This window comes from Mesoplodon mirus (genome assembly GCF_964341445.2).
Source record: "Mesoplodon mirus genome assembly, chromosome: 13".
NCBI classification, from domain to species: domain Eukaryota; kingdom Metazoa; phylum Chordata; class Mammalia; order Artiodactyla; family Ziphiidae; genus Mesoplodon; species Mesoplodon mirus.
This window is the reverse complement of record NC_138989.1, coordinates 26,397,773-26,637,792: the sequence shown is the minus strand read 5'-3', so window position 1 is coordinate 26,637,792 and position 240,020 is coordinate 26,397,773. Positions and strand designations below refer to the sequence as shown.

At 53.2% G+C, this 240,020-nt stretch overlaps 7 protein-coding genes and 1 pseudogene across 10 annotated transcripts; 2 read left to right on the top strand and 6 right to left on the bottom strand.

Annotated features, from left to right (window-relative positions):
• Positions 1-15,329: 15,329 nt before the first annotated feature.
• Positions 15,330-28,947, bottom strand: SNAP29 (synaptosome associated protein 29). Its single transcript, XM_082641533.1, has 5 exons — positions 28,566-28,947; positions 23,864-24,060; positions 22,615-22,700; positions 21,078-21,176; positions 15,330-18,041 (listed from the first exon to the last, which is right to left on the bottom strand). Exons 1-5 carry the CDS (start codon positions 28,800-28,802, stop codon positions 17,884-17,886), a joined length of 777 nt encoding a protein of 258 aa, XP_082497659.1. The 5' UTR covers positions 28,803-28,947; the 3' UTR covers positions 15,330-17,883.
• A 200-nt stretch (positions 28,948-29,147) lies between these two features.
• On the top strand, positions 29,148-124,239 carry PI4KA (phosphatidylinositol 4-kinase alpha). 2 transcript variants are annotated; one of them, XM_082641532.1, is made up of 55 exons: positions 29,150-29,346; positions 52,125-52,241; positions 55,099-55,192; positions 57,756-57,844; positions 60,096-60,168; positions 60,704-60,963; positions 61,431-61,497; positions 64,130-64,278; positions 65,809-65,874; positions 67,923-68,019; positions 69,350-69,541; positions 69,890-69,990; positions 70,773-70,902; positions 71,633-71,765; positions 72,746-72,841; positions 73,202-73,385; positions 74,023-74,126; positions 75,941-76,109; positions 77,525-77,575; positions 92,173-92,281; positions 92,610-92,746; positions 92,920-93,053; positions 95,316-95,398; positions 98,956-99,026; positions 99,102-99,226; positions 100,297-100,378; positions 100,531-100,614; positions 100,711-100,800; positions 101,285-101,404; positions 103,236-103,328; positions 103,762-103,918; positions 104,143-104,270; positions 109,089-109,247; positions 109,523-109,674; positions 110,586-110,693; positions 110,861-110,988; positions 111,898-112,017; positions 112,109-112,188; positions 112,278-112,471; positions 113,231-113,321; positions 113,630-113,797; positions 114,001-114,054; positions 115,583-115,703; positions 117,214-117,343; positions 118,156-118,226; positions 119,301-119,373; positions 119,452-119,522; positions 120,107-120,216; positions 120,621-120,725; positions 120,815-120,940; positions 121,277-121,397; positions 121,572-121,731; positions 122,341-122,430; positions 122,889-122,972; positions 123,872-124,239. In XM_082641532.1, the coding sequence occupies exons 1-55, from the start codon at positions 29,200-29,202 to the stop codon at positions 123,921-123,923; spliced, it is 6,300 nt and encodes a 2,099-aa protein (XP_082497658.1). In that variant the 5' UTR covers positions 29,150-29,199; the 3' UTR covers positions 123,924-124,239. The 2 variants fall into 2 exon arrangements, 1 of the variants encoding a protein (XP_082497658.1); XR_014295791.1 differs by lacking the exons at positions 121,572-121,731; positions 122,341-122,430; positions 122,889-122,972; positions 123,872-124,239 and having other exon boundaries at positions 29,148-29,346; positions 120,562-120,725; positions 121,277-121,288.
• Positions 39,001-40,675, bottom strand: LOC309814765 (WW domain binding protein 1-like; annotated as a pseudogene). The gene has a single exon. The product of its transcript is annotated as a WW domain binding protein 1-like (transcript).
• SERPIND1 (serpin family D member 1) lies at positions 81,447-90,819 on the bottom strand. The gene is made up of 5 exons (XM_082639909.1): positions 90,732-90,819; positions 87,142-88,037; positions 84,169-84,442; positions 82,592-82,736; positions 81,447-82,185 (listed from the first exon to the last, which is right to left on the bottom strand). The coding sequence occupies exons 2-5, from the start codon at positions 88,019-88,021 to the stop codon at positions 81,994-81,996; spliced, it is 1,491 nt and encodes a 496-aa protein (XP_082496035.1). The 5' UTR covers positions 88,022-88,037; positions 90,732-90,819; the 3' UTR covers positions 81,447-81,993.
• An 8,258-nt stretch (positions 124,240-132,497) lies between the features above and the next one.
• Positions 132,498-135,018, bottom strand: TMEM191C (transmembrane protein 191C; the record flags this gene model as incomplete). Its single annotated transcript, XM_082641010.1, has 9 exons — positions 132,498-132,928; positions 133,237-133,309; positions 133,391-133,455; positions 133,583-133,642; positions 133,768-133,824; positions 134,010-134,087; positions 134,228-134,278; positions 134,584-134,707; positions 134,864-135,018. The coding sequence occupies 9 exons, from the start codon at positions 135,016-135,018 to the stop codon at positions 132,620-132,622; spliced, it is 972 nt and encodes a 323-aa protein (XP_082497136.1). The 3' UTR covers positions 132,498-132,619.
• A 7,390-nt stretch (positions 135,019-142,408) lies between these two features.
• On the bottom strand, positions 142,409-167,290 carry HIC2 (HIC ZBTB transcriptional repressor 2). The gene is made up of 3 exons (XM_082641287.1): positions 167,198-167,290; positions 150,379-150,476; positions 142,409-148,769 (listed from the first exon to the last, which is right to left on the bottom strand). Exons 2-3 carry the CDS (start codon positions 150,402-150,404, stop codon positions 146,954-146,956), a joined length of 1,842 nt encoding a protein of 613 aa, XP_082497413.1. The 5' UTR covers positions 150,405-150,476; positions 167,198-167,290; the 3' UTR covers positions 142,409-146,953.
• Positions 167,291-181,261: 13,971 nt separating this feature from the next.
• On the bottom strand, positions 181,262-186,330 carry LOC309814432 (RIMS-binding protein 3C-like; the record flags this gene model as incomplete). Its single annotated transcript, XM_082640286.1, has 1 exon — positions 181,262-186,330. The coding sequence occupies exon 1, from the start codon at positions 186,161-186,163 to the stop codon at positions 181,262-181,264; it is 4,902 nt and encodes a 1,633-aa protein (XP_082496412.1). The 5' UTR covers positions 186,164-186,330.
• An 8,982-nt stretch (positions 186,331-195,312) lies between these two features.
• On the top strand, positions 195,313-238,161 carry UBE2L3 (ubiquitin conjugating enzyme E2 L3). Of its 2 annotated transcripts, XM_082640288.1 has the most exons (5): positions 195,397-195,411; positions 203,761-203,938; positions 209,247-209,342; positions 233,171-233,357; positions 237,802-238,161. In XM_082640288.1, the coding sequence occupies exons 3-5, from the start codon at positions 209,274-209,276 to the stop codon at positions 237,954-237,956; spliced, it is 411 nt and encodes a 136-aa protein (XP_082496414.1). In that variant the 5' UTR covers positions 195,397-195,411; positions 203,761-203,938; positions 209,247-209,273; the 3' UTR covers positions 237,957-238,161. The 2 variants fall into 2 exon arrangements, with proteins under 2 accessions (XP_082496413.1, XP_082496414.1); XM_082640287.1 differs by lacking the exon at positions 203,761-203,938 and having other exon boundaries at positions 195,313-195,411.
• The last annotated feature ends 1,859 nt before the right edge of the window (positions 238,162-240,020 follow it).

Here is a 240,020-nt window from a genome sequence, read left to right as displayed (position 1 = left end):
ACGAGCCCATTCTTAGACCCCTGGTCATCGGACTCTCATTGTGGCGCTTCGCACCCCGGGGTTGAGCCTGGCCTACATTGTAGGGTGATGGGTGATGTCTGTTCCGGTGTAAACTCCGGGGGAAGTGTCACGGTCTAGTGCTTTTTGTGACTCAGCAAAGCAGGTTTTCAGCTTCCCCCCCAAAGTTTCGTGTTGTATTAGTTTCGAGCACAATTTGAATAGCTCAGAATTTGGAGGTGAAGGCTTGGGTTGCAATCCTAGCTCAACTGACTAGCTGACTGAATCGTTCCATGTCTTATATATATATTTTTCATTTTCTAATGTATTTCATTTATCTTCCGGTTTCATAGAGACATAATTGACATACAGCACTGTTTATGGTGTACAGCATAATGATTTGATTTATGTACGTCATAAAATAATTATAACAAGTTTACATATAGATACAAAATTTAGAAATAGAAAAAATATTTAGTGAGCATCTCATAGATCCAAAATTAAACCTCAGAGAGGTTAAGTGGCTTGCTTACATAAGTTATTGTAAGTTACATAATTTGCAAGAGGCACAGCTGGCACTTTTAAAATTTTTATTTATTTATTTATTTTTGGCTGTGTTGGGTCTTTGTTGCTGTGCACAGGCTTTCTCTAGTTGCAGTGAGCTGGGCTACTCTTTGTTGCGGTGCACGGGCTTCTCATTGTGGTGGTGTCTCTTGTTGTGGAGCAGGGGCTCTAGGCCTGCGGGCTTCAGGAGTTGTGGCATGCAGGCTCAGTAGTTCCGGCTCGTGGGCTCTAGAGTGCGGGCTCAGTAGTTGTGGCGCACGGGCTTAGTTGCTCCACAGCATGTGGGATCTTCCCTGACCAGGGCTTGAACCCATGTACCCTGCACTGGCAGGCAGATTCTTAACCACTGTGCCACTAGGGAAGTCCCACAGCTGGCACTCTTAATCCAGGTCTTTTGACTCAAAGTCAAGGGCTCATTTCACTGTTACACAGTTATTGCCTATAATTTAGTCCATTTTCCTTGTTTTGCTTATAGGGAAACTGAGGCCCTCTAAAGTAAATTCTAGCACCAGATAGGAATGTCAATCTTGGAGTAGGGTGGAGGGGTTGGATTTCAGATACCGCCACCATTCTGCTGCCAGAGTGCCACGCTCCCCTCTTTAAAAATTCCTCCTGGGACTTCCCTGGTGGTGCAGTGGTTGAGAATCCGCCTGCCAATGCAGGGGACACGGGTTCGAGCCCTGGTCTGGGAAGATCCCACATGCTGCGGAGCAACTAAGCCCGTGCGCCACAACTACTGAGCCCGCGCTCTAGAGCCCGTGAGACACAACTACTGAAGCCCACATGCCTAGAGCCTGTGTTCCGCAACAAAGAGAAGCCACCGCAATGAGAAGCCCACACACCGCAATAAAGAGTAGACACCGCTCGCCGCAACTAGAGAAAGCCCACGCACAGCAACAAAGACCCAAAGTAGCCAAAAGTAAATAAATAAATTTATATTAAAAAAAAAGAATCCGCCTACCAATGCAGGGGACACTGATTCAAGCCCTGGTCTGGGAAGATCCCACATTCTGCGGAGCAACTAAGCCCATGTGCCACAACTACTGATCCTGCACTCTAGGGCCCACGGGCCACAACTACTGAAGCCTGCGTGCCTAGAGGCTGTGCTCCACAAGAGAAGCTACCGCAATGAGAAGACCGCATACCGCAATGCTGTAGTTGTAGCCCCTGCTCGCCGCAACTAGAGAAAGCCCGCGCGCAGCAACGAAGACCCAACGCAGCCAAAAAAAAAAAAAAGTCCAGTGGGGAATAGGGTGTGGATTGGATAAAGGTGAAACAAGAGTGGCTTTTTTCTTTTTTTGGCTGCACCCCCTGGCATGTGGGATCTTAGTTCCCCGACCAAGGATCTAACCCATGCCCCCCACAATGGAAGTGCGGAGTTGTAACCCCTGGGCCACCAGGGAAGTCCCAAGAATGGCCTTGTTGATAATTGTTGAAGTTGGAGACCTGATGTGCTTGTGTGTGTGTGTGGGGGGAGGGTTTGTGTTAATTATATTATTCTACTTTCCTTTATGTTTGGAATTTTTCACAGTAAAAAAATTAAGTACTTTAATTTTCCTTAGCACACCTGAGACAAGCTTAAAATTTTTTTTCCAGAAAACGTTCTAGATGCTAAGAGAGAACAAAATGGAAATGAATGGACAATCAACAAGGAAGCATTAAAAAAAAGGTCTAGAACATAAAGATTTGTGATTCTGCCTTAGCTTGCTCATTCCCAGGGTTTCCAGATGGCATTATACTTACACTTGTATTCTAAGATATTTACGGTTTAGATTCAAAGGACTGACAAGGCTTTTTGAGCAACTTGCCAGGATTCCTGACTTCCTATCCCCGAGGCCGCCTCTGAACTGAGGACACAACCTTGGGACCCGCCACTGACTTTTTATTCTCTCCTATCTGTGCAGGTCCAACCCTTCGGGTGATGGTTAAGGCCAGGCCGACTTCCTAGATTACTGCCTTACTGAGGACCCAGAAGAACAAGCATCTGTCCATCTCTTCTGCCCTGGGTTCTTTCCTAGCAATGATACTGAGGGTAGAAGAGGTGTGACTGTGTAGGGGGAGAAGCAGGAAGTGTGTTTACCACACTGACTTGATCAGGTCAGCGGTTCTCAGGTGCGCTCTCCACGAGGACTGGTTGACCTGTTTCCGCTGCGTTAATTAGACTTGTCCTTGGAGACCTTTCCCTCCGTGCAGTAAACTTTCCCTCTGGCTCTGCAGTTCTCAGTCACTACTTCCCCATGTTTCATGTATATTTCCAAGTTTATCTCCCTAAAACAAAAAAGGAGCTTATTGATTATTTTCTTTTTCTTCCCCTCCTATTAGTTTGCTTCTGCAATGCTAATAAAATAATGTTCACATCCCCATTATAATTTTCCATGCCACACTATTTATTTATTTTTATTTATTTATTTGGCTGTGCCGGGTCTTAGTTGCGGCACGTGGGATCTTCGTTGTGGCGTGCGGGATCTAGTTCCCCGACCAGGGATCAAACCCAGGCTCCCTGTATTGGGAGCACGGAGTCTTAACCATTGGACCACCAGGGAAGTCCCATGCTGTACTATTTAAAATATCAACTTACTAATCACTTCTTTCCGAGGGTGACATCTCTGAATGAGGCTTGGCTGCCATATGCGGAAGCTCTATGGACCCCTCTAGAAAACACTGGCCAAATTTACTCCAGTGTTTTAAAGTGTGGTCATGGTCCCCCTGGCATTTTCTAATTTAGTTTTAATTGCTCTGTCACCTCTTTTATAAAATGTCCACTATCTTGTCACTTGAGCTAGAAGGCAGGCTTTCTTGTTTCCTCTGGATTTCAGAGCATTCTGGAGTGCCTTTAGTGAAATTCACCCAGAGGAACACTGATTCCCCTTTCACACTTATCTCGAAGAAGTCAGTTCTGTGCAACCCTTTAGCCCCGGGGGGGTCACCAAATTTTTCTGTAAAGGTCCAGATAGTAAATATTTTAGGCTTTACAGGACAAGAGGAAAATCAAGAAATATTATGTAATCCTGCTCCAGTCTCCTGCTTCTCCTCACTGGCTCCTATAGAAAGTCCTCTAAAACAGGAGCATCTTAATACCTCAGAATATTTGCACCACCTGTTTTACCTATCTGGAATGTTCTCTTGTCTGATGACAAAAAATTTTTTGGAAAATGAAATTCAAAATATCATAGTAATTGAGTGTAACTTTTTTATAATCCAGGTATACTGATGAGAATAATGGAATTCTTTTGAGATAATATTTTGCTTAATTGGGTTTCAAAATCCGTGACCCTGTCATCAAATATTGAGCTGTCAATGCTGAGCTGTAATGAGACTTTGTATATTTCATCTTTGAAAATACCTCTCAGCCAGATGGTACTGCCAATGCTGCATGATTTTAATTGAGCATATTCATTGTGGGATGGCATGTATAGAATTCTCTTAGATTCTTCTCTGGATATTTGCCTTTTAGCTTGTTTTTACATTGCTGATTAATCCTCTTCAGTTGAAGGCTGGGTGGAAACTCCTCAATTGCCCAATTAAATAGATTTTGAAATATGGAAATTTCCATTGCACTTGGCATCAAGTTCTGAAAAATTCTGCTGGAACTGTAGTTGGAGCTCAGAAAATATATCTGCTGCAAAATTGTGTGGGAATGAGATCTTGCCTCTTGTTTTAACTTTTGACAGCACAGGAAGTGTATAAAGCAGCTTAACATTCCTTGTGATTCAAAACAACATTAGTTATTGTCAAAATGACTGCCGCGGTATACATTTCACATATAAGCACTGTTTTTCCCTGTCATTTTATTTTACTTTTTGTTTTTTGGCCTCACTACATGGCTTATGGGATTTCCTGAACCAGGGATTGTGAGCCTTGGCCCTCAGCAGTGAGAGTGCAGAGTCCTAACCACGGGACTGCCAGGGAATTCCCATGCTCTGTCATTTTAGGTTGAATTCACAGAGAAACATTATCAAGTCTGTAGCAAAAGCTAATTTCCAAGGCCATTAATTATTCAGTGATAATGGTTTAGAATGGTGCTCTGTTGTGAAAAATTTCAGCCTTGGCTCTGAACTGAAAAAAACTGCAATAAAACTTGACCACTGCTAAGCCATCAAACTGCTATGTGGTGGGGCAATTCAGGCTATTCAGCTTCTAATTCTAACAAAAATTCACACATCTGATGATGGATTAAAAACAATAGCAAAGGAAGTTTGCTGTGGGTAACTCTAGTTCAATAACACATGATAGATTCAAATATTTTCTGCAAATTAGCTCCTGATGAGTAATTTGAGTACAATGAATAACCATAGGCTCTAAACGCCTTACATTTTCTAGAGCTTTATAAATTTGTCCAAGTAGGCCTCCTTCTGCTTCACACATTTTTATCTCCAGCAAACATAACACATCTTAGCAGATTCCCCTTCAGGTTGTGTCTAATTAGTGATTTCTCATCTTTTCTGAAAATATTCTTGCCACTAGTTGTTCCATGCAGACTCTTCAAAGAGACTTATTCTTTTTCTTTTTTAAAGATTTTTCTTGATGTGGACCATTTTTTTAAAAGTCTTTATTGAATTTGTTACAATACTGCTTTTGTTTTTTTATGTTTTGGTTTTTGGGCTGCGAGGCATGTGGGATCTCAGTTCCCTAACCAGGGATCAAATCCGCACCCCCTGAATTGGAAGGTGAAGTCTTAACCACTGGGCCACCAGGGAAGTCCCAAAGAGGCTTATTCTTTGGTGACATCAAACTCAGCAGTGACACCTCAAATAAAAGCAACTGGACAGTATTGGTGACATCTATCAACTCATTGATAATCAAGGAAAATCACTCACGATAATTTGTCCTGTTTTTTGTTTTTGTTTTTGTTTTGCTTTGTTTGCACCAAGCAGCTTGTGGGACCTTAATTCCCCGACCAGGGATCGGGCCCACAGCAGTGAAAGAGCCAAGTCCTAACCACTGGACCACCAAGGAATTCCCTATCCTGTTCTCTAATTGACCATTGATGGTGTTCCCAATATCCTCAAGTCTTTGAGCAACTTTCTCACTGAATGTCTAAAGCAAGTTTATTTTATCTGGATACCTTTCTTTGGCTTCTAAAATCAACACAATTCAATTAACTTAGCATCAGTAAGTGGCTCTCTCTGGCTAACAAATCAGACACTTGGAAACCCACTTTGGTGGCAACCTCATTTTCATTTTTTATTTTTGTGAAGAAATTCCAATGAGATATTCCATCTGAAATTTTCTATTTTTTTCTAACTGTTGGTTTCCTCTGAGTTGGGAATACAATGATGACTGCGTTAGTCTAAGTTGATGTATATTGCATTCTTTTAGCACAGATGGAGTGTCATTGCATCAACCCAATGTTTTGCTGTCGACTTCAATAACAAAATAATCTACACGCCACTTTACCTTAAAATTGTGATATTCAAAGTCTGATTTTCCTCTTTTGACCATGGATGTGCACTGGCAATAAAAAAATAAGATGCTGTGAGACAGTGATAACGTGGCATTCAAAACGCTGTTGAATCATCACTGCAGAGGATGAGAGCAGCTCACCCGGCCTCTCACACTGCTCAGATCTGCCATTGCAGTGCAAAAGCAGCCACAGACAACATGTGGCTTTATTCCAATGGATGTGAGTGTAGCTTTTTTTTTTTTCTGGAAATTTTATTTTATTTAAAAATTTTTATTGGAATATAGTCGATTTACAATGTTGTGTTAGTTTCAGCTGTACGGCAAAGTGAATCTGTTATATGTGTACATATATCCACTGTTTTTTAGATTCTTTTCCCATATAGGTCATTACAGAGTATTGAGTAGAGTTCCCTGTGCTATACTGCTATACAGTAGGTCCTTGTTGTTTGTCTGTTTTATATATAGTAGTGTGTATATGCCAATCCCCATCTCCCAACTTATCCCTCCCCCCCTTACCCCCTGGTAACCAAAAGTTTGTTTTCTACATCTGTGACTCTACTTCTGTTTTGTAAATAATTTCATTTGTACCCTTTTTTTTAGATTCCTCATATAAGCGATATCATATTTGTCTTTGTCTGACTTACTTCACTTGGTATGATAATCTCTAGGTCCATCCATGTTGCTGCAAATGGCATTTTTTTATGACTAATATTCCATTGTATATATGTACCACATCTTTCTCCATTTTTTATGACTAATATTCCATTGTATATATGTACCACATCTTTATCCATTTATCTGTCGATGGACATTTAGGTTGCTTCCATGTCCTGGCTATTGTAAATAGTGCTGCAATGAACATTGGGGTGCATGTATCTTTTCAAATTATGGTTTTCTCCAGGTATGTGCCTAGGAGTGGCATTGCTGGGTCATATGGTAGTTCTTTTTTTTTTCAGTTCTTTTTTTTCTTTTTTCTTTTTTTTTTTGGCTGCACAGTACGGCATGTGGGATCTTAGTTCCCTGACCAGGGGATTGAACCTTTGCCCTCTGCAGTGGAAGCACAGAGTCTTAACCACTGGACCACCAGGGAAGTCCCTGTTTGTAGATTTTTTTTTTTGATGATGATCATTCTAACTGGTATGAGGTGATACCTCATTGTAGTTTTGATTTGCCTTTCTCAATTAGTGGTGTTGATCATCTTTTCATGTGCTTTTTGGCCATCTGTAAGTGTAGCTTTGTCCACGAAAACTTTATTTATGGGCCCTGAAATTTGAACTTCACATACTTTTGTTGTGTCATGAAATAGCCTTCTTTTGATTTTTCTTCTCCAACCATGTAAAGATGTAAAACTATTCTTTGCTCACAAGCCACACAAAAACAGTCAGTGGGCTGGATTTGGCCCATGGATTTGCCATCTTTAGATCAAAAATCTTCCATATTGAATGTGTGCCTTTTGTCCTGCTCCCAGTATGACCCAGAATTTCTAATAGATATTCTCTTCCCTGAAACAGACCCCTGGTTACAACCACACACCCCTGATAAATACATTCAGTACTGGTTTGCTTCTTACTCCATCTCTATGTCTGGTCAGTTCTCTGTTTCACAGTATTTATCCCCAGACAGCCTGGCACATGATTCCTTGTTACAGCCACAGCACCATCAACACTCATCCCAGGTGGAGCTCCCTCATCCAGGTATAGGATTACATCCACAAGGACTGACTTGAGCTACCAGAGTTAGGTTCTAGAATACAGAGCATGGGCCAAATATTACCCACACCTGCAACATAAAACTACTTCTCTAATCCCTTGTTTCATCTGAGACTGAGGCAAAAAAACGCTATTCTTAACTCTTGCTAACATTTCATCACCTGGGTGGCATAAAATGAAAAGCTCAGGCCTCAACTCAAGAGACTAATTTAATTGAATTGACATGGGGAGACCTGAGTACTGTATTTTAAAAAATATGTAATGCATTCATATGGTTCAAATACAAAAATGATACAAATGATATTCATTGAGAAGTCTTATTCCCACCCCATCTATCTTGGAGGTCCCTGTGTTTTACCATTTAAAAAAAATTTACTTATTAAGGCCAGCCCAGGTCTTAGTTGTGGCACGCAGTATCTTCATTTTGGCATGTGGGATCTTTAGTTGTGGCATGCGGACTTAGTTGTGGCACACATGTGGGATCTAGTTCCCTGACCAGGGATTAAACCAGGGCCCCCTGCACTGGGAGCATGGAATCTTACCCACTGGACCACTAGGGAAGTCCCTGTTTACCATTTTTATTTGCCTCTTGTGTATTCTCCAAGTGTTTCTTTATGCAAATAAAAAGAAGAATATTTTTATTTTCCCCCATTCTTACACTAAAGGAAACATTTTATCCACTCTTCTGGATCTGACTTTTAAAAAAATCTAATGAGATATCCTGGAAATATTTCCGTATCAGTATGTAGAGAACTTTTTTTCTGTTTGGTTTTACATTTGCATGCTATTCCATTGTGAACATATACCATAGTTTATGTAACCAGCCTCCATAGACAGATATTCAAATTATTTCCAAACTTTTGTTGTTATAAACAATGTCACTATGTATAACTGTATTTGTATGCCTGTAATTTCACATGTATACAGGTGTCTTAATCTGTTTGGGCTGTTAAACTACCGTAGACTGGGTGGCTTATAAACAGAAATTCAGTTCTCACAGTTCTGGAAGCTGGGAAGTCAAGGATCAAGGTGCTGGCAGATTTTGGTGTCCGGTGAGGGCCCACTTCCTGGTTCCTGTGTCCTCACATGGTGCAAGGGGCAAGGGAGCTCTCTGGGGTCTCTTTGGTAAGGGCACTAATTCCATTCATGAGGGCTCCACCCTCATGACCTAATCACCTCCCAAAGACCCCACTTCCAAATACCATCATCATATTGGGGATTAGGTTTCAACTTATGCATTTTGGGGGGACACAAACATTCAGTCTGTAAGAGCAGGTCTTTCTGCGAATGAATTCCCAGAAATGGGACTGCAGGTTAAAGGATATATGCACATCCACAGATATGGTCAAATTGCCCTCTGTAACATACTATTTTGTCCTTCAGCAGTAACAGAAGAGAACACCTGTTTCCCCACAGCTTCATCAACAGTGTGTGTCAGACCAGGCTGGGTGTATGCAACAGTGGCTTAAGACAAGAAAGGTTTATTTCTGACTTAGTCATAGACAGGGCATGTTCCTCTGAGCATTGACTCAGCAGTCCACGCTGGTGGAAGCACCACGGTCCTGAGGCTACACCAAGCACGACACTTGAACTTCTCACTATTGTTGAATTGGGGAGCAGAACTGGAGAGTCTCTTTAGCTGAATAGCACCAGCTATTAAATGTTTCATCCCAGAGGAAGTAGGTTAATTCTGCTTGCATTTTACAGATGAGGATGAGTCAAATGACAAGCCTAAGTGAAGAGAGAGCAGGAATTGCATTCTCTCCATATTCTCAGAAGTAGAGGAGAACCGGATATTGGTGTAATTATATGTCCAACTTTCAGATTCTTGCAACCTGATAGGTGGAAAAAATTTTCAGAGTAGTTTAATTTTGCATTTCTCTTATTAGGAGTGAGGTTGAGAATCTTTTCATATGTCAGTATTTTCTGAAGCCCCTAGCTAATTCTAATGTGCAGCCTGACTTGTACTTCCTGGAGATTTCCTGCTCAGTTTTGACTTTCCATCTGAGAGAAATATCTTTTCCCTTCCACAATGAGTAGGACAATGGTGATTGACTTGTCCCGCAGCTGAAACCCTGCCTTTTAAGTAATAATAATAGTTTGATTCTCATTCTAAGATAACTTTCAATCCACAATATAGCATTTATGCCATACTTAGGTCCCATTACGGGAGGCAGGGTGGCCATTCTGTAATAGAACCAGAACTAGAGATTTTTGCCTGAAAAAAACTAGGACTCTGGCTTACCTGCTGCGAGAGTCTTGCATCACATCCTGGGATTACCACCTCTACTTGAGGGACAAAGTTTCTTAAAATAGCTTTTCCTTGTGCTCTCATCTCTATACGGGAACATCCTTTTATTTTTTAATTTTATTTGAAGTTTTTTTTAATTATTATTTGTTTGGCCGCACCTCGAGGCTTGTATGTGGGATTTTAGTTCCCCAACCAGGGATTGAACCTGGGCCCTTGGCAGTGAGAGTGCAGAGTCCTAACCACTGGACTGCCAGGGAATTCCCAGAGAACATCCTTTTAATGATGTAGGCGGTGGACAGAAAACTTCAATCCCTTTCCTCACACAAAATGAAACCTTCAAAAGCTAGCCTGAAAGCATGAACACTTTTTTTTCCTACTCAGGTCCCTCTTTACACATTTCAGTTTCCTACCCATCATAATAGCAGTTCCCGTGAACATCTTGGCTTCTGAAAATGAAGACTTCATTTTTGTTTAACCCCCCAGATCACCTAGGATCCTCTTAATTCCCAGTGCAAATCCTATTAAAAAGCATTGATGACTCAGCTTGGGGTTCAACCCTCCTGCAATTAGGCAATCAGATGGCTCCATTCCTGCAGCTCTAGAATGACTCAGTGACCTTAGGAGAATTTACTCACCATGGACTCATGATATAACCATCTTTCCTAGGCCAGCTTTCTGCTGTGATGATTAGAAACTCTAATTTAAAATAGTCAAAGCAGTAAGGGTATCTGTCATTCCCCATAACACAAAGGCTGTAGTCAGGCAGCTCAAGAACTAGGATGTCCAGACCCTGGGTCTGCTTCTCTGATTTTCTTTCTTCTTTTTTTAAAATAAATTTATTTATTTTATTTATCTATTTTTGACTGTGTTGGGTCTTCATTGCTGCACGCGGGCTTTCTCTGGTTGCAGCGAGTGGGGGCTACTCTTCGTTGCAGTGCACGGGCTTCTCATTGCGGTGGCTTCTTATTGCGGAGCATGGGCTCTAGGTGCAGCAGGCTTCAGTAGTTGTGGCACATGGGCTCAGTAGTTGTGGCTCACGGGCTTAGTTGCTCTGCAGCATGTGGGATCTTCCTGGACCAGGGCTCGAACCCGTGTCCTCTGCATTGGCAGGTGGATTCTTAACCACTGTGCCACCAGGGAAGTCCTCCTCTGATTTTCTTGGTCTAAATACCTTCAGATTTTGGCTTCATCCTCTGGCTGGTGGCTAGGTGGCTGCAATTACCCCAGGCCTCACCCAATCCAGTCATGGCAAGGCCCAGTGGAGGAAGGACTGTTGTTCCTTTGTATCCCTTTTTAAGGGCAAAGAGCACTTCCTCTGGAAACCTCCAGAGAGATTCCCCTTCCCATCCCTGACCCATGACCCATTGGGTCACATTCTTATTCTTAAAGCGACCGGGCAAGAGTGGGCCACCCTTGCCTGACTTGCACTGAACAAGACTGGGGCTTTGGCATCAGGAAGAAGAAAAATGACTTCTGGGTAGATATTCAAGAAAACCAGACTAAAACTGCCCCTTACCGGAATTCAGGAAAGAAGCCCTTTCTAAGATCCTGAGATAATGGACTTCTAGGGGGTGAATACACTTGGCCCATGTGTGCTGAGCATCTTCTGGGAGCCGGTGGGGTGCAAAGGTGAAAACCACACAGCCCTGCCTGGTGGTGCTCAGTCTACAGAGGACTAAGCACCAAGAGATCTTCTGATTTTAACCTGGCTTCTCCAATAGCTTTCCCACAGGGAGGGAATGGGCTTTGCAGTGTTAGTGAGAATTTCACTCCCCCTCCCCAGTTTAATTGAGGCATAATTGACACATAACCTTGTAATAGTTTCAGGTGTACAACATGTTTCAATATATGTATATATAGTGAAATGATCACCGTGGTAAATTTTTAAAATTTATTTTTACTTATTTATTTTTATTGGCATGTAATTGCTTTACAATGTTGTACAATGAAGTGAATCAGCTATATGTACACCTATATCCCCTCCCTCCTGGACCTCCCTCCACCTGCCCCATCCCACCCATCTAGGTCCTCACAGAGCACTGAGCTGACTCCCTTCATCATGATAAATTTGGTTAACAGACATCACCTCATATAAGTTTCAATTTTCTAATTTTTTTTATCCCCTACTCCCAATTATCCCTCTCCCCCATTTTATTTATACTCTCAGCAAATTTCAAGTATGCAGCATACAAATACACAATCCAGTGTTGTTAAGTACAGTTGCCATGCTGCCCATTACATCCCTAGAACTTATTTATAACTGGAAGTTTGTGCCTTATGACCACCTTCACCCATTTCACCCACCTCCATTCCCCACCTCTGGCAGCCACCACTCTGCTCTCTGTTTTTATTTTATTTTGTTATTTATTTATTTGTTTTGGCTCCACCACGTGACTTGCAGGGTCTTAGTTCCCTGACGAGGGATCGACTGTGCCCCGTGCAGTGGAAGCACCGAGTTCTAAACACTGGACCGCCAGGGAAGAACCTGTTTTTTTTTTTTTTAGATTCCACATATAAATGAGATCATACAGTATTTGTCTTTCTGTGTCTGACTTATTTTACTTAGCATAATGCCTTCAAGTTCCATCCATTTTATTGTAAATGGCAGGGTTTCCTTCTTTTTTATGGCTGAATAATATTTGGGTGCATGTGTATCTCATATCTTCTTTTTCCATTCATCTGTCGATGGATACTTAGGTTGCTTCCACATCTTGGCTATTGTAGATAGTGCTGCAGTGAACATTGGGGTTCAGATACATTTTCAAGATAGTGATTTCGTTTCCTTTGGATAAATACCCAGAAGTGGAATTGCTGGATCATATGATAGTTCTATTTTTAACTTTTTGAGGAAACTCCACACTGTTTTCCACAGTGGCTGCACCAGTTCACATTCCCACCAACTGCGCACAGGGGTCTCCCCTTTTCTCCACATCCTCACCAACACTTTTTATTTGTTGTCTTTTTGATGACAGCCTTTCTGACGGCTATGAGGTGATATCTCACTGTGGTTTTTATTAATTTATTTAATTTATTTATTTTTGGCTGCACTGGGTCTTCCTTGCTGTGCGCAGGCTTTCTCTAGCTGCGTTGAGCAGGGGCTACTCTTCGTTGCGGTGCGCGGGCTTCCCACTGCGCTGGTTTCTCTTGCTGTGGAGCATGGGCCTTAGGCACATGGTCTTCAGTAGTTGTGGCATGTGGTCTTAGTTGCTCTGTGGCATGTGGGATCTTCCCGGACCAGGGATCGAACCTGTGTCCCCTGCATTGGCAGGTGGATTCTTAACCACTGTGCCACCAGGGAAGCCCCTCACCAGCACTTTTTATTTGTTATCTTTTTGATGACAGCCTTTCTGACAGGTGTGAGGTGATAGCTCATTGTGGTTTTGACTTGCATTTCCCTGATGACTAGTGATGTTGAGCACATTTTCATGTGCCCACTGGACAAGAATTTCACTGCCCTCTGGCCTTTGTTTTTTTTAAGCCATTCATTTACAGAAACCTGCTGAGTGTTTGCCCTTCACTGGGCACAAGCTCCAGAGTCCCATCGACTTTGCAGCTTACACTCCAGCTTAAATTGTTTGACAATTATATTTCTTGTTGTAAATGAGTAATTATGGCCTTCTAGCTCATTTTAAAAGTCGTTGTTGGGAATTCCCTGGTGGCCCAGTGGTTAGGACTCGGTGTTTTCACTGCTGGGGCCCGGGTTCAATCCCTGGTCGGGGAACTAAGATCCCGCAAGCCGCGGGGTGCAGCCAAAAATAAATAAATAATCATAAATAAAATAAAATAGTCACTGTTACTTTGGTGAGTCTCTGTAAGAAACTGGCCCGCTCTGGCCTGTGGGCCTGGAACCCCTACTCGGGGCTGTGGAAGTGGTATCATGTGCTATGGCTCCCCTAAAAGCACTGTTGTTGTAACCACGGTGGGAGCCAGAGCAGGGTTTTTTTGCTTTTGTTTTTGTTTTTTTTTTGAGGTACACGGGCCTCTCACTTCTGTGGCCTCTCCCGCTGCGGAGCACAGGCTCCAGACGCGCAGGCTCAGCGGCCATGGCTCACGGGCCCAGCTGCTCCGCGGCATGTGGGATCCTCCCGGACCGGGGCACGAACCCGTGTCTCCTGCATTGGCAGGCGGACTCTCAACCACTGCGCCACCAGGGAAGCCCCAGAGCAGGTTTTTAAGTGGTGGGGTGGCATGATTAGCACCAGCCTGTCTCCAAGAACTGAAACTTCAAAGTAAAATGTTTAAAAAAAAGTCAATCAAACCCTAGCAGAACTTGATTTTGACTTAACTTCTAAATGGCCTGGAGGTGCCCCTGGTTTGAGGTTTGTCTCTGGCCTCTGTGGGTCCAAAGCCCTACCTAAAAGCCGCCTCTGTGGGGGAAGCAGTGTTGTGCACGTTCATGGGACTTGCTTCACTCCTGGCTCTTGGCCTACTTTCAAGTCGGGTCCTGCCTAGACTTCGGGAGAATTCTTCTGGGAGAATCTGAGACACTAAAGTGCAAAGATCCGTGTCAGTCATCCTCTGCTCCAACCAAGTGCCAGGGCCAGCGCCCACACTTCAGCCTGGTGATCCGATCAAGGAGCCAGACCCTCTCCCGAGGCCTCAGGCCAGAGCTCTGGCTTCTCACTCGCCTTCATCGGCTCTGCTGGCTGCCCCAGGCAGGAGGCCTACTCTTGAACTCCAGCCACAAAAGCACCTGGTGACTCCAGGGCTGGAAACCCCACTATTTAAAAAAGTCTATAAAAGGTGTTAATTACTAGGGTCCTTCTGAGTCCACATCTCAGTTGGGCCTTTGACAGCCCTTCCCTGATGATCCACCTCTACTGTCCTCTTTGTTCCCACCAAGAAGATAAAGGCTGTCAGATGTCAGGTCCCTGCCACCCCCCTCCACATTAATATGTTGAAGCCCCAAACCCCCAGAACCTCAGAACGTGACATTTGGAGACAGGGTCTTTACAGAGGTAATTAACTTAAAGTGAGGTCATTAGGGATGGACACAGGGAAGACAATGTGAAGATACTGTTTGGCCTGTGAGCCTAAAACATCCAATCTCTGGCCCTTGAGGGTGTGCCAAGCCCTGAGCTAGACAGCGTTGCAGAGGCACCGGGAGGCAGGACAGATAGGTTGACAGGCTTTCAAGAAGCACGAGACGTGGCAGCCAGGACCAAACACCTGAGGGCTCAACAAGGAGGGTTCCCCCACACCGCCACCAGCTCTTTGAAAAGGACCTCACAGGAGGCAAAGTTTGATTAAAAAACAACTTCACATTTTATTTTAAGGAATATGGTCATTTGCTGAGTTGAAGGCATGAAGTACAAGAGCTGCTCTGACACACACTCTGAGCAGAAGCCCCTCCTCCCGTGTGCACTTTTAACGACTAGCTCATCGTTTTGTACACATTTCACCCATCAGAGCTGAAGATGCTTAACGACATTGGTGACTTTAAAAATTCTGCAGAAAAGCCCTATGTAGGCAAAGTGTAAGATTTTTACTAAATTGGTGTGGTGTACTCTTAAAATCACATATTCACAAAAAGAAGTTAAAGAGAAATTAAAATGCACTTATGTACTTCCATTCTTGCCACCTGAGGTAAATTCAGATCTCCTTTCCTATACAACGCAAAAAAGACATCCACGAGGCAACCTGCCACTGTTAACTACAGATCACTATGTTAGAAAGTTCCTCCGAAGGAGAACGCGCTTATTGTTAAGTTAGGAGCACACTTAACATGTAACCAACCTTGAGTTAGAAAAGCCACTCTTTGGAAGGCACAGTTTGTTTCCAGGTCGACCGTGGAATTCCAGATCTGTCTTCTGGACCCCATGCGGCAAGAAGGACAACCCCGGCCGGGCACCCCCGTGTCTCCCTGACACGTGTGTCCAGAGGGCAGAGTTTTCCTCTGCTCACAGTCACCACACGCAGGTCCTGGAGGCTCCTCTGGTCCTGCTTTGTTCTCTGAGAGTGTGAGTGGCTCTGCTGTGTGAGGCAGCAGCCACTGGCCCTCAGTGGGTGCGGGAACAGGTGGGGACCCGGCAGAGATGCTGCCCAGCACAAGGATGAGACAGGCCCTTGGCCCAGGCCTTAGAATGAGGAATGTGAACAAGAACAGAACCAAATATACGGGGAGACATGTGCGAGGAAAGCGTTTCTAGAAGAGTGAGGGCAACCCTCCCTCCACAGTTTGGGGTAAAAAAGGGGGTGGTGGTGATCGGCTTCATCAATCCAACAAAAGACACAAAATAAGGTGCTACTTTGCTTCAAATTGGTTAAATCACTAACCCCATTATGTGAGAGGAGGGCTGCAGTGTTTGGCAGTGGCCTTTGTCTGTATTTATTTGAATGGAGAGGCTCAGGTCTAGGTGTGCTGACTAATCTCCACATGTCTGTGCCTGAGGGCAAGGAGCAGGAACAGTTATGACACCCGTTGAGGAAGGCATCAGGGAGGAAAACCTGGGAACGATGCTGGGTAGACAGGCACCCCCAGGCTGCCCTGCATCCTGGTGTCACGCTTTGGAGCAGCCTTTTTGCTGGAGGCCCTGTGAACTCGTTCAGTGTGGGCCAGGTGGACATGTAAAATTCTTCCTTTTTCCAGTTACCAGGAGAACAACCATGATGGGCTCGTGATAAGCAGATGTGGGTCTGAATACCTTCCACGGCATCCGCATGCCCTGTGACATTCCCAGTGATGTGGGTCAGACTCGCAGGGCGGCTAGAACATGACAGAAAGATGTGTCTGCCCACGGAGGCTGTCAGTGATTTTAGGAAAGTCAGGCATTATGGGATGGAACTTTTATATTTGAATTGCTACATAAACGCTGCTGCATTGCTGCTGCCCCTTAAAGACGTTCCTTTGCTTTAAGGGACTTTGTTTATATTCTACTGAACCAAAGTGGTGAAGGTCACTGTGCTGGGGCCAGGTTTCAGGGTGAAAGGCACTGTGATTTTAAGGTTTCCAACCTAATCTGTCTTATTAAAATCAGTCCCTTTCACCATCTTCAAAATATTTTAATTTATTTGCTTTTAAAAAGACCAGGACCTCGTGGCTTCACTTATTTTGTTGGAGGTACCAACGTAAAGAAATTCCTTTAAGTACAGAAATCAATTTTAATTAGTACTTTTAAATGATTCTCTTTTTTTGTAAAATAAAGAGAGAACAAGCTAGGCCAGGTAGAATGATAACATCTGGGCTTTTTTTAAAGCCATATCCTTCTGTGCACAGACAGCGTCATTAGTGGAGCTCCAGTCCTAAAACTGGGGCCAGAGAATCAAGTGATGGGTCAAGGCATGTTGCCAGCAGCGCAGAAGAGTGGGTGGGAATGCTGGATGGGCCAGAGGACCCCAGGCACCAAGTAAACATGTTTGGATGGGGGGCCTGGTCCAGGTAACCTGAGGGCAGAGAGCTTGGTGGAGCACGTCTGTGTGATGCTCCTCTCTCACGCTCTGCAGGCCTCAGCCAGCTGGCCAGGGAGCCTCCAGCCAGGGCAGAACGTGTTCCTGACCCCACGCAGGGGCAGCGGGGCTCACCCAGCTCCCTATGTGCTTCCAGGAGTCACAGTGAGCAGGGCTGGTCTGAACCCCCTCCTACTAAAATCAAATGCCTGCCAAGGGGCTCAGAGCATCACAATGTGCTCGTGGGGGTGGAGGGGAGAAGGATGCCCACAAACACGGGTCACATGGCCCTCAGCGCTCTACCTCGCGGAGGCCTGGGGACGAGAAGCACAGCAGACGGAAGCAGAGGCCGGCATGACCACCACTCTGCCCGCACACCTCCAGTCAGGGCCCTCAGAGAAGTGGGGCACACGCTTTCTCTACAATAAAACCTCTTTTGAGACCCACTCTGTTACAACATTTGCAAACACATGTGAAATCACATTCTAAAGTAATAACTGAAATTTCTTGGGCGTTTAAAAGAAGACCTTTCAAATCTTTTCATCGCGATGGAGTGGAAATCCACCTCCATCTTCAAAGCTGCCGAACTTTCCTCTCTGTGCTCTTGATGTTGACGTCTAACTTGTCCACTTTGGTTGTGAGGCGGTCAAGAATGTCGTCCTGCTCCTCAATCTCCGTCTGCATCCCCAGGGCGATGTCCTTCAGCCGGCCCAGGCCCACGGACAGCTCATCTGCGGGACAGGAGAGCACACACGGGCCTGAGCCAAGTCATAGCATCGGGACCTGCATCCCCAGATGCTCCCCCCATGGGCTCAGCAGCACTGCAGTCACTGACCCCTCCTCCCTGGAAGACAGGCCAGATGCCAGGGCGTTGGTTACATGCTCCAAAACATGTGCAAGTGAAGAGAAAGCAGTAGCGCTTAACGGGAAAGCCACTCCTCCCTGCCGCCCACCAGGACACCCACTGTTAGCACACGGTGTTTATTTTAGAAATTCATATAGAGCCACATATCTTTCAGCTGTCTTTGAACCTTACATCCCCAGCTCCCTAAAGCTGGGTCAAGCACAGGTCCAGAGTGGCAAAGAAGAAGATCCCCATTTGGAAACACATCTGAGATACACCTCAGGCTTTTCCAGTCTTTGTAATAAGTATTTCCCTTCTTTTACAAAAAGTTGTAAAAATCAATCCCAATTCATTTTTAAGAGGAATAAAGTCTATAAGGACATGGTCAGCCTCGAGTATGTGAAGGGCTTCCTTAGCACAGTGACAAAGAAAGAACTGACCATGAGTGGGGAGGAGACCAGCCGAGGGGCCCGGGGTCCCCTGATGGGGCTGTGCAGACTGCAGAGGGGAGTCGTGATGTGACTGACTCTGTCCAGATGAATATAAAGCCCCTTCCCTGTGTGTGTGTGTGTGTGCACGTGTGTGCCCTGAATGTGTGTGTGCATGTGCACAGGGTGTGGGGATGGGGTCACACCCAGAGCTGCTTTCTGCCCTTTTACTAGTTAAGAGCTGGGGGAAAACAGAAGAGGTGGTGCTTTGCAAGCCTTTTCACTAAGTTAAAGATAAACGTTAAGTGAAAAAGGTCAAAATACACAAATAGTTGGCAATGGCACCATAAATCTAAGCAGAATCTGATTTTTTAGAAGTGGTCTTCCTGGGACTTCCCTAGTGGCGCAGTGGTTAAGAATCCACCTGCCAATGCAGGGGACATGGGTTCAATTCCTGGTCCAGGAAGATCTCACATGCCACACAGCAACTAAGCCCATGTGCCACAACTACTAAGCCCGCGTGCCACAACTACTGAAGCCTGCATGCCTAGAGCCCGTGCTCCACAACAAGAGGAACCACCGCAATGAGAAGCCTGTGCACCGCAACAAAGAGTAGCCCCCGCTTGCCGCAACTAGAGAAAGCCGGCGTGCAGCAACAAAGACCCAACGCAACAAAAACAACAAAAAGAAAAGAAAAGAAAGCCTGTGCCCGTGTCCCATGGACACCGACAGTTGTAAGGCTGCCCAGGTCTCAAGGAGCTGCAGGCAGCTGGGACGGCTTGGGACCCGCAAGGAGCTGCATTGGGGTGAGAAGCTGGATCAGGGAGGGCCACCTGGCAAGGGACCGCCAGCAGGGCCGGGCATCCAGGAGGCAGAGGGACCTGCCCGGGGCAGTGGTGTGGCCCCATCAGCAGGGCCCGTGGACGGGCCTGCTCTGTGTCCCGCTCACCCTGCTGTCCGAATGCATACTCTCAGCCTCTGGGGTGGGCTGTCCTTGGTCTTCTTCCTGCTGCACTCCCTGCATTCCTGAATCTCGCCCCCTGCATAGGTCTTCCCCCCAGCAGGCACCAGTGCCAGCCTTTCTTGGTGGGGAAACCTTTGGTGGGAAGGATGGGGGGCCCGCCAGTCCCTGTGTTTCTCTGGAGCCAGGCCTGGCAGATGCACCCTCTGCCTGATGCCTTCGGCTCCAGGGCCGAGTCCAGAGGACAAGCAAGCAGTGACCTCCGGGGTACCCCTGGGCTCCGAGGGCAGAGAGCAGTTGGGGTTCAGGGTGGAGAAACAGAAGGAATGACACCAAAGCAGCTGTCACTGCTGGACGGTGGAATTTGGGTGTTGGTTTCCTTAGGGCACTTGCCTAACTTCACAGTTTTCTACAATGTGTCTATGTGCTGAGAAACAAAGGTTAAATGAAGGTTAAACAAAGGATGTGGGTCTGCCTCACGTGCTGTCTGTACCAGTGGCCCAGGCTGCTGGAGTGGGCACTGCCCTGGGAGAGTTGGGGGCCCGTGTCCCCTGGGAGGAGAGAGCAGGGGAAGCATTCCTTTCTGTCTCACCCTCTTTGCCATCCCCTAAGGGAGAGGAGGGTTGACAAGTGACCTGGGTGGCCATGGGGGAGGTTCACACGCAGGGAGCAAAGGTCAGAGGGGGCTGCTGAGGGGCCAGCTTCTCCACCCGACTGCAAATAACCCCCTCCTCTCTCCATTCTTGCCTTCTGGGCCCTGGGTGTAAAGTAGGGACAAAACTGAACTTCTCCTGTGTTTCTGGAGACTGGTTAGGGAGACACCAGAGAAGCCAGCAGGTATGTGGTTACAACAGGGCACCCTGGGGCCCGAGGCCCAGGAAGCAGGGCGCCTGGTCACGTGGCCAAGGTGCTGCTGGCCCTATGTATGCCTGACCTGCTGGGCCGCCTCCCGCGAGCCTTCCAGTTTTGCTCACCCGACCCTCCCTGAGCCCAGGGCACACGGAGGAAGCAGGGTGGCATGGCCGCATGGTGAGGGGGGTGGGCAGAGCCCAGGCTGCACGGGGTAGTCCCCAGACCCTGACCCTGTCGCTGTCACCTCCCAGACAAGAGGTGGGCAAAAAAAAAAAAAAAAAAAAAAAAAAAAAGGGGCCTCCCTGGTGGCGCAGTGGTTGAGAGTCCGCCTGCCGATGCAGGGGATACGGGTTCGTGCCCCGGTCTGGGAGGATCCCATATGCCGCGGAGCGGCTGGGCCCGTGAGCCATGGCCGCTGGGCCTGCGCGTCCGGAGCCTGTGCTCCGCAACGGGGGAGGCCACAACAGTGAGAGGCCCGCATACCGCAAAAAAAAAAAAAAAAAAAAAAAAAAAAAAAAAAAAAAAAGAGGTGGGGATGGAGACAAGCGGGCAGACCCCAGAGAGGGTGAGGGGCTGGGATGTTGCACACGCGCGTGCGTGTGTGTGTGTGTGTGCAGGGGTGGACAATGGGGGGCCCCGGTGCACACAAGCCGTGGTGCTGGTGGCAGTGCTCTGGTCTTACCGAGGTTGCTGTCGATCCTCTGGTGACAGGTGCGCAGGTGCGGGTTCCTTGGGTAAGCCTCGGAGCTCATGGCAGAATCGGCCCCTCCAGGGATGGAGTCTGAGTTGACAAAGAAACACCGGGAGGACGGTTAACTGACACACTTGAAATGCCGCTTCACAAAACTCATCTTAATCTGGAAAACGGGTGGAAGGACTAAGGCTGTTGGTTCTGAGGCCACCGAGAGAGGCAGGCGGGGGGATGGGGAAGGGGCGGGAAGGAGGCGCTTCCTGAGGGCAGCCCCTTGGAGATCAAAGAACCCCAGCCTATGGGTCACCTGGTCAGACACGGACCCTCGAGCTCAGGAAAGAGATTCATGCACGTAATGGTATGACAGTTGGAGCAGCCACCACGCAAACCCACACAGGCTCCGGAAAAAGAAACGTTAAATGATGCACATTTGCCCCCAGAAATCTTCTCTGAACCTCAGTTTCCAAATGCACACAGAAAAGCCCTGTCGCCCAGGTTATGTCTTCTGGGGACCATCTCTTTCTAGACTTGGGGTCTCTCCTTCAGCATGGCCTACGGAAGCCCCTCAGCACACAGTCTTCTCCCACTTCCTCCGCGGCTTTTGCCTTCCCAGATGAACCTCCGGGCCCTCCTCCGCCAGGCCTCCCCTTGGCTGTGCCCGCAGGCGGCACAGGAAGCATCTGTTTACTTCCAATGTGCCTGGCTCTCTAGGGGTTGACAGAGCCCCCAGGAGGCCTTGATTCCTTTCCAGATGAGGGATGTTTCTGGGCCCATCATTTGATATTAACGGGACGATCTGACACAAAACACCTCCTATCTCACGCTCCTTGTCCACACAGCCACTTCTGCGCCCACTGGGGCTCGGGGGCTACATTAGCCTCCTTCTGTCGCTGCAACAAAATACCACAAACCATCCTTCGGTTCTGGAGGTCAGACGTCTAACCTGGGTCTCCCTGGCCTCAGACCCAGGTGTCAGTGGGGTTGGCTCCCCTAGAGGCACTTAGGGAGAATCTGATTCCCGGCCCCTTCCAGCCCCTGGAGGTCAATCCTTAGCAGCGGCCCCTCCTCCACCTGAGAGCCAGCTGCCAGGCACCTTCAAACCTCTCACTCCATCACTCTCTCCTCTGCCTCCTCCCCACTTGCAAAGGACCTTTGCGATTTCACTGGGTCCAACCAGAAAACCCAGGATAATCTCCCCACTTCAAGTCAGCCGATCAGCAACTGTACTTCCCTCTGCGACCACGATTCCCCTTTTGCCACGTGACCTGACATATTCCTGGGGCCTGGGGATTAGGCCGTGGATGTCCGGGGGGTCATATCCTACTCAGCATAGGTGTTTCCCCGCCTGAAGATCTCAGAGCTATACAGGCCGGGCTCCCACTTCCTTATTCCTCCCTCCACAGGGGAGCAGGGCTGAACCCGCCATAACGCACACCCCCAGCTCCTTGAGAGAGGCACTGGGGCCCCCGACGCCCCTACCCAGTGCAAGGTGTCCCCGCAGAACCCGGGTGTGGGCGGGAGCACTGACCTGAGTCATTGAGCTTCCTGAGGTTTGGGTGGCTGGCCTGGTACTGTGCCTCCTGGTCTTTGCTTGTACTTATGGCTTCTTTCAACCTTTGGATAAAAGTTACGAGAAAAAGAAAACTTTTAGAAAGGAAACCCACCTGTGACAGTGCAGTCTTTTCTAACAGTGCCCACGTGAGAAAATCAAATGCCTCTTCTGACCAAGATACAAAGCCAAATGAATATTCTAACTGCAATTATGAAAACACTGAATAAGGGGAGCAACCTACATTCTTTGTGTTATGGTAGATAAGGTGTAGATTTTCTGTAATATGGTGATATTGTCTTTATAATAAAAGACAGATACAATGATCTGACATACGAGCAACCATCATGTTTTATTTATTTTTTTTTATTTTTTATTTTTTTATAATTTTATTTATTTTATTTATTTATTATTTTTGGCTGCGTTGGGTCTCCGCTGCTGCGCACGGGCCTTCCCTAGTTGTGGCGAGCAGGGGCCACCCCTCCTGCGGAGCACAGGCTCTAGGTGCACAGGCCTCAGTGGTTGTGGCACAGGGGCTCCAGTCGTTGTGGCTCAAGGGCTCAGCAGCTGTGGCTCACAGGCTCCAGAGCGCAGGCTCAGTAGTTGTGGCGCACGGACTTAGCTGCTCCGCGGCATGTGGGATCTTCCCAGACCAGGGCTCGAACCCGTGTCCCCCACATGGCAGGCGGACTCTCAACCACTGCACCACCAGGGAAGCCCAACCATCATGTTTTAGCAAAAACTGAATTATTTTACATTTGAACACACGACATTTATATGCCAGCCAAAATTGCAGTATGATTTTATTATACCTCTAGCCAAAAATTTTGAGGAAAATAATCTCTGATTTTAAAATGATAATCAATGGGCAACTTGAATTAGATATGGGGAAGTTGGACACGAAGACTTTTTAAAGCAAAAATTCTGTGAAGTGAGTCACATCTATACTGATTAGAGTGAACATTCTCTCTTTCAAATTACCAGGAGCAGTAATTTACAGAGACCCAATTCACGCAGAGTTTGCAGACTGAACAGCGGTCACATCCACACAATCAAGAGCAGTGGAGAACGCTTCTTGTTTCAAAATGTCTGAAGACAAATCCCTCCCAGTGAGTAACTTTCAGGGTCCTTTGGTCCCTTTAAGGCATGAAAAGTGTCCTGAAAGGCTCGGCCACCCGCACTAAACCCCCCTCTGCTGCTTTGCTCTGGCCAGACGGGCACCACTCACCTGCTGCTGGGCTGGGGGGCGAGGGTGCCATTCTGCGCAGGTGGGGTCTCTGAGGGTTTGGATCTGAAGTAATTGACGAGCCCTCCGAACACACTCTTGATGCTGTTGATGTGCTTCTGGCTGGTCTTCAGATCCTGCTCCATCTTGTCTACCATCTTCTCCGTGCGCTCCAAGGCCCCTCGCTGGCGCACGAGCTCCTAGGGAGGATGAGACGTGATGGCATTGCACCTTCTGTAGCTCCCCGTCACCCGCAGAGGTAGGCTCTCTGTAAATCCTCAGCCAGCACTTGGGGATGGCACAGCCCCCACCCCAACCTGAGTCTCGCCTGAGCTCTGGAGGGGAAGGTGCCAGCACTAAGTGTCTCGATCTGATTGCGATTAAACTCTGGTTTTGAACAACCAGCAGGCAGAGGTTGATCTGGAGTCGATACGCTGAATCTAGAAACTTGAGATTTACCCCCATCAATGTCGCTCCCCTTCCCAGGGAGCATGACACACATACGCACCAGCAGGGACGCAGGAGCTGGCGGTGAACATGCTCGAATACGGGGCTCCGTCTCGGCAGGAGTGGCAGTGTAGAGTGGTCTTAGGCGGCAAGAGAACCACCAAGGGCAAAGGCTGGTGCCCCTCGCTGCATATGCAGGCTGCCCGGGGCCGCTCACGCCGTGTGTTCCCGAGAAAGGCCTTGTCTGGCTCCTTGCCCTCGTATTAGCCTGAAGAGTGACTTTGCTTCCCTGAGTCCTCAGGTCAGCCTGACAGTCTGCATCAGCAATGTGGTTTACAGGGTGGGGGGCCTTGAGCCACACAGCGTGACCTTTGGGAGGGGCTGGAGATTCCAGTCAGCCAGGCGAGCAGCCGTACCTCCTGGATGTCACACGTCACAGTGGGGGGAGTGCAGGCTACGCACACAACTCCACAGAGAGGGGACAACGGGAAGCTGTGCTTGCTCTCCTGGACTCTGCCCACCAGCCTGTCTCCCTTGAGGATTTTAAGCTGCATCCTTTTGCTGTAACAAACCACAACCGTGAGTATAACAGCTCTATTAATTCTGAGTCCTTCTAGGGAATCGTTAAACCTGAGGGTGCCCCTGGGGACCCCCACAACACCTCTAAACAGCACTTCTCACTCTCAGAGGCAGAAGGCTGCAGAGCAGACAGCCCCTGGGCTTCCCCAGCACAACTCCTGGTCAGCAAAGCAAGGTCTCCCAGACACCATGGCGGCCACGGGTGGACATTTTAGGAAGCAGCAGCAGACACGGCCAGATGCCACGGCGCTGGTGTGGGATGTATGACCTGCCTGGATGGTAAAGACCCGGCCTCACAAGGTGCCTCATCACAGCTAAGGAGCCAGCAAGTTTGATCCTAGAACTTCTCAACAGTCAAATTCAATCACTGATACTTTATAAAATCTACTGGGAATTACTTAACCGAGCAGCTGTTCATCTCCCTCTATCAGCTTCTGCTTCAGGATAGGGTTGTGCTAAGAACTCTGGCTGCATCAGAACCAGCCCAGGCTGTCTTGGAGGGGAGGCTCTGGTCAGTACAGCCCCCCATCTGGAGAGGGGAAGGGTCTGCCCAGAGGATGAGGGCACCACCCCAACTCACAGGGACACCCAGAACAGAGGGCTGCGATGGCCTCCGTTCCCAGGCTGGAGAGGTGTCCGTCCCCTTGTGGCCCACCTCTCTGAACCGAAGGCCCAGCAGGGTTTGGCAACTGTCAAGTGCTGGAAAGACTCAATGAGGTGAGGGGGCCCCGCACGAGACTGTGTGTAGGATGTGCTGGCCGGGCTGCTGAGAGCATCCTGGCCCGACTCCCTTTCTGCTGATGCTAACCAAGCTGGCCACTCAGGCCCTCATCCAAGGTTTGTTGCTGGACTCCCTGAACTGAGACCCTGGGCCCCACAAAACATCACTGGCGTGTGCTCAGCAGCTAGAGGGGGCAGGACGTCTCCTTGGCCAGGGTGGTGAAAGGGCACATGAAGACTGCGTCCACGTGGGACACAAACAGGCAAACGCCCAGTGGTTAGGACTCTGCGCTTCCACTGCTGGGCTGGGCTCAATCCCTGGTTGGGGAACTAGGATCCCACAAGCCACTCGGTGCGGCCAAAAAAAAAAAGAGCAGCACATCACGTGTTGCTATGGAATGCCCTCCACCTTGTCAAGCAACGTGCAGTGTGGCATATACAGAACACTTCTGCTTAAGTTAAAATTATAAAAAAAAGGAAAAAGATAAGTATAAGAATGTTTTTATACACAGAATATCTCCACAGGGACACTGCAGGAACAGAAGGTGAGTGGCTGGGGGTAGGGGGGCAGCAGGTGGGAGGAGCCTTCACAGCCTTCTGTATCATCTCAATTTTGAACCCTGTGACTGGATTATCACTTCACAAAAATTATACCTTAGGGAAAGAAAAGAAGAAACAAATCATGCCTGAGAAGTGGAAAAGCCATGTGGCCTACAAGTCTCTATGGTTCTGCACTGTGCTCCCCAGGCCGGCCCACCTCTCCTCTATCCTGTGGGGTCAGGACCTGAGGCGAGAGCCTTCCAGAGAGGTGAACCCTACAGGTTTTTCAGGAGAAGGGCAGCTCTCCTTCACTAGAGGTGACCTGACTAAGTAACTTTCCCACTGCTGCCACGCTGGGCCTAAAAAAGTCAAGTCCTCACAGTCTAAAACATGTGTCCTGTTTCGGCACCTCTCAGCTGGGTATGTGATGGGCACCTGTCTAAGTTAGGAGGTTAGTTTAGTGGTGATTTGGGTCTGCTGGGACAGAGCTCACCACCAACCCCCCCATCCCCCATGGGAATGAAAGAGTGATGAAAGGGATTCAAAGACAGTAAGACAATTTGGTGATTATGGGGTGGGGTGGAGATGGGGTTGCTGACCATTCCTGCCTCCCAGGGCCTCCAATAATTGAGAACTGATTCAATCCTGGAAATATTCCATGTGTAATCGCACTGATGACAGAGCCTGTCACCTGCTCAGTCATGATCATCTGTACCTCTCACAGCAACACCTGGCTTGGCCATGCCAAGCCTCACGGCCTGAGGTGCCACTCTGCCTTTGCTCTCATAGTCCCCATTATAGGAAAGAAGGAACTTTGGGGGCAGCATGGGGTTTGTCACCACAATCCTTATGAAACAACGTCATCCTCTGTGTTTTTGGCACTCCTGACCTGCCCTCTGACTGTACCAGGTCCTAAGCTCCTCCTCCAGGCCCTTTCCTGGAAGGCTTCCTGGGCGACGCTTTCCTGCTCAGGAGCTGCGGCGCTGGGCCAGTGCCTTTGCGTGACTCTTCTCTTCCTTGGGAACGTCCCTCCTCCTCCTCCTATCTACACCTTAGCCTTAGAAGCCAGATTCCAGGGTATCCTCTGCCACAGTATTCTACTTTCTGTCACTCTGATTTCCTACTTCACCCGTTCTCAGTTGCCAAAGATGTCTTTTTTTTTTTGGCTGTGCTGCTTGGCATGTGGGATCTTAGTTCCCTGACCAGCGATCGAACCTGCGTCCCCTGCATTGGAAGTACAGTCTTAACTACTGGACCACCAGGAAAGTCCCCAAAGATGGCTTTTTAAACAGTTCTTAGTTGGCTTCCTTGGGCCTGGGACCCTTAATCAAGTGACCCCTCCACCTGGGCCCTAAGACCTCAGGCAATCCTCCCAAATTTAAGTCAACATTTTCCATTTAGACTGTAATGTAGGAATCCAGTAGACACAAACAAAGCTTCCTCAATGAGGCTAAAGACAGGTAGGTGGGCCACTGAGGGATCTGGTGATAAGGAGAAGTGGGGAAGGGAGATAACCCAAGGCAGTGGTAACGGGAGAATGATGGGACAGACCTCAAAACTGTCCAAGACTCTAAGTGACCAGGTCAGAGGGAACTTTCCCAGAGAAAAGAATTACGAAGAGACCCAGGGAAGAACATGATGCTTTAGCTTCCACAACTACAAATGCTTAAGATGAATTACTTTTAGCTGATATAGCAATCACAGGTTATTACATTTTTTAAAACTTTCTAAAGAAATGCCCAACACAACTGTTTCATTAGTACACTGTGGTGCCTAAGAAAGAACAGCTCTTACCCAAGGTCCTACTCTCTGAAACCACCTATGGACGTTAAGAATTACTGCAGAAGCTGAGCTGGGACGGCAGACTGTCACAGACCGCCCCTGTCTCTCTAGGACATCTTCGTCGGGATCGGGAAGGAAACGTAAGGCCCTAGACTCGGGCTCCGGCGCACTCAGCAGTGTCTAGGCAGACAAGACCTTCATCCCCCTCCTAGCGAGGCGGAGGAGCGCTCAGTGCCGGGAAGAACCCAAGGTCCATCTCCTCGGACGCTTGACACCAGCAGGCACAGTCCTCGCTGGGTCACTCCAGGGGGAAGGGCTGAAGCCACGGGCCAGGCTTCTGTCCAGGAAATGTGTAAAAGGAACAGACCCTCCACGTCCCTAACCCGGGGTCTGCTGTCTAGAATCCCTACTTACCTGGACCGGACAGCGTGGAAATGACCCCTGAAGAGGCGTAGAAAAACAACAACCCTGTGGACTAAGTTCAGGAGATCGCCAGGGGCAAACTGCCCCTTTCGGGTGTGAAAACGCGCGTCTCTACGTAGCTAACAGATGGTTACCGACCGTCCGGTCACCAAAGTACAAGACCCGTCCTGGCTGACCGGTCGAGCCCCCAGGAGCCCGGCGACCGCGGACTCACCTCGGAGGAGGCGACCCCGATCCTCTCGGACTCGTACATTAGGGACAGGGACCTGCCGGTGCTGGCGGCCGTGGCCTCGGCCCGGAGCAGCACCTCCTGCCGCAGGGCCTGCTGTCGGTCGGCGGGAGCGCCGGGCCAGTCCGCGAGGTCGCGGTTGTCCGTCCACGGCGCCGGCCGGACGCCCTCGTCCTCCGCGTCGTCGTCGAACGGGTTGTAGCTTCGGGGATAGGCCGACATGGCGCCAGCGCTCGGCCTGGGGCAGGCGGGAGGAGCCGGGCGCGGCCGAGGCGAGGGGCGCTCTCTGACCAAAGAGCAGCGGCCGTAGCGCAGAGAACCTACAGAAACTCCCGTACGCCTGTAGCCGGCGCCGCGCAAACTCCTTCCGCCAGCCGCTCGAGGAGGCCCCGCCTCGGAGCCGACCATCGTGCCTCGCACCGGGGGTGGGGCCACGCCCGGAGCTCGGCCGCACGGCTCCCGGCCCCCCCGAGCGGTGGATCTGCCCGAGGCCACGCCCCGCTGGCGTCGGCAACAGAGAGGTCACGTGGCGGGGAGGCCGGATGGAGCCGCGCCTGCGCCGTGAGCTTCGGCAGTCGAGATCCCGGTGAGGGAAGCCGGCGGGCGGTGCCGCGGGGCGATGATGGCGGCGGCCGCGGCCCGGGGAGGCGGTTGCGGCGGCTCCGGCTCGGGCTCCAGCGCCGGCGCGTCACGGGGTTTCTACTTCAACACAGTCCTGTCGCTGGCCCGCTCCCTGGCCGTGCAGAGACCGGCATCCCTGGAGAAGGTAGCTCGGCGGCTGGGCGCGGGCTGACAGGAGGAGGGGCCCGGGGCGCGGGAGGCGGGGCGGGGGTTTGAGGGAGGCCGAGGGGGCCCCGGCTGCCGGGGGCGCGGGGTGCTCTTGAGAGAGGAGCTGGCGCGGCTAGGTGCCGAGGGCTGGGGAGCTGGCAGGTGGGGGTCTGGGGCCCGTGTGGCGGGCGGGCGGGCGGGGCCGTGAGCTCGGGCGGGCTGAGCCACGGGGCCGCCTGGTGACACCGCCGGGCGGGGGCGGCGGCGAGGGGCGCGGGCAGAGCCGAGGGCCGGGGTCGAGCCTGGGGTCGGCTCCCCACTCGTCCTGCCTTGTGTTTCGTGACTCTGGGGCGATGCCGTCCTCGGGGAAGGGGCGCTTTTCCGCGCTTTGCCCTCAGTGGTGAAGGGCGGGTGAAACAGCGTGTCTGGAAGCGATTTCTGAGACGCACATTTGCTGCGCATTGTTTGTCTCTGAGACTAGAGGGGGCGTTAGACCGGCTGAGAGAGGGTGTTTGAAGAAAAGAACTCAGGCCGCGGGGATTCCTTATCTTGGGAGAAAGGTGAAAGGCAGCCCCAAGAGTACCTGGGACGGTGGGGAAAAACGCAGCTTTTAGAGTCGGAACGTCCCTGCACCGTCACTGTATGTCGTCTTGGACGTTCCTTCAACCCTCAGAGCTTCTGTGTCCTTATCTGTGAAATGAAGTGGTTCTTGAGCATTAAATGAGTTCAGGCAGAAAGTGCCTGGCCCAGAGTTAGGCTCAGAGTAGGTGGACAGTAAAGGGCAGCTTTCCTCCCCCACCAGGGCGTGATGATGAATGAGCACCGAAGGGATGGGATTATTCTTCTCCACAGCTTCCTGGCGGATGGAAAGAACGTTGTCTGACAGCAGAAGAGCGCTTGGGAGTGGTTTTATGGCTCTGGTGAGGGAGGTGAAGCTAAAAGGCTGATGCAGGCACCTTGGCAGAGTGACCTGGTTCTTCCTTGGCTTTGTAGGTTCTCAGACTTGCACAGTGAGCAGGTCTTGGGAGACTGATGCCAGCCTGACTTCTAGTCAAAGGAGGAGTACAATAGAATGGAAAGACTATGGGTTGTAGCCATAAGATCACCTGAATTTAAATCCTGTGTCATTCACTTACATTCGTGTGAGTCTGGGCAGGTCAGTTCACCAGTCTGATCCTCTGCTTTCCCCTGAAAAATACAAGGGCCATACTTGATAAAAGTGTTGCGAAGATCGACAGAATGACATGAATAAAGGGAGGCAGGTGGGTGCCTAATGAATGATCACTGTTATTGCATGAGCCTGAGTGATGGACCACAGTGCTGCTTTATGGAATCAAATCCATGCCAGCTAGTCAGCACATTCTCTTCTTAGGAGGAGGACCAAAAGTTGTATCAGAAGTTTGCTTGCTGGACTTGGAGAAGAGGGTGCAGGGAATTGGATGATCTTGAAGAAGAGGGTCCTGCGGCTCTAGCAGTGGCGGCACCCTTCCTCACGCAGTAACTGAAAAATGCACCTTCAGCTCAGCTCGCCTTCTTCAGTCTTCTTCACTAGTCACAAGAACATTCTGTAACTGCAGCATAGTTTTGTATCTTATGGTAATCCTTGGGTAGTCAAGATTACACAATGTTTTACAATTAATTAATGCAGCTTTTAGGTTGGGCTCCCTAATACCATTCAGTTTCATCAGCTCATTTACAAACCACAGCAGGAAAGAGTTAACAGAGCCCGGGCTGCTGTTTTTTTTAAAAATTAAAACTAGGCGGGCTTCCCTGGTGGTGCAGTGGTTGAGAGTCCGCCTGCTGATGCAGGGGACACGGGTTCGTGCCCCGGTCTGGGAAGATCCCACATGCCGCGGAGCAGCTGGGCCCTGTGAGCCATGGCCGCTGAGCCTGCGCGTCCGGAGCCTGTGCTCCGCAACGGGAGAGGCCACAACAGTGAGAGGCCCGCGTACCACACAAAAAAAAACAACCCAAAAAACCTAGGCTATTATTACCAGTTTCTTTCTTTCTTTTTTCTTTTTTTAAAATTAATTAAGTAATTAATTTCTTTTTGGCTGCGTTGGGTCTTCGTTGGTGCCCGCAGGCTTTCTCTGGTTGTGGCGAGTGGGGGCTACTCTTTGTTGCAGTGCACGGGCTTCTCATTGTGGTGGCTTCTCTTGTTGTGGAGCATGGGCTCTAGGCGCATGGGCTTCAGTAGTTCTGGCGCGTGGGCTCAGTAGTTGTGGCACACGGGCTCAGTAGTTGTGCCGCACGGGCTCAGTAGTTGTGGTGCATGGGCTCTAGAGCACAGGTTCAGAAGTTGTGGCACGTGGGCTTAGTTGCTCCACGACATGTGGGATCTTCCTGGACCAGGGATCAAACCCGTGTCCCCTGTATTGGCAGGTGGATTCTTAACCACTGCGCCACCAGGGAATTCCCCGGAGCTGCTGTCTTCAAAAGGGCTTGCTCACAAGGTTGGCCCTTGGCTGGCATCGGGAACTTTGTGCTTGAACTGTTCCTTCCATTCTCTAACTGATCAGGATGGTTCACTGTGTCTGACTCTGTGTAAGCAGCATGGTTTACGTGAGCACCTGCTTTCCTTCTGGGAATCTGGAATTTTGATGGTTGCTAGGCAGGCAGTGCCTAAATGACCAGCCCCCAGTAAAAATCTTGGCACAGACATCACTCTCATGTTACTGCGTTGCTTGCTGCTGTAAGGGGTGTGTGCTTGGAGTGCACCCTCACAGGGGGGAGAGACAAGAGGAAGCCCTTGCACAGCTTTCTCCAGACTCTACCTGTGTCTGTTTCTCTGGCTCAGATCCTTTCACTGTAATGAAATTTATCTGCGAGGATGACTATGTCTGTGTGTGTGGTCCTGAGGACCCAAAACTACTTTCTCAAGAGGAGGTTTCTGTAGGTGGCTGATTGCATCGGAAATATGTGAATTCCTCTTGTCCTCATCTACGATTCTGAGACTTGATTATACTTGGGATCACTGTTACTATTTAGTCCTATACTGTATGTCTGCTTGCTGCAGTCCCCTACTTTAAAACAGTTGATGAGAAGCCATTAGCATTCCTAAGGGAAAGATTCTTGAGGTTCTTAAGAGTAAGAGTTTCTGGGTACCCACCTTGGATAAGAAAGCTGGAGACTTAAGTGGGGAGATGAGTGTTGAAACCCCCCACCCATTTCTTTGTTTTCATTTCTCTTTCTCCTCCTTTTTTCCAGAGAAGACAGAGTACTGAGTGGGGCCTGATGCAGATAGGGTTGACCCGAGGAAGGCTGTTTTCTGAACTAGACCTGACACCTCAGCTCAGACATGGGAGCTCAGGCAGCCTGACATGCTTTCAGTGGCACTGGGGCACATTAATGACACAACTTACCCTATCTTTGTCCCTCTGGCATGCCACAGTGGGGTTGACTTACTCCATTCACCCACCCTAACCCCAGGCCATGAAGCCAAGCCTGTCACTACTGAGTGCATTTTACTTGTCCTTAATTCCTTAATTTTTCTCTTTCATCCAGAAAGCATTTATTGAGCACCTATTGTTAATTGGTATGCATTAGGCCAGGTAAATAAGAAACTCCTAATTTGGTTGCTCAGGTGGCCAGCAACAAGTCAGTTTTGTTGCAAGTCCCCCATGTGCTCTTGTGCTCCAGGTCTGGTGACCACACTCCTGCCGTGTTCAGGTAGCCAGACCCAAGGGCCCTGGGCATCAATTCTAGGATCCTTATCTGAGCTTTGACCTTTTCCTGTTAGGCTGCCTCTAAGACTGGAGTCCCAGCCCACCCCTGGGATTGCAGCCCACCTCTGAGGACACCCTCCGTGAGGCCCACTCAGGCCTCAGCCCTCTCCCTCTGGGGGAAAGAGGAGAGGAGAAAAATTGAGAAGAGAGAGAGTCCTGCCTACACTGAATCCATCTCTGATTTCCATCTGCCTGCCCATCTTTTGCTCTGCTTTCCTGGATCTTGCCTGTCTTGAGAATGTTGCTGAGCCGCCCCTGCTGAGCCTCCTCCTGGCTCTGCCTGGTCATACTCCTCTGTACCCTGGAAGTCAGGGTACCTGTTCCTGCCTCTTCTCGCCTGGCCTGTGCCGTACTAATGGACCCTGAGCCCAGGACGTGGAGAGTTCTAGGCAGAGCTGCAAAGCAGGCAGCATTCCATGCCCTCCTGCTCCCCTTCCCACCCTCAAGAGGCTTTGATCAGACTCCTTCCCCATTTCTGAAAATACTCTCTCTCTTCTTCAGTTAGGGTGCCAGAATCTTGAGGTGTTTAGCTAACTATTGACCTGATGTTTAAAGGGCACTGTGGTGTTAGGGATGGGCTGGACCCTCCCTGGTGGACAGGTGTGCTTCAGGAGATGTGCTGGGTAACTCATAAGTAACTGGAGGAATGTGTGGCCAGGTGCTTAGGGCAGTGGGCTTTCTGGAGTTCATGTTTATCCAGTCCTTTAGAGTGGTCTGCTGTGGAGTGAAAATCCTGGTATTGGCAGTTTTTCAGCATCACGAAGCTGAAAATTTCCCATCCTGCTCCCATTCCTTTGTGAGGCCATGTTAAAAAAACAAAACAAAAACATGGAGAGGAGAGAGAATAAGCTTCAGCAGAGGATATTCATGTTGTTAGAACCAGTGTTATTAAATGAACTCTAAAATATTTTAGGAAGAAATTGGAAGAAGAAAAATATGTTACCTGTAATCAAGCCACATTAACTGTATTAGTTTTCTGGGGCTGCCATAACAAAGGGCCACCGTGGCTTAAACAACAGAAATGAAGTTTCTCACAATTCTGAGGCTGGAAGGCCATGATGAAGGTGTCAGCAGGGCAGGTTTCTGTACAAGCCTCTCTCTCTTTGGCATGTAGATGGCCGTCTTCTCCCCGTGTCTTCACATGGTCTCCCTCTGTGTCTGTCTGTGTTCTAATCTCCTCTTCTTAGAAGGACACCAGTCAGATTGGTAGGACTGGCCCTCCCTCATCACCTGATTTTAACTTAATTACCTCTTTCATGACCTTATGTCCAAATACAGTCACATTCTGAGGTACCTAGGCATTAGGACTTCAATATATGAATTTGATGGAGGACACGATTCAGCCCATGACATTAACCCATCAGCACTGTCATTTCTTAAAGCTCTGTTTTAGTTTTTTTTTTTTCTTTTTGCGGTATGCGGGCCTCTCACTGTTGTGGCCTCTCCCGTTGCGGAGCACAGGCTCCGGACGCGCAGGCCCAGCGGCCATGGCTCACGGGCCCAGCCGCTCCGCGGCATATGGGATCCTCCCAGACCGGGACACGAACCCGTATCCCCTGCATCGGCAGGCGGACTCTCAACCACTGCGCCACCAGGGAGGCCCTCTGTTTTAGTTTTTAACCATATATAGCTATGTTCACTTTATTGCTTTTTGCAAAAGTAGCCCATATTTATTATTTTGATGGTGGCATGTCATTTTTTGCGTTGATAGACCATACTTAAGCATTTCTCTGTTTAGACTTTCTAGTTTTTCCATGTAAAACAGCATGTTTGTACACCTAGCATGTTGTCTTCTTCTGAATTACATCCTTGTGTTAAATCACTGATGGGTCTTGATGTTTACTGCCCACCTGTTTCCAAAGGATTGTACTTAGTTGTGATAGCATTAGCAAGACACCTTGTGCATGTTTATCTATAGCTTCACAAGGTTGGATTTTCCTGTATTTTTTCCTGCCAACTCAGTCAGCCTAAAAGGGTACCTTATTCTTTTGAGCCCAAGATAATGATATTGACCATGGTTGGCTATTTATATTGTGAATTAAGCAAACAGCTCCCAAGGCAGAATTGCTAGGATCGTGTGATGTTGCCATGTTTTTGTTTTCCGTTATGTGGAAACTTGAATGTTCTGTGTTCTCTTCATGCTTGCAGTCCTGCTGCTTGAGCACTGACTCCTGGCTGTGCCCACTCTGGGTCTGCTAGGTGTGCACACAATCCTGACCCTCAACTAACTTACAAATTAGTAGCAGCAGTATTAGGTGCAGGGCTGGCCAGTGTCTGTCCAGAAAGGAGCTGGTGGTGAACTGTGTAGCTTTTCAATAAAAATACCCTGGGAGGATATTTAGCTGTTTTGTACTTTGCTGGGGTGGGAGTGGGAGGTGCAGATAATTTCTAATTTGGGCCCCAAACCTTTTCTCCATGGCTCTTAATAGGTTTGTGAAGAATGTAATAGAAGGTAAAAAAGTGAAAAGTGCTCCGAGAAAGCAAAAGTGTTGGGAGGTTACCCTCAGTTGAGATTTTACTTAGGGATGGCTTGGAAGCCATGAGGATGGGCATTTGCAAGTACTAAGCGCATTGGCGAGGGAGGGTCATTTTAGATGGAGAGAACAGAGGGCACAGCACAGAGGAGAATGAGAAACAGCAGGTGATAGTGTTTAGCGGAACAGTATGTGTTTAAAGAGAAGAGTGGAGATGAGGCTGGAGAAGAAAGCAGATGACCTTGTTTATGTTCCTAGACTCAGAGTCTGCATCTAATTGGTGAGACAAGGAAGAACCCGTGGATATTTCAGGGCCTGAGGCTGGTGTGCGTTAGGAAGCTGATTATGGCTGCTGCGTTGTTTATGTCAGTGCCCTAGGGAGAATCAGGAGTGATGTGTCACTAGCCGTCTGCTCCCCCAGAGGGCAAAGATGTTCTATTTGTGACTCCTCACTGTGGATTCTCTTTTTTGCTGTCAGTGTTTGCAGTTTGCATCCAGTGAAAATGTGGTTGCCTCGAGTCCCTTCCACCAGCAGCTGTTCCCATCATGGATTTTAGTTGCTGAAATGTTTCTGTGTACTTATTTTCCTGGTTTCTTATTTATATATTTTTGTATTGCTTCTCTCATGAAAAAAGCTTGGCCTTTTGTGAACATTGCCAAGCCAGCCAGAGCCCTACTTTCATTTGTGTGAAAACCTGATGCGTAAATACAGGTTTGAGGCAAAACCCCTCAGGTCCCCCTTGCATTTATTCGTTGAGTCTGAGAGGCTCTATCTTTGCTGTGGAAGCCATTCTCTTCTGAATGTTTCCATTTAGAGCTGGTCTGGAAGCCGGGATTCAGGACAGCCAAGGGTACACCATTATGAAAGCAAAAGATGGTGACCTCGTCCACCCATTCATTCATGCACTAAGTCTTTGAGTGCCTGCTGATTGCCAGGCACTGTGATGGGCCCTGGACGGGCGCCTTGGAGGGACAAATAAATAGACATGATCTTGTTGTCATGGCGTTTACCATGGAGAGAGACAAACAGCCTTAAACAAAGAACTACAAGTAACTATGATTTAAAATGGTAACAAGTGCCATGAAGCAAAAGTAAATGGTATAAATGGTATCATTTTTTTTTTCGGGGATCGACTTTATTTGGGCTTCTCACAGTGGTTAGAGCCACTCTGTCTTCAGAACAGTCACAGGACAGGAAATACGTCACCAAGGCTGCCCAGAAAAGTCTGACCAGCTGAATCTTATTGCTTAAAATACACATATTCACAATAACTGATAAAGGGTGATGTGCCTCACACGGGAATGTGTATTTGCAAATCTTCTGAATGTAGCACCAAACCCTCGACCAACCCCTTTCTTCTTGTTCACCTGGAACATCAGACTCCCTCAAATCTCCCTGGCTCCCTCACAAGTCCTTCAGCTCCCTACTTCCATCTTTCATCATGCAGGGCAGCCTCATGTAGCAGGGGCCAGACTGTGACGCTGGACTCGAGCCCAGCTCCACCCACTGTGTTTTCTTCTTCTCGTGCCTTTCGGGTTGGATGCTGCAGTGAACCCAGCCTTAAACACATGGACCAGTTCCCCACTCTGACTGGAGAAGGAATACTGAGAGGGCCAGAATCCATCCCTTCGACCAGTTAACTCAAGCAGGATTCATTTTGGTAAAACTTGATCTTGAGACACTTCAGTGAGTTGTTTGGGATAAAAACAAAAAGCAAAACAAAAAAAGGTGGCAGAAAAAGCATCTGAGGGCCGCTGGCACACTCCTGCCCACTCTCGCCACACACTAGCTATGTGCTGGACCTCAGTAGAGGGAGGTAAGCCCTACAGCACTGTGGTGGCCACCAAACCCTCCTGGCAGTTCTGCGCAAGGCTGACGTCTGGGCCACAGCCAGTCCGAGCTTGACACTGAAGATCTAGTCCAGCTTCTGTCTGAGGTTCCACCTTGACCTTCTGTCCCGAGCGGTTGTGGACACCCCCAGGGGCTGACGCTGAGGGCCAGGAGCAGCTGAGGGAGGCAGACAGGCTCAGAGCACGCTTCCGTTTACAGGGAGCAGAACACAGGCCTCTGAGTGTCCGTGGAGCAATGTGCAAATTGCAGTGATGGGTAGAGTAAAACCTCTACTTGGAGCACAGCATCTCTGGCAAATGCGGGGACTGCCGCCGACAGCACTGCTGAGTACACCCAAGTGCACAGACATTTGCTCAGTAAACAGTAAATGCGTAAAATAAGTTACCTTGAGAGGGCTGCGCCTGCTTCAAACGTGTGGGTAATGTGAGCAGAGTCGCTGCTGTTCAAAGTGTATTCACAGGAAAGCAGGGCTGGGGGCTCACACACAATGGACAGACACACACAGGTTATCCAGAAAGTCACTGTATATGGACTGCACTTTGTTCAACATGGATTTTGGTTTTGTGGACTCCAAACTCAGACACTCGTTCACCTCACAGCCTTGGATTTGTCTGTTTTGTGTGCATGTGTGTGTGCGTGTATATATATACATATATATATATATATATATATACACACATACACATATATACATGTGTGTTCATATATATACTTTCATTTCTTACCATAACATCAATGTCTACTCTGAATGTCATCGTTCAAGAGTGGGGGAAGAACCAAACTCTTCATATGAACAGAGCTGGATAGGGAATGTTAGTTTCAGCAGTTTGCTTTTTCCATTCAGATTATTCCTGTGAGAGCTCAACTGGTTTCTGAAGCCAAACTACAGTGATAAGGATCCTGTGGTCCTTCGGGATGGCTGCCTTCACCCTCCTACCTGGGCCACTTAGACACTTGACATAGGCTACAAAAATTAGTTACCCCATTCAAGGCGGGGCGGAGCAGGGAAAGGGCAAGAAAACCACAGATAACCAAGGCATTTTTTCCAAATGGTCAGTTTGAAAAAACAAACAAATAAACAAAACAACTTATTCAGAATCAAGAGAAAATACTGTGTGAGTCAGGCTGCGGGACTGCCCTTTCTCAGGACCCACAGCCCCCTCATTTGTTCGTAGAGAACAGTGAGACGGGAAGGCCAGCAGATGTGTGCTTGGGGTGGGGGAGGGTACTGATCACCTGTGGGCACAGATCAAAGGGCAGAGATGCGGAAAGCTGCACCTCTATCTGCTGCCACAGTGCAGGGCCTCCTGCTCACCCACAGAAGTTCCAGAGATAGCCCCCACCCAAGCCTGCACACAAAACATCTCCTTCTGGCTCAACTGTAGCCAGGACTTTTTGAAGGCCAAGTTGGGAAAAAGCCACAAATTTTCCTTTTCCAAAACAGAATTCTTGCCTGCCCATTGGTCAAGTTCTTATTTTCAGCTCGCTTTTGTTTTTGTTTTTTTTTTTAAAAGAGAAAAACCAAAGAGAAGGCAGGTGTAATATTCCACACTTGAATCAGTCCGCGGCCAGCCAGAACCTGCTGGGAAGGGACCCCTCCAGGATGCATCGTGCCACCTTGATCTCGTCACCTGGAATTTGAGAGCACAAGCCCTTTACCAACCCACCATGCAACCGCCGGTCAGCTCTTATCCTCCCATAGGAGGAGCCCAGTTCCTGCTCCGGAGACACTGGCAGCAAGGGGCGACAATCCCCGGACCTCTGGGGGCTTCACCCAGGGCTGAGACCTGCCCCCTCTCTTGGACTGAGATGCGGCAAGGTTCTCGTAAACTCACACCAGAACATGAATCCACTCCATCACCAAGAGTCACCTCAGGACACAGTCTCATCCCCTCCTTGGGGGCTTCTGAAACACACATCTCTCTGACCCAAGCAGGTAGTGAGACATGATGTAAAGGGGGACAGGGTGGGGTATGAGGAATGAGTCACAGGACAACTTCTTGGCCCTCCACGACACTGTGTTTCTATGGGGGGCAAGGCACCCACACCCCAAACTGTACCTGGAGATGCAGGAAAATGCAGGAGCAGAGGGGGAAAAAAAAAATAAGGAACAGTCACTTAATGCTTCTCTCATGGTTCTCCCCTACCCTGGTTGTGTCACCAAGTTCTCGGGTGTAGGCAGGGCCTGCTCTAGCTGGGGGAGCTGCTGCTCTGGGAGTTTGGGGAGTCCTGCTCGTTGATGGTGTTCAGCAGCAGGCAGGCAGGCAGCCGCGGCAGGTGGGGGTGCCCGGCTGGGCCTGCTCCTCAGAGGGCTGGCAGAGCCCTTCTCGTTGCCAGGGGGCGGCACGTGGCAGCTGTCGCAGAAGTCCAGGGGCCTGTCCAGAGCATCGTCGATGAGCACGTTGAACTCTTTGAGGTTGTCATCATGGTGGCCCCAGTTGCACACACACACTTCGATGCCCGAGTCACCTGTGAAGCCGTGATGTCTGCCGGGTGTCTTGTCTTTGCTGTCAGGGAGGGCGCTGCCCTGCTCGGAGCTATATTCTTTCAGCAGCTCCTCCTTACATTCGGAATCCTTGTCCAGGAAGGTCCCAGGGTCTACCTCCCCCAGGCCGGCCACAGAGCCGCTGGACTCCATCCCAGGGGCTTTGATGGCTGCTGGGTCTGCTGGCATGTTGGAGGGCTCAGGGTCAGCAATGCTCGGGGGTCGCATGCTGCTTCTGCTGGGCCTGACAAGGGGCTGCTCTGAGCCTCCTGGGAGCCCCTGGTGGGATTGGCGCCTGGGGGGCTGCCGCCTGTAGGGCCACACTGTGCAGGCAGCTGCTGCTGCTGGAGCTGGAAGGCACTATGGTGGGGGAGGAGTTGGAGGTCGGTTCACCACTTCCTCATAAGGAGGTAGTAAATAGTTTGGCAAAAACCTGAAATAAAATGGCAGCGCTGAGTAATTGTGGGCTTCCGGTAGGCTTTCAGGTTGATTTCAGGTTGCTGCTGTTGGGCCTGAAGGCAGTGCTTGGCTCGGCGGTGGTGACACACGCAGCAGCAGCTCAGGATGAATGATGGTCCACACGAGCCAGAACCACCGGAGTTCACAGTAGTAGTTGCAGCACTGAGACTGTTCACAGCAGCGTCCTGTGTCACAGGTGTAGCTAGCTTTGATTGTTAGTACCCACGCAGGTTTCCTTATCCTGCAGGGGTTCAGCCCTGGCTGACAGGGGGCTGGGCAGCACCTGGAGGAGCAGGTGCGCCATGCCACCCAGGAGCCTTCTCCTCTCCATCCCCCTCCCGCTCCTCCTCCAGCACCACGCTGCCACCTCCCTCCTCCTCCCTCTCCTTCTCTTCCCTCTAAATGGTATAATTGATTTACAGTGTACACCTGAAACATTGTAAATCAATTATACTTCAATTAAAAAAGTAAATGATGGGGGCTTCCCTGGTGGCGCAGTGGTTGGGAGTCCGCCTGCCCATGCAGGGGACGCGGGTTTGTGCCCCGGTCCGGGAGGATCCCACATGCCACAGAGCGGCTGGGCCCGTGAGCCATGGCCGCTGAGCCTGCGCGTCCAGAGCCTGTGCTCCGCAGCTGGAGAGGCCACAGCAGTGAGAGGCCCGCATACACACACACACACACACACACACACACACACAAAAAGTAAATGATGTTGGTGAATTTTATCTCAATTTAAAGAAAAGGTAAGTGGTATGAGGAGAGATAAAATGGGCTCCCAATTTATAGGGGGACCAGGGAAGACTTTATTTTTTTATTTTTAAAAAATATTTACTTATTTTATTTGTTTATTTTTGGCTGCATCCGGTCCTAGTTGTGGCACATGGGCTCTTCATTGTGGCACACTGACTTCTCTATCTCTAGTTGTGGTGTGCAGGTTTTCTCTAGTTGAGGCGCTCAGGCTTAGTTACCCCTCGGCATGTGGGATCTTAGTTCGCCAACCAGGGATTGAACGCACGTCCCCTGCACTGGAAGGCGGATTCTTTACCACTGGACCACCAGGGAAGTCCCTCAAGGAAGATTTTAAACAGAGCTGAAGGAGGTAGCTGATGAAGTGTGTACAAAGGAATTCTCCTAGCAGAGGATACAGCTTGTGCAAAGGCCGAGAGGTAGGAACATTTTTGACTCATTTGATGACGTTAGAGTAGGCTATAGTGGTTATAGCTTGGGGGTAGGGGTGGGCAGGACATGAGGACCCAGGACAGGTAGTGGAAATGATGGTGGACTTTATTTTAAGAGCAGTTTAACAGTTTAATAGCCTTTAGGGGATTGGTGAAGAATTTAAAATACTAGTAATAAGTAAAATAAAATGTCACGATTAGCTTGTAGATGGGAATATTTGAGACCAGTTTAAATAGATTTGTGAAAATTACATTTAGTATGAATATTAAATATTGGGTTTTTTTGTTTGTTTGTTTTTTGCGGTACGCGGGCCTCTCACTGTTGTGTCCTCTCCCGTTGTGGAGCACGGGCTCCGGATGCGCAGGCTCAGTGGCCATGGCTCATGGGCCTAGCTGCTCCGCGGCACGTGGGATCTTCCCAGACTGGGGCACGAACCCGTGTCCCCTGCATTGGTAGGCAGACTCTCAACCACTGCGCCACCAGGGAAGCCCTAAATATTGTTTTTTTAGATGTCTTTTCTCACTTAGGAAAATTGTCTGTTAGATCTTTTGGGGGGACTTATATAACTATGGGATCATAGAATATTGGACCTTTTTTCTTTTCTGTTGATAATATAAGCCTTTAAAGATGTAAATTTCCCTCTAAGTGCTGCTTTAACAACATTCCACAAATTTTAATATGTTGTGTTTTCTTTTTCATTATGTTCAAAATATTTTCTGATTTCCCATAGGATTTCTTCTTTGACTCAGAGGTATTTAGAAGTATGTTGTTTAATTTCCAAAACATGGGGGAGTTTTATAGATGTTTTTCTGATATTGATTTCTAAGTTAATTCTGTTGCAGTCAGAAAACATACTTCGTTTGATTTCAGTTCTTTTAAATTCATTGACTTGCTTTAAGAATCAGCATAAGTAAGATACATCTTCGTGAATTTTCCAATTGTACAAGAAAAGAATGTGTATTCTTCTTTTGTTGGGTGGAGTCTCCTGTAAATATCCATAAGGTCAAGTAGGTTTTTTAAGTCTTCAGTATCTTTACTGATTTTCTGTTTGTTCTATCAATTACTGAGAGAGGATTGTTGAGGTCTCCAACCATAATTGTGGATCTGTCGATTTCTCCTTTGAGTTTTGTTAGTTTTTGCTTCATGTATTTTGAAACTTGATTCTTGGGCTCATACACATTTATGATTGTTATATCCTTGTCATCAATTGACCTCTTTATAATCATGAATAGTAATATTCCTTGTTCTGAAATCTACTTTGTTATTAATATAGCCACTCCAGCTTTCTTGTTAGTGGTGTTTGCATAGTATATCTTTTTCCATCCTTTTACTTTTAGCTTCTGCCTTTACATTTAAAGTGATTTTCCTGTTGACAGCATGTAGCGTGCTTTTCCAGTCTGAAAATCTCTTCCTTGTAGTTGGAGTTCTTAGACCATTTACATTTAATGTAATTATTAATATGGTTGGATTTAAATCTACCATCTTGATATTTGTTTTCTATCTGTCTCATCTGGTTTTTGTTCTCTTTTTCTTTTCTTGCCTTCCTTTGGATTAATTCAGCATTTTTTGGTATTCCATTTTATCTCCACTTTTTTTTTTTTTTTTTTTGCTGTACGTGGGCCTCTCACTGTTGTGGCCTCTCCCGTTGCGGAGCACAGGCTCCAGGTGCGCAGGCTCAGCGGCCATGGCTCACGGGCCTAGCCACTCCGTGGCACGTGGGATCTTCCTGGACCAGGGCACGAACCCGTGTCCCCTGCATCAGCAGGCGGACTCTCATCCACTGCACCACCAGGGAAGCCCTATCTCCACTTTTGGCTTATTAACTACAGGTCTCTCTTTTTAAGTGGTTGTTCTAGGATTGAAATATGCATCTCTTTAATTTATCATAGTCTACCTTCAAATAACATTATACCACTTCACTTATAGTGTAATAACCTTATAATTGTAATTTGATCTGACCCCATTTTTTTGTGATTGCTGTCATAGATTTTTACTTCTATGTTATAAACTCCACAGTACATTATTATAATTTCTTTAAATCATCATAAAATATGAAAAATATGCATATTCATATATACAGTATTTTCAGTTCTCTTCATTTCTTTATGTAGATTGATGTTTACACTTTATGGATTTTTTTGGGTGGGGGACACACCATGAGGCATGTGGGATCTTACTTACCCGGCCAGGGATTGAAGCCGCACCCCCTGCAGTGGAAGCGTGAAGTCTTAACTACTGGACCACCAGGAAGTTCCCCTTACTTTATTGGTTTTAACATTTCTTATAGTACAGGTCTGCTAGTGTGATTAATTCTCTCAGCTTTGTCCTATTTGAAAAAGTTTTTTTTTCAGCTTCATTTCTGCTGACTATAGAATTCTAGGGTGGCAGCTGTTTTTATTTTAGCATTGGTCTATATATCTGTTCTTACCCTAGCACACTGTCTTGATTACTGTCACTTTGTAGTAAGTTTTGAAATTGGGACGAGTGAGTCCCCAAACTTTGCTCTTCCTTTTCAAGATAGCCTTGTTTGTTGTGGGTCTCTTGAATTTCCCTGTGAATTTTAGGATCAGCTTATCAATTTCTGCAAAGAAGTCACCTGGGGTTATAATAGGGATTGTGTTGAATCTGTAGGTCAATTTAGAGTATAATTGCCCTCTTAATATTAATTCTTATCATCCATGATCATGGGATATCTTTCCATTTATTTAGGTCTTTACTTTCAGTGAGGTTTTGTAGTTTCTAGAATGTAAGTTTTGTACTTCAAGGCTTTGTTAAATTTATGCCTAAGTATTTTGTTCTTTTGATGTATTGTAAATGGAATTAATTCACGACGTAAAAGTCACCATGGAATAATTTCTTAATATCATCTTCAGTCTGTTCATTGGTACTGTATAGAAATGCAGTTGATTTTTCCCTTTTTCCTTTTTTGTGGTAAAATATACATAATTTAAAATTTGCCATCTTAATCACTTTTAAGTGTACAGATCAGTGATATTAAATACATTCATAGGGACTTCCCTGGTGGCGCAGTGGTTAAGAATCCACTTGCCAGTGCAGGGGACACAGGTTCAATCCCTGCTCCGGGAAGATCCCACATGCCATGGAGCAACTAAGCCCCTGTGCCACAACTACTGAAGCCCGCATGCCTAGAGCCCATGCTCGCAATAAGAGAAGCCACTGCAATGAGAAGCCCGTGCATCACAACGAAGAGTAGCCCCTGCTCTCCACAACTAGAGAAAGCCCCCGCACAGCAACAAAGACCCAACGCAGCCATAAATAAATATAAATACATTTATTTTAAAATAAATACATTCGTAATGTTTTACTACAATCACCACGATCCATCTCTAGAACTCTTTTCATCTTGTAAAACTGAAAGTCTGATTACAGTTGATTCTTCTATATTGATCTTGTATCCTGCAACTTTGCTGAACTTATTTATTAGGTCTAATTTTTTTTTAGTGGATTCTTTAGATCAGCGGTCCCCAGCTTTTTGGCATCAGGAACCAGTTTCTTGGAAGACAATTTTTCCACAGACTGGTGTGGGGGAAAGGTATGGTTTCCAGATGATTCAAGTGCATTATGTTTATTGTGCATTTTATTTCTGTTATTATTACATTGTAATATATAGTGAAATAATTATACAACTCACCATAATGCAGAATCAGTGGGAGCCCTGAGCTTGTTTTCACTTGCCACTCACTGATAGGGTCTTGATATGAATTTTTGAGCAATTAATTTATTATGGTCTCTGTGCAGTGAAACCTCTCTGCTAATGATAACCTGTATTTGCAGCCGCTCCCCAGCACTAGCATCACCGCCTCAGCTCCACCTCAGATCATCAGGCATTAGATTCTCGTAAGGAGCGTGCAAGCTAGATCCCTCGCATGCACAGTTCACAGTGAGGTTTGTGCTCCTGTGAGAATCTAATGCTGCCACTGATCTGATAGGAGGCGGTGCTCAGGTGGTAATGCAAGTGATGGGGAGCGGCTGTAAATACAGAGGAAGCTTCGCTCGCTCCCCTGCCACTCACCTGCTGTTGTGTCACCCGGTTCTGAACTGGCCACGAACTGGTACCGGTCCATGGCCTGGGGGTGGGGTACCTCTCCTTTAGCTCATGTCATCTGCAAATAGAGATAGTTTTTCTTTTTTCTTTCCAGTCTGGATGGCTTTTATTTCATTCTCTTGTCTAATTGCCCTGACCAGACCCTCCAGCACAACACTGGGTAGAAGTGTTGAGAGTGAACATCCTTATCTTGTTCCTGATCTTGGGGGGGTAAGCTTTCCATCTTTTACTATGTACAATGTTGGCTGTGGGTTTTTCATAGATAATCTTTATCAGGTTGAGGAAGTTCCTAGTTTGTTGAGTGTTTTTTTTTTTTTTTTTTTTTTTTTTGGCCACACGGGGAGCATACAGGATCTTAGTTCCCCAACCAAGGATCGAACCTGTGCCCCCTGCCATGGAAGTGCGGAGTCTTAACCACTGGACCACCAGGGAAGTCCCTGTTGAGTGTTTTTATCATGAAGGGTGTTGAATTTTTTCACATGCTTTTTCTGCGTCTATTTCAGAGCTGGTTTTTAAACTTTGTTAGGGCAGGTCTGAAATAGCTTTTGCGACGGGTAGTTTAGCCCCACTGCTGAGGTGTGGCCCTTCAAGTTCTCCACTGAATGCTTTGTGGGTTTTTCGCTCTGGCTGGGAGTAACTCAGACTCCTCTCAGCTCTGTGAGAACCCAGGAACCATTTATCTCACAGTTCCTTGGTTGTTTTTTGCCCAACATTGTGGAGTATTACCCTACCCTGGTCTGTCTTAGTATATTCATCAAAGACTCAGGGGAACTCTTGCAGATTTGTGGAGCTTTTTTTCTGTTGAGCTCTCTCTTCTCCAGAATTCCCAGCTGCTTTTAGACTTCCAGTACTCCCATTTCTGTCTCCTCAGCTTAGTGAGACCAGCATGATCTGCTTGGGATGCGCTTCCCTTTTTGTGGTCCAGGATGCATCTTCTGGCAGAAAATCAGGGCAGCTGTAGGGCTCACCTTGTTTCCTCTCTAAGCATTTCAGTCCTGTGCTGCTTTTCCAGGGTATGAAACCAGTGGTTTCATGTATTTGTCCATCTTTCTGTTGTTTTTTGGCAGGAAGGTAAATCCAGATCCTGCTGTTCTCTCATGGCTGCAGGTGGAAGTTCTTGGCTCACCGGATTTTATTGCTAGAGCAGACATTGCAAAAATCTATCTGTTCATCCTTTTATACCTGGGAAAGCTGAGGCTTGAGGGAGATGATCTGTCAGTGTGCCAAAATTGGCATAGTTTTAAGACACAAGCATCATGTCACAATCACCTTTGTCTATCATGCTCGCTCTGAGTCACTTAGAAAATGTTGACTTATGTTCAGTGTTCTCTAAGGGGGCAGGACGTAGGAGAATGACAATTAAAAAACAGATTTAACAACAACAAAATACCACTAATACTTAAAGCATAATCTTCAGTTCTCAGGGACTTTTGTTTCTCCAGGAAGACTATTCCCAGAGGTTTCAGATAACAAAAGTTGCATACTTAAAAGTTTAATTGGCCAGCTTGTAACGCTATTATTGTAGCTTTATTTTGACCTACATACCTGACCTACACCCACTCTCATGTTGAGTTCTCATCTGTGGTGTTCTGCCCACTCATCCAGACTTGTGAGGGCATCTTATTTTCTCTAACTTGGTTCGGCATTTCCTTACTTTGGCAGTAAATTCACCTCAAGGCATCTCTCTTAACAGCCTTGGGTTATAGTACTGTCAGGGCTTCTCAAAGTCTGAGGAAGTTATCTCTGTTGCCTCCTGTGGTCTGTTCCTTACTGGCCTCCTCAGAGTGGCATGCAGAGCCAACCCCTCTGGATCCTTTTCATAAATGGGAGCGACCCTGGCCGTCTCTTTCAGATTTTGAGCTTAGTGACCTTTTATAATGACAGGCTCTTCCCCCCCCTCACCCCAAAGAAACCAAACTACTTGTTAATTTGTTGTAAACTTCTGAAGAAAATCATTCAATGTTATTTTTTCATTTTTTCTTCATTATAGCGTTCAAGCTTTATTCTGCATTAGAACTTTGACCTCTCTGTGCCTCACTTTTGTAAGCTGTAGAATGGGGATAGTTAATGGGGATGTGGTGGGCACGTGACCAGGGGGACACAGTCCCGTCTGCAGGGGACGGAAGGTAAGTACACAGGGGCTCCAAGGTAAGACATGAGAAGGGCAGGCATCTCAGCCCAGGGTTCTTGGTGGGCTCCTGAGAGGTGTGAGGGGATAGACCTGATGTCCAGCCAGAGCAGCTTGACAAGCAGGAGAGGGGGAGCTGCGTCTTAGAACGATGGGAGGGTTTTGTGGGGAGACGAGACAGGTTGAGAAATGTTGCAGACAGTGGAGACCCTGGAAGTGGCCTGGCAGAGGTCCAGGCTGGGTGTCGGTATGTGGGAGGACCTCCCTTGCCAGGCTGCACATGTGCATGGAGTTTGTGTCGGAGTTGGGGGCCAGTGGGGGTGCATGAGCGGGGCCAGTGGGGGTGCATGAGTCGGGGGACAGAAGTCAGGGGGTCTAGGGAAGTGCCTGCTGCCTGAGATCATACTTAACCCATCAGGGCCAAGTTGCCCAACCTGTGAAGCAGGATGGCACATCATCTCCTGAAAGTGGACGCTTGGCAGCCGAGGCTGCGCCCTCCCCCGGCCTCTGCCTGGGACCCTGCCTGTGACTGGGGGTCGTCAGTGGCCCTCAGGCCTGGGGCCGAGCGTCCTCTCAGTGTGGGGGTTGGGCCTGTGTGTGCTGCGTGTTTCCTTAGAGAAATTTTACCAAGGAAAGCTCAATGTCACAATCCAGTATTTCCGTGATTTTTTTGCTAATGAAGTAATTTAATCAATTTGGTTTTCGTTTACACAGAGCTGTGGAGCATTTTCAAGGCTGGTTTGTGAGGTTGAGCTTGATGTGCCTGGGCTTCCTGTCCCAGGTGGCACCGGCCTAGGTCCCCACCCAGCCACCCCCTCTCTGCAGCCACGCACCTGCATCAGGGCCAGATAGCTGCATCACCTGCTTTTTAAAAACCTTCCTACTTAGATTGAAACTCTTGGGGAAGTTATAGTTAAGTAGCAGTTGTTTTGCTGACATTAAGATGTTAGAATTAAAGAAGTTGTAGTAGGACTGCTGTATGTAAAAAACATCTACTTTGTTCAGTTGACCTAGATTTTCTTTCGGTTTTATGTTACTTTTTTGTTCTTGGATTACCCAGATTCTATCCATTGAAATATTATACACTCTTCTCTTATTTTCTGAGCTCTAAGAGTATAAGTATTATTGTCATTTTAGAAATAAGATTTGCATTAGTGGCAAAATTGTTTCTACTATTTAAAATTTTTTTCTGATTCTGCAGTTAACAGTATTCCTTACAGAAAATACAGAAAAGAGTAAAGAAGGAAATAAATATTGCCTGTAACCTGATTAATTTTTTTTTTCCTGATTAATTTTTATATCTTTCTTGATAGGCAGTCCAGGTTTTGAGTTTTGTTTACAACTCTGTGACCAACTGTATTAGTTTCCTATTGCTGTTGTAACAAATGCCCACAACCTTAGTGGCTTAGAACAGCGCAAATTTATTGTTTTATAGTTGTTTAGAAGTCTCACTGGGCTAAAATCAAATAAGAGGACTTGTCAGCACCATTTGTCACACTTAGTTCATGCTAACTACCTGGTAACTGGAGTGATGGACTGTGTTAGCTGATTGGCTTCATCCTCCCACCTTTATGACAGGAGGTGGTTTTGCAACTTGGAGCCTGAAGCCCATGGAAGTTAGGCTCCTGTCCTCCCCAGAGATGGGGAGATGGGTGCTGTCTCCCTCGATGTGTACATTCCAAAGAGATGCTCTCCAGGTCCTCGAGAAAGACATTCCTAAGTCATAAAGCTCGCAAAGTGCCAATCTAGTCTTCAAAAGAATTTATGCACAGTTCCAAGAAAGGAGGAAATCCTTCCTTTGGCAAGTTTTCTAGTGTGAGTTCTCAAAGAAAGAGAAGGAGAGGGACAGCTCTTCCCTTAACTTTCAACCGGGAGAATTAACGCCTCTTACACGACCTCATCTCTGGTCCTCACCCAGGTTGTCTGTCCCCCTCTGGAACGAGGGTAGGGCCTGGTCCGAGGTTCACTCCGCATCCACAGCGCCCAGGGCAGCGCCTCCCGCAAGTAGTGCCCAGTGAATAGTGAGTGAATGAGTTACAGGCATCCTGCTTCTGTCGACCCTCATAGGAGCCATTGAAAGGCCCTTACTGATGCACAGTGCCGTGGACTATGCCCACCACTTGCCGTGGAGCGAGTCCTGAGCCCAGGTGAGGGCTGTGCCTCCGTACCTGGCCCCACAGGGACGCTGTATAGATGGGAAGCTGAGGCTCGACGTGTCGCCTGGTGACTCTGGGTCTAACTCCAAAGTCCAAGTGCATTTCACTTCTACAGAAAAATACAGCATGATCCTTACCCTGCCCCCCCCAAAGCCTCCAGGGACAGAGGACAGGACTGAGAGCACGAGCATATAAAATCTTAGGCTTGTCTGTGTTGACATGTGGGACTGTTGAAGGGTCATCTTTTCTGTACAGTTACAGCTTTTCCATATTTAGTAATGAGGTTGGGCCAGTCCTGCCTCGTTTCTGAGTCTCACTTTGTCCTCCAGCCTTGGGGTCCCCCCCAGGTCTGTGTTGCCGGGGGTGGGGCCTGTGGGAGGGCTTCCGCAGGCCTCGGGTCAGTGCCGGCTCAAGGGTCAGCTCTGGATCTCAATGGCTCCTTCTGATATAATCCACCTTGTGGTGGATTTCTTATTTGCAAGCGTGTTTCTTGAGAGCCTTGACTGTCTGTTATGTGAGTGTGAGTCTCTGCAATGATCACTTTACCATGCTTGGTCTGCAGCTCCTTCGTGTTTTATTTCCCCCGATCATGAAGCATGTTCTCCCAGTGATGAGGGGGAAGTTCGACTTCCGTTCCTCACTTGCCCGTTGCTGTGTGCTCTTTTGCCTAAGCATTTAATCACACAAGCATGGATTCCCCCTCATGTGTATGTATTTTTATTTTAACCTACTGGATGTTTTTTCTGATTACACAAGAAATATTTTCCTTTAGAACATATTTTGGCAAATATAAAAAAGCATGAAGAAGAAATGTCTCACCTCTGGTCATCCTATCTGTCAAAACTATTAACACTTTGACCACACACACACACACACACACACACACACACACACACACACACACACACACACACACACACGTATATTTTGGGCTGCGCCTCATGGCTTGCGGGATCTTAGTTCCGCGACCAGGGATTGAACCCGGGCCACGACAGTGAAAGCGCTGAGTCCTAACCACTGGACCGCCAGGGAACTCCCTGATGTATTTTCTTCCAGCATTTTTTCTGTATGTAATTCAGATCATTCCTTTCGTGAACTTATAGAACATTTAGAACATTGTTCTGTGTCACTGCTTAGTCATAGAAAAATGCCATTTTTAATGTCTGTAACATTAGGTTAAACTTTACAGAAGCATTGTTTTTGTAGGTCAGAAATGGTTGAATATCAGCAGTTAGGGTTTAACCTAATATTTGATCAAGTGGTTCATCATGATTATTTTCCTAATGTTAAATATTTAGCTTGTTTCAGAGTTTCAATTAGTATACACAACACTGGGGTGAAAGTATTTTACATAATCTTTGCCAGTTTCAGTTTGTCCTCTTGTATTTGCCCTTTTAAAATCTGAAGGGAACAACAGCAAATTACTTTCTGTAAAAAAATTACAGTGGTAATTGACTGATTCATTTTCAGGGCAAATGGCAATCACTGGCTTCCATTTCCTTTGCTATTAGAACATCCCACCAGACCACGTAAATGTCAGTGAGAGACTTCTCATTGGGTCCATGGGACAGCAAGGTTAGGGCCTCCTGGTGTATCTTAAAGCTCTGTTCAGAGCTTGCTCTGGCAGAGATTTTCAAGATTGGCATCACTTGATTTCCTTTTCATAATAAATCCTGATTTTTAGTTCTTTTATGACAGACATTTACTGTTGGTGTGTTCTGACGATAATCCTAGTGTTTCTATTTATTCAGGAAATTGCTGACTGCCTGCCTGCTGCCCTCTGCCTGCCACCATGCCATGTCCAGTAACAATATATATTGTTTATTGAGCACGTACTGTGTACCCCTCACAGTTCTGAGTGCTTTACACACATTTAATGTTTAAAGAGCCCTAAGGGGAGGCCTTTTGACTATAGGTAGCTTACCTGTAGGTTTTCATAACCTGCTCACGGGCACCACTGGGAGGTGGGGACCCTGGACTGCCCTGACACCGAAGGGCAGACGTTAGCCATCGTGCTTTACCACCTCCGTGGACACAGCCTTTCAGCTCTTGGTCCAGGTTCCTTGGAGGGGTGTGTATACCATCATTTCAGAGGCTGGAGGTGTCCTTTTTATGACCTTTTGGTTGGAAAAAAATGACTTATTTGTTCTATATATTCACTGGGCTTTTTGGTACTGGTTTATCTGAGTGTGGGTTTATATTTTTTTAAGCTATGGGCTTTTTTTGTTTGTTCGTGTGGTCTCATCTTCTAGGTCCAGAAGCTGCTGTGTATGTGCCCAGTCGATTTCCACGGCATCTTCCAGTTGGATGACAGGCGGAGAGACGCGGTGATTGCATTGGGCATTTTTCTCATTGAATCTGATCTACAGGTAGGACTTGGCTAAATTAAAAGTGTTTCTGCATGCAAAAGAGGTTGCAGTTAGGGTTTAAGTTTGTGCCTACTTTATACTCCTAAATCAGGCCTAGAGGAGTGCTCGCGAACCTACCCGGTGGAAGTGGTCAGCTGAGGGCGAGTGATGGGGAGGGGGCAGAACTGGTGGGAATGAGACCTCTGTGGACACGTCCTCAGGAAGGTGTGGTTTTTGTTTTCTCCAGAAAGTTAGAGTGCTTTGTGAAGTAACCATGTACCCTCCAGAGTAGACTTGATTTTAAACCTCAGGCAAAGGAGCCAGACTCAGAGTAACCACTTCTTTTCCTTCCATAAGGACAGTGTTCTTTGAGATAATTGTGATATAACAGTCTTTTTCAAAACTATGATAGATATAAATTGTTTTAGAGTACATGTTAATGTGCCTCTTAAAGGTGATTTACAAACCAGTGTTGTCACTACAACAGAAGATGGCCATTTTTAGTATTTACCAAGGCTAATTGAAGCAAATGCTCAGTCACTGGATACAGAATCTTTTATCTGTTTATTTTTATCATTGCCGAAAATTATTTTTTAAAATTCCAAGTTTAATCTTCCTATGTTAAAAAAATAAAGATGTCAGCTATTTGAACTTTTATTCATCTAAAAAAGTTAGCTTGCATGTCCTGGAAATTTTACTTCAATAAGAATTAATATTTTTGACAGAGTATTTATACATTTGAAAAAAAATAAGCATTTTAATTTTAGAGAAATATTTTAAAAATTAAATAGGTTATCTGATCAAGGCCACACAAAAAACCAAGATTAGATGCATAAGCTGCATTTTAATTCTTCTTATTATTATTTATTTATAAATGTGAAAATAAAGACAATCATTTTCTATTTGCCAGGTCCTATTTAAATTTAAATATAAAAATAAAGGGAGGAAATCCTGTATAAGAAACTATTGCTATTCGAATGAGTATTACTTGAACTATCTTTGGCAAACACATCACTTGCTGGATTTACCTGTGAGCCCCTAATACCTGTATCGGGTTTTTTCAGGTGGCAGGGAAGAGACGAGTACAAGTTACTTTTGGTGTGGTTTGGGTTCCGGGTCAGTGGTTGGCAGGGGTGGCAGCGGCTGTCCCATGGGGCTCACAGTTGGCCTGAGCTTCCCAGGAAGCCGGAGGCCTCACCCACACCAAGAGAGGAGCCTGGTGTCTGCTGGCCCCTGCGCCTAGGGACCAGCTTTCTCATGATCCACCTGGAGTTTGTGTTCCTTTCCTCCATCCCGAGTGGGCGCTGGCACTGGCCTCCTTCGTGCCCAGTTAGTGGGCTGCCCTGGCAGCAGCCGTGGCCAGAGTAGCAGTGGTGGTGACACCATTGCAGGGTGTGTGGGGAAGAGCCCGGGCCGCTCCCTCTCTGCAGGGCCTTGGTGTGCAGCCCCTTTGGGGTCTTGTGTGTGTTAGTACACCAGTTCCCTGGGCAATTGTTGTACAGGAAAAATGGTTTTGTTTTCACTAAAGAAAGTTCTCTATTTATTTTGGTTACCTGCTGTGGCATAAAAATTACCCCAAAGTTGGTGGTTTAATTACCCCAAAGTTAATTGGTTTTGTTTGGCAGAGGTTTTTGCTCATGAATCTGCAATTTAGCCAGTGCTCAGAAGAGCCCAGTCTCTGCTCCATTTGGTGTCATCTGGGGTGGCTCAAAGGCTGGCCCTGGAGTCACCTGAAGGCCCCTCCCCCACATGTGTGGGGTTGATCGTGGCCGCTGGCTGGACCTTCTCTGGGGCTCTTGGCCAGGGCCCCTCCATGTGCATGGCCTCCCCGTGTGGCCTGGGCTGTGTCACTTTGTCACAGCGTAGTGTCTGGGTTGCAAGAGTGCGTGTCCTGCGAAAGAGCCGGGGGAAGTGGCTCTGCCATCTCTGAGCTAGCCTGGGAAGTCAGGCTCGTTCATTCTACTTTCTACACGGAGCTATCCCTCGGCATCTTCGGGAGATTGGCTCCGGGACCCCTTGCAGGTACCACAGTCCAAGGATGCTCCAGTCTTCCGTACGAAATGGTATAGTACTGTCGGCTCCTTGTATCCATGGATGTGGAACCCTCAGATGTGGAGGTCTTGACTATACACTAGAAGCAAGTCACCAAGGCAGCCTTGTTTTCAGGGGATGCGAATTTGACTCTGCCTTTTGGTGAAAGGAGTGTGGCAGAATTTGCAACCATGTTTTCAAAGCCACATGTTTTTTCAGTGTTTCAGAACATCAGATAGTGTCCCCTTCTGTGGAGGACACTTGTCCTTCATGGGGGCAGCCGCATGTAGGGAGACAGCCAGGAGAGCTAGTGGTGGAAGGTTATGAACTCTATGCTGATTGGCTAGTTTGGAAACTAGACGAAAGTAATTTTTCCATTGGCTAACGTTGGGTATAAAGTCTAATGCTGAGTTTGAGAGGAGCAAAAGGAAACATGAAGCCGAAAATTTATGAAAGGAAGGGAAGAGCACAAAGGCCATGAACAACAGAAAGAAGCATCACCAAGTTTGTAAGCTGCTCTCCAGTCTGGAGGATGTGGTCCTGAGGTTTGGGTTTGGGGACTTTAAACACCTGGCAGGAGGCAGTTCTGAGTGTGTGCACACGTGTCTTCTTCTGGAGGCCAGAGCCAGGTTGGACACTGAGCAGCAGAGGGCAGGTGTTGGCCTTCCTGTTGGCCGGAGGGACGCTGCCCACCATGTGCAGCAGGAAGGGTGCGACACTGTGCAAACGCCCTTCTCTGAGATGATCAGGATGTGGATGTGCTTTGTTTTGGGCTCAGTCTGTGCTAAAAAGCTATCAGTCGTGTACTTAATTAAATGTAATTTTTTTTTTTTTTTTTTTTTTTTAGCACAAAGATTCTGTGGTTCCTTACCTTCTTCGACTTCTTAAAGGTCTTCCGAAAGTGTATTGGGTAGAAGAAAGCACAGCTCGGAAAGGCAGAGGTAGTTTTGCTTAAAGTTTCCCTGAATGCAAGGAAGCATCTGTGTGTTCCCCGTCTGTGAGGATTGAATGTTTAATCACACTAACGTGGCAGCTAGGATGCTTCTAGCTGGTTCCACTCCTGTGCCTGCAGCACTGGCGCTTTCTCACGTTACCCAGAGCCCTGGGCGGGATGAGCAGAGCTGAGCAGGACCACGGGGACCCTCAGGAACCTTTGCTCATGTCCCATTGGCTGCCCTGGGTCCCCTGCTGTCCCTGAGCTGGTCTGTTGCCTCAGATGGAGAGGCTTACCCTGCAATAAGGTCAGTTCTCCAGATGGCCTGGTGGCTGCCCATTAAGGAGGGCTAAGATGGGAGCTTGGGACTCAACCACCATGTCCACTGTCAGTAGTTTTATCGCTTTGTCGGTGTTGCTAAATTTCCACTGAACTTTGCATCTTTGCAAATGGAATAAATTCATGTGTATTCCTTTTTAACTTGTATTTGATACTGATCTCTCTTTAAGGTCAAAGAGAAAGTTAGATAATCTTTTCTCTCTTCCCCTCCACTGCCCTCCCCTTCCTTCCTCCCTCCTTGCCTTCTTCCTCCCGTCCCTCCCAAAGTATTTACATAGGTCCCCTACATGCCAGGCATTGTGCTAAACGCTTATAGCACTCATGATCTTGTAAACGGATTTCCCGACTCCAAAATCAGCTTGGAAGATCTCCAACATTTCAGAGTTCATGACCCATGAGACTGAAGTTTCCTTGTAATCTCTCTCTCTGAGGTCCAAGGCACCAACCCCACGGGGGGTTGGTGCCTGCAAAGAAGGCCCTTGTCCTTTCTGTTGGTGGCATGCCCTGAATTTGTCAGGTGGGCTCAGTCTGCTGGAGACTGTGCTGTCCTCATGAACATCTGCTTGTGCCTGCTCGTGTTCCTCTTGCCCTTTGGGTTTTCAGCATTTCTGGTGACTTACTGTACCTAAAGCTGACAGACCCCAAATTATGCAGGTGTCCTGGAATTGGAAAGACTACAAATTAAATAGAGCATTGCTGAAAAGTGAAACATCTGTTTCTACCATTGTTATCTAATTTGGGGAGAAGTAGAATACTAGAAAGTGTTGATCCTATTTTATTTTATTTCAAAACAAATATCACTTCTGTATACTTGGACTCATTCGAATGAATTTTTTAGCATTATTTAAACACTGTTAGGGACTTACCTGGTGGCGCAGTGGTGAAATATCTGCCTGCTAATGCAGGGGACACAGGTTCAAGCCCTGGTCTGGGAAGATCCCACATGTTGCGGAGCAACTGGGCCCGTGCACCACAGCTACTGAGCCTGCGCTCTAGAGCCCGTGAGCCACAATTACTGAAGCCTGCATGCCTAGAGCCCATGCTTCGCAACAAGAGAAGCCACCACAGTGAGAAGCCCACGCACCACAACAAAGAGTAGCCCCCGCTCACCGCGAGTAGAGAAAGCCTGCACACAGCAATGAAGACCCAACGCAGCCAAAAATAAATAAATAAATAATAGATAAATTTTTTTTAAAAAAATAAACATTGTTAGAGATATATAAATTTCCAATTATTGGGTAATATTTCAGTCTCCTAGTTTCTATTAAGGCAATATCACTTATGCTTTGATAAACCCCATAGCAGTAGTTCTTAAAGGGCCATCACTGGACCAGCAGCATCAACAACCCTGGGAACTTGTCAGAAGGGAGATTCTCAGACCCCACATTGGAGCTGCTGAGTTAGGAACTCTGGGCCCAGGAGTCAGGCAGACTGCGTTTCAACAAGCCCTCCCGGTGGTTCCGGCCACACTCAAGCTTAAGAAGGACCTAGAGCTGCGTCTCAGAATCACATGTGCGGAAGTAGACACGCAGCAGTCGTCTCCTGTGTGTGTGTGTGTGTCTTTGAGTCAGTGCTCAACGTTCAAAATTGGTTAAATGTTTAATAGTGATCGGACCTCCTCGGCAGCAGGTCTAACCTTCCCAAAGTGCACTTGACAGAAGTGGTGCTTCACTTGTGGTCTTTTGGGTGTAGTGCTCCCTTCTTGACCTTGAGGCCCTGCTCCTGAGAATCTCTGGACTGGCAGGCTCGGTCAGGGAAGGGCTTAGAAACCTCCGAGGAGCAGAGCACATCTCTGGGTGCTCTTCTGAGGACTTTCTCCACCTGTCAGAAGAAAAAAGGAGAAAAACCATTAATTCAGTTGAAAGTGATAGTAATTGGTATTGGACAGTTAGCCTCCATGAAACATCTCCCATAGTCTTACCAAGATTGATTTCCCAATTTTATTTAGGTCGGGAATAAAACATGGAATCTGTCATGTTGAGAGGCTCTGTAATCTCAGACTATAAATTGGCTCAGCAAACATTTCAATTTCTTGAACCAAAACATTTTATTACAAGGAAGGCAGGGGTGTTTCTCAGCGAACAAGTTGGGCCCATATCTGTTCTCTGGAGGCTCATCCTGACGAGGGCGGCCTCCACTGTAAGCAGGTCCTTGGCAGCCGTGTGAGAGGGAACAGCCAGATGGGGTGGCCGGTCGGTGTGATGATCCGATTCCTGTCTTTCTTTCTCCAGGCACCCTCCCGGTGGCCGAGAGCTTCAGCTTCTGCTTGGTCACTTTGCTGTCTGACGTGGCTTATAGGGACCCTTCCCTCAGGGCTGAGGTAAGTGTGTGGTGACTCAGTGTCTGTTGCTGTAAGATCCAAGAGTCCCAAAGTGATGATAGGACAGAAAAAAAAAAAGTTGATTGGATTGTTTATGTTGATTTATTTCATACTGTTAGTAACACACATGAGAAATGTTAAATCCTGCTTGCAGTGCTTAGTCTTCCACTGACCTCCTGAGTCTTATCTCGTTCAGCTTTCCCAATTGCCCTGTGAGGTGGGCAGCAAAAGGTCACGCATCCTCCTGCCTCCATGCTGGGGACTGACATTCATAGGAGAAGATTTGCTGGAAAGCTGGAGCTGTTCCTTCAAGTGCTCCAGTTTTTTTAGTTTTAGTTTATTTTGTTGGAAATGTTACTTAAATGTATTTCATATTTCTCTCCTTTTATTTATTTATTTATTTATTTATGGCTGCATTGGGTCTTCATCACTGCGAGAGGGCTTTCTCTAGTTGCAGCGAGAGGGGGCTACTCTTCATTGTGGTGCGCAGGCTTTTCATTGTGGTGGCTTCTCCTGTTTTGGAGCACGGGCTCTAGGCGCACGGGCTTCAGTAGTTGCAGCACGCGGGCTCAGTAGTTGTGGCTCGTGGACTCTAGAGCGTGGACTTAGTAGTTGTGGCACACGGGCCTAGTTGCTCCACAGCATGTGGGATCTTCCCGGACCAGGGCTCAAACCCGTGTCCCCTGCTTTGGCAGGCGGATTCTTAACCACTGTGCCACCAGGGAAGCCCCCTGTATCTTTTACTCTTTTTTTTTTTTTTTTTTTTTGCGGTACGCGGGCCTCTCACTGTTATGGCCTCTCCCGTTGTGGAGCACAGGCTCCGGACGTGCAGGCCCAGCGACCATGGCTCACGGACCCAGCCACTCCACAGCATGTCAGATCTTCCCAGAATGGGGCACGAACCCGTGTCCCCTGCATTGGCAGGCGAGCTCTCAACCACTGCACCACCAGGGAAGCCCCCCGTATCTTTTTTAATTTTTAAAATGTCTTTCCTTACTATCACACTGTAAATTGTGTCCCTATTTCTGCCATTATGTTGGTCTCCACCCTTCGTTCTTAGTTTAGGTTCTTTATTTACTTGTGGGTTGGCTAAAGAGGTAACTAGATACGTTAGAATCACATATTATTTAAAAAGCTAACAGGGCTTTTCTATCAGTAACACCTATTGAAATAGGTCACCACAGAAGATGGTGGCATAACTTGAATACGTGAAATGGATGAAACATTGCTTTCCAGGTCCTCACTGTTCCGCATCATTTGACACTAGCAAAACGTGAGCAGTTTGGTGATGAACAAGTCACCTCAGACCAACTTCATTTTTCTGCCTGGATTCCCCAAGACTGGAAGTGGGGGAAGTGAGAGGGACTCGGTCTGGGTGCTCTTCATCAGGGCCTGAACCACGCCTCTCCTGACATCCTGGGTCAGCAGTGTAGCCGAGGGCAGGGTTTGCAGAGCCACCTGAGGACCACCCCAGGGGCACCGGGCAGGAGTCTGGTCGCCTGCCCCCTGTGGTGGAAGCTGAACAGCTAGGACCAGCCAGGACCGGGGATGAAAATCCTGAAAGCAAGTCAGTCTCGTCTGTAGACGATTCGGATGCCAAGCTGGGAATCGAGGACCCTCGCGGTGAACTGAAGCTTATGCCCTGAGCTTTTCTGGGGCTCAGTGACGGGCAAAAAAATACCAGCCCTGCGGGTGGAGGGGCACAGCTGGAGTCAGCATGTATGAGAGACACTTAAGGATTTCCTTTCTCTGTGAGTTCATGGAGCCAGCAGTGTGAAGGGCTGCTGGAAAGCCAGTGTCACATCCACAGACGTCTGGGGTCCGTGCTGAGTCTGGTGATTACTCGGGGAGATCCCCAGCATCGCTGGAATAGTAGTGTGTTTTGTCTGAACACTTCAGTTGGAGATGGTTTCTTACACACTGAGCTATAGTGAAGTCAGGCAGGCCATCAGCAAGGACTTGAATCATAAGGAACGGATGGAAAAAAACAGGGGTGTTGAGCTGTGAAGAGAGATTGGGGGCCTGTCACCTGTTTCCAGAGTTAGGAGGCCTGTGGACCAGCCAGAGAGGGAGGGTTCTGTCTGCAGAAGGTCTGTTGCCTGACCCCTCGGCAGAGCTTCCATGCAGGGGGTTATGGATCAGGTATGAGGTTGGACAAGAGAATGTCTAAAGCTCCCTCTAGTTCTGAATTAATTTTGTGATATTTATCTGATTTTGTTTATAAGTTTGTATGTTTCCTTGGCTATTCCAGATTTTAGAGGCGCTTTTGCAGGTTTTGCATGTCCTTTTGGGAATGTGCCAGGCCTTGGAGGTTCAAGAGAAAGGTATGTTTTTCTTTTTATTGTTTGTGATTATCCTTCCCCTTGCTTTTCCCAGTCTTCAGACTTTCTGTTCTTTGCAACCAGTGTATCTGGTGGACGTGACCTTTGCTGCATGTTAGCTGAGAGCCCGCGTGGCGTCGTGAGCACAGCTCTGCTGCCTGAATGCTGGGCCACTTCCACCTCTGGGGCTCAGCTTCTTCACCTGTAACATGTCTGAAGGTCATTTTTCCTCTGGTGTGAGGCTACCAATCTGCTCCCAGAAGGACTAAATGCACTGATTAAGTCCCGTGAGGGAGACTGCTCAGGTGACGTGGCTGAGGGACTGATTTGGAGGTGCTGCGTGTGGTTAAGACCTCCCACCCATGGGCCGTGTCTGCAGCCGTGGTTGAGGATGGATGGAAAATACCGCCGGTCAGCGCCTGGGCTTGGCCCTGTTGCCATGGCTAGTTCTGGCCCTTGGACTTGCTGGTGGGGGGCCCTGAGATGGGTGGTCCCAGGTACCCGGGTGGTGCAGCCACGGCTTCCCTCTGCCTTCCAGAATACCTCTGCAAGTACGCGGTCCCATGCCTCATAGGAATCTCCCGCGCATTTGGGCGTTACAGCAACACGGAAGAGTCTCTCCTGTCCAGGCTCTTCCCCAGAGTCCCTCCTCATTCCCTCCACGTCCCTGAGGAGCTGGAAGGTGTGCGGAGGCGGTCCTTCAACGACTTTCGCTCCATCCTCCCCAGCAACCTGCTGGCAGTGTGTCAGGAGGGCACCCTGAAGAGGAAGGCCAGCAGTGTGTCCAGCATCTCACAGGTGGGGCCGTGCGCCCAGACGGATAGGGGACGGGGGCTTGTTAGGTGCCCACTCGCGTGTAGTTTGAGGGAACTTGGGGAACGTGAAAGATTCTCATTAGAGTTCTCTTTAGTACAAAGGTTGCCTTGTCCTTTTTAAGATTTATAAATGAGTCATCTCCTGGGAGGTGAAGTGTTTGGGCATCAGCTCTTTTCTGAGTGCAAGACAGTTGGTGCCTATAGAGAATATGTAATTCACTCATGGAGAAAGACAGGGACACAAAACACTGAGAATAATCTGGCTCAGTCATCAGGTGTAGAATATATGGCTAGACACAAGAATTTAGAATTACAGTAGAGAACCTGTAGCTTCAGCAAGGAGGTGGGGCTGAACCAGGGCTCTGGCCAGCAGAGGGAGCCTTGTCTGAGACGGATCTGACTGAGGTCTGACTGGCCTTTCTTATCTGTGCCTGTGGTTGTGTGTTTCAGGTCAGCCCTGAACGAGGGGTGCCCCCTCCCAGCTCCCCTGGAGGATCCACCTTTCACTACTTCGAAGGTGGGCTTCGTCTTTCTGCTGACCGAGCCCCCAGGGGCGAGGTCCACAGGGCCTTCCTGTGCTGTGAGGATGCTAACACAGACACTGCTGTTGTGCATCTTGAGTGTCAAGCTTTTAGAAAGTATTTATTTTCTGTTTTTGATTAAACTTCTTAAACTTGAATCTAAAAATATTTCAAACATAGAAAAAAGTGCAGACAATAATATACAGGACCCCAAATGCCTGCCATCTGAATCTTAGTACATTAACCTGTGAAAGCACTGCTTTTCAGGTGGAAATACTAGCGGTGGGTCCTTCTTTTGTTTCTTGTTGTTTAAGGTCATTAAGCGCGTGGATAATATTAAAGAACAGTAATGAGACTGCGTGTAATACCTTATGTTTAATGAGTAATACTTTCTGTAGAGCTTTGCTGTTCACAAAGGACTTTCAGGTAATTTACTGAATTTGATTCGTGTGACAGCTCTGTGCAGTGTCAGACACTTGTTACAATAGCCTTCACCTTCTCCTCGAGGGAAGTAAGATGCAGATTGTGGGGAGGAAGTGGGGAAACAAGATCTCCACGCCTCATGGCGCCGTCCGTTCCATTGTCAGTGACACCCCTGCATAAATCCCAAATCTTACACCTGTGGTCCCTGCAGCTCTGCCTTTTGCCTCCTTTTGTGTCCACACGCGCTGGGTCAGCCACGCAGGACGTCATCTGCATGTCGTGGTGTGTGTCCGGGACACAGACTTCTTGCCTTCTTTTATGACTATCATTATTTTTTACAATAAACTGGTATGTCCTTAAGGTGAACGACATGATGGTTTGATATACATAAATGTGGTAAGGTGGTTACTGCAGTCAAGCCATTAACTATACACCTCCTCACATAGTCACCATTGTGTGTGTGCGTGTGTGGTTAGAGCACTTCCTCTCTCAGCGCATTCCTAGCATCCAGCACGGTGTAATTAGCTCTCTGGACTCAGCCCGCATAACCGTCATCTCCCCATTTCCCCACCTCCCGCCCCTGGTCACCGCACTCTCTGCTCCCATGTCTTTGAGTTTTTTAGATTCCACATATAAGTGAGATTGTGCAGTTTTTTTCTTTCTGTAACTGGCTTACTTCACTCAGCATAATGCCCTCCAGGAATATTATTCAGCCTTAGGAAAGGAGGTCCTGCCATTTGTGACAACGTGGATGAACCTGGATGTGATGCTGAGTGAGATAAGCTGGTCACACGGGTGCATATATAAGGAAAATACATGGAGCATGTGTGTTCGTGCACACTGTATATATACATGTTTTATGTAGTTTTCACACACATTTCATGCGCACACACACACTCCCTTCCCACCTTCTTCCCACCTGCTCCCTTTAATCTGGCCTCACCGCCCCTGCCCTGTCCAGCCCCCTCTGTGGCTTCACCGTGTTGGCTTCCAGCGTCTCAGCTCCTCTCAGTATTGTTGCCCCACCTCTGTTGTAAGCTGCCTCCTGCTGTCATGGCTCTTAACCTGTAGAAAGGTGTAATTCTTTTTTTGTTGTTGTTCTCACATGTCTGGGTGGAAAATATTAGGACATCATTCTACCTAAGCTTTGACCTGAAACACCCCAGTGAGAGGCAACCCTCCCCAAGGATTTGCAGTCCAGCTTTTACTTCTTTTTTTAATTGAAATATAGTTGATTTATAATGTTGTATTAGTTTCTGATACATAGCACAGTGATTCAGTTATACATATATATTATATTCTTCAGATTCTTTTCCATTATGGTTTATTACAGGATATTGACTGTAGTTCCCTGTGTTATTCAGTAGGACCTTGTTGTTTACCTATTTTATATAGAGTAATTTATATCTGCTACTCCCAAATTCCTAATTTATCCCTCCCCCACCCCCTTTCCCCTTTAGTAACTGTAAGCTTGTTTTCTGTCTGTGAGTCTGTTTCTGTTTTGTGAATAAGTTCATTTGTGTCATTTTTTTTTAGATTCCACATATAAGTGGTATCGTAACGATATTTGTCTTTCTCTGACTTACTTAGTAACTTAGTATGATGATCTCTAGGTCCATCCATGTTGCTGCAAATGGCATTTTATTTTCATTCTTTTTTATGGCTGAGTAGTATTCCATTGTATGTATACATACCACATCTTTTTTTTTTTTTTTTTTTTTTGTGGTACGCGGGCCTCTCACTGTTGTGGCCTCTACTGTTGCGGAGCACAGGCTCCGGACGTGCAGGCTCAGCAGCCATGGCTCACGGGCCTAGCCACTCTGCGGCATGTGGGATCTTTCCGGACCGGGGCACGAACCCGTGTCCCCTGCATCGGCAGGCGGACTCTCAACCACTGCGCCACCCGGGAAGCCCCCACATCTTCTTTATCCATTCATCTGTCAATGGACATTTAGGTTGTTTCCATGTCCTGGCTATTGTGAATAGTGCTGCTATGAACGTTGGGGTGCATGTATCTTTTTGTATTAGAATTTCCTCTGGATATATGCCCAGGAGTGGGATTGCTGAATCATATCAGCCTTTACTTCTTAATTAAAACATGGAATTTTAGTATAAACAAAAGCAAAATCGATACCGTTGTTGGTTCTTGAGGGAGTATCTGGGTCTCATGCTCCCGCGACTGACTTTCTGGTTTTGCCCCATCAGCCTCTTACTTGCCTGATGGGAGTGCCCTGGAGCCCGACTACTACTTCTCCACCATCAGCTCCAGCTTCTCCGTTTCTCCTCTTTTCAATGGCATCACTTACAAGGAGTTCAGTATTCCCCTGGAGATGCTCCGGGAACTCGTAAACCTGGTAAGCATAGCCTTGATGGATAGATGGACCACGGGTATATCAACCAGTGGAATTACTAGTTGTGTCAGCCTACATTTCACAGCACAGCTTGGTAGTCACAGTTTTCAGATTAAAGAGGGAAGGAGGGTCACATCCTCGGAGTTGCTGTGCGGCACGTTCTCATTTGTCTCTGCAGCCGCCACGTGGGGCGCGGCCACACGTCCCCTTGTTAGAGGTGAGGAAGTTGGTGTCAAGTACCTTAAGGGCTAAGGGCAGGGCCCAGGCTCAGGCAGTGGTCCGACCCCAAGCCCACTTGTTCTTGCACTTGACCCAACTCAGGGGCTGCTCTGTTTGGATTAATACAAAGCTAATGTTTCCTGTCTGGGGGCCTTTGTGTGACCTTTGCAGTCGCATCAGAGTTGCCATTGTCTGAGTCCTGCAGTGGCTGGGCCTGTGACCCACCCCTGAAGTTGCCATGCTTGTACCGGGGTTCTGCATGGTGGGTTTGGGTGGGCCAGGACAGACTCCAAAGACAGGGCTTTCTGCTTTGGAACGAATGAGAGAGAAGAAGAAGGTCAGGGTGAGGCGGGGGCCGGGGGCCTGGCGCTTGCCTGTGAGGAGTGTGAACAGAAATGGCCCAGAGGTGGTGGCTATGGGTGGAGAAACAAGAAGATAGCCCAGTGTCGGTGGGCAGGGTGGAGCCAGGGTGAGCTGCTCAGTAGCCGGCTGTCCTGAGACCCCCCCAGCTGGCCATGCTGTCGGTGTCCCGACGAGACAGCAGCTCTTTAGGGTCATGTCAAGAGATTCCAGTTGAAGGCTGGATGTCTTGGGTCATTCAGGGGAATTTGTTTTTCAGTATATTTTAACTTTCAAGGTTAGGTTTTCTTCTAAACCATTTTTAAGTTTCTTCTCCTGGCATGTCGTTTATCATTATCCATATGTTTTAAAAATAACCTTAAAGCACTGTAATGTGGTGGCAGTTTTCTCAGGCGGTTCTCGGTCGGCAGAACAGTTCTTCCTGTCCTGAGCACTGGTACAGAGTGGGACCGGGGTGGGGGTGGCCAGTGCACCTGTGAGGAATTCGCAGTGTGTGCTGCAGCGCCCGGAAGAGCCAGCGCCCTGGCCCGGGGAGGGGGCGTTGTTGGCGCCTGGGGACCGGCTGTGACGGGGGTCTACCATGTCTGGGAGGGGCCTCGGGGGGGGGGAAGTCAGTCTTGCCTGGAGTCTCAGCGCTCTCGCTTCCAGGAAATGGAAACCTCATGTCCCCAGATTTGAGGGAGTTGGTTCCTTTTCTGTTTTTATTTCATTCCCATCTATGGTAAGAAAGAAGTTCTAGGTGATGGCAGGATTAGGGACATTTTGTGTGTGTATTGGAGCCTTGGTGCTCCAGTGATGTGCTCATTGTTGGCCTCTTACTTCCATCCATTTTTCACCATGAGCTTGTGATGTGGTTTCATACATCAGCACGATTTGTTCTTCAGTGGAATGAGCTGGCACTCCTGTCTCCCCCTGTGTGTGCCAGGTGCTCACGAGGTCTCGTTTCCCTTGCAGGTGAAGAAGATTGTTGAGGAGCCTGTTCTCAAGTCCCTGGACACAGTCGTAGCCAGTGTGATGGAGGTACATCCCTCTGAGGGCATCACGTCGAGATCACCTGCCGGGCACACCTGTGTGGGGGGAGTGGTGAGGGTTTGCAGTGGGTGGGGTGGGGCCACTGGAGTGAGTGAGAGGCTCTCCGAGACTTGAGCATACGTTCCAGTGACGACAGCACACCTGCCGCCCAAGAGCTTGCCCTGTGCCTGGCTCCTTTAGATGTGTCCCCTACCGGTGCCCCGTCCTGGCCCCTGAGCAGTGGTCAGGGTCTCTACTTCACAGGTGAAAGCAGAGGTTCGGGGAGGACTAACTGGTGCCCGTGTCCCATGGTCAGCATGGGAGCTGGATTGCGGCCTGGGCCCCGACTCTGCTCCATTGTGGTCCTTGCCCCCACGGTGCCTGCAGAGCCACTGCCAAGGCTCGGTACACACCCCTCATCAGTCCAGGCACTGCAGGCCCTGGCTTGTGAGTGTGAGGGGTGTGTACTCAGGCATCTTCTGTCCTTAGCATGTTTGGAACCAAGGCCCACAGCTTTATTTATAAAATCATTAAATGTCGCTGCTGGGAGGCCTCAAAGTCCCTGGGAACATTTGAGTCAGCCCCCTTTTGTCAGGGTCCAGAGAGATCACCGATTTCCAGGCTGATGACTGCTGTGGCTGCGTGCTGGGCTCAGATTCCTTGTTAAGCCTGGTGTTCTTTCTATCATCCGATTATAAGACATGCAGCACCTGGCACCACCGGGCTCAGTTATGAAGCGGGAAGGGAACCAGCAGGGACCTCCCTGTGCTGCAGGTCTCAGCTCCTGCCCTGCATGCGCTCCACCCCGCTGTCTGCGGGCATTAGGTGTGTGGCCAGTCACTTGCCAGCTGGTCCGCAGCCCTCCTGCTCATGGGCCTGAGCTCTCACTGTGCTTGCTCTCAGAGGTGTCCTGGTGTCCTTTGTCGGTGTGGGGTCGTGTGACCCTGGGCAGACCAGGAGGCCAGGGTCGGAGCTGGGCTGGCAGGCACAGCAGCGACGTGTTGGGCCCGAGTGCCGTCCGTGGTGAAGAGCTGGCTTGGGTCCTGAGGGGAGAGGACTGCCAGGAACATGGGGCTCTGGGGCCCTTCTCCTCGTGGAACAGAGCAGTTTCTCATATTTTGTTTCATATTTTGGACTTTAGTGTAAATGTCCATTTGAAGAAATGGTTTTGTGGCTGAAAAAAAGCTCAAACCCGAGTCACTGCAGGATAATCCTCCTCCTCATCCACCTTCACGGGCAGTGACTGTGCTTATTATGTGCTAGATGTGACTCCCTCTCCTTGAACCCATGGCACACCCGCTCTGAGCCGGGGAGACAGAGGCTATCAGAGCCTTCATCACACAGCTCTGGGGCCCTGGGGCTGGGCTGCACCGCCCGGGTTCCTCCCTCCTGGCTCTGGGTTGGGACCCCTGGTCACCTTAACCTCAGCCAGTGTCACATCTGCCCTGCAGGGAGTCATGAAAACTGTGCCTGTAGGGCCATTCGCGCAGCGCCCTCTGATGGCACCGATGCCCATGGGACACGGCCTCCACCAGCCTCGCCCCGCAGGCCCCTTACCGCTGTGGATTTGCCTCCACTTCCGCCTTCCCCGCGCTTACCTGTGTCAGAACTTTTCTAAATCGTGCCTTTCCATTGCACTAGACTTGAGTGTGCAGAATAATTAACAGCATCTTATTCAACTCACTAGACCTCGGATGAATTTTTTTCCCCAGAAGAAAACTAGCATCACACTTTAGATGAGATTTCTAAAGAAAATTTAAAGTGAATTTTAGTTACGAAACGTAGGCTGAATCCGAAGATGCCCCAGCTGTCATGTCTATCACTGAGGGGGACAGGGTGCAATGTGGTCTTGTGGCCCTGTGGCTCCTGCACCTCCACTCTCCTTGTTCAAAGATGCCCGGAGAGGGTGAGCCCTCAGTGAGAGGAGGTGGTCCATCCTCCAGGAGCCTGGGGCTGCTCCCCACAGGTGTCTCTGGGCAGTGTGAGTGTAGGAGGGAGGAGGGAGTCACCGCAGTGACCGGCGGTGTCAGTTACGCGTCCCATGCCTCTACCCACAGGCCAACCCCAGCGCCGACCTCTACTACAGCGCGTTCAGCGACCCCCTCTATGTGGCCACATTCAAGATGCTACGGGACACTCTGTACTACATGAAAGGTGAGGGTGGGGTCCTGCCCTTATGCCAGGGCCGCTTCACAGCATCTGCAAGGAACGTGGACATGTTCCCGGGAGAAGCAGGCGATGAGGGACATGCACCTGTCGTTCTGCCCCCGGTGCTGCCAGCAGCGCAGCCTCTTTGGTGGGTGTGTCTTCTCGGCTGATGTCTGACACGGACATGTGGGGTCATCCTGATCCCCTGGTCAGGCATACAGTCTAATGTGTCTGCCTTACATGTTTCAAAACATTAAAAAATGAGAAAACGAGGCAGTCGTGATCTTACAACTCAGAATAATTTGTCAGTAGCGGAGCTCACATATGGAGTTAGCAGTTCCTTCCAGGCTCTCTTGTGTGTTTTTTGTTTTGTTTTTTTTGTTTGTTTGTTTTTTTTTGCGGTACACGGGCCTCTCACTGCTGTGGCCTCTGCCGTTGCGGAGCACAGGCTCCGGACGCGCAAGCCCAGCGGCCATGGCTCATGGGCCCAGCCGCTCCGCGTCATGTGGGATCTTCCTGTACTGGGGCACAAACCCATGTCCCCTACATCAGCAGGCAGACTCCCAACCACTGCGCCACCAGGGAAGACCTCTTGTGTGTTTTAAACACAGTTTTCCTAGGCTCTTCCCTTAAGTTGCTGAATGTGCTTCATAAACAAAAGCTTTGATGACCACATGGTGTCCTGTGGGTGTCCCATAATCTCCTTAGCTGTTTTCCTGATCTGATTCCAAGCGCTGCTGGGGCCTGAGCCTTTTTGGGGCCACCATGAGGGCTAGGTTCCCGAAAAGCGGCAGGTGCTGGCTGCTCGGCCTGACCCCGGAGCCTGCGGCCTCCCCTAGCCAGTCTGCTGCTGGCTTTCTTGGCCAGTCTGCCCTGTGCCTGTGCCGTCTCTCGGGTCTCCTGCACTGTCCAGGCCTGAGGACGAGAGCTGGGAGAGGCTGCAGACTGGGTGCCTTCCTGTGCAGGGGGCGGTCCTCGTGCTGCATCCAGCTTTCCCACATCTGATAACTGACGCCCTTTTTAGAAAGTATCACAGGAGTACTTTTTGTTAGGACCAGTTCTGGTGATGGCACTCCCCAGGTTGTGTCTCGTGTTCAGGTTTGAGTGTATTGACAGCTTAAAACAAAGCATGGCTCGCATTTCGCTGGAAGGTGACCATTCCGAGTGTCTGGTAGCATGTGTGCAGGGCTGGCACGCGAGCCCGTTCCGGCTCGCCCCAGCCGGCCTTCCTGGAAGCATGGTAGCCAGCAGCAGCGCCCTCTCCCTGGGAGTCTGTCGCAAGGGAAAGACCACGGCTGCTCACAGCCTGAATCTGTGCCCACTCTCTCTCCTGCAGACCTGCCCACCTCCTTTGTGAAGGAGGTCCATGACTTCGTGCTGGAGCAGTTCAACACCAGCCAGGGGGAGCTCCAGAAGATCCTGCACGACGTGGACCGGACCCACAGCGAGCTGAGCCCCCTGAAGCTGCGCTGCCAGGCCAGTGCCGCCTGTGTGGACCTCATGGTGTGGGCTGTGAAGGACGAGCAGGGTGGGTTCCCCGTGCCACCGCCTGGCGAGTCCTCCGCTTACGAGGAGAGGAGGGATCTCAGGGCGGAAGATTGTGCTGGTCCAGGAAGGTGGGGGCTCGGGGGGAGCCACGCTCAGGACACGGGACAGGGTGGGGGCTGGCAGCAGAGGGATAGCCCACCCTGCAGGATGGTGTCGTCATAGCAGCAGGAAAGGAGTAGGGACGCGCGCCTCTGACACTTTGTGGTGGAGCCGCTTCTCAGAGTTAGTGAGCCCGGGGTTTAGTCACGTTCTATTTTGACTGGTGAAGGAGTCTTTGTGACCATTGGCCTTTGCTAAAGGTCCGTACCCTCCTCTGTTCTGAACTTAGGTGCAGAGAATCTGTGCATCAAGCTGTCTGAGAAGCTGCAGTCCAAGACATCCAGCAAGGTCATCATTGCTCACCTGCCCTTGCTCATCTGCTGTCTTCAGGTCAGTCTCATGGGCCCTGGTGGGGGTGGTTGGGAGCGCGGTGCTGACACCCGTCAGCAGGGCCTTCTTTTTTTTTTTTTTTTTTGCGGTATGCGGGCCTCCCACTGTTGCGGCCTCTCCCGTTGCGGAGCACAGGCTCCAGATGCGCAGTCTCAGCGGCCATGGCTCACGGGCCCAGCCGCTCTGCAGCACATGGGATCCTCCCGGACCGAGGCACGAACCCGTGTCCCCTGCATCGGCAGGCGGACTCCCAACCACCGCGCCACCAGGGAAGCCCCAGCAGGGCCTTCTTGCTGTGGCCAGGCTGTGGCAGGCACCAGCAGCGAGGTCTGAGCTGCTGCCTCTAGGAACTTGAACTAGAGTCTGCTGTGGACAAGTTCAGTGCTGGGAGGCCGCTGCTGACGGCCAGCAGGCTTTCTGCGAGTGGGGTCCAGGCACAGCCAAGTCCTGCATTGTGGAGGCTGCCCTGCATCTGCCGGGCGTTCCCAAGGCCTCGGACGCCAGCCTGCTGTGCGGAGACTCTGACCTTGTCCCAACCCCACTGACTTCATGTCTGCCGTTGTGTAAAAGTAATGCTTGGTGCCTTTTCTCCCCTAAGTTTCTTCCAAAAGAGATGGACGCACTTTAACAGTGAATCTCGCCTTTGGGTGGAGAGAGTCCCGACCACCCCCTTTCTGTCTTTGTGCCCCATGGCTGGGTGGCCCTTAGAAGTCTGATTGACTTGGTGTCTGAAGGGGTGGGCACCTCCCCCGCAGCCCCTGATGGCCTGCTGTGCGTTGCAGGGCCTGGGCCGCCTGTGCGAGAGGTTCCCGGTAGTGGTGCACTCGGTGACGCCATCCCTGCGGGACTTCCTGGTGGTCCCGTCCCCCGTGCTGGTGAAGCTGTACAAGTGCCACAGTCAGTACCACACAGGTAACTGGCCGAGAGGCCGCCATCCCTGGGCTGCTCCTCCACCTTTTCCTCCCAAATCTTCCCCTGCACAACCCCCTGGGGTGCCAGGCCTCCCTCCCGCTGCCACTGCCCCAGGCCCCGCTCCAGGCCTGCTCTTTTTGGCACCTGCCCTCTCTGGGGCATCCTGCAGTGTGCGTCCCATGTCTCAACGCCGGGCCTGGAGCTCTGTCCCCTCCACTGCCACAGGCCCAGAGCACGTCTGGTGACCGATGTTAATTAAGTACCCTGCTGCGCACTCAGGCGCTGAAGTGGTATCACCATGCTGCCCCCAGTCCCACCAAGGTGGACGTTTTGTCCTCTCCCTTCAGGTGGAGAGACTCTGAGGGCCCTGCTCTCACGCTTGCCCACCCTTCCCGCCTTCCTGTGCATTAGCTGGATGCCCTCAGGCCATGCCCTTGCCTTTCTGCTGGGGCTGAGCTCTTAGGGGCCAGGACTTCTGAATCATTTCTTAAGACGTTGCTGTTTTATGTATTCATTGCTTTGTAACTTAAGTGTGCTTCCTTGATTTAAACTTTTGTTTCATCCTTTCTGTTCTCTGACACTTCGGATTCTGAAATGCTTGGTGAAGTCTTTGTAAAGTGATTGCTTTTGTAGCTAAAGATGATTACATTTGATTTTGGTTTTGAATTTCAAACACAGATATGGAAAGTGACAGGCATAACCAGATAGATATTTGAATTTTTACTTCCAGTTGCCGGCAATGATATAAAAATCAGCGTAACCAATGAGCATTCCGAGTCGACCCTGAACGTGGCGTCGGGGAAGAAGAGCCAGCCGTCCATGTACGAGCAGCTGCGGGACATTGCCATCGACAACGTCTGCAGGTGGGTGGCCTCGTGGGGTGAGGGGGATAGGGGCGGTGTGTCAGGCAGAGCCAGAGACGTTATTGTTCAGGGAAGCTTCTAAACCTGCGCTGGATCCGAAAAGGGAGATTGCTACATGTTAAAGAAAAAACAAAAATTTCCTGCCTTTCTTTTCCTGATCATAAACGTAATAAAAAACAGAGAAAACCTGTGATTTATAGAAAAGTAGACAGAAAAGAATTATCCCTTAGCCCATCATCCAGAGTGATGACATGTGGTCCTGTTTCATCTTGTTTTCCGTGCGATTTTTGGTATAAATGAGAGGTTTTATGTGCCCGAGTGTCCCTTCAGCACCACCTCCATCTGTGTGAACTCTTGCTGTCCACACTTGGGGACCAGATACATTCTGATTTGAAGGAGTCGTACCTCTCCTTGTCTGAGTCTTGGCGCCTCGCTCTCGGGGCCATCGGGCTGGAGCCCAACTACTCTGTCAGACTGTCTTCTCTGACTTTGTGGCCTGGGAGCCAAATGTGTGGGGAGCGAGAGATGCTTGTAAGATTTCATGCTCCTCAGGGCTGTTAGATTTCCCCTTCTCTAGAGCATAAGCATTTCTCCATACTATTAAAACCTCTATATGTAATTTTAACATTCCCTCAGCCACCGTGGGACCATCTGTCTTTCGAATCAGCTATTGTGACTTCTGTTGAGAAACGGAATCTTAAATTGGAATTGGCATGAGTATGACACCCTGGAGGAGACTGTTCTGGGCAAGATAATGAAGTTACTATTTTCAACTGAGATACTTGTCAAAGGGTGAAATCTACAGCTGTTCTTTGAATTCATTCTGTGTAATGATCATTCAGATTTCTGGGGAAAGAGTATTCAGAGCGGGTCTTTAAACCTTGCAGACCCCAGACAGGAAAAACTCAACCAAAATCAAACACAAAATGCTCATCTGGTTATTCTGATGCCTCATTCTGCTTGGCCTCCTCCTTGCTCAGGTGCCTGAAGGCTGGCTTGACTGTGGATGCAGTGATCGTGGAGGCCTTCCTGGCCAGCCTCTCCAACCGGCTCTATATCTCCCAGGAGAGTGACAAGTACGTCCTGTCCTGTCCCAGGAGGTGGGGGCGGGGGCAGATGGTCCTGTGCAGGCTCATGGGGCTGCTGGCATTCACGCGTCTGTGCCGCTTTCTGGCACAGAATGGCGTCAGGCATTGAGTCTGTCCCACGATGTCTGCTGAAGCCCACCTTGGAATGTCCACCCTGGACACTGGGGGAAAAGACCTCTGTCTTCCCGCCTGGTGCTGGTGATTGCAGATCCCAGGCTGTCACTTTCAGATGGACGCTTCCTCTGAGAGACTGATGACCCTGGGGTCCAGGTCCTGGCTTCCGGCTTCTTTTCCCTGCTGCGTGCTGGAGCACCATTCCCAGGGCATGTCTGTCCTTCCCTCCTGTAGGGATGCTCACCTGATTCCGGACCACACCATCCGAGCCTTGGGCCACATCGCAGTGGCCCTGAGGGACACCCCAAAAGTCATGGAGCCGATCCTGCAGATCCTACAGCAGAAGTTCTGCCAGCCCCCCTCCCCCCTTGACGTGCTCATCATCGACCAGCTTGGCTGCCTGGTCATCACCGGAAACGTAAGCACGGCCAGGAACCCACTCTCCCTGGGCAAGCTTTGGGAATCTCCTTGATTCCCAGGAATGTAAAAATACAGATTAAACTTACCCTGCGGAAGAGTTAAATGCTCCCAACTTTGTTTTTTTTTTTTTTTTTTTGCGGTACGCGGGCCTCTCACTGTTGTGGCCTCTCCCGTCGCGGAGCACAGGCTCCGGACGCGCAGGCTCAGCGGCCATGGCTCACGGGCCCAGCCGCTCGGCGGCATGTGGGATCTTCCCAGACCAGGGCACGAACCCGTGTCCCCTGCATCGACAGGTGGACTCTCAACCACTGCGCCACCAGGGAAGCCCGCTCACAACTTTCTTAACACCGAATGGTGAGATTTTTTTCCAAGGAAAGGAGAATAGTGTAATGGTTCCAAGAGTGCCGGAGAAAGAGGTTTAAACTATTTTCTTGCCGATGTTAATAGAATAGAATGGAAGTGGAACCTATTCCACTCTAGGTGTTTAAGTTGAGGTTTGCATAAACCTTTAGGAAGGGCTGGCCTTGATGCTATTTCAGGCCCCACTGTCCCTGGTCCCCAGTGTGTCCCCTCTGGGTGTCCATGGAGGGTGCTCCCAGAGGAGATGTGGTCACGTGTCCCTCACTCTTTTCCAGCAATACATTTACCAGGAGGTGTGGAATCTCTTCCAGCAGATCAGCGTGAAGGCCAGCTCTGTTGTGTACTCTGCCACCAAAGATTACAAGGACCATGGCTACAGGTAAGTCTTCCCAACCTCGTTGTTGCTCTCGATCCTTTGAAAATGTGAGATGTGGGGACTTGTCTCTTAAATAAACATCTCTTCTTACAAAAGCACTACATGTTAGAAATACATGTACCCAGGCGGGAATGACCCGCACAGGGCCGCCCCCGAGCTAGCATCTCTGAGCTCCTCACCCAGTGGGCACAGCGCCCCCGGGTGACCGTGTTCTCACAGAGCAGCACCGGCCTTCCTGCCCGTCGTCACCTTAGATGTCAGCATGGTGTCCATCAGGTGGCAGCACCGCAATCTGTCTGGCCAGCCCTAGGCCGCACATTAGGTAATTTTCCAGTGTTTCTGCTGGTCGATGCTGCATACCTGTGTCTCAGATGCTCGCCTCAGGGTGGATTCAGAGGGCAAGGGAGGAGACGTTGACAGCCTTGGGTGTATGATGTTTGCAAGAGTCCTCGCCCTCCCCAGGGATGCCCCAAGGATGAGACGTATCCTCCTGTGTTTGGAGGATCTCATGGACTTGGTCAGATGAAGTCAGGAGGGTGGTGGGCAGGGTGGAGGTTCTCCTCTCCCCTCCTGGCCACTCCACCCAGGGGAGGGGGTGGGAGTGCGGCTGTGTGACCTCAGGACATGCTCACCTTCTCTGTGCCTTAACTTCCTCACCAGCTGTGTGGGTGTATGAGGCCGTGTGTATGCATGTGACAGCTCTCAGCACAATGGCTGCTTCTCTGCCTTCTCACTGCCGCTCCCACGGGAGCCCCGGCCACTGGAACACAGGAGTGGCCTTGGGGGGCCGCCAGCTCACCTCCCTCTCCTGTCTGTCCGTTCTGGTCTCCGCAGTGACACCGACACACAGACCAAAACCTCTTCCCCTCGCATCTTGCTCCCAGAGCGGCTCCTGCACCTCCTCGCCCCTCCCCTCCCTGTCTTTCCTTCTGACCTCTGACCCCGCCTCTGCCTCGCTGCTCGGCCCGTGCCATGTACGGGACTTACCAGTTCCTCATCTTCTGCCACATTTCCTTCCTAAAGCACTTTCTGACAGTGCCACCCACAGTGACTGGTCTCCCGCCGGAGGAGGCATCCACTGCCATCCGTTCCCCCCGCCAGAGATTTGTCTGGGAAGGGGTGCCTTTTGTCCCGGCTGCCATTGCTCTGTGATTTCGGGGGCAGACAATGTGCTACGTGCTTCACAGGGACTGTTTGATTCCCCCACGCCCTGCGAGGAGGGAATTATTATCCTTGTTTACTCAGGAAGAAACTGGGCCTTAAAGACCTGAGCTACTTGGCACAGCCCGGCTGCGGCAGCATCCAGCTGACCCGGCACTCAGAGCCCAGCCGCCCCGCTGGTGTGCAGTGTCAGCTTCCTATTCAGGGTTTACATGGGGTGACGGGGTCGGGGCAGGTCGTCGGGACCACTGAGCACTTCCTGAGTGTCTGATGTGAGCTGACCCTAACCTCAGCCCCAGGTGGAGGAGGAAGTGTCGTCAGAGTTTCCGGGGTGGTGGTGATGAAGGGAGACTGTAACTGGAGGGGAAGTGGGTCCCCTGGAAGTGCTGGGGAGTGACATGCCTGTTCTCAGCTGCATGGCTGCCCTGGCACTTGGAGGAAGTGTCCCGAGACCGTCAACACGCCCCAACGCGCAGGCTCCTGGAAGCTGAACAGCCCCTGGGCCCCCAACTTGTCTCGGGGGAGGTTGGGGTCTCTTCGCAGCAGCTGACTTTCCTTCAGGGCTGGTATCCTCTGGTGGCATGTCCCTCGCCTTGAGGGTCTTCGTTCACTGTACTGCGGGCCCACACTGTGGCCGCGCCACTTCTCTCCCACAGGCACTGCTCGCTGGCTGTGATCAATGCCCTGGCCAACATCGCGGCCAACATCCAGGACGAGCACCTGGTGGACGAGCTGCTCATGAACCTGCTGGAGCTGTTTGTGCAGCTGGGGCTGGAGGGCAAGCGGGCCAGTGAGAGGGCCAGCGAGAAGGGGCCCGCCCTGAAGGTAGGGCTCAGCCCCGGGCACCGCCTTGAAACCCGTGCTTTCTCCCTTTACCTGGTGACGTCAGGAACGGGGGACTGGTTCCTTCCCGGGGTGCTGGTGGGAGTGAACAGACAGACAAGGGGCTGCCCCTGCAGGCTTAGCGGGACAGGCATGGGAACAAAACGGGCATCGGGTGGTCTCAAGGCCTCTCTGAGGTGGAAGCGAGTGAGCAGCAGCCTTGAGTGAAAGTCTTACCTAGGAGGAAGGGGCTGGTGCAAACAGGGCCTGAGACCCTTTGCCCCGCTCAGCCCTGCCTTGCTCCCCGCCACAGCAGGCTGGGCCACTGTTCCTCTTGTCTCCTGAGTGGGGCCCAGCTCCCCGTGCACAAGAGACGGGGGCTCGAGGGTGTTGGGGAGGCACCTGGAGCCCAAGGAGGCCGAGGCTGTACCCTGTTGAGGGCTCCAGGGCCCAGCTCCCCCCACCCCCGTCCCCACCACTCTCACTGCATCTCCCGGGCTCAACACTCAGGTGTCCTGCTTCATTCCTCGGCTGGGGTAGGGGCTCCTTGGGTGCCGAGCTGAGCTTGTCCATGCACCCACCCGCCACTGCAGTGACAGGCCAGGTGTCTGTGGGGCAGCAGTGGGGGGTGGGGTGGGGTGGGAACTGGCCAACACACTGACCACCAGGAGCTGAGGACAGAAATCAAGAGCTGGGGGGACACCAGCTTAGGACTCTGTCCCCACCCCTGCGCGGCCAACAGGGCCTCGGCAAGCTGTCTCAACCCTGTTCATCCCTGAAGATGGAGCAGCCCTGCTGCGGTGGGCAGTCGATGCCCTCATGGTCAACTGAGCAGCTGGGCTTCCCAAGCCGGGCTGCTCCTCATGTATCTGGCCAGGTGGCTGACTTTTTACTTAGTTATTTTTAAGTAACCCCCAAGTTTCCCCAGATTTGGAAAGAATGTGTATTCATTATAGAAAAGATACAGAAACCTATAAAGAGTAGAGTAAAAATTTCTCTCCTCAGATACAATGGTCGTTAACCTTTTGACAGACTTTCTCCTAGGTGTTTTATGCAAATCTATTTATTTTACATAGTTGGCACTGTGTGAGAACATACTTTCTTACATTTAACGTTTGATCTGGGCACTTTTTAAGGTGACAGTGCTTTTCAGAGTGCTGTCTCTGTAACAGCTTGTGATATTTGTGCAGAGTTGTCACGGTTTATGTAATCCTTTTCCTGTTTGACATTCAAATTGTTTCCCTCTTTTGCTGTTAAGATTATGCATCTTTATACATGTTTCTCTGTATATCTTTTTCATTGTTTCATGTAGATTAAGGAATTTCAGTTTTCATGACACTGTGTTAGGTCTTTTTTTTTTTTCCTTTTCAATGAAAGAAGCGTGGGCTCATCAGTGACTCAGTTCTGTTCTCCTCCAGGCCTCCAGCAGCGCGGGGAACCTGGGCGTCCTCATCCCTGTGATCGCTGTGGTGAGTACCCGCCCATTGGTGTCTCGGACTCAGGTGCGGTGCTCGTACTGAGTGCTGCCCAGAGACCTGCCGCGAGTTCCCTGAAAGGTGCTGTTTTGAGGCTGCAGGGATCCTGCAGCTGTGGCTGTGTTTCGGAGCTTCCGCGACTGCCCCGTGGGCGTGTGCCTGCTGTTGCCTTGCTGCCTCGCTCCCTTTCTCCATGCTCGGCTGAACCCCTGGCCAGCTGACCAGGACCCTACTGCCTGTTCCTCGGGTGTGGGGGTCTGACTTAGGTTTTCCCTGAGCTCCCGCCCTGCTCAGGTGCCTCTGACTGTGGCCTGCAGGGGCTGCTTCCAACCCCTCCCCCCACCCCCCACCCCCCATGGTGAGCCTGGGGCGCCTCTGGTTGGTGCCTGGGCCTTGGGGCTGCAGCCCTTGGTGCCCTGTCAGGGATGGCTCAGGCCTGTCTCTGCCGCAGCACTGCCGCAGTCAAGGGCCGGTGTCCGTCTTGTCCTGTCTCAGCCTGTGGCCACTTCTTCCCAAGTGACCCTTACAGATGTCACTTTTCCCGGCCCAGGCGTTCCCAGCTGCCAGACCTGAGCCAGGCCCGCGTCCAGCTTTGTTTCATTGGTGATTCTTGAGCTCCCACTTAGCCTGCCTTCTGCTTAAGCCCCTGCTTCCGCCTCCAGTTCTCCCTCTTCGTTCGAGCCTCGAGCATTTATGTGGGTGTCCCCACAGGTGGGAGAGGTTGACCTCCGGCTGCGTGGTGACCCAGGGGCTTCGAGGCCCAGTGGGCGGTTGGTGAGCCCTCTCCTATCTCTGCAAAGTGGTTTCAGTCCCTGCTTCTGTGGGCATTCGTCATTTGAGTCTGGGGACTATTGGGGGTCCGGTGTCAGCCAGCCAAGGAGGATGGGAACCGGCAGCTAACTGGCTTATCGTTCCTGGCTCTGATAGTGAGGCTGATAGTCGCGGGCTATGTCCAGGGTGGGGGTGGGGGGTTCCGCCTCAGGCCACCCCCACCCTCTGCCTGTCCCCTCCTCCCTCCCCCGAAGGTGGCTGACTCAGCCGGGCTCCAGGGCAGCATCTCTCCCCAAGCGTGCTGCAGGGTTGGAGCTTGGGCTTGCCTCATGCCTCCCACTTTCCCTGGGAGCCCTCCCGCCTCTCCCTGCAGTCAGGGCCCCCACAGCCCCTCGAGGGCCTGTGGGTTGCTGGGACCCTGACGGTTTACACCAGCACCCACGGGTCGGTTTCTAAAGGTGTCATGGTTGATGTCGACTCGCGCACAGTGCGTTGAGAAGCGCCACAAGGACACTTTGTTGGCCTGGAGGGAAGGGCGAGGGGCATGAAGTCCTTGGCCCGTGAAGGGCTCCATGGAGAGCAGGTTTGGTAGACAGGGAGCACGCCCGGGGGGCCTCTCAAGTTAACGAGTTCTGGGATATTTGAGCCCCACAGTTCTCTGACCCGTCTGTATGCCTGTGAGCTTGTAAGTGTGCTTGGCGGTTGTTGTTTATAGTTTAATAAATGCACGGAAGAAATCTATAGAGGACACTCTGCGCACTTTTGGGGAGCGATGACTTGTAGGTTTGGGGGCACACCAGTTTTAGGGTCACTGGGACCGGGGTTGGACTCCTGGCCCTGCATGTGGGGTCCTGGGAGAGTGTCCCAGTCTCTCCGCACCTGCTCTGCCAGCAGAGAGTCTCAAAAAGATGGGGTGACCTTCTGCGGGGCTGGCGCGTCACGGCGGGAAGATATGTTAGCAGTGATAGGCTGGCACACGCTCACCTGAAACACCCATGTCTCCTCCAATACGGTGACCTTTACATGAACGGAATAAGTATCGTTGTGTCAACAAGTTAATGGTTATATTGTGGAGGAGGAAACAAATATTTGATTCTGTTGCTCAACACAGAGCCCAGATGCCATGGTTCTTGCCTCTGCTCTCTGGTTCTAGCCCTCACCCTAACCCTGGACCTTCTGGGAGAAACTAACTTCCATAGTTTTTCTGTTTGTTTGCTTGAATGTTTTATACTTCTTTTTAAAAAATTTTTATTTTAAAGAAAAAGATACTCTGTTTTGGATTTTTCGATGACACTGTGTCTTCAGTGACTTAGTTGAGTGGATGTGCCAGTGGCTCTGGGCAGGAAGCATGGGTTTCTGCCCTAATGCAGCTGTTCCCTTATCAGTGATCTTGGGAGCCTGGGGTGGGGGCGCCAGCTCACATGGCCTCCAAGGCTCCTTCCTGCCTGCGTTTGGTAGTCTTTGTCCTGTGAATCTGTGATGCTCTTCAGAAATGTCACTGATTCCATTGCTTGAACCTACAGCTGGAGACATAGTTGCCCCGCTGTCACAAAGCGTGGAAAATGTCCATGCATTCCACTCGGCTGGGCACCCGGGCCACTTGCAGCTTGTGTGGCCTTGGACAGGTTATTCTTTTGGTGCCTGTAAAAGAATGTTTGGGGACTAACACTTTCAATTCATAGACCTGTGTGAAAGCTGCTCCCTCTTCCTCATGGAGGTGGCGTCTGTCCTCAAGGGTTTGCACTTCACCTCAGGAAGGGAAGGGGGAGGGGCCCAGGTGGGCCCCCAGTTAGGGACCCCTGGGCTGGAAGTGGTAACCCAGGCACTGACCTGAACCCCTTCGAGACAGTAACCCACTTCATCCTCACAATAGCCTGCAAGATAGGGACTGTGTTATCCCCGTTGCACAGACGGGAGACTGAGGCACAGAACTTGCCTCAAAGTGCCAGAGCCGGGAGTGGAACCCAGGCAGCCTGGCGCAGGCCTGTGCTCTGGGTTCATATCTGCTGCATGGAGGCACCTCGTTTCTGAAGGGGGCCCAAGGGCATTCTGAGCAGATTGAGGGGCTGGAGCTCTCTGACCCCTGGGGGTTGAAGAGGAGCCCGGGCCACGTGTCTTCATGCGTTCTGGGTGGGGGATGTGGGGAAGGGCTGAAGGTGGAATCTTGAGATGCGCATGGGGGTGTGGGGGAGGAGCCAGAGGAAAGAGCAGCAAGACCAGAAGTGTCAGACAAGCCCAGGAGAGGACAGTGTTGACTCAGAATAGAGGAGGACTTGGAGAGGGTGGTCAGCAAGCCCAGGTTCCCTGAGAGGGCAAGAGGGATGACAAGGAAAGGCCCCCCTGCCCTGGGTGTCAGACACTGGACGGGCCCTGGCTCAGGCAGTGGGGAGGGGGCAGGGGGAGAGGGTGAGGGGTGAAAGCAGGGCCAGGGTGGGACTCAGGCCTGCGGCTGAGCACGCCCCCTCTGTAACAGTGGAAGCCCCAGGTTGGTGTGAGGACAGGGATAACCCAGCCTCCACATCAGGGAGCACTCGTGCACCCCTTTGCTGCCTGTGACTGTGTCAGTCTCGCTGGGTCAGAAGCTCTCTGTGGAGTCAGGCCAACCAGGCTTCGACCCCAGCCCACTGCCTACTGCAGGCCCGTGGGGTCCCAGTCTGACGGCCACACACGTGGCAGTTTTGAACCCCCCGGCGCTGTACCCCGCCCCACACTGCGGAGGCCTTGCGCTCTTCTTTCTGAGCAGCCTGTGTGGATTCCACTGGTCTTGCCCCAGAATCAAGGGTCCAGAAATATAGTCCTTGGACGTCGCCCGTTTTCTCGAACCAGACCCACACCGCAGGCACGTCTGAGGGTCTCCCTGTGCCTGGGGATGGAAGCTGAAGCATGTGCCACACATACAGACTGGTGTTTCCGGAGCCCCCACACAGCTCCATCCATGCCCCCCCGCCCCCAGGATGCAGCAGCACTGCCACATCCGAGCCTGAGGATGTGCCTGCTCTGGGTCACTGTTGGGCACTCAGGTCACTCTGTCAATGTCTAGCACTGCTGGGGTGTCACCTATTTTGAATGTGGCCTTTTTTAGTTATCTGACGTTATAAAAGTAGAATTATACCCAGTAAAAGTGGCGATATTTATTTATCTTTAGGGTGGAAAGCATGGCTACGGGTACATGCCGTCCTCTGGGCAGCCATGAGATGAAAGCAGGTGCAGAGACATTTAACCTCAATTCAGGAGGTTGGGCCTTGAGAGGACTGAGCCTGAGGCCAGGGCACCCCAGGCCTTGGGGAGGGGGCAGCTCCTGCCCATGTTCCCTGTCAGGTGGGAAGCCCTGGCGGGGAAAGGCTTTGGGTGACAGAGTGGAGGAGGGGGGCTGCTGGGCCCGGGGAGGGGTTTGCTGTGAGGTGGAGGGAGCCAGTCTGTCTGGCGCCGACACCCTCTAGGAGACAGCCGCCGTGCTGCAGCTGCGGTGACCTCTGGGCTGTGCAGCCCTGATGGTGGCAAGCATCGCGGTCCTTCGTCCATGTCTCCCAGAAAGGTGGCCTGAGCCACGGGGTCACCGCCCCAGCGCCTCGTGGTCGTTGTTGGAAGGGAAATGGAATTGCGGATGCCCCAGAGCACTCGAGACGCCCCGGCCTCCACCGCTAAGACCTGGTGGGGTTGGCGACCCGGCCTAGGAAGAGCAGGCAGCCCGTGCGGTGCTCATAGACAAGGAACAGGAAGGGCCGGTCGACGCTGAAGCGGACCTGGGTGGACAATGGCATGAACCCCACGGTGGTCACGGCTGCGGCCTGCGTACCCTCCTCGTCCACCATGATGGTGCCTTGGTGCTTGAACTGCGTCAGGACAAAAGGGAAGCTGTCGGATAGTGGTGGTCACTCACAGACGGGCAAGGGGGTGGGTAGTCTCGTGTTCTTCAGGGAAGGGACCAAGCAACCGCAGGGGAGGCATGGACGTGACTGGGCAGGATGGCCCTTGGGACTCGGTCCTCATGCATCAGCTGAGTGTGGTGTGAACGGTGTCACCTTTGCACTGTGCACCATGGCCACTCAGGGCTGCCCACAGCACTCTGCGGGCGGGACCGTGTCCCCAGAACTCCCTGCTCACGCTCTGGGCCCTCTGCCATAGTAGGCCTGCTGGGCCGGGGTGCTCCCGGGCACCTGCCTTCTCTCTGGTATCAGCAGGGGCTCCAAGGGGGGCAGACCTGGGGTGGGATGGGGACAGGCAGAGGATGGGCATTACCAGGTCGATGACGATCCTCTGGTCCGAGATCCCCGTCATATTGCTGTTCCTGTCGAACAGCGCTGTGACCCCCAGGGACCGCAGGGCCTCCACCAGGTTGTAGTCCTTTTCTAGCTTGAACTTGGGCAGGAGTACTTCCCGTGTCCTGGTCAGGGAAGAGAAGGGCTGGTTCTACTAACTGCAAGTTGCAGAGGAATCACGTTTCCCCTTAAACGTCCATAAACACACACACCCGCCTCCAGTCTGTGTACCACAGAATTGACACAACACTTCTTAAAATGCATATCCTCGTCCTGCCAGTGGAGGATTTTGGAAAGACCATCCCATTGTAATCCCAGCACTCAGAATTGAGGCATGGTTACTGCTATGCGGTCATGTCCTCGGTACTGTATGGTTTGTGTCCTACCAGCCAGGCGGCAGAGCTGTTACTGGCTCATGGCTCAGGCATCTGACATCATTCTCTCACTTGGGTCCCTGCTTTCAGGCATTTGGTATTTTACTGTTTAAGGAGCTGAAGTGCAGCTCAGTGCACTTAAAAAAAGAGTGCTTTCTGTACTAGCCAGCGCTAGCGTTCTCCATCCTTGACGGCGCTGTGGGGCTAAGACGCCAGACGCACCCCCTTCTCAGGAGCTTCCTTCCCTCTTGGTGCGCCAGGACCCCATACGTGAAGCAGCAAAGTGTAAAGACCACCTGTTAGCGTCCGAGTGACGAGAACAGGCCTAACCACTGGGCCATCCTGGAGGAGGGGGGACAAGATCTGGGGGCCCTGAGCAGGGCCTGCTGGAGGGAGCGCAGGACTCCGGGCAGGAGGACAGGGGAGAGCAGAGCAGTGTGTGGGCCAGGCTGGGCAGCAAGCGGGCTGCATCCTGTGGGTGGGAGTCCACAGAGAGTTCGCAGGAAGAGGCAGGTGGGGACGCTGCCTGGTGGCTCGTGGCAGGTAGACGGAGCATGGGACGGCAGACTGGTCAGGCCCCCACTGGCTCAGGGCGAAGGTCGTGGGCAGTGCGGTTAGGAAGGAGGCGGGTACAGAACAGGTTTTAAGGAGAAAGTGACAGGGCTTGCTGCCTGCCCAGCTACCTGGGTAGACCTGCCCCTAAGAGCCTGCCTATCCCTCAGTTGCATTTCCTTGTATCCTGGTCCTGAAAGGAGGCCCAGACCAGGTTCAGTTGTTAACTCGGGCCTGGCGGGATCCAGGAAGACAGGGAGGTGACCTGTGCATCCTTCCTGCGCTGATCCAGCAGCGCAACCTATGGTCCTGACTGTGAGATGGTGAGTGACGCCCTGAGGGGATTTGGAGGACCTCGGGGCTTCTCATACTGGGCTGGGGGCTCGTCTTGGTTCTAGGCCCACAGCAAGCGACCCCAGGGGGTCAGGGCAAGTGTGTGGCAGAGCCAGGTCGCTCCTGCCCCCACATCACAGAGTACCGGTGCATTTCTCATCAACGTTTTCTGGTCTCCTTTCACCGAGCGTAAAGTTTGGGCTGAAGTCACAGCGGCCCAGGGGGCACATGCCCCTTTCCCTAAAGTGACTACAGCCCCAGCCTCCTTGGGTCCCCAGTCCCCTGGCCCCAGAGGCACCTGTTTGTCATGCTCTTCTGCCATCTCTCCACCACCTGGGGTTTCAGCTGGGCCTCGAGGGTCTTCATCCCGGACAGCTTGTGCGGGACCACCACCAGCATGCTGATGCCCCCCATGTACTCCAGCCGCAGGACATCGCAGTCCAGCTCCTGGTCGCTTGCCGCCAGGAAGGCCCCCTTGGTCTGCATCATGGGGACCTTGACCACCTCTCGCTCGTTCAGCCGGAAGTTGTGGTTGTGTGTCATTTCCGCTGGGAATTTGTTCACCCAGGACCCTGTGAGGTCAGCAGGAACAGGCTTTTGTTTAAATACTCTCTTAGAGGGTTTGTTCAAACAGGCTGCATGACCCACCCCCACCATATGAACCCACAGGTCTGGTTTGGGCCAGGGGTTTAAGTTTCTCACCGGTTCCCAGGCGATACTGATGCTGCTGGTCTGGGGACCACACTGAGACCAGTGTGCTGGTCTGGCCCGCCCGCCACACTGAGAACCACTGTTTTAGAGGCTTCTCGTAGGAATCGGATGAGGGCAGATGGGGTGAATAGACCAGGTGAATGCTGGGTTAGATCCTGACATTAAATAGCACATCACCTGCCTTGCCTGGGCCTCTGCATGTCTCTCTGTAAGATGAGGGCCCTGAGCTGCCATCAGCTCTATGGGGACTGGCTGGATGCCTGGGGAGGCAGCACTGCCATTGCCACCTTCACTTTGGATTTCGGGGCAGCTTCGTGTGCCTGAGTGGGAACGTGTTTGTGTGGCTCTAAGATGCTAGTAACTGGAAGTGAGGGCCGCCCGCCCACTGGTGAGACTGGCCATGTGCCAGGCCTCCTCCAGCCCCTTCCTGTGCTACATCGACTCCTAGCAACCGTGAGGGGCGGGGCTTTCACCACCCCCATCTCACAGATGAGCAAGCAGAGGGGAGAAGCCAAGTAACCTGTTCAAGGTTTCCAGCTGGTGGGTGGGGCAGGGTGTCCGAAAAGCAGGAGGCTCCTGGGGGAGGCATAACAGCAGTGCCCACCCGCCTCTGATCTGGGTCCTTCTCCGGAGCCGGCCTCCGCCCAGGGCTGCTCAGCCCTGTGAGTCAGGCATCTAGGCAGCTCTCTGCGGGGGGCCACCCTGTGCATGGTGGGTGTGAGCGGTGTCCCTGGTCTCTCCCCGCCCCAGATTGTGCCATTTGCCCTGGGGGAGACCCCCTTTCCCCTGGGCTCCAGCCACGGCTTTCCCAGCTTTGCTGCAGCTGCCCCGCCTCTCCCAGGTTCTCTCCTTCCTTTACTCCTGAGGCCCAGCCTCTGTTTTCACTGTGTTTTACAGAGTGCTCGTAACATTTGAAATTAAAATCAAAGTAGTGACAGAGATTTGGGAGCTAGAGCTAAGAGTTACACATCCAGACTGTTGTGATATGCACCCATGAGAGCTGGTGCTACTGGCGTTTCATCTCTCTGACTCCCAGCCCTGATCCAGCAAGCCTTCCGGTGTGTGGGCAAGGATTCATGTGCCCTGCCGCCACGTTTGCCGTCTGCGTGACCCTGGTTCCCATGTTGGGACGTGTCCCTGCCTGCTCTGAATACTGACTGCGCTGAGGCAGAGGCTCTGGAAGTTGGGGTGCCCACAGGCTGGCAGGGCTGAGGGCCTCAGTGCCACCCAGGGGTCTCCCACTCACTGTCAAAGTCACCCCTGAACACAGGAAATTACTCTCAAGTGTCACTGGCAACATCAGACCCACTGAGCATGTAACAGTGGGATTTGCGAGGCCACGTGGTTAGGGGAGTGAGACCAGGGCTGACCTCCAGTTTTCATTCCCAAACCTGTCCCGCCAGCCAGGGATGAAAGAACATGTGTGTGTTCACTGAGTATGTCCCATGTGCCTGTCACGGGCCTGTTGGAGCCTCAGCCTGGACCCGCCCACCGCAAGGCTGGCGTTGTGCCTGGCGTCGGGGGAGCCAGGGGTCTGGCTCAGCCTCTGAACCCTTCCTCCTGTCTTGGCTCCCTCCCCCTGCTTTGCCCTTTGGCAGCATTCCGCACAGCCGCGGGGGGGCCTCGGCTTGGGCACGGAGCAGGTGTCCCGGCTGGTGGGTACTCTGGCCCCACTGCCCCTCAGCCACTTTCAGGAGAGGGGCTCCCTGGACCTCCGTAAACTGTGCTGGAGCTGACCAACCAGGGAACGTGGCCTCCCAGGACTGACCTGGCTGGTGCCCACTAGTCCTTGGTGGCAGAGGGGAGAGTGGTTGCATGTCACCGCACTAGTGTGCAGTGACCCCGCTCTTCATGTGTGCCCTCGGCTCGCTGGGCAGGTGGAGGGCAGTAGAGGTTTCTCCTGGCTCAGGTCTCATCAGGGCATTTTAAAAGCGAGGCCTGGTATTTACAGACCCGTGCCTGTTTATCTCTAGAGTCCTGGGGCTCTGTGTGTTTGTGTGTGCGCAGGTGTGGGTGGTTGGCTGGGGGTGGGAGGGCCTCCTTAGGAAGTGCCTCGGTGCTTGGTGTTGGCCCGGAACAGTTGCTCTAGACATAAGGGTTGATTTCCCCGCCCCCACCTGCCTGGAAAGGAGTGGGGGTGTGAATGTCAGTTACTTAGGGTGAACCTTTTGTCAGCATTTTGTCTGTTGGGAAAGGAAACGAAAAAGCTCAGATCCAGGTTGACCTGATGCTGGAAAGGTTTTTGCGTTATTCTGATCTAACAGAGGCTGGAGCTTGGCTCTGCCCCTTACCGCCATCTCTCCGGAGCAGCGTTTTAATTCTCTGTCTGTAAGATGGAGACACTCATAACAGTGGCCGTCTCTCAAGGCTGTGGCGAGGCGTAAAGCGCAGGATTTCTAAGTGTCAGCTGCCCTGTCACCTCATCAGGACCTTCCCTGTCCCTGCGAGCTGACCCCGTGTCTGGGTTTCCCAGAGGAATGGAAGTAGAGTCTGCAGTTCGGCCCACCTGTGAGCTGAGAGCGCCCGCGCGTCTGCCCTGAGAAATGTCGCCACCTCTTACCTTTAAAGTAGATGCAGTTCAGGAGCATCATCTGAGTCGCGGGGTCCATATCCTCCAGTACGTCTCTTATGAGGCCCTTGGTGAGCCGCGAGATGTGCTGGTTGGTTTGGGAGATGAAGGCGGGATCAGAGAAGTCAGCCGCCCGGACCTCGGCGAAGTAGTACTGTCGGACCTTGGCTCTGAAGTCGTCCAGGACTGGAACTTGCTTCTGAATGTACAGGTCACTGACGGACCGCAGCGTGTACCCGAAATTCCTCCGGAAGAGGCGGTGGGTCAGCTTCCGGAACAGGTTGTGGACGGTGCCCAGCTCGTATGTGGTGCTGGCGTTGACAAAGTCGGTGAAACGCAGGGCAGCGTGTACCTGCTTGTGGGTGTCCCCCCGCAGGCCCAGGGAGAGCATGGCCATGGCTGTGGACACACCTACGGGCGCCAGGAAGACATTGTCCGAGGCACCGACACGCTCCTTCAGCGCCCGGTAGAGGTCTAAGGCGAACTTGGCGTTGAGGAGGTTGAGCCGCTGGATGCGGCTCTTGCCCGGGAAGAGCTGGAGCACGCTGCCGGCGCCAGTCCCAGGGTCCACGGGCGAGACCGCGTCCACGACGTCAATGTAGTCGTCATCCTCCCCAAAGATTTTCTCCAGGTCCAGGTAGTCGTCGTCCTCTTCCCCGTCCACGATCCACTCGTTGGTGACTGTGTTCTCCTTGTGGAAGTCGGCAGGCAGGAGGGGTCTGCTCAGGTTTCCACTCTTCAGCTGCCCCCACCGGGGGTCCTCAGACTCGAGGTCTCCCCCTCCGCTATCAAGCTGACCCCGAGGGCTGAGGTTCCCACACGTGGATGCCAGGAGGAGGGACACCACGAGAGGGTGCAGCAGGCGCTGCATTCTGGCGGAGATGGAGCTGGAGGGAGAGCAGGACGTGGTGAGGGCAGCCTGGCAGACTGCCCCCTCCCCGCCCCACACACTCACACACACACCTCTGCAGGCCCCCGGCCACGACCCAGGAAGGGCCCCAGGGGTGCCAGTGTCTAACCATTTTAGGATCTGCTGAAGATAAAACAGACGCCTGACATTTTGTGTGGCTTCATGAACCTGCCTGGAGGACCACTGGGCCCAGATCAGAACCCCTTGTTGAAAGTGTGCAAAACCATAGGGCTCAGGGGCCCCAGGGAGTTTCCTTTTCATTCATTCACTGAACTTTGTGTCCCTTCCTCAAGTGACATATTGGGTGGGCCCTGGAGGCACACAGGTCCCCCAGCTGGATGGGGGCCCATGTGCAGTAAAGCACAGCTCACAAGGACACTGCCAGGTGGTGGTGGTGGGCGCCAGGCAGGCTGAGGCTCCACCTCCTGTGCTAGCAGTTATTTGGGGTGGTTTAATCTGTGTGATTTGGACTGTGTCTGCAGTGCAGGGATCACCTGGGGGCCCAGTGGACATGGTGGGTGCCGGTCTTCCTGCAGCCATGGGGGATGAGGGTACACCTCGCTGCAGGTGTACGTTTTCTCCTTGTATCTGTCAGTCAGCTCCCACTGCTTTCAGGAGGGACCAGAGCTCTCCCACAGAAGTGTTTCTGGCTGGGGTTACAAATAGTCTCACCAGGTGTATAGGGTCTGGGTGAGGGTGCTGTCAGAAAGCTCTTACTGAAGGCCTGAGGGGCGCTCCCTCTATTTAAGTAAACAAAGCACGTTTTTAACAGATACTGTGGGATGAGCCGTCTGTCTCCCATCCCTCCACCTGTCACATCAGTTTGGCTGCCAGACGGCTTTGTCCTTCTCTTGCTTCCTTCCTGGTTGTGAATTGCATCCTGGGAAATGAGCTATTATTCGATGCTTCTGTGTCTCCAGGACAGTGACAGCAGGTGTTTATACTGCTGCTCAGTCATGCAGGATCCCAGCATCCCTTCTAATCACCTCAGAAAGAGGAGAGTGTCTTGTCAGGTTTGTCAGGTGGGTGACCATCTGGTACGTTTTTGAGGAACAGAATGTCTGCTTCCCCTCCAGGCCAGGTAAGAATCACTGGCTCCTGTTAGGTAAATATCGGGACTTGTTAGGCCTGAAGATGGTGTGCTGGCGATGGCAGTGACTCTCGGCGGAGCCTCTTCTGGGCGCCGGTGCTGGACCAGGGGCTTTGGTGACTCAGCTCCCCGCGCAGAGCATTGTGCATATCGGGGGTGCTGAGCCTGCCTGAATGTGCCAGTGGCTAGATTAGACCCAGGTTAGTGGAGCCCCTTCCCTGTGTCTAGGGCTCTGCCCGTTTGGCCTGGAGTGCCAGCACCGTTGTCCCTGCCCCAGTCCCCACCTCGGCTCTTCTCTGCAGCACTGTTAACACAGTCAGCTTGCACACTCCTCTAATCACGACATTTTGGAGAAGAAAGTCACATGGTTTCTGACTTAGAACTGTCTGTTGTCTTTTCCTGTCCCCTTCCCTCCCCCCAGCCCGTAGCCGAGGCTGCCACACACGTTGCCTGCACTCAGGACACAGTGTCTAATGTGTGTGCCTGCCGGTGGAACCGGGCCCAGGTTCTAGGTAGAATTGGGCATGGGTATTAATGGCAAGACACTGAAAAAGTGAGAAAAGAAGAGGTCTTCTTGCTAGGCTACACTTGAAAGTATCCTTCTCAGGTTAAAATAAGCTTTAAAAAACCCAACTTGAATAAACAAGAGTTCAGGAAAAGGAATCTGAGACCAGACAGGGAGGCAGAGGTTGAAAACATTCGTGTCTTTTTGCTCCTGTATTCAGATAGTACGTGTGGAAGCTTCTTGTACTTGCTTCTTCCTATTCCTGTATTATACGATGAAAAGCCCAAAACACTTTGCATTATGCTCCCATCAGAGGAAGCAGAAGGTATCTCAATTATCTCATGTGGTAAAAAATTAGGTACCTGAAAGGTAAATCTTCCTGTTGTTTTGCCATTTAGTATCACAAGAGTTAAAGAAGATACTTTAAAATTATCACTAGGTTGTGTTTAAATCCAGATTACTATCTTTGAAGAGAAGCAGTATTTTTTAAAGGGAAATCATTCAAAAGTTTGTTTTTATGCGCATTTCCTGTGGCGCCTTCTCAGGCTGGCTGCGTGGAGCGGGGCTGGGCTTTGTGGTCCCTCGTCCCTCCTGGCTGCTGTCTCCCAGCCCAGACGGAGTGGGGGTAATGGAGCTGTAGACACCCTTCAGGTTGAAATAACTTCAGACTCACAAACGAGTTGAAAGCACGGCACAGAGAACACCCACCCTGTACCTGCGTCTCCAGACTCGCCAGGTCTCTCTACATACGTACGTGTGTGTGCGCGTGTGTGACACACGTCATTTTTCTGAACCATTTGCGATGCCCCAGAACTAGGGTGCCCGCCCACAGCCCCCAGCACCATTCCCAGTTCAGGTCCTTAACCTAGCGCAGTCCCTCCTCCCCGGTTGGCTGATAGTCCACTAGCGTAACTGACAGAATGTTATCATGGGCAGCTTAACAAAACCTCTTACCCTTTCTAAGATGGTGTAGAGAGCGTTTGAATGTAGTTGGATAGGGAAGCAAACCAGTTACCCATTTCTAACTACCTCAAATAAGAATTCATAATCGGCAGAAACGTTAGAAACCTACTTACCTCTGTGCTGCTGAGAACTGGCTTTGCAGGGACAGAATCGGCCAAAGTCACCAGCAGGCTTCAGTGTGACCTTTGGTGTTGGACTGCTGTCGTGTTTTCCAAAGTAAATACATCCCAGATCAAACACTGCTCAACCAGCTTTGTCAGCACAAAGCCCTCGTTGTGTCTTTGGTCACCACTGAGTGGCTTGTGACTCCCAGTGATTGGAGGCCTGACCGTCTCTGTGTGGATGAGCTTACAGGAGCAGCCAGGACGCTCTGCGGCCCAGGGCTTTGCATCGGGGGTGACGGCTCTGATGCTCCCCTGGACATGGGAGGGCCCCTCTCGCATCTTCCAGCTCCGCGTTCTTCCTCTAAGTGATCGCAGCTCCTGACCTCATCCTGGGCTCTGGGGTGACGTGCCTGCTAGGCAAGGTGTCCCCACCCTCCTGTGAGCTGTTCCTCCATGGACAGTGGAGGGGAGGGTGCAGGTAGAGACTCAGAGCACAAGGAGACCCTGGCCCGGACCTGTCTGCCATCTGCAGGACATGCAGCCCCGCTCTGCTGTCCGTTGTGGGATAGCCAGGGCCGTACTTTGGTGCTTCCCATGCTCACATCCACTCAGGTGTTCGCAGGGGGCCGTGGCTCCGTGATCATTTCTATTTTTAGTTTGTGGTGGGTTTTATTGTTTTTGTTTTTTTGTCACGCCGCACTATTTGCAGGATCTTAGTTCCCTAACCAGGGATCGAACCCGGGCCCCAGCAGGAGGCGAATCCTCGCCAGCACCTAGCCCATACTTGGTACTCATAGATCATAAGCATTTGGACCACTGAGCCCCCCTCGCTGCAGGTTGGTTAGCGCTGTGTGGGGGCTTGACCTCTGCTGGGGACTCTGGAGGGTCCACCTGCCCACCAGGCATTGTGCACACATGTAACTGTTTTCCATACCTGAGGCGCCTTCCCCTGCCACACACTGGGTGGGACACCATGGGGACAGGGACGCAGGGACTCCAGCCTCACCCCTGCCCCCGAGCACTCTGCTTTTACCTGCTTCACACCCTGGGGTTCTGCCCAAGGTCACTGCCCCGCCCGCCATGGTTCTGGCCCTTGGGCCTGGTGCTCCTGTGGCCAGGCGGCTACTCCCTGTTCCCTGCCCGCCTGTGAACACCAAGCGCCCCATCCCTGGGTCCCCAGGAGCTCTGGGATGCTGCTTGCCTGCCTCCCAACGAGGCCGAAGGGCTTTTCCCTCCCAGTGCAGAGCCCGCCCCGCATACAAGAGGCTCAGGAGCGTTTCTGGGCGAGCTCTGTGAGGGCTGCTGGTTACTGTGCCCTGTGCCTTCTCCTGCCCAGTCTGACTGACCTATTCTCTGAGAAGAAGCCTGGAGAATGGGTCTCGAGCTTACGCCTGTAGGTGTCAGGTTCATATGCAGGTAACCACCTCTCCCTCTCTCCTCGGCCCATCAGCTCACCCGGCGGTTGCCGCCCATCAAAGAAGCGAAGCCCCGGTTGCAGAAGCTCTTCCGGGATTTCTGGCTCTATTCCGTGCTGATGGGATTCGCCGTGGAGGGGTCAGGTAGGGGACGTTTGCTGCCCCAGGGAGGACAGTGCAGCGTAAGGACCAAGGTGAGAAAGGGCCCGACCTAATGGTGCCTGTGCCCACGCACAAGACAGGCCCAGTGCGGCTGCCACCTCCTCAGGGAACACTTCCCGAAGTCGTTTAGGGTTCTTGGAACACCACATACCTTAGGGAAACCTGCCCCCATTAGGAAACAGACTCGTTTTTGTGCCACATTTTTGGGACAGTGGCTCAACCAGAGGACCCACGACTCCAGAAGCTCAGCATGGGCCTTGCCGGAGCTCTTCTCAAGCCAGGAGGCACCTCAGCCCACGCTCTCTTGCAGGACTCTGGCCGGAAGAGTGGTACGAGGGCGTCTGTGAAATAGCCACCAAGTCCCCCCTGCTCACCTTTCCCAGCAAAGAGCCCCTGCGGTCTGTCCTCCAATACAACTCAGCCATGAAGAACGACACAGTCACCCCCGTAAGGATGCCCGCCTGCTAAAGATGGGTGGTACCGGGCAGGGTTTCGGGAAGCCCTCTGGGACAGTGAGAGCCAGTCCTGCGTGTCTGGTTCACGGGCACGGCCCCGGGGTTTGCATCTGGGGGAGCAGCCACGCCCACCCGTGCCCAAGCAGTCCTGGCATTCGTCCCCAGGCCGAGCTGAGCGAGCTCCGTAGCACCATCATCAACCTGCTGGACCCGGCCCCCGAGGTGTCCGCCCTCATCAACAAGCTGGACTTCGCCATGTCCACCTACCTTCTGTCCGTTTACCGGCTGGAGTACATGAGGTACATGAGCTTTGCCACCTGTACCCCCGATTGAGCTGGTTTTATGTTTGTGTTCCTTCCAGGCTTGGGCTTTTCTCAGTTCCTCCTAACAAGTAAGCTGTCTTAGAAAAACCACCCCGAACCCCTTCTGCTCTTCTCCTGTGCTTGTCCTTCCTCATCACTGGATGCCACATGTAGTAACACACCAGGGGTCTGACGCCGGTGCCACCTCCCCGAGGGAACAGGTTCTGAGCTGTCACCAGAGCTGCCACCAACTCAGTGCAGTTGACGGGTCAGAGCCTCTGCCAGGAACCAGCCCTCTCTGAGACGCTCTAGGGCACCCCCGGGCTGGTTCCAGGACCACATTGGAGCACAGACAGCAAACGGGAAGTGGGGGGCTGCTCCAAACAGTCCTCCGGGGCACCTGACACTTGGGACGCCTCTGCAACCACAGGGAGCTGACAGCTAGAAGCACTAACATGGATGGAGCGCCGGCCCCACAGGAGCTGCACGAGCTCCGTGCGCTGACAGGCCCCCCAGCAAGCCCACAAGGTGGGCACTGTACACCCCACTTCACAGGAGGGAACCACGGCCCAGGCGCTCAAAGAAGCTGCCCAAGGTCACGGTCCCTGATTTGGCCTGAGACCCACATGGTCTCCAGGGCAGTGCCTGCTGCCTCCCTGTAAAGGGAGACTGGAAGCAGCAGCAGGATGTCCAGAGCCCAGCCGCCCACCCTGTGGACCCGCTGTGGGGGGCTGCAGGAGGACATTTGCTTAGGTCACAAGACAGGTGCAGTTAGATATAGAATAAGGTCTTTCTCAAACCGCTTAAAATGGAAAGTATTGCTTCTTAAAGCAAGGGATATTTGGACAACGCCACTATTTTAATCTTTATTTGGTGCCACGAGACCCTCCAGTAGATTGGATCTTGCTTGGAAGCTTGACATATAAACCAGATGGAAGCTGTTTTGGGTGAGTGGGAGTGAGTCCTCCCCCCCTTAGTCCCCTCCTCCCGGCAGTCCCAGAGTCCCCACAGCCAAGGGAACTTTGACTTTTCTTTTTTCATTACACATTTTTTTTCAGTTGTATAAGTAATAGGAGAACATTATACAAAACCGTAGAAATAGTTGAGGGAAGAAACCCACTCTGCTCACCAGCACCATCTGTAGTGGTTAGTATCGTTCCTTCTGGTCTTTTTTTACAAAATATATTTTCAAAGAAAAACCAAGCCAAAGAAAAACCAAGCCAAACCAAAACAGCAAAAGCCTGGGTCTAATCCTGGCACGTGTAGCTCCAGGAGAGGTCTCTGGGCCCGCTTGGCCTCCAGCACCTGCAGGCAGGGCTGTGGGCTGTGTCCACTCCCCGGTGTGCCCCACAGTGACCCAGGGCTCTCGGGCGGGCTCTCTAGTTGGCGGGCGGCTCTGAGAGCCCAGCTCTCACCGGGGGCTGCCTGCCAGATCCCCTGGACTCCTGTCAGCACCGAGAAGCAGCCCTGAAGCCTTTACTCCAGAGCCTGGCTTAGATCCCAGCCGCCAATTATCAGGAGAGCTTTCAGACAACAGCACACCTCGCCATGTGCACGAGGGCGCTGGAGAGTGTCTGCGCTTGAGCCCCCGGCTCCCGTGGAGCCTTAATCTGAGAGGGTGGGTGCGGACGTCATCCACGCGCACTGCTGAGCACGCGCCTGGCTGTCTCAGTGGAGCCCCAGATGCCAGGCACCCTGCACCGGGGCCCTGGTTCAAGCACATGCCTTCCTTTCCTTTCTCTTCCTTTTTCCCTCAAGGGTAGGGATATTGTTTTACTTGTAAAAATGTCCATGGTGTGTAAAACAGAGAAGAAGAGAATTGGATGGTAGAAAAGACGCTAAGGAGGAGAAATGCACGTCTCCGTTTGCTGGTCCTGAGTCCAGAGAGGCCCCCTGTTGCCATCTCTTAGCTTTCCCTTCTAGAAATCAGCCATGTGCTCATGCGTGTATCCCACCCGCACACAGCGGGATGTGGGATCATACCTGTTCACACCTGTCCCGCTGCACCTCGCCCTTTCCTCCCAGCCGAAAGTCTCGAATATTCTGTAACAGCACAGAGAGCTGCCTCTCATTTTGGTGGCTGTCTGTTGCGCCGTTGGCTGATGGACATGCAGCTGGTGCCGTTAGGACCTTGTGCATGTGACCCTTAAAACCCCTGGCTCGCAGGGGGCGGCTGCCCTCGAAGCCTCATCCGCCTGGGCAACATTCCATCTGCCAGGGGGCCAGAGCTTCAGACTCACTCTGAGCTGTTCCCTCTAGGGTCCTGCGCTCGACAGATCCTGACCGCTTCCAGGTAATGTTCTGCTACTTTGAGGATAAAGCTATTCAGAAAGACAAGTCTGGTAAGTTGACTTCTGCGGGCTTCTCATAATGAACTGAGATTTAATAGTGTAAAGAATACTGCATCCTGTTTTCTGTCTGTGTTGAGGAAATAGTTTCATGAGGCTATGTACTACATTGGAAAGATCAGTATAAAACATTTGATCCTAAAGCATATACATCTTTCTGGCTCTGCCTCTGCTGCCAGGGGCCCGAGAGCAGAAGCACTGATGCTCAGATGTGCTCCAGCCCCCAGGTTTCAGTCCCAGACACTGTCCTCTGCTGAGGGACCCTGGACTCCTCGGACGGTCTGGATGGACCTGGGGCATCTTGTGGCCAAGGAGCAGTAGTTCTTCTCAGGCGCCTGAGGCAGGCTGAGAGGACTGAGAATCAGGCTGCAGGGGCTCCCAGCTAACAGATATCAGAATTCGAGCATGGATACAGTGTTTCTATTATCTTGCTTAAGAGAAGGGCAAATATACTAGGATGTATATATCCAAATACATTAGGAGATTACATATATATTATATATGATTATATATACGATATTATAATTTTGTTTTTTCCACTAAAGTGTTTGTGAAGTAGGGACGTGTAGTTGTTTTTCTCATGCAATCAGGAAAGAGGGAGCAGCAAGAAAGAGCCGCATGGTCCAGGGAGAGGCGGGGCAGCTGTGTAAGGTCACACCTGGTCTCAGAGTGACCAGCTAGGAAGGGCGCCCAGCAGGTGATGGGCAGAGACGTCCCACGAGCAGCCTGTTAGAGACGCTCATTAGCGGAGAGCAGAGAGCTCGCTGGGGGGTATCCCGCTCCTTGCCGTGGGGGCTCCACGCCTCAGCAGGCCTGCTGCCCACAAGGAGACCCCACTCGCTACCACATATTTCCAGCAGGCCAGGACCTGTGGGCCACATCTGATTTAAGACTGCATCCTTCTTTTCCGGGAAAGTTTCAGGATACAAAAGTCTGTGTGAAACATGAGGACTCACAAGTCCCAGGATGCAGTGTCCTCAGACCCTGGGCTCACAGGGCCTCCGTGTGACCAGTCCCAACAGGACGACACTCCCAGGGAGACAGAAACAGAATTAACCTCTCTAGGGTATCAAAATGTCCCATCACCAGAACCTTACTGAGGTGAACCTAAGATAAGAATAGGAATTAAAACATGAAGACATATTAAAATTGAAGTAGCAAAGAAAAAAAATTAAATGCATGGTACTGGCACTGTTTACCAGTTTTAGTATAAGGACACTGATAAATTGTAGCATCATTGTGTTGGTCTATGTGCTGATTTATAAGGTATTTAAAAATTGAAGGGACTGAAATATTAGACCTATGCTTTAATTAAATGCTTAGAAGAATATGATGAAGTTTATAAATGTGTTTAAATAGTTGATGAAAATTTAGTATGCCCAATCCACAAATTTTTTAATGTTTCTCATGTAATAACGCATTTATTCAGTAAATGGTATTAGCAATCATTTCAAGTATTCTCAGAAAAGTTTTTAAGAAACTAAACTAGTTCCTAAAATGTTAGGAAGAAATTATTCATGAAGTTATGTTACAGAATCTTTTTAAACAAATATTGTTTTTATTGATTGATTGCAAAAAGAATTAGCTTTTCAGATTCAATGAACAGTGTTTTACTATTCTTAAAGGCATTTTTTTGAATCATGCTTTCTGAAATTTGCTGGAGTCAATGGACACATACCTGCAGATATTCCCCAGTCTGAACAGATTATTCAATGGATTTACTCTTTTTTACACATTCTCCTAATTTACTCTCCAAGTGCTCTTGGATGCATGATTTTTTTTTTTTTACAAGCATCCTTGATTTGCTAGATCCACAAAGGTCTGGTTGATTAACAGTGTGGGAAAATGTTTTGAGGAATGCTGAGTGATGATTCTAAGGTTAATAAATTTGGCATTGATACAGTTAGTAGTGAGAAGTCTTGGGACTTCCCTGGTGGCACAGTGGATAGGACTCCGAGCTCCCAGGGGGGAGGGGTTCGATGCAGGGGGCCCGGGTTCGACCCCTGGTCAGGGAACTAGATCCTGCATGCATGCCGCAACTAAGAGTTTGCATGGCGCAACTAAGGAGCCTGCCTGCCACAACTAAGGAGCCTGTGAGCCACAACTAAGGAGCCAGTGAGCCGCAACTAAGGAGCTCAACTGCTGCAACTAAGACCTGGCGCAACCAAATAAATAAATAAAAATGAATAAATTAAAAAAAAAAAACAAGTAGTGAGGAGTCCTTCCCACGCCAGCGCCATCAGCACACTGACGACTCGAGCAGCTTGTTCTTGCCAGTGGAGAACTAACTCCCAGGTGTCTTGGGTACCATTTTTTTCTTCTGTTGAAAAATCAGTCCTTGGAGAAATCTTTTGAGAAATCACCCCAGGGACTGTGAGGTGCTGCTCCATGTGACCCTGCACAACATTCCAGAGGTTGGTTTGACTCCTGTGGGGCTGGCAAGGAAGGACAGTGGGGGGCCCGGAAGCCCCCTCCGCTGGCAGCACAGGGATGGCCACCAACCGTCCTAGCTACACAGGGTGTGTCGTGGAGGACGCATTGGTGTTTTCTCACAGTTCTCTCGCCAACACTGCGGTTCTCCCACTGTTGTTTTTAAAACTCTGCTCTACCCCATCAGCACTGAGCACACCCAGTGCCCAGATCTTGGTCTCAGAACACTGTTCTCCAGTAAAAGGAACCCGGGCTCTGTGGAGGAATGGTGACTCTAGGGAGAGCTGGGGCAGGGAGAGTATAGGCTGAGCCTAGGGTGCCTTGCAGGGCCAGAAAGCAAGGTCACGCTGAAACAAGAGGAAAAAGAGAGAAGGAGAAGGTGGGGAGGTGTGTCGCAGGGCCCAGGAGCCGACCAGAGGGAGCAGCCACACAAATGATGAGCGTCAGTGAGTCCCTACTGACTAGATGGTTGAATAAATAAAACACGGGGAGGGACATGCCTTCAGGTGGAATTCCAGTTGCTAAAAGGAGAAAGAATGCGGAAGATAGAAAATGTCGACAAGAACCAGAGGGACAGCTGCCGCAGAACACACTGATAGATGGTTTCCAGGAGAAGTGGGGGACTCTGCACAGCTTGACGTGTACAGGTTCTCGGGAGCCGCTGCCCCCCCCGCCGGCCCCAGAGTGAGGGCTGGACCTGGGGACTCGCATCTGAGGGTAGAGGGAGCATTCAGGGCCAGCCCACCAGTGATGGGGGCACCAACTTCACCCTCCCCCCATAAGATGCGACCAGGAGGGCATTTCACCTAAAATCCCACGAGCTTGGTCCAAGCATGAGCGAGCATCACACACACCTTGATTGAGGGACACCTTACAAGATGCCTGTGCCCTTCAGAAGTGGGGAGGACAGAAAGACTGGAACAGCCCAAGGAATCAGCACAGACTACTGGGCTCAGAGCCGTTCTGAGCGGATGCCAAGGGGTGCCCTGGACTGGGTCCCGGGACAGAAAGTGGGCCATGGGGGGAAATGCAAGTAAAGCCGAGAGTTTGGGGGACAGTGTTGTATCAGCAACAGATGAGACGGTGGTCCCCTCCGCTGATGCCCTGCCCTCCTGTTGCAGGGATGATGCAGTGCGTGATCGCCGTTGCCGACAAGGTGTTTGACGCCTTCCTGAACATGATGGCGGATAAAGTAAGCCTTGTTGGAGCGCCAGCGCACGCCTGCCGGGGCCATGCGGGGCCTGCAACCTGTCTCTTCTGAATCCAGGCCAAGACCAAGGAGAACGAGGAGGAGCTGGAGCGCCATGCGCAGTTCTTGCTGGTGAACTTCAACCACATCCACAAGCGCATCCGGAGGGTGGCCGACAAGTACCTGTCTGGGCTGGTGGACAAGTGAGCTCGGTTTCCTTCTGGTGCTGTGTGTGTGTTCACGTGTGTGCACATGTTTGCATTGTGTGTGCATGTTTGTGTGCATATGTTTGTGTGCACACATCTAGATTTGGGATGCAGGGAAGGGTCGACCCTGCATCATCAGTACAGAGAAAAGTGGACTCAGAGTCACAGCTCTCAAAGGACGGGGCAGCCCCCACAGGACGTTGGCAAGTGAGGAGTCAGTGGCCTAACCCTCCCCTGTTCAGAGTGGTCGGTGCTACTTAGAGCACATCTCTTGACCTGGTGTCACGTCCCTGTTCTCCGGATCCCACCCTCCCTGCTGCAGGGCTCTGGGCTTGCTCTGGGACGCTCACGGCCATCATAAGTGCTGTCTCCCAGCCCAGGGCCCGGCCAGAGGACCTGGTGGAATTAGTTTCTCCCAGGCCCTTAGGAGGAGGAGCGCTCACCCTGAGCTGGTTCCACCCTGGGCTTTCCTTGCTGTGTTGGGAGGCACGGCAGGCTCATGGAACGGGCCCTCCCAGGTAAGGGCCCTCACAGTGGGCTGGGCCAGCCTCAGTGCACTGCCATGCCGGGCCTGCCTGCAGCTCCCGCAGGCATCCCCGGAGCCTGCAGCAGACACCATGTGCCCATCCAGGTAGGGCCAGAGGGCGTGTCTGAGCCAGGCCACCGAGCCTGCAGCCTGCTCCCCTTGGCCCAGGGCCACCCGCTTTGAGCAGCGGGGGGTTTTCAGTGGTAAACGCTGCAGTGCTACACAAGCCACGGTTGTGGAACTGCGGAAACGGCGGGCCGGCTATGTTACACACAGATTTTCTATTGTGTGGAGGGTCGGCATCCCCAGCCCCCCATTGTTCGAGGGTCACCTGTCCTGCCATGTTCCACGTGAGGGTACGGGCCCTGGTTGAAAACAGGGAGGATCCCTGTGGGGAGCAGGGAGTGGTCTGGCCTGCGCATAACCAAGATGATGGGGCTGGGGTGGCCGGGGCTGGGCAGCAGGAGGGGGGAGGGGCCTTAAGGAGCACAGCTCCTTGGACAGGTGGCTTCTGGGCCCTGAGAGGTGGCTCTGGGTGCAGGTTCCCCCACTTGCTCTGGAGCGGGACAGTACTGAAGACCATGCTGGACATCCTGCAGACCCTGTCGCTGTCGCTGAGCGCCGTGAGTACCCCGCCCACCCTCCTGAGCCTAGCTCATGCCACAAGCGGTGAATGGGGGGTTGGGGGGCTCCCATCACAGATGGGAGGGGTGGGGGAAGGGAGGGAGGTGCTGCGCAGGGACCTGCTTTGGAAGAGGGACCTGTGTGCTTTCAGGATATTCACAAGGACCAGCCTTACTACGACATTCCGGACACCCCCTATCGCATTACCGTTCCTGACACCTGCGAAGCGCGAGAGGTGGGCCGGGGGTTTGAACTTCAGCACAAGGCTCTGGGGGACATGGTCCAGCCCTGTGCTCACTAAGCTCTGACAGCCCGGCGCACCCTCTTCCAGAACATCGTCAAGGACTTCGCTGCACGCTGTGCGATGATCCTGCAGGAGGCCATGAAGTGGGCGCCCACGGTCACCAAGTCTCACCTACAGGTACTTTCTTGAAATCATCAAAAAGCATCCTGGGGAGCTCCTTCCCAGCCGTGCAGAGAGCTGTACCCAGACAGCATGCTGGAAATACCGACAGCACTGGTGTGAACTAGCAGACCAGGGACACTGGTCCAGGCCCAGGGTAATGGGACACCCTGTGGGGTGAGCATGCTGGTCAGGGGCCAGGAGGGCAGGTGCGGTGGGACTGGGGGGCGGGCCCAGGGGAGCCGACCGCTTATGGTAGGTAGGACTAGGGGTGCATGCCGGCTGGGCGAGGGTGGCATGGCCAGGGGCCCGGCAGGCCAGCAGGAACAGTGGCTGGCTCTGGCTCTGGTCCCAAGGGAGTGGCAGCCCGAGTGGAGCCATCTCTTCAGTGGATCAGGGCGGGTGACGCCAGCCTTAGAGCCAGGGTTCTCTCCCCCACCTCACACATGCTGCACAAGGCTTGCTTTTACCTTTAAAATAACACGGCGCTTCCCCCTCTCAGGAATACCTGAACAAACACCAGAACTGGGTGTCGGGGCTGTCACAGCACACGGGGCTGGCCATGGCCACCGAGAGCATCCTTCAGTTTGCCAGCTACAACAAGCAGAACACCACCCTTGGGGTACGTGTGCCTCTGGGGAGCGGGGTCTCCATCAGCCGTGGGAGCCCTGCCCCAACGTGGGGAGCTTGCGGTGTCTGCGGCAGACCCCAGGCTCGGGGGAGCTGCTCACCGTGTTTCTGACGGAGCTCTAAGGTTGATCCTTTATCAGGATCAGGTCCACAATGGACGAAGTGTCCTGCTGGACACGGTCAGCACGTTTTATGGTCATGCTGCCCTGGCCGTCCATTGGACCGAGCCGCACCCCACGTCCTTGGCTTCATCTCGTTCTGCTTGAGGTTCTTTTAGGGGCAGCACGTGCGCTGAGGGGTTCCCTCTGAACCAGATCAGAGACTTGCCTCAAAGCTGGTGGTTGGGGCTTCCCTGGTGGTGCAGTGGTTGAGAGTCTGCCTGCCGATGCAGGGGACACGGGTTCGTGCCCTGGTCCGGGAAGATCCCACATGCCGCGGAGCGGCTGGACCCGTGAGCCATGGCCTCTCAGCCTGCGCGTCCGGAGCGGAGAGGCCACAACAGTGAGAGGCCCGCATACCGCAAAAAAAAAAAAAAAAAAAACTGGTGGTTGGCAGCAGTGGCCTGTCCGGCAGTGGTGCGATTTGGCGTCTCCCAACCCTGGGGCCCAGTGCAGGGCCTCTGCGGTCCGTGGGAGCCCAGGTGGCCACATGCACCTCTGTGCTGACCGCTCTGGGGTCAGGGGAGGCCAGGCGCCCAGGTGGGAAGGGAGCCGCCCCGTAGGCAGGCTGAGAACGCAGGCAGAGGCCAGCGGGGCTCGGTCCTGGTCTGAGGTGATGTTGCCTAAAAGATTTCGGGATTTTTCCACAGAAAAGTAGATTTAGGTTAGGTTTTTCCCTTTCCTGTTGCTCAGGAGGGAAGGACCGTTTTTACCTTGTGTTTTGATCTCTGGTTGTTGGGAGACCCCGGCCCTAGAGCCCCTGCCCTGCAGAAGGTGCAGCCTGTGGCCTGGCTGACCTCTCCGCCCAGAGGGGAGTGGGCTGGGGACTGATTCGGGGCACAGGAGCGGGGTCAGAGAGATGCAAGGGAGGGTCTGGCAGCTCTGGGTCCCTCAGGACTGTGCTCAGCCTGGTGAGAGGACCCTGTGTCCCCACTTCCTGGGGAGCAGGCCGAGGTCAGGGACAGTGAGTGGCAGAGCCAGTTTCCCACACACGCCTGCTCCAGGCCACTGTCTCCAAAAAATGTAATGCACTCTCAGGTCACCTTTTTAAAAATGAACCAGCTTAAAATTTTTATGAGAAAACCGCGTATTTTTTGTTTGTGGTTCAGTTTTACTCAGTTTATATCTTTTCCCCTGACCTTCTTTCCCCCCACTCCTACCACCCCAAAATAAAAAGTTGCCCAAAACCGCAGCACCTCAGGATTGGTTGTCTCCAGTAGTGTCCGTGTATGACGACTGGCTGTGCTGGTGTGTAGGCAACGGAGCTGAAGGGACAGTATGAGGTGGCCCTGGGGACACTGGGCAGGTCCAGCTGGAGGAGGGGCCTGGAGGGGTGGGCAGACTAGAGAGGCGAGGCCAAGGCAGGGGAAGTGGGGGCCGTGTGAGCCGAGGTCCCTTCCCAGTGTGGGCAGCCACACCATTGGGGGTGAAGTAGCTGGTCATGGAGCAAAGCTGTAGTCCCAGCTGCCTTCCAGAGATGTTTCAGAGTAAAATGTTTAAAACTGTTTTCCATGTGACCTGGCAGACCCCAGAGCATGTTTAGAGGTGTTTCATTTTATTCACTTGCCATCGCTGGAGATTTTAATAACCCGGGTCTGAGCATGACAGCCTCACTGCACTGGGCTTTGGCCACGAGGGTGTGCAGTCACTGTTCTGTCTCTGCAGGCGACTCAGCTCACGGAGCGGCCAGCCTGCGTGAAGAAGGACTACTCCAACTTCATGGCATCCCTCAACCTGCGCAACCGCTACGCAGGCGAGGTAGCTGCCCGCCGGATCGGGGCCCTCGAGCGTCCTCTCCTTCCTGGTGGGGGCGGGAGGTCTGTCCTGGGGGGAAGGTTTGGTTCTTGGAAGGAGTGGGAGCTCCTCTCTAGTCAAGTCTTATGAATAAGAGAGCAACACCTTTCTTGGGAAAAAAAGTAGTGTCCGACTCAAGAAGCGCACGGCTGATCTTGTTCAGCCCACGTGCAGGCAGCTCTGCTGTAGCTCAGTGTTGGATTCAGACGTCAGGGCCGGGTCCCCGCCCTCGGGGACTGTCCAGAATGGTGGGAGCAGCACTTGTTTGTGGAGGAGGAGTTCCGGGGCACCGTGCGCGGTGGTGGCAGCACCCAGACGAGCCTGTCACTCCGCGTGGGCAACGAAGCCCCATGGTCAGGGTGGCCAGGCCACATGAGCCTCCGCTGACCTTCCACAGGTGTACGGGATGATCCGCTTCTCAGATGCCACAGGCCAGACGTCTGACCTGAACAAGATGATGGTCCAGGAGCTGAAGGCAGCGTTGGGCGTGGGTGACCCTCAGCACTACACAGAGGCCATGTTCAAGCTGACGGCCATGCTCATCAGCAGCAAAGGTACCGCCCAGGCCTGGGCCACCTTGCTGTCCCAGGGAGCGAGTCTTGGCCACGCAGAGAGCGTGCGCTCCCCCGGGAGATCCCTGCGGCATCATGCACAGGACTGGGTTGGGGCTGTAAATAAAAGGCCAGCACTGTTCCGGCCGGTGCCAACAGTCCTGCTGACCCAGGGAGGCTGTGGGTCGACCCGTTGGGGCCTCTGAACAGCATGCATTTGGTTCCAGACTGTGACCCGCAGCTCCTCCATCACCTGTGCTGGGGTCCCCTCCAGATGTTCAACGAGCACGGCATGGAGACGGCCCTGGCCTGCTGGGAGTGGCTGCTGGCCGGCAAGAACGGAGTGGAAGTGCCGGTAAGACGCCGGCTGCAGGCAGCTGCGGGGTGAGAGGTGGAGAGCCAGTCCTGGCCCCTTGGATGACAAGCATGGAGACCCCGGGAAAGCCCCTCACCCTCCAGGGCCTCATATGTAAGCAAGACTGTGATATTAAAGCCTGCCCACAGGACTGTCACTGGGACCAGAGGGAGTGTGTTAAAGGACCCAGTGGTGCTTGAAGCTGCTATTTTTCCAAAGCTCGGCAGGGGGAGCCATTTCTCCGGGAGTGGACGCTTGTGTTTATCCACAGTGACCCGCGTCCTATCTGCCGACTCTGGGACAGCAGCCCTCCTGCTGGAGGGGGCCCACGGGGAGGGTCTACACACCCTTTCAGCTGATGGGATGAACACCTAAGAACAGATTTATTTTTCAAAGATCCCATTAATTTTCACGGTAATGGGATTTGACATGTTTTTTCTGAGTTTCTTAAGATAATGAGATAAGTGGTCAGAAGGAGTGTTCTGTGTTTTTTGCCCCTGAGGGTCAGCTGGATAACTTCCAAGGATGGAACTGGAGTGTTCCAGGCGTGGAGGTGGCCGTAGTCGTACCTCCTCACGGAGTTTGTGTCCAGCTCACAGTGGTGGGCGTCTGTGGAGGGGCCAAATTGGGTGTGTGGGGGAGCAGAGGCACTGGCCCCTGCCCCCCAGCAGGGAAGTCGGTTGGGTCTGGACTCTCACCCAGCTGGCTGTGCTGTCCTCAGGGTTCCAGGGCAGGTCCCAGCCTGTGTGTCGAGGGTGACGGCAAGGGGTCTGCGCAGAGTCTTTGTGAAGATGAGCCGACCTGGCCCACCTCACGGCGGCTGTTGTCACTGCAGGGCAGGGGCTCCTCAGTCGCAGCTACGTCCCGCCCTGTCAGGACCCTGTATTGTCTTCATCTGTGTTCCCTGCTGTGTGTGATCCACGCCTTGTAACAGTGCCGTTTGTGTTGTCAGATGCTTTTCCTAAGCCTTATGGGTTCCCAGGCCGTTTCGCATCCTCACGGACCTCTGTAAGCCTGGGTCTGTAGTTCTCAGCACTTCCTGGGCTGCAGGTGGCGGGAGTGAACTTGCAACCTCGTTCACCTTCATCTCGTGCTTTGGCTGTTCTTCCTGGGTCTGTGGTCCTAAGTTGCCTTTGGCATGTTACACACATCTATCATCTGTTGGCTTGCATTGTTCCTGGGAAGAAATCCACAAATTATCATCCTTTCTCAGTATGTGCTGTTGTTTGTTTGTTTTTCCTTTTAGCTATTCTTAGGTTTTTTTAATCTTCGATTTTTAATAGTTTGACTCTGTTGTGCTTGGGTGTGGTTTTCTGTGTATTTTATGTTGGGATTCCTTGAACTTCCTAAATTTAGAGATGTCAGGTTTTTCATCAGACTTGGAAAGTTTCAGGCCAGTATTTCATTAAATATGTTTTTTACCTGGTTCGCCCCTTCTCACTTGGGCTCCAGGGACGCCTGTGGTGCAGACGTTGTGACGATGGCAGTGTCCGAGGGTTGTCAGCATTCCCTTGGGTGGTTTTCATTCTTTCTCTCGCTTTGGCCCATTTTCATTGGCCTCCCTCCAGTTCCCTGGTACTTCCTCCTGCCTTATTCATTCTGTTCTTAAACCTTTTTTTATTTTTTTTGCGGTACGCGGGCCTCTCACTGTTGTGGCCTCTCCCATTGCGGAGCACAGGCTCCAGACGCGCAGGCTCAGCAGCCATGGCTCACGGGCCTAACCGCTCCGCAGCATGTGGGATCTTCCCGGACCGGGGCACGAACCCGTGTCCCCTGCATCGGCAGGAGGACTCTCAACCACTGCGCCACCAGGGAAGGCCGTTAAACCATTTTTAATGTATTTTATTTCAGATATCGTAATTCTCAGATCTAGGATTTCAGTTTCTTTTTTGTACTTTGTATTTCTTTCCTGAGAATCTCTGTATCTTCACCTTTTTTTTCTATTTTTTCTGGTAAATCTCTAAACATATTTATGATAATTACTTGAAAATCCTTATCTGGTCGGTTAGTTCTAGCATCAGGGTCATCTGTGTTCAAGTTTGTGACCGTGGACCTGACACTGTGTTTAGAAAAACAGTGGAGACTGAGGGGCCCTGCTGCTTTATCTTCTCCTTGTGCCTGGTGGCTGAAGTGAAGGCCGCACCCCCGAGGGGCTCATCTTGGCGAGAAGGATAGGTTCTTCCTGCTTTACATCACACCTTCACATCTTTCTTTTTTTTTTTTTCTTTTTTTTTGTTTTTGGCTGCGTTTGGGCTTTGTTGCTGCGCGCAGGCTTTTCTCTAGTTGCGGTGAACAGAGGCTACTCTTTGTTGAAGTGCATGGGCTTCTCATTGCGGTGGCTTGTCTTGTGGAGCACGGGCTCTAGGTGCGCGGGCTTCAGTAGTTGTGGCGTGCAGGTTCAGTAGTTGTGGCTCACGGGCTCTAAAGCGCAGGCTCAGTAGTTGTGGTGCACAGGCTTAGTTGCTCCGCAGCATGTGGGATGTTCCCAGACCAGGGATCGAACCTGTGTCCCCTGCATTGGCAGGTAGATTCTTAACCACTGAGCCACCAGGGAAGTCCCCAAGGAGGGGGTTTTATGCCAAGCAAATTGCTACGTCATTTGGGGTCTGTCAGACTCCAGTCTGTCCGCTGCCTCTGCCATCATCAGTAGCTCGGCTGGCTTGAGGTTTTGGCCTTGGCAGGTCCGTCCACCACTCATGCCAGACCTAGTGCTGGCCCTGGGCTGTTGGGCTTATCCTTCCCAGGGAAATGTGATCTCTCTCTGGAAAGCAGCTCTTGGCAGCTCTTCACCTGCCCTCCTCAACAGCCCGACAGCTATGTGTGGGTTTGGCGTCACCAAGCTCTTGCTGTTGGCTCAGGGCTGAAGGCTGTCTGTCTCCCTGCTCCTGGCCTCTGCAAGGACCTGCTGTCCAGGCCCAGCTATGCCCCACACCCCAAAGTGGGGGCCGTTCCCCTATATTTCTATGTCTTTAGTATCATTGCATCCTGGTCTTTTGTTTTTTCTATTATCTGCTAATGTTTGCTGGTTATGGAGCAGTTGGAAGGTATGAGCACAAAGAAGAAAACAAAAATCATCTGTAGCCCCAACTCAGAGGCAGGTGCTGCTGGAGTCTTTTGCATTCGTGGGGAGATAAAGCGTGAGCAATCTTATTGGTCTCGTATAGCACGGGGGTCTGGGCCTTCGTTTCACTGAGACAGGAAGGAGTTCTGGTCCCCTGGTTCTCTAACTCGTAACAAGTGCACAGGCCCAGACTGTCCCCCACCGTCCCGCAGTCTGTAAACGCCCAGACAAAATCCTCATGGCCCTCTCTGCCCACTGACACTCCACGGCGAGCCTTAGCAAATCCTGTCAGGTCTACCTTTTATCTTTAAAGCATCTTCAGAATCTGACCACCTCCCAGCAGCCTGGCCCAGCCTCCCGTCTCTCCCCTGCACTTGGAGACAACCCAGCCCCTGCTTTCCCCCCGGGCCCCTCCACCTTCTCTACACAGAGAAGCCAGGAAAATGGGTCAGATCAGGACCCTCCCGCGCCCGGACCTGTCTATGCTGCTTGTGCTCACGCAGAGCAGAGGCGGACGGTGTCTGACCAGCAAGGCCCCTCTGCCCCCTGTTGATGCCACAGGCACCCTGCGATCCTTGCTGTCCCGGCCCCAGTGGGCTCCTGCTTTAGACTGTGGGTGCCGGTCCCTCCCCGGCAGCGCTGTCCCCAGACAGGTTTTCTCCAGGGCTGGTCTGAGCTGTGCCCTCCGCCTGGGGTCTCCGCAGCCGCCCTGCCTGAAACGCCGCCACGCTGTCCCCGCTTCCCTTCACGGCTGTTTGCCCCCAGCAGAGAGCGCCGTGTAGTCTGTAGGCTGCTTCTACTCGGCCTGGACCTGAGTTGTGTTTGTTCACACTCGTGCCCCGAGCCTGGAAGGCAGGCCCTGGCCAAGGTGGCGACCAAGACGGGGGGACAAATGGTGGGTAGGCAACCTGGCAGGCTGCTTCCTTACTCTCCACCCTGCAACACGTTTGGCTGCAGGGGCGACCGCCGGGCGACCATCCTTGTGTCGTGGACGGGCTCCTGTCTGTGCTGGACTCTGTCCTCACCTCATGGCCTCCAGATGGCTTCTATGCCTGCAGGCAGGGAGGAGGGCAGAGGCGAGCGTCACCTCCCTGCCTTCTTCCTCAGGGCTGCCCTGACTCCCACTGCTCACTGCTGCTAACGAGTGGGCGAGGGGACCTGAGACTGGCCGCCTGGCACCCTGAGCAGCCGTGGAATGGGAGGAGGGGTGGGGTCCACGCGTCCCCGCAGGGGCTCTGGATGCCCTGGAAGGAGCCGCTGGCTGTTGTCAGGCCACAGAGGCTGCGCCCCTGCGAACCCCTCGCCCAGGCTGGTGGGGTCACAGGCTCCACTTGGCCCCCACAGTTCTTCCCTGAGCCTGGTTAGCGGCATAAAGGTGTCGTGCAGGGTCCCTGGGGGTGGAGAGGAGGAACTGGGTTCTGGAGCCTGCCACCCCCCTGCCACTGCCAGCCCAGAGGCCCTGAGCAGGCAGCCTCCCCTGGGTTGTTTCCAGGCAGTGCTGTCACGGGTGGGCTGCACCACAAAGCAGGACACACTCCTGGCTGTGGTCCAGGAGGGGCTTCTGGTGAAAAAAGGCTGGAAAGTGGGATCATGGGGAGATCTTAGTGATTTTTTTTGTCTTCTTACCTTCCTCGGTTTTCTAAATTTTGTTCAATGAGCATATATTCCTTTTATGATTAAAAAAACAAAACAAAACAAAAAAAACAGCAAGCCTCTTTCTGCGCCCCACAGAGGGGCTAACGCCTGCATTCTTGCAGTTCATGCGGGAGATGGCGGGGGCCTGGCAGATGACAGTGGAGCAGAAGTTCGGCCTGTTTTCTGCGGAGATAAAGGAAGCAGACCCCCTGGCTGCGTCGGAAGCCAGTCAGCCCAAACCCTGTGCCCCTGAGGTTACCCCTCACTGCATCTGGATCGATGTACGTGCCCCCCTGGCTCCCCTATGCTCCACCCGCTCTTCCCCAGGGTCGGGGGCTGCCCTGGGACTCGAGGTTGAAGACTGCCCCACCTGGGGGGTAGCTGGCCCATCTCTCTCCCCAGGCCCCGCCGGTCTCTTCCCGCTGCCCCACAGACCCCACCTGCCCTCCTGTGGGCCTGAGCCCCTCCTTGGCAGGCAGTGGTGGCTCCAGGGTGGGCGGCCACCTGGCCCCGCCAGCAGCATGGCCCTGCCAGCAGCATATCCCTTTCTGTCCAGTTCCTGGTGCAGCGGTTCGAGATTGCCAAATACTGCAGCTCTGACCAGGTGGAGATCTTCTCCAGCCTTCTGCAGCGGTCCATGTCTTTGAGCATCGGGGGCACTGCGGGGAGCATGAACCGGCATGTGGCGGCCATTGGGCCCCGCTTCAAGTGAGAGCTCACCCCAGGGCCTGCTCCCCCGGGTTTCCTGTGGTTGGTCACTTGTTCACCAGAAACTGACCGAGCCCCCAGTACATGCAGGGCCCCTGGGAAAGGCATCCGCACATGATGGCCGGGGCCACCACGCCCTCTCGGGGCTGGGGACATGGGCCAGCGTGCTGTCCACGGCAGGGAAGTGTGCAGGAGACGCTTCACATGGGGACCCGGCCAGCCAAACGCTGGGGGTGGGCAGCAGCAAAAGGATTCTGGTGACACATTGGAGAGGGAAAAACGGCCAGCTGTGTGGCAGAGCCTGGTGTAACAGCTCAGGCCCATTACCCTCTGAGGCCAGTTATGCCAATTGCACACCAAGCCCTGTGCAAAACCAGCCACACCAGGGGAGGGCACACACCCCCATAGGCAGCATGTGGCCCACTGGGCCTCAAACCAGGTGTGGTGGTCAGGGGCGCTGTGGACACAGCAGGAGGGCCTGGCCTGGCATGGGGAGGGCTCTTGACTGGGCCTGCAGATACCTGGGGGGTCAGATGGAAGGAGAGTGAGGGTCCCCTGCAGGTGGGCACCACTCCCCCTACCTGTTCCCCTCCCTGAGCTCTTGACTCATGTTCCTGCAGCCCACTGGGCACCCCCTCGGCCCGTGCTTCTCAAACCAGTACCCAAGGGCTAGTTCTCTTTTTCCCTAATTTCCAGTCTGTCATGGACCTATACTTTTACAAATTGCAATGAGAATGGGTTAGTAGGAGAGGATCCATGCTGGACCATCCCAGCCATGGGAAGTGGCCATGGAGACGAGCAGGAGGGCTGCCCGTTCCTGACCAGCGCGTCTGCGGCTGCCTGCAGGGCAGCCCTGAGCTCAGGGAGAGGTTTGCAGGGGGCGCCACTCGCTGACTGGGGCCCTCTTGCAGGCTGCTGACCCTCGGCCTGACCCTCCTGCACGCGGACGTGCTTCCCAATGCGACCATCCGCAACGTGCTCCGCGAGAAGATCTACTCTACTGCCTTCGACTACTTCAGGTGCTGCCCCCACCCCCCCCAGCCCCAGGGCCTGGGTCACTCAGCCTGCTGGGTGCCGACCCCCTGCTTAGCGGCCCGACTTGTCATTAGGAGGCTGCGCGCCCCACCTCGCCGCGCTTCCTGACTCCTAGACCCTGGCACTCACCCTCGTCCCTGGCTGTTTGCAGTTGTCCCCCAAAGTTCCCTACGCAGGGAGAGAAGAGGCTGCGTGAGGACATAAGCATAATGATTAAGTTCTGGACCGCCATGTTCTCAGATAAGAAGTACCTGACTGCCAGCCAGCTCGTTCCCCCAGGTGAGCCCCAGCCTCAGCTGTGCTGCATGGTCACCGGAGGCCCACGCCTGCCCGGTCACCTCTTCTCTGGCCGCTGCTGGGGAGCAGGAAGGAGGGCAGGGTCTCTAAGCAGACAGGCAGACACCCCTCGGTGTAACTTCCCAGTGCCGGGCCGTTCACAGGGGCCCCCTGTGTGCCCCACGGTCTGTATTGGGCTACGGCCTGTGTGCTGGGAGGGATAGGGCACGGTCCATTGTCACCTGGTGGGGCCAGTCTTACCGGCAGGCGACTCCAACATGGGGGGTCGTGGGAACGTCCCCCGAGGACAGGCACTTGCCCTGCAGCAGTTGGGGACCAGGGGCAGTTTTCTGGAAGAGGTGACATGTGAGCTGCATCTCGGAGCATGGAGGGTGGACGGGGTCAGGGAAAGGCACTGAAGTGGGAGCCGGCAGCCGCCCCGCAGGAGGAAGCCCCGCTCTTGTTTCTCTGAAGCATGTAGCTGGTCACGCGCCCAGGCTCGGGGAGGCGCGTGTCTCCGCAGGCAAACACACGCGGACAGCCTGGCCGCCACAAAAGGGAAAAGCAGGCACAGTGATTGTAAGCAGCTCTTGGCTCCACTCAGAGCAGGGCAGGCAGCCCTGCCATCTGTCCCCACGGGTCCCTGAGTCATCGCCATGTAGGAGGACACCAGGAGGTCAGTGCCATAATTGATCAAGGCGGCTCCTCGATTTGCTTTGCTTTGGGCTCAGGGGAACATAACACAGTTTAGAAAACTTCCATCTGCAGTGGTTCATGAGGAACTTTGCAGACACCTGGTCCGTCCAGGGAAGCCGCCACTGGCCGTCTGGGCCCCCACCTGCTCTCCCACAGCTGCCTTGTCTGTGGTGAAGGTCCAGACACCTCTTTCTAGAATGCTGTGTCTGCCCACAGATAACCAGGACACCCGGAGCAACCTGGACATAGCGGTTGGCTCACGCCAGCAGGCTACACAGGGCTGGATCAACACCTACCCGCTGTCTAGCGGCATGTCCACCATCTCCAAGAAGTCAGGTCGGTGGGGCTTTGCTGCCGGGTCCCTTGGGTCCTCGGGGTCATAGAGCAGCTCCAAGGGACACTCTGTGCCCTCCCCCTCCGTCCCCAGGCATGTCCAAGAAGACCAACCGGGGCTCCCAGCTGCACAAGTACTACATGAAGCGCCGGACGCTGCTGCTGTCCCTGTTGGTGAGGCCCGTGCGCCATGCCTGCAGCGCTGGGGTGGGGGAGGGGCGCGGGCCATGCAGAGGCGCATCCATGTCTGTGTCCCTCACCAGGCCACTGAGATCGAGCGTCTCATCACGTGGTACAACCCACTGTCGGCCCCGGAGCTAGAGCTGGACCAGGCTGGAGAGAGCAGCGTGGCCAACTGGAGGTCCAAGTACATCAGCCTGAGCGAGAAGCAGTGGAAGGACAATGTGAACCTCGCCTGGAACATCTCTCCTCATCTGGCCGTGCAGCTGCCAGCCAGGTGGGCTGCCTGAGAGGCCCTGCGGGAGGTCCAGCACAAGGCACCTGGCGGGGGGAGGGCACGTGTCACAGCCAAGGACTGTAAGGGAAGAGCCATCATAGCCCCAGACGCTCCCCGGTCCTGTGCAGTGGTAGGGTCTGTCCTGCCGGGGGCCCAGCACCCTGGAGCCCGAGGAGATAACATCAGGGCACCCCAGGGCCTCACCTTGTTTGATGAGGAAAGGAAACACCTGTGGTTACTCTGGGAGGTAGGCCTGGCAGCCAAGTGTCCTGTGAGGTATCCTGAGGCAGCTCTTAACAGGGACAGGACTCAGGCTGGTAGGTGCTGAGAGGGGCTTCCCAGGCCCCCTGTGCTGAATCCCAGTAGACTCCATGTGCCTGTGTGCAGGGTGGGCCTTTCTTCCCCAGAGCCCATGCTGCATACTTACTGCTTCCTTCTTTGGGTCCTAAGTCCTTCTCAGGACAGGATCGGTCACACCTGAACACTTTGCACCCACCCTCCCACCTGCTAGTGTGCCTTCTGGCCCACAGGTGCCACACCGTGGATGGGTACTTTGGGGGCCAGGCCAAGGGAGGTGTCCTTGGAAGGATCATTCCTGCTCCAGGGAGTTCTGCCCTTGGGTCACAGCCGGTCACAGTAAACACCATGTCAGTAGCCACAGTGCTCAGATGTCACTGGGTGTTGGTCCACATCCCTTAGTCCAGGGCTCCCCCAGCCCCCGTCTTCGGTGTCTGCCACCCACACCCTCTGTGCCTGCAGGTTCAAAAACACAGAAGCTATTGGCAATGAGGTGACCCGTCTGGTTCGCTTGGACCCAGGAGCCGTTAGTGACATCCCCGAAGCCATCAAGGTAGCGTGGCGGGTAGTGTGCCAGGGCCTGGTTCTAAGTGCACAGAAACAAATCTGCCTCCAGGGATGCCTGGAGGCGAGGAACACAGCCAAAACCCACTGACCTCAGTGGTACCACGATTTTTCCGATCTCTTGTGTTATCTACTCTTCGGATGAAACATTTACTGTGTTTACAGTAGAAAAACGTTGAGTGTATTTCACCCTGGTTGAAGTTGTGCTGTTGTATGTAATGTGTCAGAAGCTGTTATAAATGCCTTGCGGTTTTCACTCCTTGGGGCCATCCCTGTGACTCCCTGCTTCCTCTCCAGTTCCTGGTCACCTGGCACACCATCGACGCCGATGCCCCCGAGCTCAGCCATGTGCTGTGCTGGGCGCCCGCAGACCCACCCACAGGCCTGTCCTACTTCTCCAGCATGTACCCGCCGCACCCACTCACAGCGCAGTACGGGGTCAAAGTCCTACGGTCCTTCCCACCGGTGAGCCCATCTGCTGGGTCGGCCTCGGGGGGGCTGCCCAGCCCCAGGGGGGGACGAAGGGCAGGCCTGATCGAGGGTGAGGATGTGTCCTGGGGGTGGAGTGACAGCAGGGCCAGTCCAGGCGGGGTGGGGCCCTGGGACCCCTGTCCTGCGTGTGCTCTCACCCCTCCCTGAGTCATGGCTGCTCCTCCCCCACCACACAGGATGCCATCCTGTTCTACATCCCCCAGATCGTGCAGGCCCTCAGGTATGACAAGGTAAGGCATGCAGCATGGGCCGACCAGCCTGGAGGGCCGGGCGGGCAGCGGGACGGAGCCCAGGAGCAGGGCCACTGAGCTGGGACCTGGGCCCGAGGTCTCTCACCCCCATGTGGTCGTCCAGCGCCCGAGGCCCAGTCCTGCTGTGCTGGGTGAGCAGGTTCTGGAAACATTGCTGGCTGCTTCCTCAGGGTGGGCAACCTGGCCTGGGACCTGTACCTGCTTGGATGGGGGTCTCAGCAGGTCCCCTAGCTCCCAAATCCAGCTCCCCGTCTCCTGGGGGGAGTGGCCAAGGGGTTGGAGGAGACAGTGTGTGTATTAGTGAGCTCAGGCCACCCTGGCAAAGTACACAGACTCGGGGCTTAAACTACAGGGAGCTCCTTCCACACAGTCTGGAGGCTGGACATCTGAGATCCAGGCGTCAGCAGGGCTGGTTTGCCCGAGGCCCTCTCCTCGCGGTGTAGACGGGCGGCTTCTCCCTGTATCCCCACATGACTCTCCCTTTGTGTCCTAATCTCTTCTTATAAGGATACAAGTCAGATCGGGTCAGGGCCCCCTACTGATCTCATGTAACTTCATCAGTTCTTTAAAGGCCTATATCCAAGTACAGTCACATTCTGTGGTGGGGGGGAGGACTTCAACATATGAATGGGGGGTGGGGGCGGATAATTCAGCCGTAACAGTGTACATGCACATAGGGGCCTGGCACAGGGCCTGGACAGAAAACACCCACGGGGTGACCACAGCCCAGAGCCCTCACCACCTGCGCTTAATCCCGGTGCCACCCTCAAGCCTGCATCTGAGGGCAGCAGCGTCTACCCCTCCTGCTCCTGCCCATACAACCCCCTGCCCTGGGCCCACAGGGCCCCAGAACACCCCATGCCCCAGCCAAGCCTGGAGACCCTGCACTGGAGGTTGCACATTCATGGTTCATCTTTAGATCTAGTTGCTGGGTTAGAATTGGGTTATTTGAAGTTTGACCTGTTTGGGAAGCCCACCCACCCAAGTTGAGGACATCTGTCCAAGGAATACTTTACCAGATGGGCCACAAATGATTGTGGGGAGGGAGAGGCTGCCCCCCAGAAGTCTTCCAGAAAGGCCAGCTGCCTTTGTAACCTAGGACATGGGAATTCAGCCTGACCTGGGAGTGACGTAGGGTTTTCTGGGATCCGTCCATCACTGGGCAGCATCTTCTAGACACCAGTCCACAGGGGCGCATTTGAAACCCGCCTGCCCACGCATCGTGCTTGACGACAGCAGAAGCTGGTTAGAGTCCAGGGCTTAGAGTCCAGAGGAGGGAACAGAGGAGACAAAAGCTGGCACGTGCCTGCATAGACAAAGACCCCGGCGGCTGGCCAGCCAGCTGGACTCGGGCTGGACTCCGCAGCCCAGGAGAGGTGCTCACAGCTGGCACCGCTCGACCACACTTCTTTCTGGGTCTGCCAAGCGTGAAGTCATTGCTGCTTGGGTGAGAGTGGCCTCTCTTGGTGGAGTGTGGCCAGCCTGGGCTGACCTTGCTTTCCTACAGATGGGCTATGTGCGGGAGTATATTCTGTGGGCGGCATCCAAGTCCCAGCTCTTGGCACACCAATTCATCTGGAACATGAAGACGAACATCTATGTGGATGAAGAGGGGCACCAGAAAGACCGTGAGTGCCCGTCCCTCGGGCCCCACCCCGTCCTCACCACCTGCCCAGGGTCATCATTCCTCCACTCCCACCTCTGACCCCTGCCTGGCCCCCAAGACTCTGTGGCTCCGTCCTGCAGCTCCTCAGGCAGCGCTTCCCGAACCAGGTCGTCCCAGGACCCTCACACCCTTGAAAACTACAGACACCCTCAAAGAGCTTGGGTTTATGTGGCCTTTGGCCATCCATGCTCACCAACATTAGAAATTAAAAATAGAGGGCTTAAAAAAATAAAAATAAAAATAATAGAGGGCTTCCCTGGTGGTGCAGTAGTTAAGAATCTGCCTGCCAATGCAGGGGACAAGGGTTTGAGCTCTGGTCTGGGAAGATCCCACATGCCGCAGAGCAACTAAGCCCATGTGCCACAACTACTGAGCCTGTGCTCTAGAGCCCGCAAGCCACAACTACTGAGCCCGTGTGCCATAACTACTGAAGCCCGCGTGCCTAGAGCCCATGCTCCGCAACAAGAGAAGCCACCGCAATGAGAAGCCTGTGCACCGCAACGAAGAGTAGCCCCTGCTCGTTGCAACCAGAGAAAGCCTGCTCGCAGCAACAAAGACCCAGCACAGCCAAAAAAAAAAAAAAAAATACCCATCTCACATAAACATAATTTTTAAAGAAGTGAGCGAGAAGAGTAGCATTGTTTAACACGTTTACAGGCCCCTTTAGTGCCTGTGGGAGATGAGCTCATCAGTGCGGTGGGAGATCCCCTCACTCTGCCTCTGCATTTCATGTCAGAATATGCTGTTTGGGCTGAAGTGGCTGCAGGAGATTGGGCCTTGCTGACCCATAGTTGGAAACAGAGGAGTGTATGGTGTTCAGGCCCCCATGGGTGCTCCCCGCCAACGCTACCAAGCTTGGCAGGACGGTTTCTCGGGTTCAGTGCAGTGAGGGGTCTGAACCATGTTGTGAGCCTCGCTCTCTGTTCATCCAGCCCCTGCTTGCCCTGCACTCGCCCCTCGCAGGACCTATAACACCCGCTGTGGTCACACCCAACGTGCAGGGTAGGGTCTCCAGCGCTCACGCATTTCGTGACACAGTACTTAAAGACCCCGTGTGTGGAGCCCCAGCTGCCTCACAGGACAGAAACGTTTCTGAGTGCTGGGAAACTGTCAGTTTTTTTTGTCAAGTTTAACAAAGTTTTGTAGTTGTTTTCCTTAAATGGCAGATTCATTTTATTCATTTTCAAGAAAATATCTGCCATAAGTCTACGTCTGAGTGACTTTACCTTGTCTCTTAGTCACTCCTTCAAGTAAAAATGACGTTCCCTGGAAGAGGGGACAGTCAGATGCAGGTGCTCCCCTGAGACCACCACACGCTTCAGGTGCGGCCCCCGTGAGCATCCGTGATCCTGGGGCCCTCCACTCGCCACAGCCTCACGGGCGTCAGCACCCTGAGGAGAGCAGACCTCCTCTGGGTGGGGTCTGGCGAGAGGGTCCCCGGGACTGCAGGCTCACCCTCGGTTTCTCTGCAGCTGACATTGGCGACCTCCTGGAGCAGCTGGTGGAAGAGATCACAAGCTCCCTGTCCGGCCCGGCCAAGGACTTCTACCAGCGGGAATTCGACTTTTTCAACAAGATCACTAATGTGTCAGCTATCATCAAGTAAGTGGCATCTTCTCCAGGCCTCACTTGTGGGAGCTGCCCAAGGAGCTTTGTAGACATGGCCCCCCGACATCCCCCGCTAAGGAACAGCCAGACAGGGAGTCTGCTCCCGCCGTCCAGGGCCCCCACAGGCATAGCAGATACACAGAAAACAACATCTCAGGTTCACTTTGGGTCTTGCCCAAGCCTGAGGACATCTGCTCTCCAGGTTCTGATGGTCCCCGTGGAGTTAGGGAAACGAGACTCCTTTGCAGCCCCGAGGTCCTTTCTTGATTCACCTCCTGGGCCCCCATTCACATGGAGCAGACGCCAACCTTGGACGTCTTGGCCACCCATTTGTGTAGGATGGGGCCCCGGAGTTGTGGATACTGGCCGGGCGCCTGGGGAGGCAGCAGGGGAGCCCTAGTGCCGTTCCTCCAGGCGCCTAGTCCCCACACTGTCCCCAGTGCTCAGGCTCCCCCCAACCCCATCACTGCGGGCCATGTGTCCCATGGTCCTCTCCTGACGAGTTCTAAGCAGAGCAGCAATGTGGCAGCAGAGATGGAGGGTCAGGGTGGACTCCTTGGGCCTCTGTCACGTGAGAGGCGTGATTCCATTTCACTCGCCTTGTCATGAGGCACAGAGGTCTGAGGGTCTGCCCGAGGCCACACTGCCAGTAAACCACGGAGCCCGCAGCCTGACCCCCACAGCAGCGTACACCCCATTCCCCCGCCCCAAGTGGCGGAGCACAGGGCTAGGGCCCTCGGACAGGAGGGCCTGTCTGTGCCCCGAAGCCACAGACACCAGCGTCTCATCTGTGTCTTGTTCTCCAGGCCCTACCCTAAAGGTGACGAGAGGAAGAGGGCTTGTCTGTCGGCTCTGTCTGAAGTGAAGGTGCAGCCTGGTGAGCAGGGCTCGAGGCCAGTGAGACGGGGGTCTGGGGGGCCCTGGGTGCCCGGCACCCCTCTCCAGAACCTGCCCCTGCCAGTGGTCACTCTTAGTTCTCCTAGCTACAGCTGTTTTCTGAAGGCTGAGGCCCTGTCCTTGGCAGCTGTGGTTCTAGAAGGTTCCTGAGCTCCAGTGTAACAGAAGCAACGCAGGCCACACAGTGGGCTTAGGGAGGAGCGGGGTCATCCCAGGTGTGCTAGGGCCTGTAGGATGAGGGGGCCCATGACCCCCTCCCTGGTGCTCTTGCTACGTGGTCAGATCCGTGTCTTTTCAAGACAAGATGGGAACCCAGACGTCACCGCACAGCTCTCTGTTCTTAAGTATCTCACACACTTGTTCTTCAAAACCCTGGCCTTGCACAGTTGCCCACTGCCCGCCTCAGTGGTGGGCACCAGTGCAGGGCCCTGGATGGGCCTCTCCTGACCGTGCTGAGCCCTGCCCAGCCCCGCCCCAGAGAACACTCAGCCTCCCAGAGGACACCATGCTGCCGGGTCGTGTCCCCGAGGCACTGGGGAGCCAGCTGGGCGCTAGAGCAGAGTGGAGCTCAGGCCGTGTAAGGGAGGCTGGGTTGGCGAGGGAAGGAAGATGGATGAGGTGGGGGCCCGCATGCTCCCCAGGGGCCCAGTCCCTCCCACCAGGACCCCGCCTCAAGCACCCCCACCTCCGGGGGCTCGGGGAACTGTGGTCCCTGACCAGGAAGGGCTTTCTCTCGACCTGCACTGACAAGGTCGATCTGGGGGTGTCACGTGGGTGGGCGCTGGGGCTCCTGTGTCCTGTGGCATTGGCAGCCAGTGGCCTGAGAAGCTGAGGGTTTAGGGTGTCCTCTTGGAGAAGCGTCTGCGGGAGGTGGTGGCCCCATGTGGAACGTCCCAGGGAAATGGCACAGAGTCAGGGAGGACGGCCTTACCAGCCTCGGAACAAGGAGTCGGTGGTGCCGCAGGCAAGGCCCTTGAGGCCTCAGCACAACTCCGTCTGCTGGGAAAGCCTCATCCTGCTCGGGCCCTGGAATGTCCCTTCTGTCCCCTCACAGGCTGCTACCTGCCCAGCAACCCCGAGGCCATCGTGCTGGACATCGACTACAAGTCCGGGATGCCCATGCAAAGGTGAGGCACCCCCCGCAAGCTCCCGCTCACGGGCTCCCATTCCCTGTCACTTGCGCCCCGTTCTCTGTTGTTTTCCAGCGCTGCAAAGGCCCCGTATCTGGCTAAGTTCAAGGTGAAACGATGCGGAGTTAGTGAACTTGAGAAGGAAGGTCAGTGGGGCACGTCCGATGTAGTTTGGGGTCCCCATGAACGGTGACGGCCTCCGGCCAGTCAGTCTGGGCCCTTGTCTGGGGGTGGCAGGCACGTGTGCAGTGACAAGAGGCCCCGGGGAGGACTGGTCGGCTTGGCTGCCATGCGAGTGACCGCAGGCTGACAGCCTCCACAGCAGGAGTCGATTCTCTCCCAGTCTGGAGGCCGGGGTGTCAGCAGGGCCCTGCTCCCCGCTGAAGTGCTGGGAAGGATCCTTCCGGCCTCTTCCCGGGACAGGGCATGGTTGTTCCTCAGCTGTGGCTGCCACATACATCACACTCTGCAGTTTGGGGGGTGGGGCATGAATGTGGGGAGCACAGCAGCACAAGGGTGTTGGCCCTGGGTCCTCGCTCCTCAGCTGTTCTTAGGAAGAGACCCTGGCCCCGTGGCCCCACCCACTGACCCCCGGTGTCTGCTTCCTTAGGGTTTTGCAGAGATGATCCCTAAGGTTCTGTGTTGCTTCAGGCACATGATCAGGGCTCGCCCCCAGCATCCTCAGAGGGCCTCTCTGCCCGCTGCTGACAGGCAGCCTCTCCCTCTGCAGGTCTGCGGTGCTGCTCAGACTCCGAGGATGAGGGCAGCACGCAGGAGGCCGATGGCCAGAAAATCTCCTGGCAAGCAGCCATCTTCAAAGTGGGAGACGACTGCCGGCAGGTAGTGGGCTGGGCAGGCAGGGCAGGGCCGGAGGTGGGTGGGGGGTGGGGGCGGAGCAGGGGCAGGCCCACCTCTCTCCAAGGCTCCAGGCACACTTCTCAGCATCACACAGAAATAGGAATCCTTGGTTCCCCATTTGGTTCTGTTGCCTTGGAGTACATCAGGGCTTTCTGCTACACCCCTCCCGCTGTACACCCTGGCTGCTCAGGGGGAAGCACCCCGGGGGGATGGGTGCCCCTTACACCCACCGCCAGGCAGTGCATCCTCGCAGTCTGCCCAGGGAGCAGTGGGCAGTGAGACTCACCGGGGCCTCCCTCCCTCCTCCCCCTCCCCCTCACTGGGCAGGGCCGCAGGCACCTGGAGCCAGCAGCCCACTACCACCCTGAGTCTTTCCTGGTCCCCAGGACATGCTGGCCCTGCAGATCATCGACCTCTTCAAAAACATCTTCCAGCTGGTTGGCCTGGATCTCTTCGTCTTTCCGTACCGGGTGGTGGCCACCGCCCCTGGGGTAAGTTCCCCAAGCAGTTGCTTGGGCACTGCCCCTGTCACTCGCCCTGTGGTGTGCCCGCAGCCTCAGCCTCGGCCCTTCCTCCCTAGTGCGGGGTGATCGAGTGCATCCCTGACTGTACCTCTCGGGACCAGCTGGGCCGCCAGACCGACTTTGGCATGTACGACTATTTCACACGCCAGTACGGGGATGAGTCCACGCTGGCCTTCCAGCAGGTGGGCATCAGGGCGGCCCCACTGCCCCACAGCCCCAGCTCCCGCGTGGGTCAGCACCCTGTTTTCCAAGTCCTCGTATGTCTGGGGGTAAAACCAGGGTATCTGTAACCTTCCTTGGGATGAAAGGCGTGCCTCGAGAGGGGCTCCCCAGGAGAAAGCTGACAGGAGTTGAAGGGGGGAAGGGGCCACCGCCCTGCACCTCAGATGCACCCACTTGTCACTCCAGCTACCAAGGTCTGGCTTGCTGATCTAGGCGCAGGCTCAGGGGTTCTAGGGTGCCCGCGGGCCCAAGAGGGCACAGCTCCGGGGCATCCTGAGCATGCTGTCTCTGCACAGGCGCGCTATAACTTCATCCGCAGCATGGCTGCCTACAGCCTCCTGCTGTTCCTGCTGCAGATCAAGGACCGGCACAACGGCAACATCATGCTGGACAAGAAGGGCCACATCATCCACATCGGTGCGTGGGCATCCTGCCACGGGGGCACCAGGGCAGGGGCTCTGGGGGTTGGGGAGCTGGGCTTCCTTTCCAGCCGCTGCTCCCCAGCGTCCCCAGGAAACAGCGGCTACAGGGCATACACCCAGCTTTGCCCTGCAGCTGATCCCAGCACGATGGCTCTTTGGGGTATTGCAGACTTCGGCTTCATGTTTGAAAGCTCCCCGGGTGGCAACCTTGGCTGGGAACCAGACATCAAGCTGACGGACGAGATGGTGATGATCATGGGGGGCAAGATGGAGGCCACCCCCTTCAAGTGGTTCATGGAGATGTGTGTCCGCGGCTACCTGGCCGTGCGGTAAGCCCCGCGGATGGGGCGGAGGGCAGGGAGGGGCTACCATACTGGACCTGTTCATCCAGCAAGCCCCGCCCACCCCTCAAAGCTCCCCTCGGGTCATCTCAGGCCTTTGGTGGACACAGGACTGGCGTTGGGGTGGGGGGATGCACGGGAGGCCCCCTGAGGCTTCGCCTTCCTGTCACGTCTCTGCCACCTGTGCCAGCAGCATCTTGCTCCAGGCATCAGTGACCCGCCATGTTCTGCATCTCCCAGGCTTGGCCTCGCCTGCCGACGCCTTGGGGCCCCTCTGAGCACCCCACCTGCCCTTCCTCCCTAGCCTGAGCCCCTGCACCCCCAGGCTGCGTGCCAGGGACTCAAGTCCTGGCTTCCGAGTGTCATGTGGCCGAAGCCACAGAGCAGTGTGGGGACACCTGGACTCCAACCCGAGTCTGCTGAAGCCTGCATGGCGTGTACGCGGTTCCCTTCAAGAAGGGAGGATCCCTTCCTCAGCCGGGCACAGAACCACGGCAGGGGCCGAGGGCAGGCCCTGGGCAGGGGCTGCATGTTGACCACAGGCAGGGCCCCCACCCAGGTTGGCCTCTATCCACCTCCCTCCCTGCCTCTCCCCAGGCCCTACATGGACGCCGTCGTCTCTCTGGTCACTCTCATGCTGGACACGGGCCTTCCCTGCTTCCGCGGCCAGACAATCAAGCTCTTGAAGTAGGTCCGGCAGGCAGGCCACTTGGGGGCGGCTGTCCCCTGAGATGGGAGCCCCTCGAGTGCTGGTAACGGGGACTGTTATTGAGGCCAAGTGCTCCCCCTTGGACGCCCAGACAGACGGGGTCCTGGGTGAGGTGCTGTCCCCAGACCTCCTGTGTGTGAGGTGCCTTGGCTTAGGTGGAGGATGTACCCTGCGGCCCTTCGTCCCTCAAGGGTGTGTCTGGGCCAAGCCCTGGGGCTGCAGTGGCTCAGCCCCCTGCCAGTCCTACCCTGGCCACAGGCCCCTGGACCCGGGAGGTGCTGGGAAGGGGCCCAAGCCCTCAAGGCCAGCTGGGAACCGTGTCCCCACAGGAGGCCAGGCCACTAAGTGCAGCCCACCAGCCAGCCCACGTCCCTGCGGGGAGGGCAGCCTGGAGCCCTGGGGGCGGCAGCCCTGACACGGCCCTTCTCCCCGCCAGGCACAGGTTCAGCCCCAACATGACAGAGCGAGAGGCTGCGAATTTCATTCTGAAGGTGATTCAGAGCTGCTTCCTCAGCAACAGGCAAGTCACCCTGTCCTGCCCCACCCATGCACTCGTGTCACCTATCCAGTGTTCAGTGGGCACCTGTGCAGGCCCACACCTGAGCCAGGTGACAGGATGCACTGCCCTGAGACGCCCGGCCCAGCGGGGCAGAAAGTGAGTTCTGAGAGGCTTCATCCCCCTTCAGCTGCTGTGTGGGCCGTGACAGGAGGGGCCTGGTGGGGGAACTGGGGCCACTAGAAGTGGTGGGGCCAGGCCTCAGTGACAGGCCTGGGAATAGGCTCCCAGGGGCTGTGACAGTCGAAGGTGGCCTTGAGGTTTCTAGGCTCAACAGGGTGAGCGAGGGGAGTCCAGGCCCTGGGAGGTGCAGAGGCCCCAGGCCCACACCCTGGGGACAGAGAACGGCTCCAGTGGACCCGCCGAGGTCCAGTGGCACAGGAGCGCCACTTTTGTTTTGCTGACTGGGGAGCAGAGAAGTGGGGTGGCTCGGTAGCAGGAGGGGTTTGGAGGGCGGCATGAGGCAGGCTCTCCTGATGGTGATATGAGGCGGGGGGGGGCGGGGCAGAGGGGGAGCGCACAGACCCCTTCCAGCCACATGGCAGGCCCCAGGGCTGGGAGTCAACTCCCTACAGACGCACCCCCAGGGCACATCCCAGGCCCCAGGACCGAGGGCAGGCGTCTGGCTGAGGAAGGGCATCCTCTTGAGCCCACTTTGGGGCCCATGAGCAAGGAGACGGGGCATAACAGGGAGGCTGTGGCCATGGGTGAGGGAGCAAGTGTCCCAGGGAGAGGGGCTGGTGGGCGGACAAAAAGTCCACGATCGGGCACTCGGCCTCCAGGGGTGTAGCAGGGCGGCTCAGGGGGTCGGGTCCCCAGACCAGCACAGGCCCCTCACAATCCCCTCTGCTGTCTGCTCCCAGGAGCCGGACCTATGACATGATCCAGTACTATCAGAACGACATCCCCTACTGAGGGGCAGAGTGCCGCAATCACTGCCTGCTGCTACGCATGGCCTGCCACTTCATCCGATGGACAGATGGGCCGAGATGCCCCTGCAGAGCCCGGCAACCCGCTGCCTCCCAAGGTGTCCCCTACATGGCCTGTGTGGCTGGAATGACAATCAGAGCCAGTCTTTGCACAGGTGTGAGCTATGCTTGCACTGGACACATTCCCTACCTGTCTTGTCTCAGAGGTACGTGAAGTATTTTCTTGTGTATAAAAAATGGAAAAATTATATTCAACCTAAGATTCAACCAACGTGAACAAAATAAAAGCAAAAAAACTGTGTTGGAACCAATCCAATCCTAAGTGCACGTTCAGCTGGGGGTGGGGGCCGCCTGCCCAGGAGCCTTGCAGCCACGAGGGGCCATCCCTGGTGCCCTGGCTGTGAGCTTCACAAAGACGACTCACCACAGCACAGATGTACGGAAAATAGCACTGTATTTTCCCTGATGGCTCTCAGGGCTCCCGCAGAGGCCACCCGGCCGCCCCATTCTCATCTCTCCTCCGCAGGCGTTGCTCTGCATCCTGCCTCTGCCCCGGTCCTTCCCGGTGTCCCTCTCGACCACCTTCAGGTCCTCTACTCCAGGACACCACCATCCTCATGCATCAGCCTCCCCGCAGTGTCCATCCCCACCCACATGACCCTCCAAAGACCCAAAACTTAAAAAACGATGACAGAATATCTAGAAGTAAGTCACACAAAAGATGGGCTAAAAAGCAGGTAAGGACTTCCCTGGTGGCGCAGCGGTTAAGAATCTGCCTCCCAATGCAGGGGACATGGGTTCAAGCCCTGGTCTGGGAAGATCCCACATGCTGTGGAGCAACTAAGCCCGTGTGCCACAACTGCTGAGCCTGTGCTCTAGAGCCCGCAAGCCACAGCAGCTAAGCCCACGTGCCACAAGTACAGAAGCCCGTGCACTGCAACAAAGAGTAGCCCCTGCTCGCCACAACTAGAGAAAGCTTGCACACAGCATCGAAGACCCAACGCAGCCAAAAATAATTAATTTTAAAAAGTAATAAAAAAAAAAGCAGGTAAGATACAGGTGAAGAGACAACCAATCAATGAAAGGCAGAACAATGAAATTACCAAAAATGAGGCATAAAGAAAAGGAGAGTTGAATGAGACACTCCAGTCACCCACGACAGGATTCCAGAGTTGGTGAAAAACACCCACTCAGCTGCAGGAAGCACAGTATAAATAAATACAAAGAAGCAGCCAATATGTAAGTTAAAAGAACTTTTTAAAATATTAAATTAATTCAAAAGAAGGCAGGAAAGGAAAAAAAATAACATGGGACAAAAAGTTTCACAGTAGCAGATGACAGTCCCACTGCATCATTAATTCTGTTAAGTATGGACAACTGAGCAGTCAGGAGGCAGGAATTATAAACATGGATAAACGTGAGACCCAATTACATGCTGATGACAAGCAGTGCACTTTATAGTCATGGACCTGACGCAGAAGTAGAGGAAATAGATTCACCATCATTGTGTGTACATGTGTTTCTGAAGCAAAATTTGACAGAATTCAGGGGAGAAATAAACTAGTAGAGTTGGAGATTTTAACATCCTTCTCTGCACAAGCGATAGAACACAGGATGCCGTCACACATGTAGCCCTGATGGCGATGAAATGCAGTCCGTCAGCAGCAGCACCCCATCCGTACCTGTTCACCACGTCAGGCTGATCCCACGGAATTGTTAGGAATCAATAAGATATCTGGAAGAACCCTAAATACTTAGAAAGAGTAGAACTGAAACACCAGACAAAATACATGTAAGAGCCAAGGGGATGATCCGAGTTAAATGCTTTAAGGTTGTGTTTGGGGAGGTGGGTAGAGGTGAGCCCATTCAAGTAGAAAGGAAACCAGAATATCGGGTGTGACTTCCAGAAAGATCAAACAGAAAACCAGGAAGAGGGGGGAGCATAGGAAGTGCAGGACGGACACACTATAAAATGTAGAAACACACGCAAACACAGTAGAACTGATTTGAAACCACAGTACTTGGAAAGGAAGCCTGTCAAACTGGCTTTAAAATGAAAGTCAATTGAATGGCATATCCAAGACTCTGGCAATATGGCAAATTATACATCTTGAAAAGTTAGAAATGCTATTTACAGTACCGGGTAGAAAAATCTAAATCCACAAGCTGACAAGCAAATAGGTTTCTTTAGAGACAAAAAAAAAAAATGAAATTTAAAATCTTAAGAACAGTCAAGTTCCTCTTTCGATGATGCAGGAGACAAAAGACCAACCCAAGAGCCTGATACCTTCGAGGAGTTTCTGGGGAAGCTTGGTCCACACTCAGGACGGGATGTACCCAAAACATCACTCCCTTGATGTGAGTGTCTGTGAAAAACTCTGAAATGCTTAAAGGTGATATACTGACAGCTGTCCCCTTAGACAGTACAGTGTTTCACCAGCTCTGTTCAGCTCTTGGCACTGGGGCCCCTCGCCAGTCTAGTCAGGCCACAAAAGGAAACAGTGTAAGAATCTGGAAAGGAGAAAAAAAACTCAGAAATGGCCCTTGTGTACATAAAAATCCAAAATAATCTGAATATATTCTATATTCAAGGTTCAGGATACAGGTTAATATACAAAAGTCAATTATGTGTGTGTGTGTATGTGTGTACATATATCTTACAACAACAAAAATGAAAACAGTACCATTTACAATTGCACCCCAAACATCAAATACCGAGAAAAAAATCTAATGACCTATTCATAAGAAACACTGAAAACTACAAATGTTGAAAGAAAGAAGATCTAAACAAATATTCATGGGTTGGAAAACTCAACATTATACAGATGTTTGTTTCTCCCCAAATTGATCTGTAGTTTCACTGCAAATGCCAATCGAAATCCCAGAAAGTTCTGTAGTGGAAATTGGCAAGTCTAAAATCTATATGGGAATGCAAAGGTCAAAATATAGCTATTTGGATCTTGAAGACCCACAAGCTAGATATCAAGAATTATCCTTAAGCCATGGAAGTTAAGACACTGTGGCTTCCTGGTTCAAGGAAAGACAAGTGAACAGTGGAAGAGATGAAGTCCAGGGACGTATACCCACATACATGCAGACACTGCAGAGCAGTCAGGGAAAGATGGTCTTTGCAATAATGGCGCATTAACTGGATAGCAGTACAGAAAATAACTCAACCTCGACTGCCTACCTCACATCAGACATAGAAATTAATTCCAGGCAGACTGGAAAGATGTATGTTAAAGGTAAACTTTAAAGGCTTTTAGAAGAAAATACAGAAGCGTGTCTTAATGACCTCAGAACACACACAGATTTCTTAAGCAAAACCAAAACACTATAAAGGAAAAAATTAAATTGGACTCTATGAAAATACATGCCACAGACGTGGGAAGATATTTGCAATTACCTATATCTGTTCAAAGGACTTACAGCCAGAATATAAAGAACTACTAATGGGCTTCCCTGGTGGCGCAGTGGTTGGGAGTCTGCCTGCCGATGCAGGGGACGGGTTCGTGCCCCGGTCCGGGAGGACCCCACATGCTGCGGAGCGGCTGGGCCCATGAGCCATGGCCGCTGAACTTGCGCGTCCGGGGCCTGTGCTCCGCAACCGGAGAGGCCACGACAGTGAGAGGCCCGCGTACGGCAGAAAAAAAAAAAAAAAACTACTAAAAAATCAGTAAGACACAACTGAATAGAAAAATGGACAAAAAACCTGAACAGGCATTTCACAAAAGACGTCCAAACAGCCAATAAACATAGTAATAGGTGTTCAACTTAGTCATCATTGCAAATTAAAACCACAATGTGATACCCACTCACCCCCCTGCCTGTCTGAAACATAAAAATGATACATAACGTCAAGCATTGGGGCTTGTGGAGCACCTGGAACTCTCAGTTGCTGCTGCTGGGTGTAAAGCATCCACCAAGGCTGAGCAGCTCAAGCCAGCAGTTCCCCGCCTACACACATACCCGACAGACGTACGAAATCTGTGCAGGAAATAGTGTCCTGAAGTCACTACTCCTAACAAACAAAACCTGTAAATGACCAAAATGTTCTTGGACAAGAGAGGAATCATTGTGGTTATTCATGCAGAAGAATACAGGGCAATAATGGAAATAAATGAACAACTGCAGCAGGCAGTGTGGATGCTGCTAAGCAAAAGGTACTTGCTGGGCTTCCCTGGTGGCGCCGTGGTTGAGAGTCCGCCTGCCAATGCAGGGGAAACGGGTTCGTGCCCTGGTCCGGGAGGATCCCATATGCCGCGGAGCGGCTGGGCCCGTGAGCCATGGCTGCTGAGCCTGCGCGTCCGGAGCCTGTGCTCCGCAACGGGAGAGGCCACAACAGTGAGAGGCCTGGGTACCGCAAAAAAAAAAAAAAAAAAAAAGGTACTTGCTGAATGACTCCATCTGAGGTTCCAGAACAGGCACCATTATTTGATGGTGTTAGAAGTCAGGACACAAGTTAGTTTTGAAGGAGGGAGCCACTAGGAAGGCAGGGGGAGAATCAGGTGCTGGTAACATTGTTTCTTACTCTATGGAAATTCACTGAGCTACATACACTGATGACTCATGTTTTTCTGTGTTAAAATTATTGAGGTGTAATTTTTTTCATCATAAAGCCAAGATGGGTCTCAATATGTAAGGAAGCAATAATGCCAGTGTTACATACTATCCTTCAGAAAAGAGAGGAACAAACACTTCCCTATTCATTTTTTTATGAGGGCAGCACAGCCCTGATATTAAAAAGGACCTTCTGGGACTTCCCTGGTGGTCCAGTGGTTGAGAATCTGCCTTCCAATGCAGGGGACGTGGGTTCGATCCCTGGTGGGGGAACTAAGATCCCACACGCCGCAGGGCAACTGAGCCCACGCGCTCTAGAGCCCAAATGCTGCAACTGGAGAGAAGCCCAAGTGCCGCAGTGAGGAGCCCACACGCCATAATGAAAGATCCCATGTGCCACAACTAAGACCCAATGCAGCCAAATAAATTAACTAATTAAAAAAAAAAAAGACAAGGACCTTCCAAGAAAATCAGAAGATAGGGCAACATCCCTCTCATGAACACAGGTGCAAAAGTCTTTAACTAAATATTAGCAAATTGAACACAATGTGTAGAAAAGGACCATCATGACCAAGTGGGCCTTATCTCAGGAATGCAAGGTTGGCTTAAGACGCAATCAGGGTCATTCACATTAACAGACTAAAGAAGGAAAACCAGGGCTTCCCTGGTGGCGCAGTGGTTTAGAGTCCGCCTGCCGATGCAGGGAACACGGGTTCGTGCCCCGGTCTGGGAAGATTCCACATGCCGCGGAGCGGCTGGGCCCGTGAGCCATGGCCGCTGAGCCTGCGCGTCCGGGGCCTGTGCTCCGCAATGGGCCAGGCTACAACAGTGAGAGGCCCACGTACCGCAAAAAAAAAAAAAAAAAAAAGTTAAAAAAAAAAGAAGGAAAACCATATGATCAATAGGTGCAGAAAAAGCACTGCACAATATTCAACACCCATTCATAATAAAAAATCAGCAAACTTGGAAATTCCCTGACCGTCCAGTGGTTAGGACTCGGTGCTTTCACTGTTGTGCCATGGGTTCAATCCCTGGTCGGGGAACTAAGATTCCACAAGCTGTGCTGCATGGCCAGAAAAAAAATCAGCAAACTAGAAATAGAACAGTTCCTCAATCTGATAAAGATCTCTAAGAAAAACATGGTTAACATATTCATGATGAAATATAAGATCTGGAGCAAGATAAGGGCACTCCTTCTCACCACTTCTAATCAGCTTTGTACGAGTGTGTGGCCAGCGGTAGACAGTTTGGAAGGAAGAAGAGAAACAGTCCTGCCTCACAGACAATAAGATTGTTTATAAAATCCTGAGGAAGCTACGGAAGAATTTCAAAGAACTAACAAGGGAGTAGTTCAGCAATACCACAGTTTACAAGGTCCATACACAAGAGTCATTGTATTTCTATATGCCAGCAATAAACAGTTGGAAATTAAAACTACAAAATCCTATACCATGTATAATAGCACCCCAAACATAAAATCCCTCAGAATAAATGGAAAGACATGAAAGACCTTTACACTAAAAAAAACCCCGCAAAATGCTGAGAAAAATTTAAAATGGAGAGAGATGTCGTCCGAGGTTTGGAAGACATTTCTCTGCAAACTTATCTCTAACTTCAGTGTAATCCCAGTCAAACAAATGCAAAAGGTCCTCACATCCTAAACCATACTAAGTCCCTACGTCCAGAGGCAGACAACAGGCTGAATATAAACTAAGGAAGCATGCAAGTGTTGGAAGAAGACGGGAACAGTTTCCTTCATAACCCGGAAAATCCAGGATCAGTACAGGAAAGCAAATTGTTACCAAAACAACACATAGCAAAAGAGCACCCCAAACAAAGCGAAAGACAAACTGGGGAAATATTCACAACAGATCTCGAAGGTAAAATGTATCCTAAAAAAGAGCTTTGGAAAAACTGAGGGAGAAGGAAACCCTACAATCCTATAGTTTTAACATGAACAAATGATATGAATTGTTTGCAGGAAAAGAAATGTACCTGGCCCTTAAATATAAAAAAAATGTGCTCAACCTTGATCACAAGAGAAATGCAAATTAAAACCACCCTGAAGTGCCCTTTCTCACCATCAGATTGACAACATGCAGGGTTGGTGGGGAGGCTGTGGGGAAAGGGGCCATAGCCAGTGAGGGTGGGAATGCAACAGAGCGACCCTGAAAGTGACCAGGGGCATCTCCAAATATCATGAATGTGGTCACCCCTGGCTCACAATCCCACTTTGAGGAATGGATCTCACAGATTCTCTGGCAAAATACAAACAGACGTTTGCAGAACGCTCCTTGCTGAGGAAGCATGAGGACACACCCCCACGGCTACGGTGGCTGTGGCATAAATGACAGGCCCACCTGCCACACTGCCCAAAGCGAGGAGCTGCCAGAGAAGTCGCATGTTGCACTGTGCTAACCAGGAAAGGGGAGGGGGGTGTACATAGTTCACTTGTCAAGGGGGGAAAGGAGAGTCCATTAAAAAAATCAAGTGTTTCTTCCACAGGAGTGAGGGCAACAGGGTGGAGGGCACATGGATACAAGCTAGACTTCCCTAGGACATCTTGTTTTATGGATGTGATGGCTGAGACTTTGTAATTATAAATTATAAAAACTAGAGAATGCAAAGCCTGAAAATTGAAAGCAAAAAAAAAATCACACCCATTAGGATGGTTATTATTTAAAAAGAAAGAAAAAAAACAGCAAACTAATGTAGAGGATGTGGAGAAGCTGGACCCCTTGGGCACTGCTGATGGGACACCATACAGCAGTTCCTCAAAAAAATAAACAGAAGTACCATTTGATCCAGCAAGTCCACTTTTGGGTGAATACCCAAAAGAAGCGAAAGCAGGCACTCAAACAGATATCTGCACACCCATGTTCACTGCACCTGATCTTTTTTTTTTTTGGCCGTGCTGTGAGGCTTGCAGGATCTTAGTTCCCCGACCAGGGGTGCAACCGAGGCAAAGGCAGTGAAAGCACCGAGTCCCAACCACTGAACCACCAGGGAATTCCCTCACTGCAGCATTACTCACAATAACCAAAGGGCGGAACAACCCAAGTGCCCATCTACGGATGATGGATAAAATGTTTACACCAATGAAAAGTATTTAAAGTGTGAGAGTATCTTTACGACTTCCAGGCAAGAACGGAATTTTTAGAACACAACGCACAATTCTTATATTGTGCACAGAAGTCCATGAACAAATTTAACCGCCAAAAGACTAAAGAACAAGTGCAAATCAATAAGGAAACGATTGTTTAAAAGCCTGAGCAAAAACGCACGTATCGGGCTTCCCTGATGGCGCAGTGGTTGAGAGTCCGCCTGCCAATGCAGGGCACACGGGTTCGTGTCCAGGTCCCGGAAGATCCCACATGCCGCGGAGCGGCTAGGCCCAGTGAGCCATGGCCGCTGAGCCTGCGCGTCCGGAGCCTGTGCTCCGCAACGGGAGAGGCCACTACAGTGACAGGCCCGCGTACCGCGAAAAAAACCAAAGAAAACAAACGCACGTATGTGTGCACAGGAGATACAATTTCACTACCAAAAAAAAAGTAAATAATAAAAATCGAGTCTGCATCAGAGACTAAGTGAAACGCGAGGTCCATCTGCATTAAGCAGAACATTTACAGAAATGAAAAGACGATGCCCGCGAAGACCGCAGTGGTGAGCGTGCGAACGGTTCGCACAGCCCGGACGCGGGAGAGCGCCGCCGACCAAGGGGAGGAGGGGCGTCGCGGGGACTGCGTAACCACTACGCGGACGCGGGACACGGACCTCCGCGGGGAGCCGCCAGCCGGTGCCCCGGGCTCTGCTCGCCGGAGGGGAGAGCGGGTTTAGTAACAATTCCTACCCCTCCCGAGTGGGCGGCGGGGCTGGAGGAACCGAGGGCCCGGCAGCCTCTCGGGACCAAGGTCCGCCCGGAGGAGCCCGGCGTCCGCTGGGCCCGAGGATACATGACGCCCCCGCCCCGGCGTCTCCCATTCTCTCGCCGCCACCCCTCCCGAGTCCCCCTTCCCCTCTCCCCTCCCCTCCCCAGTCACCCCCGCTCGCCCACCCCTCCGCCTGACGCCCAGAAACCACGCGGGAGACACGGGTGCTGGCGGCCGCGGCCGGCGTGATGCACTAGGAGGGCAGCAGTCCGCGCGCGCGCAGCTCCAGCAGCGGGGCCAGCGTGTAGCGCAGGCGACGGATGGCGGCGTCCGAGCCGGGGCGCATGAGCCTGTGGCGGAGGGCCGAGGGGTTCACCAGCGCCAGGTAGAGCAGCGGCAGCGCCACGACGCCCAGCAGGAGCAGCAGAAGCGTCTGCAGCGCGCCCAGCGCCCACAGCCTGCGGACCACGACGCACCGGCAGACGCGTGGTGGTGGGGCGCCGGGCGCACCCCGGACCCCAGACTCCAGCGCCGCGCCCGCGCCGCCGAACAGCCGCTTCTCCTGCGGGGAAGAGGGAGCGACGTACAGCTCCGCGCCGGGGAGCGGTGGGGGGGAACCCCCCGGGGGAGCGGGGCCCGTGGGTGCGCGTCGCTCCGTGGGGGGCGTGGCACTACGGGGCGGGTCCCCTATGCGGGCGTGGTCCTTGGGTGGGCCTTCCTGTGGCAGGCGTGGCCGCCCAGCGGGGTTGGTATCAAGGGGCGGGTCCCTGGGGGAGGGGGGGAAATCCCTGATGGGGTGGCCACGTGTGTGGGGGCGGGCCCGGGGGCAGGTCCCGGCTCCAGCCCGTCCCCGCCCAGGCCCGCACTCACACAGTCCGCTTTGGCCACCTCCTCCATGAGCGAGCCCGCGCATCCCTGCCCCCGTCGAGGCTGCGACTCGCACCTGTGGAGACAGGCATGGAGATGTGCCCTCTGTCCGGCCCCACAGTCACCTCCCCACACCCGACAGTCCTAACCCCCTTACGGCTCCGGGCCGCCCTGCGAGGCGTCCAGCGCAGTCGCCGCCTCCATCACCTTCCCCTGCAGCTCCTGGAGGGGGTGGGAGTGAGGCCTCACACCTGGGAAGACCTTGGTGAGGCAGGCCCCGGCAGCTCCGGGGGAGGAGGCCGCAGTGGGGTCGGAGGTGAGCGGCTCTCCGAGTGGAGGGGGGCGGCACCTGCAAGACTCCGCTCTGCTCCTGGAAGCTGGCCCAGGCTTCCTCCATCCGCTGTGCGCTCTGGCATGAGGGGGGAACCCTGATTAGACTCGGGGAACTCAACCCTCTCCAAAGTTCGGCGCCTGCCCAGGCCCCACCCACACCCCAAGCCGACCCTCCCACTGAGTACCCGGCTCCGCCCGCACCTGCCGCAGGGCCTCCGCCTGCCTGGCGTGCTTGGCCTCCACCAGCTCCAGTTGTTTCTTCCGGAGGATCCAGGGAAGGTCAGGAGCCCGGCACTCCCCGAGCTCGCCGCTCCAGACTCCGCCCCAACGCCCGGCCAAGATGTTCGTGCCCCCCGCCCGCCCTCAGCCCCAAGGCCCCGCCCTCAGGTCATCAAAGCCCCGCCCACACCAGCGCTCCTGCCCTCGGGGCCCCACCCAAGCACCTGCAAAGCCACCAGTTGGGTCCCGGGTTGCTGCTCTGCGCGCTGCTGACTCAGTTGTTCTCCTCCATAGTAAAAGAGCTGGGGGTGGGGCTTGTGAGGGCGGGGCTTCTAGGGGTGGGGATTATCCTGGGAGGCGGGGACGCGGCGGAAATGGGGGCGGGGACTAGGATGGGGCTTCCTAGGGGTAGCGTGAGACGGAAGCCGTCTCCTGAAGGTACCTGGCTTGACAGCTCCTCCCACTGCTCCTGCAGCTGACGGTTTTGTTGCTCCTGGACGGGATCGAGGGGGCGGTCCGGGCCTCTCCGAGGTCCCCGCCCCCACCGCAGTCCCTGCCCCATTAAAATCCCTCCCTCTCCACTGGCCTCGCCCACCAAGAGCCCCGCCCCGTCCAGGGTCCCACCCTGCCTCAGGCCCCGCCCCACACAAGGTCCCACCCCGTCAAAGGCCCCTCCCTCTCCGCAGGCTCCGCCCCATTCAAGCCCCTCCCCCTCCACTGCTCCCGCCCATCCAGAGACCCGCCCCGTCCAAGGTCCCGCCCCTCAGGCTTGGCCCCATTTAGGGCCCCCCCCCCCACCAGGTCCTGCTTGTGCTGCTCCGCAGCCTCCAGCAACCGGCGCGCCCGGTCTGCGCGCTCCCGCGCCGCCTCGCTCGCCTTCCCGTGCAGGGCCCGCGCCGCCTGGCTCCGCCGCCGCTGCAGGCTGCGGAGGGGAAACTGAGGTTCCGCGGCCCGGGGTCGCTCCCGGATGCCAGCCCCCTCGCGGCCCGGGGTCGCGCCCGGATGCCAGCCCCCTCGCGGTGCCCCTGCACGTCGGCTCGGTCCCAAGGCCCGGGGCGAGGTGAGGAGCAGTCCGCACCTGCGCTCGCGCTCGCTCAGGTCGTGCAGGCGCGCCTTGAGGCTCTCGCTCTCGGCCTCCAGCCCGCGCACCAGCTCCTCCAGCTCCTGCTTCCGCAGGCGCCCGTCGCGGTTGTCCTTCAGCAGCTGCAGCAGTAGCTCCTGCGCCTCTGCCATGTCCCGGCTCTACCCGCCGCCGCCGGACCCGCGTCACAATGGGTGGAGCGCAGGGCGGTTCGGAACCGCTGCGCACGGGCAGCCATCGGACCGCGCAGGCCGGTGGGTGCTCGCACCCGAAGCAGAAGGCGAGTTTGGCTTGTTCCCGCTCGCTGCCGACGGCACTGCGGACTGAGAAGCCTCCTGTGGGAAAGAGATCAGGATCCGTAAACAGGTTCTTGTCTTTGGACCCAATGATCCCACTCCTGGGAACTTAATCTAGGAAGAAGAAAAAAAATTCTTAAACCACAACGCGTTAAGTGGTTCACTCAAGTGTGTAGTTACAGTCATCACAAAGAGGACACCACTGTAGTTACTAAAATTATGTATTTTATGTGGCATGCATAGAGATATGATGTCTAGTGAAAAAAAAATATGATTTACTATGTATGCTGAAATAACTAAGATTGTAATGTACACGGATAAGATCTTTAAAGGAAACAAGAGAAAGACAAGCTATTTCACTGGTGAAATTGCAGGTAAACTTGTCCTTTTAAAGTCGGCTTTCATTTGACCAATTTAGACTATGAAGCTGGATGCAAAAGTCCCAAATAAATTATTAGCTGACCAAATCCAAAGGGGTACATTGAAAAAAAAGGTACATGAAACCAAGCAGACTTTATTCCAGAGATTGTTCAAGATCTGAAAATTGACGTCATTCACTACATGGACAAAAGAGGGAGGACACCAGCTTCAGTAGAGCATTTCAGTAGGAGCAGAACGCGGGATAGAGTTCCTCATCTGTGGAAAATTTAAAGAGGGATCGAAAGGGACTCTGGTGAAAGCTGCTTAGTAAACACACTCCTTAGGGAGGCAGTATTAGCAGCTTTCCCGTTAAGACTTTAAGAGACAAGAATGACCCTCCTGCTCAGGTCTAACAGTGCTGGAGGACCTGCAATGAAGCAAGAAAAAGAAATAGGGAAGTCTGAGGAGTCAGCAGATACAGCTGGGTGCCTACCACAAAGCTGCCCCTCCTGCACTGCTGGTGGGAATGTAAATTAGTGCAGCCATTTTGGAGAACAGGACGGAGGTTCCTCATGAAACTAAAGATAGAGTTGCCGGGACTTCCCTGGTGGTACAGTGGTTAAAAATCCGCCTGCCTGGCTTCCCTGGTGGCGCAGTGGTTGAGAGTCCGCCTGCCGATGCAGGGGACACGGGTTCGTGCCCCAGTCCGGGAAGATCCCACATGCCGCAGAGCAACTAGGCCCACGCACCACAACTACTGAGTCTGCGCTCTAGAGCCCGCAAGCCACAACTACTGAAGCCTGCGTGCCTAGAGCCCGTGTTCCACAACAAGAGAAGTCACCGCCATGAGAAGCCCGCACACCACAATGAAGAGTAGCCCCCACTCGCCTCAACTAGAGAAAGCCCGCGTGCAGCAGCAAAGACCCAATGCAGCCCCCAAAAAAAAAAAAAAAAGTTGCCATATGATCCAACAATCCCACTCCTGGGCATATATGCAGACAAAACTCTAATTCGAAAAGATACGTGCACCCCAATGTTCACTGCAGCATTACTTACAGCAGCCAAGACATGGAAGCAACTGACAGATGACTGGGTAAAGAGGATGTGGTATATGGACAACAGAATACGACTCAGCCATCAAAAAGAATGAAATAATGCCATTTGCAGCAACATGGATGGACACAAGATGATCATACTAAGTGGAATCAGTCAGAAAGAAAAAGACAAATACCATATGATATCACTTATATGTGGAATCTAAAATATGACACAAATGAACTTACCTATGAAACAGAAATAGAGTCACAGACATAGAGAACAGACTTGTGGTTGCCAAGGGGGAGGGGAGTGGGGGAGGGATGGACTGGGAGTTTGGGATTAGCAGATGCAAACTATTTTATACAGGATGGATAAACAACAAGGTCCTACTGTATAGCACAGGGAACTATATTCAATATCCTGTGATAAACCATAATGAAAAAGAAAAAAATAAAAAGGTGCTGGTGTGAGTGCCCCCCACCCCCCCTCCAGCTCTGCGGCTTGGTTTCTCCACCTGTAAAGTGGGGCTGTTACCAGCCTCCCTCACAGAGCCAGGGGGCCAGTGACTCACACGGCTGAGGCTCTGAGCCTGGCACCATCACTGGCTCCAGCGTTGGACATCACTGGCTCCAGATGGTAGCGCCGACCTCCTGAAAGTCTGGTCCGGACCGAGATGTGAACCCTGCGAAGCACCATCTCATTGATAATTTTTGTATCGATTACATATGAAATACCGTGAATATACTTGGCTCGATGACACACTAGAATCTGGCCCACTTGTTTCTCTTTCCAGTTTCCTGTGGCTCCTGGAACACAAGCTCCAGTCCCGTGGGACAGCTCTGCATCCCCGGGGGCCCCTCCATCCCCTCACAGCGTCCCCATGACCACACCGCACCCGCTGCCTAGGCGTCCTGATCCCGGTTTATGTGGGGAAGCTCAGTGACGACAGGTCACCAGGCAGTGGCAGCTCAGGTGCCCTGTCCCCGCGAGAAGCTGGGCCTGCATCCAGCCCTCACGGCGGTGACGTTGGCCACCCCCTGGGTTGCTGTTCTGCAGCCTCAGAGGGTGAGCTGAGGGGCGCTTTGACCCCTCCCTGCCCCTGGTCTTTAGGAGGAAACTCTGCAGGGAAAGCTCGGGTATGAGGAAGCCTCCAGTGAAACCCAAGCCACTTCCCTGGCGGTGGGGGCGACAGGAGCCATGGAAACAGACCCCCGGCTGCGGTGCCCCTGCCCTTTGCTCCCACTGGACCCGGTGGAAGCACCTGCCTGTCTTCCCACCCAGCCTGCTGGCCCTGCTCTGCCCCTCCCCCAGGACTCAGGTTCAAGGTCCTCTTCTCTGGGCCTCCCTCCCCACCCAGGCCCTCACCGAGGGGCACAGCCCAGGAAGGGGGTGGTGCAGGGCCCCCAACCCTGTCTTCAGGGCTGAATGCAGTGGTTGCACACTCGGTGCATGGTCGGGTGAGGACATCTGCGTGGTGCCAGGAGCTCAATAAATGTCTGTCCAATCAGAGAAAGAACAGTTATAAAATCCATGCCTGTTGTGCACAGCCCCTTTTTTTTGTATCTGAAACTTGTATTTTTTGCCTGATAAGAGAAAAAAGGGGAATTCCCTGATGGTCCAGTGGTTAGGACTCTGCACATACACTGCCGAGGGCATGGGTCTGATCCCTGCTCCAGGAAATAAGATCCTGCAAGCCTAGCTGCACGGCCAAAAAAATAGAAAAAAGATTTCCGTAAACCACGATGTATCAAATAATGGCACAATGGCACAGAGTCCCCCCAGTGTGGGCCCACCTGCCAGCCCCCCACCGTCTCCCACGCCAGCCACAGGGAAGCCACCTCAGTCCCGTAAACAGACCATGTGCTCTGATGACTCCACACTTTGCATGCACTGTTCCCCACCCGTGGGGCGGCCCTGCCTGAGCGCCTGGTGTCTGACCAGCTCCTCACAGCCCTTCACCAGACTGTTTAATGGTTAGACGTTGAGTTACTGTGACGGCGGCAGGTCAGGTGATGAGCTGTCTCATTTGCTGCCCCCGCCTGCAGCCCCACCTCCTACCAAGGGCCGGAGGAGGCCAGTCAGCGGCTGCCTCCCCCGCCCTGCTCTTGAAGACTGAGGTCTGCACCCCTGTCAGCGGACAGGCAGTGTGGGGACAGGAAGAGGAATTCTCAGGGGGTGCACTGACAGCCACTGGCATGAGCCCTGACCACATCCTGGGAGGCACCCCAGGGCCCAGGGATCACTGCCTGTAGCATCACAAAGTGGGCAGGTTCTGGGGATACCCCCAACCGACTCCCTGGGGGGCACACTGCGAGGGGCGATGCCTCAGTGAGGAGCTTGTGACCCCAGCAGGTACCTGCTGAGGGCAGAGGTGGCCTGTGCCCCGAGGCAGGAGAGATGGTGCCAATGGCGCCAACACGGACAGAGGGTCACCAGGGACCCCCACAGCCACCCGAGGCCGCACATGGCAGGTCTGAGTGCCCCATGTGGGCTGAAGCGTGTCCCCCAGAATTCCTACATTGAAGGCCTGCCCCAGCATCTCAGAATGTGACTGTGTCTGGAGATGGGTCTTTGGGTTGGACCCTAACCCAGTCTGACCAGGGTCCTTGTATGGGGAAATCTGGCCACAGACACACAGAGGGACTAACAGAAGGGGACACAAGGTGATTAGGGCATCTATGTGCCATGCAGAGGCCTCTGGAGACCACCCAGCCGACATCTGGGTCTCAGACTTCCGGTCCCCAGAACCGTGAGGCGTCAACCCCATGCTCTGCTCCCAGCCTGGGGTCCTTTGCTACATCAGCTGGATCCCCCACAGCCTGCCTTCCCCCCTGTGTGAGGGAGTCCTGGGTGGCCCCTGAGGGCAGGGCAGTGGTGGGAGGGTCACCCGGCCCTTTAACCAGGGGTCAGGCCCAGACTGTCAACTGGCATTTTTCAACTGTGGTATAATTGACACACAACATTAGTTTCAGGAGTTCAACACGATGATTCCATCTTTATGGACATTGTGAAATGATCACCACAGTAAGTCCAGGTAACATCCTAAACCACACAGTGACCAGAAAAATATCTACCCTCAGCCACATTCCCAGGTGCCCCGCGAGGCAGGGGGCCCCTCGGAATCAGCAGCAGCGACATCCTGCAGTGTGGAGACCTTTAACGACATGCTGCCCAACCCCCCACCCCACCCCCGGCTTCGGGGGGAGCCATCCAAAAGCTTCCTCTCCATTTGCTGAACTCAGAAAACGTCCTTCCAGAAGGTCTATGGAAACATTCCGCTTCGGGGCTGCCTCCTGCGTGAAGATGGGAGCAGCCTCTGGCTCACTCTCCTCGAACTTTCCTTTCTTCCCTCCCTCCGTCCCTTTGGACGCCAGGGCACCCAGAGCAGCTCTTTTCCTGCCCGACTCCTTTTCTTGGCTCAAACACCTCCACCGCACAGGATCAGGAACAGCCCTACTCAGGTGGTTTTCAGAAAGAGGCACATTTTAAACAAAACCTTTATGAAAGGAAACAGCGGTGCCTACAACTCAACCCCGTCCTTGACCTCCACTCACAGAATGACTCCATAACCAGGCCCAACTCACTCAGGCTGCAATGGAGTAACCCCTCACCTCCCACCTCCTCCAGTGACCCGCGCTAAGAGGTGTGAGGCCTCGCCTTGGCGCCTCCGTCAAAAGCACCACGGCCAACTCGGCACACGGGGAAGCGGTGCTCATTCCCTCCATCCCACCTGCAAGATGAGTGCGATGAAACACACACACCCTAGGTGATGGCTGGACTGGTTCCGAGTAGCTTTTTAGGGTGTCATTCTTAAATATGAACTGCCAAGGCCACCCAACATTTGAGGAAAAGTCTTTAAAATTATAGAACAGGATAAAAACAAACCAAAAGTGGATCTAAAAGGGAACTAGATACAATACAAGGAACAGTAGAAAGTGTCAAAAAATTAGTTTCCTTAGAAAGAGATTACATCCAGGAAAAGAGAACAAAATGCAACAATCAGGGAACAAACAGAAGAAAGAAAATTTAAAATAACCGCCAACACAACTGTAAATCAACTATACATCACCTAAAAAAAAGTTGCTAAGATGCTTTAAAAATCAGTAAGAGTTTACTGAAGGGAATGAGCCTGCAGAGTAGAACCAACCCATCACCTGCCCAACGAACAGAAAACCGTCTAAATGGAGAGATGACACCAAAGCTTCCAGGGAGGAAACCAAGTCACACACAGGGGACTGGGCTTCTTCTCACGCTGGAAGGTAGAAGCCAGGAGAGCAACTCCTTCAAACTTCAGCAGGAAAATGACATCCAATCCACAGTTCTATACCCAGCCAAACTACCAATTCCGTGTCATTTAAAAGCATTTTCAACACTTTAAGTCTCAAGAAATCCACTTCCCATGTGTTCGTCAGGATGTTACTGGAGCAAATACGCTACCAAACAAGCGTGTCACCCAAGAAAAGAACACACAGGAGCAAGAAAACAGGACTTCTGTTGCAGGACAAAAAGGCAGGACTCCAGCCCAACCTGTGCAGAACAGCAGGCGCCAGAACAGTGTCTGATTCTGTGGAAAACTGTACCGGGAGGCATTTCACAGCATCAAAGGGTGGAGAAAGAGGCTCAGATCAAACTGAGCAATTAAAAAGATTGTTATTAAACCTCAAGAAAAATAAGAAGGGCCAATACACTAGTTGGCCCAGCAATAAACAAATGTACATGGTGATAACCATTATGGCTTGGCCAGTTGCACACTGCACCAGGGTTTGTAAATGCAATTGAACAGGACATGGCCACACCCGTCTGCTTACACCCTTTTTGGCTGCTTTTGCTCTGTGACTGCAGAGATGAGTCACCACAGAGATTGAATGGCCCACTTACTATCTGGCAACCTTACAGAAAAAGTTTGCCAAGCCCTAGATCACAGGAATCGTCTGATAACTATTTGCAGGGGTAGGAGGGAAGGGGAAGAGGGTAGAGATGAACTGAAATGATCACCTGCTGTGAGGCTGGACTCTGGTTGCCTGCACTACGTGGGGATGGGCTGGGAAGGACGAGAAACCATTTTTTGTTTTAAGCCTTTTTAAGAGCCATTTGATTATTCTAACTATGTTTGAGTATTGCTTTGATATACCCAAAAAAAAGAATTTTAAAACAATTGAACAGAACCTACTGAGATTAGAGCAGCAATGCCCATGTTCTTCTGTGGGCTCGCCTGCTGCAGCCCTGTAGCTGCCTGGATGCCTGCAGTACATGGAGTCCGGGGGCTGAGCTGGCTGACCACCCTCCCAGGCCCAGCCCGCTCCTCCTCCTAGGTCTTCACTCAGCCTGGTACCCCCACCCTGGTTCAGGAGGGACAGTCCTCCAGTGAATGGGGTCTACTGTCCCCGACCCTAGAGACTTAAGATTATCCCCCTTCCCGGCTCCCACCCATCCCACCCCAAGACCAAGTGGCAGGAGGGAGCAGTTTGCAGTAATGAGCACCCCCTGCCCCGGCCCGATCCTGCTGTTCCAATGCATGGTCCTAGGCATGGGCCAGACCTCCTCTCACCCAGGCCACCGGGTCCACACCCCATCCACACACACCCTGCCTCCCACACTGCCTCGGCCAGCTTTGGCCAACACTGCCAGAAAGGATGCTGACCCAACTGCCAACTCCAGACAGACACATGCCACCGAGGGCCTAGGCCCCTCTGAAACCCACCCTTAGGCCTGGGGCAGGATGATGCCCACCCCAGCTCCCACCCTCCCAGGTCCTGGAAGCGCTGGACAGAGGAAGGAAAGCAGTTTCTCATTTAGCAAGAGAACAGCCAGAGAACAGAGGCCTCACACAAGTTTTCAATCAAGCTTTTAATGAAAAGATCATAAAATAACAGTTTCTCATCACTGTACATTAAGACTGCACGCTTCTGAATGGAGAGATCGGTGAACTGCTTTGACACTTGAGGGTTGCATACCTGCAGCTCTGACCTGAATTTATCCAAATTCTCGAGGGAAGTGAACTCAGTGTGATGACTGACAGTGGCGGTGGCCAGTACAGGAGTGCGATCGTGGTCCCCCCTTCCTGGGAAGGGCGCGTAGCAGGACATGATCCCTCTTCCAGTTCCCGTTAAACAAAACAGCTATAACCCCATCCCTCCCCCTCCCCCTCGAGGTATTTGTGAATGGGCCAGTGCCCAACCTGGGGTCCCCCAACGGGGGAGGGGGAAAGCAAGTGATGGGTGGGGGACAGAGAGGTTCCCCTCAGCACCTGGCCCCACGGGGCCCCGCCAAGTGGAGGGGGGGAGCCCTGGGGATCCTCTCTGCCCTGAGTGAGGTCTGTTATGCAGCATATTTGAGGTCAATAAATTACAGCAATAAATAGCAAGGTGAGGTAGGGGGAGGGGTTCCCGGTAGAAAATTAAAGTGGGGTGACAAGCCCGGTGGGGGATGGGTGGTCCTAGGCAGGGGGTCCCGGGCAGCCTCAATTCCCACAGCGTACACCCACCCCCTGATTTGGAATGTCAGACTGAGGCTCTGGTCAGGCACCGCTCCACCACCCCTTCCTGGCATCGGGTTCACAGGTTCAATGATGCCTAACCTGGCTCTGGGGAATAGCGAGGGCCTTGGTCCCTGCAGGGGGCCGGTAGGGCTGGGATCCCTGGTCTGTTCTGAGGCCTGGCGCCTCTGCTTTCGCCCCCAAAAGCCAAGGGGACGGGACGGATGCGGCCTCTGCCCTGATCCCTGCCCTCCCGGCTGCCCAGGCCTCACCCCGACTCAGGACGGCCGCGGGGAGGGCGGCTGGGGTCCGCCTGCCCAGCCAGCCCGCCCCGATCGCACTCCTGCACACGGCCAGTCCAGTGAATACTGACGGGTGGGTGTGGGGGCGGGAGCGGCGGACAGCCCAGAGCCCCCAAGTGGCGACCAACGGTAACACACACGGCTGTGTGAGGTTCTGAAAGTCCATCTGGGTCCAAATTGTTCGTTTCACAGGCTGAGGTGTATGGCTATGCTGCGAGTCTCTGAGATTCGTATTTGCTTAAAGGTTCATCTTTTCTTCTTTACCTTTTTTGCAATCCTGGAGGAGCCCCGGTGGTGGGCTCGGTCTGGCGGGAGCGTGCGGTGGTGGAGCCCGGGTCTACCGCTCGCTCGCCCCAAGTCTGAGAAATAAATACATTCATCACTGCACAAACATATTGATACAAAAACAACACTGTTCAGAGTGTTTGCACCGTCTGTGTAGGTAAGGACCGGCCCAGTGAGCCCCTCCCACTGCCGGGGTGGAGGTGGGGGTCCCCAGGGGGTGGGGACCCGCTGGAGTCGACGGAGCTGTGCAAAGGTCCTGGCTTTTTGGCTTGAGAGGGACCCTCACATCAACCCACCCGAGGGTCGCAGGCAGAGCAGCGGGATGGGGGCGCACCTCCATCCCAGGGCCCAAGCCCAGGCTCAGGTCCTGTGGCCAGAACTGACAGCCACCCCTGCTGTGCTAGCTGGCAGGACCACCACGGTCTAGCCAGGAGGCCTGGGGGGCGGGTCAGCACGGGCCCAAGCTCTTTGGTGCCAGCTGGGCTGGGAGAGGCCCGGGCTGGGAGGAGGGCTCAGGGGCCTCCATGCCCGCCCCGGCCCCACGGTGGCCCCTCTGCCCGTGAGCCATTCCAGGGCCTACTCAGAAGGGGCTCCGGCGGAAGGTGGGGTTCACTGGGACTGGCCTTTTATCTGCTGAGGTCTGAAACTGTAAAAGTTTATGTAAACAATGAGATAAATATATTAGTATCTTTTTTCTGAGCCCATTGAGGTTCCATACGCATTCAAAATGTGCTTTGGTTTAAAAAATAGGTTTCGTGAATTTGGGTGTGAGCTTTTTTTTTTTCTTTTTTTTTTGTTGTTGTTTATCCTCTTTCCTACATGACATCTGCTATTTTCTGTTTCCTGTTTCTCCGAAACATTCAGGAATTAAGTGACTAAAGCAGAGAACTGTAAGCCGCCCTTGGCCTCCAACAGCCTAATCTCCTGGTGAGGCTCTAACACACGTCCATGCACACACTCACGAGCACGCATTCCACATGAAACCAAAGGAAAAGGAAAACAAAACCAAGTGTCGTGTTAACCCCGCCCGCCCCACAAACCCTTAAAGTCTTAAATAGGAAACTAGTGTTTTGCTTTCTTGTTAAAATACAGAGAAGGCTCGATATATGATACAATACTCAGGTGGGTACAATACTACGTCGCACGAAGGTCGTCGAGTGAGGGCCTCTGCGCCCAGTCCCTGAAGCTCTGCCATGAACCACCTGCTTCACCGGGGGCCACGCCCAGGGGCGTGTGTGCAGCTCCCGCTACAGACTTCTGTCGTGTGGCTTAAGTGCTGACGGAATAGGGGGGTCGGGAGAGCAGAGGCGCTGGAGGGGGCCCGCCTGACTTGCTGGAACACAAGTCCCCAGAGGGGAGAGGAGCAGCCCGAGGCCGGGGGTACCCCAAGGGCTCAGCAGGGCCCCACGTGGCCTGCATGCCCTCACTCCCAACACCCACCACTCAGGTCCCTGAACTCAGGCTCTGGTTTCAGCTGGAGGGTCTCTGGAGGGGTGGAGGGTGGGGGTAGGGGATGACTCCGGAATTTTTTGGTCTGAACTTAAAGTAGAAAAAAAAAAAAAGAAATGAAAACATGAAGCAAAACGAAGAAGATAAAGCCGCTGGTCCAGCCCTGTGGCTGCAGTAGGCTGAGGACAGTGGTGCCGACCTCTCGACCTTGGCCTGGCCTTGTGAGCATGGCTCTAGGCCCATGGAGGTGTCTGAGGCTGGCGGAGAGCCCAAGGCGAGAGGTGAGCGTAGGGTGGGATTCAGGGCTGAGCCCATGGGTGGCAGCCAGCCTCTCCCCAGGCCGCCCAGAGATGCCAAAGCAGAGCAGGTATCCACCCTGCCGGGGAGGGGGTGGGGGGAGAAGATATACACATCCCTGTGGTCAGCCCCTCCGCACTGGTCAGGTAGGGGCTGCTGCTTTCCCGAGGTCAGGCTCTTGCAGGCCCAAGGGACAGGATGGGGGGGGCTCACTTCCGCCCCATCCTGGCCTGGCCGGAAGCCTCCAGGAACTTGTCCCACCGTGTGGTTCCTGTCTCCCGGCACCTGGTCCTGTACCAGGGGCTCCCCAGGGGCTGGAGCACCCATACTCCCACTCAGGCCCAGATGAGAGGCAGCTCGGGCTCCCTGACGCCCAGCAGCACACTCAGAACACCTTCAGGGTGGCCAGCTGGCCACAGGCGCACAGAGGAAGTACAGGTGCCCCTTCTGAGAGGGGGCACAGGCGGGGGGCCCAGGAGGGTGACAGAAGGAAAACACAAGCGTCACGGCCACAACTGCCATCACCAACCAATGTCCTGTTCTCACGAATTCAAGAGGTAGCAAAAGGTCAGAAGTCTCTCCACCTTGATGGGCAAGGAAGGAAGGAAACGCGACATGAGTCCACACGTACCGCGCACACCACACACACGGAGAAAATGGAAACGCGTACCAACGTCCTGGCACCGCGGCCAGCCTCCCCCCGCCCCCCACCAACCCCAGACCTTCCAGTTCCAACATTCACATACACGTTACACGGGGTTTTCTCTTAATAAAAAACAAGTACCTCTAAACAAAGAATATTCCTCAGAAACTATGGGAAAAGCACTCTCTCTCCTGAGGCAGCCGAGGCAGGGCTCGGGGCCCAGGGAAGCCTTTGGCCAAGGGCTTCTGGGGCCTGGAGGGTGGGCGCCCAGCCCACAGTCGGGCGGGGTGGGGGTGGGGGCGGGGGGTGGCTGCCCCGGTACATTCAGTCTGCAGACCCAGGCTCAGCCCCGAGGGGCTGGAAGGAAAATAAACTCTTGTTGGTTTTGGTTTAAAAAACAAAATTAAAAAAGAAAAAAGGAACAGATCAGTAGGAATAACAGCCACACAGGCCCAGAGGGCTCTTTAGTTGTGGAGAGGTAGGCGGTGGGGGCCCCTGACTGTCCCAGCACCAGTGAGCGGTGACCCCTGGCTCGAGGAGGGAGGGTGATGTCCCCTCCCTCTGGCACCGCTCCCCGCAGAGCCAGGCTGGCAGCACAGACACCCCGGCCGTGGCAGCCCTGCTCCCCGCAGCGTGGAGGGAGGCCCCCACTCCCCCTGCTCCAACCCGGCCTGCGGGACACCCCCCGTGACCCACTCCCGCAGGCCCTGCCGTGGCCCTCACGGGGAACTGGGCCGGGCAGGATCAGGAGGCAGACGGCGCAGCAGCCACATGCACGGAGGCTGGGTGCTGGCTGCCCGCTTCTCCCCTTGGTACAGACTGTGAATTAAAGCTCTGGGGGGCGGGGGGGGGGGCTGCACCAGGAACCGCCCCACACCCGGGGCCCGGCCACTGTGCCCCTGCTTTCCTGGGCGCCCGCAGGCCAACAAGGGTCTTTGGCTTCTAGGAGGGGGAGGTGTGCATGCGCAGGTGGCTGATGAGGTTGCGCTGCTGCGTAAACTTGCCCCCGCACAGCTGGCACTCGTAGGGCTTCTCGCCCGAGTGCACGCGCATGTGCTCAGTGAGGCGGTACTGGCGGGTGAAGCGCATGCCGCACTCGTCACAGGCAAAGGGCTTCAGGCCCAGGTGGCTGCGCATGTGGCGCGTCATGGTGCCACGCTGCGTGAACATCTTGCCGCAGATGTTGCAGGGGAAGGGCCGCGTCAGCCAGTGAGTCTTCTCGTGCTGCCGCAGAGTGGCCGGGTCCTTGTAGGTCTTCTCGCAAACCGAGCACTTGAAGGGCCGGGGCTCGGCTGCGTAGGCCGCACTGGGCGCCGACAGGTCCTCGGCCTCCTCCTCGGCGCCCCCGCTGCCCGTCTCATAGGCACCCTCCTCCTTGATGAAGAGCTCCTCCTCCGTGTGCGTCTCCACGTGCGCGTTGAGCTGCTCGGAGCTGGGAAAGCCCTTGGCGCAGGGGATGCACACATACAGGTTGTCCCCGTAGGACACCGTCTCATAGCCCTCCTGCCGGTACATGTAGTGGGCGCCGGCGTGGCCGCTGCCGCCCTCGCTCCCGCTTTGCCCGCTGTCCTCACTCCCATCTTTGCCGTTCTCCTCCTCCTCCTTGCAGGGGTATGAGGGCTCCCCGTAGGGCCCGCCCGCCACCGCATTGCTGGCCAGGATGCCGTTGGGAACCCTGTCCCCGAGCCCTTCAGCCTCCTCCCCTGGGCAGGGGCCCTTCGGCGCCGCTTCCCTCCGCTCAAAGGGGGAGGCGGCCACGGGCTCCTTCTTGGCCCACTCTTTCTTGCGGGCCGAGTGCCGGAGGCTCTTGCGGGGGGGCTGCCCGCCCGGCCCCTCCAATAGGCTCAAGTGGTTGTCCTCGGCCCCCTCCAGATCCATGGGCTCACTGGGGGTGGCCCCCAGCTCGGCGTAAGAGGCACTGTTGGCGACGGGAGGGGCGGAGGCTGAGAGGGGTGAGCCTTGCTGACTGTCGCTCAGCTGGGCTGGGTCGTCAGGGGTGAGGGGGGGCCCGGGGGTGGCGGGGGGCAGCGGGGGGCTCTTCTTGGACAAGTCCAGGCCCAGCTCCTGCTCGCAGCCCCCGCCGCTGCCATTGGTGCTGCAGCCACCCAGGCCGGCCTCCCCGCTGGCTGGACAGACCGGCCGGCCCAGGCCGTGCGCGCTCTCCTGGCTGGAGCCGCCCAGGAAGAGCTCCTCATCGGAGCCTTTGGCCTGGGGGAGCTCCTGGGGGGTGTGGGCCCCCTTGCGCCCATCCACGAGCCCTGGATACCGGGCCTGGATGACAGAGGCCGTGGACAGCCGCTGGCTGCGGGGGGGCCGCCCCAGGCCAGCCCCACCCCGCCCGGAGCCAAAGGGCTTGCCAGCTCTCTTGAGCTTGCGCCGGCAGAGGGCTGCCAACTCGGGCAGCTGGAGGTAGCTGGCGGCGGTGAGGAGCGTGCTGAAGTTGGGCTCGGCTGGCTGGTCACTGGGCAGCAGCTTGCCGGTGTAGATGAAGTCCAGGATCTGCTGGAACACCGTGGAGCTGACCATGTCCGTGTCCAGGTTGATGAGGTTGTCGTGCAGGACCAGGGACTTGAAGTAGATGCTGCTGGCGGCCAGCACGTTCTTGTGGGCCCGGAAGATGGAGTTCTCCACCATGATGATGACGTCACACAGGAAGCCCTTGGTCCGCTGCTGGTTCAGCTGCAGCAGGAGCTGCTTCGAGTGGCTGGGCAGCTCCATGTCGGGCCCCATGTCCCCACGCCCTGCCCACACGCACCACCTGCGGGCAAGAACAGGTACGCGCGTGCATCAGCGGGGGACCCTCCTGGGGCCCGGCACCTGGGCAGGGAACTCATGCCACCCAGGCTGCCTGAGAAGGGGGGCGGCACCAGCCCATCTGCAGACTTGAAAACACAGAGGACAACGAAGGGCACATGGTGAGAGGCAACCAAACTGGGATTTGAACTTGGCCCAAGGTATCATCTCCGCAATAAAGGAAGCCAACCACGTGCCAGATGGGACCCAAAGGCAGGGGTCTATGAGGTGCTGGGTGGTTGGACTTCTCACGTGGGCATGCAGCTTCCCAGCTTTCGAGACAAGCCAGAAATCCAGGTTTTCAGGTGAAATCACCCCATGCAAAATGAAGGTTCTTTTTCCTTAAATACCACGTGGGCCAGATCAAACATGCAGCCTCTGGTCTGCGACCTCTGCTCTAGGCTGGGTCTCTCTCCAACAACCCTAGAGGCTTCCCAAACTCTGAGGTTTACCAGCATCACGTGACACTGCAGCCCAGCTGCCGCCCCCACCCCACAAGGCCTTGCTCCACCACAGGCACTGAGCACCCATCCCCCCTACCCCCTGCCTGGGCCTCCAGGTGCCGAGAAGGAAAGGCAGCCTGGCCAAGCCTTGGCACCGCTGGGCCCCAGGGACTTTCTGGGCAGGGCAGGCAGTGCTGTCTGAGCCTGGGAAACTCGCCAGACTGGCACAGATGCTAACTGATGTCACTGAGGAAAACACATGCAGAGGAACTCTGTGGTGGCTGTGTGGCAGTGTGCACAGGGGTCTCTGGGAGCAGCGTGCCCCAATCATGCACCCACCCCACTGGGCAGCAGGGCCACGGTGCAAGGCTGTGGCTCCCCACCCATCTAGCCACTCAGGAGCTTGTGCCCTCCCACAGGTGCTCTGAGCCGTGAGGCCGACACGGAGGTTTCATGTTCTTCTGCTCACGGCCCAACCTCAGAGAGGAACTGACTGCTCTGAGCCTCCCCGAACTGGGATCAGCTCCTACCAGGCGCCCAGCCCTGTCTCCCTCAGGACAGAGCCCGGAGAGGTTGCACCTACCTGCCTTCCTCCCACTGGCCCGTACCTGCCCTTGTTTACAAAGACAGAGGAAAACCCCCCATGATCCTGTGCCCCCAAGGAAGACTTCGAGAGCCCAATGACCACGTGGGCCGTCACTCAGGGCCTGACAGCAGGAGGCAGCAAGCACCTCAGGCCAGCTCGGCCTTGTCAGGCTGTTCAGAGGCTGGAGCCCAGATCACGCAGAAACCAGCCCTCCGCCACTCCCTGCCCCCGAGCCAGCCAGGCAGGGACAAAGAGCCCAAGGCGCGGCCTCCACACTGGCCTGGACACCTAGCCCCAGCACCCAGGACAACTGGCAAGGGGACTAGCCGAGGGCAGGAGGTCCTGGCCTCCGAGAGCCAGTGAGTCCACAGCAGCCCTCCTCCCCAAGCCCCAGCCTCCCCTCTATGCTGCCAGCGCTGCCCGCACACAAAGGACTGCAGGCCAGGACACAGGCTGAGAGCTGCAGGCTGCCCAGAGTCCCCAGGAGGAGGAGAAAACGTCCTCCCTCTGCCGCCCCCGCCCCCAGCTCCCCTTCCCTGACCTACCGGAGTGCCAGGGGCCCAGAAACCATGTGAGCAGCAGCCAGCGGGGGTGGCCTCCTTGAGCACGTGGCCTCCCTGGGGGTGCATCAATGCCTGGTCACCTGGGGAAGGGAAGACAGACAGACATGGTCACCCACAAAGGCATCAGCAAGGGGAGGGGGGAGATGCTGGGGGCCCTTGCTCCCAGGAAGGTCTGGGGGTCTCTCTGGCTGGGACGCCCAGACAGCTGGGCAAGAGACAGTGGTCACAGTGCCCAGAGTCAGTCCCCGTGGCAGGAAGAACGCAGGTTTGGGGAGCTCGCCTGCACCCTCCTCCCACCCACCCCCACAGATTTAGGATACTCCAAGGGCCACCTAGATCTGGGGGAGCTGGTGGCAGGCACACAATTCCTGGAGGGCGGGCAGGCGTGGTGGCAGGAGGCCTGGGCAAGGCCCTTTCCAGGCTGGCCACATTTACATAACAAAAGGTCAAAATTGGAGGCGCTGGTGCAACGGGCTATTTATAAGAACCAGTCTCAACCGCTTCTGGCTCTCCTGCTCCTTCCCTTCCCTCCGGGTCTGCTCTCCCCACTGCACACCGCCCCCCCCCCCCCCCCCCCCGCCCAGAGCGCCCAGCCCCCTCCTGCCCAGCCCAGCCTGACCACATGGCGTTTGCAGGCTCGCCCTTTCAATACCAGCCCGCCAAGGCCGCTGGCAGCTGCTGCCAGATGTGGGTGGGCTCCACCTGCCCCCCCCCAGAGCTTTGGGTCCTGCGGGAGGGGGTCCTGAGGCTCCAGCTCCTTGTTCCTCACTCCAGCAGGCCTGGGCGCCCTTGGAATGGAGCCAGGGGTGGGGGAGGAGGCCTGCAGCAGCCCGGAGCCCATCCCTGCCTGCCCTTCCCCCGCCCCCAGGGCCAGGGAGGCTCAGCAGGTCCCTCAGGAATGTGACCAGACCCGGGGTGCAGGGTGGCCGGGAGGCCTCGGCTCCAGCCTGCCAGCTGTCTCTCGGCCCCAAGCACAGCTCCCCTCTTGCGGGGGTTGCTGGGGGGAGGGGGCACGGTCAGCCCAGAGGGCAGGAGAACCAGCTCTGTAGGTCCAGCAGCCTAAGAGCGTCCACGTTTCCCCGAGGGCAGCCTGGGCCCCTCATCAGGCTCCTGGCCAAGAGAGGCCAGAGATGGAGCCAAACCCTGCCTGGGGAGGGGGGCGGAGACCACCGCAATGCCACCGCCAGTGAGAGCGGCCCAGGAGAAAGGATGGGAAGCCACATCAGGAACCCCACCAGACCCGAGGACAACCCAAGCCCTGCCCAGGCACAATGCCCACCCAGCAGCCTCCGCCTCAGCCTGGGCTAGACCCTGCAACTGGGGTTTCCTCGCCCTTGTTGGAGATCAGGTCGACCAGCCTGGTCACTGCAGCCTGGGCAAGGCCCAGCGACTGACCAAGTGACTGCCCTCGAGCCTGACCTACCCGCGGGGAGGCCCAGTAGGACTGGGCAAAGCAGGCTGTGCCCTCCACCGGGCAGGGGTAGGGGGTGAGGGTGTCGCACAGAGCTGCCTGCTGGGAGTGCACATCCACCAGGAAGCCGCCCCGCCTGCCGGCCACCCCAGGCTGGGCCGAGCGTGGGCCTACATCGTGTCCATAAGCGAGAACACACCTCACCACAGGTGAGGGCCAGGACCCCTAGAAAGTGTTGCTCCTTCCCTCCCAGAGGCCTCTGCCCTCCGGCTCAACGGCGGGTGTGGGAGCAGCAAGCGCCCACCCTGGAGAGCCCACAGCAGCAGGGGAGAGAGGGCTAGAAACAGCACTGTGGGGCTGTCCAGGTAAGCTGGCAGCGGGATGCCCACTGGGTACGGGGCTGGTGCCCAGCCCTGGCAGGAGCCCACCATGGGCTGGAATGAGGCTGCCGCCTGGCCCCAGCTCCTGGCACCCAGCAGCCACCTGGCAGCAGGCCCAGCAGCGTGCCTATCAGCCCCAACGATCCCACGCCCAGTGCAGCCACACTGCCCACCCGGAGCACTGGCTCCAGAATGCCCAGGATCTTGGGCAGTGGGACAGGTCAGTCAGATGGGTGCGTGGTTGTCCCCAGATGGGCTGACCCTGACCCCGGCAAGGAAGTGGGAGAGGGGGCAGCTCTGCTCTCTTGTGAACAGAGGGGCCTGGATCACCTTCCCAGGTCTGTTCACAGGACGGCCAGAACCCACCTCCCCAATAGGGCTGCTACATGGTGACGCAGGACAGGTCCTGACTGAGATCTCATTTCCTCTTCTTCCCTCCAGGCTCAGGCCTCAGAAAAGCCAGGGAGACAGGCCCGGCTGGCCCCCGCCCGGCCCCTGACCCCACACACACCGAGGACAGGCCCGGGGCCTACAGAGCACATGCCCAAGGCCAGCCCCTACAGCTGCGCAGGGATCCCAGGCAAGACAAGGCCCCACCCACGTCAGGTGGTCCACATGGGCTCAGGGCTCGTGGGGAGGTCTCCCCTCCTGGAACCCACAGAGGGCAGGAGGCCATGAAAGGAGATCTCCACATTAAAGTAGCCCTTGTTTAAGCAGGAAGCCAAGGAAAACGGCTCCAACCCCAATTCCGACATGAGCCACCCCAACTTAGCCTGGACACCCACTGAGCCCAGAGCCTGGGCGCCAGGAAGCCTGGGCCCTCAGGCTGCTCCATCCTTCAGCCTTCAGGTGGAACCCCCTGGGGAACAGGCAGGCAGCCCTGCCTTCCTGGAGCCTGGCGGCGGGCACCCCTCCCTTCTGGAGACAGAGGAGGGCATCCCATGCCTACCTCCAGCCCACAAGGGGGGCCTGAGCTCAGGGTGTGGTTTCACCCTTGGGTGATTCTCCCAGGAGACTGTGGGCCCCTCTCTGCAATGTCCTATCTCCCTAGGCAGGAAAGAGCCCCCAGAGAAGCCCCACGTACCCTGGCTGACACGACTTGCCCCGCCCATACCCAGCCAGGATGGAGGGTCCTGGAGAGAAGGGTGAAGACAGGAAAAGGGGGCCCCCCACCCCTCTTTGGGCAGGCCTCGTCACCCAGGTCCCCAGGAACCCTGACCCCTCCTCCCTCCCCAGAGCACACCTTTCACAGGAGGCCCAGAGCTATGCTGGGTCCCCCGGGGAAAAGTTCGCTCCCGGCCCAGCCCAAAGCACCCAATGGGAGGCTGTTCTTGCTCCTTAACCACCTTCTGGCCAAAGAACAACAGCCAGAAGTCACAGAAGAACACAGGACTCTTCCAGCTGAGAGCGGGAGGGGCTGCCCAGCACCCACCTAGGGCTCCAATGGCGGTGGGAGTCACAAGGACACCAGGCCACCTCCATGCCCCCAGGGGCTTAAGCACATCTGACTCTGTCATTGAGGGCCTCAGACACACGTATCCACTGCCCCCCCAACTCTGGGCCCAGCCGACCCCTGCTGTGGCCACCTGGTGCTCCAGGTGTGGCCCCGACAGGTGTGAGCACTGCCCCTCCCTGCAGGCCCAGCCCCTCCCAGGCTGCAGGAGGGCAGCTGGAGGGCAGAGCGAGAAGGCCTGGAAGGTCCCAGCACCCAGGATCCAGAAGAGCCTAAGGCCCAGCCCCCAACCCACCCCCCCAGCCCCAGGTCCTCCTCACCCCATACCAGTTGGAGGGCACCCTGCTGTGGGGAAGCCTCAGAGGTGTTCTCTCCACCGCCAGTGCCAGATAAGAGGACAGGTTCTGGGGGTTAAGCAACTTGCCCAAGGTCACAGGAGCAAGCAGGTGGCAGGGCCTGACTCCAGACTTTCCTACCCTGGGGACAGACACCTGCACCTCCTTCTCCCAGGGGCAGGGCACGGGAGCCAGGAGGAGGGCCTCGGCCTGCAGCTCCCCCTCATCTCCCCCTCCCACAGCCTACCTCACAGCAGGCCTCACCCGGGCTACACCACCTAGGGGCAGGCCTACTCTTGGGGACCCAGGCTGTGCCCTCTCTGGCCTGCCCCTCTAGACATGGGTTGGTGGTGGGTGGGACCCACTGCTCTGGGCGAGCCCAGCGGGTAATCCCAGGGCCAGACCTGGATGCTGGCCAGCAGCTCCTGGCTCGTCTCCCAGACCATCCTCCTGGAAAGCAACGGGCTCCACGAATGCCAAGAGCCCTGCCCTCCTTCAGACAAGACTTCTACGAAATGAACACTCAGTTCCATCAGCACGCTGGTGACGTGGTGATGGGGGCCTGGGGCTGGGCTTCTCCCTCAGGTCCCTGAGCAGTGCGGGAGGTGGGGTCCATCCACCCCAGCTCGACCTCCCTGAGTCTGCCCCTAAATGCCTGCAGCCCCACCTTCCCACATGTGCACTCCCACCCAAGAGGCTCATGGCACCACGAGGGGAGGCCTGGCGGGGCCACAACCGCAAACCCGCTCTCCAGGGCTCCAGGGCGAGCCTTGCACACTCACCTCACCCCTGGCCTACAACCCACCAGTTACTCCCTCTCCCAGGAAGACCCGGGGACCTGAAGCTGGATTCCTCCCGCTGGCACTGGCACAGCTGGCTGGCTGGCACCGGGGAGGGTGCGGGGCAGGGTCACACTGGGAGGCCCCCAGCCTGGCTGAGTCTGGCCAAGAGTGTTGAGCCAGTGAGACAGGGGGTGAACTGGGGAGAGGCAGGTGAGAGTTGCCCAGAGCACAGCCACTATTATGAAAACTTCCAGACTGTGCCCACACTGCACTGCCCCCCATCGCCACCTGAAGGGGCCTGAGCTCTAGGTAAGAGGCTTGCTTGCAGCAAAAGAACTAGAGGCTGGAGGCAGGGAGCCTGTGGGAAGCTGGCGGGGCGGCACGGCCAACAGGGAGCATCCCGATCTGGCAAGGAGCAAGGAGCTCCTGCTGCAGGGAGACAGGCCCTGGCGAGCTGGCTCCTGCGCCCCCAGCCCCACTTCCTACTTGTCCTGCTGGGTGTCCGGCACGGTCCAGGGACCAGTGGCAGCATCGCCCAGGGTTTTGTTTGTTTGTTTTTGTTTTTTTGGTTTTTTTTTTTTGCTGTACGCGGGCCTCTCACTGTTGTGGCCTCTCCCGTTGCGGAGCACAGACTCCGGACGCGCAGGCTCAGCAGCCATGGCTCACGGGCCTAGCTGCTCCACGGCATGTGGGATCTTCCCGGACTGGGGCACGAACCCACGTCCCCTGCATTGGCAGGTGGACTCTCAACCACTGCGCCACCCGGGAAGCCCCGCCCAGAGTTTTTGTTTCTTTAGTTTTTTTTTTTTTTTAAATATTTGTTTATTTGGCCATGCCACGTGGCATGTGGGATCTTTGTTCCCCAACTAGGGATCGAACCTGCGCCCCTTAACCACTGGACCACCAGAGAAGGCCCTCGCCCAGGGTTTTGAGAAACGCAGACAGTCTGGCCTCACTCCAGACCTCAGAACCAGAACCTGCACACACACTGAACTGTGGGTTACAAGCTTTCTACTCCCCAGAAAGCCCAACGCTCGGCAGGTAGTAAATGCTCAGTGATGGGGGTCAAGAGGAAGGAGGCGGCCCCAGAACTCGAGAGATCGAGGTGGCACTCCGTTACTGCGGGCGTCTTAGAGGCAGGACAGTGGCCGTGGGCAGGCAAGAGGTTCTGGGCATGGGTGGCAGGCAGAGTGCAGGGAGCCTGGGCCATCCGCTGCAAAGGAGTCACCGTCCCCCACCTACCCCGGGATACCTTTCAGGAGTCACAGAGCAGCAGCTGCCCAGTCCACGGCTCCTCCAGGACAGAGACTCCAACATCACAACTTCAAACCCAACCCTAGAAGCTCACTATGTCTTACACTAACTAAGGACTCTCAAATATTTAAAAAACAAAATAAAAATACTCTGCCATCTTCTATCCTCATCCCTTCGTACCAGAAGACACTTCATGACTGAAAACCAGGAAGAACCACCTCAGGGTATAGGAGTCCTTCCCCAAGAAAGGGCAGCTGACCCGTCCACCCATACGGCCGAGACTCCCGGTGGCTGGCACCCAGGCCCTGTGTCCTGCCTGTGACGGCCTGGCCCTGGAATCAGAAAAACAAAACCCAAACCGGATGCCAGATGGCAATGACGGGCTTCAACTAGCTGACCAGACACTGAAAGAGGACATCCCGGGCAGAAAAGAGAACGGTCAGACTTTAAAAAGACCCAGACGGAAGACACGCAAACCCTGGGTCCCAGAAGCCATGCAGGTACGGAGCCCCTCCAGCAGTGGGCAGGCCCAGGGCTCAGGCCAAGCCCCGCACTCGTGCCTTGCATGGGTCAAGAAGAGCTGACTGTCACCGTATCCCACGGCCTGGCTGCCTGCATGGGGAGCCTCCAGCAAGCAGCTGAGCAAAGCAGCCAGACCCGAAAGGGACGACACAGCCAGTTCTGGTCAAGGTGGAAAGCAGGGGTGGGTGAGGGGAGGGATTGGGGAGTGGAGGAGGCTCGAAGGACACACGAGGGCCTTCTGTTCTGCTGTTTTCTCTCAGGATGGACACTGGATGCGTGTCCACCTGGTAAGAGTCCGTGGCGCTGTTGCTCACAACTGGGCACACTTCTTAGGTATGACTACGATGTACTTGGCTTCAACAGGTGCACAGAAGTCTTCAGGAGGGGCAGCAGGGCCTGTCCCAGGCCTGATGAGCGAGCTGACGGAACCCCCAACTAACCACAACAATCCCTAGACAAGAAGTGGCACCGACAGGACAGGAGGGAACCCTACAGTCCAGCCAGGGACCCACAGAACACCTATAAAGACCACCTTAAAACCTCTTATCGGGGCAGATCTGAGCCTGCCATCTGAAGGCAGCAACAACCTGATGACATTTTTAACCATCCTAGTGTCCAAGGAAGAGGGAAGGGGTCTTCAAATCCTGACAGGCATGCTCAGGAGAGGAGAGGACATTCCAAGTGCAGCCAGCAAGGCACCAACAATGGCCCCAGGAGCTCCAGGCTGGACAAGGCCCTCAGGGATCGGGGGTCAAACAGAAGGATCCCTGCCCCGCGTGAAGGACCAACCCCCAAGCCCAGGGCCTCTGACCAAGGACTCAAGGAGCTAAACCAAAGATCAAGGATCAGGTTGTTTTAGTCCAAAATGGAAAAAAAAAAAATCAAGTAGACACACCTTGGGCACCCACCAGTTTTTAAAAAGCCATTTTTAAGGATAAAACTAGAGAACCGCTATGGAAAACATTTCAACCTGTGGCTCTGCGCCTGAAACGCCTGCAGGATGGCACTTACAGAGAAGAAGTCTCACCTGTCCAGCAGGTAACGGGACGGGCCCAACAGAGGAGAGGCCGAGCTCAGAAAGGGAGTCAGACAGAGGGGCCCCCAGGACTCAAAGAAAAGTGCTCACAGAGCTTCTTCAGACGGCATCCCGGGGGGCGCTGGGAGGGCTGTTTGGCATTAAGGAACCCGGTTTAGAGACAGAAATAATAAACAGGCTCTTCTCTGCCTGAGGAAGCAGAGCTGGGGGAGGGGGGTGAAACCGGGGTACTGAGGCAGCAGCAACAACAGAAACCCCGACACTGCCCCACGGTGACATGTGGGGTCAATGCCACCCTGGAACACGCCAAGGGGGGGCCGGGGCGCAGGAACCACAGTGGCACCCAGCACTTGGGTGAGTCTCAAAAGCACGATGAGTGCCCAGCTCTATGTCCACAGAGAGCAAACCCGCTGTCCAAGAATGCGGACGAGTGCGGGGAACCGGCACACACTCGCAACAGTTAACCCCAAATTTGGAAAAGCAGTGACATCAGGAGTGGCCCAGGGAGCAGCCCGGGACGTGGGGGCCATTTCTTACAGGGGTGGGGGGAAGGGTGCGCCCCCCCCACTCTTTACAGCCAGATGTGTGCACACGTAACTCACACCTTGTGGTTCATACTTGCAACCCCGCAGCACAGCCCAGGTCCACAAGGAGCCAACGTGCTCGGTGTGGAGACTAGGGTCTTACCGATCCAGGGAGGGGTTGAGCACCCCCTCCCAACCCAGGGGACCCCCGCACGCAGCCACATGGCCGGGGACAGGGCAGCACCGTGTGAACCAGGGCTTCGGGGGCCAGTCCCACAGGACATGCCCAGAAAGTGTCACTCAGTCCCAAGAGAAAGCAGCAGAAGCCAGAGCCCTTGCACCTGGGGGAATCCTCCCGATGGGAGCCACTTTGAAGGACCGTCCAAGTCCAGCATGTACTCCCCACCCCCGCGGTCCCAGCTGTCAACCCTTAGCTCTCTCCTCAAACGCCAATCCCATCAAGTCACTCTCCTGCTTACAGCTCTCAATGGACTCCCAGGGCTTGGATAAAGTCCACACCTGGGCCGGCCCGTGGAGTGCTTCCAGAGGGCCAGGCCACCCCTCCACGCGGCCCCCACCAGTCACGCCCGAGTGCCCCCTCCTCTGCAAAGCCACCCAGCACTTCTCCCCCGACCCAACGTCAGCACTAGCTGCCCAGCTGCCACCCAACAGGCTCCTAGGGCCAGGGACCTTGCGTCCCACTAGCCTCACGGCCACAGCTGCTCCAGCCACGCAGCAGGCTCCCACGCAGGTTTGCTAGGAGAGCAAATGCCAGAGGGGAGAGGCAGGGCTGAGGGGACAGGATGGGGTGGGGGGAGGGGAGGTATAAAGGAGGAGGCCACCCGCCCGCCGCCCCGGCCCTAGCCCACCGGTCAGAAACTGTTGTCCACATTCTTGAAAACTAGGAAGGACCCCAAAAGAGAACTCTTTGGTGGCTTGTATGCTACTGTTCTATTTCCTGTGTTAGAAAAACTGGTAACTTAAAAAATATTTACTTGATTTAAAATTATCAACAATAAACCCATTTTATGTTAACATAAATGATGTTTTTACAGAGGAAAAAAACTATCCCAAAAGAAAAAAAAAAATCAACAAGAAGGGTGGCACTGTTTCACATTTTTGCAAATGTCTTTAACGCCTGGCTGAACAGATGTAGCTGGATCCTCACATCTGCCCTGCGTTCAGCCAGTGAGGATGCGTGGTTCTGACTGAAGTCTGTGGAGAAATCCAACTTCACACAGACAGAAGGGAGGGGTATTTTACCCTTTTCAGATAATGGTGGCTATTCTTCCTTGTTATTACACTTAAACTCAACAAGTGGTAGGTTCTTAAAAGTTGTAGTGTAGACTCTGAAATTGTATCGATGACTAATTCATATCTGGTTACACAAAAATCCAGTGGCCTACCCTGCACTCACATCCACCCAGGATTTTGCAACACTGAGCGCTAGTCATTCGGAAAACAGTGGTCCCCTGAGTCAATCACATCTTCCCACTGTTGTCAGACTTCATTTTACGACACCAAAACCCAAGTGCTTCCATCACAAGAGGTCCCAAGTCAGGCTCGCAGTGAAGGACAGTGGTTCCCAAAACTGTCCCCGTCCTCTGCTGGCTCTATGGCTGGCAGGGAACACTGTCACCTGTTTTCCTTCCCATGGTAAGGCTCACTTTGCTCATTTGAGAAAAGGTCTGACCAATTCTCCAAGTCTGAACAACCACCTTGCCTGCCAGCCCTTCTTTCAAGTAAAACTAACGTTCCATGAAAACAAGCAGCTCGCAGACACTGCTGTTCCTGGAATGACGTCCTGCTTCGGTCTGAGGCACAAGAACCCCCCGGGTCCTCCCCAGCTCACCACAGAGAACACTTAACATGTGTGTCCTCCAGGGTCAAGACTCACCACTGGGTCACCTGCACGGCCTCCCTGGAACAGCATGAGGAAGACCAGTGGTCCTGGCTCGAGCACCCAGGGCTGGAGCATGCAGTGTGCACCTTGGGCAGGGCTGCCCACCACGTCTTCACACCAATGATGTGTCAATGGGGGGACAAAGGCCAGTAATGTCTAAGTATTTTGAGGAGTCCTGGGAATCCCCAGGGGTCTGCAAACCACTCTGAGAACAGCTGATGGCCATTACCGCAAATATTTCTACCAACCCATTTTACAGGCAAGGAAAATGAGGCACGGAGAGGTCTGGTCTGGCACCTGGAGGAAACAGACTTGACATCAGAGTCCTCTTCCCCCAAAATCACAGTTGTTCACCAAATGCTGAAATCCCAGGCAAAGGGCCACACCTGAGAGTAAGGAATTTCAAAGAAAAGAAAGGAAATGCCACTTCAAATGGCCTCCAAAAATACCCTTCGAAGCAGGGCCGGCAGAAACCACTGTGGGGCCTCCAAGACCTGCTAACTAGAGGCAGCAGTGTTGCCTGAGCAGGCGGGCGCCTGCAGGCTGCGGACCGGGTGCTCAGACCCAGAAGTGGGCAGAGTGGAGGCAGGGAGGGGTCTTGGGAAGCAGGTGTGCACCGCCTGCCCACGGCACCAGGCCAGCCCCACTGCCCTTATCAGCATCAACATGCATGGAATGTGGGACTTTGGAAACTATCCCCTCCCCTGCCCGCACCCCTCTGGGGCTCGAGTTCACCTACCACAGCCACAGGGCAGCCCGAGCCCACGCCCAGCGCCACCCCCCACCTGCAGCCTCATGGCAGCGGCTTGCTGGTGGTGGCCCAGGGCCCCTCCCCTTGCAGCCCAGCCGGGATCGCCCAGACCCCCCAGGCCCCTCTGCCAAGAGACAACCCCACACACCAGAGGAAGACCCCAGCCGGTGCCCCCTATGCTGAGAGAACACCAAAAGGAGGACCCAAGCCTGGTTCTGAGCTCCGGGATGCCCAGCCCTGCCCCCACCCCCTAGGCCCTCCTGGAAGTGGGAGCACAGGCCCAGGCCTCCAGGGGCAGAAGGGAAGTGCCACGACCGTAAGGGGTCCTCTCCGCCCCCGAGGCTTGGGGAAGGGGCCTCTCTCAGCTCCAGACCCAGACCCCCGGGCTCTGTCTCAGGCAGCCGTCTGCCCCCCACTCAAATGAAAACCCGGCTGCCCTCAGGCTCAAGCCCTGCTCAGTGGCAGGAGTCCACACGCGTGTCCAATGCGCCCTCGTGCGTGTGTTGCATCGTGGTTACCCTACTCCTAGATTTTCTCCACCACATCCCAGCAGAAGGACTCTAGACCAAGTGCGTAACCTCTCCAGGCCACTCACACAGCAGGGACTGAGAAGGCAATCGGGACTGCACAGGTGTGTCCCACCAGGCCCAGCTAGGATCCTGAGAGGGAAGGCCCAGCCCTCTTGTGCTACCTCCCCAGCATCCCATCAGAAGCTCTGTGGGAACCATCCTCCTCCCAGTTTGCAAGCAGAGCTGCCAGAGCACCTGCTGGAAAGAAACCATCAGCCCTTTTCTACCAAAGGGGTCCCAGGGAGGGGCGGGGTGAAGAGGCCAAACAGCTGAGACAGGAATCCACCCCCAGGACTACTCACTCTCAAGGGAGAACCCATGGGTCCGTCTACCAAGATGTGCGCAGGCCAAAAACAGTGACGGAGGACACCCTGACTGCCCCGGACCACCCCTCCCCCAACTGCCCAGACCAGACCACTCAGTCCCACTCCTGCCTGGCCCCAGGCCAGGTTGCTCTTCCTGCACCTCCCCCCAGGACACCAACCAGGCCCATTCCAGACCTCACCACGCCCAAGGGCCTTGCTGCTCTCCTCCCTCGTGCAGTAAGCTGCCCAGAGCAGGCGGGGGCTGTCTTGTGTCCAGGCTGCCCTCAGACGTGAACTAAGCCCCAAGACAGCCCATTGTTCTGTCCCAGCAGAGGAGGTTGGGCTGGGCTGGCCATACCTTACCTGAAGCCCCACCTCCAGTGCCCCTCCCAGCCCTCACCCCACCTCCTGGCCCCCTGTCAGTAGCTCCCTCACACACCTTACCCACATAAATAACCCCAGGGACCCATCTCTCTCTCCTAGGTACCCTGAGGTCAAAGAGAAAAAGAAGGGGAAGGACACAGGTCCCAGGGGTCCCCAGCTGCAGCCACAGTGGGCTTGTTAGGGAACCACGAGGAACTCCAAGGTCACTATGCCTGGGCACACAGAGACCAACCAGGGCCCAAGAATGCAACCAAGAGACCGGGGTAGGCAGTCCCTTAAAGTCAAGCAGGAGCAAGAGTCCTGGGGTCAAGAGCAGCAGGTGGTTCCCGGGGGACCTCCTAGGAGACGCCCCCTTAGTACTCACCAGCCTGGGGTCCCTCCCACTGCCACCCCAGGAAAAGGGACGATGAAAAGAGTGAGCCCCCTCTGCACCTGATGCTTCTCCAAGACCCTGGTACCTAACAGAGAAGCCGCTGGCTCGCTCTGTAAGCACAGCCTCACTGGGCAGTCTGTGACCACCCCTGCTGGTCTTTGTGGACTCACCACTCCCTGATTCTATTATCAACACAGATTTATTCCTGCTAAAGCAGTTGGCTGCACATTGGATTCATTTCAAAAGCCTTAGGAAGCATAGATGGCTGGGCCCACCCTAGAGGTGGGCCGGGCTGGGCTCCACCAGCTCCAGGTGATCCTGATATGCAGAGGTTAAGAACCAGGGCACCACCAGGCAGGCCTCCACCAGGCAGCAGGGGAACAGCACACACACTGGGGGTCAGTGTGGAGCCCATGCTCATCACAGGGAAAGTTCCCTGTGTCCACATGGGGCAGACACTGAGGCTCCAGGCCCCACCCTCCCAGCCATCAACTCTACTCTCCCTTCTCATTCATTCTGTGAACAAGAATTCACCAAGAGCTTACTATTAGCTTCCAAAGCAGCGCAGGCAAGGGAACTGCAAAGGCCATGGGACAGTCCTGCCCCTTAAAAGGCCTATAACCAGGTTGAGGAAGAGGCCAAGGGGCTGCGACCCCAGCGTGGAGAAAGGAGCAGCACCTCCAACCAGCTGTGTGTATGTGTGTGGGGGGCTGTGCCCAAGGCACTGGAGCAGCCCCTCCCCACATTCACCTGAGAACCCGTCGCCCCCACCACCGCGAGGTGCTGCTGGGAGAGAAACCCGAGGCGGCAGCAGCATCCTGGACCACTGGAGGCCAGTGTGCACGGTGGCCACAGCCGTGCCAGAGCCAGCGGCCCCTCCAGGCCCACAAGAGGTCAACTGCCCACCTGGAAGCCCCCCTCCCCAGCCAAGCCCAAGCCCCACCTTTCCTTACGGGCCCTCAGAATTCCCACGGAATGGAAGGGGAGAGCCTCGGGAGCCCCAGGAGCCAAGCCGCCTGCCCTGCCATATCCCACCCTTTTCACCCACACACTCAGAGAAGGTGGACCCCCGACAGGAAACAGGCACTCACCCTGCCACACGCTCAGCAGCAGGGGACCCTCGACAAGACCTGCTCTAACCCCAAGGCCACGCTCCCCCGCCCCTCCACCCACCCACACAGGGCAGGCAGAGGCGGGGCTCTGAGCCTGGCAGTGTCTCAGGGTCCCTCTCCCCACAGTCTGGCCACACCCTCCCAGACTGTGCTCCCTCAGCAGAGCCCCCGGGCCCCGGGCCTTCCCTCCTGGACTGCGCTGGGGTCTGGAGTCGGCACCCAGTTTTCCCTTCCTCACCGAGCGCGCTGGGGGCCCACTCGCAACCCGCACCCCACCCCCACCTGCTTTTCTGGCTTTGCCACTCCCAGCTCACACCGGGTTCTGGGGCTTGGAGCCCTCCCCCAGCCCAGGTCCCTAACCCTTAAGCAAGGCCCCTCCCAGCAGGAAGCACAGCCGGCTGCCAGGCAGAGCCTAACTGGCCCAGCTGGCTGGAAGCCCCTAACCGAGGAAGCCAGGATGGGATCTCTGACCTCTCCAGACAGAAAACCAAAGGCGCCTACCCTGCAGCCCCAGGACGTTACTTAACCTCCAGTTACTTGACCTCCAAGTCTGTGAGAGTGCTGCACCCAGAGCGAGCCCTGAAATCTCCCAGTGTTTCTACATCCCAGCTCAAGGCTGACCGCTTAGCAGCACGTCTGAGCAACAGTACGATTTAGTCTAGCCAAACGGGCTGGGCACTGCATTGGTTCTCAAAAAACTTCGCTGAACGGATAAAAAGCTTGTGAAAGAGACTCACAGGAGCACACAGCGGGTGCTCCTGCGCCAGCTTCTCGCAGCTCAGCATCTGCAGGGCCACACTCCTGTCGCCGTTCTCCTGTCTCCCCAGCACTGCCCTCCCCAAACTGCGCGCGCTCCCCATTAAAATCCCCCTCCTGAAGCTGCCCACCCTCCGCCCTCGCCACCTCGTGCTCCCCGCAGCACGGTGCGGCCCTATCACCCCATCCTCCGATCGTCTGTTTGCCAGTCTGTCTTCCCCAGGCTGAGCTCTGGAAGGCAGCAGCGATACGTGAATGTGAACTCTAGCTCTGTTCCCATTTTAGAAACGGGGACACTAAGGCTCAAAGAGTCAATCCCTGTCCAAGGCCACACGGAGAGTAAACAGTGCTGAGGCCAGTGCCCCTCACGCTGCCCCCAGGAGTCCCTCCTCAGTCGGGCTCCGAGGGCCAGGACGGGTGGAACAGGACTTGTGGTTTCTTCTCTGCAGAAGGAGCCAGGAACAAGAGCCCCCACCCTCTAGTGATCAGTCCCGGGGGGCACTGGCCCTCAGCCCCAGTGGGCAAGGCAGGCAGGCCGTGGGGTGGGGCTGACTGCTAGAGGCCAACAGGCCAAGCAAAAAGGGCAGGGCGGCAGGTCCCCCGGGTAAACTGAACTTTATTCCTTCTTCACTCCTCGACTCTCCAGAACTGCCCTGCCAGCCCTTCCACGGGGGCGAGCTGCTGATTCAAAGGCACTGCCCCCACCCCCGCCCCCACCCCTGGCAGACAATGAGGACTCCGGGAAGGCAGCAGGCCTGTCAGCTCAATAATGCAAAACCCTGTTGCTCTGAGTCCACGACAGCTGACTTCAAGTGGATCGGAGGCTGTGCTTATTAACAAAATGAGAAATCTGATCTATGGAAAGAAAACACTATGTGAGGATTAATCCAGGACTGCAGCTTGTGGAGAAGGCTGGGCTGCTGGCCAAGACCAGGCAGAGAGGATGGGACGGTGCCTACCTGTCCCCAGCAGGTACCTCGCTGCAGGACAGGGCATATCACCTCCGCCCCACCTGCGCTGCCTTCTCTCCTTCCAGCCACTGCAGCAATCATTTCGGTTTTGCTTTAATTAAAGGCCTGGCTCCCTCGGGCTTCCTCTACGCAGAGCCAGCAACCAGAGGGAGATTTTTTTCTTTTCAGGAATCGCTTGTAAAAGCCGAGAGACTAATCTATAAGTCCCAACAACTGGCAGGAAAACACTGCAGGAAGAAATCCTGGGTGCACACCAGCACTTGAGTCAACTGGCCAGAGGACGGTCACTCAGCAACACCCCAAAACTGGCCCGCAGGAAGCAGACCAACCTGGGCGCACTGACCCCAAGGCAGGCAGGCAGGCAGGTGGGAAGCCCCCTCCCAGCCTTCCTAGGCTACTACCTGCCCATGGACCTAGAGATTTCCATAATAAGCACAACTACACAGGACCGATTTCACTCACAGGCAGGGCAACCTACTCCAGGGCAAAGGACTCAGTTCAGCCCCCAAGTATCAGCCTCCCATTCCCCCCACCCCTTTGGTACTAAGAGCCCGCTACACCAGCAATCTCACCACACAGCTTTGTCTCTGGAGGCCAGCCTGAGGCCGGCCCATCTGCTTTTTTTTTTCAGAACATGCCAGCAACCCTGCTCTGCTGAGCGTAAGCCCGCTCCTTGAGCCCGGGCTACAGACCAGCCACATGGCCTGTGCTCCTGAAAATGTCTGCTGAAAGGCCCAGGAGTCCAGACGCTGGCAGATGGGAACGGAGAAAAAGAAGTAAAGCCAGGAGCCAGGAAGCAATAAATGCTAGCTCCAGAAAGGTCCAGCTCCATCCCTCGAGCGGGGGTCCCTGGAGAACACCCCCAAGTTCAGCCTAGAATCTCTGGAGGCCCCTCCACTACCTGCCAGCTCTCCCCCTCCCCCCTGCACAAGAGGCACAGCCATCCCCACATCAGTCAACAATCTACAGCCACAGGATTCCTATGGGCAAAGCTCTGCCCCTCCCCCCTACCACATATGTCAGAGAGGTGGCCTCGCCGGGTTACACTCCTCCTGCCGGGGTGGGGGGGCCGGGAACCTAGCTTTCCAGATGTGCTTGGCAACCCCTACTAGAAAAGGCACTGGAGGCGGAGGGAACAGGAGAAACACGGATAAATAACTTCAAAACCGTTCCGGGCCATCCGGATCCGCACTGGGCTCCCTTCCCTAGGCAGTCCCACGCTGTTCTGGGTGGGGCCGCTGCGAGCATTATCTGGCCGCGTTCCCTCTTCTCCGTAAGTCACTACCCCCCAGGGAGAGGCATCCCCGCCTCCCTCCACCCCAGCTAAGCCTGTGAGAATATGAACCATCTCGGTAGATAAACAGAGAGTGACAAGCTGGGGCCCTTCAGCCCCCTCCCTCTGCCAGCCTGTCCCCTCCCCCTGCCAGCCGACCCCCTCCCCCAAGCCCATCTCTCTTCCTGCCAAGCGGCCGCCGGCTGAAGAGAGGTCTGGGGGCAGGGCAGCGAGCCCACCAGCCGCAGGGCCCGGCCCTCGGGGAGCGGCCCCTCCAGGCCTGCCCCTACCCTGCCCGCGCGCAGCCGTCCTCCTGCGGGGAGGGGGCCGGGGAAACGACACGGACGGCGCGGGGCCGCAGTCGTGGACACGGAGAAACGCCCCGCGAAGGGCGGCGGCGGGCGCAGGGCGGCCCGCATAATAGGAGCCCGCCTGTCAGGCAGCGCCGCTCCCCGACCTGCTCGGATTAGACCGCGGATGCAAAGGCACAAAGAGCCGGCGCCCGCCTCCCCGCCGCCCAGCTCAGCACACCCGCGCGCGGGGGCTTTGTGCCAGGACCGCGCCGCCTGCCCGGGGCCACAAAGCGGCAGACCAGCCGGGGGTCCCGCCCCCTCCCACGCGCGCAGCAGCCCCACGTCTCCGGGCGCGCGCCCGCCCACGCCCCTCTCCCGGGGGCGCGCCCGCCGCCCGCCTCCCGCGCCCCTCACCTCGTGTGCGTCGGCGGCGGCGCTCGCCCGCCGGCCGGCCCTCCCGCGGCCTCGTCCTCGGCGCCGCCCGCGCCCGCCCCGTCCGTCCGCCGCCGGCCCGGCTCGGCTCCCCGCCCCGCGCGCCCGAGCGCCGCTCACAGCCGCCCGCTCGGCGCCATCTTGGAAGCTTGTGACGTCAGCACCGCCCGCTCACCCCTGACCCACATCTGAATGGGCGAGCGGCGAGGCGGGGCGGACCGGGGCGGGGCCGGGGCCTGGGCGGGGCCTGGGCGGGGGCTAGGCGGCCGCGCGGCGGCGCCGTGGGGGAGGGGCGCGCGGAAGGAGCAGGGACCCGGAGCCGGGACCCGGAGCCAGGACCCCGACCCCGGCGTGTGGCGGACCGACCGCGGGTGCGGGGCTGGCGCCGCGACCTCAGCCCCGGAACACCGGACCGCACCCCTCGGATGGGGGCTCGGACCCCACACTCGGAGCCTACACCTCTTGAGCCTGACCCTGACCCCTGGCAGTCCCGCTCCGTGCCCCCGCGAGCGGCCAGCGTCACCTCGCAGCCGCGGGCTGCAGACGGCGTGGTCCGGTCTGGGGTCCTGGGCCTCCGGGTCCGGAGAAGGAAGCCCCCGGCCCGGCCCGCGGCCCCACGCAGCCCCGCCGGCCCTATCTGCTCCGAGGGCGCGGAGGTCGCCACTCGCCGAGCTCAGCCAGCCCCTTCCGGTGGCCGCAGCCCCTCGCAGGCCCCCGGGGTCAAGCGATGCCCCCCGGCCGGCCGGCCGGCCGCCCCCAGGCTGTTCGGAGGGGCTGGAGCGCGCCGGGGGCCGCGACGCTGCTCTAGGGGTCACTTGATGAACCTCTCTTTGGACACAAAATAATAGGACGAGCCAGCTAAAGCCTGTGAGGGGCCCAGATTTACCAGTCAAGACTGGAATCGAGACTCCCCAGGAAGGCTGACTGTGGCCTCGTTCTTCCAAATAAACGTGTACTTTTTTTTTTTTTTTTTTTTTGCGGTACGCGGGCCTCTCACCGTTGTGGCCTCTCCCGTTGCGGAGCACAGGCTCCGGACGCGCAGGCTCAGCGGCCATGGCTCACGGGCCCAGCCGCAGCGCGGCATGTGGGATCTTCCCGGACCGGGGCACGAACCCTCGTCGCCTGCATCAGCAGGTGGACTCTCAACCACTGCGCCACCAGGGAAGCCCTAAACGTGTACCTTTAATGCAACCCTAGCAGGACGGTTCTGAGACTTAACAAAATTCTCACTTCAACTGGAAGAGTAAATAACCCCAAACAGCTATCATTTCCCTCCTTGGGAACAGAAAAAGGAAAAAGGTGGACTTGCCCTAACGTATTAAAACAAACTGTGAAGCTACTGTACTCAACTCAGGGCAATCTGACCCAGAAACAGAAAGCCTACAAACAGATTCCAGAAATGGTGAGAACGTGATGAAAAAGGAAGTATCAAACATCAGTGAAGAAGCAAAGAAACATCCCTGGAATGGAGCTCAGCGGAGGACTATTTGAAGAAACTACTGAAAAGCTGTCAACGCCCTACTAACCAAAGACATGCAAATTAAAAGTTTTTTCTTTGCTTTTTTAACAAATTGGAAATCAGTTTCAAATGATAACCTTCAAACACAGTCAGGGATCTGGTGGGTAATCACTCTCCTATACTACTGGGAGCATACAAATTACCTCAAAATTCATGAACATGAATTTGGCAGTAAGAGCCAAAAATAAAAAGCTCTGGGCTTCCCTGGTGGCGCGGTGGTTGAGGGTCCGCTTGCCGATGCAGGGGACACAGGTTCGTGCCCCGGTCCGGGAAGATCCCACATGACGCGGAGCGGCTGGGCCCGTGAGCCATGGCCGCTGAGCCTGCGCGTCCGGAGCCTGTGCTCCGCAACGGGAGAGGCCACAACAGTGAGAGGCCCAGGTACAACAACAACAAAAAAAATCTTTTAAAATCATCATACCCCCTTGGACCAGTAACTCCTCTTCTGGGATTTTGTTTTAAGGAAATTAACTGCATTTGTAGACTGTATGCTTGATGGTCGGTCTCTCTAACCAGACTGTAAGCTTGGATTTGGAACCCCGGTGCCAGGAGCACACCTGTGACTTACAGGTACTCACTGGTCACTCGTTTCATTTGCATTTGAAAATTAATGTATGAGTAATGATTCCCAATACCTTGTAATAACCTATAATGGAAGAGAATGTAAAAAAAGAATATATATATATATATTTATATATATACTTGTATATATATATTTGTATATATATTTATATATATATAACTGAATCACTTTGCTGTACACCTGAAACTAACACACTATAAATCAACTATATTTCAAAATATTTTAAAAATTAATGTATGATCATATTTTTAAAGTGTCATTTATAATGCAAAATCGTACACAAAGTAAATGACAATAGGGGATTGGTTAAATGGTCCACATGATGGAATGGTAAACAGTCACTCCGAATGGTATTTATAAATACCATTTTACAATTTGGAAGCATGCAAATGATATGAAGCAAAAAAAAAAAAAAAAGAAAGAAGCAAACTACAAAATTGTAGGTACCTGATGCATGCAAAATATTGATCCGTGGAAAAGCAAATGAAGAAAATACATCAAAATATTTACAGAGGTTCTTCCTAGGGTTTGGGATTTTTTTTAATACACGGATATATTTTAGTGTGTGTTTTTAAAATATAAATTTATTTATTTATTTATTTTTGGCTGTGTTGGGTCTTTGTTGCTGTGCACGGGCTTTCTCTAGTTGCGGGCAGTGGGGACTACTCTTCGTTGCGGTGCGCGGGCTTCTCATTGCCATGGCTTCTCTTGTTGCAGAGCACGGGCTCTAGGCACACGGGCTTCAGTAGTTGTGGCATGAGGGCTCAGTAGTTGTGGCTCTCGGGCTCTAGAGCCCAGGCTCAGTAGTTGTGGCTCACGGGCTTAGTTGCTCCGCGGCATGTGGGATCTTCCCGGACCAGGGCTCGAACCCATGTCTCCTGCATTGGCAGGCGGATTCTTAACCACTGCGCCACCAGGGAAGTCCCTACATGTTTTAAAAGTTACTAATTCACCTCCCCCCAGTCTGTGCTCTGAAGTAACATTAACAGCTGTGCATCTACACTTCCTACTCTGATGTCAACATGTGTCTCTTCACATCTTACCAAAAAAGATCTTACTTGTGTAGAATAGTTTTCTAGAAGTAGAATCTATGGGTTTAGTGATATGTGGGTGTTTTCAACTTGAATAAGTCCTGCCAGGTATACTTACCCAAAATGATGTAGCAATTCAGACCCTGAGCGTGAGGTTTTATTTTTCCTGCTTCTTTAACTTTCCAAAACATTCTAAATTCTGCATACGTAGTACATATTTTTTAAAGCCAAGAAAAAAGATGTCTGGGATGGGGGGCAGATTTCTAAATCACAGTGAGCTAGACTCTCACCATCTCTGTCCTGGTTACTGGGTAGCCTTGCATGGTGTCCCCACCTCCAGGGGCCACCCCCAAGCCCACTTCCTGTCAAGCACTTCATAAAATCCAAGCATGGTTATGCTTCTGCTTCTAGTGCAATATCATTACATAGACACACTTAAAAAGTTGGGGGTGGTGGGAGACTTCCCTGGTGGTCCAGTGGGTAAGACTCTGCACTCCCAATACAGGGGCCTTGGGTTCGATCCCTGGTGGGGGAACTAGATCCTGCATGCATGCCACAACTAAGAAGCCCACATGTGTCAACTAAGACCCAGAGCAGCCAAAATAAATAATAAATAAATAATAAAATAGGTAAATAAATAAATTTTTTTAAAAAAACTTGGGAAGTTTTGATATAATATTAAGTGAAAATAGCAGATTTCAAAATTTTGTTTTCGCTAACAGCAAACCTGTAAAACTATATCTGGGTGGGAAGTAACATGGAAATATAAAAACCACATAGTGGCAGGGATGGGAGAACCAGTGAGAATGAGGTGTGTTTTTTTGTCCCAACTCCCTCTGGATTCTGTGTGTCTAGTACAGGACCTAACCTCTCTGATCATCTTCCCCGATCAGTCATTTGGGAATAATAACAGCACCTGCCCCTGAGGCTCCTGGGAGGATTCAGTGAGATGAGGCTGGGCAGGTAGAGTCGAGTCAGGCTCTGGCAAGTCCTGGGTAAAGTAACTACGATTGCTATGTCGCTATGTCGGTGTAGGATGGCTCAAGCCAGGCAGGAGAGCTGATCTGCTACTTTTTTTAAAATTGAAGTATAGCTAATTTACAATGTTGTGTTAGTTTCAGGTGTACAGCAAAGTGATTCAGTTACATGTATATGTATACGAATATATACATGTATTCTTTCTCAAGTTCTTTTCCCATATAGGTTATTACAAAATATCAAATAGAGTTCCCTGTGCTATACAGTAGGTCCTTGTTGTTTATCTATTTTCTGTATAGTCCTGTGTATCTGTTCCTCCCAAATTCCTGATCTATCCCTCCCCCTGATCTGCTACTTTTACCATCATCTCATCTCAATAAAAAAGGAAGAAAGAAAGAAAGAAAGGAAGGAAGAAAGAAAAACACACAAAATATCCCAAAAGGGTAAACTGCTGCTTCTTAACATGACAGCAAGATATAACAAATAAAAAAATACAGGATGCCCAGTTAAAATATGCATTTCAGGTAAACAACTAATAATATTTTAGTATAAATATGTCCCATACAATTATCACATCTCACCTCTCCTCCCCCACCCCCACCGCCGGCCCCAACCCGTATCAGAAAACTCTGTTCCTTGTACACGCTGTGATTTCTCCTCCCACCTCTGGGCATTGGCACCCAGGGATCCTACTGCCTGGGCCACCCTTCTTCCTCCTCCCCACCTCTGCCTGGAGAACTCCTACCCAGCTCAGACGTCATCTCCTTCAGGAAGTGCACCTCTGGGCATTGGCACCCAGGGATCCTACTGCCTGGGCCACCCTTCTTCCTCCTCCCCACCTCTGCCTGGAGAACTCCTACCCAGCTCAGACGTCATCTCCTTCAGGAAGTGCCCCTCCCCAATCCCAGGCTATTCAACCCGATCCAGTCCTGCTGTTGCTCCTGGTGTTGGTGCTACTGCTGGACAGGTGCCTTGAGGGCAGGAAGACTGTCTTGTTCCTTCTTGTAGACCCAGTACCAACGTGGCTCAAGCCTGACATCAAACAGGTGCTCAGGGACTTCCCCGGTGGTCCAGTGGTTAAGACTCCATGCTTCCACTGCACGGGGAGCAGCTTCAATCCCTGGTCGGGGTACTAAGATCCCACATGCTGTGCAACATGGCCAAAAAATTTAAAAAATAAAAAATAAATTTAAAAAAAGAGGCACTCAATTAAAAAGTCAAAGGAATGAGTGAATGAGTTTCCTCCCAACCCCGCTTCCCTCCTGCAGCAATGTACCCCACCTGCTGCTTCCCAAGCCCTGTGGGCTTCATTCATTCCTTGTCACAAGGGTTGCATGGCACATGGTATGCACAGGGGAGAGAGTGGCACTGCAGCAACTTGGTATTCAGGCCGCCCAACGGGGAAGCAGAATTTCTCTTGCAAGAGCAGCAGCCCCACCCGAACCTGAGCTGCTGATATTGGCTGCCAACATTGGTTCCTCACTCTAGGGACAGGCAAGCACTTCACACATGTGGGCTTGCTACTCTTCAACACCACCTCTGAGAGGGGGGTGTTACTAGCCCATTTTATAGATGAGAAAACTGAGGCTCAAAGAGGTTAAGGTCACCTGCCCAAGGTTACACAGCGGAGCTTGACCCAGGCCCCCCGACAGGCAAGAGCTCGGTGCAGCCTCTTGAAACAGCCAGCATCTGAAGAAAGGCCCCTAACGTGCACATTCTCTCCAGTTAAGGCCCTGCCTTGTAACAGGGCCCTTCCCTCACTAGCCCCCTCCCCTCACTTTGTAATCCCACAGCTCCAGGCAGAGCCAGGCAACCTGAGCCCAAAAGAGGCCACAACCCCTGATGGTCATTCAAGCCACAGTTGCCGACACTGAGGAGGAAGGAAGTGGGCACAAGCTAGTGAACAGCACACGGGGGGCCAGCAGACCAAGGTCAAGGCGGAAGATGAGAGAATGCTCACAGCAGGGCTGGACGGGGCTGGGAGCAGTGCAGGCTGCTTCAAGAGGTCCTGCCCTGGCTGGCGGGGCCATGCGGTGCCCTCTGCCTGGCACACCATTCCTCAGCATCATCAGCTCCAGCACCTCTCCAGGCCCGGCCGTTTTTCACGCTATCCTAATTCCCTGTTTCCCCCTCCATCCCTGCACCATCCGTGATGACCCTATTGATCATCCACGGTTCACTGCTGCAGCCGGTGCCTAGGACTGTGATCAGTAGTAATTTGGTTCACGTGTGAATTAATAGCTGCGACCCAAAGGCCAAACTTTGGGTGGGAGGCAGGGTGAGGCCAGGCAGGGGAGCAGCAGGTACAAACTCCTGAAGGGAGAGAAGGCTTTTTTAGGCACCCAGAGGAGGCTGGCAGGGCAGGTACCAAGCACAGGGGACTGTGGGGGAGTGATGAGAGTCAAGAGGTGGGGAGCGTCGCCAGCCCGGGCCAGCTTCCAGGGTCTTGAACAAATTTGTGCGGGAAGCGTGCAGAGGAGCCCAGTCCACCAATCACCCAGGGGAGGCAAGACAGTCCTGGAGCCCAGCTGAAGGTGTGGCACTGTCCCTAGGCAGACAGGCCAGGAGGGGTGAACGGTATACTGTTACGTCGGCCAAGACATTCTTCTAAGTGGGAGAAGCAAGATCCAGAACAGTGTGGACGATGTAATCACATTTCTGGTTTTCAGAAATTATATATGTGTTTCCATTCCTAGATGTGGTTGTTAAATTCCTAAAGAAAGCCAGAGCAAGAGACCCATGGGAGGAGGCGGAGGTGATGGGGAGGGTTGGGGAGTGAGTCTTCACATTTAACTAAAGGTGCTCCTGTGTTGTTGGAATGGTTACATCACGTCTATGTATTATTTTTATTTTTTAGAAAAATAGGGAATTCCCCGGTGGTCCATTGGTTAAGAGCTTCCACTGCAGGGGGCGTGGGTTCAATCCGTGGTTGGGGAACTAAGATCCCACGTGCCACGTGGCACGGCCAAAAAATTTTTTTTAAAAAGAAAGAAAGAAAAATAATCAGGAATTAAAGAAAAAAAAATCTCAGTGAAGACTCCCTTTCTTGGGAAGCTTTGCCTGCCCCCTACTTGCTTGCAAACTCCCCCAGGCCTGGGCCTCCTGCTCCTGATCACCCCCCACCTTTCTCTTCAGTTTCCTGGTTGCCTCCACCATTAGACTGGCAGGGTCTGTTGTGGGGTCTGTCTGCAGGAAGCTGCGGCCCCTGCACCTGGCCCAGGGGAATGGACGGATGAAGGAGGGGGCCCTCTTGTCACTCTGAGTTGGGGAGGGTGTAGACCAAGGCTGGCAGGTCTGTTTCTGGGGGAAGCCCATGGGGAGGCAGTTGGACCAGGATCCAAATCCTGGCCATGCCACTGACCAGCTGGCTGCCCTAGAACTGATATCCATCAGCCTTAGTTTTCTCACCTGTGAAATGGCGCTGATAGCAGTGTCTACTCACTTGGCTTGGGTGGCCAGGCAGAAGCCCAGCAGAGCCTCCAACCGAGGAGGGGGAAGATGTGGGCAGAAGGAGGAGGGGGCAGGAGTGGAGAAGGCAGGCCCCTCCTGAATCCCAGCTGTGGGCAGTGTCCTGGGGGCTCTGCTGGGTCACCAGAGGGATGGTGGTGGACCAAGGCTGCACAGGGCGGGGAGCGCTTAGAATTTCCAAATTCCAGCTTTGCAGTTTTCTTTGGGGAGCCTCCTCCCTCACCAGAACCTAGTGGGGCTTCCTGTGCAGTAGGGGAGGGGCCAGCTCCCTCGTGGCCTGGACACCAGGAAGCCCCTGGGCTGGGGCAGCAGGCTCTGGTCACAGTCACGAGGGAGGCTGGGCCCAACAGCCCTTATCTTGCCTGACCTTGTGGGGCTGACCACTCCCTCCATCTGGAAAATGTGGCCCCCTGCCCTCTCGGAGGCCTCTTTCTCCTTAAATCCCGATGATCCTGGGGTGGGGCCTCAGAGCCCAATTCTACCCCTTGGCCCACCACCCTGGGTGCCTTCACTGGCCCCAGCCCACGCCACCTGCCAGACACCTCCCCCTGGAGACCCTGGGGCGTCTCTGACTCAGCAGAGTCTGTACCTGCCCTGCTGCGCCCCCTCCCCCAGCGTCCCACACACAGAGGGCCCTGTTGCCCAAGCCCTAACTGCTGGCCACTCCCAGGCACTCCTGCCCTCCCCCACCAGCTCTACCAATTTGAATTCCTGACTATCCCTCCCTCTGACCTCCTCCCTAGACCCAGGCCCTGCCCCCAGGCTGGGGGAAGGAATCATCCAGATAGATAAGGGCAAGGGGCAAAGGGACACACCTGGGCTCAGACCCCCTGATCTGCCACCAACTTGCTGAACGACCTTGATGAATGACCTCCCATCTCTGAGCCAGAGCTTCTCCATCTGTAAAAAGGGGAAATAATTATACCCCCTGGATAAGGTGGCCTCGAGCATACATAAGCTGAGGCACATGGTGAGGGCTCCATACAGGCCAGTTCTCATTGGGAAGTGCAGCCACCAGGAGCCCCAGGCCAACCCCTTCTTAAGGCGGCGTCCGGTTTGATGTCTGCTCCACGCCTTGTCGCCAGGTCAGGATGCCTGCATGGAGGGCTCAAGGAGGACCCAGTCTGATAGGGGAAGCAGCAGAGTTAATGAGTAATTCCAGGCCATGGGGACTGTGCCTGGAGGCTGTCCATGCACCTGGGAGGGGCAGCCGAATCCAGTGGGGGCAGGTGGGATGGGGAAGGTGGGGGGAGATGGCCCCAAGACGCAATGGAGGGCACTTGTGAAGGACATCTGGAGTGAGCTGGCTGAAGGGGCCGGGCAGCTGGAAGGCCCATTTTAGGAAAGAGGAAACTGAGCAGGAGGGTCCAAGCCTCCAGGTGAGCCCCCTCTGACCAAAGCACCCTGACCAAGGGGATGTGGCCCATGGGGTCTCTCAGGCCGAGGTCAGTGTCCTGATGTCCAGCCAGGCAGGCACAGCGCATCAGGTGGTCGGTTACAGGAGGATCGAAAGGGAATTTCCCTGAGGGCCCAGAGCACAATGGGGCCCGTAGCCAGGTATCAGAGGCCAGGGCTTTTGAGAGAGGGGGAGCCTCTGTTCTGTTCATGGGTCCCAGAACAGACCCATGACAGACCCCCCCAGCCAATGGAACTGGGACAGACTGGTGGGGTCTGCCATGGGTCCGTTCCTGTGGGACTGGCTGGGGTGTCCCTGGTGTCACCACAGCCCCAGGAACCATCTGTGCCCAGGGTCTGGAGCCAGCCTCACCTGGCGATATTGTCGGTTTCACAAGACCTGAGTTGGCCAGTGGGATCTGCCTTAGGTGGAACCCCTGACTCCCCGCCAGCCCCAACCCTGCTTCCAAATCCGACCTCCAGGGGGTGAGACAGGGAGACAGGGTGTTGACCAAAAGGTGAGATGAGCTTCAAATGGGCCTCGGAGGTGTCTGAGCTTTTTATGTTGTGACCTCCATGCTGTGTTGCTCTTATGAACACAGATTTCATATAAGGACTCTGGAATTGATCAGTTAACATTATGTTTTTTGTTTTTTTAATTATTCTGAACATAATAATTTAATATTTTCTTGAGAAGTCAGAATTGACATTTTGGATATCAACTTTTTTATTTTTAACATCTTTATTGGAGTATAATTGCTTTACGATGGTGTGTTAGTTTCTGCTTTATAACAAAGTGAGTCAGCTATACATATACATATATCCCCATATCTCTTCCCTCTTGCGTCTCCCTCCCTCCCACCCTAACATTATGTTTTGAATGTGCACATTGGCAGAGGGTAGTCACTGAGAGGAAGAGAGGGACGGATGGGCTGGTCCCAGGGGCGCCCAGCAGAATGGGGTTCCCCACAGCAGGTGAGCCTCCGGAAGGGCTGGAGGAGCCACACGGCCATCTTCAGGCTGGTTTGTGGGTGTAGCTCTTGTCTACTTGTCGGTGAAGGGGGGTAAATCAGGCCGACATTGTGGGGAGCGAGAATGGGACATGAGGTCCCTGATGAGAAATGACTGGGGGGAGGGCTGGCGAGGTGCTGGGCCCTCACCAGAGGGCCCCAGGCAGAAGTGGCTGGCGCCAGGACAGGCTCAGTGACCCTCGCTCCAGAACTCTCTGGACTCTCCGGATACTGCCCGTTTGCCCACTCCATAGCTCCCTCTGCCCTCTGGTCAGCTGAGCTTCCATCCCCCATCCCTTCCTGGGCAGGCCTGGACAGGCTTTGGGCCTCCAGGTCATCTGGTCAGTCGGGAGGGGCCCGGGCCAAGCATCTGCTCTTCTTCAGCTGCTCACCTTGCTGCACCTGTGTGGCCTCCCCCTGCCCCTGCTCAAAGCCTTTAGGACCTCAAGGCCCCAGGGGGAAGAGACGTGGGCCCAGAACCATCTGCCCTGCGACCGATCCACACCCCCATCACCTGTGCCTTCACCAGCTTCTTCGGTCTTCCTTTGGGTCCTGACTCTGGGCCACGTGCTCAGTACATATGACCTGCTCAAATCAATCCTCCTGCCCCAGCCCTGCCACAGATGAGGAAACTGAGGCTCAGAGAGGCCTCCCAGCTGTCCACTGGCAGGCTAGGGTTCAGACCCAGGTGGCTGCTCAGTGGCTTCCCCCAGCCTGCCAAGCCCTGCTTTTCTTTACTCATTCACTGACACTTCCCGTGGCCTCGGGGACACTGGGGTTGGCCAGTCTCCCCAAGGATGGAGGAAGGATGGCTCCTGTAGATACATGGGGGACCCCCCAGGGTGCTCTGGGGAGAGGGCAGGGAGAGAACAGGGCTGGGCAGGGCCTGAATCCCAAGCCTACAGGGTCAGAGACTTTTCCTGCTGCCCTGACCCAGGGGCGCGGTCCCCGCAGAGCAGCCCTCGGTGCGCGCAGGCTGCCCCCTGGTGGCGGCCTGAGAAAGCTCCCGGGGACTGACTTTGAAACCCTTCCAGGAGAGGGGGCCCTCGCCAGCAGGTGGGCACCTGTCCCCATCCCCTGCCCGCCAGCCCGTGCCACTGCTCCCTGAGTTTCCCCAAATCTCCAATCGCTCATTATTCCCATGAGTTGGGGCCTTTGCTGTTTCCTCCTCTTAGGATGACCCCCTCCTCACCTGCCCCAGTGCCCGCGATCAGAATTAGAGCCTTCCTCTGCTTCCCGGGGTCCATGTCTGACTCTATTCCAGGGGGTTGGGAGGCCCAGTACATGATGTGAACCCCCGGAGCCCTGCACAGGAGCCACACACAGAGGATGATCAAAAATTGCTAGCTCTGGGCTTCCCTGGTGGTGCGGTTGTTAAGAATCTGCCTGCCAATGCAGAGGACACAGGTTTGAACCCTGGTCCGGGAAGATCCCACGTGCCGCAGAGCAACTAAGCCTGAGAGCCACAACTACTGAAGCCCACGCACCTGGAGCCCGTGCTCCGCAGCAAGAGAAGCCACTGCAATGAGAAGCTGGCTCACTGCAACGAAGAGTAGCCCCTGCTCTCCGCAACTAGATAAAGCGTATTTATTGAGGATCTGCTATGTGCCGGGCAATGAACAAGCCAAAGAGCTCCCTGCCTTTGTGGGGCTTACATTCCAGCTGGGATGGGGTGGCTGCAGGGATGGAACACGGACAGTAGAAAAACCACAGGTGACATACCAGGTGTGGATAAGGGCAACGGAGAAAAACAGGCAGGGTGGGGGCAGGAGGGAGGGGTGGGGTGCCACTTCCTGGCCATGACACAGACTACTCTGCAGCTATCAGAAAAGAGGTGAGAGATGCTAGCCAACGGTCAGGAGAGGAGGTTAAGTAAAAACTGATGGGACAATATGGCTAGCATAATTCTCCTTGGGTTACATTTGTGGTTCCCATGGAATGCAAGCTACTGTGTTTAAGTTTGAAAGTGCTGGATTAAGTTTCTATCCTCTTGCTAAACTGTCGTTGCTCTTCCAGTATGTGGGGACCATGCTTGTACCCCCCCCCAGACTGTGGGAAGCCCACTGAGCCCTCCAACCTGAGCCCAGGCCCCGGGAGGGGCTGGGTAGTTCTCTCTTGCAAAAACAGCTTTCTTGTTCCTCATGGGCCTCAGGTTTTATTCTGGGTTGTGAGCTCACAAAGATCTGATGATTTGAAAGATTGTGAAGCTGAGAGATGTTTGCACACCCATGTTCACAGCGGCATGATTCATAAGGGCCCAAAAAAGTGGAAGCAACCCCGATGTATGAATGGATAAACAAAATGTGGTCCATCTATACAATGGAATATGATTCAGCCTTAAGAAGGAACAAAACTGTGACACCTGCTACAACATGGATGAAACTTCAGGACATTATGCTCAGTGAAATAAGCCAGACACCAAAAGACAATTTACTGTGCAAGTCCATTTATACGACCTCCCTGGAGTAGTCAAATTCGTACAGACAGAAAGTAGATTAGAGGTTACCAGGGGCTGAGGGAGGGGGTGGGAAGCTGTTGTGTAATGGGTGTAGAGTTTCAGTTTTGCAAGATGAAAAGACATTCTGGAGATGGGTTGCACAACACTGTGAATGTACTTAGCACTACGGAACCATACACTTAAAAATGGCTGAGATGGTAAATTTGATGGTATGTATATTTCATCCCAATTTAAAAAAAAAGAAATTGTGACCCGGTCTGGGTTGCCCCTCCAGCTAGGCGAGGAGACTCTGTGCCAGCCTTCTCACTGGAAAGCCAGGTGGTTGTGCGGGAGAGGAGGTGGTCATGGCCCTCAGTGGACAGTTTCCTTCCAGGCTGAGACCTGAAGCTTCCGCTCACAAGTGGTGAGTGTGTGCATGCACCACATGGCCTCCACGCTGGTTCTTGTGTTCTCTGAGGATAAGGCATGTTGGGTTGAGGCATCCCCTGGGCCTGCCCCTCCCTCTTCCCACCTCAGCCCGGGGGACAGCACAGTGGAAACTTCTGGACCCCATTCACCAACTCCCCAGAGAACCTGCCCTTGGCTCCAATCCTTCTGGCCGGATGTTTCCAATTGGTTCCCCCTGCCCCCAGGGAAGGTGGTGCCCTTTCTCTGACAGCAGTGGGGACATGGGGAAAAGTGGAGCATCAAATAGAAGCAGAGAAGAATGAAGACCACCCTTGGTCCCCACCTTCTGGAGTGGGAGCCCCCAGAGGACCATGGGAGGAAGCAGCTCTGCAGCCCTGTGACCTGAGACAAAGGGACCCTCTGAGTCTCAGTGACTCTTCTGTATATGGGGTGAGTGTGGATACGCCCTCCCAGGGAGGCCCCTCAGAAGTGAGAAGCGCTGGGGAAAGATACAGAGGGGGACCCCCAGCTGGGATGCACCGACCCCACCCTCCACAAAGGGCTGACCCCAGGGACACAGTCCGCCTGCAGGGACACCCTGTGGGGCCCTGCTTCTCAGCCCTGGCTCTTCGCTGGACCCTCCGTGGCCCTGCCAGCCGACGCTGAGTTAAGCCTCCCTAAAGGGTTCGCACCCTCCCCCCGCCAGCCAGGGAAACATGTCTGCAGAGAGGGAGGAGAGGCGGGCTTGGTTCCTTGGTTGTGCTTTCACTTCTAAAATATCCTTTTTCTTTTTTCTATGAACATTTTAATGAGGAGTTGAACAAAAGATAGAAAAAATAACATTCTGATGGCTTTTTTTTTTTTTTTTTAAGAGGCAGGCTTTTCTTGAGACTTTCATACAAGGCAATGGGTGAGTAAGGCTAAACTCCTAAAGAAAACGCGTACTGATGATGGAGCAGAAAAAGGCAGTTCTCCCAAAACCTGCTGGTTACCAGCCTGTCAGCCTCTCGGGGGCTACTTGCTCTGCTTTCTTCTGGAAACAGGTCCATTCAGACCTAAGCCCTGCTGCCCTCGAGGCCAGGAGGACTGGGACGGCCAAGTGTTCCGAGCATTGGCGCATGGAGCAGGTGCTGCGCACAAAGTGAGGAGGGCTTGGTGGTGGGTCCGCATGTGGGGCACAGGCGGCCAGAGGCCACCACCCCAGCAGGGAGCTGCACTCACTCTCCCTGGAGGGACATGTGATCCAGCAGGTGGACTGGGACCAGGCCTCTGTGGCCACCTGACTCCCCATAGTAGTATCCCTTGTCATCCTCAGGCCCATAGATAGTGACCACATCCCCCACCCTCAGTGACAGCTTGCCCTTCACCAGGCCCCCTGCCGGCCCATCCCTGGGGTCATAGTCCAGAGCTGCCACCATGGTCTTTGGAGTCCACAGTGAGGGCCTTCTGGGGCTCCCCTGCGGCAGGGGGAAGGAGTCCTGGGGGCCTCCAAGCCCCCCAAAGTCATCGAGGTGGGCCACGGAGGGCAGGTACTCTTGCCCCGGCAAATGCCACCTCCCACCAGTCCACTCCGTGCCCGTGTCCACCTTGTCCACCAGGTGCCCGGGGATGTTGCCCACTTGCCCATCGTGTTCGCCACTATAGAAGCCGTGGGTGTCCTGAGAGCCCCACACTCTCAGCAACTGCCCTTTCCGGAAGGCCAGCTCCTCCTCTGCAGCCTCAGGGGTGGCAGACATCACCAGGGGGATGTAATCAGAGAGGGCCACAAAGACCTTGGCTGGAGGGTCCACCCTCGTTCCCAGCGGTGGGGCGCCACTCCTGGACATCCTGATGACCCTGCTGGATGGAGCAGGACACAGCGCCAAGCTGGGATCCTGGAACCAGCCCACTCTCTTGCCCCCCAGAGCCTGACCTGGCCCGCTCTGTCTCCTGAGCTCCTTCCTCTGCTCTCGCCCCTCTGTGCCCCACAGACCGAAGCGCCCTGCCTTCTCCTGTAGAATGTCACAGAAGTCAGACACGTATCGCTGGCTGGTGCCCAGCTGGGGAGGGGTGAATGCTGGGGCATCTTGCTTTTGTCTGAGGACCTTCTCAAGGGCAGCCTTCTCCTGACACGGCTCTTTCCTGGGTCCACACTCAGGGGACGGACAGATGACTCCTGCAGCAGGGCTTTGGCTGGTGCCCACGTGTCGGTACTGGTTCTCTTCCCCCCGAGACTGGCCCCGAGGCAGAGGTGATCTGTGGTTCCGGGGACTCTTCTGGAAGAGCTGGTCCTTTCCGGAGAGCTCCCGGGCCTCTGTGGGCCTCTGGGCTTGGCTGCCTGACCCTGCACTTGGAAATTCTCCGTCTGAACTCAGTCTGGGCGTCGGGGACTGCCTCCTTGGGGGTTCTTCAGGGAATGCTTCTAGAAACTTGGCCTTGGGCTCCCCACAGCTTCCGGAGCTGTGGGGACTGGCCTTGGCCTTCAGGGGAGTCAGCACCAGCCTCTGAGGGCAGATGGGGAAGGTCACTCTGCCGGTGGACGGGTCCCCACAGGTGCAGCTAAAGGGAGACATCTCTGGCAATCGGAGATAGGTGACGCAGTTGTGAGGGATCTGAGCCGGCACCGAATCCAGGGATTCTCCACAGAACGACATGGTTCTCACCGAGATCTTCTGGCACATCAGTGGCAGCTGGAGCTGGGAAAATTCCAACAGGATGCTCCCGGCGGTGGCATCGGCCACCTCTGCTACCTTGAGCCCGTCGGCATACACAGCATAGCCGGTGACCTGAACTCCGTTGGAGGACCCAGCTGAGTCGATGGTCACGGGGAGCCAGCTGACCACCAGGCCAGGTGAGGCGTGGCGCTCCACCAGCACGTCCAGAAGAGGGTCAGGGGGGCCCGCCAAGGGTGTGTTGAAGGTGATGGTGGAGGACATTGTTTCCCAGTGCACCGGCAGCAAGTCCCACGGTGGGTGCACTTCCACCCTCACCTGGTAACTCGTGCCGGGATGCAGGTGGTGGAAGGTGTAGCAGCTCACGCCCGCTAGGGTCAGGGCACACTCCAGGTCATCCAGGTACACCATGTGGGGGTGGCTGCTGGCAACCCAGGTGATCTCGGCCGACGTGGCTGCAACACTCTTCAGGTAAAGTTGCGTAGGGGCCACACAAAAGACACTGTTGGTCCCCAGAAGAGGTCTGGAGAAGCCCCGCTTGCCCATGCTCTGCTGAGAGCCCAGCCGACCATCTTCCATCTTGGCATCTGAGATTTCTATTGCCACTTCGGTCTTGGAGCCCACCCTCACCGTCATCGCGTGTGGCCCCCTGTCCACTGTCCCCTGGGCTTTCCCAGGTACTAAGCTGTGACCAGTGTCTTCCTTCGAAGCTTTGCCCTGCCCAGCCAGGAGCTGAGTGGGGCCAAGGTCAGAGAACTCATGGGGCAGGCAGCCCAGGATGTCACTATCTGGAATCTGCTCCACCAGGCTGGATGGCACCAGCCCCTGCCGGCCGTCCTCAAGCTCCCCTTTGTAGAAGCCATCCTCATCCATGTCCCCAAAGACATAAACGTAATCCCCAGCTGTGAGCAGCAGCTCGTTCTCGGGGTGCTCATTGGGCCCTTCAAATGGGTTGTAGCTATACCGAGCCAGGAAGACTTTGAGCTTGGGGGTGGTGGGGGCCTCCAAACCCCCCACTTCCAGGGTCGAGGACATGCTATAGGGCTCCAGATCCTCCACCTCGCTGGCTGTGTCCACGTCCAGAGTAGGGCAGGATGGCAAAGGGGCCCACATGGACTCCACCTCAGAGGAGGAGTTCCACTGGGAGCTGGTTTTCTTGGCCTGGGACCTGGAGTCCAGAGGTCGGCTGCTTGGGACTCTGTCTGGTACTTTGGGGGCACTGGCTGACTCCCCGAGGGCAACTGGGTTCTCCAGCAGGGAGTCTTCCTTCTTCCCCTGTTTGGCTCTGCTAGGCTGAGACGATGCTTGGTCCTCAGGCCCTAGCTGCAGCTTGGTTCTTCCACTGCTTCTCAATTGGGACTCCAGGGCTGGCGGGGCCTCGCGGGGTTCCTGGGGAGGGTGACCAGGCTGACACTGCAGCGCCCGCATCTCCTCCCAGGCCGTCTGGTGATCACACAGGGCCTTCTGCTGGTCGTGCTGCAGCTGTTGCTGCCTGTCCTGCCCTCGTGCCGCCTGCTGCAACAGCTGTCCCGCCAGCAAGCCGGCGGCGTTGCGCTCCGGGCACGCGAGGCCCAGCTGCCCGCGCACGTCTTTGTTCTCGGCCGCCACCTTTCCCGTCCAGTCGGCCTGGGCCTGCAGCCGCGCGTTCTCCTTCGCCAGCCAGGCGCCCTCGCGGAGCGCCAACTGCAGTCTCGCCTCGGCCTCCTCGCCGCGTCGCCGCGCCGCCGCCGCCTGCGCGCCCAGCTCCGCGCACTCTCGCCGCTGCGCGCTCAGTTCGCGCTCCAGCGCCTGTACTTGGCTCCGCGCCTCCTCGCATGGCGCGCTCTGGCCGCCCGCCTCCGCCCGGGCGCTGCTGGTGGCCTGCTGCAGGGTCAACTGCCTCTGAAGGCGCAGCACCTCCCGCTGGGACTCGCGTTGCAGCCGGTCCAGGTCGCTGACGTTGAGCCACCGGGCGCAGGCGGCGCCCCCCGCAGCGAGCGGGGCGCTGCTGAGGCCCGAGGCGATGCGCGCCTGCAGTAGGTGGCACTCCTGCCGCAGCTCTTCGATCTGCTTGTCCTTGGCCAGCAGCACGCTAGCCTGCTCCGACAAGTCCCGCGCACGCTGGCCGGCGAAGGCCTGGCACAGCTCCAGGCCCGCGCGGCTCTCGCCGGGCACAGGCGCGCTCACAGCACGCTGGTTGGTCTCCTGCAGCTTGCTGGCCCGGTCCTCCAGGCGCCGCGCGAGGCCAGTCACCTCGGCGTGCTTCACCTTGAGCCGCTTCACCTTGAGCCGCTTCACCTTCTCGTCCGCCTTGTCGGAGAAGCCCGCGCGCCGCAGCTGCAGGTTCTCTTCGCGCAGTCCGGAGCAGCGGCACGCCAGCACCTGCAGCGCCTCGGACAGCTCCGAGTTCTGCTTCAGCAGCTCGCGGTAGTCCGGGCCCGGCGGCAGGGGGTTCAGGGCTTCGCAGGGCTGACTACCGGACTCTTCCCCTCCTCGCGGGTCGCTAGGTCTCCTGCGCTCCGATAGTGGCGGCGGGGGGCTCAGGGGCGCCGGGATGGAGGCGTCTGGAGAGGAGGATTCGGGGGCCTTGGGGCGACTCAGGGTGCTGTCGAGCGAGAGGGAACGCGCTGGTGCCAAGGAATCGAGGGAGCTGGCGCGCGCGGGGAGCACGCTGTCCGGGGAGTTGGAGCACGCCGCGGGCACCCGGTCGAGGGAGCGGGAGCGCGCGCGAGCGCCCGCGCTCAGGCCGTCAAGGGGTTCTAGTCGACATGAGGACTTGGCGGCGGCCTCAGGGGGTGGCTCTTCTGAAGAATGCGCGGCGTGGGGGTCGGGGGTGCCGGACAAGGCGGGGTGCCAGCGGAAGTGCTCCAGAATGTACTTGAGGAAGAGCTGGCGCTCCACGTCGAGTGCCGCCTGCAGGTGGCGGATGCGCGAGGCCTGCTCTCCGTCCGTTTCCCAGCGGAGCTGCGCCAGCACTTCCTGCAGGCGACAGCGGCACTGCGCTGCGGCGTCTTCGGGCGCCCCCGCACGGCCGCAGTAGCCGCGGTTCACCAGCTCCTCTGCCAGCTGGCGCTGCAGCTCCCGGGCCTCGCGCACCACGCCATCGCGCTCGCGGTGCAGCAGCTGCTGCAGCTGTCGCATCTCGGCCTCCTTCCAGCGCAGCAGCTGCCGGATCTCGGCTTCGCGCTCCCGCAGCACCTTCTCCTGCAGCTGCCGCAGCTCCCGGCTGCGCTGCGCCTCCCACTTGGAGCGCAGGTGATCAACCAGCTGTTGCCGCTCCTCTTCGGCCTCCTCCCGCAGCTGCCGCGCTTGGGCAGCGAAGCGCCGCCGCTCCTCCCTCCCGCGCACCCGCTCCGCCTCCAGCTCGGCCCGCAGCTTCTCCAGCTCACGCCTCTGCTCCTCCAGCGCCGCCGCCGCTGGGCCTGGAGTAGCCGGCTTCTTGGGTGTCACGCGGCCGCCGCCAGAAGGGCTGGGCGAGTCTTTGGTCATGGTGGTGGTGGCCGGGCAAGACGCCTGACCTCGCCTGGCCCAGGCCGCCGTTCGCCAACGGCCGCTGCCCTGGCCGCGGCCAACCGTCCCGCGCGCCCCTTCCGGAGTCCCTGAGGGTTCCGCGCGCCCCTTCCGCCTCTGGGCGCGTTCTCCCACCCTCTGCAGCGGGTGTGGCTGGCCGGGCTCCTCTCCTGGCTGCCTATGTTGGTGCTGAGCTCTAGACACCCAGGCTGGACACAGCCCCTGTCCTTCCCAGGATGCCCACGAGTCTCGCTGGCCCCAGGCCTCTCCCTGATCCTGGCACCATATCCCTTACGACCCACCCCGGCCCTCTTCCAGGCACTGGACAATCCCTTTCAGGCCAAGGAACCCGTGGGAAGCCTGAGCTGCTTCTCTGGGCCTAGAGAAAGGAGGCTCAGTGTTTGGCTGGAGATCACCAATGGATTCAGGTGGTGGGGTGGCTGGAAACTGCAACAGGATACGCCCAGACTTGGGGGTGTGCTCTGGGCTCACCCAGAGGAGGGGGCATCTGGCTCCTGCACCTCCACTGTGCCTACCCATCCAAAGACCCCTTCCGAGGACTTGCGTGCATTATCTGTTTAAACCTCCTATACCCATTTTACAGAGAAGTCTCGAGCCCATGGCCTGGGCATGGTGCCAGCCGAGACAGGAGACAAGTGCTCCTTCGAGGACCATAGCCCTGACCTGTGATTTCTTGGTTCATTTTCACAATCATCCCGCAAGGACACTCGGAGAGATAAGGGCCTCCCCACAGTCACACGGCCCAGAAGTAGCTAAGTCGGAATTCAAACTTGCAAAATTCTACCTCCAGATTCCATGGGCACTCTGATGCCATCTGGTCAATCTCAGGGTCGCAGGTGGGAGGACCCCTACCCAGTCTTTCTCTCAGTGGGGAGCCTTACATTTCACATCTGCAGAAAGATAAGAGGGTCAAGTGGAACCCGGAGTCTGGGAAGGCCAGTTGGAGAGGCAGGGAGGGAGGTGAAGGATGGGGCCACCATGAGGGCCCAACCTGCCCTTTGGTCAGGCTCAGGAGTGCCCGGGGCTACCTGCTTTCCCAAAATGTAAAGCCAAAGGCCCGTATGGGCCCTGCCCCTGCTGGATCCCCACACCACCTCCCTGGATACACAAGATCAGAGAACTTTCCATGGCTCTCCAAGGGGCAGTGTGTCAGATGGTTAGGGCTGGTGGGACTTGGGAAGCAAATAGTCCTTAAGCTTTCTGAGCTGCTCCCATGTTCTCATCTGTAAAATGGGCTAATAATACAGCTCCCTCCCTTGTTGTGTGACCTCCCAGAGTTTCCTGACCTCTCTGAACATCCACTTCCTCTGTGAGGTTTCAAGGAAGTAAGAGTATACAGTGCCCAGAGCAAGGCTCTCTAGCAGCTCACTGATTTTAATTCTAGTCCCTCTTTCACAGCTAGGGAAACTGAGGTCTGCAAGGTAGAATTTGGCTGAAGTCAGGCAGGGCCTCCATGCTGGAGGCAGCCCAGGTACTCTCTGAGTTCCCTGGGACTCACTCCATATACCTCAGGGCAGGTGGGAAGCCTCAGAGTCTGGGGCGTCCATCCAGGCTTTGCCACTTTTTGGCTGAGGGACCACTGATGACTACACCTCTCAGCCTCTTCACAATGGGTATTGGTAGCACCAGCCTCCCAGGGTTGGAGGCACACCAGGACTCTGTTGGCCGAGCGCTGGGTGTATAGTAGGAGCTGCACTGAGGTCTGTGCAAGTTCTTGTCTCCCCATCTAGGGCTTGGCCTGGACCTTCACGAGCTTCTTCCAGGAGTCTGAAGAATTCCCCGGCTCAAAGGCCTCTGGGCCTTTGCATCTGTTGTTACCCCTGCTGGGATGCCAACCTGGCCCGACAGAAAAATAACATGTGCCATGCTCCATGCTAACGCTTGCTATTCGGTATTTATTTATTTGTTTGTTTGTTTGTTTGCCATGCCACCATGAGGCTTGCGGGATCTTAGTTCCCCAATCAGGGATTGAACCTGCACCCTCGGGAGTGAAAGCATGGTGTCCTAGCCACTGTACTGCCAGAGAATTCCCTGCCATACAGTATTCAAACCACCCATTTCACAAATGAGAAGTCCCAAGCCCCAGTGGGTTAAGAGTTCTGCTCAAGGTGATAGGCTGATTAGTGGGTCCCACACAACCCTAGTTTTGTCCACTCACTTATTACTAACCTTATCTTATCCTTTGGCCTCTGCTTAGCAGTTTCTCCTCCAGGAAGCCTTCCCTGACTCTCCAGGCTGGGCTTGGTCAACCCAGGACTCTGCAGCTCAGATCACACCACATGGTGCCTCTCCTTTTGGAGCAGGGACATGTGTAATACACGTGTGTCTCTGCCCAGAGTGGGCTCAGAGGAGGGGTAAGAAAGTCCCTCCCCATAAAGGAGGTACCCAGGGCCAGGCAGGCAGGCAGGGCATGAAGGGCACATCCTCACCTGGCCACCTGGCCTGTCTGCCTCCCCCATTCAGGTACCACCTGGCAGCAAGGGTGAGGACCACAGGCTCAAGGCTACCCACTGGGGCCTTGGGCAGAGGCATCAGGCTGGGTCGGGAGTGAGGCTCAGGTCTCAGGAGAGGTGTTGGCAGGATCGTAAGCTGTGGAACATGCGCGCGCGCGCACACACACACACATACACACACACACACAGAGCTTCCCTTAGCCTGGCCACCTGTGTGGTTGGGAGCTTGGGACCCCTACTTAAGTCCAGCTCTTCCCTGCCCTTCCTGCTGTGGTACCACACAGCTCCTGGAAAATGCGGATAGACATCTGGTACCCGGCCATTTGCATCCAGTCTTTAATGCTGTGATCCCATTAGCAACACCTCTGCTTCTCAGGGTATGGTGCCAACCTGGCCCGGTGGCACCTGGGCCTTCTCACAGCTCAGGCTCTGCTGCTCTGAGGATGGCTGTCTAGCCACGAGCCACCCACCGGACCCTTGGAGTGAATTTCCCACCTGCCCTCCCTAGCTTCTCTTCTGTGACTGACCTTCCTGGCTTGCTCCTGGTGCAGGACAGACAGACGGCCCTCTCACTTACACAGTACTTTCCTCAGGTAGGCAGGTAGATGACCTTGAACCCATCTCGCAGGTGGGAAAACCGAGGCTCAGAGAAGCACTTTCTGTGTTCATTCAGCACTTGGCTCTATGGGCTCCGCCCTTTTTGTTGTACTCATGTTTTTCTTTTTTGTTGTTGTTGTTGTTTTTTGTTTTGTTTTCTTTTGGGGGGCCACGCTGCGAGGCTTGTGGGATCTCAGTTTCCTGACCAGGGATTGAACCCAGGCCCTGGGCAGTGAAAGCATGGAGTCCTAACACTAAGCCTCCAGGGAACTCCTAATACTCAAGTTTTTCAAACTAGGTTCCCTTGAACCCTGATGCGCCATGGGAGATGCCACTGGGCAGTGGCAAGTGGCAAGAACACAGGGAATTTTGGTTCCAGATGTTCTCTGTGAGAGGAGAGGTGGATGGGGCGGAGCAGGGAGGTGAGACACAGGGACAGTCCAGGTGGTCGTGGAGCCATGGAGAGCACGTCTTCACGGGACCCTCAGCACTGCTCTGTTTGACAGAGGCCGAGGCCCCGAGGCTCAACAGGTGCAGGTGGCTTGCCAGGGCACGTGGGCAGCTGTGGCAAAGCTGGACGGTCGCCTCGGGGCACTGGGCAGGGCGCCACAGCCTGAACGTCCTGCTGCAGCCCCAAGCAAGGCTGCCAACAGTCAGGGCAGGAGGGCAGGCTGCAACCGAGGAGGCAGACCCCAGCCTGAGTCCCCGGGAGCCCCACAGTGCCATCCAAGGCCCATCGGAGGCATTCTGGAATGTGGCTGAGTGGATGAGCAAACTGTGCTGCCCCGGTGCCCGGCTCCTGCCATCCCACACTTGTCACGTTGTGCACTGATTGTCCAGTGACCTGCCTGCCACCCCCATGGACTCTGAGCTCGGGGAACTTGACTACTTTCTCTGGTCTCAGCTTTCTTCCCTAAAACATGAATGGGGTATATTATATGGGTAGTTTTCAAACTGGGCTCCTTTAGGTTCTGGGGCTCCTGGAAAATACTGTAGGGGTGGGAAGGATATGCCAGAGTTGAAGGGGAGACACTGCCCCTACAGGACACGGGCACTAATTCATGTCATTTGTCAGGTTCTAAGGAGGACTTTGGTTGAATAGTGGTTTTTAATAGTGTTTAAAGAGGTATGCTGGGAATTCCCTGGCAGTCCAGTGGTTAGGACTCAGCGGTGCTGCCACTGCAGGGGGCACGCGTTTGAGCCCTGGTCGGAGAACTAAGATCCCACAAGCCTCACGGTGCAGCCAAAAAAAAAACAAAAACAAAAGGTGTGCTGCTGGCAACAAGTTTGAGAACCTCTGGGTTAGAGACCCTCCTGTCTATTATGGGCAGAGACACCACTGCCCCAACACCCCATGATTCCACTGATCCTGAGAGGGGGCACGTGCCCCTCACGTCTGGCTTCACCCCATGTCACCAGCCCTGTGCTCCATGTGTGACCTCTGGGTCGTGTGGGGTGCTGGGATGCTGATCTGCATCCCTCCTTTGCCACCCACACCCTGCGTTTTGCAGAGCTTGAGGCCTTGGTGAGGGCCCTGGGCTCCATCCTGAGAGCCCCCTGGAGGGTTTTAAGCCCCCAACCTCTGTGGCCACAGTAGCCCCAGCTTTCCAGCCCACTTCTCTTATGTGTGAGTCATCAATGTGTTTTCTGTCTGTTCTCTGATACCTCCTCGGCGTCTAGAACAGTGCCCAGTACATGGTCCACACTCAGTGAATACACGACTAAAGACAGAGGCAGGCTGACCAGATGTGGCCTCTGTCCTCGTGGAGTTTACAGTCCAAGGGCAGACACAGGCATTAAACACAAATATGGCAAAGGGACATAGTGAACTCGGAGTGTGGGCCAGTGCTGGGGGCTGAGGGTGGTGCTAACGGGGAGAAGACCCCAGCTGAGCTGAGGCAGGAGAGCAAGGGCTGCCCAGAGCTGAGACTGGATCTCGGGCGGAGAGACCTGCCAAGCTCCTGGCCCCTCTCAGTCTGTCATAGTCCTTGTGTGCCTGAGGAGGGACTGGGGCTCAGAGGGGAAGGGTCACTCAGCCGTAGCCCACACTGAGCTTCCTGCTCCAGGTCGTGGGAGGCCTGGCACCCCCAGCACCAGCCCTTCCTGGATGGATATATTCTCTGCCGCCACTCCTGGGCCCTGCTGCCTGCTCTGGCCAGTCCACACCCTCCCGGGCAGGCAGGGACAGCGTGTGCCAGCTTCCAGCTCTCCGGCTGGGGCTCCCTGGCCTGCTAGGCTGGCCTCTCACCTGGCAGCCTCAGCCTCACTCCCCACACGTGTGCCCCGTGGGTGGCCAGCACCCCCCCTCCGCACATGACAGGCCTGACACCTGAGGTCCCACCACAGCTGGGGAGGCTGGCACTGTCCTCTTCAGAGGAGGAAACTGCCTTGGCCCGTGCGACCCAAGTCTGGGCTCTGAACTGGTGCCGTCAGAGCCTGCCCATGGGCTCTGGCCACCCGGGTGCCATCGTAATCCCCAAGCTGCTGCCTCCCGAGGACCCCGCGGGGCTGCCAGCAGCATCTTGACTTGCAGCTGCCCGCTGTTGCCAGGACACAGCCATCATCCGTCTTCTGCATCTGCATTCCTCCCCACTCTGGGCCTATTCCGACCACCCTTCTCTCTCCATAGCCTGAAGCTCGAGGCCTTGTCCATCTCCCACTGACACTAGTGGCAAGACCTTTCGTCCAGTCATTTGGCCATTGCTCTAGGTCAGGGGATGGTCTTTCCTTCAAAAAAGGAGCACCCAGTCTGGCTGAGCACCCAGTCTGGTCTGGGCAGAGGGTGGGGGGCAGGTGCCATGTTAATTCCTTCATTCACTAAACAGAAGTCCTCCAATGGGGTTTGTGAAGGAAGGGAGGAAGGAAGGATGGAAGGATGGAAGGAAGGAGGGAGAGTAGGGGGGCGTAGCAGGGAAGGAGGGAAAGAGGGAGCCCTTTGGGTTGGCTGAGTCTCCCAGCCCTTACTTTACCCCACACAGTCCAGGAGCAGACTTGGACTGGACCCTTAGATGGCCAGGGGGCTGAGAAAAGCTTGATTGACCCCTTGAGCCTCAGTTTCTTCCTCTCAATGGGTCTGGTAACAGTTCTGACCTCAGAGGATGGTTGGGGGCGTCAAAGGAAGGCTTGTGCGTCGGCACCGGCAGGACCCAGCACACTGCAGGCCATCAAGTTCCCCAAGCAGGGTGGCAAGTCATGTGCTCAGGCCTGACTGGCACTTGCAGAGGGACAAGGCGGTGTTGGGGGAGGGAAGGACAAAGGCACCTTGGGCAGTGGGGGCAGCGTGGGCAGAGGCCAGGGCACAGGCTGTGGGCAGGTAGGGATGCGGGACTCGAGGGTTTGGGCCGGCAGAGGGAGGTCAAGGCAGAGCCTCACCACATGGACCACATCCGGGTCTACTCCTGGAGCCCTCTTCCTAGCTGGGCGAGGCAGGGCAAGCTACTTCTCAGGGTCTCAGCTTCCTCCCCTGTGAGACAGAACATCTAAGCGCACGGCCCTGTGGTGCCGATGAGCTCAGTGGAGGGTGTAGATGTCCGGCCCAGGGCCTGGCACCCCTTTGGCCCTATGGAGTGTGAATACCATTGCCAAGTCCCTGCCTTGCCAGAGACACTTCCTTCCTGCTGCAATGCCTCCTCCCTTTCCTGGACCCTCCCCTGTCCTCTGAAGGGCCCCTGTCTGAGCCTCAACAAACCCTCACACCTCTGTCATTTTCCTTGGTGCCTCCCCAGGGTGTAACAAGCCCCTTGAGGGCAGGGACCTGAATCTCCTCACTGAACCTAGAGGTGAGCACCCAGGACCTGTGCTGACTGGAGAAAGGAGCAGCAGGTGGTGAGTTTGAGCAGAAGGGCCTGGAACCCAGAAGGAGGAGGGAGAGGAGGAAGAGGTCACTCTTTTTTTTTTTTTTTAATTAATTAATTATATTTTTGGCTGCACTGGATCTTCATTGTTGCGCGTGGGCTTTCTCTAGTTGTGGTGAGCAGGGCTACTCTTCGTTACAGTGCACGGGCTTCTCATTGTGATGGCTTCTCTTGTTGAGGAGCACAGGCTCTAGGCGCCCGGGCTTCAGTAGTTGTGGCACATGGGCTTAGTTGCTCTGCAGCATGTGGAATCTTCCTGGATCAGGTCTCAAAGCCGTGTCCCCTGCACTGACAGGTGGATTCTTAACCACTGCGCCACCAGGGAAGTCCCGAAGAGGTCACTCTTGATGGGAGGCTTGGGGAGGAAGCACAGAAAAGTCAGGTCTGGATGAACAGGATGGCTGAGTAGAGGGGAGCTGGTGTGACCAGAAGCCAGGACTGCTATGCAGAACCATGAAGGTTTAAGACCCAGAGAAGGGTCCCAAAGTCCAGGCGGCTTTCCCACCGGGACTGTGTGCTTGTTTATGGCCTTCCGCTTTCCAGGGCCTGTGCCCACTTGCAAAGTGGGTGCCAGGGAGCCATCTTGCCATGGGGTTGAGGATACAGGAGATGCTGCAGCAAAGGTTAGCTCTTGGCACTCGGCCTCTTCCAATCCCACCCCTCTCTTCCTGGTTTAGCACGTCAAGGTGAAGGGTATGCACTGTACTTCCTCAGCTGGCTTGGGATTTCTTCAGGGCAGGGTCCCCTTCCCTCTGAGGAAGCAGTTCCCAATAGAACTGTGTTCTTTCATTGACCTGGGCCCACTAAGCACCAGGCCCAGTGCATAGGAGGACCATAGAGTCATTTCCCAGGCCAGGCTCCCAGGTCCCCTGTGGCTCTAGGGAGTAACTGATGGAGTCCCTCATACATTTGCCAAATGTGTCTTGTTGTTGTTGTTTTTATTTATTTATTTGGTTGCACCAGGTCTTAGTTGCAGCATGTGCGCTCCTTAGTTGTGGCATGTGAACCCTTAGTTGTGGCATGCATGTGGGATCTAGTTCCCTCACCATGGATCGAACCCGGGTCCCCTGAATTGGGAGCGTGGAGTCCTAACCACTGTGCCACCAGGGAAGTCCCTTGTTGTTTTTTGTTTTTGGCCACTCTGTGCAGCATGTGGGATCTTAGTTCCCCAACCAGGGATCGAACCCGCACCCCCTGCAGTGGAAAGGGGGAGTCTTAACCACTGGACCTCCAGGGAAGTCCCACATTTGCCAAATGTTTAGGAGCACCCACTGTGTGCCAGCCCTGGGGGGAGATAAAGGACAGGCAGGGTCCTCATTGCATGAGGCTTATCATCTAGTTTCTTCCCCACTCTCTCCCTGTGTTAAGCCTGGGCTCTCAGGTCTCTGGGTGGGAGGCCGGCTCTATTCCAGGCTATCCATCTCCAGTGCTCTTTTCCTCTGTCTTCTAGTGGGAAACCAACTGCTCTCAGAATGGAGAAAAACTCCTTCACAAGGCCTGAATGATCTGAAGCTGCACCCTCCACTTTGCCTGCACTGCCACCGAGGTCCAAACCGCCATCACCTCTTTGCCTGGATGGCCACAAACAGCTTGTACATGGCCCTGCTCCCCTTCTTAGCCCCTACCTACCTCATCCTCCATTCTCCAACCAGAGTCTTCTCCTTACACGCATGCATCTGACCATGGGCTTGCCCTTCCGTCCTCAGAGCTGCTCCTCCCCACCATTCAGGTCCCAGTGGTGGCTGTGGAGCCAGCAGCCCCGTCTGGAACAGAATTGGGCTCTGCTCCTTGCCGGTTGCATGACCTTGGGCAAACCCTTGGCCTCCACTATGCTTCTGTTTCCTGTGAAATGGGGCTGTTCGTGGTGAATGTTGGCTATAATTACACTATTTCCTCAGTGAGGCTCCCTGACCCCACCCCCACCCCCCACCGCCGCCCATGAGAAGCAGGTTCCCACAGTCACTTTCCCCTCACCTCGGCGCTGATTGGTGCCTGAAATAATCCTGCCCCTTCACCCATCTCCCGCGGCCAGTATCACTGTGCACCTACTGTGTGCCAGGCCCTGTTTCCCAGTGCCACCTCACTGGGCGCCCCGCAAAGGCAGGGTCCCTGCGCCCCGGCGCTCCCAGGCCGCCGGCGCCGTGCCCACACCGCGCCCGCACACAGTAGGCGCCTCGCCCGCCCGCGCCGCCGCCCTCCCCGCTTCAGGAAGTGCGGGGGCTCCGGCGCCGGCCGCCCCGATGCATTCTGGGCCAGCAGCAGCACCAGAGCCAAGATGGCGGCCAGCAGGAGGCTGATGAAGGTAAAGACTATTCTCCGGCGCCGGCGGGCGGACTGGGAGTGGCGTCGGCCGGGGCCGCGCGGCCGCCCGGATCCCTCGGGGCGCTGCCGCCGCCCCCCGCCCCGCGTGGCGCCGCCGCCCAGGGCCGTGTGATGAGGGAGCTAAGGCGGCCGCTAGGCCGCAGCCCAGGAGGGAGCGCCAGGCCGCGCCGCCCCGGCCCTTCGCCGCCCGTCCGGCTGCCCCGCCCGGCCCGCGGGCTCCCTCCGCGCGGCGGCGGAGGCAGCGGGAGGCCCACCGGGCGCCTGCGGAAGGCCCGAGCACCGAGCCCGCGCCGCGGAGCTGCCCCGCCCTGGGCCATAGCGCACTGGGCTGGAAGCCGCCGGGACGGGCGGGCTGGGGGCTCGGGGCGGGGGCCGGCGGGCGAAAGTTAGGCCGGGCTGCCGCGGGCGATCGGGGTGCGCGGGGGCCGGCAGACTGTCGCTGCGACTGCCGGCAGACTGTCGCTGCGACTGCAGAGTCACACAGCGGCAAGTTCGGCCCCGGGGTGCAGGAGAGCGGGAGGGCGGAGAGCGGGGGGCGGCCGGCCGCGGCGCGGGCCTCCTGTCCCGTCCTCGTCATCCGCGCTCCGGGCCCTGCTGGAGCAAAGTGCCATTTTGGGGGTGGGGGTGGGAGTCAAAACCGACCAAAGTTTATAAAAATAACTTGGTACTTTGTATCTTGAACGCGGCGGGGTGCATTCTTGCTCGCTGGCTCCCCGGGTGAGGAGCACAGATGCCACCCGGGCCCAGTCCTTTCTCGAGTGTGTTTGCCGGCGTCCCCCAGAGCCGATCTCGCCTAGGTTTGCGAGTCGGCCGCCCTGCCGGTGGTGCTGCCGGGCTGCACCGGGCCGAAAATCAAAAGGGTCCAAGAGCTGGCTTCCTGGGGGGAAATAAAGGGCTGGGGTTCCTCCTGGGCAGAGCAGTGCTCCGGAGAGCCAAACGTTGAGTTTGGAGTCCCAGCCTCCGGGCCCTCCCTCCCTGGGAACGTTTCCTTTCTTTTGTTCCCTAAGGACTAGACACGACATTGAACTTCATAAGACTGGATTGGAAGTGGGCACAAAAGAAGAGTCAGCAGAGTCCAGACTTCTCTCTTCTCTGTCAGTGACACCACCGTCCACACAGTCGTCCGGATGGGAAGACTGTTATTCATTTATTTCCCTGCTCTACTTCCCAGAGGCAGTCATCCTTGCTGCCTTTCGGATTTTACTTTAAAGGTTTCTTGAGTTCCTGACTTCTTCTCTAATCTTACTGAGATTACTTGAATCCATACCCTCACCTCTCAGGTGCCTTTCTGAGTTCTCTCCTTCTCTGACTCGCCTTCTTGGCCACCACAGTTCCTTTTCTAAAGCAGATATTTAATCCTTTCATGCTCCTGACCTAACCTCCGTGATTTTATTGTCCTAACTTAATCCTAACTTCCTGGCAGCAAGACCCTTAGGCTGCTGGAAAGTAATCTGTTCAGCCACACCTCCTGCTCCTTGGTTCGCCATCACTCTTGCACCTGATCACCGTAGCTGCCATTTTCCTTAGCCTTGACTTTGTGCAGCTCTGTACTTCATGTTCATGATGGTGTGTAATTCTCCCTGTGAAGTAGACCCTATTATTCCCATTTTGTAGGTGAGAAAATGGAATGCAGGGAGAATCGCTGGCTTGCCCCAGTTTTCTAGCTAGGGAGAGAGTGAGCTGTGATGTGACTAGTTCTGTCTGACCCGAGAGCCCCCGGCCCTTAGGTGGCTTTTGCACTCGCTGTTTGCTCTCCCTGAGAAAAGCTACCTTCCCCTTGCCTTTCATCCCCTTCCAGGGAAGTCCTGGGTTCAACTCCGAGGCCAGCTACTCTGAGGCCTTGCCTCCCCCATCAGAATGAGTTGTTTCCGCCTTTGTGTGACCACAGCACTTTCTTTATGTTTCTCTTTGAGCACTTGTCACAATCGGATTTGTGTTAGACTTGCCTTTCCTACCAGGGTCTGAGTTCCTCAAGGGCAGGGATCTTGACCTAATTCATCCTGGTATCCCTTAGTCTAGGCCAGCTGACCCAGTTTGGGGCTCCCAGGCTCCCAGGGGTCTGAGAGGGGAGTTACTATGGTTTTTCAATTATTTTTGTGTTTCAAAAAAATTACAGTTTAGGAAAAAATATGTAACATTAACTGAGTACTTGTTAAGTGCTAGATCGTTTACGTAAGTTTTTTTTAATGTTTTCAATAACTCTTAAAGGTAGTGTGTTGTCATCTTTATTTTACCAACGAGGAGGTTGTGAGGCTTAGCGGACCATCCTGGAGAGAGATGAGATGCTACATCTCCCTGGCTCCCTATCCCAAGTTCCATGCCTCTTGTCACATGGCCTCCTTTCTTATTCCAAGGATGCATGGAGGAGTATGTTGATTCCTGACTCTTGCCTGGAGATTCTTTCAGTTTAGTAGGGGATGCTCGTTACAAGATGGTAATCATTGGCTCTGAGAGTCAGTGTTTAGGCCTGGTTAATTAAAAAAAAAAATTTATTGAATGAGGTTGATCAGTACATGGGCTGGATAATAAAAAGGATTTTCAGTGGTGAAAAGTAAACACGTTGAATAATCAAATGGATTACATCTTAACTGAAAATTTCCTCAAAAACCATTTTCTGAGACACTTGGAGTCAAAGATTTCTTTGTAACAATGGACTATCTGCAGATAGTGTAAAATACATTATTAAAAGTAGAGTGATTTGCATATATCAGGCTGAGAAGTTATTTTAGGCAAAGTGAATATGATAAAGTCTTTAATTTAAAAAGCAATTGCCAAAAGGATTAGCCTTTTTCAGAACACTTTAGGAATTACAATGTTAATAAAACATTAAATACATTTTAATTTGCAAGCAGCTAATTCAGCATGGATGGCAACTGCCAGATTGTAACCATTGCTTCAGTCAGGAGGGGAAATAGCTACAAAAGTGAAACCTGTAGGTGTGGCTGAGGGAAATTGATTGCAGTCTGTTCATTTCTTTTTAGCCTCTCAATTGCACGCATCTCCTGGAAGGGCCCTCCAGCTGGGTATCTTCCCAGAAGGGCTTTTCTCAGTGGGGAAATTTGTAGATTTAAAAGAGGAGTGACATTTTATTAGTTATTATGGCATAACTCTTGAGATAAGAAATTGAGATGTGTAGCAACCTGTTAATGCTCTTTAAATACTGCTCACTCAGAGCTCCATGTTGGTGTACTTTCAGCCCATAATCACATGTGAATGAGTAGGAGGAGTTGCTAAATAATAGTTCATTGGAATTCATTGTACTAAGCAGTGAACTAGTTTGCTCTTGAGTGCAGGTGTAGTACTCCCTGAGGTTGGGTAATGAACACAAGGAGCGGTGAGTGTGTCTGGTGGGTGTGTTGTGCGTGAGGGGAGTTTTACAGATGGTGTCAGTGTTCTGAATCCACTGGGTTTTTGGGACTCGAGGAAAGCACAGCATTTTTTACCCTAAATTCATGCATCGCAATGAGTTGGACTATTTTAGCCTCCCTTAATGATATTCTTTGTAAATGTTTCTCTCTTAAGAGATAATTGGGACAGGCCCTGGGAAAGAGAGTATGCTCATTATTGCAATATTGGAACCTTTTCTTGAGGTGTACACGAGAACAAAAACACTTGTCTCAGGGTACTTAGACCTATTCAGATTTTGCTACAACTCTGAGTTAAGAGGCTGTTGATTTAGTGTTTTATTACATCAGGTCACTTGAAAGTATTCTCACTCTTGGAAAGTATCACTAAATGTTCTAGAGATAACTTCTCTTTTCTTTGATGCAACAGTAAGTTGGGAATTAAAGCTTACAGAACCATCCCTCCTTGGGCCTTGACTCCCCCCACCCCCACCCCGCCCCTCCTCAGGAGTTTCCTTTGAGTGGTGCTGGCCTCCGGGTCTGAGCCCCGCCTGTGCCCCCACGTCTCTCTTGCCTCCCTTAGTTAATGGGCCACTTGTCTACTCCATCACCAAGGAAGAACCTGGGGGAACCTGCCTCACCCCTTCCTTCCACATTGAGCCACTTGCCAGATTTTGCTGAACTAGGCCTTTATCTCCCTTCTCCGCCTGTCTTTTCTGCATCTCCGCTGCCATGCCCTTCATGCAGGCCGTCCCTGTTGTGGTGGACACCTGCCTGGGATCGCTGAGTGGGTTCTTTGTGCTTGTCCCCAGTCAGCTCCTCACTCCCACGTCATCCCTAAGCGGCAATGCATTGGAGAGAAGTGCTCACGCCCAGGCCTTGCCCCTAGAAACCGGATCCAGGTTCGGTAGGGCAGGACCCACACTCCTCAGCGTGTCCTGTCGGGGCTTGGGCTCGTCAGCCTCATCTCCCCCGCTTGCCCTGGGATCCCCTGGGCCCGGGAGCTCTGCACTCCCCGGCCTCCGGGGGCCACCCGGCTCGTCTCTCTGCACCAGGGCGACTCCTTGACTCAGTTCTGGGGGGAGTCTCCTCTGGGCTGTGCCCTCAAGGAGTTGAAGGAGGGAGAAGAACGGCCCAGCCTAGAACAAAGGTCCTGGGCTGCCCGTGTGTGCTGGACGCCTGCCAGCTGAGGAGTTGGGGCGGGGGGGTAAGCCCCTCTGGCGGGAGGAGGCCGAACTTGGTCTGGCCCTTCACTCTGAGCAGGGCTTTGGTAGCTTACTGGGCAGCTGGTGAGGGTGAGGAGCTTTCATCCTTCAGAACAGATGTAGTAACCCCTGGCCATGTGCTTCTGACCTTGCTCGGTCCCCTCTTTGAATTTTAGGGAGGCCACCCCTGTGGCGCTTTCCAGAAGCACTGGGGACTGACCTGGTTTTACCCTCCTCAGCGTGCCCAGCGTGCCTGGCCCTCCAGGACAAGCCCTCCCTCCCTCGGCTCGGCCGCTGGCAGAGCTGCCTCTGCACGAGGGAGGCCAGCGCGGGTGGGTTTCAGGACAGGTGGCAGAGAGACGCTGTGCCTTTCAGTTGAGGATCCAGTGGAGCCCCAGGTGCGGCGTCCAGAAGCGGCCGCTCGCTGGTGAGGGCTCTGCTGGCATGTGTCTCCTGTCCAGACTCATTCTGTGTGTTCTCCAGGGCTTGGGTGAGCCTCACCCTCGCCCGGGAGAAAGGGGGAGGAAAGGGTCTTCCATTCAGGGCAGAGCTATTGAGAGTGGAATACTGCAGAGCGATTAAGAGCTCAGGTGCTGGAGCATGTGTCCTGATCCGCCGCGTCTTAGCTGAGTGAACCCAGGCAAGTTGCTTAACCTCTCTGTGCATTAGTCATGTCATCTGTGTGAAGATTGAGTTACTACATATCAAGCGCTCAGAAGAGCGCCTGGCATGTACTAAGTGTGGGTGTCAGCACGGGAGCCAGGAGAGTGGCCTGGCGGGAGGGAGGGAGGGAGGGTTTGGAGGAGATGGTGCTGCCCTCGGGGGTCATGGGTTGGGGCAGGGAGGACAGGAAGCCCCCCTCTCCATACGCCCTCCCGACTCTTGAAGTCACCTGTTCCTGAGGGTTAGTGAGAGGTTTCCTGAGACAGCTGTGCGAACGTGTCTTTGTTTAAAGATGTTTACTTTTTCCAGCAAAATTACACAGCTTTTGAATTCAAAATCAGTGTCTCAGAATCTCACCTGTGTGTTTTCTCTTCCTGTGCTGAGTGTGTGGGCCAATGAGGCCGCTGAGCTGGGCTGGCGGTCCCGTCAAGGATGCTGTGCCTTTGGTCTCCTGCTCCAGGTCCTCCAGGCCTTGGCCGCAGTCTCTAGCGTCCAGAGATGCAGGGCCCTGACAGGTGGGAGGCTGAGGCCCAGCCACCACCCACGGGCCACCACCCATGGGTGAGGCCAGCCAGGCGCTCCCTGCTCTCAGGGTTTCTCTCCTGCTTTTCACATGGCTGCCTGTAAGAAGGGACGGGATGGAGAGTAAAGTTCGTCTCAGGTTAGGTGGTGGTGGGGTTTGTGCTGTTTTGAACAGTTCCAGGCCTGTATCAGTTGGAGTTTTCCGTACTCCTTATCTTGCCAGATTTTGTTTCTGCTTCTCACTAGCAAGTTCGGCAAAGGGGTGAAGTGTGCCGGACAGCCCCTGGCCCAGTGGACACATGTGCAGCCAAAGCAGGGACTGGCATCAGGTCCAGTGCTTCTGCTGGTGCTCCCTGTCTGAGTGGACTGGGCAGTGGCTGTAGCTCCGAAGTCAGATGGCCCCTGAGCCCTTCCTGAGATGGTCTGTAAATGTGTGCGTCCGCCCCCCACCCCCGTGCCAGTCATTGGGAAACTCAGCACAGGAAAGCCACTTTACAGGTGGATCTGCTGCATGGTCCACATGACTGTCCCTGTCTCCATCCCGGGATGCTGAACTCCAGAGTGTGATGCAGGTCAGAGTGCCAGGCCCACCCCCGTTCAGTTGGAGGCACATGGGCATCCCGGAGTGAGGCCACCGTGCAGAGTGGGCCAGAGCATGTGGGCAGCGCTGAGTGTCCCCTGCAGCCGTGTCCTGTTGGCACGACCGTGTGCGGGCGGCCTGCTCCCTGGAGCAGCGTGCTGTGGTTGAGTTCTCCAAGACCTGGTTCAGATCCTCATCTCTGCCGCGGGCTCATCTGTGTCCTCGCCCTGAGCCTCAGTGTCCTGATTTCTCCAAAGGGACAGTGACACTCCCTCATAGAGTGAGGACCATCGCTGTGTGTGTCCATCGTGGCAGTAACTGAGTGTGACATAGCTGGCACGCCACTGGCTCGCTGTGGAGACGTGGTGGTGGGGGCCCCTTGGCTGAGCAGTCACTGAAATAAGAGACTTATGTCCTGGAGCTTTGAAGCCTTATGTTTTAGATTTACAGTGTATTGAATTACATTAAGGTCATAATTGAGTGTCATTGCCACTGGTTCCTTTGTGCAAGCTTGGAAAGTGCATTTCTGTCAAAATTAGTCACTTTGATATAGTCCCACAAGCAGGAAGTAGCTCTTTCAAATTATTAACGTCCCACCAGTTGCGTGGCTGATTTGACAGGGATCTCGTACTTTCCCTTGAACGTCGGGCTCTACCTGCCGGGTTTCATTTTGCCTGGATGGGAGAGCCTAGAAGTGTTCCTGGCACAGAAGAAACAGTCGCGGGGTGACTTGCCGTAAATGGAGGGCTCAGGTGAAGGCTGCGTGTGTTCTTCCTTTTGTCATCCAGAGTCTGGGAAAGTGCAGTTCCAGGGCCGCCAGGCCCCCCAGGATCCTGACCAGGGAATGGGAGCCCACACCCCCCTTGCCCACTGCTCTGTGGCTGGACATCCATGGAACAACAGCTCTGGCTCAGGCTCTAGTCCTGGCTCTGCCCTGTCCAAGGTCTGTCTGTGACTAGGTCCCTCTCAGCCTCTCTCCAGCTTTCCCTCCTGTCAAATAAAGCTGACGGGTTGGCCTGGCCCCCCTCAGGGGCATCGTGAGGCTCTGGTCTCTGCTTCTCACTCAGGGTCTGGCTCCTGCTGTTCACGTGGCTGGGTGGGGTGTGCGCCTCTTGCACAAATGCCCACATCTTCCCTAGCATGCCTCCTCCTGTTCTGCTTTGTTGGAATTTTGAAGGTGACAATGCCCTGTGGAGGGGAGTGTGATGCGCCATTGGCAGGCCCCTGTCTTATGCTTCTTTGTCTTTTTTTTTTTTTTTTTTTCGGTATGCGGGCCTCTCACCGTTGTGGCCTCTCCCGTTGCGGAGCACAGGCTCCGGACGCGCAAGCTCAGCGGCCATGGCTCACATGCCCAGGGCTCACACGCCCAGCCGCTCCGCAGCATGTGGGATCCTCCCGGACCGGGGCACGAACCCGTGTCCCCTGCATCGGCAGGCGGACTCTCAACCACTGTGCCACCAGGGAAGCCCTGTCTTTTTCTTTTTAATTGGACCAGGTCATTTCTGAAAGCTTTGTACTAACAACTGTAAACATCTTCATTTCTCCTTTAAGGCCCCCATGAGCTCTGGTCATAGGCTGTTAACACCAATGTCATGTCATATGTATGTCCTGTTATATAGAACAGATAGAGTATGTACGTTGGTGCCCTGACACTCTTAGATTTTAAGAAGTGTGGTGACACAGTTGTGGAGGGGAATGAACCAAACCCTAATTGAGTACCTCCTGCCAGCTTCAGCACCATCCAGCGTTTCTTGTAATTCTCAGCAGGGCCCTGAGGAGTAAGCTTCCTACCGTAAGACTAGACTCCTAGACTCGAGCTTCAGGTGGAGTGAAGGGTGGGGCTGGGTTGAGCCCGGGTCTCTCTGACTCCAGAGTCCTCTGCTCTTCCTGGTCCACTGATGATTTGTTGAAAAAACCACCTACCAAATCAAAATATTGTTTCTGTGTATTATATATAAAATAAGTGTTGAAGAGAATGGTTGGGGATTGAAATATTCTGCTTTTATCGCCCATAGGAAGGTTCAGCAGAGAAGGTTCAACAGTAGAATAAGCAATATAAGTCACAGACAGCATGCACCTTCTAAGAAAAGTTCAGACCGGTTTCCGGGTTTCTGTCGGCGCAGACTTGTTCCTGTCAGAGGGACTCCTCGCCTTGCTTCTGTGTGCCTGGCCCAGTGGGAGGCCTTTGCTCTGGTAGGAGCTTGTTTGCAGATGTGGAAGTGACACTGAGTCAGGGACTTGGTCTCTTCTTTGCTGGAAGGCTGGGTTGTTCTCAAGGAGGGGTGCCCCTCACTGTGGCCTGGGACCCCTGGCCCAGGTGCCTGGTGCTCTCTGGAGGTTCTCGGTCTGTGGGTCCACGGGAGTCAGGCACCCCTCACTCCCCCCTGCGCCTGGGACCCACACCCTGGCCGAGTCCCCAGAATTAGTAGCCTTTCCAGCCAAGCTCTGTTCCTGTTGCTTCCCTAACCACCCGGGGGTTCCTTCCTTCTACGGCTCTGCCTGCGTCTCCCACGGGGACACCTATTCTCCTCTCCACCCCAGGGTCCATCCTCCCCCTCCCTCAGGGCTGGTGTCAGCCTCTCCCGTGAAGCTGTTGGCCTCTGCTGTAGGCCCCACACACACCCCCGCAGGTCCCCAGAGCAGCTCCGCTCTCTTAACCCAGCTTCAACAGCCAGGAAGACCTTCAGCTTTACTTTCTGTAGTTCTTTAGGGGCGCATTGTGCTTTTTTCCGTTTAGCAAATAGGAAATTACACCATGATATTAAATATGCCTTTTTTTTTTTTTTTTTTTTTTTTTTTTTTATTTTTTTTTTTTCTTTTTGCGGTATGCGGGCCTCTCACTGTTGTGGCCCCTCCCGTTGCGGAGCACAGGCTCCGGATGCGCAGGCCCAGCGGCCATGGCTCACGGGCCCAGCCGCTCCGCGGCATATGGGATCCTCCCAGACCGGGGCACGAACCCGTATCCCCTGCATCGGCAGGCGGACTCTCAACCACTGCGCCACCAGGGAGGCCCAATATGCCTTTTTTAAAAACTGTACCAGCGTCCCCTACCTTGACACTTGCCATCCACAGCATTGATTTGACATCTGAAGCAGCCGTGACTCAGACAGCTGATTTTTCCTTTCCTTTCTGGATTTCATTTTTCATTTTTCTTTTTTGTTGAAGTATGGTTGATTTACCGTGTTGTGTTTCAGGTGTACAGCACAGTGATGCAGTTATATATACACACATATATATATAAGTTCTTTTCCAGCTTCTTTTCTCTTATATGTTTTTATAAAATACTGAGTATAGTTCCCTGTGTTATACAATAGGTCCTTGTTGGTTATCTGTTTTACACATAGTATGTCTGGATTTCTTAAAGAGGACCATGGCCTCACACTGATTAGGAACCACTGGCTCCTGAGGGCTTCTCAGTGTGTGAGGATTACCCAGGGAGATTGTAAACAGTTGAATATCAAAGAAGGAAAGAAACAGAGACTTTGTTAATTCTTCCCCAGCTCAGATGTGTACACTGCATTGTGAGACGAGGGCGTGCTGTGTATAATGTGTCCTGCTCCCTGTCTCTGCTCAGGGACCAGCGAGTCTCCTGCTAGGGCCGGGCCGTGTCCCCTGCTGGTGCCCACGGGGCTGTCGGGCAGTGGTCGCTTGTGCCCGATGCCACGCTTTGGCCTGGAGTGTCGGCGACGTGCCGAGGTCCCCCTCTGGGCTTTGAGGAGTGCAGCCCTCTCTCTCCCTCGCCACTCACCCTGCCCAGGAAGCCCACTCCCCACCAGGAGGGGGACGTGTGAGTGTCTGGTTCTCCTTCCCTGGTGTCTCTCTCGGCCTGTCAGCATCGTCCCATCTGCCTGAAGCAGTTGATCGACTGCTCTTACACAACTGTCGCAGACATTTGTGGGGCATGTTTTGTCAGTCCCTGTGGTTCTTGGCTTTGGTCTTCCCAACTCCGTTCTGGAGCTGGGCCCCTCTTTCTCCCACCATCCGTCGGACGTTCCAACTCTGAATCTACGTGGCCTCCTTGCCATTCCTTCCCCCATTCTTCATCTTCAGTTACAGGCTGCAGTCACGCTGGAGGGTTTGTCAGGCCTTCAGATGAACCGGTCTCTCTTTTTTTGTTCCTATAAATTTATTTGTTTAATTTATTTATTTTTGGCTGCATTGGGTCTGTTGCTGCACGTGGGCTTTCTCTTGGTTGTGGTCCGCGGGCTTCTCATTCTCTTTTCTTGTCGCAGAGCACAGGCTCTAGGCGCGCGGGCTTCAGTAGTTGTGGCTCGCGGGCTCTAGAGCACAGGCTCAGTAGTTGTGGTGCACGGGCTTAGTTGCTCCACGGCATGTGGGATCTTCCCAGACCAGGGTTCGAACCCGTGCCCCCTGCATTGGCAGGCGGATTCTTAACCACTGCACCACCAGGGAAACCCCCGTCTCTTCTCTGAATGACTTGAGTCGGTCTTCAGCTTGTTCTTGGTGGAGGCGTGATTGGTATTTCGGGCTGAACAGTTCATGTCTGCGGGACTGTCTTGTGCATCTCAGGACTTTCAGCGTCCCGGCCCCCAAGAGTGTCAGTGGTTCTCAGCAGCTGCGGCTCTGGAGGGTGTTGGGAAGCTGGGTGGAGCAGTGTCACAGGCCTGGCATCTAGTGGGCAGGGCTCAGCGCCATTCTGTTGAGAAACTCCCAGGGGCTGCCTGGCATTCCCTGGAGATGACAGGACTGGATGGCTGGCTTGTTTGTCTTGGTTTCTCTTACTTCTGCCTTATACCCACTTGTTGTTCTTTAGAACTATGCACAGGCGCCTGCCTCGTCATTTTTGCTGAGCGTCACTTGACAGCAAGGTGACTTGAGCTTACCCGGTAACCATGCTCCGGGTTTCCCAAGCATCCCAGCTCTGCTGTCACAGCATCGCCGTCTTCTCCTGCGGGTAGTGGGGGGGCAGGGTTGCTGTCCTTCTCGCACCGAGCGGAGCGGCTCCCGTCTTTGTTCCCGTGTCTCTTGATATCAGAGCATGATAGTTGCCCACCCTGCACCCCTGCCAACATGCCCACTCGCCCTGTTTCTTGAGCAAGGTTCAGTTTCTCACTGCCAAGTTACGGTGGACAGTCCTACCTGCCACGTTTTTGTAATTTCCTTTGAAATGTACCTTCTTGTGTTTATTACCCATACCTCGTGTTGTTAGTGTGTGGATTTCTGAAGCTGTAAAGTATATTTATAGATTATTTTAAAATTTATTTTGTCCTATGAATATTGCATCTATTCTCTGTTTCTTCTTTCTTACTCTTTTTTTTTTTAATTTTTAAAAAATTTTTTGGCCTTGCTGCGCGGCATACGGGATGCAGGATCTTCCTGAGCAGGGATTGAACCCGTGCCCCCTGCAGTGGTAGCATGGAGTCTTAACCACTGGACCACCAGGGAAATCCCTGTTTGACTGTCTAATTTCACAATTCTATCTGGAATTTTTTCCCGTCTGTATTTGGTTTAAACATTTTTTAGCTTGGTAGGACTCAGCGCTATGGGACGTGGTCTCTTCTGTTTCTAGACAAGAATCTTACTCTAGTGCCTTGAGCCAAGGGCCGGAAGGTCACAGCACATAGAGAGCCCTGTTTACCCCAGAGCCTCGCCCCTCTCCAATCCCCTGCTTCCCATCCGATCACTCACCGGATCACTAAGCAGATATTGTATTTGCATGTGACCATGGGCTCCTGGGCTTTCTGACCCCTGCCGTGCGCCTCCTCTTTTGGAGCTTACGTTCTGTTTGGGGAGTGGACCAGAGTGGGAGTGTGGGTGTGAGATTTGTTTTTTCCCCTTCCTGAATGTGCCCAGGCTTCATAATCCCCAGGAGAGCCTTTCCGATGAGCCCTGGGCATTAGTAGGAGGACCAGCTGACAGCTGGCAGGTCGGGTGGTCTCTCAGGTTCCATGATTCCCCTCCTGTGGGCTCAGGAAGAGGAGCCAGGCCACCCCTTCCCCCACTGCTGGGGCCATGGCCACTAGCATCTTCCTCGTGGAAGCTGAGCATTGCTTAGAAATGGAGCTCATCCTCTCACTGTGCAGCTTGCTAAAAATCCCCATTTCTCTCCACCCCACACCTGCTAGACCAGAGTTTCTGGCCCTGGGGCCCAGGCCGACGAGTGTGGTGGGCAGCTAGGGCTGGCAAGCAGCAGTCTTCCCTGTGGGAAGAGACTCAGCCTGGCCCCTGCCACCAAGCAGCAGCGTGTCCCACCTGTCTCCTCTGTGTGGTCACTTGGCGTGCTGTCCTCCTCATCCTGCCGCGTGCCAGGCACACCTGTAACATTGGCTCAGCCCCTTTTCTCGGGACTCTTCTCCTTCCTTATCTCGTATCCCCCAAGGTGCCTTGTACACTGGCTGTTTGATGGGAATGTGGGGTGCAGAGGATGGGGGGGCTGGTTCAGAGCCTCCGTGCCATCCTGCGCCACGGCACCAAACATGAAGGGGCTTCCTGGTTCTAGAGGGCTGTGGGGGCTGGACCAGCGAGGAGGAAGCCCGGGCTGTGGGACGCCATCCTGTGGGCCCCGCGGAGGAGGCAGGGCTGGGCCAGGTGGTGCCGTGGGGTTGCAGAGAGAGGCATCCAGGAGATGCGGAGGACGCTGTTGTGTCGTGGATGAGAGCCGGGTTGGGGCGTGGTGAGGGAGCGCCTCACTGTAGGCTCTGATGATGGAGGAGCATGGGGGACCCAGGTGGGTGGGTGGCTGTGCAGTGGGTGGCTTGGGCCATAACGCCTATTGGACGGTCACTCGAGTTGTCAGGGAAGCGGTGGGAAATGTCAAGCTAGTGCAGGGTTGAAAAACAAATGACAGACAATTCTAGGCTAGAGACAGGACAGGGCCCTGATGTCGCCTGGCCGGCCGTGCTTTCTGGATGAAGTGGAGTTTGTATGATAACAACCCCTCATATATTTGCAAGGCGTTCTCTTGCTCATAGCATGGTTCCCCCTCCTTGTCTACATCTTTGGGTCTCAATGCCCTTCTTTTGCAGCAGAGGAAACCGAGGCTTAGTGAAGGTTTCCATCCTCCCTCACCCCCCATCCAGCCCCAGCCTGGGTCGTCGTGCCCCAGCCATGTGCCCTGTGGAGGGAGAGCCCTTCTGAAACTGCACTCCGGCGTTGGGTGGAAAACTGTGGATTTGTTTGCTTCTCTTCCCCAGTTCCATTCACCTTTACACAGAGGCAGCACTTCATAGATCTGGGTTGGAAGGAGTCAGGTCTGCAGCACCTGGCCTGTGCCCCTGCTGCGTGGGGACAGCCCATAGGGGAGGGGATTGTCCACTGGGGCTATGGGTTCACCAAAGTGGTTGCTTGTCTTGGTCTGGGGTACGGGTCAAGGGGGCCACTGCGGCTCCAGGCCTCTTAACCAGGCCAGGGCATCCAGCCATGCTCTGAGATGGCCTTGGTGGCGGTGTTGGCACTTGGTTTAATTTGAGGGAGTCAGGAGGGTTCTAATGTGTGGTGCTTTCCCCTATTTGACACCCCTTTATGCTTTGTCAATCAACAGGAGCTTGAAGAAATCCGCAAATGTGGGATGAAAAACTTCCGTAACATCCAGGTTGATGAAGCTAATTTATTGACTTGGCAAGGGCTTATTGTTCCTGTGAGTATTGAACACCTCCACTTCTCACCAGATTATTCTTTACGCTGATGTGTGTGCTGCGGGCTTCTCTCTCTGCTCCCAAGGCGGCTATGACTCTAGGCGGCCAGCAGGTTCCCAAGGCGGCTGTCGCGGAGGCTCACAGGGCAGGGCCGTGAAGGGGAGCCCATCTAGGCTCTGGTCTCCTGACATTCTGGGGTCCGAGCCTTCCAGGCCTGTGGGGGTCGGCCCGGAAAGGACGTGTGTCTGTGCTCGTGCTCTTCCCTGGCTCCTCTCTGCCTGGCCGCATTTGTCCAGACGGCCTCTTTCTCCGACCTCTCTTGGGAGGTAGTAGGTGTTTCCATCCACGTCTTCTCTTTGCTCTCCTGCCTGGGTTTGCGTCTGTGTCTCTAACCCTCTGGACACCTGTGTTCCAGGTTTTATTCTTGGGACCCTCCAGTCTGTGCCTCCCATTGGTCTCAAGTCCCTTTGCCTAGTGGCCCCCCAGTGTTTCTCTGGGGCATCTGCCCCCACGCCCCACTCCCTGTTGCCCAGACTTCCTTTGGGCGCTCTGGCCCCCTCCTCACCACAGCTTCCTGTGGCCTCCCTGCCCTCTGGATTCCGCATCTGCTCTTTCTGCAGCCCTTCATCTCCCCCTCCAGAGGCTTGTCCCACGCTGACTCCAGCTGTGACCCCGGTTTCCCTGCCCTCCCAGAACTGCTTCTGGCAGCACCTGGCCCACGTCCTCAGCCCTGGCTCGGCAGGTCCAGCCCCGGCCCTGAGGTCCTCACTCCTGTCCTGCCACTTCCTCTCAACTCTTAGCCATGGCTCTTGTCCAGCCTCTTGCCTTTCTTTTGCTCTGTTTTGTCTCTTGGGGACCTTGCTTCTTCCAGTGTCAGATCACTGGGTTCTTGCTGGACGTGGAGGGGTGCGTCTTGGCCTCTGCTCCTGCCCGCTTGCCAGAGGCAGCCTTACTTGGACGTCACGTGCCTTCCGTGTCCCCGGCTTGCGACAGAGACCCTCTGTGCCAGTGACCCCCGTTCCTTCCTGTTCTTCCCACCCCCCGCCGCCTCCTTTCATCCCCCCTGCCCTGTGCCTCTCCCCCTCCCCCCACGCCCCCCATGCCCACCCCACCGCCCAATGTAAAATCTCTCCTTATGAAGAGATGGGTCACTTTGCCAGAGCCGAGCAGAGGGCACGCTGACTGGAGATGCTTCCTTCTTGACACTGGTTCTAGGTCATGCTTTTTTAACAGTCCCTGGAACTTGAACAGCAAATATTGGATTTGTAGTTTATTTTTATAATCATTTGGATAACTAAGGAAAGATATGCTTTGTAGTGTTTCAGTGCACACCAAAAATTATAAACCTGGCAGCGTCCAGCCTGGTTTTGCCCCCAGCGCTTGCCCACCATGGGGACCTATTAGATGTTGAGTGGAAGGATGGCCAAGACCATCTGACCCCTGGCACTTTCCTAATTGAGATTTTGTTTCCTACTGATAAAAAATAGGTAAATAGTTAAGATGTGGATCTTTTGAAAAATGATAAGAACGACCGGGACAGTTTTAAGCGGTCAGGCTGGGCAGCCTACTGTGGGAGCTTAGTAGCCAGCTCCAAGGGTAGGTGGCTCTCTGGCAGGCGCCTCCCTGGTGTCGCATCGGCAGAGCCTGTGGAACGGGCGACTTCTCATTGAGCCCCGCATGGAGATGGCTGGTAGAGTCCCAGTGGCCTGGGCCAAGGCTCCAGGCAGTGTCTGGAGCATCTGGGGAAGCTGTGCCTGGAGACAGTGCTGTGGACAGGGCTCCTCTCGCCCTGCTCACGCTGCCTCTTCCTACTTCTCTGGCTTCCTTCCTGTGAGCACGGCCTGGGCCCCTGGGTTGGCGTGAGGAGAGTTTCAAGGAGAAGGTTGGCAACTACTCTGTCCAGGGTCCCCACTAGTACCCCACACCTGGGCCTCGGGTCTTCCTGCTCTGTAGGGGCTGGGTCAGCAAGGGGTCTTCTCCCCAAACTCACCTGCGATCCATCCAGCTGGAGTGAAAGCAGGGCCAAGCTGATAAAGATGTGGCCCCTGGGAAGTGGGCCTTTACAGCAGGGTACTTGCTGGTCCTGGGGAAGCCACCTGGCAAATCCACCCTGGTTGCAGTTCAGAGAGAGGGCAGGCCCAGACCCCAGGGGGCGATGGCAGGGGCACTTCATTGTTACCATGGCAGTTCAGGTTGATTCCCTTTAAACACTTGTGTTTTTTTTGTTCGTTTTTTTTTTTTTGCAGTACGCGGGCCTCTCACTGTTGTGGCTTCTCCCGTTGCGGAGCACAGGCTCTGGACGCGCAGGCTCAGCGGCCATGGCTCACGGGCCTAGCCGCTCCGCGGCATGTGGGATCTTCCCGGACCAGGGCACGAACCCGTGTCCCCTGCATTGGCAGGCGGACTCCCAACCACTGTGCCACCAGGGAAGTCCTAAACACTTGTTTTTATATAACATTTTTCCATTTAAAATTCAGATGTAAGGTCTAAGGAAGAAAAGAATCCATAATCCCATTATGAAGAAATTCAGTTTAGTGAGTTTTTGGCACCTGCCCTTCAGGAACAGAGGCCTAGTAGTGAACCTTCTTGAGGCTTCTCTCCCAGTGGGCGTGTCCACCCCTAACCAGGTGCTCACACCCCTTTTAATGGGCCAGTTGCTAATGTCATAATTTTATCATTATTTGGTCATTGCCTTGAAACTCTTCATGAACATAAGTTTTAGTAACTATCCAATAGCCCATGTTTTATAAGTTATAGGTGTACAATATAGTCATCTTTATTTTAGATTCTGATCTTAAGATACAGTATTCTGTATTATATATTCCATTAGGGTCAGGGTTGTACTATATATAAGGAAAAACCATCTGTAGGGCTATATATGTTGTCAAATAATTTTCCGGAAAGGTTGTGCTACTTTATACTCCTACGGGTACTGTCTGCACAAGTGCCCACAAGTGCCCACACGTGTCCTTGGCTGTGGTGGAGGTTGCTGAGCATTCTTAAAGGGGGTTCTGAGTGGCACGTGCTTCAGCACCCAGGCTGTGGGGTCCCGCTGCCCAAGGGGAGAGCCCCAGCCCTGCCCCTGACTGGAGGGGTGGTGATCTTGGGCCAGCTACACAGTTAGTCCCAGCGTCCTCACCTCTAAAAGGAGCACTTCCCTTCTGGCTGTTGTAAAAGTTCAGTAAGTGCACATGTTAAATGCTTAGTCTCACTTGGGGGCTCTCTGGAACTCTGTTTGCCCTAACAGAGGGTCCATGAAACAACGCGCAGAAAGAAATTCTTGTCAGTTTGATAGGTGCAAAAGTTCTCAGCTTGATTTGTGTCTTTGTCCCATTTGGGCTGTTGTATAACAAAATACTAGACAGCTGAGCTTATAAGCAACAGAAATTTATTTCTCACAGTCCTGGAAGCTGTAGGTCTGAGATCAGTGCTGGTTGGGTGAGGGCCTTCTTCTCACGAGTCACAGGCTGTTCCTCGCATGGCAGAAGGGGCACCAGTCCCATTCGTGAGGGCTCTGCCCTGGTGGTCTAATCCCCTCCCAGAGGCGCCACCTCCCCACACCATCACCTTGCGGGGGTAGGTTATTGTTTTTGTTTTTCTGGCTGTGTTGGGTCTTCGTTGCTGCACACAGGCTTTCTCTGGTTGTGGTGAGTGGGGGCTACTCTTTGTTGCAGTGTGTGGGCTTCTTGTTATGGTGCCTTCTCTTGTTGTGGAGCACGGGCTCTAGGTGTGCAGGCTTCAGTATCTGTGGCCCACGGGCTTAGCTGCTTTGCGGCATGTGGGATCTTCCCTGACCAGAGCTTGAACCCATGTCCCCTGCATTGGCAGACAGACTCTTAGCCACTGCGCCACCAGGGAAGTCCGGGGCGGTAGGTTTTTTTTTTTTGCGGTACGCGGACCTCTCACTGTTGTGGCCTCTCCCGTTGCGGAGCACAGGCTCTGGACGCGCAGGCTCAGCGGCCATGGCTCACGGGCCCAGCCGCTCCGTGGCATGCGGGATCTTCCCGGACCGGGGCATGAACCCGTGTCTCCTGCATCGGCAGGCGGACTCTCACCCACTGTGCCACCAGGGAAGCCCTTGGGGGGTGGTAGGTTTTGACATAGGAATTTGGGGGGGACACAAACATTCGGACCATAGTAATTTGCATTTAAACTTTTGTTTTTGCAGTTGAAGGTTTTTTCACTTATCTATTGACTGTTTATGTCTCTACAGTCTATTATCTAATAAGGTTTTAGTATGTTTTTCAAATTGCAGGAATTCTGTGTATTAATCCTTTGTGTCTGGGACAAATAATTTTCAGCTTAGTGTTTTCTTTTAAATTTTGTTTATTCAAAATTCCTAATTTTAAAGCTTCTCTTTTAAAAAATTTAAAAATTTTGCTTCATCAATCTTTTTTATTGTGGTAAAATATATATGACATAAAATTTGCCATTATAGTACTTTTTAAGTGTACAATTCAGTGACATTAATTACAGTCAAAATGTTTTGCAGCCATCATCACTGTATTTCCAAAACTTATCACTCAAACAGAAATTCTGTAGCCATGAAGTAATAACACTCGCTCTCCTGCCCCCCAACCCCTAGTACTCCCTAATCTACTCTCTATGTCAATGAATTGGCTTATTGTAGATATTTCACATAAATGAATCATATAAAATTTGTCCTTTTTTATCTGGCTTATTTCACTCAGCATAATTTTTTCAAGGTTCATGTACATCATACCATGTATCAGAACATCAGTTTTATGGATAAATAATAATTTAATTTTCTTTTATATGTCTGCACCACCTTTTTTTTTTTTTTTTTTTTTTTTTGGCCTCGCCTTGCAGCATGCAGGATCTTAGTTTCCTGACAGGGATCGAACCCGTGCACCCTGCAGTGGGAGTGTGGGGTCTTAACCCCTGGACTACCAGGGATGTCCCACTGTACGCCACCTTTTGTTTATCCATCTGTTGATGGGCACTAGGGTCGTTTGCACCTTTGGCTGTTGTGGGTGATGCTGCTGTGAGCATTGGTATGCAGGTATCTGCCTGAGTCCCCATCTTCAGTTTTTCAGGTGTATATATGTAGAAGTGGAATTGCTGGATCACATGGTAACTCTGTGTTTAACTCTTTGAGGAACTGCCAGACTGATTTCCACAGTGGCTGCACCATCTTACATTCCCACCAGCAGTGCACAAGGATTCCAGTTTTTCCACATCCTCACCAACAATTTTTTTTTTTTTTTTCTTTTTTCCTGTGGTACGCGGGCCTCTCACTGCTGTGGCCTCTCCCGCTGCGGAGCACAGGCTCCGGACGCGCAAGGCTCAGCGGCCATGGCTCACAGACCCAGCCACTCCGCGGCATGTGGGATCCTCCCAGACCGGGATACGAACCCGCGTCCCCTGCATCGCAGGCGGACTCCCAACCACTGCGCCACCAGGGAAGCCCAACAATTATTTTCCTTTTTTTTTTTTTTAAGTTATAACCATTCTAGTAGATGTGAATTGGTATCTCATGGTGGTTTCGATTTGCATTTTCCTCATGATTAAGGATGTTGAGCATTGTTTCATGTTTTTATTGGCCATTTGTATATCTTTGGGGGAATGTCTAAAGTTCTTTAACCCCCCCTTTTAAAAAATTTTTATTTATATATTTATTTTTGACTGCATTGGGTCTTCATTGCTGCTCGCGGGCTTTCTCTAGTTATGGAGAGTGGGGGCTACTCTTCATTGCAGTGCGCGGGCTTCTCGTTGTGGTGGCTTCTCTTTGTTGTGGAGCATAGGCTCTAGGCACGTGGGCTTCAGTGGTTGTGGCACACGGCCTTAGTAGTTGTGACTCGCAGGCTCTAGAGCACAGGCTCAGTAGTTGTGGCGCACAGGCTTCGTTGCTCTGCGGCATGTGGGATCTTCCTGGAGGGCTCAAACCTGTGTACCCTGCATTGGCAGGCGGATTCTTAACCACTGCACCACCAGGGAAATCCCTTAAAGACTTTTTTTTAAGAGCAGTGTTAGGTTTGCAGCAAAATTAAGAGGAAGGACAGATATTTCAGGTATACCCCTCCCCCCCTCCCCCACATAGTCTCCCCCATTATCAACATCCCCCACCAGAGCCGGGCATTTGTTATAACTGATGAACCTATGTTGGCACACCATAATCACCTAAAGGGCACAGTTTACATCGGAGTCACTCTTGGTGGTGTACATTCTGTGAGTTTGAACAATGTATAATGACATGTATCCACCATTAGAGTATCATGTAGAGTAGTTTCACTGCCTCAGATCCTATGTGCTCTGTCTGTTCAATCCTTCCCCACTCCTGGCAAATACTGATTTTTTTTTTTTAAACTGTCTTCATAGTTTGGACGTTCAAGACTGTCGTATGGTTGGAATCATACAGAAGCTTTTCAGATTGGCTTCTTTCGTTTAGTAATGTGCAATTAAGATTTCGTTGTGTTTTGATAAGCTCATTTCTTTTTAGCACCAAATAATATTCTGTTGTCTGAATGTACACAGTTTGTTTATCCATTCACCTCCTGAAGGACATTTTGATTGCTTCCACATTTTGGCAGTTCTGAATAAAGCTGCTATATACATTCTGAGTTGGGTTGTTTGTCTCTTTGTCTTTGAGTTAAAGGAGTTCGTTATATATTCTACATATTAAACCCTTACTAGATATATAATTTGCAGATATTTTCTCCCATTCAGTTGTTGTCTTTTTACTCTCTTGACTGTGTCCTTTGATGCACAAAGATTTTAATATTCATGAAGTCCATTTTATCTATTTTTTCTATTGTTACCTGTGCTTTCAGTGTCATATTTGAGAAACCATTGCTAAATCCAAGGTCATGCAGGTTTTGCCCTATGTTTTCTTCTGAGAATTTTTATAGTTTTAACTCTTGAACTTAGCTCTTTGTTCCATTTTGAGTTTTTTTTAATGGTATAGGGTAAGGGTCCAGCTTCGTTCTATTGCATGTGGATGTACAATTTTCCCAGGACCGTTTGTTGAAAAGACTGCTTTTTCCCGTTGAATGATTCTGGCATCCTTGTCAAAAATTAATAGAGCTAGATAACTAATAAGGACCTACAGTGTAGCACAGGGAGCTCTACTCAGTACTCTGTAATGGCCCGTATGAGGAAAGAATCTAAAAAAGAGTGGATATACATAAAACTGATTCACTTTGCTGTACAGCAGAAACTAACACAACATTGTAAATCAACTATACTCCAATAAAAATTATAAAAATAATAGAATATATATGTGAGGGTTTAATTCTGGACTCTCAATTCTGTTCCTTTTTATATTTATTTATTTGGTTGCACTGGGTCTTAGTTGCAGCAGGTGAGCTCCTTAGTTGCAGCTTGCAGGCTCCTTAGTTGTGGCACGTGGGCTCCTTTAGTTGAGGCAGGTGGGTTCCTTAGTTGTGGCTCCAGGGCTCCTTAGTTGTGGCTCACGGGCTCTTTAATTGCGGCATGTATGTGGTATCTAGTTCCCTGACCAGGGGTCAAACCCGGGCCCTCTGCATTGGGAACATGGAGTCTTATCCACTGTACCACCAGGGATGTCCCTCAGTTCTGTTCTGTTGGTCTGAATGTCTGTCCTTATGCCAGTACCACACTGTTTTGATTACTGTAGCTTTGTAGTAAGTTTTTGAAATCAGGAAATGTGAGTTCTCCAACTGTGATCTTTTTCAAGATTGTTTTGACTATTCAGGGCCCCTGTGTAACTGGGCAAGGACCCTATGGGGCCTTCCCGGAACAGACCCCTCCCCCATATCCTCTGCTTTAGCTCCTCCCTGAAGTACCTAGATAAAAGTATCTGATGCACATTTCTTGAGTTGTTTTACAGTTGCTAAAACCACCACCAAATGGAAGAAATTAACTACTTGATGACCATGAGTAAGTAGCTCCCAGACCTACTGGCGCCTAAGGATTGATAATGTTAACCCCTGTGACACTACCCTGTTACCTCACCATCAACCAATCAGAATTGTGCACAAGCTGATTACATACCCTGGGACTTCCCTCCCTCACCTGGCCTTTAAAAATGCTTTCCTGAAACCCATTGGGGAGTTCTGGTGTTTTGAGCACTAGCTGCCCTGGACTCCTTGCTTGGCACCCTGCACTTTCCTTCACTACAACTCAGTGTCAGTAGATTGGTTTTACTGAGCATGGGCAAACAGACCTAAGTTTGGTTCAGTAACACCTTGAGATCCCATATGAATTTTAGGATGGGTTTTTCCATTTGAGAAAAAAAATATTGAGGTTTTGATAGAGATTATATTGAATCTTTAGATCACTTTGGGTAGTATTGTCATCTTTACAATAGCAAGACTTGCAGTCCAGGAACCCAAGATGTCTTTCCATTTATTTAGGTTTTCTTTAACTTCTTTCAGCAGTGTTTTGTAATTTTTGGTGTACAAGTTTTACACCTCTGTATTTTTCAGCTCAGGATGAAAAAGCAAAACTGAAACAAAATCATAGCCTGGGTCACTTGAAACAACAGAATTCAGTTTTCTCACAGTTCTGGAGGCCAGAAGTCCTAGATCAAGGTCTGGCAGTAATCAGTAATCAAAAACCTCCCCAAAAGTAAAGTTCTGAATTGGATGACTTTTCTTGGTGAATTCTACCAAACATTTAAAAAATTCCGTTGGTTTCTGATGAGGACTCTTCCATAGCCTTCTTGCTGTGTCCTCATGTGGCCTTTTCTCAGTGCACAGGGAGAGAGAGCAAGGATGCTGTCTTTTTTTTTTTGGCCGCGCCACGCAGCCTGCAGGATCTTAGTTCCCCGACCAGGGATTGAACCTGTCCCCTCAGCAGTGAAAGCATGGAGTCTTAACCACTGGACCACCAGGGGAGTCCTGGGAGCTCTCTTCTTTTTAGGATACTAATGCTGTCAGATCAGGACTCTACCCTGTGACATCATTTAACCTTAATTACTTCCTTACTCTCTAGCCACCCTGAGGTTAGGATTTCAATATAAGAATTCAGAGGGCACTCAGACATTCAGTCTGTAACAGCCACCTCGGTTAAATTTATTCCTAGATATTTTACTCTTTTCAATGTTACTGTAAGTGGAATTGTTTCCTTAATTTCCTTTTCGGATTCATTGTTGTTCACTGTTAGTGTACAGAAATGCAACTGATGTTGGCGTGTTGATTTTGTATCCAGGAACGTTGCTAAATTCATTTTTTCTAACAGTTTGTGTATGAATAATCTTTAGTTTTCTATGTATGAGATCAATTCATCTCTGAATAGAGGTAGTTTTATTTCGCCCTTTCCAATCTGGATGCCTTTTATTTCTTTTTCTTGCCTGATTGCCCTGGCTAGAACTACCACATATTGTAGTGAATATAAGTGGCAAAAGTGGGCATCCTTGGGACTTCCCTGGTGGTCTAGTGGTAAAGAATCTGCCTTCCAATGCAGGGGACGTGGGTTTGATCCCTGGTTGGGGAACTAAGATCCCACATGCCACGGGGCAGCTCAGCCTGCATGCCACAACTACTGAGCCCATGCACCTTGACTAGAGAGCCTGCATGCTGCAAACTACAGGGCCCACGCGCCGCAACAAAAGATCCCGTGTGCCACAACTAAGACCTGACGCAGCCAAAAAAATAAAAAGCGGGCATCCTTGGGAATTCCCTGGCAGTCCAGTGATTAGGACTCGGGGCTTTCACCGCCGGGGCCCAAGTTTGATCCTTGGTTGGGGAACTAAGATCCCGCAAGCTGTGCAGTGCAGCCAAAAAATAAAAATAAAAAATGTTGGCATCCTTGTCTTGTTACTAATTTTAGGAGAAAAGCTTTCAGACTTTCACCATTCAGTGTGACGTTGGCTGTAGGTTTTTCATGTTGGCTGTAGGCTTTTTTCATGTTGAAATTTCTTTCTGTTCCTAGTTTATTGAGTGTTTTCATCACAAAAGTGTATTAGATTTTGTCAAATGCTTTTTCTGCATCAATTGAGATGATCTTTTTTCCTCCTTCATTCTATTAACATGGTGTGTTGATTGATTGATTTTTGTATGTTGAACTGTCCTTGCATACCTGGGATAAATACTACTTGGTCATGGTGTATGATCCTTTTAATATGCTGCTGAATTTCAGTTTGCTAGTATTTTGTTGAGGATTTTTGCATCAAAATTCATACACTTTTCTAATAGTGTCTTTGACTTTGATATCAGGGTTATGCTAGACTTGTAGAATGAGTTAGAAAGTGTTCCCACCTCTTCAGTTTTTTGGAAGAGTTCAAGAATGATTGATGTTAATTTTTTTAATGTTTGGTAGAATTCACCAAGAAAAGCCGTCCAATTCAGAACTTTACTTTGTTGAGAGGTTTTTGATTACTGGATTACTGATTCAGTTTCTTTACTACTTATAGGTCTATTTAGATATTTTCTCAATTCAGTTTTGGTAGATTGTGTGTTTCTATGAATTTGTCCATTTCATCTAGGTTATCCAATTTTTTGGTGTACAACTGTTCATAGTATTCTCTTGTAATCTCTTTCTATTTCTATAATAAATGTAATGTTCCCACTTTCATTTCTGATTTTAGTAATATGGATTTCCTCTTTTTTCCTTAGTCTAGCTAAAAGTTTGTCACTTTTGTTGATCTCTTCAAAGAACCAACTTGTTTTCATTGATTTTTTTGTTTTCTCTATTTTTTTCCTGCACTGTTTATCTCCTCGGTAATTGTTATTACTTATTTCTTTCTTCTGGTTTTGGGTTCAGTTTGTTCTCTTCTCACTTTTTAAGGTATTCAGTTAGATTATTGATTTGAGATCCTTCTTTTTTGTTGTAGGCATTTACAGCTGTAAATTTTCCTCTGGGCACTACTTTTGCTGCATCCTTAAGTTTTGATGTCTTGTGTTTATCATCTCAAGGTATTTTCTAATTTCCCATGTGATTTCCTTTTTGACCAATTGGTTGTTTGTGTTTAATTTCCTCATACTTGTGAGTTTTCCAGCTTTCCTTCCATTATTGATTTCTAGTTGTATTCCATAGTGGTCAGAAAGATATTTGTTGATCTTCTGTCTTGTTCTGTTACTGAAAGTAGAGTATTGAAATCTCCAACTATTATTTTATAACATATTTCTCCCTTCAGTGCCATCAATTTTTGCTTCATGTGTTTTGGTTCATAATTTGTTAGTTGCATATAGGTGTATAATTGTCATATCTTCTTGATGGATTGAACCTTTTACCAATATATAATGTCCTTTGTGTCTTGTACTTTTTCCGTCATTTACTTCTAACCTCTTTGTGTCTTTGTATGTAAAGTGAATCGCTTATAGTCAGCATATGGGTGGATTGTGTTTTCTTATCCATTCAGGCAATTTCCATCTTTTAAGTGGAGAGTTTATTACATTCACATTTCAAGTAATTACTGATAAGAAAGTATTTGCTTCTGTTATCTGTTTTCTGGATGTCATGTATGCACTTTGTTCCTAAATTCTTCCATTATTGCCTTTTTGGGTATTTAGTTGATTTTTTTGTAGCGTATTATTTTGATTCCATTCTTCTTTTCTTTTCTGTATGCCTGTTAGTTATTTTCTTAGAGGTTACCTTGGGGATTACAATTAACATCTTAATCTTTTAACAACCTAGTTTGAATAATACCAACTTAGTTTCAGTAGTTACAAACACTCTGGTCCTATATATTTCCATTACCCAGCCCCTCATATTGTTACTGTCGCAAAGAGAAGTTACAAACCCAAAGTATAATAACCAATAATGTTGGGTTTTATATTATCTTGTATAGTTTCTTAACCATTTTTCTTTATTTCTTTTTATGGCTTCAAGTTACTGTCTAGTATCTTTTTGTTTAGCCTGAAGACTCCCTTTTGTGTTTGCTTACAGAACATCTACTAGTGATGAATTCATTCCCTCTTTTTCTTTTAGATTTTTTAAATCTGGGAATATCTTAATTTTGGCTTCATTTTTTTTTTCTTTAAATTTTTTTCTGGCTGTGCCACACAGCATGTGGGATCTTAGTTCCTTGACCAGGGCTCGAACCCACTCCCCCTGCAGTGGGAGTGTGGAGTCTTACCACTGTACCACCAGGGAAGTCCCTCACCTTCTTCTTCTTTTTTTAAAAAAAAAATATTTATTTATTTACTTATTTTTGGCTGCATTGGGTCTTCGTTGCTCCACGTGGGCTTTCTCTAGTTGCATTGAGTGGGGGCTACTCCTCATTGTGGTGCTAGGGCTCCTCATTGCAGTGGCTTCTCTTGTTGTGGAGCAGGGCTTTAGGTGCACAGGCTTTAGTAGTTGTGGCACATGGGCTCAGTAGTTGTGGCTCACGGGCTCTAGAGAGCAGGCTCAGTAGTTGTGGCATACAGGCTTAGTTGCTCTGAGGCATGTGGGGTCTTCCCGGACCAGGGCTCAAACATGTGTCGCCTGCATTGACAGGCGGATCTTAACCACTGCACTGCCAGGGAAGTCCCTCGCCTTCGTTTTTGAAGGATATTTTTTGCTGACAGTCTTTTCCTTTTAGCACCTTGAATGTGTCCTCCCACTGCCTTCTGGCCTCCATGGTGTCTGGTTAGAAATCAGTTGTTTGCTGCTTTCAAGTTACTTCTCTTGCTGCTTTCAAGATCATCTCTTTGTCCTTTGATGATTTGACTATGTATCTTGGTATGATCTCTCTGAGTTGATCCTGCTTGCAGTTCCTTGAGCTTCTTGGATGTGTAGATTCATATCCTTTATGGAATTTTGAATGTTTGGGGTCATTATTTTTTAAAATATTCTTTTTGCCCCTTTTCTCCTTCTTATCCGTTTGTGGGCCCCCATAATATGTGTGTTGGTGTGCTAGGTGATGTCCCATATGTCCCTACGCTCTGTTCACTTTTCTTCATTTTTCTGCTCCTTAGATGGGATAATTTCAATTATCCTAACTTCAGGTTTGCTGACTCCTTCTTTTGCTTGCTCAAGTCTACTACTGAATTGCTCTAGTGAGTTTTTCATTTCAGTTATTGTATTATTCTCCAGAATTTTTGTTGAGTCCCTTTTTATAATTTCTGTGTCTTTATTGGTGTTCTCATTTTGTTTAGACATTATTTTCCTAGCTTTGTTCAGTTTTTTGTTTTTGGCTGTGTTGGGTCTTAGTTGTGGTGCGCTGGCTCTTCATTGTGGTAAGCGGGCTTCTCTCTAGTTGTGGCATGTGGGTTTTCTCTTCTCTAGTTGTAGTGCGTGGGCTCTGTAGTTTGCAGCACTCGGGCTCTCTAGTTGAGGCTTGTGGGCTCAGGAGTTGTGTGCGGGCTTAGTTGCCCCACGACATGTGGGATCTTAGTTCCCCGACCAGGGATCGAACCCACATCCCCTGCATTGGAAGGCAGATTCTTTACCACTGGACCACCAGGGAAGTCCCTGGTTTTGTTTAGTTTTTTGCCCATGACTTTTTTTTACCTCTTTGAGCACTTTTTTGGGGGGGTGGGTTTGGCCACACAGCTTGCAGGATCTTAGTTCCCCAACCAGGGATCAAATCCGGGCCCATGGCAGTGAAAGCGCTGAGTCCCAATCACTGGACTGCCAAGGAATTCCCTCTTTGAGCATTTTTAAGACAGTTGATTTTAATCCTTTGTCTGGTAAGTCTAATGTCTGGGCTTACTCAGAGATAGTTTTTGTCAGTTTTTTTTTTTTCCTTTAAATGGGCCATACTTTTCTGTTTCTTTGTATGCTTTGTGATTTTGTTGTTGCTGTTGAAAATTGGACACTTGAATATTATAATGCGGAAATCAGATTCTCCCCCTCCCTGCAGGGTTTGCTGTTCTTGAGTGTTGAAGGCTTTGCTTGTGTTCCACCAGTGTTTTGACTGAAATTTCCTTGAATTCCAGGAGCTTAAAAAAAGTCTCTCAGTCTTTGCAGATTGGCTCTGTGCTAGGGTACTTCTTGAACATGTAGCCAGGCCAGTTACATTTCTGCCTTCTTCACTTCCTGCTTTTCTTGAGCCTATGGTTAGCTGGTGGTGAAAGCTTCAGATTTTCTCAGTTCTTTTCTTAGCGTGTATCCTGTCCTAGGCATATGTGTGACTTTCTCAGCTCCCCAGTGTACCTGGGTACTTCTGAATGCCCTGATATCCCTGGGTTTCTCTGTGGCTTTTCCTCCTTGGCTTTATGCAATCTGTTGTGTCTCACCTGCCATCCTTTGCTGTAGGCAGCTGTGAGTTTTTCATGGCCTTACAGTCTTTTATTTATTTGGCTGCTCTGGGTCTTAGTTGTAGCACATGGGATCTTTGTTGCAGCATACAGGATCTTTAGTTGCAGCGTGCGGGATCTAGTTCCCTGACCAGGGATCGAACCTGGGCCCCCTGCATTTGGAGTGCTGAGTGTTAACCACTAGACCATCAGGGAAGTCCCCTACAGTCTTCTTGAGCAGTTCCTGTGCTTTTCCCATGCTCTGTGGGTTTTGAGCGAGGCAAAACAGATGAGCACCTGTGTCAGCCCTCCGGGTAGCCCTGGACCGGTTAGAACAGACAGACAGTAATAAGGTCTGCTCTGCTTCTCTGGAATGGAGGGCCTGGGTCCCACATGGTGGTCATAGGTGGCCATCATTCACCCGTCTTCAAGATGCCTGTCGCCCAGCCAGGGAGCGGCCAGGCTAAGGGCAAGTAAAGTCGACACAAAGCTTTCCTACTGTGTTTTAGTTGCCTTTTTCGTGATTCTGCATTCACAGCCAAAGGTTGCTGTAAACCTTTGACTGTTTTCCAGAGTTCTGACAAAGTTGGTTCTGATGGTTTCTGCAGTATTTTGTTTGTTTGTTTCTACGGAGGGATGGGAGTTTGGAGCTGCCTGCTTTGCCATTTTGCTGATGTCACACCCTAAATTTTTCTCTTTTAATCAGGAATGAGTGGATTTCATTAAAGGCCATATTACTGTCAATTAGGTTTTGTGGTGTGGGTTTTCAAAGTGGCCTGTTAATTAAGCCCCTCATTGCTTTCTGGATTAATTCCCTCTTCAGTACAATGGACTGTTTTTAAATATTCCAGTGTATTAAATTTCCTAGTCTTTAGTGTGTTTGCATCTGTGGTCATATGTGAGATTGGATTGTGTTTTCTGTGTTTAGTGGATTTTGATAGATGGTTATACTGACTTCATGTATCAAGAAGTAGAAATTCCATTCTTTTTTCTGTGTTCTGATTTGCTAATTTTTGCTTTTATGGTAATTTCTGCTTTTATGTTATGTCTTTTGTTTTCCTTGGTATTTGCTCTTTGCTCTTTTTTAAAATTTATTTTTAATTTATTTATTTTTGGCTGCATTGGGTCTTCATTGCTGTGCGTGGGCTTTTTCTAGTTGCAGTGAGCTGGGGGCTATTCTTTGTTGCAGTACACAGGCTTCTTATTGCGGTGGGTGCTCGTTGAGGAGCACGGGCTCTAGGCACGCAGGTTCCGTAGTTGTGGTGCGTGGGCTCAGTAGTTGTGGCTCGCGGTCTCTAGAGCACAGGCTCAGTAGTTGTGGCACATGGGCTTAGTTGCTCCGTGGCAGGTGTGGTCTTACCGGATCTGGGCTTGAACCCGTGTCCCCTGCATTGGCAGGCAGATTCTTAACCACTGTGCCACCAGGGAAGTCCCTCTTTGTTCTTTTCTAACTTGATGATTTGAGTGCTTAGTTCTTTGTGTGTGGGGGTGTTCATCCCCAGTTGAGTTCCTTTCTTGCCTGGGCTGCTCCCTACCCATGTCATTGTCACTCTGGACTTACAGGGGTGCTGCTGCTGGTTTTACCTTTTATTGAGAAGGTAAGACATGCACACGTGACAACGTTTCAACAACGACAGTGTCTTCTGTCTGTGCCCCTGTCCCTCATTTGTAAAAGGAGCTGGTAAATGCCTGCCTCTCGTCAGTGTGTAGTCAGACTGTCCTGGATTTCTTTGCCTTTGGGCTTCAGAAGCACAGACTTGGGAGTCAGCTTTGTACTCCTGAGGCCTTGCATCTCCAAAACTGTGTCAATAATTGTTTTTAAAATGAAATTGAGTTTCGTGGAGAGGCCTCGTACCGCCCTGGTGGTCACTCCACCAGCCTGTTGGGAGAGGACACAGTCTTTCTGCCATCACAGTGTCTCTGGCCTCTGCACTAGCCCCGAGGCTCGCGCACCAGGTTCTGCTGAGCAGAGTGTTTTTGGGAATGAGCCTCAGGTACACCGATCACATCCCATTGCAGAAGCTGCAACTGCCTTTGCCTCTGTGCAGGCCATTCCGTCTCACAGGTTCTTTGAGCACCTCGCAGGCCCTGGCTCCCCGACCTGGGCTCGGGCCCCAGCCTCTTTTGAGGAGCTTTTGCTCCCCTGTCCTGGGGCTGGGCTGCTCAAAACTGACAATTGTTGAGGTAAATACCTGTTTGTTAACTTTCAGAGAGAGAGGCCTCCTATTCTGCTTGTGAAGCCGTGTGTGCCCCTTCCAACTGGCTCATCCTCCTGCACCTGCGTCTTTCTGGTGCTCTCCATTCCCTGGTCTCAGTGAATCACTCCCTCCTCTCTGTTCCCTCCACTCACCATTCATAGTAGTGAGGTCGCTTTTGACTGCAAGTAAGGAAACCCCCTACTTAGTGTGGCTTTGAAAAGGGAAAGTTGCTGCCCCTGACAGAGTCCTGTGGCAGGGGCTCTGGGCTGGCCATCCAGCAGCTCAGCGAGGGGAGAGCACAGACCTGCCTGGGCTTCACGGTTTCCCGGAAGGAAGAGACCATCTCTTCTTTTCTCTCTCTCTCCTTGAACTTTTTATTTTGAGATAATTGTAGCTTTTCATGCAATTGTAGGAAGTAACACAGAGATTCCCCAGTAGCCTTCACCTGTTGTGCAACTGTAGCGCAGTGCTGTAACCAGGAAGTGGGCCCTGATCAGTCCACCAACCCCATTCAGACTTCTCCAGCTGTGACACGTGTGTGTGTGTAGTTTGGTGTGACCAAAAGCAAAGACGCCCATCCCAGGGGCCCACCACAGACCCCTCACTCCTCTATCCAGAACCAGGACGTATGGCCACCCCTGGCCTGTCACTGGCCGAGGTGTAGGCAGTACCATGATGGACTGTGCTGTCCAAAAGGAGTATACTGCAAGCCACAGCCATGCTTTTAAATTTTACAGAACTCCCATTAAAAATGAAAATGAGGGAGTTCCCCGGTGGTCCAATGGTTGGGACTCCACGCTTTCACTGCTGAAGGCCCGAGGAGGGTGTGGGTTGAATCCCTGGTCGGGGAACTAACATCAAAGGAAGGAAAGAAGGAAGGAAGGAGGGAAGAAGGGAGGAAGGAAGGAAGGAAGGGAATGAAACAGGTGGAATTCACTTTGGTGAGTATTTTACTTAATACAGTATATTAAAAATATTCTTCTACATGTAATCAATATAAATAATTATTAACTAGTTTATTCTTTTTTTTTGCACAAAGTCTCAAATCCAGGTGGTATTTTACGCTTATGGCACATCTAAATTCGGAAGAGTCCTGTTTCAAGTACACAATAGGCACTTGGGCTGCTGGCCACCATATTGGGCGGGACAGGTGTAGACCAGTCAGGATTTACCCCTGGTTCACAATGAGGGGGCAACATGGACGGAAACAAAACTGGGATTTTGCCAGCAAGGAGACAGCAGGGAGCAGCCGTTGGCTGGACAGTCCGTTGGGGTCAGCTGTGGTCCAGCCCCCCTCTCTTTGGGGCTCCTCAGAGGGCTAATTCTGCTTTATAACTGGTGGTGTGGGGGTCGTCTCAGCGAGTTCTGGTTCAGGCAGAGACCTTTATCTGTTTCCCTCCCACTTCCTGTCCCTAGCACTGTGCATTACACAGAGTAGGCGCCTCACAAACAGTCTGTAAGTTATTGAATTTGTAGTTCTCAGAGAGCCTTGGAAACTACATCTTGGTGTGTGCAGGTGGATTATTCGTGCAGGGTTGTCTCTGTTTCTTGTTCATTAGATGCCAGTAGCCACCTTTGTCATTGGGACAACCTCAGGCATTTCTAAACCTCTCCAGGAGGGACAACAGTGTCCTCAGTCGAAAACCCTGTTTCTGAGTTAGCTTTGATTTCCTTTTTAACAGTTGCATTGAGAGTCACAAACCCTGCATTTCATGCATTTAAAGTGTACAATTATTCAATGGCTATTAGTATATTTGCAGAGTTGTTTCTCCATCACCACAATTTTAGAACATTTTTTATTACTCCTCAAAGAAACCTCCCCTTGTTAGCATCACCCCCAGTCCCCCAGGCGTAGCCAACCACAGATCTACTTTGTAGATTTAGCTATCCTGTATATTTCATATAAATGGAATCATATAATACGTGATGTTTTGTGTCTGGCTTCTTTCCTTAACATAATATTTTCAAGGTTTATCTATGTTGTAGCATGTATTCATACTTCATTCCTTTTTATTGCCAAATAATATTCTGTTGTAATGGATATATCATAGTTTACTTATCCGTTCACCAGTTGATAGGTATTTGGGTTGTTTCCACTGTTTGGCTATTATGAATGATGTTGCTGTGAACAGGATTTTATGTCGACATGTGTTTTCATTTCTTTAGGATATTTAGGAGTGGGGTTGTGGGTCCTGTGGTCGCTTTATGTTTTTGGTAAGGAAGCGTTTGGGTCCAGACACTCTTCACGAGTGCACCAAGTTCTCGCCCGGCAACGGGGAGGAGGTAAGGAAATTGTGCTGCGTCTGATGGTGGAATATGCTGCAGCCCTAGTGAAGGTGTGGGCGCGCCGAGGGCGGGCGAGTGGGTGCTGCCAGCAGCAAACCGCATGCGTGTGTGCAGGGGCGCCGCGTGCCAGGGCGCTGGCCCACACCGCACGTTTTCTACAACAGACAAGGAATTCTCCCATGTTAGTAGCTCTGCGGCTGGGTCTTAGAAAGCGAAGTGTGATCTTCCCCACGCGTGGGCGGGCACAGGCTGTGTAGCCAAGAGCACTGCCCTCCCAGAATCCGGGTCCCTTGACCAAAGGGTGTGCTGACTGCTGTGCGCCGCAGGCTGTGTCGTGGACACGCTCAGCCCTTATCCTGGGGCGGAATGTCTAGTACTACTTTTTTGGTGTGAATGTTATATTTCGATGAGAAATAACAATAAAGCTACTTTTTTTTTTTTTTTTTAGATGTTGGGGTAGGAGTTTATTTATTTATTTATTTTTGCTGTGTTGGGTCTTCGTTTCTGTACGAGGGCTTTCTCTAGTTGTGGCGGGGGGGGCCACTCTTTATCGCGGTGCGCGGGCCTCTCACTATCGCGGCCTCTCTTGTTGCGGAGCACAGGCTCCAGGCGTGCAGGCTCAGTAGTTGTGGCTCATGGGCCTAGTTGCTCCGCAGCATGTGGGATCCTCCCAGACCAGGGCTCGAACCGTTGTCCCCTGCATTAGCAGGCAGATTCTCAACCACTGCGCCACCAGGGAAGCCCCAATAAAGCTACTTCTTTTCTTGAAGGGAAGGTGAATCATGCCGTGAAAGGTGCCCATGAGTTCAGAGGAGGGAAAGTTCCTGTGGAATTCCGTTTTATTGGAGACGGTGATTTTTTTTTTTTTTTGCAATATTCAGCGTGCTTTATTGGGTTTTTAAGAAATCATTTTGAAACTTAGTGACCAACCTAATTTCTTTAGTTTTTTTCTTTGTAATTTATTTTACGGAAGTGTAGTTGATTTGCAATGTTGTGTTAGCTTCTGGTGTACAGTAAAGTGATTCAGTTATATACATGTATGTATTCTTTTTCCTATTCTTTTCCATTATGGTTTAGAGATTGTGATTTTAAATTTAGGTGTAATTCAGAGGGTAGTTTGGTCATGAAAGATTGGAAAATCTGTTCTAAAAATACTTCCACAAATGTTTATTTTCAAAGAGAAAACGATGGAATTTTTTAATGTCAGAGTATTCATTGATAAAGAGCTGTACTGTGAAAAGTCCTGCGAACCCAATTGTTGGAAACAGTACAAAGAGGTCATCTTCAGAAAGCAAAGTTAGCAGACGATGACTCTGTTCACTGCGCAGACTTGGTAATTCAGGCAACCACGGAGAGATAAGAGAGAATGAACACTTAACAGTTACAGGGGGTGAGAAGACACAGTCTGTGCTCAGAGGCCAGGAGCTTTTCCTGCCTTTCGACCAGGCCCTCTAGTGGACTGTGAAGGTTAGAACGCAAGGAAGCCCACCTTCCCGTCCCTCTGTAACTGGACCCCGGGGCAAGCAGCCTGAGGGTGGGTCTGGGCCAGGCCTGGGTAGACGTCCTCAGGGCGGCCAGGCTGGGCTGTGTTCCTTGTGGGTGAAGGGTTACCCCGCGGAAAGGACACTGCTGAGGGTTCTCCACCGGTCGACACACGTGGTCGATCATCAGTGGATCCATCTAGGAGCTGCCTGTCCACATCAGTCCAGCCACGAGTCCCGTGTTGTGTCAGATTGCCAGTTGGGCATGCACCACGGGGACTTGGTGTGGCTGCTGTCCAGGTCAGGGAGTGGCTGCCAGAGAGCTGTGTGGTGTCCTCCCTGAGCCCCAGGGAAAGCTGCCACAATGGTGACACAAAACTGTGACTGATGTACGATGGTGGAAGGACTCTGGGTCTTCAGTGGATTAAGAGGTGCATGGGGTGTGGTGGGGTCTCGGGGTTCCTGAAGGTTGCCCTGGGGAGGAAAGGGCCGGCTTGCCTGCAGGCCAGGAGTGGACCCGTGGGGGAAAGGCCCAAGGGGTTTGGAGGAGCCTCCTCTTGGTCTTAGTTGCTCCAAAGTGGCTTTGTGCCTGGGGAGGGTGGGGTGAGAGCCAGGAGGGGCGAGAGGAGCCAGGGTTTGCACTGTCCTTGCCGGTATCCCTCCATGGCTTGTGGAGAGGACCGTCTGAGGCAAATTCCTGAAATTTTGAATACTATTTTTCTACCACAAAGCTGTGTTTTCTCATTGAGGCCCCTTCTAGTTTCTGAGCTGCCTTCCCACAGAATAAGTTTAGCTCTAATGTGTGGAAAACTCACGTGTGGCACTTAGGCCTTTATCCACAGGGTAGGTCCTGTGTTGAATTTTTGCACACCCCCTTCCACACAAATCCCTGGGATTTTGGAGCCACTCCTTTGGTCACCCCGAGCCCTGGACGGGGACAGAGTCTCCGAGGAGTTAAGACACATTCCCTGTGCAGCGAGAGGTTCGGCCTGTCCTGTGTCCTGTAGTGAGAGAGCTGCTTCTCCTGACTTTTTGCCCATGTGCAGCATGCAACGTGGGTGGCTCCTACCTCCGGGTCACCCCCACATGACAGATGTTGGGGAATGTCCTGGGCTTGCCTGGCTGGCCTGGCTCGTCCTTGTCTCCAGCTCCTGGCACGTGGCCCAGCACGCGGCGGGCCCCAGGTGGGGTTGGTCAGTCCTGGGTGATGGTCGAACATACCTGGTGGGTCTCAGCAGCCAGGGTCATCCAGGAAGGCTCTTTCCGTGGCTGAAGCAGGTCCCTTCTTAAAACCCTGAAGCAAAATCTCCGCGTCCCCGTGGGCTCGTTGGTAATGGTGAGTCTAGCGCTCCTAGGTAGTGAGCAGTCAGGACAAGGCCTGGGAGGAGTCCGCTGCCACTTTAACTTCTGGACAGTGTTCTAGACAATTCTGTGTTCCCTAAAGAAGGGATTAGGGAAGGTTTTGTTAGGGTGAAAATGATTTCCCGGTCCAGCCATGGCCCACCCCCTCCGGATGTGCGTGGGTCTGTCTCCTCACCCAGGTGCAGCACCCGCGGTGTTGACATCTCCTCCCTCACCTGCCCCTGAGGCACCACCTTCCTGACGCGCTTCCTGTAGGTTCATCTTCCGACCGCGGATCCAGCTGCTCGATTGGGTGGTTCAGACCCCTAAACTTGGCCCCAGCCTCCTGTCTTGCTCCATGCTGTCCCCTCCAGGCCCCTACCGTCCTAGTTTTTAGTCCTCTCTGCTGGGAAGGCCTCTCCCACCCCTCAGCCTTCCCTAATTTTACCCTTTTTGGGTGGGGATAGACCAGGGGACAGTGTGGGGACCTGGCGTGTGCCGGCCTCACTCTCCAGCAGAGGAATCCTATTTGCTGGAGAATATCTCATTACGCTGGTGCTTGAGGAGGCAGCGCTGTGCATTCCTGGGCACTCAGTGAAGCCGGGCCTCCTTTGAGTGGGCTGGGACCCCGGAGAGCTGGAGTCCGGGGCCGGGAGGCCGCAGACTGGAGGGCTGGCTCAGCTCTGGACGTGGAGGCAGAAGCTGGAGAGAGGCTGGCCTCTTTCTCTTGGGGCATCTCTCAGAGGCTCCTGGGCCATCAGTGTGCAGGCCCTGAGGGATAGTTCTCTGAGTGGTCCTAAGGACACAGGGGTGGGGCATGGTTCTGGCCCTGCCTGGCGACCAGCTAGGGGCCAGCTCAGTTCCTCAGGGGCCAGCCATCCAGCTGAGTGCTGGCTTTATTCTGGAGTTGTGGCCACCTCTTTGGCCTTTCAGCACTTGGTATGGTCTGGGTTGGGTTGTTATTTACCCCTGGTGTAACTCTTCATACCTTCAAAAAAGATAAAGAGATATTTGCAAAAGACATTATCTGAAAAAGGGCTGTTAACCCCAGATATACAAAGAACTCTTAAAACTCAATAACAAGAAAACAAAGAACCTGATTTTAAAATGGGCCAGGGACTTCCCTGGTGGCGCAGTGGTTAAGAATACTCCTGCCAATGCAGGGGACACGGGTTCGAACCCTCGTCCGGGAAGATCCCACATGCCACGGAGCAACTAAGCCCGTGTGCCACAACTACTGAAGTCCATGCACCTAGAGCCCGTGCTCCGCAACAAGAGAAGCCACCACAATGAGAAGCCCGTGCACCCCAAAGAACAGCCCCCGCTCACCACAACTAGAGAAAGCCCGTGTGCAGCAACGAAGACCCAACGCAGCCAAAAATAAATAAATAAATAAATTTATAAATAATAATAATAAAATGGACCAAAAATCTGAACAGACTTCTTACCAAAGAAGACATACAGATAGCAAATAAGCATATGAAAAGGTAGTCAACACCATATCATTAGGGAATTGCAAATTAAAACTACAGGATACAACTACACACCTGTCAGATTGGTGGAACTCCAGAACGCTGACAACACCAAATGCTGGCGAGGATGTGGAGCAACAGGAACTCTCGTCAGTGCTGGTGGGAATGCAGAATGGTGCAGCCACTTTGGAAGATAGATTGGTGATTTTTTACAAAACTAAGCATACCCTTAACCTACAATCGTGCTCCTTAGTATTTACCCAAAGGAGATGAAAATATATGTCCACACAGAAACCTGCACACGGTTGTGGATAGCAGCTTTATTCATAATTGCCAAAAGCAACCAAGCTGACCTTCAGGAACTGAATGGATAAACTACATCGAGACAATGGATTAATATTCAGTGACAAAAAGAAGTGATCTAACAAGCCACAAAGGAATCTTAAATGCATATTACTAAGTGAAAGGAGCCAGTCTGAAAGGGCTGCATACTGCATGATTCCAACCATAGGGTATAATACTTTATAAAACCCATTCAGTGTCCAGCACCGAGAGTGAGCCCTGCTGTAGACTGTGGACTGTGGGTGATGATGTGTTGGTGTTGGTCCATCACCTGTAACGCGTGTACCACTCTGGTGGGGGAGGCTGTGTGTGTGTAGGAGTTCTGTACTTTCCTCTCAGTTTTGCTGTAAACCTAAAACTACTCAAAAAAAATAAAGTCTATTAAAAAAAAAAAAAAAGGTAAAGAGGCCAGGGCATCCATCTCAGACCCTTTCACAGGTTAGCAGACGTGTTGCTCTAGAAATACAGATTGATTGTTGTTCCCCTGAAGGTGACAAGGCTTCAGTTGATACAACCTCTTGAAACAAATTAATTTTTCCAGTGAACAATTAGAACACTCCTGTCTCAGCTACAGGTTCACTCCGCCCTCTTTCCTTTCCCTCCAGGACAACCCTCCGTATGATAAAGGGGCCTTCAGAATTGAAATCAACTTTCCAGCAGAGTACCCATTCAAACCACCGAAGATCACGTTTAAAACGAAGATCTATCACCCGAACATTGATGAAAAGGGGCAGGTCTGTCTGCCGGTAATTAGTGCTGAAAACTGGAAGCCAGCAACCAAAACTGACCAAGGTAAGGCATCTCCTCGTGTCTTCTGGGGACACTGCTGCGGGCAGGGCCTTCTAGGCCCCTTCTGACACCACGTCGCACGGAGTCCAGAGAAATCCTATAGCGCTGACCACCGTGTCCACAGAAGGCTGCTGTGGTCCCGCTGTCCCATGAGCTTGGCGCATCTCAGCTAAGCTTCAACCCACGCAGGTGTTCTCGTGCTTGCAGCCCAAGGGGGACCCGCGCAGACAGACCAGACCAGCGCTCGCTCCCAGTGCAGGGAGGGGTGTGACCCTGCCCCTGGGAGTGTTCGTGAGGATTGTGGGCTGCCCGGAGTGGGGGAAATGGCCTCACACAGCAGTTAGCATGTGGACTCAGACTGGAAGGGGGAAGGGAGGGTGTTGAGGGCCTGTGGGCTTGAGCCGGAGCCACGTGGCAGGCCACAGGATGCTGGGGCTCATTGGGGTGTCTTGGGAGGGCACGGCCAGACTTGAGGGCAGTGTGCCCACGTGAAAGCACACAGTCAGCCTTAGCGGGCCTGGAACTCCCTGTGTGTCCCTGGGTCTGGGTGCCCTCATTTTTCTGGGAAAAGTACTTGATTCACTACTGTGGTCGCCCCCCTCTTTTCCACGGCAGGTGACTAAACTTTGTTATAGACTGTGTCTAGTTTTTATTCTTAATTCTAGAATTTTCTTTTGCAATCCTAACCTCATTTTTGGTGGCTTTTTTGTAAGTAACTCCCTGAACCACTTATGGTCTTTTTAGATTAAGGAGAATGGATGAGGCTGGAATTTGAGAGGCTGCAGGTATTGGTTTTTTTTTTTTTGGTGACTGATATAAACAGTCATTTTCCAGTGGAACCCCTGAAAGACTCACTGAAACAGTCACCATGAAAGGCATCCACCAGGCTCCCACAGCTGAGCAGCAGAAAGCGGTGGGTACCAAGCGTGGAGTCACAGTGGAGGGGTCTCCATGGGGCTTGGTGCTTGGTCGTGCACAAGCTGATGTCTGTAAAAGATTGACAGAGTTGTTCTTAAGCACACAAACTCCTAGCTCTGTGTGGGAGCCTGCAGTTGCTGCATTTGCTCAGGTGGCCAGACCACAGAGAGTTAGGGTCTCCTCCCTCACCTGAGAATTGGGCGCAGGTACCTGTGCTCTGCCCTTCTCACAGGGCAGGCTGCCCAAGAGGGCCGTGGCAGCACCGGTCCTGTTTTCAGCTTCAGGTCTCGGTGAGCAGCCAGCATGCTCTGCTTTTCCGGGTTGTGGGTGCTTTTTTCAAATAGATAAATCTAAGATAGGTTTTTCATTCTTTTGTACTTGTTGACTTAAGTTTTGAAGATAAAACTTTTATCTTAAACACAGTGCTGTTCTACATGCAGCACCGGGAGAATTGCTATTTTGTGATCAGAGACAGGGTTTCTCTCTAGATCATTCTGTAGATTCCTCCGGCATGGCCTTGAGCTTATCCTCACACACTTCAGGAACGTTGTCCCTGGCACTTGACACCGTGTCCCCCGTGTTTCAGTTACCTGTTACTGTATTACAAACCATCTCAAAACTTAGTGGCTTAAATTAACAACAGTTTATTATTTCTCATTCTGTAGGTTCACTGGGCTCAGCTGGGTGATTCTATAGCTGGTCATTCCTGGGGTCATTCATGGTTCACTATAATTCAGCATTCACAGCAACTTTTTAGTGGGTAACTACTGTGAATAATGAGAAGCAACAGTATATGGAATGTCCAGAATAGGCAGATCTATAGTCAGAAAGGAGGTTAGTGTTTGTCTGGGGATGGAGGAGGGGTCTAGGAAGTGATTACTAAGGAGAGTGGGTATTCTTTGGGGATGATGAAAACGTTCTGGAGTTAGATAGTGGCGGTGTCACATGATTTTGTGAATACACTAAAAACAACTGAATTGTATACTTCTCAGAGAGTTTATTTTTTGGTATGTGAATTATATCTCAATTTTTAAAAAGAAAGTAAAGAAGCATTAAAAATTGAGCAAAAGTAGGAGAAAAGTCAAGAAACAAGGCAAACCTGTATCATACAGAAAGGTGGTAGGAGTTGGCAATAATAACAGTAACCAGAAGAAAGGATGTAAAAACAAGAGTTTTCCTCAGCAGTGTGTCTGGTTCTGGTACATATCTATCAACAGAGCAAGGGCTTTGTTGGGTGGTGAAAGAGATTCGCCATATGAAATACAGTCAGTAAGGAAGCCTGTATAATACTGACCTCTACACGAACCAGACAACACAGCAACAAAATTATATAAACAGAAAAGTCAGATTCATAAATATCAAATGTTTTAGTCCCCCCATACCCATTTGCTGTCTTATAACAAATCAAGTAGATAAACTTTAGAAAGAGGACTCAAATACAATAAACAGGATAAGATTAATAAACTTACCCTTCATAGCACAATCCATGGAAGACCACTGCATTGTACGCCTTCGTGTATGGGGGAAGGTATGGGTCACATTTTACTCTGTGAGAATGGAGCCCACTGGGTCCCCATGAAAAGGGATGAGTTACAGATACGGTTTACATCCTCCATCACAAACTGTCAGAAAGAACAAAAACAAGGAAATTTTATAGACTTTAGTCTCTGATCATATACAGTGAGAAAGGAGGTAAGTTTTGATAATGTTTTTAAGCCCCTACATTTTGGAGGGGGAAAGATCCTTCTGAGTAGCATTTGGGTCAAGGAAGAGATCAAGAAGCCAGGGCTCGATCATTTATAAAACATAATGAGTGTGCCCCCCCGTATGTGAAAGTGATGGATGGGGCTGTGGTTGTGGTTTGGAAAGCGTCGTAGCTGTCGGTGTTCTCACTGTGGAAACAAACGAGCTCAGCTGGGTTTTCTTACAGTTTACAGGAGTAGAGAAAGAATGAAGCACTCATCAGAACTACTTAGTTAACTTGAAAATATTTAAAGCAAGTTCTCCGAAAAGAATTAGACGAACTGCAAACTTGCAAAGTGAATTATCTTTTGAAAAGCACGTCTTAACGATGAATGTATTTGATGCTAATACATTAGGTATTAAGATGATCATAGTGAGAATCAGACAGCCTGAGTCTCCATAATGGAGGAAAACTTGAAAACTCATCAGTGTCAACTCTGCTTCAGAACCATTTCTAATCCTGGAAAAAGATGGGAAGCCACCTTATAAATGTGCTATAGGGCAAATGTGGTTCAGGTTTCCCAAAAGTTAAGAACAGCAGTCTCATGGCTGAGCGTGCTGTGGAGAGTCTTGGAGTGCATTGGGCTGGGGTGCCTCAGAGATGCTGAGAAAGAGCCACTGGGAAGAGTGTTTGTTCCAGTGGTTGCTTCCTCTGGCCGGGAAGGAGGCAGCATAGGTGCTTATTTCATGTTTATGGATGCGTGCCTTCAGTTTATGGCAAGTGAAAGTGATTTTCCGTAAGAGTTACTAATAGTTAACTTTCTTTAAAAAATATTTTTGATGTGATTTAAAGAAATATATTAAGTAAATAATCACTTAAGCGCCATGTGGATTTGTGACAAACAAGGAGAAATTGGAACAAAAAGCTTTTTTAACCCATTCCTTGTGATGCTGGGGTGAAGAGCGTGGGCTCCCAATAAAGGCACCTGGCATCGGCAGTCCAGAGGAGAGGGGCCTTTTTGCTAGGACAGTGGGGGTGCTGGTCCTGGTGGGGGTTGGGGGGAGTCAGGGGACGTGTGTGGGAAGCCTGGTGGCTGCATGCACCCCACTTCTGAGGAGACCAGGGGTTCCTGGACCTTCTGTACTTCCCCCTCCCCCACCCTCCACTCCCTCCTGGCCCTCCTGTCCAGGGCTCGCTGTCTAGCACATCTGGGCCTGACTGCCCTTTGGGGAGCATTGTGAAATCCACCCTGAGCCATCCGTGTGACTTCCACCTCTGGAATGGACTGTGCAGTGCTGATGAGGGCTACAGCCTCCCAGTGGTTAATGCACGGTGGTCGAGTGAACCTTTCTCGGCCGTTCAGAAGCTGCTAGGGGTCTTTCAGGGTGGGCTCATTATCCATTTACACGGTGCAGGCCTGTCACACACCCTGAACCGAGTGTAGTGCTGGGCACATTGCCCAGTCCCTGCCCTGGAGAAGCTTCACCTGCATGAGAGTGGGGGTGTCAGTGGTGGGCCTGGGTCTCCAAAGTAGGAGAGGGGTGAGAGTGACTGGGGACTGGGACATCCCCAGTGTGTCAGTACAGGAAGGCTTCCTGGAGGAGGAGGAGGAGGACGTGGCATCACTCTGTACGGTTAGTTATCTACTGTAGCGCTGGCTGTTTGTCCTCCATCACTTTCTTCTCATCATGGGAATGATGGGTTGAGTGCTGGTGGTTAGAAATTTGCATGAATGGGAGGCTGCTCTGTCTGAGAAGCATATAGATGTTCAATCAGAGCTGTGTTTCTTGCCACGCCCCTTCCAAGGGCCTTCTAACCAGCGGTGCCTTGTCCTTTTCTTGGCAGTCATCCAGTCCCTCATAGCACTGGTGAACGACCCCCAGCCCGAGCACCCGCTCCGGGCTGACCTAGCTGAAGAATACTCTAAGGACCGTAAAAAATTCTGTAAGAACGCTGAAGAGTTTACAAAGAAATATGGGGAAAAGCGACCTGTGGACTAAAATCTGCCGCGATTGATTCCAGCAAGTGTGAGCAGAGATGCCGAGCAGTGCATTCAGACACCCCACGAAGCAGGACTCTATGGAAAATTGACATGTGCCACCGCCTGGCGTCTGCTTGTGGCAGTTACTAACTTTCTACAGTTTTCTTAATCAAAAGTGGTCTAGGTGACCTGTAAAGAAAGGATTAAAAATTTAAGATGTTCTAGTTCTGCTTTCTTTGTTTTAAAAATCACTGCTTCAGTCTACTTTAAAAGAATGGTGTTTCTTTTGCTGTCCAAATTTATCCAAAATCTTCAGTTTACATTTAGCCCATAAGGTTAAAAAAAAGTTGTGGTTCCCCTCTTCCCCTGCCCTTGCAACTCCCACTTTCTTGCGTTTAGTTTGTTCTCCGCTCACTTCCCCAAGCCCAGGCCCTGCCTCCCGCCGGGAGGGGCAGCCGAGTTCTCTGCGGCTCCTCCGCTGCCCTCCTTGGCGCGCGGCCTGGTGTGGGAGTCAGTTAAGTTTCTCTTGACTCTGATTTATAATATCCTTTTAAAAAAATTAAAAAACAAGCAAACAACCATCTCTACTCCCACCCCCTCCCAAAAACAAAGCTGTGGAAAGGGAGGCCTAGCTCTGCTGTAAAACTCTGGCTAATGTTACCCCAGTAATGCTGACCAGATTGGCAGACCCTGCTGTCTGCGTCATGATGAACTCCACCTGGGCCGGCCTGCTTAGGGAGACCCCCCAGCACCAGGTCTGCGACAGCCCCCAGGGGTGTGCCAGCCAGAGCACGGTGCACTTGTGGGAGGAATTTTTCACCAGAGAGGCTCCTGAGGCCACAGGTTGCCACTCCTCCCTGCAGCTGTTCTAGAAGATGTCCAGGTCCCTGCGGACAGTGCTAAAGCCAGAGTGTCTACTTGAAATGCCACGCTCACCGACGTGTCCACCCGACGTAGCTCAGAGCTCACCCTCTGCGTCCTCAGTGCAGCAGTCCCACCGCGGCCCTTCCTCAGCACGTTTGACCCTCTGGCAGACTCCTCTGTCACCGGCACCAGCCTGGGGTCACCGGCGCCCCACTGGCCCTTCCTCTGGAGCATCCACACGGCCCAGCCCAGGAACAGGATGGCCTCCCCCTCCCACTGGACTCACGGCCTTCGCGGAGTCAGGCTCCATGTGAAGCTCACTCAGTAATATCCTTTACATGTTTTATATTGTTTTGACTGCCTTTTTTTTGTAGAAATAAAAATTGACCTTAGAATTTATCATCAGATGAACTTGTAAGGATTTGAATGTTAATGTCTTTTCAAAGCAAGTGGGACTGTCCCTGAAGTAGAAGAGTCCTTGTCACTGACACCCAGGGGAAGCTAGTGGTCCAAGCACTGTGTGTCACCACTTCCACTTCTGCCACTGGTGGCTTCGCTTCTGGGCGCTCCAGGGGCTAGATCCTGTGGGGAAGATGACTTAACCTTGGCTTTCTGTTTTAATTTCAGTTCTATAATTTGAGGTCTTTCCAGGCTTGCAGACCTGAGGTGGCTTGTGTGCAGAGGTGGGGTGATGGTGGGTGAGGCCGCATACGTGCAGCCTGCAGCGGGTCTCATGAACGCAACTTCTTTAGTCCCAGGTACGCAAGAGTCACGTTCTGGAGCCTCCCGTGCGCCCGGGCTGGTGAGGGCGCCGGCCAGCACATCCACATCTGTCTCTTCATTAGCAGAAAGGCGATGATGGACTTTACTTCACTCACACGCAGATTTGTAATAAAATGCCAAATTCTGTCAGAAGCTATCCAGATAAGTTACCATTTGTTCTCGTCGCTTCTCTGAATCCAGAAATATTGCCATTCCTGGAAACTGTCCCATTGCTTCGTATTTCTACCAGCGTAGCTCTGCCCGCCCATCGCCCCCTCCCTTCTCTGCTCACCACCAGGAGGACGTCCACCATGGTCGAAGCCGGCGGCCCCTCAGGGACTTGCATCCCCTGGCATCACAGCCGGGGTTCACCCATCAGCAGGGGCCTGGCCTCCGAGAGAGCGGGGTGGTGGGCGGTCCCTCCCTCCAGCTGGGCTCCTGCTCCACCAGCGGGCAC

What these genes read in the sequence shown, in the direction of transcription:
- SNAP29 (XM_082641533.1), bottom strand. Translation starts at nt 28,802, where the DNA reads ATGTCGGCCTATCCCCGAAGCTACAACCCGTTCGACGACGACGCGGAG. An exon ending in GCCCCCCAGCCCAGCAGCAG is followed by an intron (nt 22,701 to 23,863) that starts GTGAGTGGTGCC and finishes TTTTATCCAAAG; the next exon opens with GTTGAAAGAAGCCATAAGTA. An exon ending in GAGGATCGACAGCAACCTCG is followed by an intron (nt 18,042 to 21,077) that starts GTAAGACCAGAG and finishes CCTGTCCCGCAG; the next exon opens with ATGAGCTGTCCGTGGGCCTG.
- PI4KA (XM_082641532.1), top strand. Translation starts at nt 29,200, where the DNA reads ATGATGGCGGCGGCCGCGGCCCGGGGAGGCGGTTGCGGCGGCTCCGGC. An exon ending in GCCGTGCAGCTGCCAGCCAG is followed by an intron (nt 112,472 to 113,230) that starts GTGGGCTGCCTG and finishes CTGTGCCTGCAG; the next exon opens with GTTCAAAAACACAGAAGCTA. An exon ending in TCCTACGGTCCTTCCCACCG is followed by an intron (nt 113,798 to 114,000) that starts GTGAGCCCATCT and finishes CCCACCACACAG; the next exon opens with GATGCCATCCTGTTCTACAT.
- SERPIND1 (XM_082639909.1), bottom strand. Translation starts at nt 88,021, where the DNA reads ATGCAGCGCCTGCTGCACCCTCTCGTGGTGTCCCTCCTCCTGGCATCC. An exon ending in GAACTGCATCTACTTTAAAG is followed by an intron (nt 84,443 to 87,141) that starts GTAAGAGGTGGC and finishes CTGACCTCACAG; the next exon opens with GGTCCTGGGTGAACAAATTC. An exon ending in CAGAAGAGCATGACAAACAG is followed by an intron (nt 82,737 to 84,168) that starts GTGCCTCTGGGG and finishes TTCCCTGACCAG; the next exon opens with GACACGGGAAGTACTCCTGC.
- HIC2 (XM_082641287.1), bottom strand. Translation starts at nt 150,404, where the DNA reads ATGGTTTCTGGGCCCCTGGCACTCCG. An exon ending in TCTGGGCCCCTGGCACTCCG is followed by an intron (nt 148,770 to 150,378) that starts GTAGGTCAGGGA and finishes TCTTGCCCGCAG; the next exon opens with GTGGTGCGTGTGGGCAGGGC.
- UBE2L3 (XM_082640287.1), top strand. Translation starts at nt 195,385, where the DNA reads ATGGCGGCCAGCAGGAGGCTGATGAAG. An exon ending in CCAGCAGGAGGCTGATGAAG is followed by an intron (nt 195,412 to 209,246) that starts GTAAAGACTATT and finishes GTCAATCAACAG; the next exon opens with GAGCTTGAAGAAATCCGCAA. An exon ending in AGCAACCAAAACTGACCAAG is followed by an intron (nt 233,358 to 237,801) that starts GTAAGGCATCTC and finishes TTTTCTTGGCAG; the next exon opens with TCATCCAGTCCCTCATAGCA.